We start from the raw sequence: 284,780 nt of genomic DNA, 5'->3' as shown, positions 1-284,780 counted from the left end.
TTCTACCTGGGCCAGCCTGGTCTCACTCAGAATTACTGGTGCCAGTTTGATCTAGCTTACCTTGTTTTGAATCACAAGCTATGTTAATCCCTAAGTGCATCCATACAGAGGTTTAATGCAATTTAACTGGGAAGCTGCACATTTAATAGAGGCTAACATTTCTGGGGGTCCCTGTGCAAGACACCTTGCTGTCAGCCACACTTCTACAGCATTTGTCTGCATGGGTTGAAATCTTGGTCCAGAGCCAAGGCTTGAATAATTCCTGCTGCCATAGTCCCTGTGGTCCTGAGAAAGACCTGACCCATGGTCTTTGTTGACCATCATCTCAGATCCAATGGGCTTGGATCCAAGCCACGCTATGTACCGGGGCAATCCTCTCTGAGCAAGCCCACTATCGCATGTCTCTGGACTTGGGGAGATTTGTGGGCTCACATGCCAAGTATCTGGGAAAGACAACAAAGAAATACCAATCTGTGCAGGTTATGCTGCAATTGTATAGCCACGTCCCTTCAGAAGAGGTCTGTGTTTCCTGTGCAAAATTCTTAGAGGTCTGCAGGCAGGTAAAAAGTGGGCAGGACAAGGCATTTTGAGGCATTGCCGAGCTTTCCCCCAGCCCCAACCAGCTGTTCATCCCATCCAGTGTCTGCAGTGTATGAGCAAGCTCCAGTGCCCTCAAGATGAGCTTGCAGGTTGTTCAGAAGATCACTTCACTGTCAGAAATGGTGGGGATTTGCTGACTGTTGCAGTGGATTTAAATGGGAAGTGGCTGAACTAGAACCAGATTGGTATTGCTGTCTGACTTCTAGATCTGCAGTTGGAATGCATGGAGACAAGTGTTGTATGGTGTTTGGCTTACAAGGTGTTAGGGAGATTCAGTGTTCCCCTGCACCTCCAAGGCAAGGGGTATGTGGCTGGGAGTCCTTCTGACACTGAAAATTTTGAATTGTTGATTTCTTTACTCACCAAAAACAGAAGCCAACTTTGCAACCTCAGAGCTTCACGCAGGACAGATCTGCAAGCTGGCCCAGAGCAAAGCAAGGAGAAGAAAGTACTAAATGGGGCAAGAACTGCCAATTTCACAACAATTATCAAGAAATACTGAGTTGAAATATTCCCTAAGCATGGGGGAAAAGTCAAAACAAAGGAGTTGTCACTGCTGTTTGACCTGAAAGTCAGATGTTGCGTCTCTCCTTGGGAATGTTTCTGTTCCTCTGACCAGTTGCTGAACTTTCTCAAAGAGGTCTTCAATGCCAGACGAGAGGGAAACGGGCCTTCCCATGCCTCACTTCTTGCCTTTGCCATTGTTGCTTTCCCTCACAAATTGTCACTGTCACCATATGTAGTAGAGGTGTTTGCTTATGTTTCAGTGCCATACAGTGGCCCACCAGCTCACCAGGAGCTCTGATACACTGTGTTTTACCAGTACTCTGCACACTTTATGTTCTTGGCCAAGTTGGCCAGAGCAATGCCTCGGGGAGGGACAATGTGTAGAAGGTGAAAACTCACTGCCTGCTAAGCGCTGGCCATCAAAATGGGCTCTTGCTCCTAGATTAACCGTTGCCTTCTTGTAAAGCCTGGAATTGACTTCTTTTAGAAAAAGCAGTGGCTGCAGAGAGTAGCTGTTGGCAGCAGTGGGTCAGATCCCCAGTGGGAGGGAGCTGATCCAGTTGAACTGCTTTCCAGATGCTTCAGCCCAGATCCTCTGGCCTTGTGAGGGTGTAGAAGCAAATAGCCAAAACTATCTGCAATTCTCCTGCTGATAATCCACCTCTGGGAGTCAGGAACAAGGCTGGTGGGCAGTGTCCTCTTTGCAGCCTGGCTGTAGCAATGGAGTTGATGGAGGGTGTGTTTCTCCTCAGTGCATAAAGACCATGCCATGCACAAAACCCCAGGGGGCTCTTGATGAGCCTCCAAGTATCTGATGGGAGCAGCTATGAGTGGGGTCTGAGGGGAGGTGAAAGCAATACCTGGCTCCTGCATGGCAGCCATGGACACCCTGGCATCATCTCAGGGTCCTTTCACAGCCACCATCATTCCCATGGATCTGAAAGGAAAGCTTTCAACATGCTTCGCTTACAGGAGAGGTCAAAGAGGGGCAGAAGAAATAATTTGGTGCATGGTTGCATTGGCTTTGAAGCCTCTGGCTTTTCTGGAGGACTCTCAGTAGACCTCGTGGAGTGGTTTTGCAGAACGGAAAATGGACACAGGCTGGAGGCAAAGCATTCTTCTTTTTTTTTCCAGCTCTATTTTTTAACCAGGCTCTGAAGCCCTCTCCTGCGTACTTGGATTACTGTTTTCTTGGGTTTGTTTTGTGGTACTTTCACTGCTGCTATTTGGGGGGGAAAATGTGATAAAAGGCAAGAGGAAGGAAAGATTTCTTTTTCTGTTCTTTTTTCTTAAAGCCAGAAATGAGAAAATGGAAAATATAAAAGAACATGAAAATGCCCCAATTCTTTCAAAATAGCTCCTCACCGATTCCCACTCTCAGTTACAGATTTTGTGCCTCAGCAAAAATAAAAAGGTAAATTGTGTATCTCCTGTAGAAATACAGGGGCATTTTTCTTTGTCCACACTGGCTTGGGTACTGACCTAGAGACATGGGGAGACTTTCCTTTGACTTTGGCGGCTTTGAAAGACCCGTTGTTCCTTAACAGTGATCCTTTATGCTGACATGCACATTTTGTGTGCATCTGTCAACAGGGGAGGGGGAAATTATTGAAATGGGTAATAAAGGAGATGAAAACAATCCGTGCTGGTCTCCGGATAATAACCAGCTGACATAAAGCCTAAGCCCAGCTGATAACAGTTAATAATAAATGGGCATTAATTAAAGCTAAATTACAGGGGAAGGTGTAGGCTTGGCTCTCAATCCAATTAAAGCCTGTAATTCATAACGGAGAGAATCTGTCCAGCCTGTGAATAAATGATCAAAGGCTAGCAAAGTCAACAGAAGGGCTGTGTAATAGTTTAGATGATGCCTCAATAGGGAAGAGGCCAGGGGAGGATTAACAGGCAACTGTGGCCAGACGTTTCCTCGGGTTTTCCTTGCAGCGCACCAGCGAGATACATGGTGGTGCCTGTGTGAGAGCCCAGGGCTGAACCATGGTGTGGATCCAGAAGGCTTTGGGATGAGCCCAAAGGGAGGGTATGGACCTGATGGAAGGAAGATATTCATCATGAGCCCCTCATGGTGACAGCATGAGGGAAAGGACCCTAGGGAAGCTGGTCGGGTCTCTGGGTGGTGGGCATCAAGGGGGTTTAGAAAACTGTCGGTCACATGCCATTAAAAGACAACAAAGAGCAAGCAAGGTGATGATGGCTGTGGTCAAAAGCCTCCACTCCATCTCAGAAACAATGTCATGCCTGCACTGACATTTACTTTGGCATTTAACAGGACTGTCCCTGGAGGTGTTTTCCACCCAGACTCGTCCTTCAGCTCCCACGCCAGGCAAAGCTCCACTCCAAGCAGACCCACAAAGTGGGGGAGATCCAGAAGGAGCAGCCAAGCCAGCAAGTTTTGAGGGCCTGGGCATTATAATTGTAAAAATGTGGCTTTACCAGGGCCAAAGGGAAGCACCTACAGTGACCTCCTCTCCCTGGCCATGCCTGAGGCCAAGCTGGCTCCCAGGTCTTCTTGCAGCACAGCCACCCCAGGGAGTTTTGCAGCACAGTGTTGTGAAGGATGATGTGTTGTGTGTGAAGCAGAGGGAGATGACAGCTGCTTGCTTCACCACCAGAAGCAAAACTGAGGCTGGTACAAGTTCAGACCTGACTCTGATGTGCCTTGTGTGTCAGGAGAGAGTCAGAGGAGACACTGATGCCCTCAAAGGTGACAAGACCACTGACAAGGGAGCAGTTGTTCACTGGGAACTGAGGATGTGATCCAAGAAGAGGCTGCAGGTGAAGCAGAACATGCCACCATCTCTGGCGGTGTCAGCAGCACTGGCAAACTGGGGAGAACGTCACATGGTGGCTGAGGGTCACTGACCCATGAATGATGGAAGTATTCATCTGAATCACCAGCCTCAGAGTGTTCACACACCTGGGGACAAAAGACTCCATTTTAAACTTCATGGTGTTTAAAGAAGCTTTAGAATATGCCATCTTCCAAAAGTCCCAGAACCACCAACTGTGAGGAAAAATACAACATTTTGAAAGCTTGGGGTGTTTAAGGCACACTCAGACCTTCAGATGTGTCCCACAAATGATCTTCAAATGCTACATAGCATCAATGATACTCTGAAAAGCTGCACTGGTCCAAAGAAACTCCGCATGTTTTCTGCCTGTTTCTCCTGTGTCTTGTCTGCAGAGCAGCTGATTCAGATGTGCTATTCAAGATTAAAGGAGATGTTCTCGTTCAGGAATAAATGTGGGGTTTTTTTTGGTTTAATGTAATGAAGAGAATGTGTTTTTTCATTTTCACTCAATACAGCTTCACGTTACAAGTATCCATGGAGGTAATTCAGAAGGATGCTCTAGTTTAGACTTGCACCCTGTGTAATTACCCACCAGGTGTAGGCTGATCCTTGTGGCACCCATCTGAAGTGTAAGCTGGAGGATGGCTGACACAGCTGAGGCGTCAGGGCTTGCTGGGGCCAGATGAGTGCCAGCTTGCACCAACCTTGGTGGTAGGAGCCAGGGTAAAGAAGCTGGCAAAGTTTAGTCTCCTTTGCACAGCTTTTTCAGAAGCAGGCAGTTACTGACTTGGAGCAGTATTTCCTAAACGGCACAGCCCATGCTTTCCAGACCAGCGCCTGCATGTGCCTGCATGCAGAGCAGCTGTGTACAAAGGAAGCTCCACACATACCACACTGGTGGGCAAGGCTGCGTTTGCCACAGCATGGCCATGCTGTCTTCAAGAAGCAGCAAGAGGGAACCTGACTCCCCAGATACTAATGCAGTAATGAAGAATGAGCCGAGCCTGGAAATATTTTTATTACCTTTTTCCAAACAAATTTATATTTGCAGAATCTTGATCTTTCCATTTTTCTAGGTGCCAGACCTGGGCGTGCTGACAGCAAGAGCAATTTTTTGGGGATGCTCAGTTGAGGCTTAATAGTCCTGGAAAGAAACCAAAACCCTTTAGTCCTCAGTAGCGCAATGGACTGAGCTCCCCCACAATTCCCCCGATGGACTGGCACCTTCAGCACCCAGACCTGATGTGAACATCTGATGTGATGCTGAAGGCACCACTTAAAGAGCATGCCTTGGATTTGAATTTCCTTCTAACTGAAGTATCAATATTAAAGACTCCAGCGTGATTATGGGGTCCTGTTGTGTAGGAAATTGCCTTCAATCCATTCGACTGTATCTGAGATGATTTCTTTCCCTTCCTGACCTCCAGAGATTATTCTGGAAAAACAGTTCTCAAGATGCTATGGCAGGAGGAATAAAAATAGCCGACAAGATGAGCTGGTCTCTCTGACAGTACAAATACTTCCAAGTGCTTATAGTGCAGAGAAAATGAAGCCTGTAGCAGGAAACAGAGGGAATCCCTATACAAAAGAAGGAAATTTGGGAAGAATGACTAATCTAGGAGAGGAAACTAAGTGCTGTGGCCTGCTGTTAACAAGGCAAGCGTCCCTCAAAGCATCAAGCCAATGTGCATGTTGTGCAGGGCCCAATGCCCCAGTACAGCTAATCCTTCCTGGTGGAGCAGGGCTGCTGAGATCTCCTAGGGGTCTCAGGGACAGAGGCTCTGAGGACTCCACCATCTGAAGAATGGTCCGGGATGAAATTTGAAAATGCCTCTCAAATGCCAGCCTGGGAACTGCTTACAACTAATGTCGTCAAGGTGATTTATGAGGGAAGCCCAATTTAAGCTTCCAGTGCTGGAAACTATTGCTTTCAGGAGGAGTGATGACTGAGACAGAGCTTGCTGGCTCCTGTAGCCTCGTGTGGTTGCCTGCTGTGTGATGTGATCCTCTTGTTGCAAAAAAAATGCCTCTCAGAGACAACAAAGAGCCCACAATAAGCAAATACGCTTCTGATCCATTTTGCCCTTTCCATCCATCTCCCCTTTTTTCTGTGGAGTTAGCAAGGCTGCCCTCCTTTTCCAGGGCTCCCCACCCTAAGGAATTCCTGGGGAGGGGAGATGTGGGCCTTCGGCTTTGGCTTTAACCATTAGGTACCAAGATTATGCTGGGGAATAGTTTGACCTATTGGTAAAAGAAGGCTCATACTTTAGAGATGACTTGGCTACAGCACTCACAGGACTTTGGGGAAGTGAGAGAACAGATAAGAAAATAAGGAGGAGCTGAAAAACAGGCGAGACTCAGAAAAGCCCTCAGTATTGCTTCTACCTTGAGCAAAAGACCTGGCATCATTGCTTGAGGCATGGATGGGGAGAGATTGAAAAATAAACCACTAAGCTTCCTGTAATCTGCAGGTTTTTCCTGCCAAGATGTGAGCTCATCAAATGGAACAAATTCATCAAGACCCCCCTGCTCCACAGCCTATGGCTGACCCCACCCCTTTTAGAAAGCAGCGTCCCACAGGCTCTTGAGCATAGACATTGGAGGATTTGCAGTGCTATAGACACTTCCCTGTGGTCTTGCACAGTGCTGGTGCCCCACTATGCTGCTATCAACTTGGTCACTGCCAGCCCTTTCTCTTGGCACCCCTGCCTGTGCAGTGCTGGTCTGAATCCATTTCACCCCTGCCCACCAAAAGCTTGCTGTCACTGCCTTCAGGTTGGACTTGGTTACTTCAACAGAGCCCTCCAGCACAAGTCAGAGTTAACAGTCTCAGACCCTCATCAGCCTCCTGTACATTGCCCTGTGGCAGATTCAAAGACCTTGACCATGCATTGAGCAACCCTGGGATCTGTAATGCAGAGTTGCTGCTACGGTATGTGAAGACTTGAGTCAGGTCATAGCAGGCTCCATGGCTCCAGTTCAGTGATGGATGGATGTGCCATACCCCAGACTAAGGGTTATCTAGACTATTTAGGTTATTCTAGGCATCTACATAATCTTGGTATTCAGTATCCAGACCTCTCCATGATCCTGGATAGTGGAGAACTGGCAGATAGTTTCATCCCCACAGCCTTGAAACTTTAACTTTTAGCTGATCCTTTTCTCCTCTCCATCACATGCCGCTTCTGCCCCAATGCATCTCACTTGATTTCACTGTATTCATTGAAAAGTTGTGTAAGAGTTTCCTTTAGCCTGCTAAATTGTCACAAAACCAAAGTGCAGTATTCAGAGTGTTTTGTTTAACAGCTTACAAAAGCTGGGAGGCAGCCTGGTCTGTGGGAATGGGCTTTGGACAGAGAGTTGCAGTTGTCCTTGCAGCCACTGGCCCAGCTGGGACTTGCAGTTGTTATCCTCACTCGCAGGTCTCGGTCCCTAGCTTGCTTGAATCCAGCCAAGGGGAAAAAGAAGACAAGACACAGTGGGAGCCCATGGAATAAGGGAGATGGGCTTGTGACACTGATTCTTCTCTTTTCCATTTTATGCATCCTAAAAACCATTTCCCCTGACCTTTTAGGGAGTGCCTTTGCAGCTGAGAATGACAGACAGGCTTGGGTAGTTGCTACCCTTCAGTGTTTTAGAGGCAGAAGCCCTTTGCAGGCAGCATCTTCAAAGGAAGATGTTATCTCTTTTCAAACAGATGGCCCTCTGCCCACAGGAGATCTTTCCCAAAGGGACAGGGTGCCCACCGCATGGTCACAGGCCAGGCAATGAGCATGAATACGTGGTCTGGAGCAGAGGCACCAAAGATGTCTGGGTCCTTTTGGATTTTGGCACTGTGGTTGGATTCTTTGATATCTCATAAGGAGTGATTCATGCTTGGGCCTTTCTTTGTGGCAAGGGTTTTTATAACAGCTTTCTCTGATGTATAATAAGAGCTGAGTGAGTGATGAATTCTTCCCTCACTCAGGATATTTATAGCATTTTTCTTTCTTCTCGAGCAAGTCACCTATTTTCACAAGGCTCGTAGGCGCTTCATGTCAGTGAGACTTCAGATCCTCTGACATCTGGGGGAGACTGGCCAAAGGGTTCAAAAGTTTCTCAGGACTGGCTGGGGGGATGTGAGGTCCCCATTGCACAAGCTTCGCATCTTAAGAAATCAAGCTAAAAGCCACGAGACTACACAGTTCACCCTTTATTTTTGGAGGCACCAAGGGTCACATTTCCCATCTGCTTCTCCACAGACAAGCAGGCTAACATTTTGTTTCTCATTTTGCACTGAAGCTGGGTTCTCAGTATTTTTCTGTGGAAGCTGGGATTATATTGGTATCATCTCTTCCAGGGTGCATCAGCTCTGACCGTACCAGGTGGAATGAAATCCAGAGCATCTGGTGTGAGTTTATTATAGCTCTCCTGCTTACGCGGAATGGATGTGGACCAGCACAGATTTCTTTTCTTATTCTGTAAGCAAGTATACCTACCTTACTCCTTCTGTATCCCAAAAACATGTGTCTGGATACCTGTTTTCACCTGGAGGGCTCAACAAAGGGGAGAAGTTCACTAGCTAAGTCGCCAAGATGTCCACCCATCTCCCCTAAACCACTGTTTTGTAGTCTCATGTACAGAGCTGGAGCTGCAGGAATGAATGCTTGCACAACAGAGGTTCAAGCCTAAGGGAGGCCTCCTGTCTCAGCAGAAAAAAATGACAGGTTTTAAAATATTTCATAGCCATTTGTAACTTTCTCAAAGGAGAGTTTTGTGTCTTCTGCTTCACCAGTGAATACAGACTGCCATCTCCTATTATGGGAATAATATAAAATAAAATAGAATAAAACTGAGAGCAAAACAGTATTCTGAGGGCTTTTTCCATCTGTACCTATTCCACTGCTTCTGTTTTTTTTCCCTTTTTTCCCTTTTTTAATTTTTTATACTGCCAGAGGAAAAACAGAAGACTTCCCCCTGCCGTGGGGGCTTTTTGCTGTCTTTACCCTGGCCAGGCTCACAGGCCTCCCCAGCATCTCTCCCTCTGCAGATGCTGCCCCTGTGGTGGTGCTGCCTGTGCTCTGCATCCCCCATCTCCAGGCTGGTCCGTGGCCCAGGTTAGCCCCCACATCCCCCTCCCTCTGCCAGAGGGCAGGAGGACTGTCTGCCTTGTACCATCCTCCCACAGCTCTGTGCACTTGTGCCCTCCTCCTCTTCCCACAGCCTGATTTATTGGGTTTATCTTTCCCTTTTACAGCCATCCTTTGCTGAGCCTGATTGCAGTGACCTCTCGTCCCTGCATAGCTCACATTCCTCTGGGGGGGCCGTGGGCCACCAGGAAGGTTTTTCTCCTTCCCTGGGCCACTCCAGATGAGACCAACGGGGTCCCTTGGCCGTATCCATCTATGCTGCCATCCAGCCCTATGCTTTCTCTGCCCCAAGTGCTTGCCCTGGGCAAAGACCAGGTGGCTGGGGGACGATGTGGGTCTCTGTGCAGGATGGTCTGTCTTTGAGCTAGTCCTCCACAGGGTAGAGAAAGCAACATTGGGATCTGCCCCTGCCCTGGAGACATGCTGCTCCTCCTGTCCAGCTCCCCCCAGCCTACATTGAAAATGTCTCCCTCGCTCCCTGAGGCTGTGGAGATGTGGTGCTGGACCTTCCTGGGGCTGGCATGTGTAATGGGGTTAGGGAGATGCCATCCTCCTGACACTAAGACAGTAATCTTCGTTTTATCAGTCTCATCAGTTCTTCTCTTTCCCTTTCCAGCCCCTGTGCAGGATCTAAGCAGGTACAGCAATGCTGAACATGGGGATCATACCATATCAAGTGTTACGCCTGGCAGAGCCAGGGCTGCTCAGACAACATGGGGCTGGAGAATATCCCAAACTGCTGAGAGTGGTCCTGCTTGTCAACATGTGTTGGCAGCTCTCACCTGGGCAGGATCCTCCTCCCATTCTACCCAACAGGGCAGGGTGAATGAGCCACACTTCTGACGTTCCCTTCAGCCACAGCTCACCCCTCGTGTTATGAAAAGGAACAATTTCAGAGGTGAACCAGACCCAGCTCTCTTGGGGTTGAGGCTACATCCAGCTGGCTGCCTCCTCTCCTCCCCTGGGGATGTGCCAGCCACCCCTGCACTGAGCCACCATGCAACCCCTGCACCACTGATTCCTGCATCCTGTGCGGTAGTGAGGATTACCCCTCCCCGGCATCTCGCTGTCCAGCTCTGTGAGCTGAGGCACATTCCCGAGGAGGGATCAGCAAGGGCTCAGGCTGAGGCTGAGCCAGGGATGAATCAGCACCCCTGGCCCTGCTTCCCCTTCCCTCCAAGGATCTCAGCATGGAGGCCAGAGGCAGTGGCTGATGGACTGAGGGTGAGCAAGGAGGGATGCTCAACTCTTTGTGTCGTCTGTGCGAAGTGCACTTCGCTGAGAGTTAAGTGTCCCAGATGAGAGAGGGAAATGGTTGCTGGAGGTTTAATTAAGGTCTGCAGGTGGAGGCACAGTGGGGTGGCAGAGCCCCCACCATTCCCCAACACCCCACTGCAATGTTTACAACCAGTGGGATAAACTGATGAGCTGCTAGGGGCACAGGGGCCCAAGGCTTTTGCTGTATTGCATCTTGGCTTTGTCATTGCACACTTTTACACAAGACAAAGCTTTGGGTCCAAACCTGTGTCTGATGTCTCTGATGCCATGAATGAGCAGTCGATGTTTGTAGGTTGGCTGGGATGGCTCTTACCAGACTCTCTTCTAACATGGGTTTCCAACCAGCCTCCCACACTCTCTGTTGTTTAAGGGCTTGGATTCCTTTTTTCCATGGAAAAGGAGAAGGAGAGCATGTGATGTGATCATAGAATAGAATCATAGAATCATCAAGGTTGGAAAAGACCCTTAAGATCATCGAGTCCAACCGTCAACCTATCACTGCCAAGTCCGTCTATACCATGTCTTCAAGCACCGTATCCATCCGTTCTTTAAACACCTCCAGGGATGGAGACTCAACCACTTCCCTGGGCAGCCTGTTCCAATGCTTGACCACCCTCTCGGTGAAGAAGTTTTTCCTAATGTCTAACCTAAACCTCCCCTGGCGCAGCTTGAGACCGTTTCCTCTCGTTCTGTCACTCGTTACTAGGGAGAAGAGACCGACCCCCACCTCGCTACAACCTCCTTTCAGGGAGTTGTAGAGAGCAATAAGGTCACCCCTCACCCTCCTCTTCTCCAGGCTAAACAACCCCAGTTCCCTCAGCCACTCCTCATAAGACTTGTGCTCTAGACCCTTCACCAACTTCGTTGCCCTCCTCTGGACATGCTCCAGCACCTCGATGTCCTTCTTGTAGTGAGGGGCCCAAAACTGAACACAGTACTCGAGGTGCGGCCTCACCAGTGCCGAGTACAGGGGCACTATCACCTCCCTGGTCCTGCTGGCCACACTATTCTTGATACAGGCCAGGATGCCATTGGCCCTCTTGGCCACCTGGGCACACGGCTGGCTCATGTTCAGGCGGCTGTCAACCAACACCCAGTGATGTTTGACTCTGCAGTATTAACTTGGCACTTTTGGACTTTCATGGCTCTCTGTCGCATCCTCAAAAGATAGTGATTATAGTTACTTATTACAGACACAGTCTTGGGGTGTATCTATCTCTTTGCATTCAAAAGCGGGGTGCTTGAGGAGAGGGACAAGATCAAACTTTTGGAAGAGCTGGGTTTTATCTCCAGCTCTGCTGGTGGCTTCTTGGTTGACTCGTGGGTGGAAAACCCCAGCCTTTTGGGATTTGGTCACTGCAGTCATCCTCTGTTTTCTCCAGATGACTTCCCTAGCCTTACTCATGCACGACGTAGGGAAGGCTTTGCATGCAACTTCTGCATAAATGACTGTTAAAAGGGACAAAACCACTTCCAGCAGGCAGCGTTAAACAATTTAAAGTCTCCCAGAGAGAGTTAAAATCTCCCGTATCATCTAACAGGACAGTCAAATCCACAAGGACACATTGTGCCAGGGACCAGAAGGGACTTGCCACGTCCGATGAGAGAGAGCAGCTTACTGTGCAGCCAGACGCTGGCAAAGTGCTTAGCCTCTGCAACTCCACTGAGCACATGGGCACAGACCATGGCCGTGCTGCAGCTTGCAGGAAAGCTAGGAAGTTCATTTTTCTGGAAAACAGGGCTGTGACTGCACCAAGAATGTGCGGGTAGAAGGGGGTCCTTTAAATCCTCAGATTTAAAAAAAAAAAAAAAATCATGAGTCAGGCTGTTGCAAAATCCTGAAACTGGCATAAAACTCATGAGTTAGTTAGTTACTTTTTGGGGTTGTTTTTGTTTGATTCTAAGTACTGGCTTCTTTTCATCTGCGGTCTCACCCAGGAGGCTGGAAGTTCCCCTTTCCTTCTGACTTCCAAGAGGAAAGGTGGGGCTCCTCAGTGTGAAAAGTTACCCCCAGGACGTGGAGCTTTTGCTAAACCGCTAAATACCACAAAGCTCCTGATAAAATTACCAGGAGTGACCATAACGTGGATGAGTTGGTATCACTTGTAAAGGAAGGTAAGCAGCAGAGTCCTGCAAAAGCACTGACTGCTGCACAGCACATGCGGAGCCAGGATGGATTCTGCAAAGCCGTGTAAAATCCTCGTGGCCAACGGTATGTATGCCAGAAAATGAATGCACAGCCCAAAGAGAAAAGACCCCCCTGCATCTGCCCATAAAGACATTGCATTTTACCAAGTGCAATTCTGGAAATCTTCGCTCCATGAATGAATCATCTCCTGTGCAGCTGGTCAGGAGAGGATCTTGCTGGAGGTGTTTACGACAGGAATGTGACATGTAACACTTGAAATGCTGGAAATTAAATCTGAGGGTTTAGATTTTACCTGAAATATCAGCATCTGAAATAACTGGCAGCCAGGTTATGAGATGACCCAGCCTACATGACTGATAGGCAGTGATGATTGATAGCAAACTATTGCCAGACCTTTCACTGAACGTAATTACATATCAGCAAATACTCTGAAGTGATTAATTACTGCCTGACATGCTTTTGGAGTCGATGTAGGCTCAGGGAAACCCCCTCCCAACCATTTTTCTTTCCTAGGAAGTAGTTTTTTGCTAGCTTTGTTTATAATTGGGAATCATTGGGTCAATGTTATGAGAACACCATCAGTGGAGAGTTGTGACTGCATATGGGTTGTGAAACAGGTGTGATACATGCACACGTGCACAGTCACACCCCTGCACACCCCCCTGCCAGATCCACTCCTCCCTGCCTGCAGCCTGCGCTGCGTTGGAGCTGGTGATACGAAAGAGGAGCTCCTGAGAAGGGCTGACTTTGACGCTGTCAGGTTTCCCAGACTGTAACACCTTTCTGCCTTTGTTTTATTTTAATAGAGCTAATTTTTTAAGGGAATATGAGAATCATCAGACTGATTCAAACATGCCTCTATTTTGGACGCTGATGCAATAACCCTTGTGATGGGGATGAAACACCTGCCAGCTCCTCCTGGCTGTCCTGTTGCCCTTCCGTGGTCAGGGAGGTGGGAAGGGGAATGATGGTGGGTGATGGAGGGGCTAAAGGCTTCTCAGTGATGGACAGTGATGTGATTTCCAGTCCCCTGGCACAGTTAGCCTCCAGCAGCAGGGAGACCAGCTGAGGGGGTGTAAACACACGTACAATGGGGTGGTACGGGCATTTTGGCAAAGCCAAAAAAGCTCTATTGGAATAAAGTCCCATGGTGACTGGGCCAAGACGCTTGACCAAGCCCAGATGCTCTCTCTATATCTTCCTCCTTTCTCATCTTGGGAATGGTTGCCACGTGGCTTTCATATGTTTTGGCTGATGCGGTTATTGATGCTGTAACCGTGGATTTTCTTGTTTTCACCCATATGTATTTAAGTTCATATTTTTTCCTCGTCCCACCCTGCACTAAGATCATGTCTGACAACCAGCATGGCCTGGAAAATGTGATTGTGATTGATTTTGTTGCCTGGAGCCCATGTCGATTTGAGATTCTGCCAGTGTTTTGTTTTGTGAGTTGATTTCTTTTAAATTCTTCCACAGTTAGGACTTGCTGCTTTCCCCCAAAGAAGTTAGGCCTAGCCTGAGCACTCTAGGCTTAAAACGGAATTTTTCACTCTGTCCCACACTGTTCTTGTCTTGCAGAACTTGTCGCATCCAGCCCAGCTTGGGGACTTCGCTGCAGCCAGGCCTGGGCTATGCGAGGATCCTGGGGTTTCATTCCCTGCTTTTATTTCCCATTTCTCCTGATGACTGTGACAGCCATGTCTCAGCTGAGCTGAAAGAGAAGCACTGGGGCAGTGAAAGGACTCCCCTGTCCCTCCTGTCCTCAAGAGCCAGAGCTTGAGATGTCCCCCTCAAGCTGCTGTAAATGATCTTCCATGACTTGATAGTCCCCAAGGAGGTGAGAGCACCCCAAAGCAAGACCCTCAGCCATCAGGTCAACACAAAAATTATCTGGAAAACTACCACAGAAACCCTGGAGCAAATCACTAAAAACTCTGTCTTCTGTCGCAGGTCAAAAGGAGGATAATAAGGGCCCAAACCTGCAGGGGACAGGATTTAAATGACTTGCTGTCTCCGTTACAGCTTGTACATGTCCAGAGCTTGTTTGTGAGCAATTAACATGATAGTCTTAAGCAGAGCCATGTAGAGCACGATTAAGTAATTAATAGTAATTAAAAGCACGTTATCCACAGGCGTGTTTGTCTGTGCCCATCCTGCACAGCCCTGTGCTGTCGGCTGCCCTACGCCACCTTGGCTGAGCAAGGGTTGAAGTCGAGGGGAAAGAGCCTGGCTGGGCTGTAAGCCATGCATCGCTGTGGGCTGTGCTTGCCCTCTCTGCCAGCCCCGCTGTGCGCCCGGGATGTCCCTGGGGAAGCCTCCCCACTAGCACCAGCCACCCAGAATGGGGCAGTGCCATGAGCTGTGGCAGGACTCTGCTCCCATCTGCGCCTGCCCCAGCAGCGCCCAGGGAAGGAGGGAAGAGGTGTCCGCCTGTGCATGCTGACTGACCCTATTTTGACAAAATACTCTCTTTTTTAATCAGAATGTGACTTTCCACTAGTTTTAGCTCATAACTGCACCAAGCAACATGATCAACTTAGCTAGGCACCATCTTTGCAAAGCTCCCTCTCTGTCCTATTTCACTCAGTCAAGACATAACTCTTACTTTGCCATTAATGTAGGGTCTGGCTAAAGGGGCGGTTTCAGGCAGGGACAGTAAAACAATCTCACTCCCATCCTATCCCCCCCCTCTGCTAATGACAGATGTTGAGGATGGGGAGGAGAGAAAAATCTCCATGTGGGTTAGTTTTTTTTTCTGAGTGACCTAATCAACAGCAAAGTCAGGACAGGACAAGAAAAAAAAGCAAGGTGGGGATGGAGTGAGGAATTCAGGTTTAGGCTTAATCTCTCTTTGCTTTGAAAAGAAACAGATCAGTCCCTTTTGAGACGCAGAGAGGGAAGAAAAGTCTGAGCTTTTCAGAAATTTCCCTGCATTATTTTCTGAATCAGACTTGAAGCTGCCAATATTCCTCTCAGCAAAAGGGCACCTTTTTAAGCAGAATTACCTTTTCAGCTCTAATCACTGCTGGTCCCCCTTGCCTTCAGCTATGTTTGCCAGCAGGAGTAGACTTTTCATGATCTGCCCTTAGCAATGTCCTGGGAGCTCACATCAAGAGGAGAGATGCACTGGAGTCTCTGTTTCCTACTTCCAAACACCTTCCCCTTCCTTTTCAACATTTCCCCCTGCTGCAAAGAGTAGCTGAGCTGTAGATCTTCAATTATTTTTGTGCCTTTGCCCCATTTAAGCATTGCAGGACGTTATACAGAACCGAGAACTGAATCTGCCTCTCAAAGTCCCACCACACAGTGTAAGGCTCCCAGGCATTTTCCTGCAGTCAAAAATCTCCTGACATTTCGTATATTAAAACTGTTTATTGAAGCTGTTCTTCTGCCATGATACTTTTTCACAAGCTATATATTTGCCCTTGCTGGGGCTTCTGAAAAGAGATAAGTATCAGGGCTTCTGGCTTATGCCAGCAAAATCAGGTTTCTTGAGAGTGAGTCACTGCATTTGCAAGGCTGGAGCTGGAGCTGGAAGCTGAATTTCTGTGCTGTTCCTGGGGACCTGCCTACAAAGAAAAGCTAGTCCAGGATATGCAAGGATGCAAAAGAATACAGGTTTAGGGTGAATGTGGGGAGAAAAGTCTTTCCCTCTCCCCACTATTTAGCAATGGCATCCACATTGATTAAAGCAAAAAGGAGGGCTCTGCTTAGAGAGTCAAAGGAAGTTCCCCACGTAAATTAGTCCACCTGGAATAATCAGGAATAGCTATTCTGGGTAGGGCAAAGCCTCGGGAGCAGCACGGAGGGGAATGAAAGACAAACACCTTTTTCCTCGTGCTCTCCCTCTCATTATTATCTACACATAAATAATTCACATTCTTTGCAAGCCGAGTCTTGTCTTGACTGGAGGAGTTCAGATCATTAGAAACCCAACAATTTTCTGCATATTTCATGATAAAAGAAGCTCCAACGGGGTAGGAGATTAGGAGCAGGGGGAAAAGGAATAGGATTTCTTCTGCTGTCATTTCTGCTCCCAAGAGTTTCCTGAGATTTCTGGACTACTGATATCAGAGACTCCTGGATACCCAGTGAGAAAAAACCTACAGCATGGAGAAGATGGAAGGATCTCCCAGTGAGGCCAGGTGAGCCATGTGTGTCCGTGTGCTCTTGGCGAGCATCACCCCGCTGGGAGGAGGCCAGAGATGCTGGGCAGGGGGAGAAGCGGTGCTGTGGAGCATAGGATCCCCTTGTGCCCTGCTCAAATTTCAAGGTAGATTTCATTATATACATTTAATAACAGAACATGCATTAAAAAACTTCCAGTAAAGAGCCATCTCAAAGCAAACATGACCCATTCCAGAAATGTTGTTTCAGCATTATCCAAATGCTGCGGCTTGCTTCTTTTTCAACCCCGTAGTGGCATTTTGCCATCAGCATTTCCATGAAATGGCTCATTTTTAGCGAATTCTTGGTTTTGGATGGTAAGGGAGGAGGGGCACTGGATGGTTTCCAAGCAGCTCCATTACAGATGCCAACAATTTGCATAGGCCTCTCTCATGCTAGTTTATTGATCACCAAGACATGACCTCACAGGTCTGCATGGCCATCCCCATGCTGCCTCTGTGGGCAGCTCCACTGCAGCACTCCCAGTTCAGGGCTTAGTGGAAATTTGGGTCTGGCCCTATCTGCCCAGGCAAACAGGCTCCAAAAGACACCCCACTTTGCCCAGCCCATCAAAAGCATCCCTGTCACCTCAAGCTCTCTGATGTACCTTCAGCCCAAGTCTGGAGGATATGCTGGGTTTCTTATCTCGTTGAATTTCCTTCTTTCACCCTCCCTGGTTTCAGAGCAGAAATAGGACCCAGTTTATTTGGGACATGGAGAGGTTCTTCCCAGTCCCACAGGATGGTAGCTGAGAGAGCTGTAATTGCCTCTATAAACACATCCACGCCCAGTGGGGAGGAGAGCTGTTTGAGCTAAGGGATAACTCTGGCACAGGGGCCAATGGGCACAAAGTGGCTGGGAAAAGTTGTGGGTTGGAAATTAAAAGTCTCCCAGTCACCAGAAGAAATATCCTCTTTAAGTGGGGTAGGCAGACCCACGGCTCAGCCAGTAGGCAAGAAGGCTTCTTGAAGGGATTGGAGTTGGTGAGCCCCACACCAGAGCTCGGTCCCACGAGCTGGCAGAGAACAAGTCAGCTCAGTGCTGACAGTGCCCAGCACCATCAGGCACGTGCTGGACCGCGATGGGGGAAAGGAGCTTTCATAAGCTGTAATGCAGGTCCTTCGGCCATTGGCGAAGACAAGGCTTTTCCAACTCCAACTCGTGTTTGAAGTCAGACCAAAGTTTCTCTCTCCTAACATATGCTCGAGCTGTCATGCCAGCCGGCTGTCCCCGCTGGAACACTGGCACAGGGTTGCCTGGCAGGGCTGAAACCCTGGGGAAAATGAGGCTCTGGTGACACAAGAGCTAATGAAACATCTGGTATGAGAGGTCTCCTGGTACTCTCCCTGTGTGCGATTATATATATACATAAAACAGAACATGGATTGGATATATGCATACATACGTACATACATACATATGTATGTGTATATATATTTATATATATAAAAACATATCCAGGACTTCTTTGGAAGTAATTACAGATAAGGAACTTGAACATTGCCTTGGTCTCAGCAGACACAGTCTCCCCCTTCTCCCTCCCATCTTTCTGCGTCACTCTCTGTTATCCAGCTAAAAATAAAGGAGCACTGGGCACCCAAGTCTCCCATGGGCAACCACATGATAAACATCAAGCCCTGGTGTTAGCAACTCATAAGCGGGTGGGGAGCAGCAGCCTGTGTCTGTCCGCATTTGCTGCCTCAACAGGCACCTGGGCTCCAGCCCTGCAGCAAAGCTGGTGTGGGGAGGAAGTGGGGGACAAGGATATTGTTAGTGGACCCCAAGACCTCTTCTCCCAGGCTGTTCCTCATCCAGGGCTAAGCCAATTTTTAGCTTAAAATGAGCCAGTACAAGTTCTGCTTATCTCAGAGCATCCTCAAAAGTTATAAACCCTCAGACCACAGTGACAAAACTCCAGCAGGGCTCACTTTTCCCAAACCAGCGCTTTCAGTGACCTCCCGAAGGATTTATGGCCTCCTCATGCTCCACCGCTCTCTTCAAACACATTGTCACACCAGGACTTCCTTGCCTGCAATCAAGCTTTGCTTTTCACCCATTACACCCTGGCAGTTACCAGGGACACAGAGCAGCCAGGCTGAAAAGAAATGCTGATGCTGAGGTTTAATAAACAGTTTTACCCCCTCACCACCTGCTTTGCTCTAATCGAGTTTTACAGGCAGTCAGCATGGGGAGGGAGGCCCAGATGGGTTATTTGTCCTGCATGAGGTTTTGCAGCTGATGAGGGACAAATTGTAGTGGAACTCTTTGCATCACAGCCTTGTGATGAAAAGACAAAGATGGGCAGCACCTTAGGAGAGGCTGGGCTGGGTGGGAAGATGGCTGGCTTTGGTGCCAGAAGCTGCAGGCAAAACTGGCAGGGGATGAGTTTAAACCATCCTTGCTCCATTCCCAGTTTGAGATGCTCCGGGGCTGCTGGAAGTCCCAGAAGAAATGCAGCAGGTCTCAGGGCTGGGCTGAGGTTTGTGGGGAGATATCAGCAGGATATCATCCCACCTCTCTGGGACCACCACATGCTAACCCTTGGCCGTGCATGGGAGACAAAGACCTGTGCAGTTGCATGGGGAAGGCTAAAGGCCATTTCTTCTGGAGATGTGGCTGTCACTAGCTAGGTTGCATGGGGAACAACCGAGTGCACACTCCAAGAATGGTGTGTGGGTGGTGGGTTGTTATTTTTTGGGGAGTTTTCTCCACAATCCATTGTCATCTTGGCACCAACCAGCTGTAACAGATCCCTCCTTATAAGTAATCAGGTGGCTTTGAAGGCTGGCTGGGAAAGAGCATGGTCCATCCTGGGAGGATGCGGTGGGCAAGAAAACATTGCAAAGCTGCAGCATTGCCATTCCCGCTCCTGGCTGTGGACATTTTACACAGGCAGCAGAAGCCAAAGGATGGGGAAGTTGCCAAAGAGTTGAAAGGGCCCCCTTGTTAGAGAGTGCAAGCAGCAAGGGAGGAGGCTTTCCAAGAGCTACTTAAACATTAACCAGCACAACAATTTCCCTGTGTTCCCATTTCCCATTGCCATGCTAGTCTTTCACCTCTGTGTGGGTGGATCTGCAGGGTCCTGAGCTGCCTCCAGCCCTGGAGACACAGCCTGTCCACTGCTGGCACGGTGCTATGGCGGTGGCAGGAGCCTCCATGCCATCCTCTCTGCCTGCAGGACTTCATTACTGTCCCTGTAGCTGCAGGGGAGCCAACAGGTATGGGGTCAGGGGTTTGAAACAGGTTATTAACTTCCCTCTTGTAGCCATAACTTGGAGGATATGGCTGGAGGGTTTCAGAGAGCCACAGCTCATAAAATAAAGTTCAGCTGGATGCTGCACTGAGGCACTCAGCCCTGATATAGCTCTTCTGCCTGCAGTGCAAACAGGAATACCTGGACCTACAGCAATCTCCTCCAACCCAAACACCATTCAACCCCTTTCCCCACCATGTAAGGGACAATCCTGCACATTTAGTATCTTTAGTATGGGGCTCTGAGTATCACAACACAACCAATTTCTTTTTTTAGCCTTGGGAGTAAGAAAAATGCTGGCAACCTTCTTTTACACCTGCGGAACAGTGGCCTGGGGGCATCTAAAGTGACCAGGGTTAAGCAGGAGCAGGTGGCAGAGACTGAAAAACTGCATTGAGACCCAGCTTTGCGTCCTACTCTCTTTCCGGCAGTAAAATACAGACTTGAAAGAAATGCCAGGTGGGATCAGGAGCTTTGGGTGTGCCTGTCTCCCTGGACACCAACTTTTGGGAATGCTCCAGACCCAGCAGTGGGGGATCACAAGAAACTTTGTAAGCTGACAGTAGCCCACTCCAGCTGCAAAATTTGGGTACCATTGGGCTGAAGTAATGAAAATAATAATAAACAATAATAATAAATTATAATATAATCTGTGGGTTGATGAAGAGCCGGGTGAGATGATCTCTGCCTCCCATTTCCCAGTGTCTGCAAGCAGCCTGCCCTCCCTCTCCCCCAGCGCCCCGTGGCCGTGGGCTCAGCAGCACTTCTCACAAACTCCCCTTGTGCTACAGCATTTTTGCAAGCCATAAGATGTCATTAGTCAAGGCTGTCAGGGAGTGAGGACAAGGGGGTCATTAGGCATGTGGGATTATTTCTGGTCACTTGTTGGGTGGGTATAGCTCCAGCAGAAACACCTGCTCACCTTCCACCAGTACTTTAATGTAGCTGCTGGAGAGTTGCTCTTTTTTGTAAGCTTTCCTCCCTTAAATCTCACTCAAATATCTGAGGGAAGCAAACACAAGCTAAGCCAAAAAAACAGAATGGTTTATTAGAGCAAATATTCCCAGGCTGGGCTCTCCATATTCCCTAGTCATCATGAACTATCCTCAATAAGAATATGCTTGTGCTGAAATATCTCATTTTTGCTCTACTAGGCAAGCACTACCTTTTTTTTGCATGATATGCATGTGAAGTGCCTAGTGTCCTGCAGACCTGACTCACAGCAGTGGCCTTTTGCTGCTCAGACAAAAAGTACATGCGATTTGGAGTAATTCACGCTGAAGAAGCTCTAGGATGGAGCTGACTGAATGAAAACAAAGCAAACGGGGTCCAAGTCTCAATCAGTGTCGGATTTTTTTTTTTTCTTCTTGTAATGGCTTATAGTCCATTTTAAAGAGACGTTCATCCTCACCCCACCCAAACTTTGACTGGAAGTACCTTGTGCTGTGCAAAGAAATAGCTCTCTTCGCATTACACCATGCTTCAAGGGTTCCGCACTCTACGAATTACATTAACCAAGATGATCCTTTTAAAGATACTTGCTTGGAAGGAAATCCCATTTGAAATAAAGCAGAGAGATTCAGCTTAACAAGGCAAACAGGGGAAAGAGAGGGAGAAGGACCTGTTTAGCTGCGACACCAAGAGGCAAGGCAGAGGGATACTCTGCAGAAGAGGGGCTGCAGGGCTGTTGGGGTGAAGGAGATGTCATGAAGCTACGTGCATGAAAACGTGGGACAGGCCAAACCATCAGAAAGGTGTTTGAAGCACTCTTGTCAGCAAGAGCAAGCGAAGATCACTCAGAAGCCCTCCCTTGGTGGCTTTCATGTCAGGGACCTGCAGAGAAATGGCTGGGGGACATGCTGGTAGCTCATCTGTCCACTTATTTCTGTCCTAACCCCATGTCCTGCTGCTCCTGGCTGGACCCCAGGCCTGGTCTGTTCTCTTTGTGACTTTTCTGCCCTTTAATGGGAAAGGTTGCAGGTCCCTCTCACCTGCTCCTAGCCCATGCTTGCAGAGATCTGATGCAGCCAATAGCCCAACTGCTTCCTCACTGCTTTTCCTCCCAGCTGGTCCCATGCAGGGGCAGCATCCTTGGGCACTGCCTGGTGGCCTGGGCTCCACATGCCACGAGAGTTCCCAAACGTCAGGCTGGGGACCATAGCTCCAGCATCACTCACTGTTTTGCTGAACTGCCTGCTCAGGGAAATGGTACAGCAGCATAAATCATGGCCAGTGTACTGCTTCAGGGCGCCACAAGGTCAGCAAGCTCCTTGTGCAATGTTTTCATGACAACTGGCCTAAACACGCAAAAACCCCTGCTGACGAAAGCACTCTCCGGCCAGGAGGAGAGGCTGTGTGGCTTGAAGGAGGATGTCCATCCTTGCAGCTCAAGGCACAAGGAGCTTTGCTTGCAAGAAGATGCAACACCTCCCACCCCTTCCCACAAGCCAGTGGCTTTGGCAGCAAAATAAACTGAGACATCCCAGCTCAGCCCCCCCCTGCTCACAGGGCTGGGGGGTAGATCCAGTTGCACAGTTGCACACACACAAAGTCACAGCCTCTCAAAACCTACAGCCCAAACCCTTCTGGCTGTTTCTCTTCCTCCATCACAGGGACAGAAGTCGTTCACCCCATTAAACCAGGAGGAGGACGGAAGCCCCCCAGCTCCATGCGGGACACAGCAGGTCACCCTGTGTGCCCAAGGGACCCAAGTCCGGGCTCCCTGGGGCACAGATAAGCCCGTACAGGGACACGACACCAGTGTGCACAACTCCATGCCAGCAGGAAAACCCCCATAAATCGGCTCCCACCAGGTGGGATCAGTGAGGATGAGTCCCTTCACACTAAGGAGGGTGCAGGCACTGCAGCGTCCTCTCCTGGGCTTTCAGATCCATGAAAAGCAGGCCAGGAGAAACATATGATGTCCCGCATGCTGCCTGGAAAACAGGGAAGCAATGGTCAGAAGCATCTTCAGGAGCGCTGGACTGGACCACACTGCCCACAGTGCCACTGGCATGGCAGAGATACAGGAACACATTGGTGATGCTCTGTGCAAGGAAGGAGCCTGCGGGGAACCACACCTTTTAGAGGCTCTCCACATGGTCATGAGGCAGATGAGCACCTAGCAACTCAATCCTTGAATGCCACAGATCACCGTCCAACTCAGCTCCAAGTGATTTCTGGGCATGTATCAACAGCCTTGATAGCAGCTCAGTAACTGCATCACTGGATAAGACTTTAGGTTCGAGGTCCTGCGGCCCTTTAGAGTGCCATGGCCCTGATCCTGCAAAGCAGACGGCATGTCCTCTCACCTGGGCACTGTGTACCTTGGAAACCAGGGGGGGTCACGTGGGAAGCAGAGAGGAGCCTAGCGCAAACCTTGAGCAGTATAAGTGCTCACAAGCCCTGCCAAATCGCACTTTCATGAATTGGGCTCATCATTTCCTCTCTGGCTGCTGTATCATCATTTTAAAAAGAAAGAAAAAGTCATTTACCACCCGGCTCTGGCTCTCCTCTCCAAAATGTCACCCTGTGTTTCCTGTGTCAGCAGCCACCCAGGAGCAGAGGCGGCCTCCAGCTCTGCAGCATCCTGTTCTCAACTGCCCGCCTGGTGCTTTAACCCCTGCAGACCTGGCTCTCTGCCACTGACACGGCTCGCCTGAGGCCACGCATTTAAAAAAGCCACACCCTCCTCTAAGTGCTGCGCACAGGGTGATCGCCTCCTTCACACAGATTTAAAATTAAAAGAGGTGAGGGAAGAAAATACCCATAATGAACAGTATTCTCCTCTTTCAGGGACAGCAGCAGAGATGCAGAGACATTAAGTGACCTGCAGAAGAGCTCAGATTTCATTAACCGCAAAATTATCGATGTTCCCCACGTCCTAGAGGGACACGCTGCAGAGAGCTGCCATGCGACAGACCCATGCCAGCGTGCTGCTCGGTGCAGAGTGATCCTGAGCACGTCAATTCTCTGTCCCCGTGCCCACATCTCCTCTCCCCAGGGAGGCAGAAGCAACCTCCTTCATAACATGCAATGAGAACCAACTGTAAAATGCAGCATTGATATTGAGAAATAAGCAGAAGAACACTTTTTTTTTTTATCAGGCCCTTTCATTGTATAAATAATTTATTTCAGTTCACAGCACTATGTCTGCATCTTTTAAAAAAAGAAGAAAAGACAGGAGGAACAGAGACTGATGGACAATGGCAAGGGTGGGACAGGGGCAGCAGGATATCCAACACTGACGGGAACACCCTGAAGGTACCTGGTGAAATGAGACAATGAGACTGGTACCTCATGACAGCTGCTAAAAAAAAAAAAAAAAAAAGTCATTCAAACATATTTAGAGAAGATGCACAACCTTGCAAAAAGCCCAGCTCATTTTCAGAGCAACGACCCAGGCAGTTTCCCTTAACTGATGTTTTGCTGAGGCACCTCTTCTTCTAGCCCTCCATAGGCGAAGCACATCTTCATACAGGAAAAATCAGCGTACACTTGTGAAATGTTACAGAAATACCACGGAAGCCATTAGCTACTAATTAGAAAAGTCTTTTTAATTATTGCAGAAAGCAGAGTTGGTGGGAACAGCATTGTGACAGCATCCCACCTGGCTCAGCTGAACCTTCAAGTGTGCGCTGCCAGTTCAGTGCACGCTTAAGTGCTCTGCCAAAAGCCTGCCATTTCTCCAAGGGGATGCTCAGCTGAGCTGGGTGTAACGAACCCCCAGGAAGGACCAAGCTCTGTAAATGCATGCCACCAGGCTTTCCATGCCAGCACTTGCCAAACGGAGACCTGCGTCTTGACAGCAAGGAGGCAAAACACACAACTAATAGCCTCCACGTGTCATTTTTAAAACCTGATCACTTTTGAGCTGGTGGGGAAATCATAGCTTTATATTTCGCCTCTAAAATGGGTCACTCGCCAAAAAAGGGTTAATGCATGTGGCTTCTGTGGCATCAAAAATAATTTTTTTTGTTTTTCTCTCTCGACAGCAAGTACCAGTGTTGGAGGTGAAGACAAAGCAAAGAAAACCCAAGGAAGCGGGAACAGAGCCACCTGAACTGATGGGACCAGCCCACTCACTCAGTGCACAAGTCAAGACTCACGTTGAGAACTCAAATCCCGCAAGAAGAGAAATACTATTTGTCTGCAACATCTGTTTCCTAACAAAAAAAATGCTATTTGGAAGGTGCCGCGCTCATCGCTGCAAGGGAAGAATCAACTCCCTGAAACCTGAAGGGCATTTTTCTTTTGTCTGCTTGGTGGTTTCTCCTTGGCTGCTCTGGGAAGGGGATTTCAAACAGGAAGGCTGGTGTAAAATCACCAGAAACACCCACCAGACTGCATGGCTCAAAATTCAGGGTATTTGGCCCACCAAGGGCTGCCTGCTTCTGCTCCCTGGGCAGCGTGGAAAGCCAGGACCCTGGTTTTCTCCTCCAGTGAGATGGGTCCCAGGCCAAAACACAGAGACCAAATGGTTTTTGGTCCCCAGGACCTCAGTCCCATCCAAGTGCCAAAATGTCCACCTACACACCGGAGAAGGACGCGGCAGGGCCTGACCCTGCCCCAGGTGCTCAGCAGGCAGAGGCAGCCCACATGGCTACTGCTGGCAGCAAGGGGCTCTCTACTTTGAATCGGGTTTAAATCTTTATAGAAAACTAACACTCCCCTATATTACCCCCCACACACACGTCTCTTCACACCCTGCCATTTTCCCGGCACCGCCGAGTCCCTTTGCAGCAGAGATTTTGCAGGCTCTGGCCATCTCAGTGCCGGCAGCCATCCATCCTGCCCTGCCATGACCCTCCAAAAACCCACGTTTAGCAAGCACTGCCTTGATCTCCTGCACCGACCACGGAGCAGCACAGTGACCAGTACCATGAAGCCTGCTTTTTTGTTTGTTTGTTTGTTTTAAATAACCCCTAGTTTGGATCACCCCAGCTGGAGCAAATTAGCACCTTGGAGCATGCCTCTGCCTGGGCACAATAAAGACCTGATCGGGGCTTTGCTTCAGAAGATGACACAACTGAGCCTTTGAGAAGGGGGACACTCCTGGACACCCCCCCCCCCCAACACTTCCAGCAGCGTTCATCCAAAACCCTTGCCTTTTTTTTTTTTCTTTTTTCTTTTTTTTTTTTTTTTAAGCAAACATCTTAAAGCTCAGCACCAGTCATTAGCTGCTAAGCACCCCCGGCGCCGCAGCCTTACACCCCTCCCCGGGCTGAAGGCTGCCTGTCCTTGCTCTGCACCCATCCGCGCCCTAAAACACCAAGCGGGGGGTGGGGCAGAGGGGGTTGGGGGGTTTTCCCCTTGCCCGTCACCCACACACCCCCAACACACATTTTGTGCCGGTCCAGCCCCCCGCTTTCAACACCCCTTCCCACCGACAAACGTGGGGGGGGGACGCGGGGGCGCGGGCAGGCAGCGGGGCGCAGCTGGAAGCCCCCTCACCGCTGACCTTGCCGAGCCCGGGCGCTGCCTTCGCCCTCTCCTATAGCATCCATGCCCCCCCGCCGCATCCCCGCTACACACCCCCCACCCCAAAACGCACACGTTAAAGATCCAGAAGCACGCTGGGCTTCTCTCAAATGCACTTCAACAGGGTCCTGCCCTGTTCGCCCCCGGCAGACAAAAGCCCGGTGGTCCCGAAGGACGGAGCGGGTCTCGCCCCGTTAGCACGCCTCCAGCCCGGCCCGGGGGCCCAGGAGGTCCGGATCCGGCCCTTGGGAGCACGGGGGTCCACGGAAAGGGGGGGGTGGGAGAGGGGAGATCCCGGCTCTCGCCCGCAGCCGGGATCTGGGCTCGGCTGGCAGGAGCGGCTTTGTTATCGCCACTGTTGTCTTTTCATTTGGAAGGGGGGGGGGGGTGAGGAAAAAAATAATAATCACAATTGAAAACAAAAAGGATCGCTTTGGTTCTCTCTCCCCCTCGGTTCCTTTGTCTGCTGCCCCATCCCTCCCCGCGGCTGCGGGGCTTCTACCGCTTCTTCTTCTGCTTGAGGGACTTCCTCCGCTTCAGGATCATCTCGTAGAGCTTGTCCATGCCCTCCGTCAGCCCCTCGCCGATGATGGCGCAGGCGGGCTGGATGTGGTAGGTGGTGGAAGGGGTCAGCTCGTGGAGGGCCAGCTGCTTCTCGATCTCGGCCACCGGCAGGGACTTGGGCAGGTCCTGCTTGTTCGCGATGACCAGCAGCGGGGTACCCTGGTTCTCGGCGAACTTGGTCACCTTGTGCAGCTCCGTTTTGGCCTCCTCCAGCCGGTCCACGTCCACTGAGTCCACCACGTAGATGATGCCATCGGTGCAGCGGCTGTAGGACTTCCAGAGCGGGCGCAGCTTCTCCTGACCGCCCACGTCCCAGAAGTGGCAGCTGATGCCCTTGGCCGTCCCGTTGCTCAGCCGGATCTTCTCCGTGTTGAAGCCGATGGTGGGCACGGTGTTGACGAACTCGTTGAACTTCAACCGGTAGAGCACCGTCGTCTTCCCCGCCGAGTCCAGGCCCAGCATGACGATGTGCAGGGACTGGAAGGCGGAGATGTTGGAGGAGATGTTCCCCATGGCCTCGGCTCACGCCGCCCTCACAGCCCCGCGCCCATCCCCGCGCCGCCGCCGGCCCGCAGGGGCACGGCTCGGGGTGAGCTGGGCTGGGCGCGGAGCGGGCAGCGCGCGGGCAGCGCGGCTCCACGCGGCGGCAGCGCGCGGGGACTGGCGGCCACCGCCCCGCCCGGGAGGAGGGGCCGCGCCGCCGCCTTCCGCCGGCCCCGCCCCCGCGCGCTGCCCGCGCCGGCACCTGCCCGTCCCCGCGCCTGCCCGCACCGCCGGCGCCCCGCGGCGCCCCTGCGCCCGGGGACAGAACAGCCCCGCCGCGGGGCTGGGGGCCCCCGCGAGCCAATTCGCCCTGTGCCCGCCTGCGGCTCACGCTTGGTTATCCCTGCGCTTTTCATCGTCACCGGCCACAGAAACCATAAAAAAACCCCGAAACTAAAAATAGCTCCAAGCCAAGGCATTAGCCGATGCACAGAGACACAAGGAGGGACCTTCTGCTGCACCATGTGTAATCCCCGGCTGAGGGAATCACAGAACCACAGGCTGCTTTGGGATAGAAGGGACCTTCAAAGGCCATCTAGTCCATCCCCCCTGCAATGGGCAGGGACATCTTCAACTAGACCAGGTTGCTCAGAGCCCCATCCAGCCTGGCCTTGAATGCTTCCAAGGATGGGGCATCTACCGCCTCTCTGGGCAACCCGTTCCAGTGTTTCACCACCCTCATCATGAAAATTTTTTTCCTTGTTTTCAGTCTAAATCTACCCTCCTTTAGTTTAAAACCATTACCCCTTGTCCTGCCACAGCAGGCCTTGCTGAAAAGACTATCCCCATCCTTCTTGTAGTAACCCTTTATGGAAAGGCTGCAATAAGGTCTCCCTGCAGCCTTCTCTTCTCCAGGCTGAACAAACCCAACTCTCTCAGCCTTTCCTCATAGGAAAGGTGTTCCACCCCTCTGATCATTTTTGTGGCCCTCCTCTGGACCCGCTCCAACAGGTCCATGTCCTTCCTGTGCTGGAATCAGGGAGGGGTTGCAAAAGTGGTTCAGGCACAGCTCTGCGGGGACCCCTGGCACCAGCAAGGAGCTGAGCCCAGAAAGCAGGAAAGCGATGCTCTGCTCCAGGAAAGGCAGAGCCTGCGCTGGCGCTGGGAGCTTGGGAGTCACCACCACCAGCGTATTGCTGGGACATGGAGCGTTCTGTGTCCCCCGGAGGGTTGTCACAGTCTCCCAAAGCTGAGAGATGCCTGGAGGGCAAAACATCACCTGCGCTGAATCTAAGGCAGGGGGACACTAACATTCATCACTGCTGTTAATGCTTTTTGAGTCTCATACTTCATAAATGCTGTGAATGCCCTCAACCCATGTTAAAGCCCCTGAAGTCCTTGTGGCTAGCTAGCCCCCCCAGGGCCCAGCATGGCTCAGTGCCCCAAGCCATGCGGCTGCTGGCCCAGCTACTCCTCCTTGAAGCCCCTTCCAGGCCAGTGTGGGGACAGGGAAGTCACCTCCGCTGCCTGCTCCGCTCTTTGCCATTGCATTTATTGCTGGTATTTCTCCTGAGCCAAAGAGCAGCAGCAGGGTTGTTCCTGCAATATTAGCCATCCCCTCTTTTACAGCATTTGTAAAATAAATATCAACTGTATCTGACAGCTTAACTAGAAAGCCCCGGAGAAAGAAGTGTACTGCAGAAGACAGATACTGCTTTTAATTTAAGATGCTTTCACCACACAGCGTGCAGTGAGGATTGTCAGGCTGGAGTGGGATCATTTCTCATATTCATATTTCATCCTGAGGATGCGTGTTACAGCTTTGCATGGAGATAAGATTACCTGCTAACACATGCCATCATTAAAAATACAGGCAGCTTGCTGTGATGGTCTCCAGAGGTGACACTGGGCGCAGTTTTGATGGAAATCATCATGTGGTGATAGCATGAAAAGTGCAGGGAGCTCCGTCCCTACAACATGCAGCTGGCAGAAAAGCTCCTTGGCACATGTGAGGCGGTGTTACCTCTGCGCTCTGCACAGACATTCGAAAAGCAAGGCACAGGCGTCGTATGGGCTGGAAATGAAAATGTTTTGTGCACCGGGGTTGTCCTGATCAGCTGGCCTTTGAGCTGGCGTGAGTTCAGGCTTTTCTCTGTGACCTAGTAAAGGTAATGAGCTTCCAAGGGCAAGTGGAGAAAGCTGTGACTGATCACCTGACTCCAGGAGCTGGAGCATTAAAGAAAAAAACACCAGAAATAGAAGAATAGGGTCAAATCTGTGAGTGATGTCACCAGCAGATCCGGCACCGCTCTCATCTCTTCTGCCTGAATTGCTCTAGCAAAAGCTTTCTTAAATGCTGCTGTGAAGGATAATCCCAAGGCAAGTGGCAACCGGGGCTGCCCCAAGAATTAGTGGCTGATCTGTGTGCAATGCGTTTGTGCTTTAGGAATTTACCTTCAGGCTGTGAGCTCATGCGCGGGTCCAGGAGTGCCAGGTCCAGCCCAGGAGATGCTATTTCAGCCCTCGGTGTTGTGGCCAGGCAGAACCTCCGGGGAATTCCTCCTCTCCCCTCCATCACTTCTAACCCTCTCCCTCCCTCCTCCTTCATCCGCACTGCTGAAGACAGCTTTGAGCTTCAAGTCAAAAGGCTTCCTTTTCTAAACAGGCCACAAAAATTTCTTTGCCCCCAACGGCCAAAGTCCAAAGGAGAGACTTCCCTCCTCTGCACCCCTCGTTTTTTCACCCCAGCCTTGATTGTGAGTTATAAATAAAGGCAAGATTAGATAGACAGGATGATCAAACCTAGGGGATCTTCTAAAAAAAAGGCCTTATATCAGATGATCCCAAGGGGATGGAGATAAACAGGAGTGTTGCAGTGGTGAATTATGCTGCAGCTAATGCCAGCTATCCATAAATAAGCTGTTAAGGCCTCCGCTGAATATTAAGTGCAGAAATAACAGTGTTAATCGCAGCTGAGAGGAGTCTGCCAAGTCCATTCAGTAGCAAATTTAGGGAGAGGAAAATCGTCTTTTCTACGAGCTCCCCTCCTCTGTTTTTTCTCCCCCCCCCCCCCATCACATCAAGGTTAAGCAGCCAAGGTTAAAGCCAGCATTAGCATCTAAATGTGTGCCTGGGAGTATCTGACAAAGGCACGGCTCGGCTCGCCGGTCCCCAACATTTCGCTCCAGCAGCAAGACTGTTGCTGCCATAGTAACTGTTTTTAGACATGGCAATTATTTCTTCCCAGCCCCCCCATCCCATCTCCCTTCCCCCAGCTCATCTTGCGTTTCAAAGTATCTTTTTTCTTTTTTTTTTTTCTTTTTGTGAAACACAAAGGGCCGGAGCCCGCACACATCCACCACCGCCCTGCCCAGAGACAACGGGGGGGATGCTTCCCGCGCTTCCACGGCCCACTGACGGATTATCCGTAACGGTGACTTTTAATCTGCATCCAATTAGCCCTTTATCACCCAGGCAAAGCCAAACCTGGGAGCAGCAGCTTTTGCCAGCGGTTTCTGGCAAAGCCGGTGACTTGGGCAGGGGGGGAATTGGTTTGCAGAGAGCATCCCAACTCCTGGAGCGGGCAGGATTCTCTCTCCCTCCCCTGCCCCTTCCTTCTTAATAGCACCGCTTGTCCCAGACTGCTCCCTTTTGTTTCTGCATTAAAAGCAGAGACACCAGCCCAAACAAAGTTAACAGGCGAGGGCTGTAATTAGGGCTGCCCCCGTTCTTGGGGATCGCTGAGGCTAATTAATAGCATCACCGTGACTAATGCCTGGGATGCGGGAACAGCGCGAAGGCTGCGGTGAGAGCCAGAACTGCGGCACCCACCTCGGCAGCCACCTCTCGAGTCGCTGATGGCGGGACAAGGCACAGGACCGGCGTCTCCAGCCGGCTTGGGGAGGCTGCTCCCCTCTTCTGCCAGGGTTTTGTGAGTGAGCTCTGCCTGAGCAGAGGCTTTCCTGGGTCCGCGAGAGCTGCGAGAGGCAGCGCTGGCTAATACGGTGTAGGAAAGTCTCGTCCCTGTTTGCGAGCCCTGACGGTGGGGGGAAAGCCCTTGGGGAGCCTTTCTGGGGACAGCGCATCTGCACCTGTCATGGTCAGCATCCTTTTCTTGTGCCCCTCTCCTTCCTTCCTTCATCCACTCTCTTCCTTTCCAAGGACCTTCCAGCCCACTCACTGGGTGACAAGGCCAGGTAATGCAGGGTCATTAAGGGCTGAAGAGCCTACAAGTCCCATAGGAGTCTTCTGGATATTAACTCTGAGGGAAAAGAGCATCGCAGATTTAACGGGAGTCCTCCCTCACGGGCAAGGCAGTGCTTTATCCTGCGAGGCTGCAGAAGCGGTGTGATACAGCTAGGCATCCCCACTGAAAGCATTAGTGGGGGAGAGCGAAGGGGAACAGGGGAATAATGAGAGAGAGAGACCAAATATTTCACAGGAGATTATACCTCTAAACGTTCAATGCACACCTCTGCTACCAGTTTCTTGAGTGGTTTCTGGAGACAGCCTCACTTGGGTGTTTTTCTGTGCTTTGTCTCACCCACCCGTGCTCAGCCCTGTGCTGGGAGGGTCCGTGTCCCGAGAGCAGGGCCCTCCATCCCTGCCCATTGGAGCATGCCGGCTCTCAGCGCCAAGGAGGTCTTGGAGGAGCACAGTCCTGAGATGTCCCCAGGAGCTCCTGGGCAGATGGGTGGAGGGAGGGATGGAGACAGGGATGGAGGGTGGATAACAGCAGCATAATAGTGGAGAAATGAATGAATCCACAGAGCTCCTAATGCAGGAGTGAGAAATAATCCGTTCATCTGTAGCGCAGCAGCTCAGCTCCATTTCATGACCTCAGATGCCTCCTCAGGCCAAGCAAAGTCCTTCAAGGACCAGCTTAAAGCCGACTTTACAGCCTCATCCCCAGGAAATGCTAAAACAGCCACAAACTGAGGAAGAACAAAATCTTCCTCTGAAGGAGTTGATGTGAAAACAGCCTTACCAAGGCAGCACAACATCCATCTTGCCCAGCATCGTGTCTCTGTAAGCAGCCAGGAGTGGAGGCAGTAGGAGGAGCACAAGACCAGGGCAGATGTGTATTATAATTTGGGGTGGGTTTTTTTCCCCTCCATGAATTTGTACAAACCCACTTTGAAGCTTTACAAGCTTTTAGCCTTCTCAGCATCCTGGGGCAGAATGCCACAGCTTACTGATTTTTGCTGGATGAAGAGGAATCTCCTCGGTGTGAAACTGCCTGGAAATCTCCTCTGCAAACTCATACATACCAAATACAGGTTTGCAGGTTAAAGCAAGGAGAGCACAAGGGTTTTCTGGCTGGTTAGGCTGGGATTTTCACAAAGAAAATCACCCTTTTTGTGCTATGCTTGCATCGCCACCCTAACTCTGCCTGTCACTTTTTTCCCCCAATCCATGAAATTCGGCAGGAGGAACTTGAGCAGGCAGAGACAAAAGAAGCGAGCTCTCTGCCTTTGTTCCCGCGATTTGCGGAGATGGCAGACGTCATTTTCGCACAGTGAGTGCCACGTCCTGCCACTGCAGCTGAGGGCACCGGGAGGGGACGCGAGGCTGTCTCACACCGCATCAAGGAAAACATCACTGGAATTTCTCCCTTCTACATCTACAGTTTGGTTCGGCTGCTTCCTAACTGACTGCTTGGATGCTCGGAATAAAATCTTGTGTGCGGAGAGTGAGGAAAGTAGGATGTCCTCCTTTGATCATTTCAGGGGCTGAGCTTTCAGCAGCCTTCGGGTTTATCCGCTTCATCTGCGACTCCATGCACCTAAACTGCCCGCTGCCCTCATCAGAAGGGTGACAGGGACGTTGCTAGCAGGGGTACTGGTCCTTCATCCCTGAGCACCTCCCGGCCGCCGGGGCCGTGGCTGCTGGGCAAAGCAGAGCTACCCCTTCTTGCAGGAGGGAAAGAAAGCCCTGGGGGAGCCCAAGCCGGAGGCGGGCGGGGACCCCAGAGGAAAAGAGACGTTATTTGAGAACAGATAACTCCATCCCCTCATCTCTGCTTCGCCAAGGACACATCTAGGGGTGGGTGAGACATCTCCTGGCCTGAGGGCAAGGGAGGAGCAACCCTTTCCTCCCACCTGGATGAGCCATCATACCAGACCCCGAACATTTTTTGCACAAACAGTGCCTGGAGGGGAATAAACCCTTGCCCTTCCCTGGCTTCCAGCTGGGTAAATAACTGCTCTGAACGACTGCTTTAGTGCTCACAAGCACCCTGGGGCCAGAGGAGAGGAGACTGAAACTCTGCTGGTTTCGTTACCCCAGGACACCACATTGGTTTTGGATACAAAGCACAATGCAGCCAAGTGAAAATTGAGGGGGAGAAAGCCTGCATAGGACACCCTGTCTCCACCTGGACCCCTCCCTGGCAGGGTGTCCTATGCTGGGGTACACACCGAACACCCCCGCGACCGATCAGCGTGGGTGGGGAGGCAATTTGGCCTTGAAGGGCTCTTTTGGAGGTGCCCGATAATGTGGCAGCCTGGAAATTCAAAGCAAGGCTAAACCACTTTCACATAGGAGGAAGGATGCTGAATCCAGGAGGGTTAAGCACACACAGGTATGATGTACAGCGTGGTTCAGGTTTGTCTGCAGCCACATGGTCACGCATCCCTCCCTCATTCCTGTCCCGAATAATGCTCGGTCTCAGCCACTCCCTACCCTGGTGTAATTCCTGCCCAAGGCTGCACGTTGTTTTGCCTGGGGAAGGAGTCAGAGCTGCAGATTTTGCCCTATACTTTTTCTGTGACACTCTGTTTCAAGAAAAAAAAAAAAAAAAAAAAAGAAAAGTGGATTAGCCTTGCTGCCAGTGATAAGCAGGAGGCTTAGAAAAACCCTCAGTTTCCCAGCACCCATTCCCAGGGCAGTAAATCTTGGAGCCTACCGAGCTGCAGGCATGGCAAAGAGAGTGAAAGTGCAGCACTGATGGAGATTTAGGGCTCATGAATCACCCAGTGCTCTCCAGCAGCACACCAGCATCTCATATTACCTCCTCAGGTGATTTGCACCGCAAATTTCTGCTTAGCCCCCCAAAATGTCAGAGCACTTTATTTGCTGCCTGTCTTTTTTTTTTTTTTTTTTTTCCCCCTTAAAGGAGCTGCTCTGTGGCCAGAAGGGGAAATCCTGCTCGGAGCTGATTTACCTGTGTTTAGCTGGTGTACAGTTGTTTACAGCTACTTTAGTCAGCTGGAGGCTGTTTTAGAGAAAAAAATGCACCAGGATCATGTAGAAGATCAGATCTCAGCTACTAATCCACACCTGACTAATGCACGCCAGCCTTCCCCTCCAGCCAGCCCCAAACTCCCCCTGTAGCAACAGCTTAAATAAACCAAAACCTGAAGTCTGGAATGATGAGGGTAGTTGAGGGCTGGCTGGCAGGGCACAGGGAGCATCCCCGCTGTCCCCCAGGCACTGTGGGCAGTGCAGGGGAGAGGACACTCCAGTTTCAAGGCTGCACCCTGGGCAATCATGTCTGTTCCCTGCTGGCTTCCTTACTCCAAGAGTCAGAGGCATAAGTGCAGCATTGATTATTACCTCCATCATGGCAAGATGTGCCCAAGCCTCTGGGGCCTGGGGAATTACTGCTCTGCTTAGCATCTTCCAGGCACAGTGGTGAAAGGACACTGATATCCTGCTGATGCAATTTCACATCATGTCGAACATTACCTGCCTGCTAATTTTCACTTGATGCAGCAAAGCTGTAATTCAATCATGTGGAATCCAAGACATGTAATGAAGTGTAGAAATGGGGCTGGAGGTGCATGTTCACATCACCAGGCTGGAATTACAGACCAAGTGATGCTTATTGGCTGCTGGGCAATTTCTGGCAGGGGGACGCTACCCCTGAGGAAGGAGGGCAAGCATGGTGGGAGAAGAGCACAAAGAAGAGGTCAACCTTGGGAAGGTCACCACAGGTGTATGTGACCTGAGAAGGAGTCTGGTTTAGGGCTTTGTGGTCAAGCCATGAGAGGTCCATGCTGATGCTTGTGAGATTCAGCAGCCAGAGGCTGGGAGCTGGGAGAAACCCTGTGGCTCAGAGCCATGGGGTGCCAAGGGCTGGCACTGCTGATGTCCTGGTCCTTGCTGCACATTTCTGCTCTGGCCAGCACCTATGTTTGCTGGGCTGAGGAAGGAATCTGAGCTAAAAGCTGCCCTCTTTTGGCCTTTTATATTTACTAACCTAAGTTCCCCTAGCTGGCTGGAGAAGCCAACTAAGAGCTGGGGCAGAAATTTCTTATGGCATCCCGGACAGCCAGCACTTCATTGCCCTGGTGCCAGGTGAGGGACGAGCACGGGGCCTGCCATCAGCAGAACAAGGAAGCATCTTCCCCTGCTTTAGCTTCACAGGTGGAGTCTGTTGACCCAAGAAGATGAAGACCACACTGTTGCAGGGTTTTTTTTGTGGCAGAGATTAATCCGAATCACCTGCATTGTGGAGCAGTGCTCAGCCACCAAACCATCCTGCCCCCAGGCTCAGGCTCCAGCTGCGCCAGGGTCAGTGCACAGTGTGGCTGCAAAACAGCTGCTGCCAGCATGTGGCATTTGTTATCTGCTTTTCCCTTCCTGAGGTCATCTAAAATACACGGTCTTGTATGGATAACCTACCCCTAGGCAAACTTTAACTGCACGGTTTCGGATTGCTTTTCCCATAGTGCTGTGTTATTTCCGAAGGAGGGTGACAGCCCCTGGGGTGGGTGCTTGTTCTTACTGACAAGTGAAGGGGTTGCAAATCAATGCCTCCCTTGCAATCAATGCCTCCCTTCCATGAATTTCCCATTGGGATGCTCTCCAATTGCCAGGTAGACAGTAGTGTTGGGCACCTATGTGACAGACACAGTGCTAGCATCTTGCTGTCCCTGCTACAGATCATAGAATCATAGAATGCTTTGGGATGGAAGGGACCTTCAAAGGCCATCTAGTCCAACCCCCCTGCAATGGGCAGGGACATTTTCAACTAGACCAGGTTGCTCAGAGCCCCATCCAACCTGTCCTTCCATGTTTCCAGGAATGGGGCATCTACCACATCTCTGGGCAACCCGTTCCAGTGTTTCACCACCCCCATTGTGAAAATTTTTTTTCCTTGTGTTCAGTCTAAATCTACCCTCCTTTAGTTTAAAGCCATTACCCCTTGTCCTGTTGCAGCAGGCCTTGCTAAAAAGACTATCCCCATCTTTCTTATAGGTCCCCTTTAGTATTGCAACGCTGCAATAAGGTCTCCCTGCAGTCTTCTCTTCTCCAGGCTGAACAACCCCAGCTCTTCCAGCCTTTCCTCACAGGAGAGGTGTTCCATTCCTCTGATAATTTTTGTGGCCCTCCTCTGGACCTGCTCCAGCAGGTCCATGTCCTTCCTGTGCTGAGGACCCCAGAGGTGGACGCAGTACTCCAGGTGGGGTCTCACCAGAGCAGAGTAGAGGGGCAGAATCACCTCCCTCAACCTGCTGGCCACTCTTCTTTTGATGCAGCCCAGGATACAGTTGGCCTTCCGGGCTGCGAGAGCACATTGCCGGCTCATGTCCAGCTTTTCCTCTATCAGTACCCCCAAGTCCTTCTCCTCAGGGCTGCTCTCAATCCCTTCATCCCCCAGCCTGTATTGATACTGGGGATTGCCCTGACCCAGGTGCAGGACCTTGCACTTGGCCTGTAGATGTAGCAGCTGTGCCAAGGAGCGCCTCCTCCATCTGCACAGCGCTGCGAAGGAGCCATATTTGATACACCAAACAAATACCCTGTGGCGCAGAAGCGTCCCCCTGTACTGCTTGGCAGTGGAGACAAAACCAGTCCAACGGGGTCAGGCCCAAAAGGACCTCCCAGAGATGCTGGTGAAGAGGGACGACTGCAGATGACATTGGCCTCATTTCTGCTTTTCAGAAAACCAAAGCCAATAAAATAAAAGCAATAGGATTTAACCAGCCAGGGAAGGCTCAGCAAGACTGGCAAAACCTGTTTTCTAGGGCCACCTGGTGATGGGCTGGAGACAAGCCTTGCTTTTGGATTTCGGGGGCCCAGAGAAGCCCCTCACTCCTGGCGACTCTAGGGGCTGTGGCCTGGCAAAGCACTGCCCCTTCCTACCCCTTCCCATCGGATTTCAAGTTTAATCCAAGCATACATCATTGCCTCGGGAAGTGTGTGTTTTCATGCTCTAGTCATTCAATGTGCAGTTTGGCTCCCAGATGCTTTATGCAGGTGTTTGGTCTGTAAAACCAAAAAGCTGGTGTGCAGAATAAAAAAGCAAAGCGATGTGAGTTGACCCATGGGGAGTTTTGTTTGCTGCTGAGAAAGGCAGCAGCTTTTTCACCCTAAGAGGAATTGTCCTGTAGGGCTCCCTGGTATCCACAACTAGGGTGTAAATCAGCAAGGATTTGAGCAGTGAAGAGCAGAGAAGGACCCACGTGTGCTGCGGAGGGGAAGGGAGGTAAGGTGAGCTGTCCTGTCCCCTAGGAGCAAGCAACCACGCTGGCAGCACCCAGAGCACCCAAACCATCTCGTTAAGCTTTGTCAGCTCCTCCTTCACCCAGCTGACAGCCTTTCCCTGCCAGCAGCTATGTCCACCAATCCACCTTGTGTTTTCTTTGTGGCATTTGCACATTTTTGCTGCTGCGAGGCTGTCCCATGACCATTGGTCCCCACCCCACCCTGGCTGTCCCTGGGCATGAAGAGCTGACCAGATGGGCTGTGCCGTGTGTGCTTGACATTGCTCTCTGCAGTGCCCCGGGGAAGCCAGTGACCTCTCAGCTTCCCGGCTCCTTATGTTGCTCCTGCTTATTCTGCTTAACTCCATGCAGCCAAGTGGAGGGAAGGACTGAACCCACTGCACCCAGTAAGGTCCTCACCAGTGTGGGAGCAGTGGTCACCCACCAGCAGACACTGGGGCTCCATCAGTCCAGGCTGGGGGGGACTGCAGGAGGCTGTTACCTGGGGCTGACCGCCTCTCTGCAAGCAGAGATCAACCCAGCCCAGGCTTTCAAGCAGTGAAACGAATGAACCACCCAACCACATCCTCCTCGGCAAGTGAACCTTTTCACTTCAAGCACCTCAGTCCTCAGAAGAACTGCACAGCATCTCGAAGCTGGGCGGCAGAAGGGTTATTTGCATCTGTAGAGCCTGATCTGTAAAGGCTGAGGGCAAAACACCCAAACCGCTCCCTGCCCTGTGCAGCGATAGAAGGTTCGCTTACGGTTGCTGCAATTCCACCTTGGCGGGACTCTTGCTCTTGTGCTCTTGTGTCGCTAGGGGGAAGCGTTTGACCGCCGGACGGAGCTGGTGCCCGCAGGGTCCCCGCTGTCCCCGCCCGGGAGGTGGCACCCCCCCGGCTCCCCCCCGCAGAGCGGGGCTGCCCCACCGCCGGGCTCGCTGGGACACGCAGGGCATGTCCAGCCCCAAAGGTCCCGGCCACCATGCACTTTCCTGGCTCAGACTGCGGTTTCATTTTTCATCCAGGTCAATCCTGGATCAGATCCTATCCAACGTTGTTATTAATGATCTGGATGATGGGGCAGAGTGTACCCCAGCAAATTTGCAGATGACACCAAACGGGGATGAGTGACTGGTATGCCAGAGGGTCGTGCTGCCGTCCAGAGGGACCTCAGAAAGCTGGAGAAATGGGTCGATGGGAACCTCATGAAGTTCAACAAGAAGAACTGTGAAGTCCTGCACCTGTAGAGGAAGAGCCCCAGGTACCAGGACATGCTGGGGGTCACCCAGATAGAAAGCAGCTCTGCAGAAAAAGACCTGGGGGTCCTGCTGAGCCAGCAGTGTGCCCTTGCTCCAAAGACAGCTAATGGTGTCCTGGGCTGCATTAGACGAAGTATTGCCAGCAGGTCGAGGGAGGTGATCCTTCCCCTCTACTCAGCACTGCTGAGGCCACCCCTGGAGTGCTGGATCCAGTGCTGGTCTCCTTGATACAAGAGAGGCATGGTCTTACTGGAGAGAGTTCAATGAAGGGCCACGAAGACGATGAAGGGACTGGAGCATCTCTCCTATGAGGAAAGGCTGAGAGAGCTGGGACTGTTTAGAGAAGAGAAGGCACAGGGGGATCTTATCAATATGTATAAATACCTGCAGGGTATTATGCAAAGAAGACAGAGCCAGGCTCTCTTCAGTGGTGCCCAGTGACAGGACCAGAGGCAACAGGCACACACTGAAACACAGGAGGTTACCTTTGAACATCAGGAAATGCTTTCTCACTGTAAGGGTGTCTGAGCACTGGCACAGGTCACCCAGGGAGGCTGTGGAGTCTCCACCCTTGAGATATTCAAAAGCCACCTGGACATGGTCCTGGGCAACTAGCTAGGTGGCCCTGTTTGAGCAGGGGGGTTGGACCAGATGACCTCTGGAGGTCCGTTCCAACCTCAGCCAGTCTGTGATTCTGTAATTCATGCCTGGCTTCCATCACCCCAGCACAGTTCAGCAGAGGGAACATCACCCATGTGCCCCAGGCTGTGTCTCTGAAGCTCTTGTTACTGTCTTACTGCTTTAGATCCATCCCTAGCACACATCCCCAACCCCAAATGGGTTAAAAATAGTTAACCCAGAGGCTGCTGCATCCCTGGAGACCAAGCCCAATCTGGGAGACAGAAGACAGAAAAAAATGAAGACAGAAAATTGCTGCTACTAAATGATACCTTAAATAAATTCAGCTTCCCCTCTTATGCATTCAGGTCTTGTTTAAGTTTCCCTGTAGATTGGGGATGCAGAAGAAGCAATTTAGATTGAGGAGATTAATTAATTAGTGTCAGGCACAGGGAGCCCATTCACCAAATGGGAATTTAGAGTCATTTCAGGCTTTTTTTTTTCTTCCTTTTCAAAGATTAATATTTCTAAGAGGTTTGTTATCTACTGTCAATCTGTGACAATAAAGCAAGAAGCTGGGTCTTGTGAAACACAGAGAGTGTCACCACTATTTCTTACTGTATTTCTTACAGTAATTTATATTCTTCTCTTTAAATCCTGGGAGAAGTGATTAATTGTTAATCTTTGCTTTCCTTGTAAAAAAACCCTTACTTTTTCTTTAAAATCTTGTGATTGTCGAGCTAGTTGCAGAATGGAGAGGTAAGAACTATGAATAGTAAATGAACCTTCATGATTTTTAAGAAACCAAGCCAGGGTCTTGGGGTGTTTGATGTTGTCAGTGTTGCTAGCCCTGCAGGAGGGCGTGCGATGGCATTTTCAAGATGGTTTGGCCAGGAATTTGCACTAAACGTAAACATAAATCAGTTCACAGGGCTTTTTTCTTAGCCTGGAACAAAACCACAACTGAAACCTGCAAAACACCTTTCTCCTGTTAAATAAAGCAAAAAACCCCAGTGTGAATCATGACCATAACCAGCTGAGGGGCTGGGAACCAGGTATGGACCCCAGGAGCTTGCCCAGAGCCATTCCCAACAGCAAGAGGTTTATTGATCATGAACGAAATGTTTTGGTGACATGGAGGGATGCTGCAGTGCCCGACAGGGGCCAGCTCTCATTTTCCAGGCTCTCACCTCACCTGACAAATATAATAGGGCTCAGTATGGATAAATAGAAGTGACGGCTGTTTTCTAATGAAGCTTTACATGGGTGACGAAAGCCATTTTACACGGCCTGCCCTGCATTGCTCCACCTGTCAGCAAGAGAAGCCCCTGCCTGTATGGCCACAGCAAGTGCTGCCAGAGGCAGGATATGTCCATCACCCTGATATGCCTCTCCCAAAAATGTTTCTTGACGTGTTTTCCCAAGTGTGCTGCCATGTGGCTCTGCACTTATTTCTGCCTCTCATTGAGTGCCTGCTACCCAGGCCACTGCTGGGCTTACAAGCTGGTTTTTCACTAGAGCCATTTGGAAACACTTTAACCCTTTTGGTGGGTGTTCCAGTAGCCGAAATAAATTACGATGGCAGGGAAGACATGGCAGGAATGGATGATACATCTCCCAAGCACTCTTGTTCCTCCAACTGTTTTCAGCTCCCCTTGAGCCCAGGGGACATTTCAGCATCCACCACCTACTTCCATGAGGAGCTGCACCCTGGAGGAGCCACCTCCTCATGTTTGAGCTGAGCTTTGCCCCTGCCGGCTTAATTTGATTCCTCCCTGGGAACATCCAGTTTGTCTGGAGGAGGCAGCATCTTCCCCCTTGAGAAAGGGCAGGGGCACAGACCTGAAAGCCCTGTCCTTCAAAAGGATACATTTAAGTTGCCCATAGAGGAGGAGCTGGGAGCCCAGGTTTGCTACTGTGAAGATGGGAACTCCTGAGCCACTCCCAGCTGCCACAACAGGAAGGAAAGGCAGCACTCTCCCAGGAAAGCTGGCTCTCCGGGGACTGTTTCCCAAATTTCAGGGATTTGGCTGCACAGGGGAACATACTGAGTTGAGTTTTATCCAAATACCCAACATATTCTGGCATGTGGTGTGGTCCAGCATCTGCTCTTCTGGAAATGGGAGTGCTTTCTGTGTGGGCCACTGGAATATGAAATGATTGGGATATGAGATCAGGGCTGGAAAGATGATGTCACTCCAGGTCATCCTCTCTGACATGCTGCTTGCCAAGACGTTAGTCCCTGCATGAAGATATTGCCAGCATCCCCTCTTTGCCCTGCAGCACTCTAAGTCCTGCCCGTGGGTAGCTGGCTCCGTCGCTAGCTGGCTTGGTGGACCCGGGCTGCTGCAATATGAGATGTCCCCAGCACACCATGAAATGACCTTGAAGACAGCATCTCAGACATGGGATCCAACAGCAGTGGTGTTTGAGCTGATTGTTGCAGGCAGCAAGGGCAGTGGGGAAGAAGCGCTGCATGCGTCCCCCAGGGTATTGTCCCATCACAGCCTCTGGAGGCATTCTCCTCCCGAGAAAGGGACATACTAGCCATGCAAACTGAAAGATGAAAGTCTGCTCTAGTTTTCTTGTCAAAAGAGATAAAAGTCGCAGCTTGTGTAGCAGGGAGAAATGGAAACGAATTGACCTCTCTCATTAGCATCACTTAGACTAGAGGGAAGAAGCTCTAAAAAGTAGTCTGGTGATTTGTTCTCCTTTAAAAATGTCCCTGTCATCACACTCCATTATTTATACCAGCAGCACTGTTGGCACTGAGCCTAGTCTGGGAAGAAAAATAATACAGAGACGTCCCCTCCTCTTTCTGCTGCTTTCCCTGCCTTCTTTCTGAAGGAGATGTGGGTCTGCGTTAGGTTATGTGACAAAAACCCTGGCTGGGACCCTCCCAGGCCTGTCCCATCATTTGATATGACACCCATCAAATGAGTCAATGACCTTTGGGACTCACTGCCTGGGGGTATGGGACACATTATGTGGTGCAGGGGAAGGGCAGCTTGGGATTGCACAGGAGTTATGGGATGCTTAAGCCGGGAAAGGGTTGGCTGGGTCTGGGGCATGGAGCCACAGCAGCCTCACCCAGCTCAGGATTTGGGGCACTCTGTTTTCCCCTAACAGCTCCCTCTTCCTAAGATGCACCCATCAGCCCCACCTCTTCCACCATGCCAGGCTGGTGCTCAGAAAATCATGGGTTTGGGGGTTGTTGGTTTTAAAATTTCCTTCTCTGAATTTGCCTTTTGCTTCTGCTCTGCTAGTGGCAGTTCAGGTAACAGTGTCAGTCACTGCTGTTTAACCCTAAAGCTTGTAAACCTGAGAAACCCGAACTTCACATTTTATAGGGTTTGACTCTAGGGCTTGGAGCTTCAAGGAAAAAAACAGTCCCTTTCTCCTCCAAAATGTCACCCACAAACTATGTTCAAAGACTGGGTAAAATTAAGGACAGGTGCTTCAAGTTTTTGTGGAAAACACAAATATCCTAATTTTTATATACCTTTTTAAAGAAGAGGGAAACACACCACCCTTTCCCTGACCCCCATCTTCCCATCATGCTCTGAGCATCTTCACTGTTAATTCCTATTGATCTCAGCCCAACTTTCAGGTCTTTGACAAATTCCGTCTGCTCATCCCACATGCAAAACTCCAGCTCTGATTTTCTGTAGAGGTCACCAGAGACACCAGGACCAGTTAGTTTTCCTCCTGAACTTCCTCAGACCTCCGGAGCCAGCTGTGACTCAGCTGCTGCAATCAGGAAATAACAGGGAATGGCAGGAACGCCTGTGGGGAAATACCCAAAGAATCATATTTCTCTTTAAAAATGCTTTTACTGTGACCTGTTTGCCAGCATGAACTACTGTCATTCAGCCAAGTCCTGAATTGCACTCCCTCATTTTCAGAGCATTAAAAAAATATCACCTTGTCATCTGTTCTGGCTGGGCTTTGGAGAGCTGCAGAGGTTTCCAAAAGCTTGTTTTGCTTGTGTCTTTGCAAGGTCTTGGGGCATCTGTGCCAGGGAGGGCTCACACCTCTGGTGTGACCCCAAAGGGGAGTTTGGAAGAGAGAGGAGGGACATCACTGCAGGTGAAGGTGGCAGAAGATGGGGTGGGTTGAACCCCACAGTAACATAAAAGCACCATGACACAGTTTTGAGCATTTCTGCATGCCTCTCAACTCTCTGCAGAAAGGGGACAAGCAGGGGTCTGGAGCAAACACCAGGCAAGAGGTCAATGGCAGCAGTGGGTTGTGTCTGAGGCATTGCTCACATCCTCGGAGCTGATGCTGGCATTGATTGCGTCCAGCGGCATGGAGTAGGCTGCTACCAGACCTGCACACACAAAGTGGCCATGCCTTGGCCATTTGAGACCAGCAGATTTTGGTGAGTCCTTGGCTCTGTCTCCCCAATAGTTGCCCACCAACCTCTAGGGCGAACTAGAGGGATGCGTGACCATTAGACAAGGAAATTTGGTTGGGAGAGAAGGCAATATCTAGCAGCAGGCAACCCTCCCTCTGTTCACTGCACACTGACAATCTCATGGTGCACCTCCCTTTCCCCCGAGGGATGTCTGGATGCTTTGCCCCCTCTCAACCACTGTCAGGCACAGGGGGCTGTGCCATGTGCAGGGAGCTGGGTGGGTAGGGGGGTCACTGAGGACCCCTGACCCTCCTGGAACACTGTTGCCACCGTCTCATCCAGGGAACCCCAGGCATGGGATGAGGAGGGGGCTGGAGCCCTGGGCACACAAGGGGAGGTGGAGGGCAGTCACTGTGCCTAAGGGGCAGCAGAATGGCAGAGGGGAGTGATCCCCAGAAAAGGGGCCCTTTGATCCCCCGACCCTCCTCCTCCCACATTAGGGCATCTTTCAGGCCGCCCAGCTCCCAAAACAGCCATATTTGGTCACATGAATTGCTATCACAGTGGCCTCCTGATATCACAAGCCACCTCACTGCCTTCTGTTCTGGGCCCTATCAATACAGGAACCCTGGCAGCTGGCCCACAATTTGCTGAGCTTTGAGGCCCTCTCATGCCAAGAATGCTCGGTACCAAGAGGTCCCACAGGAGCAAAGCAGGTGGCTGCCCACCTTTGAGTCGGAGAGAAGAGAGAGGGCTGCAGGAACCGTGTAGGGAGAGGAGGTGGTGTCAGGCGAGAGGTACCATCAGCTGCATGGCGGCAATGGCCAGAGCTCAGGCAGCAGATGGTGTGGAGCCCATGGAGGTGGATCCACCCGCAGACCACGAAGAGCCAATGGAAGTGGATCCACCTCCAGCATGGCTCCCCTGGCACCACTACACCGTGCCAGGGCTCCCCTCCATGACACCACACTGACACCAGCACAGGAGCACCTGGCCAGCACCCTACCACTGGCCCAGCCTCCGTGCCCGACGTTAGCTGGGAGGCCCAGCCTCCGCGCCCAGCCATCCTGTGGGCTCACCCATCCCACCTCCTGGCAATCAGCAATTATTTTCTTGATTGCTGCGGGTAGCATGGGCCCTTCTCTCCCATTCCCCTACCTGCTGCCCTAGCCCTGCCCCCACCCCTCCTGAAGGGGTGCCATCTCCTCTGCTCTGAGCCCCAAGAAAAGGGGACCAGATGACATGGCTTCCACTGGGCTGCTGTGCCGAGGTGACAGGAGTCCTCCCTCTGAGGGCCACCAAGGTCCCTGGGGCCTGGAGGTGGGCTTCCTACAGTCTGAGGACAAGGGTAGGTGAAGATGAAGCCAGACCCTCTGCCATGGTGCACAAAGAACAGCAACAGATCAAGCAAAGAAGTTAGAGAGGCAGCTGTTCCTCTGGAGAGGACCACAGCTCTGCCAGGAAGAAGTGTTGGCCTTCAGTATTAAGGTCCCTCCTAGCTGCTTCATTAGGAGTTCTTTTCAAGATTGTTGATTGCCTAATTTTGAAAAACCCAGTAAAACAAGAAAAAGAACAGTAAAGATGCTTTCCTCCTCTCTTATTTGGTACTCGGGCAACTGCACCTGGACCCCTCTGTCCCCTCCTGGCCTCCCCAGTCCAGGACAGACGCTGGTGGGTGGGGTGTGGGCCCAGGGCCTTGGAGATGGCGAGGGCCTGGGGCACGTTGCGCATGAGGGCAGGCTGAGGGAACTGCCTCTGGTCATGAAGGTGGTGAGACCCTGGAGCAGGTTGCCCGGAGAAGTCATGGATGCCCCATCCCTGCAAGTGTTCACGGTCAGGCTGGATGGGGCTTTCAGCAACCTGATCTAGTGAAAGAGCAGAACGAGGTGATCTTTAAAGGTCCCTTCCAACCCAAACTGTCCTATGATATTGCTTGAGGTTTGTTAGCAAAGAATCCTTCCATTTGTACAACCATCACTGACAAGAGAGTTGCCCAGTAGGGCCCTCCATTTCAAATGCCATCCTCAGTACAAATCTGAAGGCAAACACTTAAGAGTTCCTCTATTTTTATGATTGTGTGAGGAAGCAGTAGTATGAGAGCTGAGCCTTCGCAAGAACCTGGCATTCCAGAAATACTGATTTCCTCCGGATCTGTTAACCTTAACACACTTCTAGGCAAAGAAGCTGCAATGGGCAAGCCTTTTACTACAGAAGTTGAAAGAAGAATAAATACCGACAGACTAAGAATATATGATAAATGTTGATTTAAATGTAAAAGGCTGTCAAACTACAAAAAGCATTATTCATTCTTGCCAACCAGAGTTTTTCCAACGGAAGGATTTTTAAAATAAGCAAGAGGGGGAAAAAAAAGAAAGGACTATCATATTCAAGTCTCCAGACGCTGTCAGCTGACTAAAGAACACAATCTCTCTCGTTTTACCTTTGGTGGAAGCTTTCCTTCAGTGATAACCAAAGTATCTCCTCTGCAAACATTAAGTTCCTTCAGAGTGGCATTCTGTAGGAAGAGAAAGCACAGTACCCTTGTAAGTCTACATGTTCTTGTGCTTTGTTTCCTAAAGTTATGTTGGTGGTTTTTTAAGCCATGCACAGGTCCAAGGTGTTTTGCTTTCCACCAGAGCACAGAGATATCCATTTAACACCCACCGCTTGGAGACACCTTTGCAGCAGCACACAAGTATTGCACCTACAGGAGTCTGCTCTGCAGGAGTCCTTCCAGAGCATCCTCTTGAGCTATGGACTTCCTGAGCACCTCCACAGCTGACCAACTGACACCTCATGCTTCTTGATAGATGTATCTTTAGATAGAAGAGTGTGGCCAGCAGGTCGAGGGAGGTTATCCTTGCCCTCTACCCTACCCTGGTGAGGCCACATCTGGAGTACTGTGTCTGGTTCTGGGCTCCCCAGTTCAAGACAGACAAGGAACTACTGGAGAGAGGCCAGCGGAGGGCTATGAAGATGATTAGGGGCCTAGAGCATCTCTCTCATGAGGAAAGGCTGAGAGAGCTGGGTCTGTTTAGCCTAGAGAAGAGGAGACTGACAAGGAATCTTACAAATATCTTAAGGGCGGGTGTCAGGCAGATGGGGCCAGGCTGTTTTCAGTGGTGCCCAGTGACAGGAGAAGGAGCAATGGGCACAAACTGAAACACAGGAAGTTCCACCTGAATACGAGGAAAAACTTCTCTACTTTGAGGGTGACAGAGCAATGGAACAGGCTGCCCAGAGAGGCTGCAGAATCTCCTTCTCTGGAGATACTCAAAACCCACCTGGACACCATCCTGTGCAACCTGCTCTAGGTGAACCTGCTTTAGCAGCGGGGTTGGACTAGATCTCCAGAGGTCCATTCCAACCCCAACCATTCTGTGATCTTTAATGCACGGAAAACCTAGCCTTTAGAAAAAACTGTGTGGATATGGCTTAATCCTAGTCCCTGAAAATAAGAGGCAGGTGCACAAGATTTGCATTTTAACCATAGGTATCCCAACACTGCCTTCAGAAGGCCCTGTGAAAATAAAACAGTGCGTGTACTCATGTAGCACACACAAAACCACCACACATCTGCTTTAATGCAGCTCTCTTCAGGGAAAGCCTCTACAGGAAAATGGAGTAAACAAACTACCGCATGATTCAAGTGAAAAATAGGATCCTCTTACTTCCTGACTTAATGCTTCTCCTGCTTCATAGCACCAGTCAATCCTTCTCAAATGCCAGTTGTGCCCTACCAAAAGACAAAAACATACATAGGAAAAACTAATTAGCCAAAAATGCTGTTTTGAAAAAACATTACAAAATTCTTAGTAAGTGTTAAGGGGTTCATTTGCTTGTTTTGTGGTTGTTTGTTTTTCAAACACAACTCTGACAAACTGAATGAAGTACCACCTTCGTGTCCTTCCCCAGATCCTAGAAACACTTTGCTGTCTGGAAATGGTCTTTTCATATTTTTATAAATGTCTTTTCCTCCTCATAGCAATTTCCAGCATGGATGACTGGATAGAGGGATTGCAGGATGGCAGAAAGAGTGGAAAGCACGAGAAGCTCAGCAGGGTGCAGGGAAAACAGCCTAAGAAATCCTGGCCAGGAGGCGTTGGACATTGTTGACTTCTCTCAGGGCCAGGATTTCACCCAATAATTTTAACTCTGCCTCCACTGGCTGCAGGGTCTGATGTTCTCCAGCTTCAAATAGCTCATAAATATGCTATTTTGGGTAGCTGCCATTTCCTCACTAAAAATCGCAAAATTCAGCGAAAAAGTACCAAAGATGACTAATATCTGGGACAGCGTGTCTCCCATGCCATGTCCATTAGCAGGGTCAGGTGCTTTGGACCCATTGTTTTGTCTGCAATGCCCCTTGGCAATGTGTCCTCTGTGGGTGCTCTCCTTCCCAGAGGAGCCAGTCTGTCCTGCAGCCCAGGGCACTGTTGGGGATAGACCCTGTTGGGTGAGCATGGCCCCTCCAGCTGTGAAAGCAAACATGGGCTCATGCATTGGCTGAGGATCTCCTTGTCTTCTGGCCACTGCCAGGCCAGGGTGTCTGACCTGCATGCTGGGTGGGAGGCTCAGGCCACCAGCATCTGCAAGGTTCATAAGGAACATGAAAAGACACTTGAAAAATGACTTTCCACACCAACAGCGAAAGAAAAATAACTGCCTGACTCCCTCTGCTTGGGTGGCCAGTGCTCGCGTGCCCAGGAGAGGTGGACATCCACACCAAAGCATTCATTCAATTCCTCACGCATGTGAGAAAAGGAGTCCAGCCCTCCTCATGAGTGCAAATCCCAAGGCAAGCTGAACCCTGAAATTGTAATTATGTGTGTTTGCGACTTTGCACAATTAAGGCTGAATAAAGCAGGGTCTGCATCCAGGCATTTTTTTCTTCTGTCAGCAAGGAAAGCAAAACATAAAATGAATGTGCCTCTGGGGAAGAAGAGGTGATGATTTAGGATTTTTTTTGGGATGGCAGACAGTATTAAAATAGATCATCATATTAAAAAAAAAGAAAAATGAGATAAGGCCACAATTAGCAGTAACTTTTTTATAGACACAGAAGTTGAAACAGCAAAGCAGCTTTTGGGGTGGAAAGAGTGGAATAGATTTTTTGATTTAAGACATATATTAGTCTGTGATAGTAATGAAAGTCCACTAGGAAAACAGATGGTATGTTTCTTGCCCTATTGTCAGAAGAAATTACTTAAATCACAGGTTCCCACTCACCGTTTTACTTCATGATTTGAGTCAGTGATTTAAAACTATCAATTTTATTCTAATTTAATATTTGCCTAGGGTTTTTTTTTTCCAGATGTATAAGTGAATCATTGGTTCCCATGCTACAATTTTGTCATTCTTATTGCTAGTGAGCAGGAGAGGCCTTATCTATACCAATGTAATCACACACATGTATAATTTATCATCAATTCATTCTAACCTTTACTTCTTGCTATATTCAGCAGTTGGATGTTGGACTGGAGCCACCATATATGCATATATAGAGATGTATGTAGGACACTTACATGTGAAGATGTTGGTATAATTGGGTTTCCCAGGCGAGGGCTGTTTTCCATCTCTTTCTCTCCCTGCTCATTATTTTAACCCATTGGGCTGATGGAGAGCTGGAGGGTCTCTGAAACCCTTGGTTTGCTGGAGGTTTGAGGAAGCTGGTGGCTGGGAGGAGATGCTCTGGGACAGGCTTCCAGCATCACCTCCGCTGAGCAGCCATAGGTAGCTTTGCAAAGGAAAAGCACAGCGTGATTGAATGAGCCCTAGTCCTCTTGGGTACGACACTCAGAGAGCAAGAGAAACTGTGCCTGTATCCAAACTTTTCCCAGAGAGGCAAGTACAGCCTGCTTACAGCCATCACATTTCTCCCACGAGGATGAGACGCAACACCTCCATTTGGTGCTCTCCATGTTAATTTAAAATCTTCCAAGCTTATGGGGTTTTCCAGCTCTGGATACATAGTCTTGCCATGTTATCACGCACTGCCCTGCCCCACAGGATGCGTGAACAGGCAAGCCTTGTGCCTGAAGGGTGCTGTGACCTCCAGGGTCCTGCAGAAATCAGGAGGTGACCAGGGCAAGGGCAAAGCCCTTTTGGGAAGAAGCAGTCTTAGCTCTGCCCGGGAAGGGATGAGTGCGTTGTAAGCATTGCCACCACCTTCCTGCCTCTGCCCCAGAGCTCCTGTGCAGTGCTGAGGAGACAAAGGCTCCCGGAATAAGGCTGTTGGAGGCAAGCTTTTCCCAGCACAACTTAATATCTGAACCCTTGATGGTGCAGCCCTGTAATGGTACATCCTGGCGGTGCTCTCTGTTTACTGCAAACACAGGAGATGCATTAAAGCTGAGCACAATATTTGGTGGGGAAAATATCAGCTGTGACCCACCACAGCTCACCAGCAGCCTTACATCCTCACCCTGCACAGCAGCTTGGATGTGCAGTGGGAAAGAGTGGTCCATCACTCCCAATTCGCCTCTCCCACCAGCTGTGATGTTTGTGCCTCCTTTGTGTCTCTCTCCAGAGCCTTCCCTAAGGTGAGCCCTATCTCTTCCCCTTCCTCAAGGTAAGCCCTGTCTCCTTACTTTCCTGAGGTGAGGAGAACTTCAGCCCAGGTCTGATCATCCATGATCCTCTCCTCACTACCTTCCCACCTCTCTGTCTTTCTCTTTGGTCTTTTCCTGGCTTTTGCAAAAACCATCCTCCCCACCTGTGCTACCTGTGGCCCTTGCAATGCATGTCAGAACAACAACATCCCTTCCTTCTTTCCTTTTATGGCACTCCTCTTAATCATAAGACATTCATCTGGGCCTCATCTCTTTCAAAACCATTTCTCAAGGTGCTACCTGCTCCTTACACATAGGGCTGCACAGAAGAGCTGCTGCCAGCAAGCATGGACCCTGGTGGAGGACCTATATGTGGTGGAGGAAGAGAGACTACATAGGGAGAGCCACACTGAGCATGTCTCCACAACTGGAGATTGAGTCCCACGTTTTTCTCCAAAGAAATGGTGGTTTTCATTGATTGTGGCCCAGGAAAATCCCGGTTTGGCCATTCAAAAGTAACCTTCCTCCAAAAACCAAGAAAGGCTCCTCCCTTACTGCCTGCCTGCCCAACAGAAGCAAGAGAGCTCTTTTCCATGGCTCACCTCAACATCATGGTTTTCCTTGGTAGAGGGAGTTTGTCTTTCACTTTGTTTGCAGCATTTTTCTCCAGAATCTTTGTATCAAAAGCATAAGATCTCCTTACACTTGATGCAGCCTTGCCCCAAAGCTTTTACTGCCTCAGCTTCTGCCAGGATGTGGTCAGCCACCAGGATGTGGTCAGCCGCCACCACGGGGTTTGCTCTTTACCCTTGGTGTCCCACCAGATTACTTCCACCATAGCACCCTTACTGTGGGCCTTTTCTGATCAGCGCATGAAGAAGTACCTGCAGCTCCCTTGTGTTGTACAAAGCTGTTTCAGAAGCTGGTGGGAGGACTGTCTGTCCATGGGCTGCGGCAGTCAGCAACAGAGGGTTGTGGATGGAGGTCTCTGCAAAAACCCAAGCTTGAGGATGGCTTACAGCTAACCCTGCCAGTTAGGACGAGTATTACTCTTGCTTGCTTTTCACCTGACATCAGAGTTGCTTTATTTACTTTGTGCTGACTATCTCCTAGGTAGTCAGGCTTTAATGCATACAAAACAAGTGTTTTCCCCTAGAAGTATCATGTGTTTTCCCAGATTTTCCTGCAGCTCAGCCAGAAAGATAACATCAAAGTGGTACAGTTTAATGAACCTGCACCGTTACAGTGTACAGCTTGATTTACTGGCTGCTATGCAGAAAAAAAACCCACTGCTATTGAGACTTTTCAGTATATTCCTCTGATTTTATTAAGTTAAAACTTATTGCAGCCCATTGTGGAAAGAATGTGAGAGATGGAATAATAATACAGTGATTCATCCCACACTAGGAGGTTTGTTTAAAAAAAAAAACCAACAACAAACCCCTGAGTTTTCAGCTACAGCTGGAAAATGGAAGAAAAAAAACCATTCTGTTTTAAAAGATTCCTTACGTGTCAGAAAGTAAGGCTGCATGGGCTCAAACACAGCTCATTTTGAGGAAGCACAGATACCTGTACATGAATGTACATCATCCCCTCTGTCTGCAGAGTCTATCCCAGCCCCTCTTCACCTGATGTCCCTGATGGTGTGCAGGTCTCTTCATGACTTTATGAGGTCCAGTTTTGAAGGTTAGGAGGGAGAGCCAGCCGTCTCTCACCCATGGTTATTTCCTAGACAACATAGGTGATTAACTTACACAGCAGCTAATCGAAACCTCTGACAGGTGACCCTGCCAAACCCATTCTGTGCACCAGGACATCCATGCTCAGGACATCTGGCTCAGTTGAGCAGCAAAAGCAGGGGCACACAGCAAGAAGGTGGCTTGTGGATCATCTCCTAGCTGAGGCAGAAGAACGTAGCGTGCTCCTGGTTTCCCAGCTTCTCTGCCAGAGTTGAATCCCAACTGACCTTGGTGTCCCCTCTCCCTGGTGCCAGCCCACACAGCAGCTACTGCAGAGGGGCTGGAGACAAGGGATTCACGTCTTTCCCCATCTGGGGGCTGAGTTTTCTGCACCAGCATCAATTTGCGACGCCTTTGGCACTATGAGTGTTTCAGCATTTATTGGGTGACTATAGCACTTCACCACACGATGCCTTTATTGCAGGACAATAAATCTCTGCTAGGTTTGGGCTGTGCTGTTGGCCTCAGTGCTGTAAGCGTCTGCCGCACACAATTTACTCGCATCAGCATGGATGTGGTGTGGGGTTATATGTCCTTGCTCTGCTGGTCATGATTGGGCTCTTAAATATTCATTGAACTCCAAACAGGTAGGGTTTTCTTCCAGCTTGGCGTTGCATCCTGGGAGGCCACCAGCAGTTGTCCTTGCTGCTGCTCTGGAGGAGATGGACTAAAGGAGAGCGCAGGACAGTCATGGCTGCTGATCAGCAACAAATAAATCGTCCTGTTTGAAGACAGTAAACATCTAGCAATGCCACATCTTTTCTGAGACATGGTCATGTTGCTGAAACAGCCTGATTTCAAGAGGAAACTGGGACAGCTCGCTTTATAACAGCAACAATAACTGAAAAGCCCCAAATGATGCAGCCCATCTCCTACACAACCAGAGCATATAAGAGCAGACAGGAAGGCTTTAATTATGCAGCGGTTTCCATGACAACCCCCTATATCAAATGGCCGAGCACAAGGGCTCTTTCCTCTTCTTCTTGGTCTCATTTGCCTCTGAAACAATTAGGCCAGGATAAGAGCCCAGCTGCATTTCAGTGTGGCTTGCACAGCTCTGCGCAGGCAGAGAAGACAGCTTGATGCCTCCTCCCCCCACCACTGAGCTCCAGAGAGGGGAGCCCAAGGAGCCTGCTTTTTATCTCTATTGCAATTGTTAATCACCTGCCTTGATGACAAATCCTTCCAGGTGCTGTTGGCGCAGCCAGGAGAGGCAGTTTTCTCTGCAAGAGTCTCCTGCAGTGACATCCACAGGAGTATCTGCCCAACACATATCTTCGCCCCTTGTTGGAGGCTGAACCTCACCCTTCAGTGAGACCATCGCCATAAGGATCCGGGTCCTCTGGCCAGGAGAGGACCTTGGTCTTGGTAATGCACCGGTGATGAGCTGAGGAGCAGCAGGTCTCATAAAGCCAGGCTGGGTTAGCGACACACTGCTGGAGAAGAAGTAAAGAACAAGCCAAGACCTGATCTCTGCCTCCCCCTGAAGATGTTCCGAGTTTGTTGAATCCCCTGGCATTTTGCTCACCCTTTCTGCCAGGTTTAAGAGACGTTGGGTGCATGTGTTTCTTTGTCCAAGCCCTGCTCTCATCCCAGCTGATAGGAGTTCATTGTTACAGTCAAGGTCAAAGGGCTTCTCATTTGCTTCTGATTTTTGCTTCATGAGGAGGAGCATATCTTTTGGGGGGGCAGCAGGAATACGTTTATAATTAAGTCATTCTTCACTCTGGCATGGGAAAAGCAGGCAGCAGGGCTCCACTGGGCAGCAAGCAGCCCTCAGCAATCGCTTGTTTCATCCAAAGAAATCACAGGTCCTCAGATGACATTTTAGAGTAAGAGGGGAGGAGGAGGAAGACATCAAGGTGGTGTCCAACTGAAGGCATTGTTCTCTTTTCTCCAGGGTCATGTGAATGGAAAAAAATTAATATTTGCTTTTCTGTTTCCCTTTGGGCCCCATTGTTTGAGGGCTCAGTCCAGAGACAACTTTCCAGCTCACCTCTGTTTACTCTGAGCACCGGCATTGCTCAGCCCTTTGGTGAGCCTTTCCCTTCCTTATATTGGCTCAGTGGGAAGGAAAGGCTTGCTAATTCTTCCCAACATGAGAAGACTTATTGTCCCTCTTGACTGCCGTTCAAGAACAGCTGGTTTTGTTGTATTGTGGAGCTGTGTATTTTCTTTTTAACGGTTCAGCATTACTTAAAAGGCAGGTCTGGCCCGAGCACGTCTGCCAAATCAAATGGTTGGCTTGCTGTGAAACTCAGCCTAAGACTTTAAGTGGGAAGAGGTCCAACAAAAGAGCAGGTCAAAAATCCCACTTGGCTCAGATGCCTGTTTCTCAGTTCAAGATTTCTGACAGCAAAACCACCATTTTTAGTAGTGACTGTGTGAAGTCTTAGTGCATGGCCCCTTCAGAGAGCGCTGTGTATTCTGCTTACATTGAAATGAGCTAATCTCAACTTGAAATAGATTTTTATTTAAAAAAAAAAAAAGACTTGCAGGGACCTTTTTTGATGCATTAAGGATGTCAGCAAGAGGTTTTTATTCCTTCTCTTTCTTTTAAACTCTGCCAACCCTGGTCTTTTCAGGTGGCACTTGAAGAGTTGATGGGATCTTCGCGAGGAAGATGTGCAGTGCTGCCTCTTACCTGTAGTTTTGCCTCCTAAATCCCAGCAAGCTGGTGGCTTTTACAGGCTTATTAAGAATTGCTTCTAGTCTATATGACTTGATTTTTACTCCCAGTTTGTAAGGGCGAGGGCATGGCAAGAGGTGCCAAAATGCAGCTGGAGAAGACCTGCATCTTGCTGAGCCCCCCATGTACCTCTGCTGCCCCATGCCCCAAAAAGCAAGGGTTTCCCCTCCATTGCAGGCATGGGAAGCAGGCAACAGTGTTATTAGATGTGCCGAGTGTTTTGCAGGAGGGCTGGAAATCTGAGTTCAGGCAGTGGTGGCCTGTGCCGTTTCCCATGCAGACCTGCCTTGCTGGTGGAGCTGGTGGAGCACTGAAACGGCCAGGCAGGACTACTTCTCGCACAGCACTGCAACTCACAGCCTGTCAGGTGACTCGCAGCTTAATATACACCATGTCAGCTAGCAGATTAATCACTCTATAAACACCAGGTGTGCATAAAGGAGGCATGAATCTCAGGTCCCTTGCTTGTGCTTGGGAGAGGCTGGGTAGATGTACAGACAGGGCTCTGCCCCGGCAGCTTGCATCCTCTCCTCAGCTTTGCCCACCTCTGTAGGCCAGGAGCATCATCCCTCAAGGGCCAGAAGTGCTGCCTGCTGTGAGACAGAGGGGAAATCCCCCAGTCCTGCAACGTGGAGCCAAACCTGCAGTGCGCTAGGATTGCCATCTTTGCACCACTGGCACCAAGAGTGCATCACCTGTCGTCCCAAGGCAGGAGATGTCCCAGTGCAGGAGAAGGCCTGGTGTGTATCTCCCATTAGATTGAGGGAGGGCTGGGAAAGTGAAGAGGCATCTCCTGCCCAAACTAAACACTGCATCTTTGTTCACTGCATGAATTAAGAACCACAATTACAAGTGCTCAAGGAGTCAGGTTGGTTTGCTTTCCTGCTTTCAGGAAAGGTCCTCACTGATATTTCTCACCAACTGGAAGGGAGGAAAGCACCTTTCCTTCCCCTCACCCAGGCCATGGCATCTGCCAGTCTTTTTGAAGCAATTAAATGCCTCTTTACTCCTTCAGGTTGGCTTTATTGCTCCATGTCACTCCCCAACTGCACAACTTTCATGCCTCCTTAGGCCAGCGATGGGTCTGCTAAGCAGAGTCCCAGTTTTCTCCATCAGCAACAGACCCAGCCCCACTGTGGAGATGTTAAACCTGGCAATGGGGGACCAAGGTGTATGAGCACAAGGGAGGCAAGGAAGAGAAGAGTGGGGTTCAAGTGCAAAGTGCTGATGGTATTAATTTCATTAGCTCTGCATGTGCTGTCTGCCTAGGCTGGCTTCAGGGTCCAGAAGCAATCCAATCCCAGCAGCAAGAGCAGCAGCTCAAAGCCCTCCATCCTGGGGGTGAATGGCCCTGAAGGGTGAGTTTGGAGGCCTGGGCCAAAAGGCAGGTGGCATCCGTGGCATCCTGATCTACTACTTCCACAGTACCATAACTGTGAATTGTGCATTGAAAGACAGGTGGGATCACAGCAGAAAGGTGGGAACACGGCAGAAAGTTGGGAACACAGCAGAAGATACTAACATATAAACAGGGAGAGACTGCTCCTTTTGCTTCACTCCAAATTCACACCCTACCCCAAACACAGACATATACACTAGGTTCTGTGTCCGTGATGAGGTATTTGAGATACAATCCTATTACTGAGGGTAAGACAGGATCCAGCCCATTCATAGCACCTCTGTTAATTAAGACTAGCTTTAAGCCTTCTTGAATAAGGTGCCTAGTAATCTGGTGAAGGAACCAGGCAACGGGTTTCTTTTCAATGTGACTGTATATCCAGAGCTTACTGGGAACCAGTGTCACCAGCAATCCAGGGCAGATGTTCCCTCATCGCAGAGCAAGCCACATGATGTGCTAGCTCTATCTGGATGAAGGCTTGCAAGACCTGAGGTGTCTGCTTGAAACTTATGCTGAAATGAGGCGGGTGAGGATTTTTTGTGTGCGTGATGTGGATACAAATAGCTGGTCCTCTGCTGACCTCCTCAAGTAGAAAGGCAGGTGACTGGCAGGCTTGTGTGCAAACATGCTGGGCTGGAATGAAAGGTTGCTGAAGTGAAGGAGAATCAAAGGCAGCCATCCTGAAGCTAATAGGGGACTTACAGTGGTTCTTGCAGCCCTGATTTACTGCAGGCATCAAGATGCTTGCTATTTGTCATTAAATCTAGCTCCTTGAGCTAAGTGGGAATCACAGCTTTTGTTAAAGGATATTTCTGAGTCTCACACAGGAGGAAGAAAGCATAGAAGCCCTAGACAGAAAGCAAATAAAACTGTAATACTTTGGCTTTGTAATAAGTATAATTATATTTCAGCTCCTTGCATAATTTCACAGTCATCTGAGAGCACTGAAAGTTCAGAGGTTGCAATAGCAAGTAGTACTGACATACTGCATGCAGAAATTGGCCTTTTGACTCTATGAGGATATTGAAGATGTTCTGGTAAATATTTACATTTTTAAATCTCCAGTGCTAATCAGAGCTGAGATTATTTAACTCACAAGAGTTTATTAAAATAAACACTGCACTGACTGCTTGATTTCTGCATTTGCTATTTTTTCCCTGCTGTCCAGATGCCAGAGAAGCTGGGTTTTTATCGAGGTTAGATTTGCTGGAGTACTGCAGTTGCTGCTATCTGCCACAGTAGTTTGAAAGGACTTGGCCCTCAGGGGCAGATGTTGTTCCAAAATGAGATGTCACCCTAATCTTTCTTGAAGCTGAAATTAGCTAACAATGGGAATCTTGGAATAGAAATTACTCTGTGGGTTATTTCTTCTTTGAAGCAGTTGCTTATTAGAAAAAGGTGTCTTTATCGTTAAGAGAGGGCAGTACATGTGAGCTCTCTTGGCATTGTTTCAGCCGATCCTCAAGGTCATGCATGGCTCCACACACTTCTTCTGCAGCCCCTGGACGGGCTCCTTTGGCCCCATTCCTGCAGAACTGGCCCGTGGTTGTCATCATTCATGCATAGTGCAAAGGAGCTGAAAAGTCATCACAGAGCCCTGGGGCTGTCTGATAAAATGCTCCCGAGGCTGAATTGCACACTCTGAGTGTGCAATAGCTTTTCAGGGGAAGGGTTTGCATCCCTGAGCTAGGAAGAAGCAACACTGATGGGTCTGTGCTCTTCTCCAGTTCTTGTAAACTTGCTTGGCACTGATGAAAGTGTCCTATGATGCTCCTACCAGGGCTTGACTTGGTAATTCAGCTCTGACAGGAGCCTGGCTATGTCTGTGAGAAATCTCCTACCGAAAGGAAAGGGTTCAGTGATTCTTTCTGCTTCCTTGCTTTGCAAGTTGAAAATTAAGCCCAGCCTGGGTCTGTGCAGCAGACCATCTCACAACGGTGCCTGCATTTTACGGGGTGGATTGACCAACAAGGAACTCTGCAGGGTTGGGGAAGAGACTGTTTTAAAAGCAAGCAGAGCTTTGTAAATCCCCCCTGAAGTTTTGGATTTCTGAGCAGAGCCAGGGACTGTTGCAACAACTGCCCCTGCTGCCAGGGCTCATTTTGCCCCTTGCACAGCAAGATTTGTGAGAGGGTAACGCAAAGGCTGCATGCCCTGAGCGGAGAAAACCAAGGACAAATAATTGCAGAGTCTAGCAGTGAGGACAGACTAAACGAGCTATTTGAAAATCAAAGCAGGACTCAGCACTGCAGCTCCAACAGTGCTGCCTGTGTCCCGGGGTCACGGAGCTGTGGGCTCTGTCATGCCTTGAGGTATCTTTGTCTTTGCTTTTTAATATCAGCCTTGCAAAGTTTGCAGCTTCTCCGGGCACATTCTTTCAGCGCTGCTGTGTTTAGGCTCTGAGCAGAGGTGAGAAGCCCTCCATACATCCTTAAGGGAAGAAAAGCATCACACTTTGCTGTCTAACACGACTTTTCACTAACGATGGGCCCATAAGAAAGAAGGGCAGTGCCACCAAGTGAGCTTGTCTCTGGTTACTGCTGCTGAATCCTCAGACAAGCTGGAGAGGGAAAACATCACCAGCATTGCCCTGAATGAGGAATACCTAGTAGAAAACTATGTTTTGGTCTCCTATGTGGAAAAAACAAATAGCTGCTGTCATCTGTCCCCACCAGCATCAGGCTGTCTTGTAGCAAATCCCTGCCCATCTTTTCAAGTCTGTCAGCCAATTTTGACCTTGATATGAACCATACTGGGTTTTGGTTTGTCACCAGACAGGGTGAGAAAGGAGGTAGGGGAAGACATTCAGTTAAGTGCAGCGGGAATGAAGGTGGTGTGAAAAACGGGAGGAAAACCATACTGCTGCAGGGTGAGCAGATGGAGGGTGAAATGGTGTCACAAGACTCCTGGGCTCTGCCGCATGAATGATGTTAATAAGCAGGGAGGAATGATGAATGAATTATATTGAACTGACTGGGGTCAGCTGGGGACATCTGAGGGCAATGCTGCCCCACACTTCCCCGCAATGCCTGGGGACAGGTTGGGCTGTGAGCTGGTAACTCACAGCTCCCTTCAGCAGCAGCTTGAGCTGATGGAGGCATCAGTCTGGAGGGTTTTCTCTTCGCAGCAGTGACTTTAATGTCTGCAACAATCTAATGCCGAGCTCACCAATTCATTTTTGGCCAAGCAGCTCAGGAATCACTTTGCAGTTATGAATTTTGTTCTGGGGAAATGGGTCCCTTCCCACCACCAAATTGCATTTGGAATCAGGGAACTCTTTTTCAGGCTCTGGATAAACCCATGCCTCGCTGACAGGGCTAATAGCCTGCCCAGCACAGTGTAAAACAGTATCATGAAAAGAAAACATAACAGCCTCTGGAGAGGCTGGCCCCAGGACCTCTGGAAACATGATGCTCTCCTGAATTTTCTCAGGTGCAGGAGATGTTAGAGCCGGCTTTGAGCAATGTGCACAGGCATAAGGGGCTGAGCATTGGAGGGGAGGACTTTGTTTGCTGGCTGATGGGACATCTGTGCAGCCAGGCATCCCAAGCATGTGCTCCTCAGTGGTGGCCTGTGTGAACATGGAGGATGGGCAGAGCCACCAGCCAGGCTGGGATCTGATGTGCTGGTGGCACTGGGGAGACATGGGCACTGCTGGTGATCCCTTCCTCATGGAGCATCTACCCCAGGCTGGGTGCACAGTGCTTTCAACACTCGTGTTTTCTCACTCTAATGGGTGCTGAGGGTAATGAGCTCAGATGAGAGCAGGTAATGAGTTCCCATTGCTTGGTGGCAAGGCTTTAATTGTCAGCCTCAGGTCCCTGCCAGCGACATGCCCTTGCACGGCTCCAGGGCTGCTCCTCCATTCAGAGCGCTGCACAGGACATGCAGGAGAGCCAAACAAAAATGATGACCAATGTTGTCCTTGTTCCCTTTGTCCAGCCCCTCTTTCTTATCTTCACAGCAGAGGACAGATTCACTTAATGAACACAAACTGGCTCATATTGCCTGATATGATACCGATCACTTACCACCCCTGCAGCCTAGCTGTTCTTCTCTGCTGAAGTCAGCTTTCTGCTCTGGCTGCCAGGCTGGGGAGGGCTGTGGTGCTTACTCACCACTTAATTAATCTCTGCTGCAGCCTGGGGAGCCTCCCGAGACGCACAGGTAAGGCTGCATGGCTCTCAGATTTGTGTTGGGCTGCCAGGCTCTGCAAAAAAGGTAGTACCTCTGTGAATTATGTCATTTTTTTCCAAAGAACGTCCTCCCGTGTGGACATGTGAAAATGAGTTAAAGGAAGCTGACGGTTCCCAGAGAAAAATCAAAGAGGAAAAGCAGAAATAGAACAGATGAATTCTTCCACAGTCCCAAGTCAATGGAGAGAAATGTGCAGATGTAATTCAAAGCATCGTTAAGTTCATTATTGATAAGACTGTCCACCAGTGATGGGGGCAATGGGGCTGGTAGCAATGAAATGGAGCCCTACTGTGCTGGTTTTGGCTGGGATAGAGTTAATTTTCTTCATAGTAGCTAGTATGGGGCTATGCTTTGGATTCGTGCTGGAAACGGTGTTGATAATACAGGGATGTGTTCGTTACTGCTGAGCAGTGCTTACACAGAGTCAAGGCCTTTTCTGCTCCTCACCCCACCCCACCAGTGAGGAGGCTGGGGGTGCACAAAGAGTTGGGAGAGGGCACAGCCGGGACAGCTGACCCCAGCTGACCAAAGGGATATCCCATGCCATATGACGTCATGCTCAGCATATGAAGCTGGGGGAAGAAGAAGGAAGGGGGGGACGTTCGGAGTAATGGCGTTTGTCTTCCCAAGTAACCGTTATGTGTGATGGAGCCCTGTTTTCCTGGAGATGGCTGAACACCTGCCTGCCGATGGGAAGTAGTGAATGAATTCCTTGTTTTGCTTTGCTTGCGTGCGTGGCTTTTTCTTTACCTATTGAACTGTCTTTATCTCAACCCACGAGTTTTCTCACTGTTACTCTTCCGATTCTCTCCCCCATCCCACCAGGGGATTGAGTGAGCGGCTGTGTGGTGCTTAGTTGCTGGCTGGGGTTAAACCACAACACCTACCCATCTCGAGTGGGTCCACAAGAGTTAAATCTGGCATCCAAGTGGCTCTCAGCACATCTAGGCTTATGCTTGGCAAGACACTGACAGCAAAAAGAGAAGGTCAAAGGTCCCTGAGAGCAGGTTGGGGATATGGCACAGGAGCTTCAGTGCTGTGTGAGATGCCTGCCTGTGTGGTCACAGACAGCTGAAGTCCCAGTGAAGGACTGGGAATTTAGGAAGTCAGACTGCCAGGGAAAGGGGCTGGATCCGGCAGCTTGGGCAGAGCAAGGCTGCTGCGGCTCCATGCCCCAGACCCAGCCAGCGGCACAGCTAAGCCTGTGTCCCATGGGTTTTCCTTACTGATCTTTCTGAAAGAATTAGTTTTGGAGACTCAAAGACTTGCTTAAGATGTAGAAAATCCTGTTGGCACGAACAGACATATGGTCCAGTCAGCAGTGGATGCCGGGGCACTGCTTCTCTCTGCCTCCCATCAGTCTCCAGTTTGCACTGAGCATCTTTCTGCTCTAGTAACAAGAGGCATCTTCCTCCAACCCCTCGGGAGCAACTCAGACCCTGAACAAGACAGATGCCTGCAGAATTGAAAGGGGGAGGATCAGGAACACCATGCCACAGGGGCTGCACGAATGCTGGCAAGAGCTGTTGAGAAAGAAGTGGCTGATTTGTGCTACGCTGCTGTATCCACTTGCATACACCTGCACCAGCACACAAAGGGACGAGGCTGCTTATCTGCAAGTGTAAAGCGGGCACATTTCAGGCTGTGAACTAGCAATTATCTCCAACACATTGCCAGCCGAGTTATGTTCCCAGTCTCAACTCCAAACACAGCTTGGCCTGTAGCCAATGTCTTACCCCGTCCCTGTCCACAAAGAGCTCAGTACCCTTGTGTTGATGGGGGCCCATGGGATGTAGATGACTGGATTAAGGAGAAATGAGCTAAACTTAATTGCAGTGATGGTAAAAGCTGCTGCCCAGATTGTTGTGACCACCAGATTTAGACCAGCTGGAGGCTGAGCAAAGCCATGGAGTGAATGAACTACATCTCACAATGCTTTTCTGTGACCTTTGAAGAAATGCACATGACCACACTTAGACCTTCATCTTATTCTGTCTGGGACTGATCCCTGCTGCCCCATGGTGTATGGAAAGGGACCACGGAGGGGGGTGAGGCTCTCGGGTGCTGGGGAGACACTGAGCTGCAGTAGCTCTGATTTTAGCTTGTGGGTTTTTGTAGGGCTAGCAAGAGGCATGTCCTTAGTCAATGTATGGTCAAGTTTTTAAGAGCTTGCCTAAAACCACAGGTGATCTGGATTATCTAATAGCAAAGTACTCAGTGTGAACTTTATAATGGATGTGTTGGTTCTTTTAGTCATGGGGGCATGCCAGGGCGGACAGAATGAGAGCAAATCAGATGCAAGCCTCCTAGCTTTGGCTAAGCTCAGCCATTTGAGAGGAAGAATGGCACAGAGGTTAGCTAGCGTGCTGCTCTGGGATTTGGGAGACCCAGATCCTGCTCCCTGTGCTGCCATTGACCATAGCGGGGCACTCAGTCGGCACTTGTCCTGCATTTCCTTTTGGATATGTTGATCAGTGAGCCTGTTCAGGCCTCCTGCCATCCCTGTCCTGTGTGTCTGCTTCCACATTATGGCTAAGAGGAGCCCAGTTCAGACACTTCCCAGACATCAGCTGTTGGATGCTGCTGAAAGTCCCTGTGGGATCCGCAGTGGAGGGCTCACACAAGCAGGCTTGCACCACGACAAAAGAGTAGGGCTAGAGTTTTGTGCCTTCCCACATGCTCACCTAAAATCCTCACTCTGAGCCCAGGTGGACTTGAGGTGAACATCGGCTTAGGCCTGCTCTCCAGCAGCGCTGTGGACATAGCATTGGTCTCTGAGGAGACTCAACCTTTGCAGGATGGGGATCTTGTGGTACTACCCAGAACCAAGCAGGTGAAACACCCCTCTCTTTACAAAGCTAACAAGGGAACTTCTTTGAGAAATGCTGTGAACAGAGCTTATGGGTTACCCATGGATGCTGATGTGACCCCTCATGGCACCTTCCAGCTCCTCTTAGCTGGGAGCACCCCTTTCCATCCTGGTTTCTGGCAGGTTTCTACCCAGGCGTTGCTGTATCCCACCTTGCTGCAAGGCACTTGGTGCCATGCAGATCCTAACATGCACTATGCGAAGCTGCACACCCTCTTCTTGATTGGCAAGGTCCATTTCTGCTCTGCATCTCAGGCCGACATAGAGTACCATGGGTGGACGTGCAAACTTCTGGGCAATGGGAAGAGGAAGCAGGGACTGTTTGTCTTGTGTGTGGCTCATTTAACCAGGCAGGTCATGCATGGCATTCAGTGAAAGTAGTGCCTTTTAATCTTCTGATCTCTGCTCCTGCCTTGAGCAGCTTTGCCATCTGTTCAGATGTAATGTAAGGTGATGACGCATGTCCCAGCAAAGGCCCATATTTCTCCGAAGGTCCTCTCCTCTGTCTAGATATACTGAGCAGCTCAGGGAAAGAAGCTGTGTAGCACTTGTGGCACTGAGTTATTTACCAATTGCAAAATTGTTTCCTGGACTCAGAGTTGACCCTCTTAGGTAATCACATGTGAAATATGACTTTTTTTGGTCTTGATTTCTCTGAAGAATTTGGTTTTAAGTGGTTTTATCCTTCAGTGTTGGACACCTAGTGTCCAGTTTTGCTGTCAGCTTAAGGTGGTAGTCCTGTAGTTTTCTTTGGGTGTTTCTCAGGTGGTTCTGCTTATTTGGAAGCATTACTGACTTGAGATGAAGAAAACTGAAGGTCCATTACCACAGGTAAGCTGAAGCTGCAACGGCCCCAGATACTTAAAAAAGTAAATCCTTAACTACAGGACAAGCTGCTCTAGGCAAAACTAATTGCAGGTTTCCTGAACTTGAATCACGACAACGGTGCTTGCCTCCTACATTGCTTCTGCCATCAGCAGGTCTCAAAGCACTTTGCACAGGAAACCAGTGTGTTTTCCACTGATTAATGAAGGAGAGAGTGACTGCTTAAAAAGCTAATGGAGAAGTGGACTTGATCTCACATCTGCTGTGTCCCCAGGCTTGTGCCCCTGCTAAGTAACAGCGTGGTGAGGATTTATTCCTCTCTGTTTCAGCTTTGCACCTCCCCTGGCTTTGCATATGCGGTCATATCTGTGCATGCTCAGCTGCCTTCGTGAGACCACAAAGGCAGGACATCTGCATTTTGTCACTGGAAATATTTGTGGAAATTCGCCCATCAGCAATGGAGGTGAGGGTGCAATCTGTCTCAGAATGAGTCTTTTGGGGTTCAATAGTTTAAGCTGATGTGCTATTAGTTTCAGACTCTACTTAGCAAGGAGGAGTTGATGGCAATTGTGCAAGGGCAGGTGATGGTTGAAATAGGATATCTGCTGTCATTGTAATTGAATCTTGGCTGCTCGGGAAGCCTTGGCTGGCTCCTGAGTCCATGCTGAATGGGTCCTGCAATACAAATATTTGCCTGTGGATAGATGCCTTATTATTAATTTAAAAAGTCTGACATAAATCATGAGCTCAGAAATGCAGACTTGAGCTTCATGAACAAAAATAGATGTGGCCTCTTGCATGGGGAGCTGTTCCAATCATGCTTCCATAACTGGATCATGCTGAAATGGATACCTTAAATTTAGCTACAAAAGGCTAACAAGAAAAAAATGCCAACAATTTATCACAACCATGGTTCTATATTTAAAGCTGTCAGCATTTCCAGGATATAAAGTGATTATAAATCCTAGCAATTTGTAACCAGCCATAGGAATTTGCCTTCATGCTGACATTTAACATTTGAGCTGTCCACGCTGGAAGCCCTTGATTCAGAAATGTAATTAAACCTTCACCTCCTTTTGAGTTTAGGAATAGGCCTGCTGCCGTTACTAGCTTAAATGTGGGCATATACTTAAATGCACTGTTGAATCAAGGCCCAAACGCTTAATTTACTTCTCTCAGTAATCAACACCTTGCTGTTGATTGGGAGTTAAGAGGTACCAAAATGCTGCTCTCGCATTTCATTTCACTGAAATAAAGCACTGCCCGGTCCTGTTTTGAGTCTGAGCTTATGGCAGCTCATTAGCTAACAGATGAGAAGTGCAGCAGTCATAAAACTGCGTTAAATGCAGTCCTCTACGAACCTTTCCTACAAATGGCTTGCACAGAAGCCTTTAGAAAAAGACACACAATGATCCATAGTTTAATATCCCTTAAATCCCCTGAGCCTGCTGGCATCATCAGCCCAGTGTCATGCCTCCAAAAAAAGGTCGAAAAAAATTGGAAGTGGCTAAGCATGGAATGACCATGCCAAGAAGGTTTCTGCCAGGTCTTCATTAGCTCATGACCTGAAGCAAGGGAGTTTACCTTATTTTAAAAACTCATCTACAGCTTAATCTTGCAACTTCTAGTAACATGGTGGTTCTCTTCTCACCAGTTTGGCTAAGGACTTTTCCATGGATAAAAGCAGTAGAATACCTGTTAATTTACATTTGAATATGCCTGCCCTCGATTCTGCTGCTGGTTAAGATTCCAAAACAGGTCCAGCCTTGATTTCCACAAGTGTCCCCTTTTTTTGGGTTACACCAAACCCAGGTTTGTACATCAGAGCACCTCTGAGCTGGTGAAACCAAGAGCTAATGCCAACTGTCCATCTCTTCTTATCAAAGACAGAGATGGAGCATTGGTGTCTCCTAAGAGGTTCCATTATTTGTTATTAAATAATATTTTTTACCTTTGCTTGCTATGACCTCGGGTGAAGGAGATACTTTAGCTGCTCAAGAGCCATACAATGGAAAGATGTTTGCTTGAATTATGATACAGATAATCCTGAAAGAGCTGGGCATATGGAAAATTGGCCAAGAAATAAGGCAAGGAGCAATGCTTCTGCCTGTGGCTCTGCTTTCCTTCGTGTTTTCATTGCCTACCTTCATTCTTTTTCCCTTAAGTGGTGTCAAGACTCTGGAATGTACTTATTTATTAGCAGAGTAAAGCACAATAAGCAAAAAAATGCAATAAAAAAGAAATTGCTTCTAAACCTCCCTTGTCAAGCATGTGAATCCTTCAGGAAACTAATACATGCCACAGCTCAGCAAATCACTGAAGAATGTGAGTTGTCCTCTTGGAGTAAACAGCACTCAGGAAGCCTGCCGAGATATGCGCTGGGGAAGCAGGGCCTCAAATCCTGCACCTCTACCGATGATGCTCCTGTGGTCATCTGGGGGTTCTACGCTGCCCTGCATGACCCATGCTTCAAGGGCTGCCTTTGTCAGCCCCCACCCCAGGCCAGGTCTGCATTCGCCTTGTGGGCTTGAACTCTCAGCTGATAGAAATGGGTTTTCATGGCTGAGGAGCAGGAGGTGAGTCCCCATGTTTTAGCAGCTTCCAGATAGCACATAACTGCCATGTTTGCAGGGGGCTTGTATCAATCGCCCCATTATACCACTCCTGTGGTGAGTATTTTTCCATATCTTGTAACAAAAGGTGTGCCTACCAGATTTTTTTTTTTCAGCCCAAAAGTTCTTTGTTTGCTTCCTTCAAAAACAGGACAGCCAGGATGTCCATGAAGGCTGAATTTCTCCCTGGAGGTCCAACCACACTGCAGCCTGTGCCTAACAGTTGCTAGCATGAGGAAGGGGCTCGCTGCAGTCTGCTGGGCATCTCAGTGCTATTGCATTGCAAGAGGTCATGCAGAAGACTGGATTGTCCATAGTAGCCCCAGTCGGGCTGCAGATGAGATTCGTTCAATCTCAGAATGGATGCAAAGACTCCCTTGGTGTTGAGGGAATGGCTGTACCTGCTCCAGCACCTTGGGAAATGATGTGTCACCCAGAAACTGTGCACCCTGGTGCTCGTATTCGTCCTCCAGTGGGACTGCAGCCAGACAAAGTGTTTCATTTCAGCAACAGCAGTTCCAGCATCCAGAGCTGTGAGGTGTGCGGAGGGCGGGTAACAAAAAGCCTGGGAGAGAGAAAATGCAATAGTCTTAAATGACTTCCATCTGTCTCCTCCTGTCGCCCGCTGGAGGGATCAGATTTATGAAACCTCAACGTTAGCAGAGGCTCATTGTAATGCCAGGTACCAGCTCTGCCACCAGCGAGCCACCAGGGACAGCACGGAATGAATGCCATCACCCCCCCTCCCCGGTACTACTGCTTCTGATGCTTTGGGTGCCTGCCCAGGATCCTCTCAGTTACTTACAGTGTTTCGCTGCTCACTGCCAGGCTTTCTGTGCAATAAAATTTACGCCTCCCAAGAGACATTTTTCAGGAAAGGCTGCATGTCTGCATTCACACCAAGGCAAAAATCCTCTTGCAGCGATGACTGAGCAGCAGGAAAGACAGTGGTCAAAAGTAGACCAAGCTCAGCCCTATTCTTACTGAAGCTGGAGAGAGTATCACCTTCCCCACCCTCTTGCCCAAGTTAGCTGGCACATGCTGCCACCAGGCCTCTCGGAGAGGTTTTGGAAGAGGGCCTTGCCTTCAGATAAACAGGGAGGAACCCGAGCTCACATGATTTATGGATGCAGGAGAGACAGGCTGTCTCCCCCAGCTGATAGCCGAGATAATTCACTCTTTCCAGATAATTCAGCTCTTGTGCAGCCCACTCCCACTTCAAGAGCCATTTCATGCTGTGCTGGCCAAGTGGGCTTCCCACCCGGTGCTCACCACGGGAGTGGGATTCAAGATCCCCCCTGCCAGGCATGCTGATCCTGGCATTGCCTGGGGAGATGTAGGTGCTAGGTGCTCTGGGAGGGATGCAGAGAGTTGCAAAAGGCACTGCGTGGTCTTTCACTTGACTTTGTTGGCAGCCCACTTTTGTGAGGCTAATTGCACACTTAAAGCAGCTTTGAGGGAATTAATTTTTCTAGGAATTAGTTTCCAAGGGAAAGGGTTTGGCAATTAGTATTTCCCAAAGCTGGGTAACTGTTTGAGAGAAGAAAAATATGTCTGCAAATGTGTGAGTTTACTTCTACGCTGGCAGGGGGTAATGCCAAAGGGACAGGGACCGTTTTGGAGGGAGCAAGAGGCACATTGGTGGGTGAGGAGTGAAAATCAGGCAGAGGATGGGCAGAGGTGGTGGTCTGCTCACTGATGGACAACTCCCCAGTGCTGCATGTGCCCTGGGTTGCTTTTCTCCTCTGCAGGTTTCTAACAGCAGGCAGGAGCAGGGGAGCCAGGCAGAGTTTAATTCCTCCACTGCAGAATCATAGAATCATAGAATCGTTTAGGTTGGTAAAGACCTTTAAGATCACCAAGCCCAACTGTTAACCTAGCACTGCCAAGTCCACCATTAAACCATTTCCCTAAGCACCACATCTACACATCTTTTAAACACCTCCAGGGATGGGGACTCAACCACTTCCCTGGGCAGCCTGTTCCAGTGCCTGACTACCCTTTCCGTGAAGAAATTTTTCCTAATATCCAACCTAAACCTCCCCTGGTGCAGCTTGAGGCTGTTTCCTCTTGTCCTATCGCTGGTTACTAGGGAGAAGAGATCGACCCCCACCTCGCTACAACCTCCTTTCAGGTAGTTGTAGAGAGCAATAAGGTCTACCCTGAGCCTCTTCTTCTCCAGACTAAACAACCCCAGCTCCCTCAGCCGCTCCTCATAAGACTTGTGCTCTAGACCCTTCACCAGCCTCGTTGCCCTTCTTTGGACACGCTCCAGCATCTCAATGTCTTTCTTTTAGTGAGGTGATAGTTTGCACAACAAGTTCTCACTTGGAAGCTTTATTTTAAATGGAAAACTGGGGTCTCAGCTAAACCGAGCTGAAATTGAAAGTGTCTGTGAGGTTTTTGTTTGTCTAGCAACCGGCACAAGTATTAATGGAGGGGAAAGGGAGCCAAACCAGCAAATTGCAAGTGCCCTGAAGTAAAAAATGTTCTCGTTCTCCAGCCCAAACCTAAAACACATCAGCAGAAAAATGAATAATAGCATTTAACGGAAACTGTAGCCTTATTTTTCTACTTTCCTTAGAGCCCTAAAGCCCCAGCAGATGATGCCTCCCATGCCACGTCTCGATGATGACATTCAGCTTCTCCTTGCAGGCAGTGAGGTTGTCTGCTGCTGTTACATGTTGTGCAACTACGTGCGATACTGTCACCCAAGAAAGATGCTGGGTCTCTGGAGGAGGGTGGGACTGTGGCACATTGCAGTGTGGTGTATGAACTGAACTACCTCCTTTCTCAGACTTTGGAGCCCCGATATGACAGAGGGAGGTGGGCATGCTTGCAGCATCAGCAGCCTTGCTATATCGACCCCCAGGCCCTGCCACTGGCACAAAGGGCCACCCTATGGACAACCGAAGAGTCAGGGGGCCGGCAGGGAGCAAACCCAGCAAGTATCAAAGCAGACTTTAAAAGCCTTGTGCCTGCAGTAAGACTGAATGGAGGATAGAAAGGCCTCCATGCTGCCCTTTGCTCAGAGCTGGTGTTCTTATGGCATCCTGCATCTTGCTGCTGCTGGGGCCATTGGTTCCCCAGGAGTTTCTGCTCCATGCAGTCCTCTCATCTTGAAACAGTTACTCTCCATGCTCTCTTGCAGTTTTCACCAAGATTGGCCCTTACTTGTTAGCAGGTATTACATGTCTGCCCCAAATATCAACAATTTGCAATTGACAGACACTCCAAAGAGAAATTAATTTTCTTTGACATCTCTCTTGCAAAAAACCAAAAGCAACAGCTTCCCTTCCCCCTACACTCCTGACTTGCTGGCTCCTTTTGAAAACTCAGATTGCCAGCATGACTCATGCGAGGTGCCAATAGCAAACGGAGAAAGGGATTGCTTTTGATGTTTCAGTCAAATTTATGTTCCTAACAATCATTCCTTGGACAGAGTAAAGAAGACTTAGTCAAGCAGACATCCTAACGGCAGGGTTAACAGCTGCAAGGAACATTTTCCTCCCTCTGCTAAAACATCAAGTGTTTAGTTAATGGCAAACATTAATAAAGTCATTACGCAGAGATCGCAAGTACCAGTCACGGGTTTGAACCAGCAGGACAGGCTGTTACTTCTTATGGGAAACAGTTTAATGGCTACAATATTGAGTTGTATCACTGAATGCAGCGTTGCACACATGCATGCAGGCATGAAACCCTGCCGTGTGTTAGCCCGGGGCTCAGCCCGGGCAGAGGACCATGCTCAGCATGGATAGCCATCATCCTTGGTCAGCAAGGCCAGGCTTTACACATGCCACAGGGTGCTCATGCCTTGTGTTAAGGGAACTGTAAAATGCAAATATGTGGTATGATCTGATTTTTATTCCCCAAACCATCTAAATAATGCAGAATCGCACCACAGCCACTCAGAGCGAGGAGATTGGGCTGAACTTACAGCGGAGAAGGGGCAAGCCAAGTGGCTGATACCCTCTGGAGAGTTATGAAACCTTCTTCTAGAAGGACCTTTCCACCATAAAAACAGTGTTCAGGATCCTCTTTCAAAGTGAGGTTGCTTGGTGCTGCTTTGGCTCTCTCCACATGGCTCTGTGGGCTCCAGCCCGTAGAGACTTCAGAGCTGAGCTTTGAAGTTGTCCACCCTCTTCCCATGTGCCTGCTCTCACTTTGACCTTCCTTACACAAAAATAGCTCCTTTCAGTCACAGAAAATATCAAAGGTGTCAGACAATGGCTGGGTCCCTGTTCTCACTGAAGTCGGTGGGAACTCTGCCATGGTCTGGAGGAGAACGTGATTAGACCAGCAGGGCTCTGTGACAGACCTCTTGCCCGAGGAGCATTAGAACTGCTGACAATAAGCTCTGGTGGCTCAGGAGATTAGCAATAGGATGGTGGGGGACCCCTTTCCTCTTGGGGACACATGGGCAAATCCAGCCTCCATTTGGTGGCCTGTGGGACAGGAGCTGTAAGCCAGTTCCTAGCACACAGAGGCTGCAGTAGAGCCAAAATGATCTGTTAATGAGCTGGCCAGATCTCCAAAATGAGTGTTAATGAGCTGGCCAGAGCCAGAGCTGCAGCAACAAGGCTGTCCCAACCTACAGGTTCTATACCGCCCAGCCTACAGGTCCAACACCACCCAACTGACAGGTCCTACACCCTTCCAGCCTACATGTCTTTCTCCATCCATCCCACAGGTCCTACACTTTCCCAACCTACATGCTCTTCTCTATCCAACCCACAGGCCCTGCACCATCCCAACCTACAGGTCCTTCTCCATTCAACCCACAAGTCCCATACCCATCACTAGAGTCACACAAGTGTAGTCAGCTCACATGCCTTTGCTGTGTGCCTAACCCTACCTGAAGTTTACTGAAAGCCCTAGATTCCAGAGTCATTTGAATATGAAACAATATCCACTCTCATTTTTTAAAGTCTTAAAGTATTTTTGGGAAATCGCTATCACGTATTGGGAACGCTTTACCTCCTCATAGTGAGACAGATACTGTGAAAGCCCAGGATGTCTAAAATTTTGACTAGGTTTTTCAGGTTTTGTTTTTTTTTTTTTATTTATTTGCTGGGTTAAAAAAAGATATTAGCTCTCCTCACAGACCTTACCTTACCCATGACCTTGGACTATCACACCCACAACAGCTCTGCCATTAGAAAAAAAGGGTCCTTTGAGCCTGTGTCTGGAAATACTGCTCCCGATTTAACTGCCAATTTCTCTGCTGGAGCTCAGGCTCCATCAGAAGAAACTTGCAGTGGTGTTTCAGTTCACAACCCTCTCTACAGGCAACACAGTTTGACATTACAGACGATGAGACAAAAATAAATGGAGGAAGCTAGACATGGGAACATAATCAAAGGCATCGAGCCTTTTAAGATAGTGTCTGTCCTAATATTTACACAGTGTCCTTCCAAAGCCAAGCAACTTCTTCTGGACTTCAGAGACTTGGTGCTGCTCTGTTCTTGTTTATGGCCCCTGTGCCAAAGAAAATTGAGGGGCTGATAAACGCGACGCACCCTGCCATGCACTGTCAATGGACGTCTTCCTTGGAATTAAGTGCCTGGACAACATAAAAGTATTTTCATTCTGCTTTATGTTCTCATCTGTCTCCTGAACAATTATTTTGAGATTTATACAGGAACATGAACTCAGTAGGACTTGGGGTTTTTTTTCCTGCTTTTCCATCAAGCTACCGTGCCAGCCCATGTGCAGAGTGTCTTGCTCTGGCACGGCATTATCCTGATGTGTTCGTCTTGTAGTTGTCCCTCATGTGGGAATTTGCTCATCTGAAATCAGAGCAAGCTCCAGCCGACAAAGGAATGGCTCCCCTCAGAAAAGTGAACTTATTTAAAGGGAGCTTTCACTGTAGCCACTTGATGTTCAGTCTCATTTGGTGTCTGGACCCTAATTAGAGAAGGGAATTGTGGACCAGGAGTAGGAAGTTGGCAGGACTCGCAAACATGGGTTCACCCCAGGGTTGCAATCTTCTGGGTTTCTGCCGCATCAGCGCAGTGATTAGTGGCTCCAGTCCCACTGGTTGGCTATAATGGAACAGAAGCCCTCTAATTGTGTGTTAATTAGAGCTAATTGCTCACCAAGAAGGAACTCAGGCCTTCCTAGCTGATGGTGGAAAGCAGCGATAGCGGAGCGCTCCTGGCTGAAGGAGGAGCTCCCCAAAGCAGGGCTCCTGCAAAGGATGATGCTTGGCAGGAGGCAGGGAAGGGCTGCCCAGCTCACCTTTCTCCTCCAGCACCCTGGCTGGGTCTAATCCTGCACTGGTACGGGTCTGTGCTCTGCTTCCAGGCTGCCCTTCAACTCGTCCCATCCCTTGTCAGCATCCCAACGGCAGCAAGTAGTTTCCAAGGGCTGTGCTGGAGAAGTGGCGTCGCCAGAGGTAGTATCCATGGAGAGGGCTAAGGGCCAGGGCTGGGCAGCTGTGGATAGCAGGCACGGCCTCTCTCCTGCTAGCACCCCTGCTCCTAAATTGAAGACACTCAGAGCCACTGCTGCTCTGTGTCTGCAGGAGCCCTGCAGCTCAACCCAACCTCACTGGGAATGGAGGGCACAGACCTTCTCCTGCTTCAGACCTCTGCATCACAGGAGAAATTCCCCCAGATCCTTTTCCTTGCAAGAATTTCAGGCCAATATCAGCTTAAGGCTTTGCAAATGACGTGGAGGGAAAGAGAGGCCAGGGGGAGGCAGTGAGAGCTGGGATATGTGGTGGGAAGAGAGGATGGACGTGCACCCAGCAGATGCCTGGCACCGAACTGCATGAAGCAACTGCAAGCAGGAGTGGAGCTGGGCTGCTGGGCTGTGACTTTGGAAGAGAAAGGGAACATGCCCAGCAGAACCGACAGTCTGAAAGCAAGCATTGGCTCAGGATAAATGTGTGGGGTCCGGGGTTTGGCTTTTGTGGGTTTGTTGTTGCAGGGAGGAATGCGAGCAATTTCTTGGCACTATTTCTCCCCAAGATATTAGCATTATAAAGGGAGTTCCTGAGAAGCAATTGTTCAGATAGCTGTTTTTGGCTCGGGTCACCATCTCCAGGGGTCTTGGGTCTGCTTTGTCTTTTTCCAGTTACTACAGTCTAAGGATGATTTGATTGCTCCGCACTTTTCACATACAAAGCACCCCGAAACAGCTGAGGAGGATGCCTGGCAGGAGCAGGCAGGATAACATCCCCATTCAGCATCGCAAAACCTGCTCACCCTTTCTCTGCAGGAGGTGTGCAACCTGAAGCCTACAGCAACGGGTCTCTTGGCAAGGACAAAACAACAGATTGATGCTTTGTTTCCTTTCCTGAGTATGAAGGGATCCCAAATGGGTCTTTGTGTCTCTTCTGGCTCTAGTTCACATTAGGTATTTAAGCCTAATGAGCCTGTGATCATATCCAGGGCACTCAGGGATGGACAGAGAATCTAAACCCCAAGGACAGGTATTTTTAAGGCACAAATGTGGATGGAGTCCAGGGGGATATTTCCCCCTCTGGAAAGTTTGGACCCTGACTACTGGATGTTTTTTGGGGGAAAAAACCCTCTGTGCCTCCTTTTACAGCAAGTTGTAAAACTTTACTGCTTGTCAAGCAACCTCAGTACCTGTCCCTCCTGGGAAAAGGAGCTTTACTGTAATTACAGCAGATTCACCGCAGCACTTCAGGGCTCTAGTGATGCTGGGCGCAAATTCATGCCCTCAGTCATTTTTAGCAGCACCTTGGAAAGGACTTCTGGGGCCTCCCATTGCAGTCACACAAACAACGGCTGCTCTGGGAAATCACATTGCAAACAAAACAGAGTTGGAAGAACGGTTGTTCATGATTTCCCCCCGCCTCAGGGACATCACTTCCAATCCAGATTAGATTAAATTGAATCAAAAAGCATCCAGATTGCACAGTTGTAAAGCAGCCAAGAATTAATGAGTTTTCATGATCCCAAGTCCTCAGTGCAATTTCTTTTGCATTCCTCTGGCCACCCACATACACTGAACAATGAATGCACCCCATTTCAGGGACCATCAGGAGACGAGCAAATATTTATAAACTGAAAATCACCCTTTGGGCCATTGGAAAGGCGTTTTGTTCTTACCAGGAAAGACTGCCATAGCAGAAATGGAAGCTGGCAGCCCCAGGATGCTGTGCAGGCTCCTGCAATGAGAATAGAGATAGAGCAGCTACATGCCTCTCCAAGACTCAGACAGTGGGAGAAGGATTTTTAAGTATTGAATTAATTGCTTAAAAACTGACACATTGGTTTTTGCATTTACTGTTAACTCAGAAGCATGGAGAACTTCAATCATAAAGAGCCATGTGGAGGTTGTGTTTCAACAGACACACAGCCAGGGTTTAAAAGTAAGATTTTGAAAGCAAGGCATGTGCCAAGCTTGTTGAGAGGTGGCAGGGCAGTGCTGGGACCTGCTCGGGAATAGGGAAGGACTAGGACGATGAAGAACTGAGCAAACCTTACCCCCTTGACTGCTGAGCGAACCCACAGCCCTCGCTGGGTGTGCAGAGGCTGGAACAACAGTGAAATTAAACGGCCACCAGCATCGCCACATTGGCTTTGCTGGGCCACCAGTTCTGGCTCCTCCACCAGTGCTGCAGGTGGGAAGCAGCCCTCCAGGCATCTCCTCTGACTCTGACAACGTCTAAATGCTTCTAGGTACAAGCGACCCCTTCGTCAGCAGCATGCTCTGGTCCTGGGGCTGGAACAAAAAGTTCTCTTTGTCTGGGGAGATGTTTGGATGATTTGTGTCTCAGGGAGATGGGCAGGTTGGGTTTTGCTGCAGGCAGCTGGCAAAACTCACGCACGCCAATGTGTGAGCTCCAGAGGAATGAGCGTTGCTGCAAATCATTGCCAGGAGCAGGGTTTCCAGTGCCCAGCAGAGCAGAGCTGGACCTCAGTTTAGGCAAATCTCCCATTCCACATCTGGCGCAGCCACCCCAGATGATGACCTCGAGCCTGGCCATCAGAAGGCACATTTGCTCAGGCCTCCATCAGCCACATCAGCCTGGAGCAAGGCTGTGCAGAAGTGCTCTCTGCAGCCCCTGCACTGTGCCAGGCACAACACCCGGGAGGGCTGGCTAGCATCTCTGGGTCATATCCCCCACCCTGCACAGGTCCTGCTCCAGCAAGGTGGGTGCTACATCAGGGTACACCTTCAGGTGTAGCCACAGGGCAACCACAGCTTCTCCCTCAGGCCACAAAGTTTTGGAGCCATGTTGCCCTGGAGGGAAGGGAAACACCCCTGATATTCTTGTTAGCTTCCTTCTTGGCTGCAGGTGGTGCTTCACTCGCATTCCACCTAAACCAGTGGAGGAAGAGCACCTAGCTGCATCCTTTGCACCAAGATGCCTTTAATCCCGTGGAGCTGCCATTCCTGTTCCTTGCTTGCTTCATGAACTTGGCTGGAACCCTGGCTCCCTTCGGCACGCTCCCTGGCTTTGTTCCCAGCCCTGCACAGAGGAAAAAAGAGCTGCAGAGCTATTGCATGGGTTGTCCGAGCCTTGCAGCCCTGAAGGTAACATTGCAGCAGGTGGTTGAGAGGCCATGCATGGAGCTGGAAGAGCTGAGCGGTGCACAGGGCACTGCTGCTGGGAGGGGAGCCAGCACATCCTTCCCCAGCAGCAGGAGCAGCCTGGGAGCTTTCTGTCCTCCATGGAGGACAGGGATGAAGAAAGAGGTGACTTTGAGCTTTGAGATGCTGGCACAGTCCACACCACAGCCATCCCTGTAGCACCTCCTGCTAAATCCTCACCTGCCTTCTGCAGATCCAGAGCTGTGCATCTGCTCCCCATGGGTGGAAGTGAGGCTGAAATGGCCAGGAATAAAACAAAGCAGGTGCAAATGAGAGCAGGCTGTGGCCACCAGCAGGGTTAGGCTCTGGGGGAATGCTGGAAACCCTTGGGGTGATGAATGAGCCTATGGGTATGAGCAGAGGATGCAGCCTCCGGTAAACAGGTGTCAAAGAAGATGCACAAGATATCAGGTCTTTCCCCATTGTGTCATACAATAAATGTGTTGTCCTCCTTGCAGGACCCCCCTGTTTCCTAGAGGCAGGAGAAAGCAGTGGCTGCAGGACAGCTGCCCCTGTGAGGTCACTGCTCCTTGCCCGCATGCTCAGATGTCCCAGCCCTCCATCTGGAGTCAGGAGAAGAGGAACGGCAGCACCCAAGGGTGCTGCAAGGCATCTGGCAGGGTTGGGATGGGGGGCCCTGGTGGAATGGGGCTTTTTCTGGAGCAGAAATAAGCAGCCATGTGGTGTGGTCCAGGTTGGAATAAATGGATCCCTCCACTGGTAAATATTGTGCATGGGGAGAAGAGAGTGTGAATGAGATTTGCTCCTCTAAGAGGCTTAGAGCGGCTTTGGAAAGGCCTGTCCGATGTGTGAACATTTACTCCTTTATAAGGTACTGCGCTCTCTTTCTGGGATGCACTGTGCACACTGAGCCCTTCTCCCAGCTCGGCTCCTGCCTAAGGGATGACTCTGGGGTAGCTGAAAGGACAGAGCAGGACCATGTCACCTTTCTGACTTAAAAAGGTTCATTTTCAAAAGAGGAGATCGGGCAAACATGTTTTGTGCAGAGTAGCCCTCTGACATTACTTATGTCTATTGACAGGGCCATCTCGTGGCATCTTTCTCTGTATTTTGTAAAATAGGTTGAGTTTCTTGGGTCTGATGTCTTCTGAAAGACCAAGAGAGTGTGGGCGACGTGCTGGAGCTTTGCAGCAGCCACAGATGACAGACATGGAGAGGCTGATCTCAGCCATAGTGTGCAGCCCCTAGGTACAGCCACCTTGATGGAGACTTGCACTGCATGACCATTGCTGCCAGCATCCTCTTCCATGAAAAGGCTGACTAGAGCTTTGCTGGCAGACCAAAGTGCTGTTCATTTCTCAAAGCGGCTAAAAACATGGCAAATTCAGTTTCCCTGGGCCACACTTCCAAAAAAATGGGTAAAAATCTGTAGAGTTTGATACACTCAATAAATGATATAACAGGCTTGTCTAACAAAGAGCAAGTAGTTTTATGGATTGTGATGTGAATGTTAACAATAAATTAGTTAGAAAGTCCAGTGAAGCATGACACTAATCAGGAAAGGTGATAACATCTACGGTTTAAAGAATTGATTGCTCCTGAATCACCTGAATTTGCTGCTCAGCAACGGCTGGTGCAGCAGACCCTGCAGCCGGACTAAGGCTGCTCATTGCTAAGGGCACATTGAGAGTTTGACAGCTCTGATGACTGTCTCTTGAGATCGTTTTGCAAAACCCTGAGACTAGTGAAAATGCCACTCAAGCAAGATGTGGTGTTTAGGGATGTAAAATATGGAGCTGAATTGCTTTTTCAGGACTTAGCGAAGGTGAAGAGTCTGAAAGTGACTGGTCCACAGCTGGTACAGGCACCTGAAAGCCCATCGTGACTTTTGCCAGGTCTGGAAGGGACATCTCATTCTCTGCTGCCCAAGGAGGGTCACAGCTCCTTTCTGGGGTTGGGCAAATCCACCTGGAGACACGGATCTGTTGTCCTGGTTGTCCAGCCTGTCCCAGAGGTGTTGGGCTCAATGGCTGAGATCCTGGAGAGTGACCAGTGACCCCAAGGAGCAAAAGTCCTGTTCTCTGCTGTTGGGTTTGGTGGGAGAGAGGGGAGGGTTAACATGCTTTAAAGTGTATATATAAATATGCATACACAGTTTAAAAAATATATAATATACATATTTAAATATATATATAAATTATATTTGTATAACAAATAACAGCTTATATATGTTTTAATGAGCATATTCTAAAAGCCCATGAGCTCTCACTGTACTAACTACAAAATGGGCCAGGCCTAAACTTTCCTGTCCTATTATCAATGTCCCTCCTGTTGATTTTGAGTAAGTCAGACTTGACTATTTTTATGCAGTCTGAAGCAAATAAAGAAAATAACAGTGAAGTGAAACATGCCATTAATCTGTAAGCAAACTGGCAAGCTTCCGACTCTGCAAATGATTTACTGGAATCTTTAATGAAGTCTGCATGGGTGAATTATGGACAGCAAAACTGGAAACAGCATTTGGTGTTGAAAAGGAGAATAAGGATAGAGTATTTTTTTAGCCATTTTCCTATTAGATTTATGCTTTTCTGAAGTTTTATGATGCTTCGACATAGCTCCTGATATATTTTTAAAGTGGTGTTTTCATCCCAAATTAAGATTGCATTGTAAAAATGTCTGCAACAACCTATCTCATCACAGCTGCTACAACACCCACGTTAGTTTTGCCACTACCACAGCACCAAGTTATCCATCTGGGGTGGGCTGGAAGGGATGCAGGCTTTTCACATCACTGGTGCGGTCCTACCTGAAGTTTTTATTTTTTCTGAAAAGCTGAGATGTGCAAAAAGAGCCACCTGCCTCTACTCAGGCAGGAGAGCCATCTGTGGGGAACCAAATAATTTAGCTTACATTTTTAATTCTTTTAAGTATCTTCTGCTAAATAATGAGTGTACATGACAACCCCTTCCTGCTCAGCTGTGGCTTTCACGAGGCATGAAGACAAGGCCATCACACAAAACCAAACGGTTTGTTGTATAAATGTTTATCTGCCACCTTCTGCCTGCTCCCCATCCTCAGAGCAGAAAAAAAGGGATTTGGGCTCAAATCAAAAGGGTTGGTGGAGTTGTGTCCAAATGGGCCTGATGCCTCGACCAGGCTGTGGCTCCAAGGGAAGGTCCTTAGCTTGGCTTGTTGTTGTGTCTCTGGAGCCCATTGGGGGAGATGGAGAAATGCAGCTGGGCCTGCTCAGGGACAACAGCTTGGGCTCCAGCAATGCCTGCCTGTTGGTGGTGCCTTAAAGCTGTGTGTCGAGTTGAGTTTCCCAAGGCTGCAAGTTGAGTTTCTCATGGCTACCCTCAAAAAATATTAGCCTCCATCAGTGGTATTGAAGCCCGATTTGGGAGGTCCCTTGCCAGTCTCCCCCATCAGGACAAAAGCCAGCAGGCAGGCTCCAACTGCACTGGCTGCATGGCTGCTGCCAGCATCTGTCATAGAATCATAGAATCATAGAATCATAGAATCGTCAAGGTTGGAAAAGACCCTTAAGATCATCGAGTCCAACGGTTAACCTATCACTGCCAAGTCCATCTATACCATGTCTTCGAGCACCGTATCTATCCGTTCTTTAAATGCCTCCAGGGATGGACACTCAACCACTTCCCTGGGCAGCCTGTTCCAGTGCCTGACCACCCTTTCAGTGAAGAAGTTTTTCCTAATATCTAACCTAAACCTCCCCTGGCGCAGCTTGAGGCCGTTTCCTCTCGTCCTATCACTCGTTACTAGGGAGAAGAGACCAACCCCCACCTCACTACAACCTCCTTTCAGGGAGTTGTAGAGAGCAATAAGGTCTCCCCTCAGCCTCCTCTTCTCCAGGCTAAACAATCCCAGCTCCCTCAGCCGCTCCTTATAAGACTTGTGCTCTAGACCCTTCACCAGCCTCGTTGCCCTTCTCTGGACACGCTCCAGCACCTCGATGTCCTTCTTGTAGTGAGGGGCCCAAAACTGAACACAGTACTCGAGGTGCGGCCTCACCAGTGCCGAGTACAGGGACACTATCACCTCCCTGGTCCTGCTGGCCACACTATTGCTGATACAGGCCAGGGTGCCATTGGCCCTCTTGGCCACCTGGGCACACTGCTGGCTGATGTTCAGCCGGCTGTCAACCGACACCCCCAGGTCCTTTTCTGCCAGGCAGCTCTCCAGCCACTCCTCCCCCAGCCTGTAGCGTTGCATGGGGTTGTTGTGACCCAAGTGCAGGACTCCGCACTGAGCCTTGTTGAATCTCATGCAGTTGGCCAGCCTGTCCAGGTCCCTCTGTAGGGCCTTCCTACCCCCCAGCAGATCGACACTTCCACCCAACTTGGTGTCATCTGCAAACTTACTGAGGGTGCACTCGATCCCCTCATCCAGGTCATCAATGAAGATATTGAACAGGACCGGCCCCAATTCTGAGCCCTGGGGAACACCACTCGTGACCGGCCGCCAACTGGATTGGACTCCATTCACCACCACTCTCTGGGCTCGGCCATCCAGCCAGTTTTTAACCCAGTGTAGACTGCACCCATCCAAGCCGTGTGCAGCCAGCTTCTCCAGGAGAATGCTGCAAGGAGCTTTGCTGTCCTCGCTGGAAGGAGCTTTGCACTTTGCTGAGAAACCATCAGCCTCAATCTGCAAGTCCCCCTGCCCTTTCATTGGGTCAGAAATCACAACAAACAGCCTTGAGGGTTTAGGAGCCCCAGCACCCTCCACGGAGGCTGCCCACCACTCCCCCAGCACCTGGTTCCCACCATCCAAGCATAAGATACAGCCTTGTAGTGTTAAAGGCTGTGATCAAAGCGGTTCAGTAAGTCCATGCTTTCCTGTTTGTCCCAGCTCCTGACGAGTATGAGAGCTGCTGTGACCAGATAGGAGCAGGGAACGTGCTCGCAGGGAGGTGAAAGCCTTTTGAACTGAGAACTGCATGACATGAAAAGCACATCTGTGTTTCCCCAGCCCTCCCACCTCCTGAAAATCCTTCAGGGTGGGAAAACCTCCCTCAAACCAAAAGCTTTGCTGTAAGAAAGGAGTCGAAGTGTAACACTTGGATGCTCAGAGCTCTGTGTCAGCATAACCTTGGTTCTTCTCAAAGCCCAGGAAGAAACAACTCCTAGAGAAGCAGTAGTGCTGGCTCTGTCAGTTCAGCTTGGTTTGCATGGGAGTGTTTAGGGTACAGACGGCTGCCTTGGGTTTGCTTATGATTTTTAAGGCTGTGTTTCCGTGCCAGCTGAAACCCTGGAGGAGATAGGCCAGCATTGTACAGCCTGATGCAGCTACAGCCAGCCTCTCTGTCCTTCTGGCTCTCCCTCCATTGCCCTCTAAGCTCCAGAGGGTGTTGTGAGCCGTCCCTTTCTACCTGGGAGAATGTTTTCAGACACAGGTTACTCTGTTTCCAGGCTTTTCATTACTGGTTTGCATTTGCCCAGCCAGCCAAAGCCAAATCCAGGTCTGCCGACCCCAGGGAGCTTCAAGCAGGGGTGAGTTTGGCCCACGATGTTTCTATCACAAAGCTGTCAAAACCAATTTCCTCTGAGCAGAGTGACTCAAAATCCCAGCGGAGGCAATTCATCAACTGCTGGATGCTGGATATAACAGCAAATAAACATCAGAGGCAGGAAAATCTGGCTGGAGATGAGAAATCTTGTCCTGTGATGAGAGGTTATGAACCTTTCTTATCTTATCTGTTTGGGTTTCATAACGAGAAGCCTGATGTGACCGTGGTGGCTCACGCCGAGCAGCCTGTCCCCGAGCCCCCACTGGGTGCTGGAGTGCCATGGGGGTGGCAGATGGAGGGATGGCTGGGGATGCTGCAGAGGGGGAGCCAGCCCTGGCCCTGCCCAGCTTTGTGGTGCGGGCTGGGGATGGGGCAGCCAGCCCTACAGCAGGGCGGCCGCGTGACGCTGCGTGGCAGGACTCGTGTCTCTTCCCGGATCAAAGACATGATCTTTGCATCCCTGGGGCTGACTGCTTGGCACAGCAATGTGTTTTCTCATGCCCTGGATGGGGGGAGTTGAAGGACGAGGCGGGGAGGGAACGTGCCAGCATTAAAGCCATGGTGGATTTAACAGCAGATACTTTATCTGTTGCCAACGTGCAAAGGCCTGTGGGGGCACACCAGCCCTGGCAAAGGTCCTTCCTACAGAGCTCTTGCCCATATGCCCATGCTGCCTGCTGTTTTGGGGCGCAGCAGTGGAGCTGGCAGCGGAGCAACTTCATTCCCTTCACCTCCTGCTCATGTTGTCCTTAACTGGGGTACCTCCACTCATCAGAGCCCCAGGACACCTCTGAGGGCCACCTCTGACCACTGCTCCAGGTATATGGTTCACTTCCATGCCATGCAAGATCCCACCACCTTCAACCCATTCCACCTCTCTGGAAACAAGGTGATTTTTTTCCTATTTGCCTACAGTAGCTGCTACATGTCTGCTGAGTGAACTAACCCATGGGGATGGACCCATTCCACCAAGGTCCCATGGGAAATCAGTGGCAGAGCCAGGACTGACCACCCCATCCCCCGACTCCCATCCCTGCACCGCCTCGCTGGTGACCAGCATTGCAGCAGCAAGGAGGCAATGCTGGGGCTTAAGTGATTTAGCTTGGGGAGCAAGTGAAATCTACTTATATGGGATAATTGATGGCAAATGATTCCTTAATTAGAAATGATAGAATTGCCCCCTAACTTACGAGGAGGAACAGGACCAATGCATTGAGGAGCCGAGGGGTATTTTTTGTGGTTGCTGTTATTTTCCTTCAGAGATGGTCTTGCCAATTAACTTTTCATGACATAAATTTGTTTGCCTTAAAATATCCAGTTAGAAGCATTTTCAGATACATTATTTAAGGCCTGAAAATAAATATTGGATGCTCAAGCTGTGCTTTGTGAAAGCTCAGAGAGGCTTGCCTTCTCACTCAATTATTGATCGTGCTTTCTGGTGCATTGGAGGTGCTCCTGCATGCACAGGGGAAAATCCCAGCTTGTTTACTTGCTTGTTCTATTTCTCAGAGTCTCTAAAAACTCATCCAGCAATGGATTTGGGATGTTTATCACAGCAGAGAATTTATTTCTGATGCTAAGGCCCCATCAGGGAGCTGTCAGCCCCAGGTATTTCTCACTGCAGGCACTAAGGATGGGCTGACGTGTTTTTATTAAAAGGGGAAATGCCAGTGATGGCACAACACATTTCCACCGCAACTGGGAAAGGTGAGCGTTGCACACTTTCTAGCTGAATGAGCACAGAAGAGCTACCAAAGCCTGGCTTCTTCAGCAGCTGAGACTGACTGCATGGTCTGATGGATGCTTTTCTCACATTAGGGACTTTTATGTCCCTCTCGATGTGGGCTTTCTGATGTTTAATAAGGTATGAGCATCTCATGCAATTTTTTCCTTGCTGAGATATTTACAGGTTCTTTCTGCTCAACACAGATGTAATTCAATATAAAATTTTGCCAGGACATATTTACCCTTGGAATTGCCATGCTTGTGTCAGATTAGATTGCAATTAGCCCCAGAGGATCCTCAGGGAGGAGAGCAGCCTGCCAGCCAGCATGGTCGTTTGGACCTCATCTTCTGCAAGCATCAGGACAGAGAAGTGGTGAAAGCTTATAGTGGTCGAGTAGCCACGAGCTGTGAGAGCTAGAGAAGTGAGATTTGTAAAGGGAGAGGATTTGCATAAACTTCACCTTTGGAGGACTGCAAATAGGTTTACAGGGATATTTGGGGGATGTGGTCCCTAGGCCAGCAGGCTCTCAGCCCCTGCAAGATGCCAGCACCCAATAACTGCTTGTCCTTGGCTTTGTGTCAGGAGATCTGCCAAAAATTTGCCAGTGGAAAACCGGTTAGCCCGGCTGTCTTGCTTTGCAGCTGGAGCCTTGACAGAAATGGCATGTCCACAGGGAAGGTTTCCACACTCCGTGGAACACTGAGACCCACAGAAATCTGCTGTGACGGATGCTTTTTGAGCAATGGGAGCCCTAGCATCACCCAAGATAGGTCCGAGCATTGTCAGAGGCAAAAATAATGCGGGATCTGTCTCAGAAGTGTTGCACAGGGGAATTCACTTTGCATCCCTGCTCCTTCCCACATGGCTAATTGGAGCCACAGAGCTTGAAAATGCTGCAGACTCAAGGCCTTAATTAATATTGCAAACAAGCTGGCAACGTGACACTAGCACACAGGCTCCAGCTACGGGCCTGACCACCAACAGGTCTGCAAAGTCCTCGTTGTGCTAAGGCTGGCAGTCAAAGCCAGTGGGAATTTCACCATTGACTTCAAAGAAACCAACATTTTGCCCCAAAGTCCTGCCCCGAGTCCTTTCCACCTGATGCCCCGCAGGACATAACCAGCCCGATCGGTGCTGCCTCTGTCTGCTTTAACAACCTCCAGCCCCAATTTTTCTGCTTTTTAAATGCCATTCACGCTGGTGGCAATTCTTCTGATGGATGCTAAGGGGGAAGCTCAGCTTTTGGGCTGGCATTGCCCAATTGCCACTGTTATTGCAGTGAACAGTACAGTTCCTTAACATCCATGCAAATAATCCCATGGCACTGCGAACTAAATGAGAGCCCAGAGCCTGCCAGCTGGAAAAGAAGAGAACTGTGTGCTTCTTTGCCGTAGAAAAGGAGTGCAAATAACGGACTTATGAAAAAGGGAGTGCAAAAAAAAAAGTAGACCCAAGTGCTTTCTGTTCTCCTTTACATGCTTATAAGAAAGCAATTCAGGCTCAGTGCATGCATTTATTAAACAAAAAAAATTCTTGTGACTTCGTTTCTTTCCAGGGCAGTCGAGCAAACTGCTCGATACGCCGTGACCTTGAAACATAATGAAGCATTGAAAAGCAAATCCGGCGGTACAGAAAGGAAGTGTGTTTTACCATGCAAGAGGAGGTATTGAGGTCCAAGCGAGAAACAGCCAAGCAGTTATCTCTGATGGCTTAAATCTCATCCAGGCAGCACTTTTTACAAGACCCCCTTTGTTAAGAGAGCCACAAACGGTGCAATGTGTGGAGGGCTCTGCAGAAAAGTACCTGGCATCATGGCGTGCGTCTGACGTTTAACATCATTTTATAACGATATAACTGACTCGTGTTGCTCTTTGCCTTTGTCAGTGTGGGATAACCCTTAGGACAGGCCCCCGTGCACCCGGTAATGGTGACCATTGCAAAACGCCATCTGTCCCAGCCACTGTGGCAGCGACCTTGGTGGCTGCTCTGGGGAGGGGGGCAGAGAGGTTGTGCAAGTAGGAGAGGGTTTGCACGTGGTTATGGTTTTAAAATCCACCCAGGGTGCTGGGGGCTAATGAAGGAGCTCCAAGCTGGCCCATTGCACATCAGCATCACTCCATTGCCACCCTTTTCCTGGCAACAAATGTCCCCAGTTTTATCTCAGAGGCAGTTTTGGGTAGTTGGGGTGAGAGACCTGTAAAAGCAGCAAAGAAACCAGGGAGGGGAAGATGGAGGAAAGGGACGGTGGGGCTGCCCACGAGCTCCTGGGGAGAGAGTGCTTGGGTGAGGGCGTCAGCAGGAACATTTCTTCAAATATAGAGTAGCCAGAGTTAACAAAAAGAGAAAGGACTGCAAGTCTGCAGGTATCTGGCATTGCAGAGCCCTGGGTGCCCTCTGGGTACTGGCTGTGCTCAGCATCTCGAGGATGGGACCCCACAGAGCCACACCTGGGTCACATGCAGGGCTTTTGCATGTCAGAGGAGGAGCAAAATCAAGACCCTGCTCCTGCCCAATGGTTAAATATCCCTCAACACTCTGAAGAAGAAAAGAAGGGTAAGAAGCCCCATGTCCCACATGAAACTTTCCTAATTTTAGTGTAGCAAGGGAAAACTTTGCAGTCCTTTGGCCCTGACACTAGCCTGGGTGTCAGGGTGACTGCAGAGGCACCCCTTTGAAGACAGCTTTGCTGAGGAAGCTTAGGAGGTTCAATCACCTTGGCCAGAACCCTAAAATCAACACGACAGGTAGATAGAGAGCATGATATCCAGAGCAGAAATGCAGATTTTCAGGTGAGGTAGACTTCAAGCTCTCTCTGACCTGGGTTATAACACACTTAGGATGGATGCAAGCTTCCTCCTAGAGGGATTTTTCAGCTCCAAGTTTTTGGGATGAGAGGAAAAGCTTCCAACCTCCCTTGAAAATCAGCTGGAGAAATGCAGCCCTTTCCGGCCCAGTGCTCTGGAGGAAAGCCAATGGGACGGCATGAGTTGTGCAGAGGCCAGCAAACACCATTGGGAAGGGATTTTGCATCACTGTCTTGAACAGGGTGCCAAGAGGAGTTTGTGGGAGAGAGCATCTCTTGCTGGGGCAGCTGTCTTCACATCAATTACTAATTAATTACTAACTAGTAGAGTCACTAGCTGCACAAATCTTACGTCCAAGAGTTCATCCAGGAGATGCTACACATCTGACCAGCAGCTCAAGGTGGGCGAGCAATCACTGAGAATACCTGAATTACAGGCACGCTGGCAAATTTTAGCACTGTGCCCTGGCTGTGCTAAATGGGCAAAATGGGGGCAATGTGTCCCCATCTGACATAGCGGCTGTGGAAATGCAGTCAAGTAGGCTTCAGCGTGAGCAAAACTGCCCAGGAGAAAATGCTAATTGCCAGGGTCTGGATAGTAAACAAGACTCAAGGACTGCAGGTAGGAAAAGGAGGGCGGGAAGAAGGGCTGTCCCTCCTGCATACGGGGTAGTAAGGAAAAAAATAGTATCCATTGACCATATGAACAGGGGGGAAAGCACTGTGCTGGTTGTGCCACCTGGTCCTCAGGACCTGATGTTTGCTTTGGGAAGATAACATTGCCATAAATCATCATCACATGTCCTCTGCCTACCGCTGTGATGCTGCTGATGGGGCACGTGCTCTGGCAGGTCTTGCTCCAGCCCTCGTTACTCCATGATTGATGGCGCTCAGCTCTTCTGGGTTTCTGGGCTAATTCCTCACTCCCATTTTCCTGTGCCTCTAAAGGCCTGGAAATTATTATTTTCCCCTTACCCATTGAGTCCTGGGCCCTTTTGCAAGGGGGATAGCAGATAGCCAAAGGTGTTAATACTTTTATCCTCTCTTTTTATCCTGGGATACTTGCACCCAGTGTCCCTGGGATGAATTTGCAGAAAACGGTGCTTCCTTTGGGCTTGCCCTGTATTTGTATTAGGTGCATTCAGCCCTGGGGTTCAAATCTGATTTAGCTACTGGTATGCACTAGAAATGAGACTGATGGCTGCAGCGTAGCATTTTCTGAATGCCTGTCCCTGTCCCTAAGCCACTGCTGGTGTACGGTGGGGAGACCCAGGGTCTCCTGCTGCTTGCATCAAGGTGGAGATGACCGTGGGCAACTCTTCTGACAGATCACCACATTAAGTGGGGCTAATGATGTGAAACAACTGCTCCGAACACAAGCCGGTGCAATCATCGATTCAATTAACCACATTGATTAATACAGGAGCTCAGCAAATGTCATAAACGAGGCTGCCCGTCACTGAACATGGGAAATTACCGTGCCTTACACTATTTAAAAGAGGAAACTGTCCCCTGTTTTATCACGGTGCTGCCTGAAAGGTGGAAGGGGTCTGGCAGTGATTCGATGGAAGGAAATAAATGACAGGTGTGTCACTCTGCAGCACTGTTAAGTGGCTCTTGCTCCCCATGTCTTTGCCACAGAGAAGATCTTTAGATGTGTAGGAGGAAATCTGGGAGTCAGCAGCCAAAACTGGTGGAGAAAGGGCTGCTTTGAGCCTGTGAGGGACATGGGAAGGCAGCCCAGGAGGACATTGTGCTGAAGACCAAAGTCCTCCTTGGCTGCAGAACAGGGCTTTCTGCTCTTCTAACTCGCTCCTGCAAGCTCTGGGCCTGATCCAGACCCACAGAAATCTGCTGGAGCCTCTTCACTGACTGCAGCAATCCTTGCAAATCCCGTAATCCAGCTGAATTTGTTGGTTTGCTGAGGGCAGAGGGTGTAGGTGGGAGCTCATCTCTCTTCTCTCAACCTCAAGGTTCACGGCGATGCATTGATAATCATGCCCTTTTGCATGCCTCTTTTGCTAGGCAGGGATATTTGTCCATCTACAAAGCCATCATAAACGGTAGCAATTTCCTTCTTCCCATTAGCTTGGCTCTTTCTTTGCTAACAATGATATAACACACTCATCTTGGTGGTTAGTTTTAGATAGAGCTGTCATTGAGCCTTGGCATTTTTTGCAGCTTCCGTCATTCTGTTGCCAGGAGAATCTCCATCACGAACAAAAGCTGTTTTATTTTGTGCAACTGGACTCGGGAAGGAAAAGAAACTCTCTATGGGAAACCGCAGCATTAACTCGTAGGTTGCAGGTCTCACCGTTGCAATCGGCCAGCCAGGGTGGGAGGTATGGACAGGGGATTGCTTGGCTTATAGTGAAAGGGTGATGAGGAAAAATGAAGAGTGCTATTTACTGGAAATGATTGGTTAAAATAAAGGATTTTGGTTACAATAAAGGATTTTGCCATACGGAGTAGTTTTCCAGGAGGAGGGAGGCTGAGGATGCATGCATGGTGCAAAGCTCCCCAAAGCAAACTCCACTGCACATCCCTCTCCACAGGGCAGAGCGAGCAGCGGGCAGGAGTTGCACCATTTGATGCACAACGGCAAGGATGAGGGATGCGACGGGGGCAGGAACAGTGTGCAAGGCTGCTGCAAAACTGAGGACAGTGGCGGTGGGGTGGAAGGATGCTGTAGATTTTACCTCGAGGACTGGAGAAGGTGCAAGGCTGGTCCCTGGGCCTCTCTTATCTCTCACCTCCACCTCTTTGCTTTCCTTTGTCCATTCATTCACTCAGTCAGTGTCAGGCAGCCAAAGAAATTAAACGCTGCTCCGGAAGCCCTGTCATTTACTTTGAGCACTTCCTCATCAGGCTTAAAAAAACTAATCCCTGTTATTAGTAGGAAGCAATCGTTACCTGGCTGGATGTTTACCATCACCTTACAAACACAGTACACGAGGGCTGAGCGGTTCGCAGAGCGGTCACAACTGACTTGCAGCCCCCCATCCTGCAACTTTCCTTCCTCTTTAGCACCAGCGTGGCCCCAAATTTATGAAGGGAGGGGGTACTCATCTGCTGCAATGGTTACCCCAGCGAACACATCTGGGCATGCTATGCTGGGAGTCTCGAGGAAAAGCAAAAGTAGAGGCCAGGTTTGCAAATACAGCATAGGAAATTGCTGCTTTTGCCTTCAGCCATTGCAATGGATGGAGATCCCGTGTAACGTTCGCAGCATGTGGCCAAGGAAGGAATGGAAAAAAAATCCTCCAGACTCCAGCTACAAAACCAAATTGGGTAAATGCACATTCGAAGCAGAGTTGGGTGTCGGACAAGTAAATCTGCCCTGCTTTCATTACAGCCCAGCGTAATGTAATTCAGAAAATGAAGCAGAGAAAATCCATTTGGGGATCCTAGCAGAAGGAAGATGATGCTTTTTTTGCCCGTTCGAAAGGCACCAAGACTTATTTATTAGAAACTTTTGTAGGCAATTGGTTTTGAAACGAGAAAGTTATACATACAAAATAAATCTTGTCTGAATCATTTATTTACTTTATCCTACTCATAAAACCCGAGTACCCTGACCAAGTGGAGTTCAAACACCTCTAAGGCACCTGCCTTGCTCCCTGCCAAGGGATGCAAATAAATAAAGAGCCGCTGCTTCCTGGGAAGGCAGCAATACCTCTGCCACCTGTTTCCATAGGCGAAGATCTGTCTTGGTATGGCACGAACCAAGAGGGACATCAAAAACCGCCAGCTGTCCCTATCCCTATCCTTCGTCATTAACCATCACGGCTGTAATTAATTCGCAGCAAGGGGAAGATTGGCCTGGGAAGAGCCCCAGGGAGTTTGCCGGGCTCGCTGTACTAATGAAGCGTTATTAAATGTACCTTGGCAGCCAAGCACTCTCTTCCCCAGCTCCGGAAAGCCATCTATAGCATGATACGGGCAAAGGGAATTGCTGGACTCCTACCAAAATTGGAGGATCATGGAAAAAGCACTCTTTCTAGTGCGTAGCAACAGGCTGCAACAAACCCGGGCTGCAGCGGGAGCTTGGACACTCCCGCTGAGGGACAGGATTTTATTAGATTACATTTGGGAAGTAGATTTTATTAGGCTTAGATATGGGAACACTCACACCTGCAAGGTTTCAGGAGCTCAGGGTTAGCGTTTGAGCCACCGCTTCATGCATAGGAGCATCCTTCTGTGCCTTCAGCCCCAGTGAGGGGTTTGGTGGTGCTGGGTTTGGTGCTCATCAGACCCAGGATTGTTTGCAGGGCAGCCCATTTCAGTGTTTTCCTCCAAGACAAGCAGATGTCCAGCGTCTTTCTGAAATTTCAAAGAGCAAAGATGAGCCCTTCTTTTTCCAAAAGAGCCAGATACACTCACATATCTAGTCACGGGTATGTCATCCCAGACCAGCCCTTCTCCTAAGCACTATTTAGGCAAACGGAGACAATTACCATGCAGTTTTGTGTAACTGCTTCAGAAACACCATAGGCAGACAGACAGACAAAGTCTTGAAATGAACTTTAACGTGGAATTCCTGCAAGATGAATTCCAAGCGCCCTATAAAAGGCTGAGCTCGTTAGGGCATCCTGTCCGGGTCTAATTGCTCACCAGTATCGTTTCCTGGCAGGGGAAATGGGAATGGCATATATCCAAAGGCGGGACGACTCTGCCACTGGTGCTGGCGTGCCCGGCTCTCTCCTGGCTCTCTGCAGTCACAGTGGGAGCGGAGGGGACGCAGCAGCAGAAGGCAGCTGCAGGCAGGAGAGGGGTAGGAGCAGGGCAGGGAAGCAGGAACCTGGGGGCAGCCTGCACCAGCGCCTGCTGGAAGGATGCTGGGGGAGCATCTTCTTCCATCCCCACGGATTTTGGTCCCTGCCACGTACAGCACCCACCCTGCAACCAAATACCCCATGGCCCCTTACTGCTCTGAGCTGCTTCTGGGCACTGCAAAATACTTGTTGCAAAACAGAGATAGGGATGAGATGTGGGATGGGATGCTCATCCCTTCACCCCAGGCTTGGCCGGACCTTCCCCATCAGCAGCGTGCCTAGCATGCATCCTCAGCACGGGGAAAGCAGCTCCCAGCTCCCAGGATGGGCAGCGGTTGTTGCGCATGAATTGCTGATTTTTCAATCAAGCCAACAGTTTGGAGTTCAAGTTCAGTTTTACCGCCTGGAGATGTGGGTTTACCACAGAGGGATCACGAGGCTGCTGAGCTGAAACTCTAGATGCAGGTATGCCTCTCCAGCCCAGCAGCCAGATCATCAGAAAAGACCCTTTTTTCCCCAAAGCCACTCAAGGCATCAGCCTGGGACGATCCAGAGATCTTCACTGTCATTTCTCAGAGCTTCAGCTATTTAGGAAATTATTAAAATGAGTAAGAATAAACTGGGGTTTGGGAGGCAGAGAAAAAAAGTCAATTCAACTTTGTCAGGGACGGGAGAGAACAGTGTGATTTACCCCTGACACTGACTAGTTCATTTAAGAGTGAAGCGGGACCAATAAATTTTGTGAAACATCAGCTGGTTGGCATTGGAGGCTGTTTCAACAGCGCGATTCGCTACTTCAGTATTTCTAATGCAAAAACATTGAATGAGACAAGCAATTTTGGACTTTACAGTATGAGAGATGAAATCAGACTAAAGATGCAAGAGATGAATAAACCAGGTGCAGGAGGGACAGGAGCACCTTGGTCTGGGTGCCCCAGGCTTGGTGCCGAGGTGCAGAGGGGAGGAGCACCCCAGGACCCACACGGCACCTGCCGCCAGCACAGCAGCAGCACCCACTTGCGGGTGCCATCTGAACCGTTTCCACCAGTAAAGCAAGATGAAAATGCCCCGCTGCAATTAGAGAACCGGGCTAGCCAGCTGTGGGGAAGCTTTCCTTTGATAAACCCCAAACCTTCCAAAACAATGCAACAGAAGTGAGCTCCCAAGAGTGCTTTGAAGTGGTTATACAGCTCATTTCATTTGCGCTCGCTAAACGAAGGCAGCAAAAGGGCTGGACGAGGCCGGGGAGCCCCGGCTGACACCCAGGACGGGGTTTAGCCACGCGAGGACTCGCAGCAGCCCTGGCTACTGCCCCGTTTTCATCTCGCCCCGGCAAAAACCCCGTCTCCTTCTGCGGCGCTGGAAGTTTGGGCGCAGGAGGAGCCAACACCAGGAAGAGGAAATTTAATCATCGGATCCTGATTAAACCCAGGAAAAAACAAGGCGGGGGTTAGGAAGAGCAGCAGCTTGCATAGCCTGGGCCCTTCTGCGCGCAGGACCCACTTGCCGCAATATTTCTTGCTCAGCTGCTTTTCCCAGGGGTGTTTCAACACGAAATGGCTACTGTGACAGTACCTGTGGCCACCATCTCAGACTGCACACTGCATCCATCCCTGACCTGCTGCATTTCTTGCTCCTGGTATCCCATTTCCTAACCCAGCATCTCTGCCGGGCAGTGCAATCCCAGCCAGCACTGGGATGGGATGCTTGGCGGCAACGGGGTGGGATGCTCAATTAGTCCATGGGGTATTAATGAGCACAAAGCCTTTTTTTGGCTTTGGCTGCCTCGGGGTCAGAGCCGTGGCAAGCTTTGAAGCTGCCTTCTTGAACTGTGGTTAACTCAAGTAAATGGGTTGTGCAACTTGTTGCTTTATCGAGAAGAAAGCTTCCATTTTCTTTTAGCATTTTCCTCCATGTTTCTTCCCTCTTGCAGGAATTCCCATCCTTCCCATCCCGGGAGAGGAGCACTGGGGGTATTTTTGCTCAGCCCCAGACAGTGCAGGGATGCAGCACAGCACAGTGAGCTTCGCACCAAACACTCGACGCAGGGTGCACCACGTGGCTTCACTTCCTTTACAAAACTGCATGAAAATGCAAAAAAAACCCCCAAAACATAAAAGCTGAATCGGTCAGTCTACCTGGAAACCCCCCCCCCCCCCCCGTTCAGTTGTGATTTGCACTCGCTGCGCCGGCAGCACCCCCTTGCACGTGGCCTGGCCCCCGCGGCCCCTCCGAGGTGGAAGCGGTTTGTACGGGGGCTCCCCTGTGCACGAGGGTTGCCCCACAAAGCCCCTGCGCACGCCTGTTTTCGCACGAGGACCGGCCCTTGCACAAGGTGCTCCTACTCCCCTCGTGCATGCTTCTTGTGCACGCCTGCCCCTCGCACGCCTCTTTCGCACGAGGGCCGCCCCTTGCACAAGGACCCCCCCGAACCCGCGCAGCGGCACGCGCCCGGCCTTGCACGCGGCCGCCCGCCTCTTTGCACGCGGGCGCTCCCCCTTCCTCTCCCCTTCCCCCCCGCGGACGGTCGAGGCTCCCGCGGGCGGCCCCGCCCCCTGACGTCAGGGCTGGCGCGGGGCGGGCGGCGCGCGCGGCCCGTAGCCGGCGGGGAGGCGCGAGCCGGGCGCGGCGCGCAGCGGGGTCGGGTCCCGGTCCGGGTCCTGGTGCTGCTCCCGGTCCCGCCGCCGGGCGCAGGTAAGCGCTGCGCTGCCGGGGGGCGGGCGCGGGGGGTCGGGGGGGCACCGCCGGCGGGGGCGGCTGCTGCGCCGTCTGCGGCTCCGCCGGGGGCTCCCGGTGCCGCCCCGCCGCCGGGGAAAAGTTTGTGGCGGCGGCGCCGGGCGGGTGAGCGGCGGGAGTCGTCCCCTCGCCCCTCGGCTGGGAGCGCTGGGAGGCGGTGTCCGAGGTCGGCCGGCGTGGGCAGCCGGGCTCCGCGCCTGCGGCCGCTCCGGCCGGGCGGCGTTAGGGCGTGGGGGGCTGCGGGGCCGGTTGCGCCGCGCGGGCGTGCAACGCCGTGCAACGCCGTGTGGGTGTGTGCGCGCCGCGAGGGCGTGCGTGCAGCGCTGTGTAAGTCTGTGTGCGGTGTGCGCAGTGTTGTGCGAGTGTGCGTGCCGTCCGCGGTGCCGCGCAAGTAAGCGTGCAGTCTGGGTTAAGTGTGCAACGCTGTGCAAGCGCGTGCTGTGCCCGTGCGGGGCCCTGCGAGCGTGTGTGAGTGTGCAGCGCTGTGGGTGCGATGTGTGTGCAGTGTGCACGTGCACACTGTGCGTGCAGTGCTCTGTTTGCGTGTGCGTGCTGTATGCGTGTGCATCGCCCTGCAAGCGTGCGTTGCTGTATGCATGTGTCTACTCCGGGAGTGTGCACACATAGGCGAGCGCGGTGTGCCAGCCCCACGCGAGCGGGAGCCCGGGAAGCCCGCTGGTGCAGGGTGGGAGCCACCCCAGCAGCGCGTGCTCTGGGCAGCCTGCCCCGCTCCCCCTCCTGCTGCCCACGGAGGTGTCTGCTGCGAGAAACTTTTGCTCGCGCCCCGAGCCTGGCGTGCTTCAGGGGGCTTGCCCGCCTGCTCGCGCGTTAGCCGTCCTGCAAGCACTGCGCGTTTACAAGCCTGGCCCCAGCAGCCTGCTTGTTGTCCCCCAGGTCCTGCTGGCACGGCTAGGAGGGGACCGGGACGATGGGGGCCAGGTCCCAGCGTTGGCACCCCTGCACCCAGTGGGGAGCTCTTGACAGCCGGGCGGACGCTGGGAGCTTTGTGGACGGTGGTGCAAGGGGTGTACGCCGGGGACAGCGTGCAAGCGTTTCCTGGCGTGTCTGGCCCGTGAACTTGTGGTGATGTCTTAGAGCTGAGGCTGGAGGAGGCCGGGCTGGCTTTTCTTTCGCTTCTTATCTCATCGGCCACGGGTGGGACGTTCCCTGGGAGTTTGGAGCTTTTTTTAACAGCATTGCACCGGCTGTGCCTGGCATTTATTTTCCAGGAGGGTTTGCCCAGTCGGGGCTCGCTGATGTCATGGGGTTGCTGACCTTTTTGTTCCTTGCTGGCTGCCTGGAGGGGGTTGTTTTGGAAGCAAGGGATGCTATTCAAGGCTTGGTTTACGGCCATTGCTGCAGCAGGGTTGCTCACAGGACAGCATTCGGCGGGAGAGGTGGACTCGTGCAAGTGGTGTGTTATGGGGAGGCACGAATTGGTGTTGATGTGTTGCAGCTTTTGGCTCAGGTACTGGGGTACCCCCTCGTGTTTTTTGGGGATCCCTGGCTATAAAGCTGTTCAGCAGTAAACACCTTGGCCACGAGGGCAGCTCAGCGTTAGTTATACTTGGAGTAACTATTGCACAACGGGAATGGTGGTGACTGTGATGCTGTTTTGTGCATCCCCTAGCCCCCGCCTCTGCCCTATGTAAGCTGTGTTGCATTGGAGCCTGTTACGGATCCAGAGGTGTTAAGGGGTGTGGGATGCAAGAGCATGCAAATGCCTAGCGCAGTATCCGGACTCTGGCAGGGGGGATGCCGAGGAAGCCTGTGTTATGCCCATCACTGCCCTCCCCCCCAGCCTGCCCTTCCTGGCTAACACTACCTGAGATTTGCAATAAGTAGTTACGGCTGTCAACAAGCAGAGCGGCAGCTTGGGTAGAAGTTGGAGGGGGATTGTGCATTGTGTTGACATCTGTAGCGAAACAGCCCCCTCCACTCTGGCAGAAGGACTCATCCTTTATTTCCTAGTGCCTAGCCGCAGCAATGGGATGCTTAGATTTGCTTAAAAACAAAAAACAAAAAAAACCCCTGATACTGAGAATAACGTCCTCCTAGGATGTCTTGTAGCTCTGAATATTTGCATCTCATCCTGGCTTTTGCTCCTGTGTGGCAGCATCAGTAGCAGACCCTACACGGGTGCCCTCGTGCAACATCTCTGGTAGCGCCTTTTCTCTCCTTTTCTCCTTTTCCTCTCTTTTCTCCTCTTCTCTCACCCTTTCCAGTGGTTAGATGCTCGCCCAGGGTCACTGTGCTCTTCCTACAGGGAGCTTTAACGCCCTGGCCATGAGCAGCAAGAGGATGCGGTTGCCCGTGATTCTTGCTGGTGCCCCATGCAATGGACCTGCAGGCACCGCTTGGGCGCGTGTCCTCCTGGGTGGGGATTTTTTGCTGGCAAAGATGCCAGCTTTCCATATGTATATTTCCAAAATAACTCCAGTCGGGCTGTGGAAGAGAGTGTGCTTTTCAAAAATAGCAGTGTTGTTACTTTTAATCAAATAAAATCTGAGCAGCACAGTGCTGCGTGGAGTGATTGCAGCCGTTGCTTGCCTCTATGCTTGACATCCTAATTATGTTTTCATTTTAATGAGAGGAAAACTATTTGCAAAGCAAAATATTTATTTTAGCCTGGTGGGGTTGTTCAGAAGAGCTTGTATCTATGTTAAGGAGGTGGTTTAGACACTACATTTTTTTAAATGAGAAAAACATTTAAATACAGCAAGAAGTTTTTCATCACAGACGCCTGTCTGCACAAAGGGAGCTAGCAGCTGTAGAGGTCAGGATATGAAGGGGAATTTGCATCCTCCTTAATTCTTCTTATTTTCAAGAGGTCTGAAAGTTGCATTGCCTTCTGGTTTGGTGGGTGGATTTCTGATGGCAGCTGAAACAGAAACAAATGCAAATAACCTTACCTTGGAGTCTCTCAACCTTAGGTTTGGCACCTGCCTTTTCTCTCCTTTCCAAAATTCATTCTGAAAACAGCTGAGCTTTGCAGAGCCCACAGGCTCCCCGGGAGATGGTAAGGAGGTGGGGTGGGTTTCCAGCAGGTCAGAGGTTTGCTGCCCCTGCAAAGGGTGTGCTTTGGGTTGGCAGGGGTGGCTGTGACACTGCTCGACCAAGGGTGGTCCGCGCTGGGTGTTCGGGCACCCAGCAGCATCGCAGAGGGGTGTCCGTGGTGGTGGAGGGCTTCCCCAAGCAGAGGGCTGGGCATCTTTTGCACGTTGGCTGTGGATGGCAACTCTCAGAGGAGTTTTGTAGCCAAATGTTGACTTCCCTAGTGACCAGTGATAAACCAAGTTTGAAAAGAGGGGGATCAACCTGCTGGAAAATTTTTGTGCTTATTAACTGGAATATATACGTTGCGATGTATACAGCAAAATGTTCTTCAGTGCTTCACCCTTGCAGGGCTTTCGGTCTGGTTTGCTCTTAAAAGTTGCTCTGATGGGAACTCCTGGAGGTGATGGGACAGGGGAAAATGTCAGGTTTATAGGTGGCTTTGGTAGCATCATGCATGTGTCACTGTGGCTGCCAAACGGATAGCTTGCTTGCATTGCAGTAACACCCCAGGCCTGGTACCAGGCTGGTGGGTTTGTTGCAGGGGATTTATGTATACTTGCAAGGGATAACCTGGGGTGGGAGATGATGAATGCAAGAAGGTGTTCATCGAGAGCAATGTGTGGCCGCAAAGCTGGGTGCTGCCTGGGATGCCCTGACGTTTGGGTGATGCCCCGCTGCGGTACAGGAGGCATCTCCACTGTCAGCGCCAGCTGATGGACCCGTCCAGGCTGCTCCCTAAAATTTGCAGAATGAGATTTTAGCTTAAAAAGCACAAATTGTGTCCCTCATTGTTTCACTCAGGACCTGAGCTCCGGCATTAGGGCATGCTCGTGGTCCCTGTGCAAGCGGAGGATGCTTCGCTTTTGCTGCTGGAGCTGCATCTGCTCGCTTCTTGCGAGCAGGGTGCTAACAATCCCTGCATTAACCCTGCCAAGGGGCCAGCGTTCGCGCACAGGGCTGTCATTGTTAGAGGACGTCAAAAGCACTGTGCCAGCCTTGGCTGGGGCAGGGAGCACATGGCCTTCTCAGAGCTGGCATGGGGAAAAACCTGCAACCTGCCACGGACGTGACTTCGGAGCAAACCCTGGAGGGGCAGCCAAAACCCTGGGGCGTGCTGTGTAGCAGCCGAGGGGGTTGTTCCTTGCCGAGATGATTTCTCTTCCTAAAGGACCTGAAGGGGTGGTACGGGAATGCAAGGAGAGCCTTGCTTCTTAATTATGAAGCTGCAGAGTTTATTAAATTCAAAAGTGCCAATTGCAGCCTGATCTCACTTTGTGGCCATAAATAATTTTTATTTTTTAAAAATAAAAAAGGAGAAAGCACTTGCAGGACCTGTAACTTTGGCTTATGGGAGCAGGTCCCCCAGTGGGCACATGCATGTCCTGACAAGCCCCTTTCCTTCCAGCGCAGAGCCTTGTCTTTCTAACGAGGCGGAGAGACTTGCTCCCAGCAGGTGAGATGGTCACATCTGGTTTTGATTTAATGCTCAAGTGATGTTCCAGTAACACCACAACCATCCGCAGAGCCACACTGAGGGATAATTTTTGAGGATACCTGTGGCATCTATCCCCTCCCATGGTCCTCATTGCAACCTAGGGTCCTTAATTTCTTCCAGCGGCCCTTGGAGTCAAGTGATTTCGGTGTATTTCTGCTCCCTGGGCTTGTAAAGAAAAGTGTGGAAATATGGAGAGGGACGTGTACCAATGGTTTACAGCAACAGGAAAATGGAGCACATGAAATCCCTTTGCTGCTTGGGGCAGTTTGCAGGTCCAGCAGGCAGCCATGCTCCCCTGTGTGTGGTGACGGTGTTGCCAGGGTAAAGTCGTTTTTTCATGGGTCAAAGAGCTGACCGTAAAACTTCCGACTCTTTCATACTGTCCTTGGATTCACGGTTTTTTCCTCTGCTAGGAAGGTTGACATTTTGGGTGGCTTGCATGTTTTTTGAAGAAATCACTGGCATCCCACAAGCAGCATCTACTACTACTACATCTTTAATCCCATTTTTTTGGTGGAAGTCTAGCACTGTCTATGGGCTGGCCAGTCTGCTGCTTCTCTATTATGAACCCCTTGGCCAGTGCACCCCCCACCCCCACGAGGTATTTCTATTTTTAACCTGCTGATTTCATTTGGATTTGTGCAAGGGTTTATTTTTGGTGCTGAGAGGTAGTCATTCCCAGCTGGCATATCAACTGGCTGCTGGGGAACGTAACGCTCTCATTACTGATAGAAGAAAACGAATTGCAAGTCCTAGGGCTAAGCGTTCTGGCATGCTCCTACACGCATAGTTGCTCCTGCTCTGCCTGGACGAGGTGTTGCTTCAGACCCATCAGAAGGAAGGCAGTGCCCATTGTATCCCATCTCCTCTTCGCCAGTGACTGCTTGGCTGGCACACGCCATCTGCGTATGTGGATGATGGATGCGTGAGTAACTTCTTAGCCTCAAACCGGTGTATATTAAAATACAAACGTGGAAGGTGGCTGAGTCACTTTTTTTTTTTTAAATTTCTTGTGTTTCTTCATCATTCAGGTGCTTTTGCACAAATTGGAGGGACCGTAACGCACGTCTGGTTTGCAGTCCTGTTAAACAATGGGGCGAAAGCTGCTATAATAATAATGATAATAATAACGTTAATTATTATTAACAACAACAACTCTGAAGTTGGTTTCTCTGCCCCCTCTTCCTGCCCCATGGGAGGGTTGCCCTTGGGAGCATCCCATCATTTTCAGGAGGGGAGATTGCTGCCACAAAGCAAAACTAGATGTTTTCTAGACAACTCCAGGAAACACCCTTTCAACACAGCAAAGAAACGTGGCTGCAGTATGTAGTTGTTAGGCTGCGTTGCTCATCCCGTGCTGCAAACAAGCCCCGTGCAAAGCTATCTCTTTCCTCTCCCTGGCTTGCTCTCTGGGGGTAAATCCAGCAGCTGCCCTTCTCCCTTTGTGCCTGGCCAGCCTGACTGCGCTGCCTCTGTAAAGTGCTTTAGGTCGTCTTCTGGGGGAAGGCGTTTGCATGGTGTGTGGCCTTGTTTGAATGGCGCTGGCTGTTTCCCTAGGAACAGAAAAGGCTTTTTTGGCGTTGAACAATAGTGCGTGCCCAGCTTGGTCAGTGGAAGAGCAAGGCAGGTGATGTTTTACTGTCGCTGCTGCCATTAGCTTGCCAGCGAGCTCGATGAGGGCTTTGCAGGGTTCATGGCCAGTTTCGATGGTCCTCCGTGATGGTGGCCCACAGCACGTCCTGCTCAGGGCTGCCAGCCTGATGGCATTGCACCAGCAAGGTGCTGGGGCTTGGTGGGGAGCACGAGCCGTGTTACATTGAGTTAGGGGGGTTGAATTTGGAATAAGTCCATGGATGGGTTTGGTTGGACCTCTTGGCTGCAGATTGGCGTCGGTGCAGATGTGGCTTTGGCAAGTGCCGGGGCTGGCTAGAGCATGCGTTGGTTTGCTCGGCGCAGTGGTAGAAGGTGCTTGAGTTGTCCATCTAGAAGACACCTACGCCAGGTAAAGCATGGAGGAAGGGAGCAAAAACAGCAGGAATTTGAATAGCCAATGTGGTGGTCACACAGGGAATTGAGACCGAAGTCTCCCAGGTCTTGCATACCTCCGGGAGTAAAAATAATCTGTTTGAGCTCCAGTCTTGTCTTTGTGGGAGATGTTAAAGCTTTAACTCCCGCTTTATTCCCCACTGCCATGCCATCGTCTTCATTTGCATCCGTTCCCAGAGCAGCCGGTGGGGACGCTGGGTCCCTTGGCGCAAGGGCTACTGCAGCTATAATTAAACAAAGAGAAACTTTTTATTTTTTTGTAACTGATCCAGCTTCCGGAAAATGGCAGCTAGCTGAAGGGAGGGAAACAAAACAAGCCTTCGCCCGTCCAGAAAAAGCGTCCTCACCTCTGTGGCATTTCCTTGCTTTCTTTCCCCCCTCGCCAGCCTCCCTCCCCAGCCCCTTGTGTCCTGGCCATCACATTGAAAACCTGCCATCAGATTAGCTGTGCCGGGGTGGGGTTGCTCTCTGCCTGCATGAGAAGTGTTTCCCAGCCAGCAGTGTGCATGCAAACTGAACCTTGGAAATTGCTCTTCTCTCTCCCCAAGCACCGTACCTCCAGCCCCAAACCCCTCCATGCTTTTTTTACCCCCTTGTTCATGAAAATCATCATTAGCATTTTTTTCTGTATATGTGGCTGTGCCTTTGGTGCAGATTGAGCTATTAAAGACCATAAGAAAGTGCAGGGAATAGCTCCTAATGCACGTGGCCCAGGAGCAAGCGGTCCTTTGCAATTCATAAGGTCTGGAGTTAGGAAAAAAAGAGGAGATGGGGGGGGTGCATCCCACAAAAAGATAGGAGGAGATGGGGGAGGGGGCGGTGCATCCTGCAGCTTGTCTTCCTGAGCCCTGGCTCCTCCTTACCTATGGATGCTGTTGGCTGCAGATTTATTGGAGCAACCTCTGGATGAGTGATACCTCTGTAGGCATTCGTCACCCATTTGCTTGATCGGAGGAGGACAAGTAGGTTTCTGGGGAAAGGGGATGAAAGCGCAGGGTCCCCAGCAATGGGGTGTGTTGTTTTTTGGGTGGTTTGAGGTTTTTTGTTTGTTTTTGTTTTGTTTTGGTTTTTTTTTTACAAGCTTCCTGGGACATGTTTCCTTTCTAGCGCTTCGCAGCAGCCGTCGTCCTTGTCGGGGAGCAAAACAGCAGTGGCCACAAAGCAAGCCTTTCTTTTGGTCTTAGCAAGCGTTTTGCTTGGTTATCTCCGGGCAAGGGCCACGGACAGACAAACTATTTACTGTCCCTGGGAGATGGCGATTACTTCGTCAGCAAAACGGATTGCTTGTGCTGCCGGCTCTGGCCTTGACCAGCATATCGTCCTAAGAGTTATGGGCAGCGTTGCTGGCGTCCCGGAGCTTATCGCATCTGCTTTGTGCTGAACTGGGGGAAAGATGCTCTGGGATTGGGACATCAGGGTGGTGGGTCTCCTCCCATGCATCCATCTGCTAATGCCTTGCCTGGGTCTTCTCCACGCGGAGTCTGTCCTGCTCCGCCTGGAGGTGAAAAATAGATGAAGGTTTGGTTTTTTTCTGGGGTTTTGAGGGGGTTTTTTGTAAGCTACTTGGAGTCAGCAAACGCTGCTGAGAAACAGCTCGGTGCCATCAGTGCTTCCAAGTAATTTTTCCCGTCTCTCTTGCTGCTCCCGAGGTGTGACCTGTGCTCCCTAGAGGGAGCTGGAGCCGCTCTGGAGCGGCATGCCTGAAAGTTAATCGCTGCTGAAAAACACTTTAATTAACTCAATTAGCCAGATGGTCCATCTGGACTCTTGCAGTGCCTGGTGAGATCCCATGAAATAAGGTCGCAACTCCATGCTGGCGACAGGGGGACACGCACTGACTCATTCAAGTCCCCGGGGGATGTGCTGTGGTCTCCAGTGCATCCCCGTTCTTGGACATGCAGGGAACGTGAGATGTTTTTCCAGGAGGTGCGTAAAAATTGTGTGTTGACCTTGAGCACAGATCCCAAATGCTTTTGGGTGAGCACGGCTTGCTTTTTTTTTTCTGCCTGATTTTAGCACCTTGTCCTGCAGCAGGACAGCCGTGTGGCTCCTCAGAGGTGTGACTGGCCGGAGCAGCTGGTACCTCTCCAGCTCCTGCTCTGCCTATTAATAGGAATAGGATCTATTAAAATGTTCACCAAATCCAGGACGCAGGGCATGACCAGGCGTGGAAACAGTGAGCAAAAAAAGCTTTAGCCCAGCATGCTGTTTGAGCAGAGGAATGCAGGGCCCTGCAGCGGGGATTTGGGGAGGGCAAGCATTTAACCCTCTCTCTGCAATTGCCCTGCAGCAGGGGTGACCTTTCCATCCCAGCTTTACCTCTGTGTGTTGACCCCTGTTTTAAACCCTCGCCTTGCAAGGATTCTGTGGGGAGGCTGCTTGCCATCCTGCTGCCGGCTTTCGTGCTACCTGGCCATGATGGGAAACCCCAGCACAGGCAGGCGGAGATGCATCCTTTAGGTAACAGGGAGGGATGTGTGTCCTGAAGGGTTTGGGTACTCAGTGGATAACACTGGGGGGAAACTGAGGCACAGAGCATCAGCGTTGCCTGGGTTCACGCAGCAGTACAATCTGAGGGTTGAACCATGGTTTCTGCAGTCGTGGTGCCTGTGCCTCCAAAATGAGCTCTAAAATCACTTCAAAAGTGCATTTGGGGGGGTGGAGGGGGGGTGGGAAATCACTGTGTCCAGATTGCCCTGCAGTCAAGCAGGATAAAAGGAATAAAAATGTTTGCTGTTTGGCCTAATTTGGGGGGGCTTGTGACTGGAAAGCGGTGATGCTGGTGCTGGATCAAATGGTCCCCTCGGTTGGAGTGAGAAGGGGAGGTGTTTTGCTTTGGGAGAGGACAGGTGGTTCCTGGCTTAAGGCTGCTTTAAGGCAATTTAGCTTGTGAAAGCAGGGCAGAGGGCAATTCCCTGTGGGGAGATCGGCAGGCAGAGGTGATGCTGCTGGTCACTGCTGGGGTGTTTGTATGCAGAGCATCTTCCTTCCAGCCAGGCACCCATTGCATGGCACTGGGGGGTCTTGCCTAGATAGCCTGGGGAGGTCCCAGCTCATTCCCGGGTCCCAAGCAGTGCAAAGGCAGAGGAGTCCAGGCATCAGCCTGATTTCTTTCTCCTTTTGTGGGTGGGATATGTGGGAATCATTTGGACCCAGAAGTCTGAGCCTAACCATTATAATTCCTACATAGTGCTGCAAACACTTCTTCCTCCCTTTTGCCTTTAAGTATAAAATCCTCATCCCTCTTCCCGCACAAAAATGTGAGTAATGTTAGAGAAATTTGGGATGAGGCCCAGCAAACGATCGGATATCCGGCTCCGCACGTCTCTGACTTTTGAACTAGAAGCTCCCAAATAAATAATGTGGCAGAAGAAACAGCAGATTCTGAAGGATTATATTTTATGTTGGTGCTCTGCTTTATCTCTCTTAAAACTTCAGTCTGCGAAACTTGGAAATGGCTTTTTATCACCTCGATATATTTGTTTTATGCTGAAGTACTAACACATTCTTAGTTGTCCTGTTGAAAACAAAGCTAACAGTAGTAAGCACTAAATCTAAAAAAAAAAAAAATAATGCCAGCTGTCTTGTGAATGCACATGATGTGTTGTGATTGATAGTCTTTACATGGGCTCTGCGAGCTGTAAACGTTGTTTACTGGGATCATGCATGGAAAAAAAGCTGAATTCAGTGTAAAAGTGGAGAGCTGGGAGGCTAAAATGCTGGTGGATGTTGCCCTTTAGTAGTAATGGGTGGCGGTGGCCGTCTCTCTTTTGGTTTTCTTTTCTCCTTCTGGACAGTGCCAAAAAAGTTTCCATTTCTTTCCTGTTGATCAAGTAATTAAGTCATTCTTCTAAATATAAATCTGTCCTAGTGCATCAGCTGTGGCTGGGATTTCAGTTCTTTTATGTGTCACTTCAAGCAAGTTTTAATTAAAAAGAAGTCCATCTGCATTGGTTTGATACTGAGGCTCTTTTCCCATCAAGAGTTCTGTTTTCCCATCAATTCTGGCCTGACCCTGGCCCTTTGACAGCAAAGTCCTGCAGGCTGCATGTGGCCATCAGCTGATAGAGCTGGAGGGCATCCCTCAGCTCCTGGAGGGCTCTTGGTGCCTCCTCTGCTTCTTCTTGCAGAGCTGCCCCATTGCCAGCACCAAGATCTGCTGCACTTCTGGACGCGAGTGGCATTGAGATATGGAAGAGCTTGATCCTACGGGGAAGAAAATCTGGTGTGTTGCTGTGACAGATGCTGAGAAAAGGAGGTGTTGTCTAGGCGAGTCGGTGAAGATGGCCACGGATGGTGCCCTGGCATGTTGGTTGTACCTGTGTTCTCTAGCCAAGAGCCTGCTGCTTGTAGATCCCAACCCATGCTTTAGATATGGACCCAAAATTAAAATACACACGTCACCGTGGTTATCAAAGCAGCCTTGAAGCAGAGCTAGTGGTGGGATTGAAGTTGCTTTCCACAGAAATCAATAAATGGAGCAGGTTCTTTGCTGCACATGGCCAATGTTCAGCTAACCCAAGGCATCTGTGCCTGAATATATGGGGCTTTTTAACCTGATTTTAGTCTTTACTTTCTAAAATGAGGCATTCGTCTAGAGACAGTGGAGAAGCTTTGGGCTTTTCTGTATGGCTGTCAGCAACAGCTTTGTCTTTTTTCCTCTAATACGGGTGCTTCTGTGTTGGCCTAAGACAACTGATAATGCTTCACCCCTAATTCAAGCTGCAGTGATCTGAAACTCAGTGGTGTGGTCTGTTACCTTAGAAATCTCAGGAGGAACGAAAGGAATACCTGGCTCTCAGGCTCGAACAGGGAGGCTCTGAGGTTCCTCAGGGCTTCGTGTCTTGGGCTTGAGAAGCGAGGTCAGGTAGATCTTACAGGCTCGCCTGGGGCTGACTTCTTGGAGACAGCATAAAGGGAATAACTTGCCCTTTGGAAATAATCCCTCTGCAGTGGCTTAGAGTTGCCCGTTTTTTAGGGGATGCTGTTGTGAAGGTGCATCACTGTGGTTTGATGCACACACGGGAGGGTGTTCTGTGCTTGCAAGAAGTGCAGTGCCAAAAGTTGTAGAAACCGACTCCACTCAACCACAAAAGCTCTGGTTTAAGCAGGGAAAAAAATGTATTACTTTAAGATGACTTTCAGATGTCATTTTAATTTTGCCCGTTGACTAACACTGCAAAGACTGCGTCTGAGGTTCAATCCTGCTTCATCTGGCAACGAGCAATTTTGAGCAAAGGTGAGATTTTGCCAAATTTATGTAAATTACTATTTCTGTGCCCAAGCATCTTGCTAAAGAGAGGCCTCTTTCCCCAAAATGGCTCACACTTTTTCTTAAGGATTATGTCCCAGCACAGAGAAGCAGCACGTCTTTGACATTGCACATGGTAGAGGCTGCAGAGAATGGACTTGGGCTCTCATTTCATACCACATTAATTTTGAGAGTGTCCAGACAAGGGCCTCATGCATTTTTAACTTACGTAAAACTAAACAGTTCAAAGTGCATAACTTTGTTTGCAGATAAACCCTTCCAATAAACGCTCAGGTCTTAAAATGATGAAATCAGTTTCTTATCAGCCATCTGACCCATGATGATGGGATCGAGCAGCTTTTAACCTGGCAAGACCAAAACAACAGACTCTGAAGTACAGACGGATTGGGTGGGTAGTGTTGTTTTGGGTTTTTTCCTTCATGGCACTGTTGATGTTATGGAAAGTGCTTGGAGCCACTGCTTGGATTATATCTGGCATCCCTCACCCCCAGGTTGCGTTCCTTGTAGTTAATTTGCAGGTTGCACGAAGCCTCTGTGCAGTTTGATGTGCTTTAATTTCAGGGGTAACTAATTAAACAAGCAGGTGTGGTGTTTGCTCTTGTGTTGCATAAACACTGGCCTGTTTTGGTTTATCTCAAACACCTTCCTGGCTAGCAGAGGTGGGTGCCTGCACCTGGAAAGCTAGTTCTGTTCAATTCCCACCTGTGGACAAGCTCTAATCTAAATTAAGGCAAGGACTTTGCTGCTGAAAACTGCCTGAAATTAGCCATGTGGTCTTTTGTGCTGATGTAATGAATCTGGTGTCAAAAGCACACTCTGAATTGAAGCAGGAACACTTTCTGGGATGGGTATCCAACTCGCGGGATTTGCAGGTGAGATCAAATTGAAAGACCAGGGCTTTTTGCAGCAAGTGCTAATCCACAATCTGGTCTGTCCTTGCACCTGCTTCTTGCTGCATGCCTCCCGGATGGCATCATCACCTGGGGGTTTGCTCTCCAGGTATCGTACTGCTCCTAGTGAGCTTGCCTTCTTTCCAGCATGGGTTTGTGGACCAGGGATTGGGTCAAACGTGGAGCACCCCATGGAGCGAGCAAACCACAGTCCAGTTTAACCCCACATGTTGCTTTCCTATGAGAAGACCATCAGCTCCAGCAAACGGTTAAGCTGCTTAAACCCAGATATCATGGGGAACCTGGTTTGGAAATGTTTACCAAGGACAACTGCTTAAAAAAACCTGCTGTTTTGAGGAAATTCATTGCAGTGTGCTGATGGCATTTGTTTCTGCCTAACTCAGGCTCGTGATGGTTTTTGGCTCCTGTCAGCATTTTCAGCGTAGCTGAAGGTGTCGTGTAATCCACTAACAGATCAGTACCTGGACTAATCAGCAAGGTGTGTAAGAACATTAAATCAAGGGTAAGCTTTTACACGAGCTCATCGCTCAAATGAGTTCTTCGGTTTGGTAATCCGAAGAGGTTTTATTCATGAGCAAGAGAATCTGGCTGCTAGATGGTTACTGCTCGGTGTCTGTGGGAATGCTCAGGCCATGAGCTGGGAACAAAACCCCTCTTTTTTTTCCTAAAATGGACCTCCTGACTGAGGTCAGGAGCAAGTCCAGCTGATCTGGGGGCTGCTGCTACATCCTGGCTACCTGCTTAAAATGTCACCTAAGCAGGTGACCCATGGGTGGCTTCTGCATGCCCATCCTGACCGCAGCATCTGAGTATTGAACGCAGCCCTCTCTTTTTTAAATGATGAGCAGGTCGGGTAAGCCCAGAGGACCAAGCAGGACCAATGGTTCAGCCTTTGCCGTTCTTTGAGCAAGGAAGTGGTCAACGTGGGGAAGATATGTCTTGGTGGGGTACTTGGGCAGGGACCGCTGCATGGAGTTGGCTATGTGTTGATCTACAGGCAGGTTGGAGCTAGCTCATCTCTGGTGAGCTAGCTCATCTCTGGAGCTTTTTGATGCCCTCTGTGTGCGTTGCTGCATCAGTTGTGGTGCCAGCCTCCCCATCCAGCAGCGTGAGTGACTTTCTTGTGCCTGCCCTTCTCTGGTCATGCTGGTGGACTGGTTTCCCAGCATTGCAGCTGGGATCTAGGAGAGCACGTGTCTGTGCGCATTGCACCAGCAATTCAGCTGAGAGCAGCTACTTCTTTCCATCAGACAAAGACGAAATTAGTGAAGGGTGATGGAGACAGGGCTCTGACGTGTTGATGCAGTTAAAGCTGTCATCATCTCCACTTGAGGGAAGCACAGCTTTTCAGGGACAGCTCTTGAAGTCCAAATTAGCATCCAGATTATCTTAAGTAAGGAGACACTGCTGGGACTGTAGCCCTAATAGTAGCATGATAGTGAGTTGCTCCAAGATTTTCTCAATGAAAGCCTTTTACTGTGCTTGAAGTTTTTGTTGCCCTGGCTAATTTGGTGTCTTGAGATGGGGAGGAGGGGTTTGGGTCACCCCCCTCAAGTGCACCAGGTGTTAATGAGATGGTTCTTGCAGCACCCATGGAGGCAGTAAATAAGTTGCCCCAGAATCTTATGGGGGACCATGAGGAGGCATCTTTTCTGCCACAGCATCATGTGGGGAGCAGTGTGTATGGTTTCTCCTGGTGATGGTCCTAGGTGGGGCCACAGCACGGTGTCTATACTGTTCCTCTGTCAACCGAGAGTGTGCCACCAGCCAGCGGAGCAGGGGCTGGCAACAGCTGAAGAGCTTTGCCCAGCATCCCTGCTCCGGACCAGCTGATGAAGACATCTGTGCCAGAGTGCAGATGTGCCCTTAGATTAACACACCAATCAGTCTGCAGCGCTTAAAAAAAGAAACTGGGAGATTTTTCCTCCTCTTCCAAGGAAGAGGATCATGACTATGATCCATGGGTGGGACGTCTGTTGTCAGACAAGGCTGTTCCTTCTTCAGAAGTGTCTCCCTCTGGCCAGCAGCTGGATTGTGCCTCTGGAAATCTGGGTTTCGCTTCTCCTCCACCACTGACTGGCTGCATGAGCTTGTGCTGTTGCTTGATCCAGCTCAAATCTGAGTTCTGGTTTGAAAGGCCTGTGGTCCTTGCTTTTGGCCCTAAGCATCCCTCGGGAGCAGTCTCACTTCGGCCATTGGCTGAGCTGTTGGGCTCCTGAAGCACTTTGGAGGGGCTGCAAGGGCTTGGAGGAAGGTGCTCTCCTGGACTCCTGTTCTCTCCAAGGGTTTTAAACTTGAGTTTGCAGCTTTTACATTTAACCCCTGGGAGCTCAGTGCTGCGTGCAATTCTGGGTTTTCATGCTTTTGTTGGTCCCCATGGGGGACTTGGCTGGAACAGACTCCTGGCCCTGGCAGAGTAGAGTCCATCCACAGTTCCCTGTTAAAAAGCAAAAAAACAAAACAAAAAAACGAAAGCAAAAACACCTTTGGGACTGCCCCACCTGAATTAGGAAGTGTTTTTTCTCTTGGAAGAACATTGAGCAGACAGTAGGGAGAGGGTGGATCAGGACTGAACTATGCCTCTTCTGATATGAGAGCTAGTGGACATCAGACGGAGCTGGTGAGAGCCTGTTCCTGATGGAGGTGGGTTTTCCACTGCCTGGGCAGCAGACCTGTGGAGTTCCTTGCCAAAGGACGTTGTGGAGGCAAAAAGTGTATGTGGGTTTAAGGGAAGACTGAACAAGTGCTCCCCTGGACAAGAGGTCTAGCTGAGGTTGCAAAGCAGGCAGAGCATCTCTGTTTGAGGTCTCTCCTTCGGTCACATTCCTTCACCATGAGATGTTTGGGCAGAAGCTACCTTTTTTTTTATTAGTTTTGTGGAACAGAGAAGTCTGTTCTTAGGGTGTGCCAGGAGTTACCTGTCTCTCTGTGCCAAGGTTTCAGCAGCATCAGCTGCACCAGGGACTGTGCCACTGGAGATATCCCTCTGCCTTGCTTTGTTGGGGATGCCAGAGGGGGTGACTGGTCTTGCAGCTCGTGGTAGCCTTGAAACCATGGAAGCAAGTACAACTTTATTTACCTCCCTGCTATAATATTAGGACTCGTGTGCATGTAATGGTTTTATTGCTGGGAAACATTGCTGTCGGGTAGTAGGACCTGGGCTGTCAGCCCAGGAGCACCCTTTTTATGGCCCTATAAACCTCATAAGGGTTCCTGCTGTGTACAGCACCGCCAGCACCTTCCTACACTTGCAGGCTTTTTAAACCTTTGCCACGCTGGCACTGTTTTCAGTGATTTTGGGGGGATGCTTTGAAGTTGCCATGGATGCTCGAGGGTGGTACCTGCATCTTCAGGACCCTCCTCTGCCTTGGCAGTCAGCACATTGGTGCTGCTCTCTGCTTGATGCCAAGGCATCCAACTTTCCTTACCAGGAGTAACTCTCAGGCCATACCTGACCCAGTCTTGCTGGCTTCTGCAGTGCTTTCTCCTGACTTGTGGCCGATTGCATGGGACACGGGTGACCAAAATCAGTGGGTGGGTGCTGGGCTGGAGCCTGTGCTTGGCAGCAGCAGGAGGTCCTGCAGGGCAAGCTCTCTTCCCTTCCTAAGACAAAGACACCTAATCTGTATTTGAGTCACTTGAAAGTCGGCGCTAGAGATGGATATCCAATGGGACTCATGCTCCAAAGTCGTTGCTATAAAAGGAAACTTTCCCGTCCTTCCTACTTTGCTTGCGAAGGGTGACATCCCCATCAGGGAGGCTGTAATGGACACCAGGTGCCAGCAGACACCCGCAACACTCGCTCAGCCATAATTACTTTTTTTTTTTTTTTTTTTTTCCTCCCTTCTACCTCTCCTCCATCAAACCTGCTGTGTTTGGCTTGCCCTCGCCTGGCAGCAGGCTCAGCCGGCAGGAGCAGAGCCAAGCTTAGGCTTGAGGGCATAATTTTTCCATAAGGCTTGGCGCGGGCTGGAGGGGATAGCGTGGCACAGGGCTGTGCTCTACAGCTGGCTCTGCTGCCATTGCAATGCCTGAGCAGGGATGCTGGGTGTGAGCATCCCCACCACTTGCCATGCATGGTAGGCATCGGGTCCAGAGCAAACCCCTGGGAGATGAGGGTGCTGCAGGAGGGATGGGAGGTCCCAATATTTCCACAAGTCCCTTCTCATTCGCTAGAAAATGGACTAAAACGACACATCTTCTGTTCTGGTACATTGGCAGCTCCAAGGCTTGTTTTGGAATGTACATGAGTTCACACTAATGTGCTCTTTCTGGTACAAAGAGCTTGTGTTCTGTGTTGTCTTAAGGGGTGGTTTACTGTTGGTTAGTTTTTTGGGTTCTTTTTTTGTTTTTATGTTTTTGGTTTTTTTGAAGATAAAAGCATTGGCTTTGCAAACACAAGTGGCGAAGTAGGAGGAGGAGATAAAAGGAAGGCGACAAGGTCAGGAATCACTAGGGTATGCAGCATTGCTGGCATCAAACATGCAAAATGCTTGGGCCAGGGTTCTGGAGGAAAAAAAATAACAGCCAGCTCTTCCTCATCCGTCTTCACCAGCAAAGCTCCAACTGCCTTTCGGGAGAGGTCAGGATCACGAGGAGCGAGATGCATTGTCTCCAGGGCAAAGGAGAGGGAGGAAGAATTGTCCCATTCTCCCTCCTAACCAAAACCCACCGTTCTTTGCTCACACTCAGCTACCACCAGATGTTTGGAGACCCTCGGAGGCATCCTGTGGCCAGAAGATATCTCACTGTGCTTCAGGGTGTCTCCATGGTGTCCTGCAGTGGTTTGACTGGGCAGACCAGTGGATGGGGTGGATGCCAGGCATGAGGTCACTTGGTAGGGGTAAGTGATAGAGTTGCACAAGTCAGTGTGGTCTTTCCCAGTGCTGCATGTGCCCTGAGAGGACTTTGGGCCATGCTGCCCTCATGGTTGGTTGCAGCAAGTGATGGACACACTGTGTGGCCACTTGTGGAACATTGGGAGTCAGCCACGAATCTATCCTTCTGGGACTGACCTTGGAGATGAGCTGCAAGAATGTCCATCTGCCTACCTTTGCCACCACAGGTGGCAAGAGGATGCAAGCAGTTTCAAAAGCCATCCCAGTCTTACAGGAGACTGCAGAGGGCCTGGCTGGTTCCATGGTGACATTACCAATTTAGAGGATGTTGTGTTTTTCACCTCCAGGTACGTGCTGGAGGATCTGTTAATACAAGCGTGGAAAAAGCAGGCAAATCTCTAGGTGGTAAGATCATTTTCTGCTGGGTGGAAGTGTGTTGAGCAACTTAAGCCCAATGGCCAAGGTTGTGTCATAGCATAGTCATGAGGAAGCTCAAGAAGAATCTGCAGGGCAAAACCAAGTTCCTAAATTAGACAGTTTGCTAAAATTTGGCAATTTTAGCCAAAAAAGAGGCCAAAAATGGCCTTGTTCAGAGGCCATTTCACATTGCAATGGCAGAATCTGGTTTGTGTTGGTGCTTCCAGGCACATCTGAGCAGGCAGCCATCAGCTCCTTTAGGGCTGGGGTGTCCCCTGGGTTTCCAGGAGGAGTCTCTTCTGTGACTGCTTGTATGGTCTTGAGTTACTTAAGGGTCTGTGACTGTGATAAAAGCAACGTTTTCAGTAAATTCATTGTGTAGGATGAATGTGCTCTGTGGGTAGTGCTGTGGCTCTGGGAAATTACTTTCTAGCTACAAAGAGTTAAATTCACTTGTATTGAAGCAAAGCTGACTGTTTTTAAAAGCAGCCTCCAAAAACATTTCTATGTCTGGCGGAGAGCTGGGGGAGCTTGACTTTGGAGAAGGAAAATGCAAATTAAAAGCCATTAGCAACAAGTGCCTGGAGTTGGTCTTGGCTTTGGTGTGTGAAGAGGATGACAAGTGATTGATTACAAGCTCTTTCTTCTCTTCCCACCTGTCAGTTTGTGGCCAAGGGTAGGTGGAAGTTTTCCTGTGAACTTAAACTGTGACATTGGGGCTTGATGGGCTTTTTATGCGTTACCCGGGGAGAACAGGCATGCAGTTATGGTAGTTACTGCAAGGTTGACCTGTCTTATGTCATGGTGGCTCCTGTTCCTGATGCTTCCCATGGATGTGTGTATGCCGTGGTGGGATGGACTCTGTAGCTCCCTGGCTTGGCTGAGATCCGGGACGGGCAGGGATGTGCATTGATCCTCCCCGCCTTCCTTTGCTGGCGGCAGGTACCGTGTACTACCCTTCCTTCGGCTGTGCATGGAAGGACCTGGCTCCATCTCCAGCCCCGATGGTGCTTGGTACCGCCTGGCCCCGCCAGCCCTCCTGGGTCTTATCATCCCAAATTCTTGGCAGTCAGGGGTTTTCCATCATTGAGGCTTTTGGAGGGGTCCTCTCCCACCTACCTGGGTTACAGTCTGTGCTTGTTGGAGACCTCCCCCTGCTTCCCGTCCTCGGGGTTTGCACTTTTAGGTATTCCCATGTTTTCATTGCATTTCGTTGCTTATGGACACGGGGCTTATGCTGCCAGTGAGTATTTTTCCTGGGATTGCTTTTCTCCACTAACCCCGTTCAGCATGGCTGGATGCCCGTGCTATGTCTTTGATTTATAGCTCAGTGTCCTGGCAGAGGTGAGTCCATACCATAATACCATCAGGACCAGCTTGGCATGATGGATGGAGCTGGGAACATTGGGGAGGACGGGGAGCTGGGAACATTGGGGAGGACGGGGCTCTGCTGCCAGCCCCACCGTACCACCACAGAGCCTGTGCTGGGCGTCTCGGGGGGCTCCCCTGGGTCTGTGGGGCTGGGAGGAGAAAGCCTGCGGTTGAGTTTCCGGGCTAAGCAGTCCCAGAGCATTTGCAGAAGTTATTTTTAACCTTTTCTGTGCCACTGCATGCCAGGAAATGCTGCTGTTAGAACTCAGCTGAACGCCGTTCATTCAAACACTGCAGGAAAAAGACCTTTCGGGGGGAGTTTAATAGTTTCAGTAGGTTTTTTTAATAGGTGCTACACTGTCATCAGCCCTAGACTCTCCTCAAACGTGCTGCTGCACCATGCCTGGTGGAGAGGAGATCCAGGAGTAGGTAGGGCACTTATTCAAGACCCTGGATATCCTGCTTGCTGCTCCCCAGCTGGCTCACGACAGCACTTCCGTGCCTTGAGAAGTAGCCAGCCTCTCTGCAAAGAGGAGCATGGCTAGGTCTGTCTGCATGTCCCATCTGTTCCTCCCAAAAAAACTTATTGATAGCCCCAGCTAATGCAAAGTTAAATCCATGCTCTGCAAGTCCCTGTTGAAGACAGCTCTGCTGTTTCCCTGACGGGTGACTCACAGGACAGGCATCCTGTGATGTCCCCTGGAGAGCAGAAGCTCGGCAGATGGGGCGGGGTGGTGACACAGCTGCTGTGTCACCCCACATGATGCCCTTCCATGCCCCAGAAATCTGGTGAGGATTCATGGTGTGCCAGCCAGCAGCTGTGGGACCATGCTCATTGGGGCTTACCTAAAGCTTTGCCCAACCCTCAGCAAAAGCCCATTTAGGATTTTGGAAAGAGCAGTGATGTGACTGGTACTGTGAGGTGCAACCAGTGTGGTGCTCTGACCTGGGCAGCTGCTGCCTGCGTGCTGCCTGTTGGATTACTGGGGGTGGGGGAAGCACAGAGCAGGTCCTCCTGGCTTGCACTGGCTTGCACAATTGGATTTTACCCTGCAGCATTGCCTTTCCCTCATGGGAGGAAAAAAAAATGGTGTGAAAAGGGGGTGCGGCTACCTTTGAGCTGGTTGCATGGCAAGATGCTGTCACCTTCCTTGCTTGTACAGGGTGAGCTTTGGTTGCTTACCCGTCCTGTGTCTTCCCCTCCCACCCCCCATTTCGGATGCCGTTTATGGCTTTCGGTAAACAGATGGGGCTGTGTTTTTCCTAGTCTATATTTAATCCTAGTCTATGTTTAAAGTGCTTTCAGAGGAGTTAGCAGACCATTGTCTCAGCTGTGGCTACAGAAGTGATTTCTAAACAAATCTTGTCCTGTCCACCCTTGTTTCCCCCCACCCTGTTCCCAACTGTCCCCTTTTATTCTCACGTAGCCTGAGTTTGAAGGCTTGCTGGTTATCTGACCTTCCTCTGCATTCAGAAACATCTAAGGTCTGTCCCCTGGGACAATCAGCTCCAAAACACAGCTCCCACCCCAAGTCCAGCTGTGGGGGGCATGCACCCCCATCCTTTCGTGTGTGTGTGAGAGCGTTGCTACATGCAGAATGGACCGAGAAGCAGCCAAGATGCTGCTTTTGGGAGAGGAAATACCTTTTCGTAATCACTCATTTTGATATACGTTCTTGCTGCCTTTTGAGACCGCAGGGTGCATGTAGGGGGGGATTTTTCCAGCTGTTTCTCCACACAACCACATCTGTCCAGACCTTTAGCATAAAGCTTCCCATATAGTTACATAAATACAGGAAGGGAAAGCGTCCCTGCAAATGCCAGGCACTGTGAGGTGTGTGGATACATCGGTGAGAGTTGTAGTGTAGTAGTGCACAGCTGTAATGATAGATATAAAAAATTATTTGGCACTGGACTACCAGGCAGGTGTTCAAAAATATATTCATGGTTTACGCTTTGATTCACAGTAAAATCACCTACCTGTTCCTAGTCTGTTTCTTGCTTCGTGCAATGCTCACCAAGCAGGGGTGACCTTTGGGCTGTCAAAGTGGGGTTTGTTTTTTAACAGGATTGTGTGCAAGCATCACTAAAATTGGTGAAAACTTTGCCACTTGAGCTATTTCTGCAATGATGCTGCGTACCTCATGCTGGATTTCGTGCCTGTGTCGCCATGGAGGGCTTGAACCCTCCAACTAAGGAGAAAAAAAAAAAAACCTACAAGAGCCTGCCTAGTGTCTGCAGGTCTATTTAGGGGGAAGCAGTAAGTGTTTAGGGTCTTGCATGCCAGCTGGAAAACGTGCAATCCCAGTGCCTCGCATTAATGAGAAACAACATTCTGCCCGCTGTGGTAGTGCTCTGCAAAGGGGTGAGCTGGATGGATGGTGAACCGTGCTAGCTAACAAGAGCATCTTTCCTCTGTTCCCTCCTTCCCACTGACTGCTTATTGCTTTTTCTTGCCACTGATGGCAACTCCAAGTCCCCTTGTCTTACCTGGCCTGGCTCTGATAAGTGCAATCTTGACTCAAAGCCTGGTTTCTTGTGTTTAATGCCTGCCAAGCCCTCTCCCCTTGGAGTGCTCCCAGCAGGACCGGAAACAATGCTCTTCTCAAAGGCAAAAGTGTTTGCACACAAGTTCTCCCTTCCCTTTTCTGGCTGGAGCCTGGTGCATCCCTTCCAGCTAACCGCATTCCCGGCATACCGGCCCGGAGAATGGCTTGGGAAGCATTTCAAGCAGGCTGGAGTATCTCCTGCTTGGGCTCCCCCCTGCAAATTTCCTCTTATTGCATTCCAGAAAAGGGCAGTGAATCCTTCAGGGCTTGCTGCTCCTCCTTGCTCTGCTGGCAGAGACACACACGCTGGTTTAATAACAGCCAGCTGCAGCCAAAGCAATTGGCACTTGTCTTCATGCTTCCATCAGCTCTGTATTTCCACCTAAGGCATTTGGGTTTGGGGGTTATTTTCTGCTTGATCTGATTTTCAAGCAGAGGGAGAACGAAAAATTGCATGCGAGGGGGAGAAAGGAAGAACAGGGAGAAGGGAAAAACAGTGCTAGGAGTGGATGAAAAACCCTTTAGGTTGCTGAACTCAAGCAGGGGATTTGGATATAACTTTTCATTGCACAGGGCTTTGTTTTTAAGAGCTGTTGGCGCTTTGCAGCCAGGCTGGAGTTTTGTGGCAGGTTTGTAGAGAGCAGGGTGTAGGGATGTCTGTATGGATGCTGGATGGCAGGATTTACTGGGATGATGCCAGGTATGTCAGGCCACATACCTGCTCCCTGGTGCAAACCTGGAAGAGCGAAGCATGGCTCAGGCCGTGTGCTCCAGCCTTGCCTTCAGCCAGCAGAGAAGCACCAGGCTTGCCTGCTCACGCACATGCTCCTGGCCTTTCTGTCTACCCTCCAAGCTCCAGAGGTCACGGGTGACACCAGAGGATGTCTTACCAACGCTTGAATCAGCCACGATGTTGGCAGTCAAAGTGCCTGCATGTTCTGCAGGCAGTGGGAAATGGGTTAATTTTCCTCTCAGCTCTGGCGTGCTGATGCAGCTGCTCTTCCACAGGGTTTTTGGAAGTGTTTTTGCAAGCGTTTCTGGAAAAAAAAGGAGAAAAAAAACCTTCTATTTTTCCTCAATTGAAGCAGGGCAGTCGATGCAAGAAGGGACATTCCTCTGCCTGGTCCCTGCCTGGTCGGCCGGGCGAGGGGAGGGATGCAGGGAGCGAGCGGGAAGAGCCAGTCTGCATCCCGGGAGATCCTGGTGCCGCTGTGGGAGACTGTGATGACCTGGTTGAATGTGCAAAAAGCCCAGTCCTGTGGGTGCTCCACGCTTGCTAACCACTGCACTGGGCTCCCACAGCATCTGAGCGCTTGATGGTTTTATAAATATGTATTAAAGCAGCGTGCAAATGCCCTGAAAGCTCTTACGAAATGGGGAGAAGGACCAATTTATGAGCCTGGGAGCAACATATTTCCAAATAACTCTTAAAAGCAAGAGGGATGCTTTGTACAGCGTGGTGGCCAGCAGTAGCTTCGTGCAAGACCAGGCTGTCCTCGCTACCCAAAGCCCTTGGTGATTTATAGGCAGTGCTGTGCTTATTAGGAACACCTGGGTTATCTTACCTGATGCTTTAAGGAGAACATGAGGATGTTCTCCTGTATTGGCACTGCAGGGTCAGTGTGTGACTGGTGAGCATCGCTGGGGCGTGGGTGGCACGGTGGAACGTGGAGCCTTTGCTAATGTGCTGGGGTTCATTTCTCTCCCCCAGGCTGGTTCCCCAAGGTGACACCAGGGTCCCCGTACCCAGCTTCACTCACGGAGAGGCCATGGCCGCCTAGCGCTCCCCGGGACCACGGGGGTCAGCAGGCAGGAGATGGCGGCGCAGAGGATCCGGGCGGCCAACTTGGGCGGCCTGCCACGGTGCAAGTCAGAGGGGACGCTCATCGACCTCAGCGAGGGCTTCGCTGAGACCAGCCTCTGCGACGTCAAAGGTGCGGAGGGATGGGTGGGGGCCCCCACAGGATGGGTGGGGACGATACCCCCTCCTCAATTCGGGTGCATCCTCTCACCCCCGGCGTCTGGGAGGGGGTTTGGTTAATAATTAGCGGACAGCAGCTGATGGGGAAGAGCAGGAAGTGCTGACAAGCGCATGCATGGGTGTAAGGATGGGCACAGACCTGACACCAAGAGATCCAGCAGCCAGGAGATGTGACCGCAACAAGGTGGTTGGAAGGGTTTGTTTTCCCCTTCCCCGGAGCTGGGAGCTTGCAGGTTGCTTGAATAATCCTTTTTCTTCCTTTTATCACTTTTTTTTCAGCTGTATTTACCTTACCCAGCATAAAAGCCACGTTCAGGTGAGAGGGGAATTACTGTTCCCCCGGCAGAAATGGATCCCAAGAAATAATTCTGAGTGGAAGTTAGCATGCACTGAGAGTCTTTAAAAATAAACATGCACAAAAGTGATTGCTTTTGCAGGTGTAGCAAGAAGAGACTCGAACATCAAATGCTCTTGCTGTAAATTAGATTGGTTTTAATGTGAAAATAGGAGTTACTCGTATTCTTCAAGGGGTCTGCTCATTTCAGCACATCTGCGTTAACCCTGCCGCTGCACTGGCTGCGTGCAGAGCTGGAGGGAACATGGGGACGGCCACTTTCCCATCTGATCCAAAGGAATGGGGAGACCGAAAATGCACCGTCCTGCAGACAGCTCGGGCTGCAGCGCTGGGTTAACAGCAGCTTACTATCCGGGTGGTAAAATAGTTTCAATATCCAGTATGGAGTTTATATATCGTTTTATGCTGAATAAATGTCCTCATGACTTTCCTTACCTGCTGGTGGAGGAAGTGGATTAACAATGAGTTGTTTAGGATGTGTGCAAACTCTTCTCCTCTTAATATTTTGATCCCTAAAGTATATTTAAAGACTTTGCTTGTCTGTGTCTTCCCTTGCCTTGTACTTTCTGTGTCCAAGAAGCGCTCCCAGCCTGCAGCTAGTGACCGCAGGGATGCGCAGTTTGATCTGCCGTCCCTTTGTCTCCAGGATTTTAGGGGCTTCCTGTGTTTCTTAAATCCCCCTTTTCTCTCCAGGGAGTTCTCGAGCCTAGTGAAGCAGGTGCTGTCCCAGTTCTCTTACAGCTCCATATTGGTGAAAATCCAGCTCTCCTTGTTTTCTTGGGTCTGTCTAGCAAGGTAACACACATTTGAACATTGATGTAACATCATCTGCAGCTTATTTCTAGTGCTTTTTTACAGAAATAGGTCCTAAAAGTGAGAACAAAAGCAACAAATATGGTGACAGCGTGAGTGTCTGTAGGCTTGACCCAGCTGTTTTGCTTGTAATTAGAATCCCCTGGCAAACTGGCTTTCAGCTGGTGCTGCTGAAAGGGAGATTGGAGATGCTGCTAGGACCATGACAGCACTGTATGAGGGCAATACGACCTTCTTTAGAAATGGAGTTAATTTTTGTTGAGGAGCTTTGAAATACAGGTGCTATGTAAGAGAGGTGAGATGCTGATTTTTTTGGCTGGCGTGACATGAAAAAGTAGGAATATGACATGCTCTTAGTGGGTGCCCTTAGTGGGTACCCTTAGTTGTTTCTTGCACTGGAATGTGAGATGTTTCACACGTGCAGGAGAGGGTCTACGGCAGAGTAAGAGCACTTTTAGCCTGCAAACGTTATGTGTTAACCTGCAGCAGCACAGATAACTATTTGCATGGAGAGTGCAATGGCAGTGCTAAAGAGCTGGTGGCCAAAGACCTTGAGATACTGCTGAGCAAATTGGTAGGATAATGGCTCTTCCCAGGTAGCAGTCTCTTAGAACCACCCCCCCTAATTAACTTCTGTTATTTTAAATGTGAACATTTAAAGGGATGCCTGTGATTCTGGCGTGTGCCTGTAGGAGCTTAGATCCCAACATGCCAGGTGAAAAGGGGAGCTGATGAGAAGTGACTCCCACTCCCTCAAAACTCCCTCCAACACATCTCCTTGTGCATCATTCATCAGGGAGTTCAGCGAGGCTGTGGGACGCTGGCGTCTCGCACAGGAGCAGCTGCACAAGGCCCTACATTGAGGCGGAGGCTTGTTGCTAAGGCACTTGACTGCATGGGGAGGATAACAAGTTGCTGCTTCTCCTGTTTTGGCTCCTGCTGCTCTTCCCAGCTGCGTCGATGCTCGTCCCTTTAGATCATGAACCCTTTGGGGAAGGGGAATGTCAATGTACCAGATGTAGTGGAGGGAGAAGTTTTGTTTAAAAATTTTAGGGGGAAAAAAATACCTGTAGGTTTGAGAGGCTTTAAAACTACCTTCTTTCACTGCTTAAAGTAGTGCAGATTGCTTACCTGAAATAAATGATTGCAAGTAATTTGGGACTGTCTTGTGGATTGCTGACAGTGCTGTTTTTCTTCTTGGCTTTGCAGTGCCTTCTCCTAGTGCCTTGCTGGTTGACAATCCCACGTCCTTTGGAAATGCGAAGGAAGTAATAGCAATCAAAGATTACTGTCCAACTAATTTCACCACTTTGAAGTTCTCCAAGGGGGACCACCTTTATGTCTTAGATACATCAGGAGGTGAGTGGTGGTACGCTCACAACACCACAGAAATGGGTTACATCCCTTCCTCCTATGTCCAGCCTGTAAACTACCGCAACTCTTCCTTAACGGACAGCGGGATGATAGACAATCTACTGGAGAGCCCCGACGAGGGGGTCAAGGAGTTAGACCTGCTTGGAGAATGGACTGACATGAAAAGAAACTCTGTGAAAACCTACAATAACAACCCATTCTTGAATGGAGTCCAGACAAACCCATTTCTGAATGGAAATTTGCAAACAGTGCCCAGCTCGGACAAAGAGTCCAACCCCAACGTCGCCGTTGACTTGCTGCTCTTTGACACAGGGGCTCCTACTTCAGCTGTTTCCAGTTCGGCCACTAATAGCAGCCTGGGTAACATTTTTGATGAGTTTCCATCCACAAACAGGCTAGATCTGGAACAGCCTGTGAAAAGGGACAATCCCTTCTTCAGAAGTAAACGTTCCTACAGTTTGTCTGAACTGTCTGTTCTTCAAGCCAAGTCGGATGTTCCAGCATCATCGGGTTTCTTCAGTGGTTTGAAGTCGCCCACCCCTGAACAGTTCCAGAGCCGGGAAGATTTTAGGACGGCGTGGCTGAACCACAGGAAGCTGGCTCGGTCTTGCCATGACTTGGATTTGCTTGGTCAAAATCCTGGCTGGGGTCAGACACAACCAGTGGAGACGAACATTGTCTGCAAGCTGGATAGCTCTGGTGGAGCTGTTCAGCTTCCAGACACCAACATCAGCATCCATGTGCCAGAGGGTCATGTGTGCCCTGGGGAGACTCAGCAGATCTCCATGAAAGCGATGCTGGATCCGCCACTGGAGCTAAACAGTGACAAGTGCAGCACCATCAGCCCGGTCCTGCAGATCAAACTCAGTAACATGGAGGTGAAAACCTTCATCATTCTGGAGATGAAGGTTTCAGCAGAGGTCAAGAATGACATCATGAGCAAGAGTTTGGTAGGACTGCAGTGCTTGCGGAGTGACATGAAAGAGGGGCCATACACGCCAATGCAGCTGAGCTATTTGTATGGGGACACGATCCAGGTGCAGCTGGAGAACCTGGAGCCTTGCATGTACATCGCGGCCGTAGCCCAGGGACAGAATATCCTCTACCCTTACACTGTTTGGGATTACATCAGCAAGAAGATCACGGTTGGCGTCTATGGCCCAAAACACATTCATCCTTCCTTTAAAACTGTCGTGGCCATGTTTGGGCACGAATGTGCGCCCAAGACTCTCCTGGTGAACGAGGTCATGAGACAGTCCCATAGCCCTGCTCCTGTTGCCCTCCAGCTCTGGGGTAAGCATCAGTTTGCTCTGTCCCGGCCTCAGGACCTCAAGCTCTGCATGTTCTCCAATATGACCAACTACGAGGTGAAAGCTAGTGAGCAAGCCAAAATTGTGCGTGGCTTCCAGATGAAGTTGGGCAAGGTCAGCCGCCTTATCTTCCCCATTGCGTCCCATGACCCCAACGAGCTCTCAGACTTCACGCTAAGGATACAGGTCAAAGATGACAAGGATGCCATTTTGACCCAATTCTGCGTCCAGACACCGCAGCCACCTCCGAAAAGTGCCATCAAACCAATGGGGCAGAGGCGGTTCCTTAAGAAGAACGAGGTCGGAAAGATCATCCTTTCACCTCTGGCTGCCACTGCCAAGTATCCAGTTTTTCAGGACCGACCGGTGTTGAGCTTGAAGTACGGCAAGCTGCTGAAGACAGTGGTGCGGCAAAGCAAGAACCACTATTTGCTGGAGTACAAGAAAGGAGATGTCATAGCCCTCCTCAGTGAGGAGAAGATCAAGTTGAAAGGGCAGCTGTGGACCAAGGAGTGGTATATTGGCTACTACCAGGGAAAAATAGGCCTTGTGCACACCAAAAATGTGCTGGTGGTTGGGAAGGTCAAGCCCAGCTACTTCTCTGGGCCAGATCTCACTACCAGCCTGTTGCTTGAGCAGATCCTGAGGCCCTGCAAGTTCCTGACCTACATCTATGCCTCCGTGAGGACTCTGCTCATGGAGAACCTCAGCAGCTGGCGGTCCTTTGCTGATGCGCTGGGCTATTTGAACTTGCCACTCACGTTCTTCTGCCGAGCGGAGTTGGACAGTGAGCCGGAGCGAGTGGCCTCTGTCCTGGAGAAGTTGAAGGAAGACTGCAACAACACTGAGAACAAGGAGAGGAAATCTTTCCAGAAGGAGCTGATGACGGTGAGTCTGAGGTCTGATGAGGGTGTCTTAATTCCCTGCTGTGCAGAGTTATTAGGGTGAACGAGAGGTGGAAGTTTCTTAATTCAGTCTGTAGAAAATGAAGTCCATCTTTAAGGTCTTCTGCGGGCTGCTTCTCACAGCTAGATGGAAGTTCAGCCCTGTGGTTGTACGCATTGGCGGGCTCCTGGTTTATTGGGATCATGGCCATAAATGAGGAACGCAGTGGGTGAAATACCATAGTTACATTTTGTTTAAGGGCAGCAAATGGTCTTGCTATGGAAGGTGGCTAATCTGAAGCCCCTCAAGATGAAGGTGATTTTGGTCCAGTGTTTTCATAGCACTCAACTGGTCTCTGCTGCTGGGTATTTACGTTTCAACCTTCGATGATGCGCAGTTCAAGGAATTACTCAAGAGCTGCTGGTCTCCTCAACCCCAGTGTAAAAGCGTGCAACGTTGAAGGCAATACTGATGGAACACTGGAAAGAGGGAAAGAAACATAAAAGTTCTTCCTATACGGAATGGGGTGGATAAGGCACCTCTCAGGTCACGTACTTTTGAATCACTAAGTGTATCAAAGTGTGCCAGAGAGGGGTTTTATGGCTGCTGTGAAGAATGATGCTACACCTTTGCCTTCATGAAACAACCTCAAATTCCTCTATAATAATGTCGGGTTATGTCTGCCCCATCTCTCTTTGAATGGCAGCTAAACGAAGGGCACCTTGGTGGAATTCTTTATGTCCTGTCCAACTGTGGATCACATTTGCAAATTGAAATGCATGGCTTGCTTCTGTCCTAAAAGGTGTTTGGGGAATTGCAGCCTTTAAGTATTTCTAGGATGCCGTTAGGAAGTCTTTTACGAGAAATCATCTTCATGATAATTTCTAGCATTTCATAGGAAGTGGGCCAAAGAAAATACAGGACAAAATGCGTGGAAGAGATTTGCAGCTCTCACCTCTTGACAGTCTCTCCCGCAGAAGCAGGATAACTGAGTTACAGCCAATCATGTGGTTTAAAACGCCATTTGAATTAAGGAGTAGCGAAAGCTTTGCTTGGCGATGATGTGTGCAGGCAGCAGGGCAGGAATGTACAGCATGCAAAATGAAATTATGAGTAGGCAGCCTGGGTAAAGAGGACCGGAGCCGAATGAAGTATTTCATTTCCCAAACTCCCTTTAATAAGAAGGGAGAAATTTGAGGATCGAATATGAGGTGTAAGGCATTATGAAGACTACGGAGCCCTTCATTACTCATGGAAATATTGTCCAGCGAGCTCCCAGTGCCTGGGTACCACTTTGTGTCCTGTGTGGCAATGTTTTAGCTGTGGCTTTCAGTGAAATGCAGGCACCATGTAATGCCACTGATGCTGCTTCTGTTGAGGGGTTCTTCCGGCCATCATATGCAGTTGTCTCTCTTCTTTCTGGAGCCATCCAGGAAGGGCAAATACCTACCATGGTAGCCAAGGCTGGTGTCTGGTCCCGTGATTCCCCCAAGGGAGAGTTTGCTCCTTTAATCATTAGCCTTGGTGAACAATGGGATGAAATCTGTGCTCCTCTTGCTGGATGCTTCCAAGGGCTTCGTGCCTTACCACTTTGCAAAGCTGTAAGCGTTTCTTTTATCTATTACCTTTGTCTCCAGGGATCCCAGACACTTTGTAGGTCATCGAAAATCCATTCCAGACCTCAGTGGGGAGACAAAGGGAAAGATAAGGCTCTCTTGGATACTCAGGGAGCAGCTAACTCAAGGGGAGGGCTGCAAGCTGCAGGAAATACATCCCGCTCCCCAAGGGATGCCTGGAGTGCAGCATCCCAGAGCAGGTTTTATTTTCCTTGTTTGAATGGAGGCCAATCCTGAGCATTGGCTCTGTTTCCTATTCTTTGTGAGCCTGAGCCCGTCAATAAAGGATGAGCTCCCTTCTTGGTAGAAGATGATTCTCCTTCTAAACCCCTTGCTGCTGTCAAATCCTCCTTAGCTTATGGAGAAATTAGATTGAGTGTCTTTTTTTTTTTTTTTAAAGAAATAGATGTTTCAGGGGATGACAAAGGAGCACTAATGTATTTTATTGTGTTTAAATCTGATTTTATTTGTAACAAATGGATTCGCTTTCTGGCATCTGCTGGCAAGAAGAACCGGTTGGATTAAGCTCTGATCTGGCTGTTTCATCTTAAAGTTGGTCGTCTCCTTTCAAAGGAACTATGAAGGGAGAAGCAGTAAGCAGGCTTATCTGACTTCAGTACACAAGATCACAGTGGCAGAGGCATGCACGAGCAGCCAAGCATGGAAGAGCCCAGTCGTGATGACTAGTTAATAAGTAATCTGCACTTAATTATCATTTTTCTAATCTAGCACTAGCACTGGTGTGTGAAGGTAACTTGGGGAACGTTGCTCACAAGTTAGTCATCACATCAGAAAGAGAAATCTACCTCTCCCCTCCCTCCTCTCTGCCCATCAAAAGTAGGCAGCACACAGATGCTCTTGCTAAAAAAGCCTGGGCACAGATGCAAGAAGAGCTCATTGCAGCTGGGCCACCAGTGCCTGGCCATGCGGTGACTGCACTGCCTGGTCCTTGGGAGGTGGGTTAGACCTGTGATGAGACAGAGCATTTATCTCTTTCTCTGGGTTTTCAATATGGTGTTTTTATAGCGTGTTTATCATCCTTTCCAACAGACACTGCTGTTGGGAAAAACATGGGTCTTCTGGGAATGCCACTGGGCATGTCAGCAGAGAGTTGTGGAAACTATGAGCTTTTTTTTTTCCAGGCTACTTCTAAAGATCATGCAGAAGATGGGGGGGGGGGGGGGGGAGTTTACCCCCATTGTTTTCTGTCCTTTGTTCTGACTGCAGGTATCTGCAGGTATTTATTCTACCAAAAGATACTGCTTGTCCCTGGTGTGTCCAGGCCCCAAAGAGCTGCTGGTGGGCTCACACAGTCCTTCATGTCTTGCAGAGCAAGGTGTCTGCTGCTTGGACCTTGTGCTGGCATGCCCGGAGCATGTCAGCCCAAAGTTGCTCATGTTGGGCCTCTCTTGCTCCTCCATCCCAAAGCAATCTGCTGACTAATGGTAGTCCCTGTGCTGAATTTGGGTTCAGGGGGAAGACCAGATTCATGCCATTCTTCTGCCTTCATGGGAACAAATCCCCACCACACGTATAGATCCTGGACATTGCTCCCCTAAAGAACCACGCTGCGCCATGCTGAAGTTGGTGGGGATGTTTTCTGAAGGATATGGCTTGTCCTTGCATAGTCAAGTTTCTTGCAGCACAGAAGGAGAAGGAATCTCTTGCAGGCTTCCAGCAAGGTCTTTTTCATGCACAACACTTGTAAGTCTTGCCCTGTGCCCCTGTCAATTAATAGAAAGCTGCAGAAATGCCACTGATGCCTTTCAGCTGTCGTGTTGTCAGGCTCCTTGCTCTGCAGAGCAGACAACCCACTTTTATTTTCTGGGGCTGGCAGGAAATCTTTACTGCCTTCCCTTCCCCACTGTAGCAGTTGCAGGCTCTGTGCTCTTGTTCCCATGCAATTTTGCTCTTGCACAAAAAGCTGCCTGTGATTGCACTTGGCTGATGGCACTTGGCATCCCTTCTTCTGAAATGATACCTTTCTCCCCGTGTTTGAGGAGATCCTGGGGCTGTGAGCACAGGAGCCAGGTGAGAGCTGCAGCATGGTGCTGCCTCAGGCACATCACCTGCCAGCCCTGCCTGCCGCGCTCGGGTCACATCCCTGCCCTGGCGCACATCCCTGCAGCAGTTAATGGGACACTAAATATTACTGCTTACGGTAACCGCATCTCTGCTTCCCCTGCCAAACACCCTACAGATGTTTTGGGGGTGACTAATGCATGACAACACTTGGACCCTCTGGGGTGCTTTCCAATTTAAATGCTATTTTAAAAAAACATCATTAATTTATAAAGTCCGTTTCCGTAACCGGTTCCTTGTGGGTCTTGCACCACGCTTGGTGGGCACACTTGAACTTGGCGATGCTTTCTGCTCCTGGGGCAAAGGAGAAAGATTTTTACTCCTTTAGTTTGGCCAAAGATGGGGAAGAAACAAGAACCTCCAGCTCAGATGGCTCCTCCGGAGCACGTGGGAGTCAGGGCTGGACTGTAGGGGACTGTGCATTTGTGCGTGGGAGAGCAAGCAGGGCTGGAGGTGAGCAGAGTTGGGAGCGGACCATGAAGGTTGCAGTGATGGGCAGGGGTGACCGTGCATCTGCAGGTGGTCTTTGGGGTTGCCTGTTGCTTCTGGCTTGGCTTGCTTTCTTCCAGATGCTGGTTTCCATCATTAAAGGATGGGAAATGGGATTCTGCATTTCAGAGTCCGGATGCAAATTCAGCCTCCCTTGGATGCCTTTTAAGTAGAGGCGCTTCTGTGCCGCTTTGAACTGGGATTTGACTATCAGACCATCTCCTTTGCTGTGTGCTTGTCTGGTGGAGTAGGCTTGGAGCTGCTCCGAGGTTAATAAAACCTTTGGAGGACGCTGGGAAGGCACAGCCCGGGTCACACCTCAGCAGGGAGCACAGCTGGGTACCGAGGGATGGAGACACGGTGGGTGTACCCAGCTATCCAGGGAGGTTTGTCCAGGGCGAGGGAGGAGGATGGAAAGAAATTGTAGCATAATCCCAAAAGTGCCTGCTGGAGGATTAAATCTGTTGTGATCCCTGCTAATCCCGGCTGGGCATTCAGGGCTTCCAGGAGAGCACCATGCCTGCATGCGTTTCATGTATTTCTGTGACAGAGGGAGCGAGTTGTAAGTGTGTCACTGTTACCACTAGTATTCCCTCTTTGGCTCCGACCTTAGTGGCTATGTGTCCTTCTTGCACCCTATTCCCACCTGGCTTTGGCGCTGTCCCCATCTCCCATCACCTCTGCCCACTCGCCTGCATTTTCCCCAGCTCTTGGTGTGCATGTTGAGCCCCCCCCCAGCTCAAATCACCAGCGGCAGAGTGCAGGAAGCAGGAGTTTCTGTGGCCATCGTGAAGTTTCAGAGTTAACATGCTGTGCTGCGGGGAGCAATCGGTCTCTTCCAAAGCTGTTGCTTCAAGTGATTGTACAGTTCTCAATTACATGGCCTCCCAGCTGCTTTACTTGATACTGTTCTCTTGTTTACATTGAGCAGCAGAAGGAACAGGAGAATCCGTCTCCTGCAGCTCTGTCCTTAACCCCTGTGGCACAGTTTGCTTCTGGTGGCCTCCTGTGTTGCCTTGGACTTGCTTGGCCTCCAGTGAGAGATGAGAGCGGCTCATTTAGCCTGCTTTGCTAAATACCAGGTTGTTTCTGGGTTTGCACGCAGGTGATTGAGCTGCCTGGAAGCACAAGTTTGAGGATGCTAAATCTGCTCTTCCTTAGGATCCTCCAAATCCTCCGCCTGCAGAGGATAGGGTGGTGAATCGGGGGGTTGGGTGGTAAGGTAGTGTTGCTGGAGAGCTGGGCGTAGAGTGCTCTGCAGAGGCGGTTATGGCACAGGTGTGAGATCTAAGTGCTTCTTGATGCCCTTTTTAAAAGAAAAAATAATGCTCTTTTAAATGTATTTTCCTTGCTTGCTTAACAAGAGGGTTCATTACTTCTCTTGCTAGTACAGGAAACCAGTGTAAGCACTTTGGAGGAGCAAACAAACGCTGGTCTGCAGCTGTAATTAGATTCGAGCCCAGCTTTAAGCTGGAAACAGATAAGGGGAAAATCAACATGCATTTGCTTTGCAAATTGCTGGAGTGTTTTCAGATGTTCCTATCTTCTCCCAGCTGTGCCTGTGAAACTGCCTATGCAAGGATTTAACCCTTCTTCTACCCCAGAGCCAAACCAGCTGGGGTTTGCCCAGACCCCCTTGTGCCAGGAGAGGATGTCAGGGCCCATGGCAGCAGAAAGCAGGAGGATTCTGGCTGCCTGTGGACCACCACATCCACAGTTTTTGTAATAACCAGCCACGTGCTGTTGTGAAGGTGTGGGTGATGCTCCCAGTGGGGACATGTGTGCCAGTGTGGTTCCTTGGATGCTTGCTGGTGTTCAGCATCCCTCGGGGGGGCTGTCCCCTTCATCCCTGAGCTGTGGTTTGCCTTTATTGAAGTGGCACCCCCTGTTGAAACACTGACCCCTTGGTGTTCACCCATCCTGGAGCCACCATCCTGAGTCCGCTGGTGCCACGACTCTGGATCTGGCTGTAGGAAAACAAGAGGATACTCAGCAAACTATTGCCCAAGGCATAATCTGGGGTCTGTTTGCTTAGTTTCCATGTTTTAAAAAGGGGGTGCCCGTTTTGTTATATAAAACACTTTTCTGTAGCCACTTGAGGTTCGAGGTGGGATTTGTCCAGGGACTGGGGTTGCTGCTGAGGCTGTTGCAGTCCACAGTGCTCTGGCAGAGGATGGGGAAGCCCTGGCAAGCGGGATGTTGATTCTGTTGGTCAGATCCTGTCTTCTGATAATTGCCACTTAAACGCTTCCTTTCCCTGGGCTGCATTGTGGGTTTTCCCCTATTGCAATTTGCTTTCCACTTTGAACAGATGTTAATGTGATTTGGTACCTAAAGATAGGAGCTAACACTGCTCTGTCATTTTTTTCCTGGCTAAGTTATCACTAGCTAGAAAACTGTGACTGCTGCAGTTCCTCTTCCCCACTTCTTCAAAACCATTTGCAGAAAATCTCAGCTTTTAGGCCAATAAATGACACAGAAGGAGGTGATTTCTCATCTTGTACAGGAAGGCAGAGGGGCGGTGAGAGGAGCAAGAACATCCCAAGCCAAGCAGTGGTCCTATAGTGCTGCCAACTGTCCCCTTGCCTGGGTCTCTCCCCAGCCCAGCTCCCTCTGAGGCTGATGTCCAGGTCTCATCCCAAAATGTTCTGGCTGGCCCATACCCACCCATCCATGCTGAAGGATGGTGCTCCTCCAGGCTCGGGGAGGCAACCTGCATGGACTGTGCTGGATTAGTTACCTTGATTAAAGGCATCTGTTCTTCTCAGCCCCTGGGATGCTTTAAACTGCTTATCGTGGTGCCTGAACATCATGAGGGGTTGCCTGGAAAACAAGGCTGCGTTGGCCAGCCCAGGCTGCAAACCTTGTTGAACAGGGGTAGGGTGCTTTGTTCAATTAATGGGATTACCCTTCTGTTGAGCCTGTGGCCTAATTTCACCAGCTGTCACCAGAAAGGGGGTGGGAAGATTTTTCAGATGGATTCTTGAGGGACTTCCCTGTATGGTCCCCTGGTCACCTGCCATCTACTGCCTGCCTTGACTGTCTGGTTTGGTTTTCACCACTGTCCCTCAGGCTCTGCTGAAAATGGACTGCCAGGGGCTGGTTGTCCGGCTCATCCAGGACTTCGTGCTGCTGACCACAGCCGTGGAGGTGGCCCAGCGCTGGAGGGAGCTTGCCGAGAAGCTCGCCAAGGTCTCCAAGCAGCAGATGGATGCTTATGAGGCCCCGCACCGGGACAAGATGGGGGCGGTGGACAGCGAGGTGAGAGCAGATGGGTCTTGGTCTCCATGCGTCCCCTAGGGTTGCAGATACTTCCAGAGCATGTTCTTCTGGAGCACCTTTGGGGGATAAAAGGGATTTGGGTGTGCTGGGGAAGTTTGGGTGTGTTTTTCCCTGAGAATGTGCTTCTTCTGGGATGGGGGTGTGTTGGAGATGGTATCACTTGCTCACTGGCCATCCAGCTCAGCTCTGATCTCCTCTGCCCCATCACCACAGGCCATGTGGAAGCCAGCATATGACTTCCTTCTCACCTGGAGCAGTCAGATGGGCGACAGCTACCGTGATGTGATCCAGGAGCTTCACACCGGGCTGGACAAGATGAAGAACCCCATCACCAAACGCTGGAAGCATCTCACCGGCACCCTGATCCTTGTCAACTCCTTGGACATGCTGCGGGCAGCTGCTTTCAGCCCACAAGACCATGAGGATTTTGCCATCTAGCTCCTGTGGTGATGTTTTTGTCCACATCTCGTTTGCTGGGTTTTTTCTGTGCTTTTTTCCCCTTTTTTTTAAGCAGTTGACTTTAAAAGAAGCGGAGGTTGCTCTCCCTGGGTTTTAAGAGGCCAAAGTTTGGAAGTTCTCCACCGGGACTGGAAATCAGCGGGAGACATCCCTCCTTGTTGGGAAGGCATCCAGAGGGGGATGGCTTTTCATATGGCATTGATACCAGTTAAACTATTTCTTACTAAAAAACTTTAAAGGGGGCAGGGGGGTGGGGAGGGATCATAAAAGAGATCACATTTTTTAGGCATTTACAAATAAAAGTCTAATTTTTGTAACGAGCGGTAGGGGTTGTAACCACTTTGGGGGGGAAGCTGTGGCTGTTTTTTACGTTGTAGAAACTGTTTTTAAATTATCGTTTTTGAGATGAACGTGAGTCATGTAAATACTTATTTTAAGAGGAAGCACAGTAAATGCCTTCCCCCGCTGCCATGGTCAGGCTTTGGCAGACTACCAGATGTGACTGCAAAACACTGTATGAACTCGGGATGTCCTCAGCCTAACAAGCATCTTACACCAAAAAAGGAGCTGCTTTTTTTTTTTTTTTTTTTTTTATTCACAGGCCCTGTGAGCAGTTCTGTTGATTTTTGTTTTATTTTCATGTCTCTGCAAACATGCATTTTCTCATTTGTGGACAGGGAGATGCTCGTTGCGTGTTTTCAGATGCACGGGTACTGGTTTTAACCAGGGGAAGTGGTTGCTGCCCCTTGCGCTTCATCCCGCCCAGGTGCTGTCGGACATCTCTGGAAGAAGCTGGAGGTTTGGGGTTCAGCAGAGACCTCCTTGGGAGATAGACCAGGAGGATGGTGAGAGTGGCTCACCCTGCCATGGCAGCAAACTGTTTGGGCTGCTCCTCTCCAGATGCTCCTGCTCTGGGGAAGAGGCCAGAAAAGGGGAGGGAATTGTTGCCATACATGCATGCACACACACACAAACACACACACACAAAAGAAGGAAAAGAGAAAATGTATCTAACTCCTAATTTGAAATTTGAGCTCACTGGAGATGCTCCAGGTGTGCTATGCGACTTAACGCTCATTGCCATTGATTTCAGAGGGCTTTGAATGGGGCTCTTCAAGGCTCCTGAAGTCCAGTTTAATTTGTAAATATTCTTTGCTATAAACCTGGTGCCATTGAGCTAAATATTTGCAGCACCAAGTGCCCGTATTTTTCCCCATTTGTTTTATAGCTGAGTCTTTTGAATGACCTCCCCTCCTCCTTCCGCTTCCCAGCTTTCAAATATTTTACATGGGAGGGAAATATTTTTTGCACAGAAAGATTATTTTAAGTGCAAAGTCTCTTTATAGTGAAGTGCTGATACCACAGAAAGGTTAGCTGTTAAAGGATGATTTTCTTTCAGGTTAATAAAAAAAAAAAAAAAAAAAAAGAAAAAGAATGGGAAAGGCATCTGGCACATTGTGCCAGCACAGTGGCTTCGGGAGGGAGCAGTCTCCTTTCCTGTTCCCAAAATCGCGTCCTCAGAAACGATCACTCTCGCCAGACCCCACAAGAAGTAAATAGCACCTTAAATTTCTCCTCAGGGGCTTTAAGGAGTTTCCTATGCAACTTAACGTAGCACAGAGAAAGGGTCCGGCAGCAACCAAGCCCACTATGTGTCCCCTTTCTGTTTCCCTGAGGCACCCTAAGAGCACATTTTTCCATGCACAAGCAAAAATCTCCATTGCAATAAGGAATACCTCCTGCCAGAGCGTGCGTGCAGGCAGAGGCATATACTTGCTCCCAGGATTTTACCCAAATCTTGGCTTTCACTGTTCTCTGAAGCAGCACGTGCTGTAGGAGGGCGTTGGTCCTGTGCAGGGTCTGGGGCTCTGCAGAGCAGCTGCACTGGGGACCCCCGAGGGTGTCTGCAGCAGGCGAGGGCAGAAATTTGAGCCTCCTGTGTTTCAGGGATGTCCCTGAGTAATTTCAGTGGTTTTTTTTACACACCCCGCCCTTGTTTTTCCGAACTACCTCAAGGTACTCCGTATACCCAGCTTCTTAACATTTCAGCAGCAGCCTAAAACATGCCATGCTCAGCTCATTGATGGTCTTGTGCCATCCTTAAGACCCACGGGAGTGTGGCCAGCACATTTCGGGGCTGTGGTGTAGCTGCCGCATTAATTTGTCCCTGTCCTCGGTCTGAAATCCAGTCCCTCCTCACATGCCAGGAGTTGGCATGTGTCCTTTGGATGCCTTCTGCCCACTAAATGTCAGGCCCTTCTCCAAAAGCTCCATCTGGGCTTTGCATTACCACCCTTCATGCAGTAACTGGTTGTTGTACTTACTGTTTAATGTTCCTTTTTTTTTTTTCTTTTTTTAAAGAAAAAAAATTTTGGGAAAAAAAAATTCCGATTAAAGCTGTTACTATTCCAGTGCTCCTGAGTAGACGTCATCTACTGTTGTCTCTTCATCTCAAAGCAGCTTGAATGCGTGGGATTAATTTAGTGGGTTTTCCACCATGCAAATGACATGTTTCTCACAGCACATTTCCACACCCAGAGCCAGCAGTCCTCTGGGGCTGCTCTCAATCCGATCCTCCTTCCCCATGCCTTTCCATCCTGCCCTCTCTGGGGGAAAGTCGGTGGAAATGATCTGGCCTCTCAAGGTGCTGCTTATGCTCAAGCACTAGGTAGGTAAGAAACTTCGTGAAGTGGGAAAAGATTTGGTTGCAGTATTTGTTTTGGTGTGGAGATGTTTTTCTGGCTGTTTTCTGAATGGAGAGAAAAATCCTTGTATTTAGCCAAGGCGGTTGTGGTGCTCCTGATATGAACAGTTCAGATTTCAAGCCATGAAACTGAAATATTCAGATATTTGGCTGTGGCTTCAGTTTGCTGAGGGTGAAGAGGACATGCGATGGTTTGATTTTCATCTTTGCACCTTGTGGTCCAGCACAGGGAGGCACCTCTGGGCATTTCCTTCTTGGCATAATGTGACTTGATTTCCAAAGCAAAACCAAGGTCTAGCCTAGGAGAAGATGAAGAGAGCAGGGGAAAAAAATTAAGAAAGAAACCTTTTTGTGGAACTCATGAGCTAAGGAACATTCTTTTTCATTGTCAAAGGGAATGAGCAAACAAGTTCTTCCCAGACTCTTCCAGGGATGATGCACCAGGAGCTAGCTGTTGGCTCTCCTCCTTTTGTCTCCTGATCTCAGCAGTAACTTGTTTTCCAAGCAGATGTTTTCCCATCTAACCCATGTAATTTTTCAGCCCTGCCTTCAGGAGGGTGTTGGTCTCCACAGCAGGGTGATGGACATACCACCGGCACGCTCCTCAAGCCCAGGCTCACACAGCCCTTGCTGCATCGTCCCCGCTCGGTTCGGTGCCGAGACCTGTGGCCATCACAGGATTTGGGCTGTGGATCAGATGCTGTCCAGGCTCTTGGGGATTCAGTCAATTCATGACCCCAGTTGAGGCTCCCTGGAGAGGGCAGAGCTACAGCATGAGCACTGCTGCAGCCTGAAGGCTTGGCCGTGGCTATTGGAGAGCAGCTGTGTTGTGGCTGACATTTGGGCTTTAAAATGGTGCATTTGGGACAAAGTTGTAATTGGGGGGATGATGCAGTTGACCCACTATTTTACTTGCTGCTGCTCCATCTCAGCCCTCTGATGTTTCGTACAGATGCTTTCCTAGAACAGCTCATTGCTCACTTTGCACAGATAGAGATGCTTTGAGATGTGCATAAACTGAGTATAAAAATGGGAATAATGATCCTGGGTTAGGTTACACATGTGGATCTGCTGGTCCGATAATGATGCATTAGCTTGTTTCCTTGAAACCTGCAGATTTCTGTGTATCCCATTGCCTGCCTGCCTTTCCCCTCATTTCCAATTGCTAGCAAGTCTCTGCTGGTAAAGTCTCTTAACTCAGCTGCCTGTCCTTTCTTGTTTCCTTTCCTCTGTGAAATTGGTCAGTGCCAGTAACCCATGGCTGGGGCAGTGGTTGATGTTGGGAGCTTCACAATGTAGCGTGGCACAAAAACCCATCCTCCAGCACAGGTATGCCGGTGAGAAAGCAAGAAGGGAGCATGTGTGAGATGATGTCCCACTGACGGTCTGCTGTGGTGTCTTCTGAATTATTTCTGAATTATTTGCATAAAGGGTTGGTTTCTGCTGGGGTTATCAGTCCCCTCCTGACTGCCCCATCACTGCAGGTTCACTGCCAAGATGGATACGGATGATGCTTTACCACGGATGCCTCACCATGTGCTGCCTTGCTCCTATGTGGTTTGGACATGAAGGGCAGTAGCTATCTGATTTGGACAGTTCCCCATTAGTTGTGCCACTGCTGGCTGACTCCCTCTAATATTTCAACTTCAAGGAAATGATTTGGCTTTTTTCCTCGGGCCAATCAAGGGAACGACCTGCTTCAGCACAGGTGACCTTGGAAATGCATTCGCATCATTTTCTCGTCTACTTCAGCCATCAAAATTGAATGATCATCTTGTATCAGCTCAGCTTGACACTAAATGACTGAAGAAGATATGTCAGAAGGGGAGAAGAAAGAAAAGTCACCTCTGGGTTATCAGTGTCTGTACAGAAAAGCTGCTGTGTCTCATTTTTGCTTTGTCCTCGCCAGCTCTCTAAGTCTGGATGCCCAGCGCAGTTTGCAATGAAAACTAGAGTCTGTGCTTAAAGACCCTGGAGGTCTCTGGGCATCTGTTTCCATCCCTAGAAATCCCTGCTGAAAATCAACTGCTTTGCTTCCTTCCCAGCTCTCAATTAAATGCTTGTTGTGGATTATCTGCTGTCAGGACACCCCTGTCTTGCAATATGAGGAGCTGGTCATGAGGGCTTAGAGGAGAGGTGTTGGTTAAAGGGCTGCTCCTACGTCTTCCTCTTGTTTGCGGGTTTCTTTTGCCATCAGAAGACCATCGTTCCCAGTGCTGTGTCCTGCATTTGCCCTCCTCTGATGGCCGTATCCTCCATGCCGGGTGGAGGCATGATGGTTTGCTTTGTGGAAAACCGTGGTAGAAAACATCTTCAGCGAGGATCATGATGCATCGCTTGGACTTCTGCCCTGGGTGCTGGGCTTCACTGGCATCCCAGGCACATCTCGCTCAGCAGTCCTGTTCCAGGTTTGGGTTTCCTGGTCTGCTGGACTCTTATAACCTTCCCACCTTAATAACCCAAGCCAACTTAATCGGGCTTGATCCCTCATAAAACATGGGCTTGGATGACTGTAAATTAACAGAGATGGTCATTGTCCCTGGAAATGTAAATCCCATCACACATCCATGGCGTGATCTGCTCACGCGTCCTATCGAAAGCCCTTTTTTTGGATAACGGGCTTTACATGAAGCATACCCTGGGGCTTGCCTCTTCACAACTCAGCAGGCTTAATCCATCAGTGAAATTCAGGGACTTCCAAGCAACAAATGACACATTTGGCTCTCTTGTTATAAAGGGCGGAGGGGAGCAGAGTATAAAGGCTTGAATTTCCCAAAGGCTGTATGCAGTGAAACCTGGCCAAAAGAGGGCAGGCTTCACTTGCCGGGTGGTTAGTTCTGCAAGGGGTGACGGATTGTTTGATTTTGGGTGGGAGGACCCTGATTTCCTATATGAAAAGGAAGGAGCCGCTGGCTGGGGAGATGAATGTGTTATTTTTGTTACTGTTTAAAAAACTCGCTTGACGGCAGAAGCGCCGCTGGTTGTGGTTTCCCCTTCCTTCCCCTGCCCATCACCAGATCCATCCCACAGCCTCCCTCGTGGTATGCTGAAATCATCTCGGACCCACCTCTCCAAGGAGTTCGGACCAACCATTTGTGGCCAAAACTCAAAGGACGGCCCCACCGTCTCTTCAGCAGCCTCTGGAAGATAACGAACCTTGGGTTCCTGCCCTGCTTTGATTACCCCCCACCGAACGTTAATTAAAGCTTCCAGGAGACGCTTTGCAAAGTCTCCTCCGGCACAAAGTGAGTCACTGGGTTGCAGTCTGGTCCCTCACTGGGAGACAGCGATGAGCCAGAGAGGGATGCATGGTAACAGATGCAGCTTGCTTGGATCTGTCCCAGCGAAGGGGGGACCATGTCCCCCCACCAAGATAATCTAGGCTGGTAGCATTTCAGGGAAAAAAATCCGCTCTATTTGTACAGGCTGGCTTTTGAAGAGAGGTCACGCGGTTAGATAAGCCAGCCAATATCTGGCTGGGGGGGATTTGGGATTTGCTGATGCCTGAACAGCCTGTGCTGATGACTTGCTTTTATCATCCTAAGCAATCAGATCTGGCATATGAAACCTTTCACCCCATCCTTAATAGAAAGGGAATTGATGCTGGGAGCACTTGCTACTACCTGTCAAAGCAGAATCGCACGACAGCAGCTTTTTTTGTGATGGTTACAGTGAGCCGTGACACCTGCTGTAGGCAGGGCAGGAGTTCGCTCTGGGAAAGATGAAGTTGGAGACAGCATCAGCTCTTCTGGAAATACCAGCATCCTGAGCTGGCTCAGATGGTGAGGAAATGTTTGTAGATGGAGATTTCATCTTCTCTTTCCTTTGTAAGCCTGGTTCAGTCCCGGCAGCCTGTGGCACTGGCAGCAGCAGGGTTATGGACCAAGCTATGGACTGAGTCCAGCTGCCACATGGGGTTAACCTGACTCACTGAGCTTAAATGCTAAAGCTGGAGCAGTTCGCTGCCTCTCCGGGTTCAGCAGGGCACATTCCTCCCTGGGGAGAGGCTATCCTGCATTTTGTGCCTAGTTCACTTTGGCAATTGCTTTTCCGAGGTTTCATCACACTCACCTATAAATAACTCCTAAAAACACCTCTGCAGGTGATAAATAATTGGAGAGCTGTGTGGCTGCTCTAGCTAAAAGTACCTGGCTTGCTAGTGGCAGCTCCCTGCCATCCTTGAGGCAGTGCTGGGGACCAGAGCCGGCCATCACATGGCATGTCATGGGATGGGACATCACCGGTGCCAAGCCCCAGGCTGCAGGGTAGAGCTCGCCCACTGGGATGCTGCAGGGAGCAGAGCCTGCTTTGGGATAGCTCTGGAGAACAATGCGGGGCCGGGCCATGTCGTGGGGCAACCTCATCCACTTCTCGCAGGGACCGTGGGGGTCAGCATGGTGCTGCCGGTATCAGCATTACCTCTGCACTTCTCCCCAGGCTTTCACAGAGGAGGGCAGGGCTCTGGACCATTGCAGTCATGATGTCTGCAGTCCCAAAGCAGCCCTGTTTGTGGATGCATGTGGTTTGGGGATGTTTTGTTTGTTTGTTTAAATGAGGCTGATGCTGCTCCTTGCAGGTCGGCATCCCTCATTCACTCTCCTGAGGGAAGTGGGCACCGACACCACATGCGCTCATCTTAATCTTTCCGTGCTTTCCCACGGTGGGAAGCAAGGCTGAAAGGGGGTTTGGGAGCTCCTGTGAAACCCCCCAAACTGGGGTCATGGCTGGCTGCTGGCAGCAGTAAGTATTTACTTTTTACAAAGCCACCTTTAAAAAATCAAGTTAAATAATTGCAGGTCTGAGCGTGAGCATCTGAGTGGGAGTGTGCGGGGCGAAGCAGCACCGGGGACCCATCTGCGGGTGTCTGGCCCTGGGAGCCTGCGCAGGGGAGGAGGAGGGAGTGCTCATCTGCAGGTTGCTGCTGTTTATTGCTCTGCCCTTGGATAATGGGCATATTTAACTTCCCAGCATGTCTTGCAAGTCCCCCTCTGAGCGCTCTGTTCCTGTGGGCAAGGGGTCTTCTTGGACCCATGTGCTGGGGAGGTGGAGGAACCCGAGAGCTGCCTGGAGCTCCGGTGGCAGTGCAAAAACCTCGCTGTTGCCCTTAGGGACCGGAGGGCTGGGATGAAGCTGCCGAAGCCCTGTGGCTGCAGAAAAATGCCAGCAATTCCTGTCATTTCCCGTGGTCTGGCTGGTGGGAAGCAGTGAGAGATGCTGACTGCACCCTCCCACCGGAGCCAGGGCTGCTGTGTCCCCCAGGGCACCCCCATCTTGAACCCAAAGAGGCTCTCGCCCATGTTTTGCAGCCAGAGGGATCCAAGGGTCACTGGAAGAGCCAGGAGCAGCGCTGGCTTGCACTGTTTTTTTTTTTCCCAGCCTTACTGTTGCAAGCCTGGATGTTAAAATCCAGGCAAAAATAAAATAAACACTAACAAAGTCCCTGGGCGGGAGCAGAAAGCAACAGCTCTCCTCTCCTTTCGCAGCTCTGAAGGGGTGCTACATGAGCGCTTGGAGATGCTGAGAGGGTGCTGGAGGCAGAAGGTGGGAGGTGTTTGTGCCTCCTTTCTCCAAGGGCAGCAAAGGGATTTTGGCTCCTGTCTTTTGGCAGGTGTTTAAAAACAGAGATTTGGAGGGTTTGCTGGAAAAGCTCAGGCTGCAGTGCTTGGAGCCCTGGGGAGATGTGGAGCCTGCGCAGCTCAGGGAGAGGAGCGATGGCTGGGCCTGCCTCAGTTTCCTCTTTTGGGAAGTGACCCAATCTCAGCTCTGTTGCTTAGAAATGCATCGTGGCAATGATTTCTCTTTTTCCCAGTAAGGGAAGCAGGGGCTTGGGCTCTTTGCCCCATTTAAGGGGCATCACAGCTCTATATGATACCTGATTAAGGGGTGGTAAGAGGGGATGGCATCCCCAGAGTAACTCTTCCCTTGAGAAGGATTGGGAAGGCTGTGTTGCGGTGATACTGCAGCCCCTCCAGCTCCCTCCTCTGCACCGAAGCTGCTTGTCCCACGCAGTTTGGCCCCTAATTCACTCTGAAAATGATCTCTCTACAGCAGGGTCCGTGTTCCTGGGGCACAGATGGATAAACAAGTTGCTATCGACTTCCACTGACCCACCTGGGCTGGCTTGGCGGGGAAGGCTGACCTTTTTCCTTGCTCCCTCCGTTAGCGATATTGTAGTGTCCTCTGCTGGGCACAGCTGAAAATGGACACGACATGATGGTTGTCCAGTCCTAGCCCTGCATGTCCCCGAAGGCCCCTCTCTCCTCCTTATTTTTGCAGTAAGCCAAGGGAAAACAAAGAGCAGGACAAACTAATTGAGGCTAAGGAAAGCAAAGGGAAAAGGAGAGGAGGAGGATATCTGGTTTCTGTTGCTGTTTTGCTTCAGCTTTGTTAGAGATCTTTCTGAAATGCAAGCCGTGGGATGGGCATTTTGCATCCTTCTCCCTTTCTCTTAGCTCCTTTCCTCCACCTAACACGAGGTTTTCAGTTGGGGAAAAAAAAAACAACCCTGAACAGCTGCAACTGGGATTATTTTTAAATTCTGTTCATCTGATCTGAAATGAAGGGGGTTTTCTCTTGTCCATGCAGAGAAAGTCACTGGATCGATCCAGAGCGTGTTTGCAGCAGGGTACTCAAACATCTTCATAAGGACATTTTAAAGTGCTTTTTGCATCAGCTGCCTGAAGCCAGCCCCATGCTCAGAGATGACTGAAACCACTGCAGTTGGTAGTGTGATGAGCACTGCGAAGTCTCGCTGGGTCTCATTGCCAGAGACGCTGCGTACCGTTGCACAGATGCACTGTTGTCACCTGGCTTCAGCTGGGACTATGGGGACAGCCAGAGCTGTCACTTCAGGAACGTGTGGAGCTGCAAAAGCTGCATTTTAAAAGCAGGTCAGCTTTCATGCACCGTGGGGACTCCCTCTGTGTGTCCCAAGGAAAAGGTTTCCGTCTGTTTACTGAGGGCAAGAGGTGGGGAGGGACAGGCAGAGGATGAAAAGCAAGTCAGCATCGGTCCTGGACAGGTTGCAGGTGGCATGGATGCCCACGAGAATCGGGCACTGCAATGGGGACAGGCTGAGGAGCAGAGGGACCGTGTTCTTGAACTTAACAGCTTTCGCTAAAGTACATGCTTTTTCAAACAGCAATAGAAAATAACAGCACGAGGTATTTAGTGGGACACGTGCACTGCCATGACATACTGGGATGCTCCAGCCTGTTTTGAGCCCTGAATATTAACTGATGTTTCAGGTCTTTTCTGACTTTTTCTATACGTAGTAGTGGGGACTGTGGCAGCCTCAGGATGTAACCTCTCGGCAAGGACCAACTCACCAAGCAGTGAGACAGTAATGCTGAGAACTGGCTTTTGTGCATTGAGGTGGCTTTCACACCATGGGGCATTGAATCTTTCCCTTCCCCAGCTCTCTCTCCATGATCAAACAAGTGTCCAGCCCTATATCTCTCAAGTCAGAAAACACAAGAGCCATTATTCTTAGTATTGGGGATTTATTTATAGGGCTGGGGTTTGGGTCTTTACCTGAACATCATTTACAAAGAGTAAATCAGTTGGGTTTTATAAACAATGCTTACAAAGGTCTCATCACCTAACAGGTAAGCTCCAGATAAAGCACTCCGCCTGATGGGGAACTTGGGTGAAACACCAGTGGCTTTACAACCACTTCCCTGCCAAAACCTTAATTGAGTTCAGGGTATTGTAAACACACATAAAACCCATTTAAGATGTGCGTATAGCTTGGCTTTTGTGACACGTATTGTCAGTGTATAGCATTTGCCTCTTCTGTAACAACAGCTGTACAAAGATTTCAAAGTGCTTGATAAACCTGACAGTCTTACACTAGAGCAAATGGTTCTCCTAAAGCTCTTGAAGCAAAGTCTTATGAAATCCCTATATATCTCCATTGCATATAGAGGTAAAAAAAAAAAATGTCCTCTCTACACCAAAATGTGGAAGCCAGGAGCCTTGGACTTCACACTAATATCTTCCCAACTGACTGAAGCACTCCTATACAAATTATTTTTAACAACCAATTCTTAATGAAAGGCAGAAATTGTATCAGTGGAACAACCCTCACATGGTGCTAGTTTAAAGGAACACTATTATTTCTTGACTGAAAGTCAGCAATTATTTTAGTGAAATTTAAGATGTTCTCTGATCCTTCTGGTCTGGAGCAGAGGCCTTATCTCCTACCACTGGTTTCATCGGCTAGTGGGATTTTGATTTGGTTGGCTTTCTTGTTCTTCCCTTCTTACAGCAGCACCTGCGGCAGCAGAACAGGCAGCACTTCAGAGAAATGAAGAGGGAGAGAAGTACCACGCTGAGGAGGAAGGCGATGACATCCAGGGAGTGGTACTGGATCCAGTTCAAGTCGTGAGCAGCAGGTCGCAGGTGTGGGGCCCCTTTGTGTCTCATTACAAACTCCACCCAGTGCACGGCCAGGTCCAGGGGGTGGATGGGTCTGTCGAGGTGAAGGTCAGAGAGACGCTTGATGTTTTCTTTGTACCTGCCAAGAAAAGATGTTTGGTGTTTTCAATGACTTGTGCTGCTGAGGCTGAGTTCCCAGAAAATAAGGATGCAGTGTCAGTTATCTGATGGCCCACTGGAGGCTTCTCTGGTGGTGTTTCCTCAACACCACCACCCCATGAGAAGGATAATGGCAAAGTTATGGGCCTAGAAAAGTGCTGCTTTCAATGACAAAAAAGGAGGGAAAGGTAGGAGGAAAAGAAAAAAACAGAAAACGCTTAGTTTGAGCTGTCAGCAAAATATCTGGGGTGAAGGTATCTGGCTGAAATGTGAGACTGGGTGTAGAGAAGTCATCCAGCTGAATATCAAGATGCATTATTGTTATTATTACTGTTATTGTTATTATTGCTATAAGAACAGTGGTTAGGAAACAATGGCAATAAAGTGCTGTTTTTCAGAAACGTGATGGGGAAGAGGATGCCAAGGACTGAGAGGCCGTAGTGACAACAGAGAATGGGAGCGGGGAAGAGGAGGGTATGTCTTAAAGCTCCCCTTAGCTGTGATGCCTTAAAACACCTTGGGCATGTTGACTGCAATACTACAATGCCTAGCATGGTTCCCTGCACCACCTCAGCGTATCCGCGTGTATTCCTCCTGCTCTGTGCTGCAATTGTCCAGCATTGCTGAGCCAGGCAGCAGCTGATTGTGCTCATACAGCTCCTTATGAGCACTGGGCGGGGGGGGAAATGTCTGACAAAACTGGTCTGTAACATAGTGAGTGAGTAGACCCTGCAGCTGGGAGGCAATGCTTCCTGATGCAGTACAGCCTCTGGACTATACTGAGGCGCTGCTACTTGTCTCCTTCCTCCTGCTGCTGTGCAGACAGCATCTCTGGGCAACCCTCATGCAAAGAAAACCAGCCAGACAGCTGAGCCTTTCAACCTTTTCAGGCTCCCCACTGACTCATGTCACCACTGATTTGGGAAACAAAAGCAGTTTGCCACATCTCCCTTCACTGATTGCCTTATCTACCACATTGTGTCAAAGCCCTCGACATCACTGCCTGGTGAATTTGGCTTTAAGCAGGTGACACATCTTTTGTCAACTTGATTTCTTCTATTGCACTTATACCCCATCTTCTCTGATACCTGCATCCTCTCGTATCAGCCAGTTCTTGTTACCTAATGATTATAATCCCAGGCAGTGAGAAGGACAGTGCTGTTACAGGGACAGGATGAGGTTAACCCAGGGCAAGCATCAGCATCTCAGTGATGTAACTTTGATATAAGAAGGCATATAAGAACAGATTAGTATTCTGTTAAGCTGGAAGCTAGAGTGCTGGTGTTGTTACACAACAGTAGAAGGAGAAAGGCTGTGCTTCTATTACTGACTTTTTATCATTAATAACTGCTTTCAGGGCAACGGATATGTCCTTCGAAGTCATTTCGAGTATATTCAGTGTCAGTCCTGCTCCCCGTGACTCTACTCGCTTGGCGTTGTCCATCTGGTCTCCAAATAAAGGCATTAGTACCATTGGCACCGCATTGCATATGCCCTCATAAACACCGTGTGAGCCTCCATGGGTGATAAAGGCACGAGTCTTAGGGTGAGCTGTGAAGGAAAGAAAGATTTGGTTAGCTATTTGATTTGTTAATTGACAGTAACACATCCTTGGGGACACACTTGCACTAAAATGGCACTGGGAGGTATAAATCAAGAACTTCGGGCTGTCATGTACATCATTATCTATGGACAGACTTAGGGCTGCAGAGAACAGGACATTACAGGGGACTGAATGAACCTTGCGTTGTACAGCTCTGTCTTGGTTTGAGTAATCTCTGGAGAGCCCTGGATAATCCTCCAAAGCTTCTCAGATTTTAGGATGAAATCAGAGCCAAGTGAAGTTAAAGAGCATGCTACCATTGCTTGCTTTTTTTACCATGTCTTCCATTTGCTGGTTTTGCAGATCTCCCACAGCCGAGCCCTGTTGTCTAATCAACAAATGCACTCCTGGCAGTAGCACGTACAATTTTACCAGTTGAAAAGCCCAATGACCTGTCTGGAAACGCTCACTTGGGGACCTTAAATTTTCTTTTCAGTCCAGTAGACAAAAACATGACAAAAACCCGTGTCTGGGTGTTGAGACTGGCTAGTTAGAGATAAAGACCCCCCATTTTTGACCGTAAGGGTAGCCAAGTGTTGGATCACCTTTCCAAACAGTGTCGTTTCATAATTCAGCAATTTTTAAGTTGCAATCATCAGCTAAGTGTCTAAAAGATGAGCTCTGGTTCAAACAGCAAAGGCTGTAAGTCAGTCCCATGACCCACAGTGATACAGGGAGTCAGCGTGGATGATGCTAATGGGGCCTTACAACAGCACTCTCAGATTAAAACAAACACACTGGTATCACTCAAGGTATCTCAGACCTACCTAGAAGATCATTCTGTGGCAGCCATTTGACTAGCTTGACGTTCTTTGGCAGGTTGGGGGGCACCTGTCCTGTGTATCGCCACAAAACCTTTCAGGAGAAGTAAACACAATGTTAGTTCTCAGCAACCGACCTCTTGCTGCTCCTCAGTGGGTTTGAAAAGCACAGCTAAAAACATCTGTGTTGCACAAGACCCGTTTCGTTGTACAGTGCAGCTGGTGTGATAGTTTCTTCTGGCACCAGGGAGCAGGAGAAAGAAGGGAGGATCAAGCACGCTGAAAGACGAAGGTAATCATATACTGTATTTGAAAACAGTCTTGAATTGCTGTGCTGGAAGGGGAAGAGGGAAACCATACCGTTTGAGGGACTGATCCCAAGGCATCTGCAATTTCTATGGCTTTCTTCATAGGAATCTCAGAGACCATGGAGCCCAGCGAGAAGACAACAATGCCATGTTCTCCAGAGGCATTCACAATAGCTTCAAATTCCTGCCAACACAAAGCACATCCTCAGTCAAAGTGCCTTCCATGTCATACACTGTAATTTCTGTCATGTTCCCACGAAACTATCTGGAAAGGCAATAAAATGAACAGTCAACACAACAAAATTATGATCAGAAAAATTAGTTATCTGCATGAAAATGAGTCCCAGGGGAAAAAAATAGGCACAAGTGGATGAACAAAGTTATCAAAGTGCATGAGTATTTGTAGAATTGAAGCCTGAACCGAGATTCAGTATGGACATGGGAAAAAAATTTACTTTAAAACAGTCATGTAGCAAAGCCTGCCTGCTCGAAGTCATCGGTTTCTGTGCATAAAAAAGATGCTGTACCAATTAAGGAGATCAATTCATCATCATACTTTTCCTGGCAACCAATCCCCAGGTGAATACATTGTGGTTTATTTTCACATTTATTGCAAGTCAGATGCTCTGGCTTCAGAGTTGATGCTCTTTTCAAACCATGCAGCTGCAAGAGAGAATTAAGATATTGAAAATTGTTCTGACAGCAGATAGCTCTAATTTCTAATATCTGGATTTATTGGGTCTGCTTTGAGTATGATAATGTTGAACTGCTGCCCATTTTTATCTGTTTTGTTTGATTTAAATAAAAGAAGGACTAGGAGATCTGTCACTGGAATCCAAGAACAAAAGGATTCCAATGAAGCATAAAAAAAGCTGAAGGCTGGAGCAAAAATCCTGTGCCATAGAAAAATATTTGGTAAAGCCAGGGAAGGAAAGACAAAACTGGAGGGAATTGCTGCAGGCATCAGAGTTAAATGAGTGGAATAAAATGAACTAAATGTTCCTGTAAGTCTGGCAATTGAAATGTTATCTCTAGGGTCTGAGGGGATAACTGAAATTGACCCTCTTATTTTACGCTCTGTTATGTATTTTTGTGGCTGACCAGAGTGCCGTGGCCCTTCGCTTGGACTGGGTCCCAAACAGAAGGCGCCATCAAAGGTTTGCTGATAGCTGCACCCTGAACAGCAGACCTGATGCTCTCCTGGGCACAAACAAGGTGAAATGTAACTCTCATTTCAGGGCTTGGTTCTGTCTTACCAGATTTCTCTGAAGACACGCCCTCCATTAAGGTGTCGTAGATGTCTGGTTGGGAACTCAGGCCTCAGTTCTGTATAAACTCGCCGACATTTGGGAACTGCAAAATCCTCCCCAGACTACAAATGTGCTTTTAGTACAAAATTCTTCGGCAGTTCCTGATGCAGTGGAACAGATATGGCTATTTCAGGGCGTATTTAGCCCTATCTATTTTCTGTGGGACTAGTCACATCAGTTTTACTCTGTTCTTTAAATGTTTTTGTGTGCCAAGGTCTGACTTTCTGCTCAGAAATGCAGCTACCATTATGAAACTTTTTGCAGCCCTATTTTGGGAATAGGTGGGTTATTTTACTAAAGTCTTTTTAACCAGCAGCTGCCTATATTGGTGGGTGCTACACACAACCTTTATGAAATACCTGCAGTAGACGCTCATTGAAAAATAAGAGAAAGCACTAAGAAACAGGGGGATTTCTTAGTGGACAGTGGCAGATATCCCATATTTAGGAAGATTGGCATAGTTCAAGCGAAATACAGTTGCAGTCCAGATCTGTGACAGAGTATTTTACACAAAAGAAGCAGATCTCTTGCTGCTTCACTGGATGGTGGGGATTTCATTCAGGTCTGCCACTGTCTGAAATTCCTGCAGAAATGGTCCTCTGCTCAAGGGCAGAGGACTAGGATGATTTGGCCTGCTGCATTACCCTAGCTAGCACCAAGTCTTGTAAACAGGTATACAAAACAAAATTACTGGAAGTAAGCAGCCAGAAAATACTGGGGGGAAAAAACATGGAAAAGCCCAGCTTTGTATGTATGCTTGTCTGGGACACAAAGTAACGTACTCATCAATGCACAAGGGATGCAGAGGTACAAAGTGCTTTTCTAGCCACTGCCACTTCACTCGTTCACCTGTTATTATTTGTTACGGCCAGGAGCTCCATCCCATGGTGAGAGCAAACAGTGCAGCCATAGCTAAACTAAGGAAAAAAGGTAACTAACCTGTGGCAATGCTTTTTCCTGAGTGCAGCTTATGCCTCCAATCAAGACCATATTAGGCATTAGAGGCCTGGGGTACTCAAACACAAAGTCATATTTCATGAGCCAAATAGATGCATGGCTGAACAGCTCAAGCACCGTTGCCTCTTGTTGGAGGAATTCCTTGATCAAATGATCATACGGTGAATAAAGAAAGCTGCAAGCCAGGGAACTGCTCAGGCTAGCTATGAGATTGCCTGCACGCTGAAGGAAGGCCATGCGGTCCGTGTAGCGAGTAAAGAACCTAGGAATGTAAGAAGGAGGATTTGGACAGAGGGTAGCATGGAAGTCTAGGCTGCATGGCAGTCCCCGTACGAAGTACACAGAAGGTATGGAGAGATGTTCAGCCACTATCTGTCCACACGGAAAAAAAGGATCCATAAAGACAGCATCAAATTTGCTTTCTTCAAGGTATTTGATCAGCTCTTTGTTAGACAGAAGATGTTTGCAGGAATCAAAGAACATGGTTGTAATATTTGCCATTTTTGAGAATTTTTCCAAGAAGGGTTGATGTGTGAAACTCCTATAGCCCAGCTTTTTAAATTCGGCCTCCACATACTCCCGGGTGTAAGGCACAGAGTATGTTTTCATGGTGTAACGCACCGACGAATCTATCCGTAAATTTATCTCTGGCGCAACCACCACGATTTCATGTCCCTTCTGTCTGAGCCGCTCCACAACCAGGCGCATGCTGAGCCAGTGGCTGCCATCAATAGGTACAACCAAAAGCTTTCCACCTTCAGAAAACGTCCAGGGGAGCAGGAAAAACACAACCCAGGAGGCAAGAGAATTAAATCCTGGATTTGAAGAAGCCATTTTCCTTGTGCTGTCAGCAAAGTTTTAAATGGCTGCAAAACTATTGCAGAGAACAAGGAGTGAATCATGGGGTACTCTGCACTTTAATCTTAACTAAGGAAAGTGTTTAATTTTTAACAGACTGTATGTTTGTGGGCAGAAATGAGGGTAATTTTTAACTGTGGGTAGAGGTTGGGATCATCATCTGTGCACACGGTGAAGGCTTTAAGCAACTGAGCACTGCAAGGTAAAGTTGAATGCTTGAATTAATACTAGAGGATTCAAATGCTTGAGGAAGAAGTGTCAAGCAATTGGCCATGTGTCACACTGAAAGGCTGAGCAGAGTTATGAATGGGAGGTAACACCTGACTAAGCAATCACTATCTTATTAACATCCAGTTAATGATTAATTCCCTGCCTTGAGTCTGCTCAGCTGATTGGACACAAAACTCAGAACAGAAGTCTGACCTTTGGATTACCTTGTGGTCTCAGAGTCTAAACAAGCAGCAATAATTGACAGAGATTTGATACACAGTGGGTTGATAAGCTTTATCTTCAGATTTGTTTCTGTATTGTACCAGTTATCAGAGTGAAAGCCCTGAGTCTACAGTAGTAAATGTGATGCAAGCTTAGCAATAACTTCGGCTGTTACAACACCACTGCGGTCTGAAAAACAGAATAAATGACTGACATCTGCACTGTTTGCACAGCCCACTAGGGAGATTTAAACAAGCTAGGGAGGGAGGGTAGATAGATAGTTACAATCCTGAAGGCTTCTTTTTTCTAATCATCCTCTCATATGCTATCTTACACTGCTTCTTACACAAATTCAGAGGCAAAAGAGCTCCCTCTACCATCTTTGGTTTTGGGGTGCTCATCCACATTATCAATCTCTATGGCACACTATAAGTGCCTGGATACATACACAGAGTTAGTTCCACATTTCCATTTTTCATCCAATCAAGTCTCCTGCAATTAATCAGTATTCCACAGCTGTTAGGGATATTAAATTGTATGACCTAGAATTATTTTGTCATTTATCTAGATATAGCATACGTGCTATGATTGTCTAGTATTATGGTGTTATGCTTACAACAAGCTAAGCTATACCTAGGCAGCTACATAGCTTCGACAACTTCACCTATGCTCTCCTGGAGAGAAACTCTTCCACTGCTTGCAGTGCAAGTCTTGTGATCATCTAACAGAGCCTGAGATTCCTACATCCAAATCATGCCATCCTGGTATTCGATCATGTATTGGCTCAAGCACAATACTACTATAGGAAGCACTTAAAAAAGCAAATCTTCAATAAGTGCTAATAAATGCTGTAATACTCTCAACATAAACAATGACAAACCTTTGATAATGGCTTCTTCTGCTCACAGTTGATGCCTCCAATATAGACCATATTTGGCATTATTGGGTGCGGATACTCAAAACCAAAATCGTGTCTCATCAGCCAAATGGATGCTTTGCTAAAACAGTTCCAGTACTGTTACTTCTCTGTGAAGAAACTCAGAAGCTAAGTTCTCATATTTTACATAAAACAGATGATAGCAAAACAAATGCTTTGAAAACCCAACCAGGAGTTTCTTCACACGCTCCATAAATGTCATGTGATCTGAACGGGACATGAAAGACCTCGGCGTGTAAGAAAAAGGACTGGGACACTGGGTGGCTTTGTAGTCTAAGGTACATGAAGACCACGCATGAAGTACACTGAAGGGAGAGAGATACTCAGCAACAATTGGTCCACAGGGCAACACAGGATCCATCATAATGGCATGAAATTTGCTGTCATGGAGGTACTTCATTAGTTCTTCATCATATAAGAGATGCTGACAAGTAGAAGAGAACGTGTTGGTCAGTTCTGATATATCGCTGAGTAAAATTGCAAATTTTTCTAGAAAGGGAGGGTTATCAAAACTTTTTCACTGGTGGAATGGTAGTATCTATCCACAAACTCCTGTGTGTAAGGCACAGAGTATGTTTTGATGGTGAAAGATTGTGAGCTTTTCATGAGCAAAGTGGCATCAGGAATGACCACAACAATTTCGTGCCCCCTCTCCCAGAGTTTCTCCAGAACCATATGCATGCTCAGCCAGTGACTTCCATCCTGAGGCACGACCAAGAGCTTCCCACCTTCTGCCAAACTCCAGAAAGAAAGAAAAAGAACAAGCCCAGCATATATCTGGTACCTCCACATAACTGTCATGGGACTGTTGGCAGGAAAAGAAATGAATTGTTCCTTCTGACTTCTTCCAAGCAGTATATGAAAGCAAAAAATAGTTGTACTTCATTTATAACTTGATGGTCTTTAATCATTACCTCTACAAAATGTTTACTAAGACAGGTTGTTGGAGTTCAAAGATCACATTTTAAATGGTGATAAAAGCATTGATAAGAGTACTATCAAGGGATCTAAAGCAAGAAGCATTTCCATGCATTTAAGTTCTCTTAAATGATTCAGAACAATTAGCTGGGTCTTTGATTAGCAGAGGTAGCAGTTGTCTGTAGAGGGATTTTTCTGGGTCAGGGTTGTTTCAAGTGAGTCACTGTGCACTTGACTGTCCTGTGCCAGATTCAAGTCAGGAATCAACTTTTATGGCCACTGAGCTTCTCTAGAGAGCTTATAATACAAGAAGTTTGTTGTACTATTGACATGAAAGACCTAAACCTCCAACTTCCTTTCTTAAACCTTTGCTTGGAGTTCACACATGATGTTTTACATGGTAAGCAGAAGCAGGCACGCCAGGCAGTGGTGTCACCAAAGTTTGGGTAACATATTAACCAAACACCTTTTTATATAAACAGTGATGCAGCAGAATATGCAGTTCTTGCTCAAGAGGGGCCATGAGAGTTCGTAGGTGAGTGGCTTGAGGCCAAATGTCTTTTTGAAAGCAATGATGCAGCAGAATATGTGGTCCTTGGTCAAGAGGGGCCATAAGAGTTCCTAGGTGAGAGGCTACGGGCCAAACATTTTTGAAAGTTCTTAATAATAGCTACTTCTCAAAAGAAGTTAAGTCCACACTTGTGTCCTGTGCTTACCAGAAGAAGGGGAGAACAGAGTTTGTGAGCTGCTTCTGCATGTGCTATGATAAGATTTTTAAGGGGGGCGGGTGGGGGCAAGCAAGCAAACAAAAACCATGTTAGAAGTCCTGTTCTCTCTAACACTCGACTGCAGCCTGCAGCCTACAGCTACTCAATGGGGAGTAACAATGATGACAGAGCCAAACTTTTCTGGGTAGCAGTAAATAGTATAATCAGGGCCACAAATGGCAGTTTGAGAGATTCGGACTGAACATTTGGAAAAAGTTTTTTACCTCTGAGGTTTTGAAGGTTGGCCTGTATAACAGTATGGCTGACATGATCTGATGTGGAAGAAAGTCCCACTCCAAGGACTTGTTTAGATATCCAAATTAGGTTGATTTGAATGGGATTTAAGTGCCTAATTATTCTTGAGAACCTGGGTTGAAGCTGCAGCAAATGATGCAATGGAAACCTAGTGGGTAGATGGGTGAATGAAATAGGCACGTATAAACAAAGCAATGTCCTTAGACAGGGAGAACATGCAAAGGCACATGAAAACTTTCAAGATAAACCTAGAAAAGCAGATATCTGCGGTTTGTGCTTAGAAGTGCCTGACGAAGCAGATCTCATCTGCCATTAAGGCATATTTCATGGAAAGGGAAAAGGTGAATGCCAAAAGTTTGCAAGTTTACAAAAGCAAAGTAAGATACAGGAATGGTAGCTGAACAAGAGCAATTGCTGACTGGAGAAGAGAGACTGGTTTAGATCTCCAACCAAGCACACCTGATCAGAGAGAGCTCTGAACAGTTTCTTCATGCTGTGCAGCAGCCTGGAAGAGTTGTCTTGGAGCAGGTAGGAGTGATGGGAAATCTCGTTCATGAAATGGCTACCTTTGATGGCTACCTTTGCCAAAGGTACCTGAGTGTGATAAGCACATTCCAGGGCTAATACTAAGGGTGTCCTAAAAGGTTTATTTTGATAGCAGGTTCTCCACGTGGCGTGTTAAAAAAAATGATTCTCATAAGCCAGCAAGGAGTGTAACGTCTAAGGAAACTGCATTAAAGAGGAAGGAGTTTCAGACAGCAATACAGTACATACATACCTACATCAATTCTGCAGCCTGTTTAAGCAAAACTTTCTCTAGCTGACAGTCAGGTGATATTAAAGACGAGAAACTAAAGGAGGTGGACAGAAGGTACCCTCATGTGCCAGAGAGTTAGCTGCAGTATCTATGTGTGCATTTTCACGTTTCAGCAATAAAGAGGAAAAGATCTCATGTAACAAGGCGATGCAGCATTACATATGCCCTAAGGTGGCAGTATAGACTCAGGTAGTTAACCCGGAGTTGCAGATGTACTGTTACCCTATGCTAACATATAACAGGCCCTCAAATCTCATATTTGATATATAGTCACTCCCATGTAGTCTTTAAGTTCTGCTAACGTTTCAGCCAAATGTGTATTATCTGAGTAACACTGATATATAATGCTATAAAACAACATTAAAGAGGTAAAAAAAAAAAACCCAAACCACCTTAAGGCTAATGGCGCATTCAAAAGAGTTTAAAAGTTTTGTCACTGGATTTTGAGCAACACACAAACACCATTTCACGTGTATATGTGTCCAGAGACTGAAGTCCACTAGCGGAACAGCAAGTTCAGCCCATTCCAAAGGCAAGGGTGAAAAGAGGTATCTATCAGGAGAAAGTAAAGCTAAAGTACAGAGTTGAATGCCATGGTTGTATGTGGGAAAAGGTACAGCAAATATCTCCAGTTAGGGGAACCCATGATTACCTTGTTTGTAATTTTACAAATCCTAGCAGTCAAAATGTACCTCTTATTAACCACCCAAATCCTTTTTAAATTCATGGGTTTTTATCTACAAAAAAAAATATCTGCTGGTGTTGAGAGGCATTTATTTTTTTTGTGCATGGTGTGAAAAAGTACTGCCGTTCGTTTGCTTTAAGTTTGCTGCCACCTCATTTCAGTGTTAGTCATAGGTCAAGTATTGAGAGAAACTGTGTATCAGTTCTCCTCTCACCTTTGCTACACTTTTCAGGATTTTATAGACCTCTGTCACAGATGCTCTGTCATAGCTCTTTTCATAGGTGTAGCTATATGGTTCATTCCATCTCTGCTTTTCTAAACTGAATGCCAAGTTTGAATCCTCTTAAAAGTGCTTTATTTTTACTGTGTGAGATTCAGCTTTTTCTGAAAAATAAGTCCTATTTCACTGTTTTGCAAAGTCAATATCTGAAAAACTTACTTAACAGGAATAGTTATTTCTAAAAATAGAAGCTATGATATTACTCTGCAAACCACAAAACATATTTGAACACACATGAAATAAATCTGAAATAAATCCAACATTAATTTTATAAGAATAAAGTAACCTAACTTATACTTTATTTTTATGATGCCAGTTGATACTTTAAATAAGGAGCATCACTGGCCTGGGAGTGCCACTGCAACAAGAATGCCACAAGCTGGAGAAATGGGCCAACAAGAGTGTCATGAAAGTCAGCAAAGGCAAAAGCAAAGTTCTGCTGCTGGGATGGGATAACTCTATGCCACAGGACAGGCTGCACTCCAGCTGGACAGACAGCAGCTCTGCAGAAAATGACCCAGGGACCTTGTGGACGAAATGTTGAATATAAGTCAGCAGTATGCTTTTGCAGCCACAGAGGCAATAGCATCCTGGGCTATGTGAGCAAGAGTGCAGCCAGCAGATTGAGAGAGGTGATCCTTCTCTGCTGTTCGGCACTTGGGAGATATCTGAAGACACATAGCATTTTGAGCTCTCCACTACCAGAAAGACATTGATGTGCTCGAGCAAGTCCAGAAAAAGCCAAGAAGATGGTTAGGAACTGGGGACTATGATGTACAAAAAGGGGCTGAGAAAGATGAGCTTGCTCAGGATTCAGAAGAGGCGGCTAACAGGAGATCTTATTGCTGTCTTTAACTACCTTAACTACCATAAAGAAGACAAAGCTCTATTCTGCAGAGAGATTGACAGTGACAGGAAAAGAGGCAACAGACACAAGCTGCAACATGGAAAATTCAAATTGGATATAATAATAAATTGAATATAGTAAAGTGTTTTCAGTCTAAGGGTCATAGGAGAAACTCAAAACTTGAGAAGACAGAATGGAACAACCTGAACTAACTGGACTTGCTTTGACTAGGAGGTTGGCTGAGAGGCCTGCAAATGACCTTCCAACCTAAGTATTTTATGAGTCTATGACAATTCAAAACATAGAGAATCCTTCTTTAAAGAAAAAAAGACAGGAGCGTAGAGGAAATCAGCAAATACAAGATGGACCACAAGATGAGCAAAGGTCTCCTCAAATGAAAGCCTACCTTGCACCACATCAACAGTCCTGAGCAAAAAGGCCCTGAGCAACCTGCTCTAATGTCAAAGCTGGCTTTGAGCAGAGGCACATGACCAATGGGGAGTTTCCCAGAGCTAAATTCATTTACAACACTTTCTCCATTTTTATACTGTGATTTTTGGATGCCTTCACAGAAAGGAGTACTGGCACCTCTTTGCAAAGCAAAAGCAGTTTGAAATCCTTTTACCCACAGTAAGAGACCTTTCTAACAAAACCTGTATTACAACTTCTCAGAGTATGTAAAGGCCTGCAAGAATGACAAGAAAAAACAGAGTATGACCCACCTGGGTTAGCTTCTTGTGAGCACAGTTTACTCCACTAACTATGATCATGTTGGGCATCAATGGTCTTGGATAGTGTAAAACAAAGTCTAGCTTCATGAGCCAAATGGAAGCCTGGCGTAAGAGATCCGGCACAGTCACGTCCCGCTGAAGGAACTCAGAAGCCAGTTTTGCATATGGTTGAAAGAAAAAATCACAGAGAAAATAATATGGGATGTCAAAGATTAGATTCTTCACCCGCTGGAGAAAGTTCATGTGGTCTGTAAGGTCTGTAAATGTCCTGGGGACATAAGAAGGGGGATTGGGACATTGAGTGGCTTCAAATTCTAAACCACATGGCATTTGCTGCAAAAAAAACACGGAAGGGACTGAAAGATGTTCAGCCAGTATCTGCCCGCACGGTACTAGTGGATCTGTAAAGACAGCATCAAACTTGCTCTCCTCAAGATATCTGACAAGCTCTTCGTTGTATAGTAAGTGTGTACAGGTAGACAGGAACATGGCAGAAGCATTTTTCAATCCTTCATATGTTTTAACAAATCTTTCCAGAAAAGATCCTTCTTCAAATACACCCTGGCTAGTTCTCCAGAAAATGCGATCCATCTCTTCCTTCGTGAAAGGGACTGGGTACATTTTCATAACAAAATTCTTTGTTGGCTTTATGTATAAATTTATCTCAGGTGCGACAACAACTATTTCATGTCCCTTCTGCCTGAGACCATCCAACACGTCCCGCATGCTGAGCCAATGACTCCCATCCAGCGGCACCACCAGCAGCTTCCCACCAGCAGCCAAACTGAGCACAGACAGGAGCAGAGGCAGCACCACCATGAGTTGCGGATAAGCACTAACCATCGGGGCCATTTCTGCAGAAATCTGGTGAGTGCTGCCCAGAAAGAAAACCACCGGCAGCACTGAAGCAATAGCACCGGCTCTGCGCTTTTAAGCAATCTGTGCTACAACATAACTTCTGATCCTTCAAGGTATTTGTTATGTGGTAAATGTATAATCATTCATTTGATAAAAGGCTACATAACAAGTACTAAGTTCAGCTAACTCCACAGGTTGGTGGTATGTGGTGAATAGCACCGAATAACCCCCATCTATTTCTGCTAGAAAAGCTTTGACAGCTCTACTGCCTTTGAGCAGGATCTGCCAAGCCATCATAGCCCCTTCAGCCTCATTGAAATTGATTTTGTTCTCGGATCTCACATAGCCATCACCAAGGTGAAATCTTCTGAGGCCTGCCTGTAAACAGAGACGGTACTTCTTAGCCTGAGAGTCTACAACCTGCAACATTCCTGCTGATTCCAGCTTTGGAAATACCCATGTGAACAAGCAGAGAAATTAATTGACAAAGAAAGAAGTGGTAAGGTAGCAAGGGTGCCCCAGGACAGAAGCCTGATGTGCATTTCTCCATAAATACCAGACCCCACTACAGCCATTTGCAAAGTTGTATGGATTATACCTAACTGCAAGGCTTTGACAGCCCCTCAGACTTGCCTGCTGCTCATCCATCACTCCCTAAGGGAGAGAGTACCAAGTTACTCAGTGCTACACAAAATGGCTTCAAATATGTGTAATGAAAAGGCATCAACTGAGCATACTTTATAAGTGAAAAGGTATAGCTGCTACACAGAAAATGGAAAGTGAGGAAGAAAGTGAGAGAAAAATAATTTCTTTCACAAGTATTTGCCTAACTCACCCTAAACAGGAACTTCATTCCTATCTGCAATACAAAATCCCACCCTTATAAAGGCAGAAGTCTATCAGAGCAAGAATTAAAAACAGAGCATGACCCACCTGAGGTAGCTTCTTGTGAGCACAGTTTACTCCTCCAATGAAAACTATGTTGGGCATCAAAGGTCGTGGATAATCTAACACAAAATCGAACCTCATGAGCCAAATGGAAGCCTGGCGTAAGAGATCTGGCACAGTCACATCCCGCTGAAGGAACTCAGAAGCCAGTTTTGCATATGGTTGAAAGAAAAAATCACAAAGAAAATAATTTGGGATGTCAAAGATTAGATTCTTCACCCGCTGGAGAAAGTTCATGCGGTCTGTAAGGTCTGTAAATATCCTGGGGACATAAGAAGGAGGATTGGGACATTGAGTGGCTTCAAATTCTAAACCACATGGTGTTCCTCGCAAAAAGAACACAGAAGGGACTGAAAGATGCTCAGCCAGTATCTGCCCACAGGGTACTACAGGGTCTGTAAGAATAGCATCAAACTTGCTCTCCTCAAGATATCGGACAAGCTCTTTGTTGTACAGTAAGTGTGCACAGCTGGAGATTGACAAATCAGAGAGTCTTTTCATACTTTGGTATACTTTAAGAAATCTTTCCAGAAAAGATCCTTCTTCAAGTATCTCTCGTACAAATGCCTGGAAATTTTCATCCACCTCTTCCTGCGTGAAAGGGATTGGGTACATTTTCATAACAAAATTCTTTGTTGGCTTTATGTATAGATTTATCTCAGGTGCAACGACAACTATTTCATGTCCCTTCTGCCTGAGACCATCCAACACGTCCCGCATGCTGAGCCAATGACTCCCATCCAGCGGCACCACCAGCAGCTTCCCACCAGCAGCCAAACTGAGCACAGACAGGAGCAGAGGCAGCACCGCCATGAGTTGCGGATGAGCGCTAACCATCGGGGCCATTTCTGCAGAAATCTGGTGAGTGCTGCCCAGAAAGAAAACCACCGGCAGCACTGAAGCAATAGCACCGGCTCTGCGCTTTTAAGCAATCTGTGCTACAACATAACTTCTGATCCTTCAAGGTATTTGTTATGTGGTAAATGTATAATCATTCATTTGATAAAAGGCTGCATAATAAGCATTAATTCTAGCCAAGTCCACAGGTGGGTGGTGTGTGGTGGATAGCACTGGATAACCCCCATCTGTTTCTAGCAGGGGAACAGTAAAGAGTGTCCCAGAAAGGAGGCAGAGGTGGTTCTGGGTGGGACTGCACTTCTGATAGCTGCTCCCTGGCTGAAACTTTTGCAAGTGCAGGACATGTGTCACACCCACATCACCACTCAGCCTAGCAGAGGCTGCTCCCTCCTGCTGGGCAAGACCTGTCCCCTCTGTCTCTTTGAAGAGTCATCTCTAGGAGGCCTGTGGCCCCATAGCAGATCTGGAAGAGCTGTTTAAGATGGTTTCTAGTCTGAGAAGATTGATGAAGATGGAAGCATGATGCCAAGTTTGTCTGCAGGACACATCACCCACACTAAGTGGTACTTGCAGTGTCTGAGACCTGCCTCAGGGGATAGAGGGGTTGGCTTTGTGATCTCAGAGACAGAGCAGAGATGTCTGAACACTCTTTGAGAGGGACTTTCCACGAAACAACTCAGGGCCTAATTCTGGCCTCTTTTTTGTCACTGGCAAATCTTGCATGGTGTCCAGCAGCGGTGGAGTTGCATGAATGCTCAGGTGGCAAATTACAGTGTGCATGAGGATGTCTGTAAGATGCCACAGCCATCTCCGCCACTTGGAGATGGGTGGAATTGCCACACAGGCTTGGTGGCCTCACCCCACAGTTCACAAGTCCTAAATAATATGACTGAAGAGAAAGCCAGGGCACCAAAAAGAATAGCACAACTCTCTAGGCTCTCCCACAGAGCAGCAGAGAAGGCTCTCCAGTAAGAACTGCGTGCATTGCTATCTTTTATGTCCAAGGCACCCAAAGCACATGCCACATCTGAAAGGTTAGCATAATCACCAAGGCTGCATCCATCCCCTCAGTGCTGCTCATGCTGTGCTGGATGTGTCAAAGCAGACCTGCTCCATGGCTCCATTCATTAGGACTGGTTTTTTGAGCCTGGAAAGAGCTTTTAAGGTTTTGTGGGCCATTCCATGGGAGCTGCTCATAAGATGAATCCAGCACTTTGTCCTACTGTCCAGAAACACTGGCAATCCCATTTGCTGGTGGATAAAATGTCCCATCACAGACCTTCACTAGAAAAGCCTAGAGTTTCTCTTCAACTGAGCATACTTTATAAATGAAAAGATACAGCTGCCTACACAGAAAATGGAAAGTGAGGAAGAAAGTGAGAGAAAAAGAATTTCTTAATTTCCTGTGAAAAAGAATGGATACTTCCATCCACCTCTTCCTTTGTGAAGGGTATTGGATACATTTTCATAATTCACTGATGGTTTTATATGTATGTTTATTTCAGGTGCAACAATGATCATTTCATGTCCCTTCTGCCTGAGACCATCCAACACGTCCCGCATGCTGAGCCAATGACTCCCATCCAGCGGCACCACCAGCAGCTTCCCACCAGCAGCCAAACTGAGCACAGACAGGAGCAGAGGCAGCACCGCCATGAGTTGCGGATGAGCACTAACCATCGGGGCCATTTCTGCAGAAATCTGGTGAGTGCTGCCCAGAACATATATTCCCAACTCCATGTTTTTAAGCTATCTGTGCTGTGCTTTCTTGGGATGATCTTTAGACTTATTTGCTGTGTGGTAAATGTATAATCATAGGTATGGCAAAGACGGAATAAGAGGTGTTAAAGTGCAGCCGATTTGGCAGGCAGCAATCAGAGCAGCAGCTAGACTAGCAAACATCCACCTCTTTGCACTGGAGGACACTGGGATTTAAGGAAATGAGGGATCCTTCAACAAGTGATCTTCTCAAAAGTGCTGATTAACAGATCATTAATTTTCCAAACAAGAATTTTGAGTATAAGAAAATTCCTCCCCTCCTGCCAATCCAAATAATTTTCTATTTGTAAAAGAATAGAAAAATATTAATGCTTCACATGGGAAATGGTCTATTTTCTTTATCAGTTTTATATCTTGACATTGTAATGAAAAAGGAAATTTGGCTATCAAAGTTCATTTCCCTGAAAGGCCTCTTTTTGGAAGGATGAAGTAGGGGCTGGAAGGAGGAAGGACAAGGGCATGTTTTTTGCCAGATATATTTAAAACTGGATTAGCCACTCAGAAATACCCTTCTAGAGCAGCCTGGGAAGAGCATGCCCCAGGGCTATCAAAGCAAACAATACTAATGCATAGACAGCATTTGCAGACAATCAGCCCTAATAATGAAAATTATTGCACAGAAGTAATTTTGACCATACAGTAATTTACTGTGAATGTTGATAATATGCACCAGAATTTTTTTAAGGACATTTACCAAACTACTGCAGCTCTAGGTACACCTTTTGCAGGGAAACTTTTCAGAAGGCAGTGTAAGCTCTTGCAGATGCTCCGTGCTGGCTAGCAGCTACATAAACCTCCAACGGTTTTGCAGAAAATTTTGTAAGGAATCCATGAGGTGAAAGGATAAGCCTAGACTGACAAAGCAACCAGAACATTACCTGACTGACACTTTATTTCTAAATTATGAAAGGATGGTTCTATTAACCAAAAAGATTCATTGTTTTTAAAAATCAGTTGTGACAGTAAAAGAAATAGTTTCAGGTAATAATACCGATCTGGCAAATACAATCAGCAGACCTGCCTGGTAAGACAGAGATCACCCTCACTGGTGGGTATGTGCCGTGAGAGTGCAGTGATAAACTACTTCCACCTAGCCCAAAGAAAACATCTGTGTAAGCAAAAATGCTTAGGTCCTGCTCATGCTATAGAAGAGTACCTGCAAGAGTGGGAGAGAATTAAAATCAACCCAGTTTTTCACCTGTTTTCTTTGTCTTTACAGTATACCTTACTGCATGCATAAAACCCACAAACTCATGTATACAATTATATATACACAGAGCATTTGCAAACAGCATTTTCCCTTCAAACCTTAATGTATTTTATCAAGGAAATCACTGACCTGAGACAATGGCTTTCTCTTTCCACAGTTTATACCTCCAATGAAAACTATGTTGGGCATCACTGGCATGGGATACTCAAAAACAAAATCCATTCTTTTAAGCCAAATGGATCCATGGCTTAAGAGCTCCTTCATTGTTACTGGTCTGTGGAGAACATCTGAGGCCAGAAGTTCAAATGGCAAATAGGCGAAATTGCAAAGAAAGGATTCTGATGACTTGAGAAATAAGTTTTCCACGCGCTGGATAAACGTCATGTGGTCTGAATTGTCTGTAAATGTTCTTGGAACGTAGGAAGGGGGGTCTGGACACTGGGTAGCCTGCAAATCAAAACTGCAGGGGAGTCCCCGTAAAAAGAAAACAGATGGGATAGAGAGACGCAGAGCCAGTATTTGTCCACATGGTACAACAGGATCCGTGAGAACAGCATCAAATTTACTCCCTTCAAGATATTGCATCAGATCGTTATTGTGCAGTAAACTGGTACAGGAGGAGATGTAGAGACTGGAGATGACTTGAACTTTTTCATAAAGCGCAGTAATTCTTTGAAGAAAAGGTCTTCTCTCAAAAAGATCATTAACAAATGAAAGCATGCTTGCTCCCAGTTCTTCCCTAGTTACAGGCACTGGATATGTTTTGAGAGTGTAATATTCAGATGCCTTCACGTTCAAGTTTACTTCTGGTGCAACGACAACAATTTTGTGCTCTTTCTGGCTGAGGGCCACCAGCACTGAGCGCATGCTGAGCCAGTGACTCCCATCCATTGGCACCACCAACAGCTTTCCACCATCAGCCAAGCAAAATAGAGACAGGAAAACCAAAACCCCCGCAGAAACTAAGTAACTGTATTTACTTACATAAGCCATGTTCCTAGAAATCCAAAGTCTGGTCATCTGCCCTGACCTAACAGATTTTAAGTAGACCCACAGCCCCCTGCCAGATTCTCACATTCCCCCTTAACGATCCGGCTTTTCCAGCAAAACCAGTCACCAGTAACCATTCAAGGCATTGATGAATCATTTAAGGAACGCGATAAATCAACTTGGGTTGGGCAGAACTGGGCTTGGTATCTGAGGCTCCCTTGGGATGGGTCCTTTCTGATTGATTCCCTATGCTGATTGATATTAGATTGAAAATAAAATCAGACTTTGCAAAAACAAAATCCCAAGTCTTTGAATAGTGCTGGCACTTGGAAGTAGCTGGGCTTGCTGAAAGCAGGTGTTAAAATGCTTTCTTGCTTTCCTTCTTTTCTTTCTTTCTTTTTGATAAGCATTTTACAGCTGTTCTGGAATGCTTGTCAAATTTATGTTTAAATCAAATTATAAAATTATGCCACCATACAGCACGATATCTGTGCAAATCCTACGGAGGAGGCTCTGTGATTTACATACAGCTCAGCACTAGGGCCAGGTACAACACCAGGTACAAATGTATTACAATAAGCAACACTGCAGCAGAGGCTTGCATCAGCGAAGGAAAACCACGGAATCTGTGCTGTCATGCACGACAATTTTTTGTTCTCATCCTGACCTACCTCTCTGTGCCTCCCTCAATCATTTTCTTCTTCCAGAAGCAATAGTAAGGAAAAGCCACTCAGTTCCCCTTGTACCTAATTAAATACAGGAAAGCCAGGACAGAAGTAGCCAGTAACAGCTCTCTTGTTTCAGACCAGGAATTGATGTTAAATGGTAAGAGGTGGTGGCATTACTTCAGATGAAAAACTAAAAGTAAGATACCATGTCTGGGCAGTTAACAAGTACTTGTGATAAACTTTCAATCCGCAGGATTATATCTTGCTGTTAGGTGTAACTGTATGATCCAGAGGCATAGTCGGAACACAACAAGAAATCATGACTGAAGAAATCAGTACTTCTGCAATAAATATTGCTGCCGGACTATGATCTTTAGCCCCTGAGCAAAATGAGAGTGAGAGTGAGCCTTGTCTTCAGAGGAGAGTCTGATTTTAAGCTGGAGCTGCCGCATGGCCTTGCCTGCAGGCAGGATTCGTCTCGGTCTCCCTGCTTTCCCAGAGGATCTGCCTGGGTTTGTCCCTGAGGAGCCATTAAGCAGCTCTGATGGACAGAACAGATAGGAAAAAGCACTACCCTGATAAAAGTGGCCATGTGGGAGGTTGATGGCAATTTGAAAGAGACTTTTGTGAAAAAGCAAGATCTGAACACTAGCAGCTCAACAGAAATAAACAGTACTTTCAATGGGCAGCATCAGGTGAAGTACCAGGAGGAGTAAAGCAAAGCCCGAGGGCAGTTAAGGTTGGCTCTGGGGAAGATGTGCCAGGCTTGTAAAATGCAAATCTATTTTCTTGTGAAGCTTCACTCATTCATGTTCACAAAGGCCTATGTATTTGGGGGAAGACTAAGAGGAAGACTAAGAGTGGTGATAGGCAGGAGGAATCCATTACTTAAGACTCAGGGAAAGCTGGCAAGTGAAAAAAGTTCAAGGGAAGAATAGAGGAGAGTCTGTTTATTTTTAAGTAACATTCACAAAGGATAAACCTTTATCCTTTCTAGGAAACACTGTGATTTATTGCTGAAACGGCTGGATGACATTAACTACAGATTCATCATCTGCTGAGGAGAGCTGTCTCCTCCTATCTCTCCGTTTCCACTTAATCTCTGGCTTCACATGAGGCTGTTCTACTTACAGCACAAGCAAGCAAGAATATACATCACATGCAGCAACAAGCTGATGTACATCATGAGCACCACCAAGCTAACATACATCACATGCATGCCTTTATCAAGTACTTTTTAGACCACAGATGCCCAAGCAACCACCCATCAACATTTCCCTACCCAAACTGGATGTCTTCTAAAAATGCAGTTAATAATTCAGCTGTCTATTTTTTGTGATGGAAGCTGTTGTTAGACCAAAACCTTCACCACAAAATATTAGCCTTCGACTCAAAACCAAGACTGCTGTGACAGAAAAGAGCACATGATGCCATTGCATATAACACAGTGAGTTATTTTTCTGACTGGATAAGCAGCTAATGCTCTTGAAGAAATATTCTGCTGCCTCTTACGTGAGGCAAAGAATTTTTGGAAGACCCATTATAATTCACCTGCCCTTTTTGCATTAATTCCTGGGTGAGGTGGTGCTTGTGTACCTGACTTCAGCTGAAATTAAACACAGCATAGCAAAATCCCCATGTAGGGCAGACCCAAGGAAAGGAGGTGAAATCACATCATGTTCTCCTGGTCAACTGTACCACTCTGTTTTTCATGTGGATTGGCTGTACAGAAAGCATTAATCTAAATTATCTCTTCAGGTAAGAAATGTCCATATCAAACACACTATTAGACCTCACCCAGATCATGCAGGTGTATGACTGCCAGAACTTTTCCCTTGTTATACCTTTCCCAGCCAGTCACTGACCTGAGATAATGGTTTCTTCTGTCCGCAGTTTATGCCTCCAATGAAAATCATATTGGGCATTACAGGCATGGGATAGTCAAAGACAAAGTCAAGTCTCTTCAGCCAAACGGATCCATGACTTAAAAGCTGTGTAATTGTCATTGGCTTTTGGAGAAAGTCTGAAGCCAGGCTTTCAAATGATGAAAAGATCATACTGCAGGTGAAAGACTCTGAAAGGCTGATCAGGAAATTCCTCACTCTCTGAGGGAACGTCATATGATCTGTATTGAGTGAGAACATTCGTGGGACATAGGATGGTGGGTCCGGACTCTGAGCAGCGTGAATGTCTATAGCACATGGGACACCCCGCAAGAAGAAAACAGTAGGGATAGAAAAGTGCAAAGCAATTATCTGTCCACAGGGTGTCAGAGGATCTGTAAAAATGGCATCAAATTTACTTTCTTTGATATATTTCATCATCTCTTTGTTGTACAGTAAGGAACTGCAGAAAGCTTGAAACATGGCAGAGCTCTTTCTGAAATGATCCCAGGTATTCAAAAATCTCGTTAGGAAGGGCTCTTCGCTAAAAGAGTTTGCACTAAGTGAGCGCAGAAGTTCTTCCATCTCTTCCTTTTTGAAAGGTACAGAATATGTTTTCAGTTCATACATCCCCGAGGAATCTATCAGCATTTTGCTGTCTGGTGCGATGACAACTATTTCATGCCCTCTCTTGCTCAGCTCAGCCAACACGTTCTTCATACTCAGCCAGTGGCTGCCCTCCATTGGGATCACCAGCAGTTTCCCAGCAGTGGCAGGACTCAGGCAGCACAAGAAGGGGAGCAGCACTGCCACCAGCATGTTGCAAGTTGGACAGATAGGACACCCATGCATGAGAGAGGCCAGGGGCGATTTGCAAGCTTTTGTAGCTATGCTCCACCTATGCAAACACACCACTTGGCAATGCTTTCTAATGATACCTCTGCCCTTTTGACTTACCTCACATTTCAGGTGTTCATAAGTTTGCATGCAACAGAAGTCACGGTAGGTGATTAATGATTATGAAAGGTTGAGATGAGGTTTGTACTTCAAAAGCGGGTTTGCGTGAGCATGAGAAAGGTGTGTCTCCTATGATACACTTCACTCTCCCAAGCTAAGACTACAGCTCAGTGCCTCAGCCTTCTCTTCTTCTTCTCATAGTAGGACCACAGCCGCATGACATTTCTTATCATCAGCAACCCAGCAACCTTTACTGACATTTACTGACAGTATGCTCTAAGGTACATGGGAATCCATGAAAGAAATGCATCCACAGAGTGGATGGACAGAAACACTGCTGGGATTAACCCACATGGTAGTACTAGGTCTATAAAGAGTGCACCAAAATTACACGTTTCCATCTAGCATTGGAGTCCCCTGTGCCACTGAAGGCTGTAAGAGTTGTCACAGAGTGTAGTAATTTGGTATTTTTTTAATAAGCTTTTTCTTTTCTAATGAAACTGAGGCAAGTAATACAGTGAAACATAACTTATAGTAAAGATAAATATGAAAAGTCAATGTTGAAGTACCTGGGGTTTGGTTCTTTTTTGTTTTAATAAGCAAAACCAGTTGGTACAATTGAGAAAAAAATTTTTTTTTCATTGATGCAAGCCTGCTTTTTTTGACGATAAGCAGCCAACAGAAAATCTTTCCCCATCTCTACGTATAACTTCCATCTAACCCCTTATCCTATTGGGTATAAAACTAAGTTGCAAAACCACAGTTCACCGTTGTACCTCAGATAACATAGACCAACAACAGGTTTCTAGTTCATGAACTCATGAGTTCATGGCCCATGTCAGTTCAGTTCACGACTGAAACAGTTCATGAACTCTGTGGGGCCAGGTCCTTCTTGGTTGTAAATTGCTGGGGTTTTAAATGTTGGTGATAACCTCTCACCATAAAAGTTTATAAGTAGGTGCCTTTGGGATACAATTTGCTCCTCCAGGGCATTCAGGGCTCTAAATCACTGGTGGAGCTTTCTTTCACATGCAGTTTCTGCATGCTTATTTTCAAGCCTGGTGGGAAAGCTTTGACCTTATTGAGAACCTGCCCTCCAAAAAGAGCAGCCAACTCCATCACCCACACTGTCCCCATATCGGTAGTTTACAACATAGGATTAACTTAATGGGAATTTTCAAATGGCTCAGGAGAAGGTGATGCACAGAAACAGACCTGTTGCTCATAACCTCTGAAAAGGCTGTCAAATGAACACTCGAAGAAGATGCGTTCAAGCTAGATTGACAGATGAAGACAGACAGTCATGCATGTCCCACATGGGGCATTTACAGACATTTGCTTGAGTCTTTAATATCTGATCAGCAATCTTTCCCACTCCTGACTCCATGTCCTTTTGAAAGACCCCATGTGAGCAACTGCTACTCCTTTTCCTTCATTCGAACATACATAACCAGTTAGAGTGAACCAAGTCGCACTAGAGACTGAGAGTCCTGCTCAGAGGACTGGCCCTGCCACTTCCAACATAAGCACTAAACATACTTATCTGGACAAAAGGGGAGGATATTAGGGCTTTATTCTACACTAGTCTGTTTCAGGGTTACTCACAATTTGCAATACTGGAATATCACTTTCCTGCTTTCCATCTGCTATAGAATATACTGTACTTGATTCAGAGACCTGGTTGGTAACCAGAAACCTGAATGGGAATTTACAGAAGACATCCACACCCAGAAAAGCTTAAAACCTAACTAAATAGCCTATGAAAGAAGGGGAAGATACATTTTAAAATGGCTTTCTTTTGTGGGTTAGTTATTGACACCTTGACATAACGGGAAAGATGTAAATGAATCAATATCTGGCAGATAGACATGACAGAAAAAGAACTGATGAATAGCTAAAATCTTAAGTCCTATAACCTTCAATGTCTATGAAAGGAGAATGGGTATACAGAACTAGGGATGGACAGTCCATGAGACAGCTGGAAAGGGAGGACACCATGGGGCAGACAGAGAGCAGACTGTGCTTATGGATGTTCTTCAGGCTATTTCAGAGCAATATAACCAAGTCCTCCGAGCCTGGCTTTGGTTGGAGGGACAGCTCTAATGGAGATGGACATGGCATAAGAAACTTAGACGAAATGGAAGCTACCAAGTCTGCCTCCTGTTGGGAAGGAAAGTTTGCAACTCACCAAAATTCAGGTAAGCTTCAGTTCAACAGAACAGCTTATCATTTGCATAAAAGTTACATGTCAATTAAATTCTCATATCTGGTAAGACTTTAAGTTTGCCAGGATATGATTTAATCTAAATGCTGGATACTACGAAATAACATTTCTGCATCATGCAGGATTTCTCATTAGCTTTCTACCTTTAAATACAAAGGTGTTGTCAGTTAGGTTTTGATGTAAGGATGCTTAAACATTTGTGTTCTTGTCTTTTCAATAAAAATAAAATAAGATTTTATACCTGAGACAGTTTTTCCTTCTGATCACAGTTTATCCCTCCAATAAAAACCATGTTTGGCATCACTGGTCTCGGGAACTCAAACACAAAATCATATCTCATTAGCCAAACAGATCCACGGCTTAGAAGGTCTGTAGTTGTCACTTTCTTTTGAAAAATCTCATATGCAAGTTCTTCAAATTGAGCAAATATAGGCTTACAGTAAATGAACTCCAGCATACGGACCAACATGTTCTTCACGCGCTGAGCAAATGTCATGCTATCTGAATTATTTAGGAAGAGTCTGGGGACATAGGAAGGAGGGTTTGGACACTGGGTAGCTTCAGAATCCATACCACAAGGAAACCCCCGCAAGAAGTAGACAGAAGGAACAGAAAGATACTCAGCAATTACCGGTCCGCACATCAGAATTGGATCCGTGAAAACCACATCAAATTTGCTCTCTCTCAAATACTGCATCATGTCTTTGTTGTGCAAAAGGCTCTTACAGTTGGTGAAAAAGAACCTGAAAATTTCTAATATGCTTTGATACATTGTAATAATAATATTCAAAACAGATTGTTCCATAAAATGAGCATTAACGAATGACTTGAGCGCAACAGCTAAATGTTCCTCTGCGTAAGGTATTGGATATACTTTCACTGTATAATTCTGAGGCTCCTTTGGCTTCATATACAAACTTGTTGATGGTACAACCACAACAACTTCATGTCCATTTTGCTGGAGTTTCCCAACCACTGGGCGCATGCTGAGCCAGTGACTTCCATCCTGAGGTATCACCAGGATCTTTCCACCTTCAGCAAAGATTAAAGATGTCAGAAGAAGAAACATCCAAGTACGTTGGTAAAAACAATGAAACGGAAGAGCCATTTTGGTGGAAGTAAACTAAAGAGTTCTGCTCCGGAGGCATCTGACACAGTCCTTTATATGAAGGTCCATGCAAGCTTTAACTTTTCTGCAGGGAACTTATTGACTGCAGAAATTAATATTTAACTTCCCAATACTGTTGTGGTTATCCTCCAATATTGCAATTGCTGATATAACAGGGAAGGGGAGCACACTGTTCTTGAAAGAAGATGTCCCCCTTTGCACTTTTTGTTAATTTTTAAGCTTGGAAGTATGTCAGCACGTTCCTTCATTCATGAAACTAAGACGACCAGGGACGTCATCTTGTAATAATACTTGTGGTTAATAACATTGACTTGGTAAGTACCCAGTGAGAAAATAAGCCTGGTTTTGCTTTCAAAAGGCAGCCTTTAAAACACACCCAGCAGAATGAATGGAAATTGCAACACAATTTCTTTTATGGACTAGCCTAACTGAGAACACCTAACCAGTACGTAGAAGGCTGACGTTAAATTCCTGCCTCCTGGAAGCAGTCAAACCTACATGTCTTATGAATATATCACAGCTACCAGGATGTACCATACAATCCCAAAGCTGAGGAGGAGAAGAACAATCTTGTTTGGCTTTTTTCCCCATGGTACTAGACAAAAAAACAATGAACTAAATGATGGGTTCAGGGCAAGTGAAGGGAAAGGAGGCCGGCGTAGACCTTTTGGGACACAAAGAGGGAGCCTTGGTCTTCGGTCACTGTCCTGAAAACCCTTTTTATATATTGTGAGCAAGACAAAATTTAGGAGGAGATATGATATCTTTTACTAATCCCACTGATAACACATACATGGAAAACCCCAACAGGCAAACTAGGCTTCTGAGCTCTCCTCCTTTCAAAGATACAGGTGGTAACATAAGCAACCACATATAGATGTCTCCTAGACCTCTTCAGCTATGAGCCCTGACGGAGCTGCAAATTTGCCTTTCCTCTTCCATGCTCCCTTTTGGGCAGCAGCCCAACTTTGATGAGAAGAGAGATTCTCTCTTGGTTAAATTAGCCAGGAACTTGGTAGTTTGACCTGTGAGTTTGAATCCACTCACAGGGAGGCACAAGCTGTCCCTACAGTTTGTTTCCTGAGGGAGGAACTGATTGCTGGGCTATTATAATAAAAATAGGTAGTAATACCCCAGCTCAGGTTTCCAAAGAAAGCTCTGCTAGGGTGGTGTGACCTCCTGTTTGCTGGCATTTGCTGCTATCCTCTGGGAACATGCAGTGAACTGAGGCCCTCCGGGCTTTGCTGGAGGAATGTTTTGTCTTTATGCAAGTAAAAGCAATGCCAGACCAAAGTCTTTTGGGTGGTACTAAGGAAGAGGTCCTTGTGAAGAAAAGAGCTGATGCAAAACTATCACCAGCACAAAGTTTTTCTTGTTCCTTCCTTTTATAAGTGGTGGTGAGATTCCCAGCATCTTCAGTACGGACAAACAAACACAGCCTTAGGCAATGGGGTTTGTCTCAGTAGACACCTAAAGGGTGCTAGCACTGCTCTGCTTAGCTTCACACTGTCATGCTGACATGGAGGAACCAGCTTTAGACATGGAGAACTGATTTCTAGAGAGGGCCAAATATGGGGGAGTGAGAGGCAGGAGGCAGTTTTGTAAGGCACAGACTGAAAGCGTGAGACTGAACAGATTTACCAATAATTCTGATTGAATGCTGGAGATTTGGAGATGAAAAGTGTATTGCAAGTGCTGTGATAAGAAGTGACCAAATCCATTTGGAACTTGCTGTTTGGTGTGGTTTTTTCTCTGCACTTGGATATGACCTTCAACAGCAAAATTGGTGGGCTGTAAACAGCCAATACAAAGTTAATCTTCCAGTCTCTATATGAGCAGAAGTCTCTTGCTAGTATGGCTACACTTTCTTATGGACTCAAACGACTACCTACAAAAAACTGTGGAAAAGGTGAGGCAGCAACAGGAAGGACAGAATTGAAAAAAAGATAAATTAGAGGTAAACAGAGAACAGGCAAACAGATAAAGAAAGGATGAAGTTCTTAGGTTAGCACAGAATCGGCTGAGGTCAGATGTAAGCTGGGTAATTATTGTTCAGAACAGACTGGCTCATTTTTCAAAATAACGTGGTAGGTTTACACGTGTTTGTTGTTCATTATCCACTAGCCAAGGGCACCTGGATCCTTTTCAGATTTGAAGGCTGTGGTGCTCATTACCGACTCCTGTTGTGTGTGCAGACGAGCACTACAGAGTAGTTTGAGGAACAGAGGTCTCAAAGAGTGAGAACTATGCGTGAGCTCCTGGTATCTGGGAGGGAAGGCTTCCCCACTGAATACTGAAGAGCAGACATTTTATGTTAAACAAAGCTGAAGCTTGGGTGACTCAAGACTGCAGATTTATTTTCCTCCCAGGAGTATCTCTCACCATAAGGGCCGTGTGGGTTACGCCACGGTGTCTCTTTGAGCTGGCAAGGATCGTTGCTGTGATGGAGCAGAGCTGCATTAGCATGCAAGCAGCTCTGAAGAGTTGAGATTGGTTGGACCTTGAGCCATAACCACGTTGAGGGGTTGTGCACGTATGCTTACCCCTCACCCTGTGATTGCTTCAGCTAGAAAAGGTACTAAAACTCTCTCAGACTGCTTATCTCTGAGGTGGACTGGTTGTGACATGTGGATTTCTCTAACCTGAGCAGCAAACAGTCAGTGGCACTAAGGGAAGAGGATAGCAAATGGATACCTCAGCAGCTACTTGTTATATGAGCAGCACTAAAACTAGAACTAAAACCATGTTTGTTGAGGCAGCCTGGAAGTGTTGGTTTCATCTACTGGATTTGTTTTCCTGTTGTTAGATGAGATTGCTCACCCCCTTATGCTCTGGGCCTTGCAAGCAGGAACAGGTTGCTCAAATGCATGAGTAATGCTGTAATTTGATTTCCCAGGCTGGAAAGAGGGAAATATGCAGTCAAAATGGGATTTTAATTTTGAAATTTTGAATTTAATTTCAAAATTTCAAAAATACGTATTTCCTTTCCTCCTTCCAACATGGAGTAATCCTTGTGTAACTGAACCCACTCTTTTTCTTCCCCCCCCCCCCCCCCCCCCCCCAATGCTAAACAGTGCCAGGCAAAAGGATTACAGCAAAATGCAGGTTGGTAGCTACTGACATGAACCTGCCTGATTCCCCCCTTACATTTTACATAGCTATGGAGATATACTGGCATTCACCTGCACAGGATAAGATAGTATGTAGTTTGGCTAGCTGACTTCAGAGGAAAAATAACCCATAAAACTGATGATATGTTGACTGCAAGTTGGAAAGTAACCTTATTCTAAGTCTTTGCAGTAGCAAGAAGCAGCAGGCAGGTAAGCAAATCATAGAACACAGATAATTTCTAGGGCAGCTTTTTTCTAAGCAGTGAATGGAAATCATATGACAATGATCATATGTGATCCTGAAATTAACAGAAAGGCAGTTGGCATTTAAGGCTGCCCAGGTAAGTGTAATTGGAACATTTCCTAACTTTTGTAGGGCAATGTGTTTAATATTTGTAAATTTAATATTCTTATAACCTTTCTAGATTTTTGTGAGTAGACCTCTCAAATACTGTACCTTTAGAGTCACATTACAGAAGGTGTTTTAATTTAACCAGAAGACAAACTTCCCATGGAAAGGGAAACTAAGGCAGTAGTTCCATTTGATATGAGGGATTTTTTTGTCCAAAGAACTGTGTTTTACAGCTTTCTTCAATATCTCTTCTTCAAGATATGGGAGGTACAGGGATGTGGACAAGAGCAAACTGAAGAGGACAGTGAGATGAACTGTTTGGTTAGAGCAGCCATTTCAGGTTCATACATACTGTGCATTGAAGATGTACAATGCGTGATGGTTAAACTTCTTTTTTCAAAATGAGCACTGCTTTTACCTGTCTGATGTTGTGTATTTTGCCATTGCAATACAGGGCAGATGAACAGTATTGTCAGCTTTAAAGTTGCTCAACATCCTTTACAAAAGCATCGTAAACAGATGCTGATGTGGTATCAGGCTGCTCTGAACTGCCACTAGGTTCATCAACACCTTGAATATTGGCATGAAAAAAATGGCCCTAGTATTTAGTTCATGAACAGAGCGATGACTACTGCTTCAGCGCTGAAAATGAAGAGTTCCCCTATAGCTATACTAATCCTAGCTACCCATGTTAGCAAATTAACAGTACCCGCAGACATGATGGGATCCCTTCTGAGGTCACACAAAATGATGTTTGGGTTGTGCAGGCTTTTGAAAAGTGTGTCCCTGTGTACCAGGTATGTGTGTGCATGCTTTGGTACTGCTTACTGTATTCTTTGGCTTCTTGCCAAAGTCTCTGAATTCCACTTTAACTGCGTATTTCAAAGGACCAGTTAGAAATGTCTCCTTATCAGAGCTCCCCAGATGCTGCTGGCTCTGGCAGGAGGGTTTCAGAACAGGACCTATTTTCTTAATCCTTGTGCTGGAGGGGCAAACCACAGGGCCTTTATTCAGTTACACTTCTCCTTCACTTGAGCAACTACCTACTTAAATCTGGGGTTATTTTAATGTTTTAAGTTAACCAGTTGTTTAAATAAGTAATGGGTGTTTTAGGTTTAAAAACACAGAAACAACTTTGAAAAGTTCCTATAGCTTACATTTCTGACCTTTGCTTTGATCAAATCATGTGAACTTTGTTTTTATGAGCTGCCCAAAAAGGCAACTTTGCATTAACTTTGGCTAAAGATGAGATATTCATCAAAGTATCTCAGGGCTCAGAGTCCGAGTTCATTTGCGATGTCCCCCTAATGAGGGACCACTTAGCATGCCAGCCTTCAGGTACTTCTGGAGTTATTAGAGCGTGATGCTGGCACAGGACCTCTGCTCAGCCAGATATTGGGTCTGATTTCCTGTGAGCCTTATACTAAACCTCCAGGCCCATTGCGACTTGGCAACTGGACTTATGTGTCTGTTAATTAATATGTAATTGATACTGAGATGGATGGCTATGCAAAGTGCAGGGCAAGAGGAAATCCAGCCTGAGGCAGCCAGTGTGGTTATCTTAGTCAATGAATAAGTGCAGTTTGTGTTCCCCCAGGCCCAGTCCTATGGTAGCAAGTTCTCCCACTCCCTCTGAGACTGCAGGCTGTGGAGGGCCAGGGAACTTGGGATTTAATTCCCAGCTCTGTGCTGGATATGCCTAGTTCTGCAAACGCACGAGCTCTTCAGCATCCTGATGCCTTCAGCTCCAGAGCAGGTATTCCCGGGGACCATGTGAGATACGGCAGAAAGGAGCCCTCTTCTGGAACAAGGCCATAATGCCCGATTTTGCTGCCTGTGGAAAACTATGGAAAGTAGTGTAACAGGAAGGTCTGTAGCTTAAGCCCCTCATCTGAGAAAAGAAACCAGCTTTTGAATCTCTTGTTCTCCCTCCCTTTCCTAGTCCTCCTAACTTTTTGTTTTCTTGTCTGTTGAGCAATGGGCTACTGGGTTTCGGAGAACTACCTATTCTTATCACATGATTATATTTCTGAACAGTAATCATCAACCCAGGGCTTACCACTGTGTATGGATAGGTAGATTTTTTTTTTTCTCCCTTATGACTCACTTCACAGTTGTTTACACTCTACTGCATTATTGCCTTATTGCTCGGCACTGTTCAAAGTGAAATAGGAGAATTTCCTCTGCTGTCTGTAGAAAATGTAGGTGGAAAAGCCAGACTGAAGATAGGAGGAATACACGAGTTTTTTCAAGGTTTGGAACATATGATTTCCACCAAATGACAAATGTCAGTACAAAGACAGGAGAAGCCAGGTATAAAATAAGGGAAGGATGGTTCTGCCCCTGGAGCAAGCTACAAACTGTTTGTACTCTGAGACCTTCAAGATATAGAAGACTTATGTCATGCAACCGGCAAGAATTTGCCTCTTAAATCTCAAACTACGAAGTGCCACTCTCTTAAGCCTAATGCGAGAGAATGCCTTATTTATAATACCCTAATATTCTAATTTATAATGTTGTTCTTTATTTGCCTTATTCTTTATTGAGTTCAGTGAACTCTGCATAAACCCATCAAAGAATATAAAAGAAATCTAAAAGAAGAAAGAAAAAAACCTTCAGCTCAAAGATACTGTATTGCAATTGTGCAGTGATATTGTGTGACCACAAGTCAGAAGTGAGGGAATAATTTCAAAAGAAAGGTATTTGTGTCCTGCGTTGTGCCTGGAAATAAATATCTAGTGCTATTAATTGTTTTAGAGACTATATGGTAACTATCAAAATAGATTTAAATTTCTAGATTAGCTTTAAAAACCCTGCAGAACAATTCTGGTAAAAGCAAATATGAATAAATAGGTACAGAAACTTTTGTGTACAGGTGTCTCTCACCAAATACACTATTTTAGATTAATTCTTCCCATTTCAACATGACATTTATGTTTCACCATGATCTACAAACAGAAATAACTTAACATAGACAGCTAGTTTGGAAACCATATGTCATGAAAACACAACAAGCAAATTAACTGACTTTGCTGAGCTTAGAGTTAAAAACAAAAGATGACTCTCAGAGCATGGTCTTTGGGCTTTGGTCAGGTGAAAGAAATAGATGTGAGACTCCATGAAAATTAAATGAAAACTGCATCTAGTTGGTGAATAATACACATTCACTGAAGACAGTAATTTGTAGCTGGCAGATGAAGTCCATTTTTTGTTGGACTTATCAGAAAATCCTCATCAATTCAAATAAGTAATCTACCTCCATCAAGGTAATTTGATTTCAGCCTGTGGAAAACAACCGTCAAACCTGGTTGTATTATATCATTACCAGAAATAAAAAAATTCAATAGCACTAAACTTCCAGAAATGATGTAATATCACATTTCATTGAAAAATGTATATTTTGGAGGAAAAAGAACATACCTTAGACAGTGGTTTCCTCTGAGCACAGTTTATACCTCCAATAAAGACCATATTGGGCATCACTGGTCTGACGTACTCAAACACAAAGTCAAATCTTAGAAGCCAAATGGAAGCAGAGTTCAGGAGGTCTAGCAGGGATACGTCTCTCTGAAGGACTTTGGACGAAAACTTTATCGCATCTTCATAGAAACCGTTACAGTACCCACGCTCCATGAGGGCAACCAGTGCATTTTCCACTCTCTGGAAAAAAGTCATGTGGTCCGAGTTGAAGGTAAATAGTCTCGGGGTGTAGGACAGAGGGCTTGAGCACTGTGGTGCTTCATAGTGTAAGTTGCAAGGAAATCCTCTCATGAAGAACACAAACGGAAGAGAAAAATAATGAGCAACTGTTGCTCCACACATAAAAATGGGGTCTGTTAGGACAGCATCAAAGCTGCTTTGATTCAAGTACTGCAGGGTCTCCTTGCTGTTGAACAGGTCCTTGCACTGAACAAAGAACGTACGGAAAACATGCACTGAGGTGTTGTACAGTGCTAGAGTGTTCAGCGGGAAAGGCAGGTCCTTCAGATGAGTGGCAACATACTCATGAAAGGCATTATTCAGCTCTTCTAATGTGTAAGACACTGGGTATGTTTTCACCGTGTATGCCTGTGTCGTCTTCATCTGCCAGCTTACTTCTGGTATAACCACCACCACTTCGTGTCCTCTCTCGGTGAGCTTTTCAACCACTTGTCTCATGCTAAGCCAGTGGCTTCCATCCATGGGCACCACCAGGAGTTTGCCTCCATCTGAGAGGCCAGGAAGGAGGAGGATAAAAATCCAGGCACAGCAAAGCCACAAAGTCATGTTCCTGTGATCAGAATACGGACTGTGAAAGAGTCTCCTCCTTCAGGCAGTAGCTTGAAGATGCTTTTGAAGGAAGCCGATGGGTTTATCTGTTGAGTTGTGCTGCTTTGTCATACTCTTCTAGTTAATGATTCACTGCTTTGGGTTGTGGGTTTTTTGTTTTTTTGGTGTTTTTTTTTTTTCAATACTTGTAAAGCCAAATGCGGTGACCCTTTCCTGTGCTGAGTCATTGGAATTCCTCAGTGTTCAACAGAGAACTAGCTCCCCAGCATGCTAGTCAGATTTCATAGGACTTCCCTCTTGATTGTTGATGTGTCCTGTCTTACCCCTTGGCCGGGGCCAGGGAAGGCAAGGCTCGTGTGAACAACTCCAGCACCACTGTAACAAATGAAAACAGCCTCAACAAATTTCATTGTGGCTGGAAACATGGATGTTCAGATAATTTCTCTGAGGACAGAACAAAAGACCCTCAGGGTAAGGGAAAAGGGCAGATGAACCCACTCTTCTGAGCTAGCAGGAATCTCAACAGTCTATGACACCAAGAAGAGACACTGACTGACCTGGCAGCTGAGGCAGAGATCTGTGAAGCTGAAGCCCGGGTTCTTGCTTCAGAGCAGTAATGCAGTTGTTTCACAGCCTACGAGATGGTCCTCAGGCAGCTGAAAACTCCTCACCACTTGCCTATACATCAAATAGAGGCCAGACATAAAAAGTGTACTAAATATGTTTTAATGACTACTACTCCCCTTATGGGTTGGACTGTTCAGTAGATACTCAGGTGTGAGCCCAGGTATCAGACCTGACTTAAAAGAACACCTTCAGCTCCAGCATGGGTTTGCAAGAGCCATCAGCTTCACAGCATTGCTTTTGACGTTATCGATGCTGAAATGATTAGGAGCCTAAACAGCACCGTGACGTGGAAAAATAATGAAACTTGGGATATTTAGAGCCATGCAGCCTCTGTCCCTCAGGCACACAACTGAGATACAGAAACAATATTTCTCTCCCTTCTGTACCATGGTCAATGCAATGAAATTAATTACATATTGTTTTCTTCTGTTTTCCTGTCAGTCTTTTTCTTTCTTTTTCCCAAAAGTTACAATGCCTGTAACTTTCTCCTTGTGTAGCAAAACTACTGAATGAGTGGCAGAAAGCAGTTCTCTTTCAGGCACTCGATAACTTTTCAGACAACAAAATATTGGAACTTCAGAGTAGGGGGAGAAGCTCTAAAGTGAAAGTGAAAAAAATAGTCTCAGAATCCTTTATGATATTACAAGGGGAAAAAAGATTAATAATAACTAAAATATGCTGTTATTTCCAGATTTATATAAAACACACTTAAAAATGATCATTAGGAAGGTGCCCAGTTTAGTAAACAGCATTTTCTCATGAAAAGCTTGGTTTTGGATTTTTTTTTTTTTGCACCCCCTATTTGCAGAAGAGGAGTAAGCAGAGAGCTGGTAGGGAAATGTCCTGCTGTCCCCTCCCCTCTGCAGCAGAACGAATTTGCCATCCAAACCTCACAGCACCCTTAACGTTAAGAGAGTGGGTGCAAAGGCAAGCGCAGGACGGGTGAGGTTAATCAGTACCTTAGAGGTGTTTCTGAGTGTTTGAGAGTTTGCCAGCGACTGCCTCCGTTGCCTTGGTTATCTGATAGGGGTTTCTCGATGAGTTAAATTTTGCCGAGTTCAAGGGAGTGCGAGATAAGAGTTGCTTACCTCTCACACGTGGTCACCCATGCAATAAGACAGTGGGAACTTTGAATTTGGGTAAGAAGCCACATAACTGGGGAATGCCAGGGGAGGAATGGATAACCTCAAGAGAGCGGGGCTGTGCTGGAAGGCTGCAGCAGGAAGGAGGGACATTGTGTCAGCACAACTGCTGCCCGTGGCTCTGCAGCCCCACTGGCACGATGTGTGTGATCATAGCGGACCACGGTGAGACTCAACGCTGGTAGCAAGTGAGGTGCCAGCTGAGTCACTCTAGGCTCGGTGGCAGCATTAGGAAGGCAGCTGTGAACACCTGCTTGTTTCAAAGAGGGAGCTGGTCTTCTCTGATTATTGCCCAGGCTCATCTGTATTTGCAATCCCAATGCCGGTACGAGCCCTGGCCTACCCTTGATGGCACCTAGGAGGGAACTGGACCAGGAGGGGTGCGTGGAGAAGCAGCCCCAGCCTCCATGAGGGCAATTTGTCGCAGCAGAAGCCCTTGTGCTACAAGGCTGGTATGCTGAGCTTCATCCCTGGCTATGTTTTTCAGAAGGCTTCAGCAGGGCCTGTCCCTGGTGGTGGTCTGACAGGTTTGGGTGTCGCTCTTCTCCCCTGCCAGGTCCACCACCCAGCAGACGCAGGGCTGGGCCAGACTGGGCTTCCTCCAGGCCCTCAGGCTGGCGAGGCAGCGCAGGCCCCGGGGGCTCCATGGCAACGCCTGCCCCCTCATCCCCGCGACGGGGAGGTGTCACCCACGCTACCAGCAGGCTGACTCCCGCCATGCACCGCGGCCGGCAGGAAACTACAGCCCCCAGAAGGCCTTGCGGGGAGGCCTGCCTTCCAGCGGGCAGTGCGGCTCCCCCCGCCAGCGCGGTGACGCTCTGGCGCCGCACTACGACTCCCAGCAGGCTGTGGGCGCCCGCCCGCCCCGGGGCCGCGTTGCCGGCCGGTCTTCGGTTCGCATCGGCGCCGGTGCCCGGCAGTTCCTTCCCGCCCCCCGCAGGAGGCCTCCGTCGGGCCCGCTCCAGCGGGAGCGGCTGGAGTGCGGGGGCGCTGCTGTTCTCTCTCCGGGGCTTGGCCAGGTGCGTGAGGTCCCGGGGCCGCCGCGGCCTTTAGGTCCCAGCGTGCTTTGCGCGGCGCCACAACAAACATGGCGGCGGCCGCGGGCTCGTGGGGGTAGGGGCCGACCCGGCTCCAGGTGCTGGCTCTGAGCTGTGAGTCGGGCTAGGCAGCGGCGAGGGGCTGTGTCCCGCCAGCCCTGGCGCTGCGGGTCGGCCGGGGTGCGGGCGGCAGGCCCAGGGCACCGGTCTTCCTTCTCTTCGGTACCGGTGAGACCGCGTCTGAAGACTGGGCCCAGCCCCGTGGGGGCTCCGGGGCTGGAGCATATGGGAGGTGGGTAGAGGCGGGGGGAGCCGGGTGAGTTCAGCCTGAAGAAAAGAAGGCGAGATGGAGACCGTACTGCTGTCGGGAGGGTATAGGTGTAGCCTGAGTCTTGCAGGGGTTGCACTGGCGTAGGATGAGAGGTGCCAGACCCAAGTTACAACATGGGAGGTTCTCATCAGAGATAAGGAATATAGAGGAGGGGCTTAGAGGGGTTTTGTTGTCTCCTTTCATGGAGTTATTCCAACTTTGGCAGGACAAGGCCCTAATAAGCAATGTGCTCTAAGTTTGCCCTGCTTTGTGAGGATATTGCAACAGAGACATCACTGAGAGATTTGTTCTAATCTGTATTACTGTGTGATTTTTAAGGGAAGGAAGCTGCTCACAGAAGTGCTTTGAGGATCCTGAAATAAGGATCAAGGGAGGATTTGGCACTGTCCAGCTGAACTGCTTCTCTGGAGTGGTGGGTGGTACAGCAGACTGTCAGTAAGATGATCGCTGTCTCCTAGATACGTGCCTTTTTATGGTGAATAACCTTATTAGGAGCAAGCTGTTGTGTATTTGAATGAGGAAAATAGGAAGGGTTATAATCTTTGGATGGTTAAATGCTAAAGTGCAGCAGGCCTAACTGGAAAAATGAATGAAAGCTGTGAGACAGTTTGGCAAGAGGCTAAACCTAGTAATTATGTCTTGAAGCATGGGAGGTTGGACCTTCACGGGTTTTTGGAGGGCTTTTTTTTATGTGATCAAGGTACAAGAGCTGCATTCAGAGGATAAAAACCTAATGCAAAGACATTAAAATTATTTCTTTCCTGTCTGTGTTCATTGAGAAGGATCTCCAGCCACATAATTTTATTTTGTGGGGATTTATAAGGGGGATATGTATTGTATGAAGTGCTGAAGAAGCATTATAGAACAAGCAGAGTGAACACTGCCATGCTGCTTCTGACCATAGCCATTTGTGTAAAAATTGCTCCACTGTGGGAAGGACTAAAATGGGCTTAATGTAGTGCTATTTTATACAAAAAGGTTTACGAGATGCCTGAAGAACTACCCGCTGGTTGAATGGGGGGCTATCGACTATGTTTGGATTTTCAAAAGGTGTTCAATAAGGTTTGCTGCTGAAGGCTCTTAAAGAAATTAAGCTGACACAGGAGAAGAAAGTTGTTGCTTGATTAAATAATTAGCTAAAAGATAGGAAATAGAAGATCAACTGTCACAGAGGGGAGTGAGAGGGAGTTTCTTTGTATCTTTGCTAGGGCCTGTGTTCAGCATATCATAAACTATCAGGAGAAAAACTGAATGCTGAGGCGATTAATTTTTCTTGTGACATCAACTGATATACTGCAGTAAAGATAAGTGCTGTTAGTGGAGCTTTAAAGTGTTCATGCTCATGGGTGGCTGAACGACACAATAGCAGGTAATAATTACATTGTTGTCTGTGCAAAGAGATGCAGCATGGGGCAGAGATGATCACAACTTTAGGGTTATGTATATATACACATATTTATGTGAAGCACGTATATAGTGGTAGGGTTTGAAGTGAACATACAGGAGTGAGACCTTGGGGTAATAATAAACATTGCTTAAAGCAGTTTAGTGCTCAGCAGTTGTACAAAAAGAAAATAAACCAGAGCATTATTTTTTATAAATATATAAATAATATATGTATATATAGCCATGGTTTGCACACATCTTGAACATTGTAGGCAGATGTGGTCCTCTGATCTCAGAAACAGGCAAAAGAGAAGTTTAAGGGGTTCAGAGGAGGTAGATAAGGATAATAAAAGACAGGGAACAAGTTCAGTTGTAGGAATGACTATGTCTTTATGGAGGCTTTTGTCTGGAAGAGATTTTTTGAGTGGAATAGGATAAAGATCTGTGAACTCGCAAGTGGAATGAAGGTAGCTAGGCGAATGATTATTCACTACTTCAGTATAACTCATTGATTACTGCTAATACAAGAGCTACAGCACACCAAATGAAATCATGGGGTGGCAAATACGAAACAAAAGGGAGCTAACTGTGGGAATGCTGGTACATGCGAAGAGGTCGCAAGGCTTCTGAAAAGAACTGAAAAAATTCCCATAAGAAGAATTAGTTGTCATTGAGTTTCTGGCTCAAACGTCTGGAAGCAAAGATAATATTTTCATAAAATGTCACTGTATTTTTGACCAGTTATTACGCTCTTCCCATCTGAACTGGCCAATGCTAGAGACAGGTTACTTGTGCTTATGGATTTGTTGAGACACAGTGCAGGGATTTTGATGAGTTTGAGAGGCATTGTGTACCTTTCTTGCAGGAAACTGGGCAACGTGAGCACTAGTTAATTGTACGTGTTTGGAAGGACATATTTATTTTGCTATGCACGTTTTTGCTGATGCAAAATTGAAATGTGATGTATTTGATTCTATTTAAAAGTCTATGCAGACCTGTGCTAACATAAATGCTTTTAATTCACCCTTTTTCTTGTTATGTTAGTGCGCACTTTTGTATGGATCTGTCATTCATTTTTAGAATGTACAGCATAAGATGCAAAAAGTTATAAAGAAATTCTTCAGTCAGGGCTGAAAGGTTCATCTTGAAGGATCAGAGGTGGGTGGATTCAATTGCATTTTTTATAGTAAATAGATAATTTTATATTTTTTAAGGATTGTTTTGCCTTCACAATGTTTGGGGACTTATTTGAAGAGGATTTTTCCTTTATTTCAAACAATCATTGTGGAAAAGGGAAGAAATCAAAGCCCAGAGATTCTGAGCCTCCAGCTCCCAGGGATTTCACCAACCTAAGTGGTATCAAAAATCAGGGTGGGACCTGCTACCTCAATTCCCTTCTGCAGACTCTGCTTTTCACACCTGAATTTAGAGGTAACACATTCAAAATCTTCTTAAAGTAATGTTGGAATTGATATTTTACAGCGACTTGCATTTCTAGTTATTTATTAAAGAAACACCACAAACAGATAATTTTCAGGAAGAATATATTTCAGTTCACTTTAAATAAGTTATTACAGAATACTCATTGCTCTTGGTCTGTAAAATTAGTATCATCACTTCTGCACAAAATGTATCGTAAACATTACCTTTTCTTACAGGTGGACAGCTACATTTTGTGTAAACAAGACAGGTTATTGCTGTCTATAAAGTATCGTTCATTTTTTTAATGCAACCACTACAATTCCTGAAAAAATAGATATTTTGCCATCTAAACACCTTCATGTGTACTTATGCTTTATTGTTACAGCTTGAACCAGTTGCAAGGATGACTGATGTTCAGAAATGTTGTTTAATGTCTTAATTTGCCAAGAAGAATAGCATCATAATGCTTGATAGTTAAAATACAATAAATCTTTACAGAGGAGGCATTGTCTTTTTTTAAATAGGCATTTTTCTTTACAATTACAGAGGCGCTGTTCTCTCTAGGACCTGAAGAACTTGGGATTCTGGATGACAGCAGTAAACCGGATGCAAAGGTATTTAAAATTTTCTTGTCATTAGTCACTGCTGAATGTCGATTCGGAAGAATATTGTTTCAATTTGCATGAAGCCTTTCATGAGAATGAATGACAGCTTAACTTCGAAGTTGGTTGGCTGATACTCAGTTTTGGGTGCAGATGTAAGTTTTCAGTGCCGTAAGCTTTTGCTTCAAAAGTAAGATATTGAGCCCATTTCTGCTGAATTTGAAAGCAGAGATCCTTTTGTCTTCAAGAGGAACAATCCCAAAGCGTGTACTGTCCTTTTTAGATTTTTCTCTTTTGTAACTGAAGCTACAGTGCTAAGACTTCTTTGGCACCAGAAAAAAAATCTAAATGTCTGTGCAACCGAGGTGATTACACTGAGGCTCTCTGAAGGTTTAACAGCCCACCCGTGCACAAGATGGTATGAGACTGGAATTCAGTCTTGTTTAAAAAGTGCTTACTAAAGTTAACTACAGAATTTCATTGTTTAGTTTTTGGGTTGAAGTGATACAACTGGTTGCTTGGAAAACTTTTTTCTTTTTAAGTCAAAGATAAATATAGGTAGCTAATCAAGCTTGTTGACATTAACCATTCTCATTCACATCTTGTTCCACCCCATCACAAAACTCTTTCCTGAGCAAGGAGTAGCACATGTTAAATCTGTATGTCCTGATGTCTTGTAGCTGAGTTCTTAGGGTTTAGCATTACAAAAAATGTCAGAGAAAGTTGTCCTTTTTTACTATGGTGATGGCTTAATTTTAACTGTACAGTTCTGCTTTATCACAAAATGTATGTTCCATGACTATATTTGGCTGAATAAGGTGAGGCACTGTAGGTATTTGGGAATCAAATATGTCTGATGTTTTGGTGTCAACTGGGTAACCTGTGTTATGAAAGCCGTAGACAATGGTGGTTTATAACAAGTTTTATACTAAATTATTTTTAAAAGATTGGTTTGAAGACTCTTTCTGATCTGTTGGGTATATTTTGTTTTTTATTTCTAGGTTCGAATAATTCCATTGCAACTTCAGCGGTTATTTGCTCAGCTTCTGCTCTTGGACCAGCAAGCTGCGTCTACAACAGACCTTACTGACAGCTTCGGGTGGAACAGCAATGAGGTACACGTCACCATCAGTGACACCATCATAGATAAACCTTTTCCTGAATGGAAAAGATTTTTTTTGAAGTTTGACATTTAAGACATTTCTTAAAATACTTCAGGCTGTGGAGATAGCATTAAATTGGGTCAATTATTGTTGTATCTCCACATGAAGTACATGCCAGTTGTTTACAGAGAGCAACAGAAGAAAATTGTTCTGTTAGATACAATTTCAGTAGCTTTTCCTTTGTTTTTACAGGACCATTTTTCCAACAGTAATTAGGGTACTTGTCCTTCAAATACTTAGATTCTTACCTAAATTGAACTATGTAACTCATCTTAGAGTTTAGTCTAAATCTACCTAACTGAAAGTGTCTTAGGTGGGTTATAGTTTATGTACTTGTAGCTGCTCAGAGAGCATAACTAAATTAAGAGTAACAAATAATAATAAAGGTAGTAATTTACTACTCAAGTAAATAGTAAATATATGGGTAGTCTTTGAGGCAGCTGTCTTTGTAACACTTAGTATATGTTGATTTTAAGCAATAAGCAAAGCAGATGGCACTATTTTATTCCTTCAAGTTTGTTTGGTTGTTTTTTTTATCATGCAGGAAATGAGGCAGCATGATGTGCAGGAATTAAATCGGATTCTGTTCAGTGCTTTGGAAACTTCTCTTGTGGGCACCTCGGGTCATGACCTTATTAACCGGTTGTACCATGGGACTGTTGTCAACCAGATTGTTTGTAAAGAATGCAAGAATATCAGTGAGAGACAGGTAAAGTCAGAGGATTTTCCAGGATAGGTTTCTGTTCAGTCTGTTGAAGATACTTTGCGTTGTTTGGTTTGTTTTTTTTTTTAACTCCAAAAATAATGACATCTTTCTTGAGTGTCACTGGTGGCCTTGTTGAATCTAGGTAGTGTGTATTGGTTAGGGTGCTGCAGACTTGAAAACGTGAAAATTATGCATGACTGTTTTTAAGTCTTGGCTGGTGTTTTCTAAACCACCTACATCAGAGTGACTCACAGGTGAAAAAACAAGTGTTATTGCATTTTCTGAGTTGGCAAGCATTGCCTTTAGTAGATGTAGTTAGGAGAGAGCTGAACAGTAGGGTAACAACAGTAAAACATATCTTTACATTCTTTTACTGCTCTTTGTAATTTAAAAAAAAACATTCCTTGTTTGTTTTAAATTAATTTCTCTTATGTGAATATATGGGGTCTCCCCCTGCCATCAACAGTGAAAGCACAATGAGTGCTCACATCTGCTGTGGTGAATGGGATGAGTATCTTTCTAATGTACTGTGAACTTACACTGCTTACTACCTTATTTCTTTGTTGTACTTCTGCATAGGAAGATTTCTTAGACCTAACAGTGGCAGTAAAAGGTGTTGCTGGCTTGGAGGAGGCCCTGTGGAACATGTATGTAGAAGAAGAGTACTTTGAAAATGAGAACTTGTATCGATGTGGAGCCTGTGATAAACTTGTTGAAGCTTCAAAGGTAATTCATTGGTGATTCTCGGCTTTCACTTTGCTAACGTTTAGGAGAACTTTTACATTGCTGTGTCTGCCCTCTAACTCTGAAATGAAAAAATCTGTCTTTAATCGGTTGATATATAACAAGAGGATGCCAAAATCTGACCTGTTTTTTAAAACCTCAGCAACTATGTAAAGAAAAGCTCATGTGACTCATTTCTTGACTTGAATGTTGTTGCAGTCTTTAATCTAGCCAGCAATGAATGGGATGGCATATAGTTTCAAGAATATTGCCTCATTCACACACCTCTACTGCCCCTGGCTTTGTGCATTTCAGAAGATAGGATAAAAGATAAGTGAGAGCATAAGGAAAAAATAAACAGATCCATGTAATGAAGAAAACCATGGAAACTCTCTCATGAAGAACCCAAATGGGAGAGAAAAATAATGAACAGATGTTACTCTGCATAGGGAAATGGGATTTGTTGATCCAGGTGTTGCATTGTTTCCCTGATGTTGAACAGTGATAAATTAACACCATAGTAGGTGTTTTCAATGTGTTCTATAGTGCTAGAGCCTTCAGGTGAATAAGAATGTATTCATGCAAGGAACCATCCAACTTTTCTGATGTGTAAGACACTGGGTGCCTTTTCACAGTGTATGCCTGTGTCGTCTTCATCTGCCAGCTTACTTCTGGTATAACCACCACCACTTCGTGTCCTCTCTCGGTGAGCTTTTCAACCACTTGTCTCATGCTAAGCCAGTGGCTTCCATCCATGGGCACCACCAGGAGTTTTCCTCCATCTGAGAGGCCAGGAAGGAGGAGGATAAAAATCCAGGCACAGCAAAGCCACAAAGTCATGTTCCTGTGATCAGAATACGGACTGTGAAAGAGTCTTCTCCTTCAGGCAGTAGCTTGAAGATGCTTTTGAAGGAAGCCGATGGGTTTATCTGTTGAGTTGTGCTGCTTTGTCATACTCTTCTAGTGAACGATTCACTGCTTTAATCTGTGCTCAGCTATGGGTGAGAACTGTTGGTTTTGAGTTGTGGTTTGTTTTTTTTTTTTTTTTTTTTTTTTTGTACTTGTAAAACCAAATGCAGTGACCCTTTCCTGTGCTGAGTCATCAGAGCTCCTCAGTGTTCAAGGTAGAACAGTTGACATTAAGCCTGTGGTGTTTATTGAGAGTGATCTCCAGGAGCTCAGGGACATCAGACTGGAGTACTCCTTTGTCTGCCTAGTTCCCTGCCTTCACCCCTGGGCACCTTGGGAAAGCTTCAGATGCTTGACACTTGTTGATGTTGGTATCCTCCAGAGGAATTGTGTATGTGATCCTGAGTGCTTTGTTAAATGGTGGCGTGGCTATTAACACTGGTTATTGTCTGTATGCCAGTGCAGCCTGCAGCATCCTTGTGCTGACAGCTTGTCTCTGTTTGTTGTTTTACAACAGTTTGGACTGGTTTCCCCAACATAGTAATCGAATTTAAGACTTTTTATGTGTCTTGTCATCCATCCCCTTAGCCAGGGCCAGGGAAGAGCAGCCCAGTGAGAGCTTTACAAGAGTTGTAGGTCTTTGAATTGTGTTTTTCCAGAATGATACAAAGTGGTGCTTGGTTATCTTCTGTGCTAGTTTTTCATTTTGTAAGATTTTTTTATAAAAAGTTGCTCCTTTTTCCTGTTATTCCCACTATTTTTTGTAAAGGGGAAGCAGACATAGGCTGTTAGTACACTCTGCCTTTGACATACTCTGCCCTCTTCACAACAGCAAAGCTCTTTGGCCTACTGTGTTGACTTTCTTCTGCAGCAGGATGAGTGCAATCCAAACCTTGCAGCACCCTTAATGTGGAAGGGAGTGGGTGCAAAGGCAAGCTGAGGACAGGTGAAGTTAACCAGTGACTCGGGAGTCCAGGAACATTTGTGAGTGCCTCACATGGCTTGGTTATAAGGGCTTGTTTGAGTTAAATTTTGCTGGGTTCAGGGAAGTGCAAGATAAGAGTTGTTTACCTCTCAAATGTGGTCACGCATGCAAGAAGACAGTGGGAACTCTGAACTTTGGTAAAAAGTCACATAGCTGGGAGATGCCAGGGTATGAATGGATGACCTCAAGAGAGGGGCTGCGCTAGAAGGCTGTAGCAGGAAGGAGGGACGTTGTGTCAGCACAACTGCTGCCTGTGGCTCTGTGGCCTCACAGGCATAATGTGCATGATCAGAGCAGACTATAGTGAGAGTCAACACTGGCAGCAAGTGAGGTGCCAACTGAGTCACTCGAGGCTCCGTGGCAGCATTAGGAAGGCAGCTGCCTAACAGTGTGACCACTTGCCCACAGCTAGCCTGTTTCAAAGACAAGATGGCCCATACTTACCCACTCCATTCCTCCCTTCCTTCAGTATGCTGTGGGTCTTTGGGTGTTATTCTTCCCCCTTTTTTGTCTTGGTCTCTAGAGAATTTAGTAGTTGAAGAACCTTGTGTTCTAGAACTTTATCAAATTTTAATTGTACAGTCTGATTATCACTCTAAACTTGGAAGAGCATGCAAAATCCTTTGTGCCACTAAGCTCTGCACAGTAGTCTTCAAAATTGACGGAAATTAAATACCTAATTCAGCGAGTTTCTTAAGCCATATGTGTGTTCCTGGGAGGCTCTCTGATGTGGCTCTGCAAATGGATAGTTGGGTGGAGACATCGGGAAGGCTCAGAAGTGTGTCTGTTGTATCTGCACTTACATACCGAGGTGATGCAAGGTGGTTGGTTTTGTTTCACACCAGGGTTCCTGATGTGTTCATGCACCAAGTTGTTCAATCTTGATTAATATTCTTCCTTACTAAAATGTATTATGTTGGCTTTCCTGCCTTGAAGGTTCTCCTCTATATAAATGAAGGAGACTTTAACCCTTGCTTGGTTGTTCTGTGGCCGTCTGTAGGGCCTCCCAGGATACACCTACCCCATGCCGCTCAGGCACAGCATCGTGCTCATTTACCATAGCCCACAGATCTTAGTCAAGGCCCTTGTCTTCAAGCAGCCTGGCAGATCTTAAGCAAGATGCCACTGTGATATATTCTGGTGACATTTTTCAGACCATTTCTGTTGCATTCGGAGGCAGCCCAACAGTCACTCAGCAGCAGGCTGCAAAATACATGTGGGAGTGATCTCTCTTTCTGGACAATATGCAGCTGTCAGAGCTAGTTATGTTACAGATAGGATCATTTCTGACTTCTGCATTTGAAAACACTGTGCCTGTACGAGCCCTGACCTATACTTAGGGTCACACAACCCCAAAGAACTAGAAAACTCCTCAGTGGTCATTGGAATAAACCTCAGGTGAAGTACAAATGCTGCTTTTGGAGGAGATGACCAGGAGGGGCCAGAAGAGTAATAACCCCAGCCTCAGTTGAGGTCCGTTCCTTGCAGCAGAAGCAAGCATGTAGGCTATGTTTGTAGGTTGAGCTTCATTCATAGCTGTTTTTTTTGGGTGGCTTCAGAGCCTATGCCAGATGCTGAGTGTCTCACTGTTCATCCGGGAATGGCGAAGCTGCCGTGAAGCTGTGTTGCTCTGCTGCAACACCTGCTTTTCAGCAGCAGAGTGTGCTTTTTACTCTGGGCTCCCAGGGTCTGTGTGGGACTGATGGTGGCAGGTGCTGTGCAATGGGCTGAGCGCAAAGTTGCTGGGAAGATGCTATAGAGTCTGACTTTATGCGTAAGCACAAACCCAGGGGTTTGAAACAGTTACTTCTTAGCATAAAGTTCAAGAAAATCCTCTCACAAAGAACACGTGGGCTATGGAAATGTAATTACTGAATAGAATCTCATCAATGCCCTCCTTTGTTTTCTGTGGAAGGATAAAGTATGGGACTGGTGATCACCATTCAAGGAAGGTGTAGGGCTTAACAGAGGGGAAAGATCTTGAAAGCTTTTAGGATGTCTAGTTAATAGGGAAATTGAGAATTAGGGAAGACATTTTAAATATGAGAACACTGGTCTTGTCTGCCTGGTTGTATCAAAGCTTTGTTGGAAAGTAAAGAGTTGACCATAGCAAAGTGGAAACACTATTCTGTATAACCGTGTGCTTACAACTTTTTTTAATCATTTTACAGTCTGCCAAGCTACGCAAGTTGCCACCCTTTCTCACCATTTCTCTACTGAGATTTAACTTTGACTTTGAGAAGTGCGAACGATACAAGGAAACGAGCTGCTATACGTTCCCTATCCAGATAAATCTGAGGCCTTTTTGTGAGCAGGTATGTACTGTTATATTTGTTAGTTTCTATATACTCTGCAGAGAGCTGATATCTCAAGGACAAGTTATCTTTTATTTTGCATTTTGTCAGGGCAAGGTTTTTGAGAAACTTTGTGGGGTTCTCCTCTGTCCTCAGTTCCAAATTTTTGGAATTCCAACTTGTTTCCAATATACCAGTTTCTAACTGAGTGGGAAATACCTTGTAGTATACAAGGGGAAAGGGTATAATAATTACCTAAAACCTAATCTGACATTTGCTTGAAAGGAAGATTATCACCTGGAAATTGAGATTAAATTTGTTTTTGTATTGTCATTGTCAGATAAGGTCATGTATAAATTTAGCTAAGATATGTTTTATGTGCCAGTAGTTATTTCATTTTTCTTAGGAATTTGTCTTTGCGTTCATTTATATGTATTTTGATTATAAACTGAGCTATACCAGTGCTCGATGACAATTTTTGATCCTTAAAATATATAAAGAATATACTTAATAGAGGCACTGTTATTGAAAAAGACATTTTTCTTATTGAACTGTTGCAGTGCAAGCTTGGAAACTTCTCAGTGTTTGCATTTGAGGAAGCCTTTTCTTTCACTTGGTTTGTGTATATAAATGTGTTGCTTGGGTTTTTTTCTAGCCTTTTAAACCAAATAAGCCTGGTTATGAACATACAGGTTGAGCACTTCTATTATTTGCATCAATATTTCGTTATTTTAAATTCTGAATTTTGAATTTCCAATATTGTTCATAATCATGCTTAAAAAGTTGCAGAATAAGCTTGTGCCTTGGTCTGTGGTTTGTATCAGTCCATACTTGTGTTCCCCAACACTGAAAAGCCATTTCAATCTCTGCACGTGTCAATGCACACTGAGAAATATCTGAAGCTATGCTGATGGTGTAAAACTGTCCTTGTGTGAAAGACTTGCTGATATATATTATTGTTGTTATTATTGTTTTTCTTTTTAAAGACTGAAATGGATGATTCAGAGTACATGTATGAGCTCTTCTCTGTTATTATACATAAAGGTGGCTGCTATGGAGGACACTATCATGTTTATATCAGAGATGTGGATGAATTAGGAAACTGGCAATTACAAGTAAGTTCTAAAGGTTTTCCTTCCTTGCTTGATGTCTCATTTTTCAGAGAAGTATTAAGAGCTAGTGGATGAAATATACATCCAAACTAATGAATATTTTAGTGAGGCATTTGGCCTCTTACCTCATTGAGAAGGCTAGTTTTCCATAGTATGTGATCTCTATCAAGATTTTGTAGCAAATTTTAGCTTTCCGATCTGGTGAACTATCTCATGTTACTGGGCTCACTTTTTCTTTCCCAAATGAATTAATATCTTTGCTCAAGACTAGCACAGTGATTTTAATGGATGACTCCGGCTGGGTGTTTGTAAATAATATGTGAATACCTTTTCTGCTAAAAAAAACCTGATAGTTGATATTCTGTATGACAATATACAGTCCGTAGCAGGTGAAAATGGCCATTTTCAATTATAGTATAATTGTTGTTGTGTGAAACAACAGTGTTTGTGAATCTCCTATTTTTCTTATACAGGAAGAAGAGGATAGGCTGATTGAAGATAAGGCTTTAAGAGATACTGAAAATGCCAAAGAAGTAGAAAATCCATTGGCAATGTTGAAAGGGATTTTATCAGAGGTATGGTATGTAAGGAGTTTATTGCTTTGATTTGATATTAAGGAACCTAGAAGAAGGGGTTAGTGTATGCAAGAGTGGGCAGGTTTAAGTGTACAGAACTCTTGTGAACTTATTGTGAAGCATGTAAATCTTATAACTTAACCTGACTTTAATACTAATAGTGGCTCTTCATACAGAAAACGGACGTTTCTGAGTATTTTTTAAGTTGCTTGCCGAAGCTGTTGCAAAAGCTGGTGTTACATTTGCTTACTAACAAACAGGAATGGTTTAAGCAGTTCAGAATTGGCTTCTTTGTGTTGATCCCTTGACTTTTGTAGCCTTCGTTATCCTAGTTTTTAATTTCTCTGTAGGAAGAATCTAAACAAATTCCCGTGGATCAATTAGGGCAGAAATTATTGGAGAAAATAGGGGTGTCCTGGAATAAGAAATATCGAAAACAATATGGAGCATTACGAAAGGTAATATGCATGTATGTTAATTTGGTTTTTACTGTTAAGATAACCTTACATTTATATTCCTATTGAATAGTCAGTAGGATGGTAACTGAAAATACCGACACTTGGACTAGCAAGATAGACCATCTGTACGAGAGGTTTGTAAGATAAATTAGTAGACTGGGGAACACAGTATCTTTTTTTGTATTTTTGTATCTTTTTTTTTTTCTATCTGTGTGGTTGGCCTATAAAAGAATTAACGTTATCTACTGAACCTTGTTTCACTTGTGTCTGTGGATGAAACTGCAACAACACTACTGCCACTTTAACATAAAAGCACTCATGAGAATTAAAGAAGAAATACAATACTACTTCACAGTTGTAACAGAAGTGAGGTTTTGAAAATGTGCGCCACTTCTTGGTTGATTAGGGCATGTCCATAAAATTAACACTTACAGTAAAATCTTGTGTTTGTCTAATAGGTTACTGTATTTTCTAATCCTTTAAGGAAAGTACTTTAGCATTTGTGTTATAGATAGGTGGAATATTCACGTTTGACTGTTTTTTGAATAGAACAAACAATGCAATTTTCACAATAATTATTTAAAAGTAGTTGTGAAATCTGAATGCGAGTCTTCCGCAGAGGTAAATACTTTTCTGACTTTGACAGTAAAGTGATAGAAACAAGTTGTGAGCAACACAGTATTAACCATTTCACAGTTTGAGTGCTGTTGTGAATATTACCAAAGCTGACTTTTCACAAGTGCTGGATCTATACCAAAAGCACATTAATCAATGCAGGACTTGCCTTCTTGAAATAACTGTAAATTGTTTTACACTTTTTGGAGTATCAAATAAGTTTTTGATTGTGATTAAAACTGAAATTCAAATTTTGGTTGTTGGTTTTGGGGTTTTTTTGAGGGGATTGGGTGTTTTTGTAGTTTTGTTGGGGGATTGGAGGGTGGTTGGTGCCCCCCCCCCCCCCCCCCCCCCCATCCCTCAAGAGCCACGATTTTGTTTTATGTAATTTGGACACCAAGCTTGTTTGAAGTAGCTGCATACTGCTAAAATGAAAGTCGAGAACAGAGTGGATATGATGGGTGAAATGGAACAAGTAGGTTTTAAATTCTTGAGATTCTACAATGTGCAGTGTGAATTTTTGTAAGGTACAACTCAGCAGACCATAATTGAGCTCAAGGTCCGTGTCTGGTAAAGACAGAAGGGAGCACTTCTGTGGAGACTAAGGAGCGGAAAGTACCAGTGTTAAAGGGCTAAACTGGTTCGGATGGTACTCTGTGTGTCTAATAAAGCAGAGGCTTTTTGATTGCCTATAGAGCATCACTCCCTGTGCTACCTTTCCAGGGACAGGGAGTATGCACTTGTGAGAAGTGTTTTAAAAGGAATCTAGTGTCTCAAGCAATCCTTGAAATTCAGAAGTTAGTCTAATTTTAGTTCTTATTGATGCATATATGTTAAAAACAATTCTTTTGCAATTTCTTGCATGATAATTTGAAGTTGCATAAGAAACTTGATAAGGCAGATAAGTGGTGGTAGGAAAATAGACAGAAAAATGTAAAACTGTGAGGAAACACATGAGGGAGCATCATAAAACCCAAGTTTGAAGGGATGGGGTTTTTGCATCAATTTGAGGATGAATCAGGTGAAGTAGCTAATGCAGTCTGCTATATTTGAAACTAGGTATCTTCTTCATCTTGTGCTTGTTTTCCTTTTAGTATTTGCAGAATTATCCTCAGATATTTCAGTTCAGCCCTGATGAAAGTAAGGTTGGTCTGAAGGAAAAACACAAGCTCCTGTTTAAGTCAGATTCTCAAGGACAGGATCTCCAAAGCCCTCCTCAGAAGAACGATGTCCAGTGGAATTCAGAAAAAAAATCTACAAGGCTAAGGGACAGTTCTGCTGGTTGCCATTGGTTTGATCTGAATGATTCAAAAGTCCAGCCAATCAAGGAGAAGGACATTGAGAAACAATTTCAGGGCAAAGAGAGTGCCTACATGCTGTTTTATCGAAAATCTCAGTTAAAAAGACCGCCTGAAGGTACACAAAGCTCATCTTGATACTCTGGGGGCTTCCTTCTTTCACAGTTTGTTTTCTGGAGGGCAAAGGCTGTTGGACATTTCTGTCCTTTGCAAGAATTGAAGATGCAGTTTTCTTTCTGGTGATCATTTGAAAAAAGGGTTAAAAGGTTAAAAGATACATGGAGGTTACCTCCAAGGAGGTAGTGACCAGCTGAACTGGCTATAGCTGAACCTAACTTTTTTCTCGTACACTTCACAAATACTGGCAGAACTTCTCCTACTGAAACAAATAAAAATTGTTGCTAATGGCATTCATGTATCAATTTCCCTTAGGGAAAGATTGATGGGAAGAGGTAAAAGCACTTGTTTGTACCATCTTGCAGTTTAATTTTCTCTACTACAAAAGGATGCAACATTATTGCTCTGAATTTTCAATTACTGTACTGTAATGTCTCATCTTGATCACTTTTCTTGTTTGATGAAACACATTTTAAGCAGCTGAAGCCAAACTAGCCTGTATTTCTTGTTGCAGCCCGAGGAAATCCAAGGTACCAAATTCCAGAACACCTTCTGAATGAAATGAATGCTGCTAATACTGAGCTGCAAAAAAAGAGGTATATTAATGTAACTGTTCCAATCTCTTAAACAGCATTCTTAATCTGCAGATCTCCAAAGCAATTTAAAATGAAAGAAGCTCATTGAGTAGAGCCAGATACTAAAATGATTCAATGTCATAGAGGTTCATCGAGGAATACAACTTGTATGCCCATGTTCTGCCTTTACTGGTTCCTTGCTTCCCTGTTAGTGGCATAACTAGGCATTCTACAGAATTCCAAGGGAAACTTACTTACAGTTTTAGAATTGTGCCCTTTTTTTGTGAAAATCAATGCAATTCTGGAAGGAGAACGGAATATGTTATCTTAATTCTGTTTACAGAGGGAGTTCTCCACTGGGAGAAGGGGGAATGACTTGCTTCACTGCGAAACAACAGATAAATAGTATTCTTTGCCAGAAACGTAGAGGAAAGCACTAGTGGTATTCGGATTGATTGAAACTTCCTTCTGTTGAGGAACACACACAACTGATGATATGCATGAATTACAGTTAAGCTATCAAAATACAGACACGCACAAGAGACACAAGTCTTGTGAGATATCTTTATGCTGTGTAAATTTCACTCGTTTATTTTTTTAAGTGGTGTATTTGCTGCTACATATAGCTAATGGAACTGGATACAGATATAAAGGAGGAAGGCATGGCTGTGTCTGTCCTGACTCAGTTTCCATCCAGTTTTTCTGTCTTTGCATTTCAACAGAGTACTGATCTGGAACACAGCCTGAAAAAACCTACAATCTCCACATCCCTAAAGACAAAGTTTGCCATTCTGTTTAGAAAGGTAGAAGCACACAGAAGTGTGTGTAGAAACACACAGAATGTACTGTTATAGTGCTTATGTGGAGAATGTCTGTGCTAGCTCTGTATTGTATGATGTGTAAATCACTGTCATCTTTGAGCACCTCTTTGCATACCCCTTGATGGAGGGGGGAATGTGACAGTGAATTTAGTCATGAGGGTATCAGTTCCAGGACAACTGCATAGAAGTATCTCTGAAATAAGCTATCTATTTGTCGGTGTTAAATTCACCTGTTTATTATTGTGTTATTCTTTCAAAGAGCGGAATGTGACTCGGCAAACCATGGCATTGATTTGCATCTCCATTTGAGTTCATGTTATAAATTTCAAAATGGGGCTTTGCATCCTTCACTTACTTGGAAAGAGAGTGTTGTGGATTTGACTATTGATAGAAGAAAAACGGTGGGAGACCTTCGACAATCAGTATTCCAGGTACTTGCTGTATTAAATGAACTCAAACACTTTAGTTTTACTTGAGCTACAACATCATTTACATATGTATTTATGTTGCAATTTTTATCTCAATGAGAAATTTTCAACAGTAAATGTTGTTTTAGGAGACTAAAAACCATATGTGTTTACACAGAAGGAAACATTGGTTTGAGGTCTGTTCTTGAAGTATTGAAGAAGCCATGAAATTGATGAATCTTTAACTATGTGAACTTTAAAGGTCTCATAAGCTAATTATTTATATTTGGGCAGCATGTACATGGGCATGGATTGGCACTTTGCAAAACTCCAGGCTTATTCTTAATATTTCAGTTTGTGACAGATTTGTCTTTGTATTTGCAAGGAGCTAGCTGGCCTTAAAAGGAAATAATCAGAGTAGTTTAAGAAAAAATAAAATCACTTAAAAGAAACATTTAGCTTGACTATTGAATGTGATATCTTTGCATCTATTCTCTACTATGTTAAAGGAATATGACAATTTGTAAAATGCTTTTTTTATGGAGATCTAAATCAGAGCTAACTTAATGTCAGGAAACACTGTTTGCTTTTCCTGTACCTCACAAGCTTTGGTTAGTGTCCAGTTGGAATGTTATTTTTGTCTATCTGGTGACTAGTCTGAAAGGCAAGTCCTAAATGCTTGACTGTTTTCTGTGTTACTGGCCTTGTCGAAGTAAATAGCTGTTACTTGTTAAGTGTCAAAGTGAGCTTGGTAGGCAGGCTGTAACGGCTTTCAGCAACGTTGTGATTTTGAGTGATGCGAGTTACTGATGGCTGGTGGTTTAATTTTTTTTTTTTTTTTTTAATTCCTCCCAACTAGATGTTGGAATCTTGGGAAGGAGACGTGATTCTCAGTATTGCCAAGGCTTTACCAGCAGGACTGCATCTTTACCAGATACTTGATGGTAAGACTACTACATACAAGGCCTCCATGTTATTTGTGTTGTATTTACTGCAGATATTGAGGATTTCATACGTAAAACATCTTGGAGAATTGTATTGCTGAATGCTTCAAGCTCAAGCTTACATGCAAGTCCACTGCCGTTAAGGTATTTAGGACACTCTTATTAGTGAAATGAAGTTTTTTAAGACTTTTATGTGTAATCTTTTTTGTGAAGTGCAGTAAGACTGCAGATCTTATGCAAGTTAAACACATTTGCTGACAAAAATATATCAGTCTGTATTGTGACCTTGATTTGCTTATGAATGTTTGCTTTCATAATATTTACCTAGTAGGTAGAGAAAGGGGTAGAAGACCCAGCATGAAGAAATATGTGGGTTAGAACTAAGCTGAAGTAGGAATTTTGTAAAGGAAAATGCTTACACAAAGAGTACTTTAATTTATTAAGAGTACATTAGTATTTTAAAATCATGAGTTCTGTCTCCAGCTTTGCATTGTTATGCAATTCTAGGTGTTAGTCTTCAAAAGCCTATCAGCCATTTTTATTGTGGTCTGTTTCAGAAAATTAGGGTTCTACCTGATCATAACCCAACTTCCTATGATGTTGATATCACAATACAGAGGCATTCATAGCTGCTGTAAATATTCCCCCAGGTGCTAGTGCAGTTCTTTAAATGAAAATGACTTTTAAAACATCTGAATCTGACCTACGGTAGGAAGGTAAAAGAGACTGCAGCATGGGCATTAGTATTGCAAAGAACGCGCTTGGAATGTACAGTATGTAACTCATTTATTAAATCTAACCTTTTTATTTTAAATCTATTGATTCACTGTTAAATCTCATGTAGATAATCCTGACCAAGAAGCTTTGCCAAGTGCTAACGAGCCTCAGTTTGCACAGGAAATTGAATTGAAACCTTCGTGCTGTGGCCCTCTCTACTCAGTGAGAGTGCTGTAAGGGTGTGTACCCACTTGTGTTGCTCTTGCTACATGAGTGACCCTTAACTTACCCACCGTAAATGCTCACCACACAGCAGCTTTTGTAATGATACACTTGAGCCAGAGTAGAATGTGCCAGCATATTTCAGTTTACCAGCTGACCCTGCTTGTCTGCTTTGCTGGGGGGAAAGAACTTGATGATTTGCTCCTTTTTAGGAGATGAGCTGACACTGGATGGCATTGGGCTGGCTGATGGAGCAGATATCTTCGTGTGGAATGGGAAAGAGGTAAAAGAACCAAATACTTTCTCTCCTTCTCAGTTCTAAGAGATAAGATGCGATCTCCAGACACGTTTTTGGAAATGTCACGCTGTTCCGCAGATGTGCTGCTGACATACCAGCGTTGGTTTTGGGGACACCACTTCAGCCTCATCTAGGATACTATGTCTTTACAGCTTTTCAGTATACCTTGAGTGGTGTACAATGTGATGCTTGACAAAATTATAAATAGAACTATCCTATGCAGAATGCAATATGGGTCAGATTGATAGGTGCCTGTAGATATTCAATGCCAGTTACATTGGAGTGTATTCCAAAAACATCTGGTGCCTCTTGGAAGGAGATCAGTTGATAGTAATGAGATAACAAAACCTTATGTCCTGTAGTGAATCATTCCACATATAAAATTATACCTGTGAATGACTACTTTTGTGTATGGTCTCCCTGAAATACTGTGCTCCTTTTCTAGTGTTGCATCTTCCTTTTAATATTAAGGCTTCTGCTTAACTTTCAAATGCTTGCCTCAGTGGTTATAGAATCACAGAATGTGCTGAGTTGGAAGGGACCCACAAGGATCATCGAGTCCAACTCCTGTCCTTGCATAGGACAACCCCAAAATTCACACCGTATGTCTGAGGGTGTTGTCCAAATGCTTCTTAAATGTTGTCAGGCTTGGCGCCATGACTACCTCCTGGGGGAGCGTGTTCCAGTGCTCCACCACCCTCTGGGTGAAGAATCTTTTCCTAATGTCCAACCTAAACCTCCCCTGGCATGTCTTCCTGCCCTTCCCTCGAGTCCTGTCATTGGTGGTCAGGGAGAAGAGATCAGTACCTGTCCCTCCTCCTCCCCTTGTGAGGAAGCTGTAGACCATGATGAGGTCTCCCCTCAGTCTCCTCTTCTCCAGGCTGAACAGACCAAGTGACTTCAGCTGCTCCTCGTACAGCTTCTCCTCTAAACCCTTCACCATCTTCATGGCTCTCCTCTTATGGAGAGTGTTATGTAACAGCATTTTATTCCATCTCTGTAATGGAATAGAATATTACTTTTAAAAGATTTTTGTTGTAAAAGTATACATTTTCTTTCTGATTTATCAAAAAACCCTCTCCAAAACCAAAAGAAAAATCTAGTAAGAGAATCGTTCTTGTCTTGGTTGTACTTTTGGTATGGTCTCCAGCTTCCTGCATGACCAAATAGCCTTTGTCAAGGAACTATATTTTTTTGCCTAGGTTGAATATCAGAAAGGCCAGATTTTAAAATCTCACTCTTTTCATCTGCCTCAGTCACACTTTTGGGTGTTTCTTTAATATCCTGAGGGGCTAAATTCCTCTATTAATCTGATTGAGACCAAGTGTCCACTGGTTTCTCAGCTGCTGTTACCGATATGTTTACTATACGCGCAGACTTGGAGCAGACCTTAGCATTATGCTTTCTCTTTCCAACACTTTTGAGTTACTCTAGTTGTTTGTTCAGTAGGCATTTGGTCAAAGGTGGTTTATTTCTAATTAGGAGAGAGGGTTCATCTTCTTGTCTCAATAATTTTGTTGTTGTCATTTATTGCTGTCCAGTCTTTTCTGTATTTTATTGATCACCACTGCATAAATCTTGCATTCCTTACTTCAGGTTGGTGGTACAAAGGTGATGACAGGCCCCGATCATGAACCTGTGGTTGTAAACGTTCTTCGTTTAGCAGAGTATAACGAAGGAGGGAAGGGTCAGCATTTCACAGAATCGCAGCACGTCTTTTCATGCAGCACAAAACTGGGTGATCTGCACAAAGCCTTAGCACCGTCAGGAGGAATCATCCTAAAGAATGGCTCAGGACCAGATAAAGAAGCCAAGAACTGGGAAGTTTTTCTTGAAGAAGATATGAAGGAAACAGTCAAAAGTGTTGGTCTGACAGATGGATGCTCAGTACTAATCTTAGACAGCCATGACCAGAGGTAACCATTTTGATCACAAGTATAGTTAAACAAAAAATCAATTTTGGCAAAATCTGTTCGGTTAAAATTATGCTAGCGCTATATACATGTGTATATATATATATACACTTTTAACTAATTGTCCCTTTGAGCTTTTTAATTCAATATAATGTAATCTTAAGCTTTGGAAAGCAGGTACTTATCAACTATTAGATATTTCTTTGCTCTTGAAGTGCAGATGCAGTCACATCCTTTGACTTACACTTGTAAAGGGAAAAACCTAGCAAGAACAACCTGTGCCCAGTTTGCTGGCACATCTTTGGCATAACCTGAATTTCTGAGGTTTGAGTTGTGTGGTTCTCCAAGGAAACTGGTGGGATGAGAGAACAGAGCAGTATCAGAAGGGTATACAGCTGTGCTGAATCTCCCAGTTGAATCTGAAGTTGCCAGGGGCAAATTTCTGGTCTCATTTCACTTCCCAGTGTATAGCCCTGAGGTTAGGTTCCTGTTTTCAGAGACATGTAATTCTGACTTCCTAGTTGAAACAGTACTGAAAAACTGAGATTAAATCAAGCAGTGAGAGGGTTCTTCACCAAGAACTGTTTCTGTGGTTATATACAGTAGCAGAGACAGAGAAAATCTCAGATTTTGGTTATGACTAGGTATGCTTTTACCATATTTTTTTCCAGAAGCCTTAAATCCAGCCTCAGAAAGTGGCTTAGACTCTGAAGTGCCTTCAGAAGCTCAAGTTCCATTGAAAGCCAGTTACAAAAACAGCCTAGAGATGGCTGGATGCTGCCTGTGGCCTCTGACTCTTACTCTGTGACATGCCATCACTGTTAATGACCTAGGCATTATCGTTTTATTTGAGAGCTTTGGTATTTAGCAATCTAGCCCAGACAATGTGTAGTTTTCCTGTCTTTGACTATCTTTGCACTGCTCATTCTTACAGTTTCGTGAATGTGTCAAGTGGCAATTTGACTGCTTTTACATATGACATCAGCTGGCTGCAAGTTAAAAACTTCTGCAGAACGGAAGATGAAGAGAAACACGTTAAAATTACTGCCACTATTGAAACAGTAAGGAGTCTGATTGTTCAGGAATATAACACAGGCTGCTTCCCTGAAAAGCTTGGCCAGTGCACTTGGGCCAATTAATGAGTGGATTTAACCTCAGGGCTGAAGTCTTTCTGTGATGGAAATAGGGTGCAACTTGGAGTTACCGTTACTGGAATACTTTGATTGCTGTGTAATAAGACTGTAATGCTGGTAACTTAAACCAGTGCAGTCTACATTAGTGTGTCTTAGTGTGAAACAATTTCCTTTTTGGACCATCCTGTAAATGTATGTTTGGTGAGGCTATGTCAGTAAACAAAAGCTAAAAGAGGAGGAAGGTATTATTTCTTGCTTTCAACATAGGATAGGAAAAAATGCTGGTTTTCCCCAAGGGGTGGGCTTCCCTGGTACCTTTTCTGCCTTTTAAATTATTTCCTGTTACAGAAAATATGAAGTGCTACTTAGTTTCGCTCACAAAATTACTATTTGTGAAATATTAGTCTTTTGATAAATCAAAAAATTAAATACCACTTTCTTTTCTTTGGAATACTGTTTTTAAGGAAAATTTCCACAAATGCGTTATGATATCAGTAAGTTTATTTATTATATATATTTGGTATTATAATGTTAAAGAAATGTTTTCTCAGCTGTGTATAGTCTTAACAGGAATAAGAACATAGCTAGGATGCATTTCAAGTGAAGGCTGCCTTTTGCGGACTGACATTTGAACAGCAGGTGTGTTACTGGCATTCTGTATTAGAGGTGTTAATATTGCTTTCTTTTAGGTGATGTCAGATATCAAAATGAAAGCAATACGGGAGCTTCAGCTAGAGGAGGAACTAGGTAAGTGTTCAGCTGCTTTAGTTTTAGAGCTGATAATGTTAGAATTTACTGGCTGGCTTCCTGCTTTTTGCATCAGTCTATTCAAAACAGCAAATCCATTGCTGTTAGGAGTTTTTTGGGGAAGAAAGAGGGTGCAAAAGATTTCAAATTCATCTAATTTTGAATAAAATTATTATTTTTCCTAGTCTAAAAAAATAAATCAGTGTAAATCTTGATTAAAACACATTTTATCAAGCTCTTATTTTTCAGAAGTGTTTGAGTAGGAATAGTCATGTCGTCTTACTAAAGTGTTATACTAAGAATTGAGGAAGACTGCTTTTTTTTTTTAACCTTATTTTTTTTTTTGTAAGACACTCCAGTTTTATTTCTTTAAAGCTTTTGTTGATGCCTTTACCTTTTGAAGCACTCGGTCAGTTTTAGAGTATTTTACTGAGCTGGCTTCAAAGAGAAAATAATCTTTCACTGAAATGATAAAAACTAAGACTGTTCATGAAGTCTCTAGGAATCTCTCTCCAATTGTACTTTTGATGTAATACCTCCAGAGGGAGGCCTCTAAGATAAACCTGTTGTCATTAATTGTAAATATGTTATTTGTCTGAACTTCTGAGCCAAATTTCTTCTTATTTGAATTACTTAATACATCTATCTCTCTTTCCTGCCCTTTTTGTCGCAGCAAATGACAGCTGTCTTAGACCTGTTAGTGGAAATGGGAAACTTCTTTCTCCAGGTAAATTTATTTATTTAATCAGCATTCTGTTAGAAGTTCAGTTGGGAGACTTTAAGCTTCCCTTTGTCCTCTCCTGGGAGAAGTACACACACATAACTACATTAATTTCCAGGCTTAACTGATGCAGTTGTGTGGGGTTTATTCCAGTTTTTCTGTTTAACAGTACAAATACAAAGCTAGAAGTTAAACTTAAATGTTCAGCTAAGTTTTATTACTTGCATCCCTAATGAGTAAAACTGATTAGCCTACCTGCCGTTGTTTATTGACCACTGGCCATGTGCTTCAGGACTGTGGGAATTAACGAAGTTCTATGTCCCATACTTATTTTATAAATTGAAAAATCTCTAAATGGTCTGTTTTGAATCATATTTAATACATTACAGAGCAACTTTCTAGATGTTCCAGGAAGCAGAGTCATTGTTCCATGTCTTTCTAACTTCTATTTCCTGAAACAAAATGGACTAAATGTATTTGTTAGAGTATTGATGTGCAAGGTTGGATTTCAGAACAGGTTGAGCAGCAAACTTGAGTCCTGTGGTGGTGGAAGAAGCACTGTTAGGTTCCTGTTTACTATGAGAAGGCAACTTGGGTCTGTGATGTAGGAAGCACACTGAATAACGTGTGGATTTCTGCTTCCATAAGAATGGAGGAGCATGTTAATGACATAGTCTGCTCTTTGATTTATATGAGCATGCGATACCACCTGACACTATATAACTGTGCTCCTGATGGCCAATGTTCAGCAGAAAAGGACCCCCAGCTTTGCTTTTGCCATTGTTGAGGCAGTGGTGAGGAACTGAGTGGATCTGCTTTGTGCTTGCTGGGAAACATTTTCTGTGTCTTTGCTATTTTGCTAATATACTGCATTATTAAAACACATCCAGGAAGGCAAGGAGAGATTAATTCCCCTCCGTTCAGCACTTGTCAGACAACATCTGGAGTAGTGTGTCCATTTTGGGGGCTCCCGAGCATGAGAAAGAAGCCCTTACAAACTAGAGTCAGTCCAGAGGAGAGCACCTAGGATGGTTGGGGAGTTGGAACATATGAAAGAGGAGGGAAGCTGGGTTTTTCCCAGCCTGAAGAGGAAGAGGCTTGGTGGGAGGAGGGGTAATTGCCATCTTTAACTCCTTAACATGGACCTATAGAGAAGGCAGAGCCAGATTCTTCTCAGAGGAGCACATGGAAAGGATCAGAGGCAGCAGACAAAAGTTTCAGTGAGGGAGATTCCAGCTGGTATGGTGTGGGGGAAAGGGAATTAACCTTGGGGATGGTCAAACAATAGACAGGGAGCCCTGGGGGGCTGGGAGATATCCATCCCTGGAGGTATTCAGAGCTTGACTGGAAAAAGCGCAGAGTGAACTGATCTGGCTTCAATGCTGCTGCTGCTTTGAGCAGGAGTTTGGACCAGACAACCTACAAAGATCCCTTCCAACCTAAATTCTTCTGTCACCCCATATACAAGGGGTGATAGGGAAGAACCTTTATACAAATGTTGCTGTGCTGTCATCATAGGAAGCTTACAGATCTGATGTCAACACTGTGGAAGTGAAGTTCTCTACGTGTCACTGAACAGTTTTATCTTACTCTAAAAAGCAGCATAATAGAATGGATATTTTCAGGAAGCAGCAGCTTATGATGTTCTCCTTGGTTTTGTCCTCCCTGAAGTGCCTGAGGATTATACTGTCAAGGAAGCGGAACTGAAAATGGGAAGCTTGCTAGGGTTGTGTCATGGGAAAGCTCCAACTTCCACTCAGGTATGGTAGTGCTGTGACTGAAAAGAGTCTCATGCTGCTTTTATGCTTTGTTTACATTTCCCAATATTTCATGTAGTCCTCTTTTTACTCTTGTAATGGTTGTAAACGGCATGGAAAAAAATGCTCAGTGACACAGAGAATTATACATATGAGCATGAAGGCTCACACCATTTATTTCAGTTGCAGAAGGCCAAGAGCAGTGGCCTGGTCATTAAGATGACCAGTTAATATAGCTCACTTGACTAATGGTAAATCGCTTCTCATTCGTCTGTTTGTGGTTGTCCAACTTCTGTGCTCTATATTTCTAAAGATCAGAGTGCTAGTAGGTTTTATCTCTCATTTGCAGCAGACATATACAGATGGTTAATGAAGCTCTGCTGATGGCCATACTCAGTTGCCTGTGCTTCTCTGTTTGTCCTGCATGGATTGCTTGCTTTAGCCCAAAGGAGTTTCAGTGCGGTTCGACTGATGGCAGGCTTGCAATAGCTGGTATATGTGTGCATTAGGGGGTGTTATTTCACAGTATTTCCATACTTAAATATGTATTCTGATAGCTTATACTTGCCTTTTTAGCTCTTCTTATATTTTATTGTTGGGAGTGACCAAAACACAAGCCCTGAGATGGAGATAGTTGTGGAAGAGAGTGCCTCTGTCAAAGAGGTAAGCCTAGCTACTTTTAAAAGCTTTTGTCATGCCAGGGTCAGGTCTGCTGCTCCTGGAGAACTTTGCCTTATTACCCGTATGTCACATCAGGTCACCAGGAGACACCGAAGCAAAGGAAGTGTTTCAGCTCCAAAAGGCCGGCAGGGAAGAATGCCTTGATCTTTCACCAAGTAGTAAAGATCTTGCTTTTTCCCAAGGATGAACATAGTCCAACTGCTTCATGCCTGGCTAGCCACTCCTTTTACACATAGCAGTCCTCAGAATGATACACAATCATGGCAAAGCCTGCCTCAGTTCTCCTGTAGTTCATCAGACTCTGAATGCACAGAACTGGAGTGAGAGAAGTCAGGAGGAACTGTGCACAGACCAAAGGAAGCAGTTCGCAGTACTGCCAATCCAGACTTCTGGCACAGAATGCCAATGTCCACAAGTAGTGGCTGAAAAGTGCTGAGTTTGCAGGTTTAGTTTCTAAAAGGTGCATTTTCAAACTCTGGGACAGAATTTGTTCAAGTAAAGCAACAAACTGACAGCACAGATTTTTTGTTGTTGTTGTTTTAGGTTTTTTTTAAGTTTCTAAAAGCTGTCTCACCTGATGTAGTAAATTTCTTGCCTGAAAACAATCTCATACTTGAAAGGTTTAATACATAACTCATATACACCATGTCTCTGTAATTATATTGTTTCTAGGAATTGATGAGGAATCAGTTACTCAGTTTTTATGTTAGAAAATTCTAGTGTAGATTTGCTGAAAACTTTATTTCCCAACCTATGTATTGAGACAAGTCTCATTGTATGTTTCTTTTTTCAGTGTCTAAATTTAATGCTGGAAAAATCTGGATTATCAGGTTAGTTGTATTTATATTGTTATTTAATGATTTTTTTAAAGGGGTTTCCAGATTTCTAAGGCAGCTCTTTCTACCCTAAAACTTAGAAGTCATAAGTTTGTTACAATGATCTATGTGTCATTGTAAAGGGAGGACGAGAGAGGAAAGAATTATAAACTTGCAGTCTTGCTCTGATAAAAGCTGGCTGTGTAGTTGCTCTTCAAAATCAGTTTCAAGCTCTCTGTTTAATCAAAACGTGGCAAAATCCACAGTTCCTAGACTATTTGCCTGGATGCAGGTGGAGGTGTTTGGCTGTTTTGACAAGATGTGCTACCATAGTGGGAATCAATGCATGAGATGAACTGTAAAAAATAATTTTTGGTCACTTTGCAAAAACAAGTTATTCAAAATGAGATCATAGTTTGGCTATTATTTGGGAATCTGAGTGGTAGCGGTTCTTGTTCCTAAGCTTTTATGTGAGGATTAAGTAAGAGATATAGACAACACTAGCATCACACGTGAATCTCCTGGCTGAACATCTCTTTCCCTTGATGCTGATGGGGAGGAAGGAGGAAAAGAGACTTGGGAGTGGCATCGTTTTCCAGCTTTTGTTCTAAACATTCATTGAATACTGAATTTGTGTTACAGTGGAGTGATGGGCTGGAAATTCAGCCACGCTCCAAAAACCATAAAAGTTCACCTGAAACACATTACTGTCAGGATATACATTGTGTAGTCCAAATGAAAACTAAATATTGTGCTCTTGTGTACATGTACGTATGAGTTGAAGTAGTTAATACTGTCTTGAAAATATAAACTTAACCTTTTTTATTTCCCTATAGTGTAGGTTTACTGCCAAGCAGCAATGGTTCTGTTTTTATTGCTTTATTTTATATTACCATTCTTGAAAAATTGAATTTGGCCTTGTGTAGAGATTTGTGATCTGACTGCTCTCATTCAAAGAAATGTTAGACTTCAGTGGATTTTGATGTTATTTAAAAAGACTGCAAAGTATTCCCCCTCCCCTCCCCCCAATTTATTGACAAGATTCCTTCTGGGCTTGGTTTTTTTTTTTTATTATGAAAGTCAAATTTTGTACCTTGCAAAGAATAAAGTGTATTTTCATCAGTTATTTTGCTCAAATAAATGTCAATAACAATAACTTTGGTCAAAGTTCAATTGGATTTGTTCTTTCTGTTCCTAGTGCGCTTTATATATAGGTGCTAAATCTAAAGTATCGTAGTTTCTGGAATACACCATCTTTTTTTTTTTTTGTCCAGTGTGAGTGAAGTCTCCTGGTAGACAGTTGGGGAGGGGAAGTTGGATTTTTCCTTTAAAGTATAGTTTTCATTTTAAGGAGCCTGTCATTGATTCAAATGGTATATTGACATGGGAATTTCATCATCAATTCACACCCAGTGTTTCCAGACATTTTTTCCCCTCTCAACATTTTAATTTTCTTTCCTCTGCAGTGCTTTTTTTTTTTTTCCCTCCCTTAAGTGTCATCAAACCAATTCCTTCCCTTTCCTCTTAAACCAGGGAAATTATTTAGGTAGGTGAGGAAGAGACGTTTATAAAAATAAGAGAAGACCATTTCCAGACAACAAAATGTTTCTAGGATCTGGGGAAGGACACGAAGGTGGTACTTCATTCAGTTTGTCAGAGTTGTGTTTGAAAAACAAACAACCACAAAACAAGCAAATGAACCCCTTGACACTTACTAAGAATTTTGTAATGTTTTTTCAAAACAGCATTTTTGGCTAATTAGTTTTTCATATGTATGTTTTTGTCTTTTGGTAGGGGACAACTGGCATTTGAGAAGGATTGACTGGTGCTATGAAGCAGGGGAAGCACTAAGTCAGGAAGTAAGGATCCTATTTTTTACTTGAATCATGCGGTAGTTTGTTTACTCCATTTTCCTGTAGAGGCTTTCCCTGAAGAGAGCTGCATTAAAGCAGATGTGTGGTGGTTTTGTGTGTGCTACATGAGTACACGCACTGTTTTATTTTCACAGGGCCTTCTGAAGGCAGTGTTGGGATACCTATGGTTAAAATGCAAATCTTGTGCACCTGCCTCTTATTTCCAGGGACTAGGATTAAGCCATATCCACACAGTTTTTTCCAAAGGCTAGGTTTTCCGTGCATTAAAGATCACAGAATGGTTGGGGTTGGAACGGACCTCTGGAGATCTAGTCCAACCCCGCTGCTAAAGCAGGTTCACCTAGAGCAGGTTGCACAGGATGGCGTCCAGGTGGGTTTTGAGTATCTCCAGAGAAGGAGATTCTGCAGCCTCTCTGGGCAGCCTGTTCCATTGCTCTGTCACCCTCAAAGTAGAGAAATTTTTCCTCGTATTCAGGTGGAACTTCCTGTGTTTCAGTTTGTGCCCATTGCTCCTTCTCCTGTCACTGGGCACCACTGAAAACAGCCTGGCCCCATCTGCCTGACACCCGCCCTTAAGATATTTGTAAGATTCCTTGTCAGTCTCCTCTTCTCTAGGCTAAACAGACCCAGCTCTCTCAGCCTTTCCTCATGAGAGAGATGCTCTAGGCCCCTAATCATCTTCATAGCCCTCCGCTGGCCTCTCTCCAGTAGTTCCTTGTCTGTCTTGAACTGGGGAGCCCAGAACCAGACACAGTACTCCAGATGTGGCCTCACCAGGGCAGAGTAGAGGGCAAGGATAACCTCCCTCGACCTGCTGGCCACACTCTTCTATCTAAAGATACATCTATCAAGAAGCATGAGGTGTCAGTTGGTCAGCTGTGGAGGTGCTCAGGAAGTCCATAGCTCAAGAGGATGCTCTGGAAGGACTCCTGCAGAGCAGACTCCTGTAGGTGCAATACTTGTGTGCTGCTGCAAAGGTGTCTCCAAGCGGTGGGTGTTAAATGGATATCTCTGTGCTCTGGTGGAAAGCAAAACACCTTGGACCTGTGCATGGCTTAAAAAACCACCAACATAACTTTAGGAAACAAAGCACAAGAACATGTAGACTTACAAGGGTACTGTGCTTTCTCTTCCTACAGAATGCCACTCTGAAGGAACTTAATGTTTGCAGAGGAGATACTTTGGTTATCACTGAAGGAAAGCTTCCACCAAAGGTAAAACGAGAGAGATTGTGTTCTTTAGTCAGCTGACAGCATCTGGAGACTTGAATATGATAGTCCTTTCTTTTTTTTCCCCCTCTTGCTTATTTTAAAAATCCTTCCGTTGGAAAAACTCTGGTTGGCAAGAATGAATAATGCTTTTTGTAGTTTGACAGCCTTGACAATCAACATTTATCATATATTCTTAGTCTGTCGGTATTTATTCTTCTTTCAACTTCTGTAGTAAAAGGCTTGCCCATTGCAGCTTCTTTGCCTAGAAGTGTGTTAAGGTTAACAGATCCGGAGGAAATCAGTATTTCTGGAATGCCAGGTTCTTGCGAAGGCTCAGCTCTCATATTACTGCTTCCTCACACAATCATAAAAATAGAGGAACTCTGAAGTGTTTGCCTTCAGATTTGTACTCCTCGTCCCATGCCTGGGGTTCCCTGGATGAGATGGTGGCAACAGTGTTCCAGGAGGGTCAGGGGTCCTCAGTGACCCCCCTACCTACCCGGTAGGTGCACATAGTGCAGGCCCCCATGCCCGACAGTGGTTGAGAAGGGGGCAAAGCATTCAGACATCCTGCAGGCGCAGTTGCCCTGTGCATGGTCTCCCAGCACACCCTAAAAGAATTGCCGATTGCCAAGTGTTGCATGGGCCCTTCCTCCACGTCCCCTGGCCCTGCCCCTGGAGTGTGGAGAGGTGCCATCTCTTCTGCGCTGAGCCCTGAGGGAGAGGGGAGGAGAGGGCCTGGCATCCTTGGGGCTGTGGTGCTGGCGTGACGCGAGGAGCCTGTCAGAGGGATTCTTTGCAAGTGAATATCTTCAAAAATAACATCAGTCAGGTCCTAGGACAAACTTGAACTGTTGCACATTGCCAAGAGATATCTTCTAGGGATGGTTGCAGGGGGCGTTATGGGAGGTCACTGATATTGATTATTGCTGTAGGCATGTTATAGGACTGGTTACAGTCCTAATCTAGTTTGACAACTGTGGTACGCCTGTCTCCCTTTCCATCAACCCCTTCCCTCCTGAACTTGTGTTTTCACATAGATTGTGCTCTCGTGAGTCTCATGCTGAAGCTTTTCTGCAGAGACATAGTGTTACAAGATTCCCAATTTATCCAGCAGATATTGGAGTTCTTCCCAAATCGTCTTAAAGCATCTGATATTTACCCCCTGTATGGATTACATAGAACTCTAGTCCGTATAAAAGTAGGAAGTGAGAGCTGATGATGTGTGATCTTAGATGAATGCCAGTGCCTTTCTAAAAGCTCAGATTTGAACCAGTCTTTTCCTTCTTCCTGAGATGAAGGTGAAATTGTTCATTTGTCTACATTGGAACACATGAGCTACTCAGTACTTTCTGTTCACTTTGCAGGGTTTCCTGAAAATACCCATCTGGTGGTTCAAGTCTTCAAGTCATATGAAACATGGAGAGAATGCACAAGACCAAGTGAATGGGATGACCTGCAGGATGGATGCTTTGCAGGTGTCTCCTGCAGGAGGTGAGCTTGATCAGGTTTTGAAAGGAATCATATGGCCTGATTGTGATTGCACTGAGGGCTTTGAGTCAAAACCAGAATTTTAATCCAAAACCTTAAAATCTTTCTGAAACCTATGAGTGACTGTAAAAGTTTCAGCAAGTTTATAGTGAAAGGAGCCACTTAGGAGACAGATGCACTTTTTTACAAGGCCACAAATGCTGAGTGGTACTGTTCTGACGTTCCTTAGCTATATTTGGTCAAGGGTAAGACTTCCACTAAATTTTGAAGCAGGGGCTCTTTACTTGTCAAGTAAATAAAATGGCTTCTCCATACCTGAAGGCAGTGGCAGTATTGTAAAGCATCTATTCAAAGAGCATACAGGTGATTGGTTTCAAATGCCAGACTCCTAATAACTTATTTAATTCACTTTAGGCTATGTTTCATTTTGAGAAGCTTTAACAGGAGCTATCGGTAAATCTTACATAGAATAAAAGACATTACATACAGTATTTTAACCTGCGTTTGTTCTTCTAAAGGTCAAATCCAAATCAAAAACCAGCTAGGGTAGGAAAGTCAAGTGAGGGTTGAGAAGGAAGAAGACAATGAAGTGGGGACAACTGTGAATTGGAAAATGGGAAAGAAACTGATTTTGCTTGCTACAGGAAAAATATTCTTCCTTCGCTACTGAGTTGTGTTGCAGAGCAGGACCCCTCTCCTTTTAGAAGGTTTATTTGCATTTTTCTTCTTTTCTCTCAAACTTTTTCTGAGTTTTACTTTCTTCCCTGATGATTTCAGTAGCATAGGTAAGAGCAGATTTAACTTTCCTCACAACATACCCTATATTTCAGAGTCATAACCAATAACTTATACTGTTTACCAATGTGAATAACTGGTCTCAGTTTTAAAATTTGCAATATAGGATCAGTTTGAACTATTCCTGTTTGGCAACTAACAGAATGTATTGTATCAACTGTATATTATGTTTCTTTAACTGTCCTTCAAAAAAAATTGAGGTCAGGTCCCTTCTCTAAGTGAAATCTCACCGTGAAGTGACTGTTACCTCTTAGGACGATAAACAAAGTCATGTTGACTCTTCTGTTGTTTCTTTCTTCCTCTCCCCTTTTCCTCCCCATCTAAAGATTCACCAGAATACATCCACACAGACATGGATCTTTCTTATGCTGGCAGTATAGAAATAGCAGGAGAAGCTTCTTTGGAAGATCTGAAGATGCAGGTTAGATGTTCTTCTGTATTGGAAATGTACAGCAACACTGTGATTAACTGAGCTCTATTAATACCTATTTTTTATTTCCTTTTCCCTTGTCTCCAGTATGTTCTGATATGGCATTTGCTTATATGCCATGTTCAGTGGTAAGTACCAAGAGGCAGTTGGAGCATGTAGCTCAGAGACTTCCTTAGTATGTCCCCTGCAGTTGCCATTCTACCTGTCATGTGTCCTGACCTGCAAAAGCCTTGTTGCACTTCATCTGGAACTTTGGCTTGCAGCCCTATCTTTATTTCACAATGTAAAAATTCTTCATGAGAAGCACACACATACAAGCACTTCCTAAAAAGCCACTTTCCATTTCCACATTGTTCCTGTATTAGTTTTCTGCGTCCTTTTTTTTTTTTTTTTTTTGTATGTTGAATCTAATGAATAAAGAATTGCTTTTGATGCACAGAAGGTCATGTTTGTCATTCAGGAAAGTATAGCTTAGTTTCTTTGGCCAGAAACTAAGGTGCCTTTTTATGCTTTTTTTAACCATAAAAGTATGATTTTAATACACTAAAAAAACCTGAACCAAAACAAAAAAAAACAAACCAAAACAAAAAAAACCAACAAAAGCCTAACGAAAAAAACCCCACAACACCAAAACCACAAAGACATAAACCAATCCTATCATAAGGCTCTTTATTGTTTAGCCAGTTGGTTGTTCTACTTAAAATGCGTGGGGAAGGATATCTCATCTGATTCTGATCCATACCAACGCTTACTCTTTTGGGTCCGACTTCCGTTTCAGTCTCTGGCAAACTACTGCTATGAAAAACTGACCATTTGCATCTTGTGAACAACGAGAATTGTCTTAGCATGGAAAGAGTATTGTGTCCTTGAAAAGGGATTAAAGGAGCTTGCTCAGCACTTGGCTAGAGGTTGGGGTAATGATTCTGTCAGCCTCATTCCCTCCCAGTTACACAATTTTTGGTTAAAAAAAGAAATTCAGTATTTTTGAGAAATGTTGGGAGGGAATGAAGTCCAACTTGCTTTGAGGTTGAAAAGCAAATATGTTGATCATAGCCACTACCTGTAAGTCACAAGCAATAGCTGGTGTGGAATAAATCTAAATACCTTGCCCTATTTCTGATTGCTTCTGTATTGCACTGAGAATTAATCAAGTGGTTTTCTTTTTTTCCAAGGAGACTGGCTGCTAAAATTATTGAAGAAATATTTCTTTTTTTCAGGCTATGACCTTACCATGTTGCCAGGAGCAGATTGTCCCACTGCCCTCATTTCTCAGAGCATGGACAGTGGACAGTAAGCGTCCAGGCAAGCTTTTACGAAACAACAAGCAGCAACTCAAGTAAGTTTCTTATTGAATGCGCAAGTATCATTGCAACAGAGTGACTGTTGACTGGATTGTGAGATGGATTGGTGGAGAAATAAATCAGCTCAGTCAAACACAAACAGAAAACTTGTTTCTGGTTACTTCAGTTTTTTGCTGAGCATGTTTTTTAACTTGAGAGCTGTGGAAGGGAGAGGTGTGAGCATAAGTAGGTCATACCATGCTTATTCTGCTAAGCTTTATTTTAGGTCTTTTTAAGTGCAATTTTTGTCCTTTTCTGAGTTTTTCATTTTTATTCCGATAGCCTCTTGCTTTGGTTTTCCAGATAAGCACAGGTCTGCTTGACTAGAACTGTGATTTTTCTACTCAGGAACTTAGAATATATGCCTGGAAATGTGTATAATCTTTGTTTTGTTTTCAGTGACTATAAGCTGGGTGCCAGAGTGGAAATCTGCATTGAACCTTTGCAAAAAGAAGAGCATTTGGGGTAAGATCTCAAGATACTTATTTCTTACGGCAGTGCATTTGAGATAAGACTTAATTGAGCAGCTTTTAACTTAAACTGTCTGTCAGGATTACAGATGTCAGTATGTGAGAATATTTTGGAGTTTATTTTTTGTTTTCTACAAACAAAAATGAGGGAGGGCAGGAGGGGAGTGAAAACTGGGAATTCTGGATGGGAATTCTGAAAGCATGACTCACAAGAACGGTCTATTTTCTCTTCCTGATGACAGCCCCCACGAACTGCTGCTTCGAGTCCAGATGGGCATACCAGGGAAGAGGGACTACTATGACTCCACAGATTTGGTGTGGGATATCTCCAAAGAATGCACAACCTGGGCACTGAGGCAACGAGTGGCTTCTCACTATTGTCTTCCTGTAGATAAAATTGAAATAGCCAAATACTTCCCTGAAAAATTTGAGTGGCTGCCAATGTCGAGCTGGGTAAGATCTGGAATGACAGAATCCAACAGTTGTTTGAGAGAAGTATGTGTTGGTTTGCGCTGCAGCTCTTGAGCATATGTATTTAAGCAGATTTCTGAAATCTGCCATGTACGAATCTTCTGCTTTTGATTTTATTCAGACACAGCAAATTTCAAAGAGGAAACGGAAGAAAAAACAGGAGAGTTTACAGTCAGCACCTTATCACCTGAAAGATGGAGATATTATTGGGGTGAAGGTAAATTAGCTTGGCTTTAATTGTTGCACCAGGATTAGGTTCAGGCACTATCCCCTTTGCAGTATCTTAATTTCTTCCTGGTTTTCCTGCATCCCGCTACATCTCTATGAAAGTATTGGTATGTGAATCTGGACAGTACGTTGTGTGGATAGGAAATTTATTGCTACTGGTGTTTTTTTCTCCTTTTTCTCCTGTTCTTTATCAACCTGATGGAAGTCTCATGCTTTTCGCCTTCTGTCTCAGTACTGGCACTAGAGGGCAATACCTTAGAGGATCTTGTGCAGCTCTCAGCCAGTGCAAGCAGTCAGTTTCTGCTCTCTGCTTAAACACTATCCAGAAGAAACTGGATTTTTTTTCTTGCCCTTGTTTTATTGGCTGGGGTTCTTTTTTCCAACTCAGAGTAAAATCCAAGAGCAGTGCCCTTTGAAAATCATATTGTAAATTTAAACCCATTATAGTTTCCAAAAAATTATTATAGATCTATTTCATTATTTAAAAAAGAATTACACAGCAGCCTATTGAGCTCTGAATTAGCAATAAGGCTTATTTAGGAGACCTCTGAAAGAACATACTCGCTGTATGGTTTTAAAGCAGTACGTGAAAAGACTATGGAGAGAAATCTCCGAATAAGGCAAATTCACTGTTAAATACAAAAACTAAACAGAGGAGTCTAAAAAATTTTTTTGCCTTTTTGAATCTTTGACAGTTAGTTAACTTGAAGTTAATTGCTGTAAAACTAGTTAGAGGAAATGCTTTGAAAATTAATTGTGTAAACTGAGCAACATGTGGGAAACAATTTGAGCTTATAATTTTCATCTACGAAATCCTTTTTCACAACAGAATCTTCTCCTTGATGACACTAAGGACTTCAGCACAGTGAGAGATGACGTTGGAAAAGAGAAACAAAGGCAGCTTGCATTAGAAAAAAAGAAAAGGTATTGAATATTTACACTTATTTTTCTTTAAAATATGCAAACTGTTCTTTGCTGCTTCTTGGACTAGCTTGATACCTGGATAATTTTTGGGGACAGTGCAAGCTGGGTGCTCTTAGAGCACACAATTCCAGTAGTCCTGAAGGAAGTGCTCAGGTAATTCAAACTCCTGGCTGTCAGTGCCATGTTCCTACACCGAGCCTCAGTTTTTCCTCTTGCAACACACCACAACAGTTGTCACTGCCTCTGGAGATGAAAAATTAACTCCTTGGCTGCACTGGCCCTGCACAGGTTGTAAGTGTGAGCTTGCAATGTCATTCTTACAACTAAGTGGAAATCAGGTTCCAGTCCAGGCTTATGCTGCTGTTGGTGCTAAGGCTCAACGCTAATACTAGGCATCTTAATTTTTTTGTTTTTGTAATAGTCGGCAAGCCGAACGCTTACAGGACCATGTTTTCTCTGAGGAGAAGCTGAATATTAAGCACCGTAAACCAGAAGTGGCTCTTTCTATCAATGTGGGCGTCTTCAGATAGTACCAGGAGATGAGTTGCTGACCAGACTGTACTACCGATGTACTCAATTGGAATGGAGTACCTCAGCTGGACCAGCAAGAGGGTCTTTCCCGAAGTGTCTTCAAGAATCACCGAGACAAACTGGATATAGGATTCAGGATAACTCTGGTTTTCTTCTAATCTCTCTTGGGGAAGTGCTTTAGCATCCCTTTATCAATGTGGTGCTTATTCTCAGGCTAGGTAAATGCACTTTATCCATGAGAAAACTGATTAATATATTGTATAACCTTTTGGTGACTGTTTTGTAATCACCCTAAATGCTTGCTGCTTTTTTTTTTTTTGTTAGATGCTGATGTCTTGCACCATCACTACAGAGTTTGCTGGGTTTTTAATGCAGTCATAATCATCTCTCTTTAGAATTTTTTTTCCATCTCTGATCACTGAAGTTACTAGTGATACCAGAATTTGCTTTTGTCTCATTATATATAAACCTAAGTCTGTAGTAGACTGAGTCAGATTTCAGGAATGAAGGAAATGTAGAAATTTCTGGACAAAGTGTACTAAATTGGCTCAAAAAAGAGCAAGTTCAGAATCAGTCAAGCTCTCAAACCTGAAGACCTTTTGTGATATGGAACACAGTGCGGTAACCTTAAATTTTAAAGTTGCTAGGGCTTTTTTGTTGTCCATAAGCTTCATTAACAAACAAAACAGAAAAAATTGGCGGATCTGATATTTGGTCTTAAGTGGGTTTTATTGTACTCAGGAAAAAGGCTTGTATTTATTTTCAGTACTCTTATTCAGAGGACTTTCCCTCATTTCTTACCTTTTCAGTTGTTCTAATATTCCTTGTTGCATTGGAGAAAAAGAAAGTTTCTCTTGGCGTCACACAGCTGACTTACAGCCTCTGTAACAGAAGGGGGTGTATGCGGCTGACTACCAGCTGAACTCAGTATCAAAGGTTCTTAAGTAAAATGTTTACTAAATGCTTGTGAGATTGGATCTCAAGGTTGAGAACGTGTGTAACTAGCTGATGAGAGACCATATTTTTCTTACCCCTGAGGCTGGGAATCAGGGTTTACCAGAAGCTGATGTTTCAGCATCTTTATTGAAACTTTTCTAACGCTTACAATACTGAAACTGTTTCCCCCACTGTATGTGACTATTGGTAACGTAATTTTCTGTCAGGTTCAGAACTTTCTTTGAGCACAGCTAGTACTGACAAATTAACCCAAACTCTTAACAGAGTTAACTGTTCATAATCAAGTTCTAAACATGTTTTGAATGATAAGGTGAAAATGGAACAGTGGAAGATAACGCACAAACATTTCTGTGCAGCAGTCAGGTGCTGGTGGCATCTAACGTGTTTGCCTTTTACGGCTGGGAACCTGTGCAAGTGGATTGCCATATCGAGTGAAGTCTGCTATCAAACGCGCTGCAGAGCCTTGTCGAACTGCACAAATGTCCAGAAACCTGTTCTGAAATGAGCAAAGCGATTGCTCAAAAATAACTTTCAAACATAGCCTGAAATATCCTTAATTAAAACTGCGATAATGAGAGGACAAAATACAAGTCACTTTTGGGGGCTACTGTGAACGTTTAACCTGTTTCGTTTATGTGTAGAAGATATTGTAGAAGAAGATGCCAGCACAGCAGACTACTAAAATTTTGGCTAATGTGAGAAGATCTCTCATTTACCTTTTATAGGTTAACAATATTCTGGTATTTCAGACAGCTTCAAGACAAAAACTGACACTCTCAGCTATCAGCAAAAAAACAAAAAGCCAAAAGCAGCTCAAAGCCTATAATTAGTATTTATTTCTTTGCATATCTTTAAAATTCAGCAGGTGCTTCTGTGATTTCTTGGGCCGACTCATTCAAGAAGGAGATATTTTAATTTCCTTACTGTTTTGGTTGTAGGTAGGCTTTACTTGAATCTTGAAATCCTAGTTTTATGGATAGATTTTCTGACTGAGGTGAGGGCAGGCAGTTGCTTTCCCCATCTTGTTTTGTGTCGCCTTCTTCCATATCAACAAGTATTCTTGCAAGCCAGAAATGATCACACATGCTGATTATTAAGGTAAGCAAGAAAGGTTTGTGTTTGCAGATTGTTCCATCGCATTGCACTTACTTTGCTGTCACTTTAATTCCTCCAGTTCCGTGCTGGACAGCTGTATTGAGCTCAGCCTTCCCACCTACTTTTAATAACTCTAGTCTTTTCTTGAAAACACAAAGTTTGGAGAAATTTAAATATGGATTACGAGTAGTAACGTGGGGGATTTTAGTATGTGCCTTTGTTCAAGTGTAATGTAGCAGCGCCTGCACTGAACCAATCTTGGATTGTTTCTAATGTTGGCTCAAAATGCATATTTTTTCCTTAAAACTATTGTGCATCGTTCCACAAGGAGAGAGTTCATTAAAAATGGGGGTGGGGAGAGGGAACACCTTTTTAAAATGGAGTCTTTGTGATTCCACAGTTTGACGGTTATATTCCAAAGCCTGGAGAAGCTTTCATCTTTATTTTTCAAGTGTTCTTCACAAAATAAAAAGTCATTTCTATATGTCTGTTTGATTTGTCTTTGTATGCATCACTGATACATTTATAGGGAATGGCACAAATTGGTTTCTAACATTGGATGGCACAACCTTCATTAAGCTTTCATTTCGGAATCTCTTCCTACGACAGCATTCCGATTTCTGTGCGAGGAGTTTCCCCAAGCCAGCTAGGGCTGCACTGTGCAGAGACCTGGGTTCCGTTGGAGCGCTGGGATTTTGATGCAAGTTAAAGTGATTTTTAGCTTGTGTTCTTCTCTTTCAGAAAGCATGGTCTAGTATTAACTGCCCATTATTTCAACTCCGTATTTTGAGCACAAACGTGTTAATCTGGTCTATTTTTAAGGCAACTAGCATAAATCATCTAGAGGACTGTGGCTCTGCATGAAGTAAGAAACAGGGATTGCTAAGGAATGGTTATCTTTTGTATCTGCTCCTGGTGCAGTCCTTGTAAAAGAGCAAGTGTTCAGCTGTGGGAATCTTCTTCTGAGAAAATTGTGTGTTTTCTTTTTCTTTTCCTCATAACTCATTCCAGTTTGCAGAAGTGACTGCGGAGCAGGAGGAAGCAGCCCGTTTAAAAAGCTAAGTCGTCCTTGCTCAATTTCATTCTTCCTCAGCGGCCACTGAACAGAGCCGTCGGGTGCTGAAGGGTGTTGCAGGTTCAGACCCCAAGAAGGAAGAGCAACGGTGCAGAGCGATGTAACCGGGAGAGGTGAGCGATGGCGCAGAGGCCGCGGGCTGCGCTCGGAAGAAGCTCCCTGGTTCTGGGACTTGCTGGCTGCTTTGGCTGTTTCCCTGAAGCTGAAGGGATTGGGGTGGCAGGGGTGCCCTCTAGCATGGTTAGAGGCAGTTTTGGGATTTTGCCAACACTTCTGCTGAACTTGCCTCTAATTGAGGAGTTAATCTTCAGCCCTTGCTGTACCCAAGGCCACCACATCTGGAGGAAACAATACCAAGCTGAGTTTCAAGCGAGCTCAGAGAGACCAAGAGGTGTGAGCTCCCAGCCCTGGAGTCAGTGGCTGGAAAACTAACAACTAAACTGTTGTTTTTCTGTTTTCTGACTGGCCCTTGGTCAGCGCACCTCCGTGTGCAGATAAATGCAAAGGACATGATAATGACACAGCTCTTTCCATGAATCTTTGTTACTGCTGGGCAGTGGAGGCTCATCAGCTGTGTTTATTGAATGGAGTTTGCAAGTCCTTCTGCTTCTGCTGCTGTTTGATCTAGGCGTTCATGCCTTGTAAGAGCATCGATCTTCTTGCTAGTTTGTGGGTATCAGCTTCGTGGTTAACAAATCTATAAATTCCTGCACTACAAAGCTTTCCCATAAACTTTAACTGCAGCCCAAACAGATTTTGATTCTGGTGGTTGTATTCAGATGGTGATCAGTAGGGCCTAAACACTGGCTTTTGCTAGAATGTAGAAGAAATGTATTTAGAAAAAAGGAAACCAAACTGGCCTTAGGCGGTTGTGCTTGCTTCATTGCTGACAGGTTTTACTGGAGGTAAGTAACTGTTACTGGTTCCATGGATTAACTGTGTTTAATTTCCTGCATGCATTTACTCTGCGGTAGCATCCGAGCCCTGGGCAGGTGTTGCTCGCTGGGTCCTGAGGTGCCTTCTGCCCCTCCGCAGCCACCCTCAGGCAGGTACCCGCCGGGGCGCTCCCCTCCAACCGCCCCGGGTCCTGTGGCAGTACTCAGCCCATCACCGCCCTGTCTGAACTGCCCCCGCCTCTGCTCTGCGCTCGTACCAGCCCTCCTGTCTCTGCCGGGTAACCCCAGGGTTGCTCTTCTCCCCTATGACTCATCCCTCTCTTTATTTGCCCTTTTATTTGCCTTGTCTGCAACTTCTCCCAGGGGCTCAATCTGCTGCGGGTCTTCTCATCAAATTCCTCTTTAATTCCCTTTTCCCTAGTGATCACAGGGAATCGCTGATCACTTCAGAACAGACACAATCTTCTGTGTTTCATGCAGAAGCTGGCGAGGCCACTGTGTAATTCTGCTGCCGTACCCACCTCTGCCTGCCATGGCTGGCCAGAGCCACATTTTGACTGTCAGTCCCTGCCAGCAGCCCGTGCTTATGGAACAGCTCCCAGGGACTGCTGTGAATTACACCTGTGTTCTTAATGCCTAAAGCAGTTTAACCCTCCTGCCACCCGCCAGCCCTTTTGCTCGTAAACAGATTGATTTTCATATCATAGACTCGGCGTGCGTGGCTTGTGGCTGAGTGATCTTGGTCAATGGCCAGGTTGTGATAAAAGGGACTTGCTTAGTTCTGCAGAGTATAAATTTTTTTACTATGGCTGTGCACATAAAATAATGTGGAGAACAAGGAAAGGGAATTTGGAAAGGAAACGTGCTGATCCTTTAATTTTGTTGTTTGAATTATACAGCAAAAGTTTTAACAAATAGTAATAAAACAATTTTCTGAAATTCACATTAGTGAGTCTGGCAATTCACAAAGAATAAAAATACAAAACATATCTTAATATAGACTATAGCTGCACGCTTTTATTTCTTACTATACTAAAAGGATTTCAAACTAAAAGAATTATGGCTTAAAAATAGGAAAAAAAAAAAGGCAATTGTGCTGTGGAAAAATCACTGTAACAAGTACAAGGTAGCTAGGCATACACAGGACAAATTTAGAAAATGTATTTATAATCTAAGTATTCTTTCCAGAATAATGCTAATTGGGGTAAAGAAGAGTTTGTAAACACTATGAAAGAAAACTCTTCTCTATTAATGATGATGATAAAGTCATTAAGATAAACTGCTACCTAAAAATCTGCGGGTGGTGTCTCATTCTGGGTATCTATTGCACCATGGGCTGCACCGAGTTCTCATGACTGTGGCTTCTTGGCAAGAGGTCTGCGAGGGAAGGTGCGAGGACGGCACCCGTGTGCTGTGCTGCGTCGCTTGGCACTCCCGGGGCTGTTGGCTCCGTCCGCCCGTGGGATCGGTGCTGCCCCTTGCTCAGAGCTCTGTGTGCAGAAGCAGCTTCGCTTGTCTCATGTTTTCAATCACTGCGGAGAAAGCACTGAAGATACTAAAAGTGAGAGGGAAGATGCCTACATCTACGCAGCTTAAGGTCAGCAATTAAAGCCACTCTGGATAGCTAGACTTCTAAAAGGTCTTTAGAAATTTTTTTTTTCAATTTTAATGAGTAGTTTTGACTAGTTATTTTGTCTCAGTAACAAGTTTTCACTGCAATTAGTGATCAGCTTCTAGAAAATATTAAGCCACTGATTTGGGAGAAGAATGATCTGTATATAATGCTGTGTTTTAATCGTGCTCCAGGGGCAGAGTACCATTAGAATACACAACTTCATCTGATGGAGTTCGTGGGTGGTACAGATGCTCCTTTCTGCATTCTGCAGGCATCCCGTGAGGTTCAAAGCTTTGTCTGAGTGGAAAAACTAGGAAGAGGACTGTGAACCCAGATCACAGGATTGTTGTTAATCTGCTTTTCTGTGGGAAAGGGCTTGTTCTGTTACCCACAGCTTTTGAATCTGGCTCATCCAACTTGCTATGATCTGGGGATCGAGACCTCAGAAAAATGCAATTCTCTAAGTGTTATTGAAGTGGGCAGCCAGGAGAGGGGAGTGCAGAGACACCAACCCTTGGGAATGAATTCCAGTCCTCCTGGAAGATGTATTTTTAAACTTTGGTTACCCCTAGGGCAAGAAGCATTGAAACAGCTTCTGCGTTTGGTTTATGAAGCAGAGCAGCACCACACTCAAGTCTGCAAATGCCTTCAACTGAAGTGGTGGGGTTTTGGGGCCAAATTTAGACAGCATTTGGGAACTCCACCAGCAGGGTTCAGATACTGAGGACAACTCTCCCTGTACTTTACTGCCCAGTTCTTCAGAAATATTCAGCAACGTTTTTTCCCAGAAGGTGCTTGCACTAAGTTTACTTCATTCATGTTTATAAAGGGCTTTGAGCAGAAATAGATCCAGCATTTCTCAAGATTCTCTTATACCCTCTTCCTTTAACCACATTTGTCGTGTATAAACTTGAGATGGCTAAAAAGGGATCATAAAAGTGCCCATTTCACTCACAGGTCGAAATATCTTCTGGTTCATAAGTTCATCCTGTTCCCATATCTGCCAGTTAGATCAGCTCGAACTGTCATTGAAGGATCTTGAGGGGAAAAAAATACAAGATATTAGCAACTCCGGCTTTGTGAAGCAGGGTGGTGGTGAGCTACTAGAACAGGTTGCCCAGAGAAGTTGTGGATTCCCCATCCCTGGAAGTGTTCAAGGCCAGGTTGGATGGGACTTTGAGCAACCTGGTCTAGTGGAAGGTGTCCCTGCCCATGGCAGGGGGTTGGAACTAGATGATTTTTAAGGTCCCTTCCAACCCAAACCATTTTATGATTCTATAATTTTGTGAGGATCAAAGCCTTTTAAAATGGCGTTGATTAGCCTTTTCATGGCCACCTTGAAGCACCAGGCTCTACGCAGCTGTAAGTTAATGAAGGAAGTCTACTTCTGGAACCCACCACGCGTAGATCCTCTACATACAAGCCTCGTCTGGTGACTCAAGATTATTGCCCATTGTCCCCTTCGTACCCAGCAGTTTGATGGTAAGTTTGCCTTTTGTCTCGTTGTTGGTCACGGTCAGTGATGGGCCTTTGCTCTGCCCTTCAAAAGTCTTGGAGTAAGAGGCTTTATTGAGATGTTGTGGCACGGTGTCACGCAGGCAGGACTAAACTCTTAGAGGATATACGTTAGCCGTTAATAGCAATGACATGCTGCTCATTTCCACTAGTAGAATAAGACTGTTGTGGTCCTGTTTTTAAAAAGATGGTAGTGTTTTTGGATGCCCAACTTAAGCTCCGATTGCTGAACAATTTGGGTTTTTCCAGTTAAGCTGTTCCTTTTGAAAGTCTGGGTTACTCCTACAGCTTCAGTGGTCAAAAGAATAAGAGCTATTACTTGGAGCAACTTGAATTCAGTGGGGACCATACAGAAAAAACGTTGCCCTGATATTCCCCTGACCCCAGAGACTCACCCACAAAGAGGATCTGAGGGACGTAATGGCCATCAGGTGCCATGTTGTCATCGCTGCTGGAATGCTGTTGGAGTTAGATAGCCTCTTAGTGACAGGTAAATGTTCGAGCGCTAGAAATGGACTGAACCAGCTGAGCTTGCCTTGTCTACCTACAACAATTCTGGTGTGATCAAATACAGAGTTTCCCTGTTCTGTCCAAGTTGTCCCATGCCAGATGCTTGGGGATGAGAACAGAAACCCCAGGCAGGTAACTCAGAAAGCCTGATGACTGGGTAATTTTTTATTGTATCAGAATATGACCTGTTGTTGGAGAATACAAAATGGTATTCCTGTGCCAATAAGTATGTGTTTGTGTGTATGGAAGTGTCTCCTTGCCCCCTCTCCAAGGAGTATCTGTGCTGGTGTTTTGTAAACCCTGTTGTACATCCCCATACAAGTGGGAGAAAAAAGAGAATTTCAAGTACTACTTCAAAGCTGTGCAAAGTGAATCAATTTCTGCTTTTAATGTGGCTTATTCCACTCCCCAGTAAACATTTTGATTAAGATTTTAAAATTCAGACTTACCACCAGATTGAGCATGATAAAGTCCTCCTGGGCCATCTGCTGGATCTCTGGGCTAGAAGCAAATGCTTTCCTTAAAGCTAAAAGAAAGAGAAATGCATTACTTGGGTGGAAAAAAAGAATCTAGATCACTGCTTTTCATGGTTTTGCATCATCTTATATTGATCCTACATCCAACAGTAAATGACGGGCACTACGTTCTGATGTGCACATGTCACAAAAAGCTTGGAGGACTTGGTTCTTATAAAGTAAAATGCAAAAGACACCTAGTTATCAAGAAACTGAAGTGCTGGTGTACAGATGGCATGAATGGCAGAACAGGTCATGAATGTATATGGCTTGGCTTTACTTGGCCATCTGTGGCCCTGTGCTACAGAGCGTAGGAGTTGCCTGCACAATTTATGCTGTATGCATTTGTGGGAACAAATACAGAAGTTTCATAAGAAATGGTGGGGCCAGACTTCCCTGACAAACCTTGCTTTGTTCTCGATAACTGAGGAGGTTATCAAGTGATAGTGAGTGGTCTGACACACTCTTGGGCAGGAGGCCTCATAAGAAAGTGTGTAAAACAGATGGTGGCAGATGCTCTTGCAGGCTAGAAGATATCTGAGCATTCCAATGCTGTAAACTATTGCACTTCTAAGGTTCTTGTCTCCAGATGAAAATACACCACCGAAGGCAAGATGCAGTCCCTGTGAATCAGTGAATATGAGGCTATAAAGACAATTTTCTCGGTGTCTGACTCTCCCTGCTTGCAGGATACCAGTAACTTCAAAGCCATGGTATAAAACAATGCAACGGAGGCAGTGTGATGCGTAACCTTGCTGGCTTCACACAGTCTACTTTCAGGGCTTCTTTCTGGGGGGATACAACATCCCCAAGCTTTAATCACACGAGCTGATGATTTCCATGCTTGCTGGAGCCAGGACTGGAGTTGGGAGCTGGCAGGAAGGAGAAAGGAGAACTGGCAGGAGATCAGGGGTGGGGAAGAGGATAAAGGAGGAAAGCTTGGTGTCCACCTGCCTGTTTCGTAGCCATGTGACTCTGCCAGGGAAGTTTTGACCCAGAGCATGTTACTGCCTCGGAAAACTTTACAACTGTTTCATTTCCCAACCCTTCTAAAGGGTCCCCAGTGCATTTACTGTCTCTCCACCTTTCCCTGCATGTGCTGGAAAGGCTTCACGCCAAGTGCTCAAATGCTTTGTAAGGAATGAGCACTGATAGATTTAGATCCACCAGGTAGTTTGGAAGGGTTTGCTTTGCTCACCTTGGCTGTAAGGGCACTCTTCCAAGTGGTGAATAACCATCAGTGGCTTCTTGCTGAAACGACATTGCAGGAAACAAGCAGGGAGGCAATTCAGACCTTTTAGAGACCGCGCTTGCAAAGACTTAAGCCACTGAGTTGCTCTAGGGGTACATTTACATTGTGAGAAGCAATAGCAAGAGGGCTAGTAGGGAGGTGTGGACGCAGCCAGGTACAGAGGGGCGTATCACTGAAAAGGCAACACTGGAGGCACTGCAAGGGCGTTTGCTCACCTCCCAAAAGGTGAGCTCTCACCAAAATCTTTTTCAGCCTCCGTACCATACAGCAAAATACACAGTCCAAGCATCATGTTAGAACATAGCTTTGTTCTGTGCGGTTGAAACATATGAACTGGCATAACAAGAATTGAGCATTACCTGTGTTTTGATCGTGCTAAACCTTCTTCGTATGTCTGCACCCATTCAATGTCATCTCCCCAGCCTGTTGAGAGTATCCTTAGTTAATTTCCCCGTCAGTATGGATGAGGATGTTCTGCTGAACACGTGTAATTGGGTGGCATAAACAGGGCACGTTCCCTCAGGGTGTACAGACCCTCAAGGTATTTGTGGGTACCAAGAGAGCCCCAAGCAGAAAGGTGCAAAGAAACAGCTGATAGGGAAGGGGGGTGAAGCCCCAGCCTTGCTAGGGCTCAGGTGGTGGATTAGGATTACAGACAGGTATTTCCAGCCACTGGAAAGCTGGAGCCCAGAGTTCCTTCCTGAACCCATCCACCCTCCCAAAGAAACAAACCAGGCTGGCTGCTTGCATATGGCTTTTTGCAATAAGGGATTGCTAAACAGGCTGGGGGCTAGGGAGGGGAGGGATACAAGAGTGTTTTTGGTGTGAAGTGTCTGGATTTTACTTGATAGAGCAAAGCCTGGACCTGAGTCTGGAGCCCCCTTCAATGGCTACAGCACCCTACTCACGCCCTGCATCACTCAGGAGACCCGAGAGAGGAAGAGGATGTACCTGCTGCCCATGCCTGACCTATGATGCTGGCAGGAAAGTGGACAGCAGAGGGGTTGAGTTGGCTGCAGCTTGGCTGTGTGACTATGGTATCCTATGTACAGAGCATGATGCATGCCTTTGTAGGGGTAGGGGCTGCTGGTGGGGCTGCCTATTGAGCTCAGCCTCTGCAAAGCTGATCCAGCAGCTGACCAGCAGCCAGTATAACAGCCTGGCTCTTGGCTCTGTCCCCAGCCCAGGTCTGGAGCAAAGCACCTGTCCCAAGCACAGAGTGTGAGGACTTCTCCCCTGCTAAACACACCAGTGCTCTTGGCCACAGTGGAAATGGCACCTGTGAAAGGTAGGTTTGGGCTTCTGCTTCTCAATGGGAACGCAGTGGGGAAATCTCCCAGCCGCTGCTCTCATACATTTCCCTGTCTGGATATACGTGTGGAGGTGCACACTAGTCACTGTGACAGAGGGAAACAGGGGTGCTTCAGGACTGTCTTAAGCATCCCATTTACTCACCTCGAGAGAGAGTCTGCGGGATCCAAATCTGCGCTGGGCTTTCGTCGTCAGGGAGCATCTGGATCTTCTGCACAGACAGCGTTACACCATTGCAGAGAAGGAGGGAACACAGTAACAGAAAGGCATGCATGCTTCTGGCTGGCAACAACTGAGAGAGAAAGGATCAGCTCAGGAAGGCAGAACTTGACAAATACCCGAAACCTTCAGGCGAAGAAAAGAGAGGCCCATGAAACATTCATCTCCCTGTTTAAAATGGGATGACTTTAAGGTTGACGCTTGAGCAGAAGCTTGGGAGCCTCTGGAGTGACTCTGAGAGTTTGTCTCGCTGGCTGAGCTCATCAAGAAAAAACAGCTGCATCTGCCTGCACTTATCTCCACCGCTTGCCTTGCAGCTGAATTCCAACATTTGTTTGCATGTTTCCTACTGCTCATTGAGATGCAGAGATAAGCTGCTCAATACACTATGAAGTGGTCTATGTTTTCAGCCAAGCATGGATCAGCGAGAGCTCCAGTTAGGTTTGATGGGAGATAAGGTGGCAGAGAAGCATTTCAGAGCAGGTCCTCTCTATCTGAAGGTCTGAATGCACTTGGAGCCTGGTGGGTGACTTGGAAAATGCAATCTGAAGTAGCCATGGGGCAGCAGGTACCCTCTCTCCCATCATTGCCCCTTTCATCGCGTGAGATCTCTATGCATGGTAGTTGTTTTGGCCAAGCAGTCCTCCTCACTTGGGTACAGTTCAGTGGTGTAATAACCAGCAATTACATCTAGCAAAAGCCCAGTCACAAAGAGCAGGTACCCTGGCAGAAAAGAAATGCCCGGTCTTCCTCAGAGACAAGACAGTTTCATAAAGAGCCATTTACTTGGAACTGGTTTCTCACCTGGCAGCTCCTGCTGATGCCTTGACAGGGGTGTCCTTGCTGCAGCCTCTCCCCTCTGGCCCGGGTAAGGCAAGGTCTCTTTATACCTCACAATAGCTGGGTATGGACGTCAGCTGAAATTCCAGGATATCCTGCTCCCGCCAAGGCGCAGAACAACCTTTTACAAAAGCTTTTGTCAATCAGCCCAGCAACATGCATGTTTTTAATCAAGGTATATTGATTTATGAAAGCATTCATGCAGAGTTTATGCTAGACACACCTAGCTCCTTGGGGGTAGACTGTGGGTCTCCAGCTACAGTGAAGTCTCCCAGAGTCAAACTGAGAGATACGGAGGAGATGCATACACCTCGCTTGACACCCTTCATGCCAAGAGTGGTGCAGAATGCACATTTCTGTAAGGAAAAAAAATATTAAAGAAAATAAGAAATCACAATGTAAACAATGTGATATGAACTGAACCATGTCACAGTAACAGGGAACAGCAGCATAATGAGAGGGCCATGCAAGAATAAGAGGCATAACTCTACGGGATAAACATGGCTTGTTTAGGAGATGGTCTGCTCCCATCATCAATTTTAAGGCAGCGAAACACCATCTTTCCATGGAGGGTTGATAGCTCTGTGGAAAGCTTCTGCTGCATCAAGCGAAAAAGACCATGATTTCCATTGTGGAACCAAACACTGGCCTGTTAGGAAATCCTAGCTCTGCTTCTGTACACAGTCAGATTGTGGTCTTCGTTTCTATCTGCTCTGTTGTGCTGAGTAAGAGAAGGGCTCCTTGTGAGGACACCCTTCTGGTGTCCCATAGGGTGGGCTTCAGTGTATCACATGGGCCCAGGAGGTCACAGTAGGGTTTTAGAAGAGCTGGAAATAGTGCCCGATGTGTTTCTAATGCTTGGTTACTCAACCAGAGGAATGCTTGTTCTAATGCTGTTTTGTGTGAATGCCTTTCCTTGGCACTTTTTGAAGAAGGAGCATTTGACTGTATTTAAGGTCCAGCAGGACTTGGACTTGCAACTTCAGTGCTTGCTTCTGTTGCCTGAATGACAAGGGACAACAGCCCTGGGCTGATATCCAGCTAGACCCCGGGGCTGGCAATGGCTGTCCTTGCTTTAGGGAGGCATCTTCATCTTCGGAGTCCTGAGTGCAAAAGGAGGTGTTGGAGCCAGCACAGCTCATGGCAAAGGAAAGACCCCTTCTTTCCTTTGACTTGCGCTCTGTTCTCACCTTCTCATACCTTTTCACCTTGAGCCAGTGAACCAGGTCCCAGGTGTGGAGGGTCACATATATATGTTCTCATACACCACCAGTGGTTTTCATCTATCTCCAGTTCGCTTGCAGGGTGAAGAGGCAGTATCCAGACCTGGAGCATCACAAAGCAAGCTCAGGGGCACCGCCAGTGACTTACATCGAAGGCTGAGGATTACAGTGGATAGAGAGGTACTGAAATGTGCAAACATCATATGTTTCTTGGACCAGAATGGTACTGCATGAAGTCTGGATATAAATTGCATGGGGAGGTTGCGTTGTGCAGAGGAAGATGGATGGTCATTTTAGTAAAATTCAAAAGCTCTGCTTATTTACAAAACTTGTCTATAAAAATGCAAGTATGCTGCTGCGCTCTGAATGACAAGGTTTTCTGATTACAAGAGAAATAAAAGCCAGCATAGATAGCTTCAGCAGAGGCTAGCAAAAGGAAACTAGCGCACAGACAAAATTTAAAGAAAAAAAGAGGGGTAGATCCAGAGAATGAAGTGACACTTTGTAGAGACCCAGCTCTCATGAAAGTTACTGCTTTCAATTTCAGTTATGGCATGGCAGATCAAATAGATCCACACCATAACTGTGGGCATGATATATTACTTGGCTTCAATAGACCCAGAGGGATCTGTTTGCCCTGATAAAAGAAATCTGATTGTGCACCATACACCCATTAATTGCAAAAATTCTTTTTATATGATTTAACAGAATAAATCAAACAAGCCTTTCCATTAACACTCCTTGGAGTAAACATGTTGCAGGTTCCAGGCTGCTTATTGTGGTTTGGGTCTTATCCAATCCAATACACCAAACACAACTTGCCAAACCAAATTTATGCTAGGGTCCTGAACGGTCCCTCTATTACATACCTTAAGTGGGTAAAGATAAGAAAACCAAAATATTTTTAGAAGTTTTGTATAGAATCTGTACTCGAATGATTGAAACCAGCAGGAAATATCTATCTAGGAAACCACACAGCTCTGTTTTTGTCTAGTCATTTTCTCTGCACAAAATGTACTTAAGGTGTGTTTATCAATTGATTGCTTTCATAGCTGTAAAAATAACTCACAAAGATAGTTCACTGCATTTCTCCATTGCTTTCCACAACGCAGCACTCCTGAGACACAGCATCTTTTTGTCATCTTGAAGATGGAAAGGCCACAGCAAGCCCATTTCACCCTGATCCAGGCAGGATAGCTCTAGGACGTGTCTCTAGGACTGTAGCTCTAGGACATGCCTCATGAGCTGAGTCGTTGCTGGATGGCAGAGGCAGGGCAACAGAGCCTCTGCGGAGCTGGAAGTCCTATAAATACATCTCATGGTAAGCAGCCAGGAAATGAAACAAACGCCAGGGGCCATGCCAGGCCCCAAAAGAGGTATGTAAGAGGCCAGGACCTTAGCTGGCAGAAAAAAAGGTTTGCTGAGATTCATCCTGTATTCAAAAAACTAAATAGGTGTAGAAGGTGCCTACGACTGTGTACTACTCGTCACCAGGTAGGCTGGTACAAAGAAGTTCCCTCTGCCATAGGCTTTATCCTGTAGGACATGGTTCAGATTTTGAAGTGAAGTGTGTTTTGAAGTGTGAAGTCACTTCCACACTTTCACAAGAGATGCTGAGCACTTTAAAATGTCTGCCTACTTCGTTACAGTACCAGATTGGAGCCAAGCAGTCACTAGCATCTGTCAGTGTGTTGCACTGGTGAGATGGAACTCCAGCTGTTTTGGCGAGGAGGGAATGTGCACTGGAGATCTCTATCCAGCACACAGGGGAAAGGAGAGGAGTAGGTTCAAGCTCTTGGTGGCTGAACTTGGATTTTGCAATCTGCAAGTCCGAAGTTTCATGAAATAAATGACTTTTCTTATTGCAAGCGCTGGCTTAGCAATGCAGAGCCAGCAATGGGGAACACCCTTGGTGTCAAATGCCAGCTTCATTCTCATTTCCAAACCGTGCAAGTTCCCCATCATTGACTTTTCTTGCAATTAGAATTAAATAGTAAATGAAAATGAGAAATCATTAGCCCCAGAGATATAGTCACCAATTTCTTCATGGCTTACTGGTGGGAGGACAGCTAACTAATATGACACAGAACACATGGAAAATCTCACTGGTTTCCATATTGCAGGTGTTGGGCTCATGCAATTACCTTTTAGGACAAGGGAACTGAGTAACTGGACCTGGGTGGGAGCTCTGATCACTGTGAAGTCCCATCCTTGGAGCCTGCTTTCTGAAACATTCACAAGATGACGCCACATCCAATTGTCTCTGGTATGTCCATGTCAAGTGAAAATTGTTAGTTTTCCACTGCAGTGGAGTTGTGCTATTAAAGCAGTAGGGAAGAGAGGGCACAGCCACAACCCTTAGTTTTCCATGTCAAAGTTAAAAAATTGCCAGTGTAGCACAGAGTGTGGATTCATTTGTCTGAGTTTGTTTGTCAGATAAACCTGGGCTGCTGGTGGAGCATGACTGTTCCCAACCTAAGTGGGTGTATAGATGAGGCCCCACGGTAAGGGGAGGTCTGGAAAGCGAACTCTTGCCGTTGTCAGGAGAACGTAGCTCAAGACTGTAGACTGGATACCAATTTTCTGAATAATTTTGGAAGCCACAGACTATATTTATGGTACATAGTAAATATATGTAAATAGGTCTTCTTGTAAAAGAATATAAACTGCTTTCAGGAAGTGCAATACACACTCCTTGAAGGTTTGTTACTTTGGCCACCACACTTCTCATGTGGAGATGCTGTGTAGCAAAGCCAGTATCAGTTCTGGAGTTGGTAGCAATAGGATAGGAGAGAGATCCTTCATAGAATAAAGCACATCCAGAGATGCAGACAGTATGGACTTCTACAGAACTCTATGGCAGCTATAGGCTATTTTAAATCTACAGTTTTCAAGGCATCTTGCAGAACCTGCTAACCAAATATTTCAAGCCTGTGCAGCATCAAAATGCAATTACTTCAAATCATCTAGGAGCAAAGATGCACAGCACGACAGTAGTTTGTGTTTCACCAGTTTCCTGCTGATCTTCAAAAGTATACTGTCTTCACAGTGATTTGAACTATACATTTGACATGTTTACATGATGGCCTGGGAGTAACTTTGACGGTTGGTAATAATCCAAAATGTGTGGGGCTGCTAGACAAAATTCCAAATTCCACATTGACTAGCAGCTCAAAAGGCAAAACATGGCTTTTAAGGGGTAGTAGTAATTTAAAAGGCAAACAAACCTGTAGCTGTTTAAAGGAGGAGAGGGGATTAGGGAGTTCAAGAGCATGTTGAGAGTAGAAAGCTGTCTCCCAAGCAAATGCCTTTGTTTCTCTGGCTCAGGCTCTTTCTGTGCACTTGGTTTGGTTGCTGTTCGTGATGTTAGGGTAAGGGGTACTGTGTGAATGTTTATTTCTGCCTGAGGAACTGAATTTAATGTAAACTTCCCAAATCCTATACCATGGAGATCTTTGGAGAAGTCCCACTGGGTTTAGAATTCTGCACAAACTGTTTGGTTTCCTGTTACCTTTTTAAAAAGTCTTAAAACTGAGAAACCCAGTGAAGCACAAGAACCTACTAATATTTATCATAGTCAGCAACAAAAATCTTGTTCTAAGATAATGCAGTCTGTATGTCCTTCCATGTTACTGATGTCCTGATACTGGTAGCCTCAGGTCTGAACTAGACATGTCTTTGACTGAGACAGACAGTGGGTGCTTTCTGTTGTCAAGCTGCATCTATATTTTACAGCAGCATTTGGTAGCTCTGCTAACAGGGGTTGGAAACTGCATATATACATGTGTGCGCTTAAGCTACCGAGTTCATAAGGTTGTTTGAGACTGGAGATAGTATCCTGCTGTTTGTGGCATGCAAAAAGAAACAGAGATAGGGAGCTTTACATTCCTGCTGCTGGGCCTTGAATATTTTGCCAGCAATATGTACTATGGTGCTGTCTTGCTGCTTTCCAGCCTATTTCTGCAAAGAAGCTCTGCTGTATTAAGTCAAACTAGTGGCTGGAAAGGTCAGAGTCCCTTCCTCTGGAAGGAGGCAAACCTTGGAGGAAAAGGCAGCGTGCATTGATGTCTATTCCTGCTTGTGTTGGCAGTGAAGTGCTCAAAACAGTAAAATTCTCTGACACCCTTTTGGCATTAAGATGGCTTTTGGCACATGTTGGAGATCTGTGAATTTTCTCTTGATCCATTTGGTATGCTGCTTTGTCTCTTATTGATGCTGTGTGGTGAGCTGAATTTTCTACTGACATCTTCAGGAGGATTGGGCTCAGCTTGCCCAACGTCTGTGAACAATTCTAGTCTAAGGTCTTCAAAAAGACTAGGTCTCCAGACTAAACTTAAAGCTATCTGTTTTACAGTCATCTTTCAATTCCAATGGCTCCCTTTAGGTCCACAGGGATTTGTGGAGGCTTTGTGGGTTGCTAGCTTTTGATTCTTCAGTTAAATTGCACTGTGCTTCCTCGGGGTACTACCTCTTCAGCAAAATGTGCATGCCAAAGGTCAAATTTAACAAAACCCCTCAGATTCCTTTTCAGGCGCTTCATGGAGAGCCGGTGGCAGAAATCCAGATAAACCACATGATCCCAAAATAAACACCCCTCTTCCCCAGAGCAGCTTCTTCCCACTCTTCTTGCTTCCTCTGAGACCTCTTCCGATGCCCTTGGATGTAGAAGCTGTCAACACCTCCTCTTCTTCCCAGGCTCACCAGATCCTGTAGTCACAGCCTGTCTGGGAACCTCATCAACCCGCCAGTGTGTTGTGCCGGGGGAAGACAGAAATCGTTTCCCTGAAACAACCTGCTCTCAGAAGCCTGGGTGTAATTACCCTGTGGAAGCCATCCGCTTCCCTTCCTCTGCTGAAAAAATAACCTCTTTCCTTGCCTGAACTAACACCAGATAAATGTGCTTTGTAACGTATCTCTTTTTTGTTCCTAAATGTGATTAATTTTTCTAAGGTGGTTAAGTTGAAGCATGGCAGCACAACCCCCATGCAGTCCTGTTGAAGTTCAGCTTTGAAACATTAATGGTCACGACAGGCCAAGCAGAAAAGCAGTATTTTCTCTCTCAGGTTTCCAAACCTGGTCAGGGAGACCGGTAGCAATGTGGCGGCTGGGGCACAGCCAGGTTTTTGGTTGTCGATGAGGGCTGCGATAACACGAGGATGAAGTGGGTTGCAAGGAGGACACCCTTGTATGCTGCCTGGTGGGAACGGGCCTGCAGGGGACAAGGATGGCGCTGGGGGTCCTGTGCTGTTCTTTAATGGCTGTGGCCTGGCTTTGCGAGGGAGTGTGACAGGAGATTGGGCAATCCTGATGTTGGCTCCTTCTTCCCCATCCGTCACTCTTACTTTGTACTTCTTTATTTTAAGAAAAATAATAAAAAAAAAACCACAAACAAAAAAAAACCCAAAAGATACAGCTGAAGTTTCTGAGCACTGTTTATCTGCTGATTATTCAAACAAGGGGCTGGGGTGTGACTATTTCTGTGGGACAAGAGGCTTTGGGGCTGATTCCAGGGACTCTCCCCTGAGGCCCAGGGCGGGGGAGGGCAGGGCCTGACCAGGCCGGCGCGCCGGTTGCTAGGGCCGCGTTGAGCCTAGCAACCGCCTGCCCCGGCTCTGCGCTTGCGCAGTGCGGCGCCCTGCGCCGCGGGGCAGGCCGGGAATGCTCGGCGCCGCCGGTGGCGGCGGCGCGGTACCGCCGCCGCTATGAACGAGGCGGTGGTGCGGCGGACGCAGGAGTCCTTGGGCCGAGTGATCCGCAAGCCGCCGCTGACGGACCGGCTGCTGAGTAAGCCGCCCTTCCGCTACCTGCACGACGTGATCACCGAGGTGGGCCGGGAAGCGGCCTGCGGGCCCGCTCCGCTGTTGCTAGGCAACAGGGCCTGACTGCGGGCTCGGGCGCCCCCTGGCGGGCGGGGGTGTGGCTGCGGCGGGGTGGGGGATGGCAGGGGGTCCCCCAGGCGCGGGGCCGTGGCGGGGCTCTACCGGGGGGACCCCCGGGGCCCTGAGCGCTCCCTCGCCCGGGACGGGGGGACCCCGTCACCTTTCCGGGCCCCGGGGCCTGCGCAGGGCTGGGTGGCGCACGCAGGTCGCGGCTGCAGGGGGTACGCTCGGAGTAGCAAGTGAATCTCGGGGTTTTTAGGGTAGTGAGTAAATCTGAGGGGTTTTAGGGTGGCTGCTGGTGGTTTAAACCAGACGAGGAGTCTGACTCCTTCTCTCAGGCTGGTGTGGATTTGATCTTTTGTGAAACCTGCTAGTAGGTTGTTTTTCCACCTCCCATTTAAAACAAAAAGTCTTAATTTTTATATTCATTGAGCTGCTGCTTTTATATATAGTCGTATGTAAAGAAGTCAATACGGGAGTAATGCAGAGCCACATTTAAAATGCGTATGCTGGTGCTGACATTGTGAATCTCCCAGATTCACCAACCTTCAAGGTTGAAGATGGAATTAAATAGGAAGGGAGGCCTGAGCCATAAGCAAGGATTAAGTCTCATCATTCCAGTGTGTTCAGAGACACAGCAGAGCTCTGAACCTGCTCTAGAAATAGTTCTAAATGAGGTATCGTCTCTGAAAGCAAATAAGGCCAACATATTTCCTATTGCCACACAAGCTTTATCAACAGAGGCCGTCAAGTGTTCCTAACTTACTCCTTTTCTTCTGTTTTGAAGGTAATTAGAGTGACAGGTTTTATGAAAGGACTTTACACGGATTTTGAATTGAAATCAGATAATGTTAAGGTGGGTATGAAACTTCCTTATTTATTTAGCTGTAATATTAGTAGTATTTGAAAGTTGCCACAAGGTAACTTTTGGTCTTTTCTGCGTTCAACGTCAAGGACCTGTCTTTAGTTTTGTGAAGAAACTGTAAAAGGTATTGCCTATTGGTTATATTATGCATGGGGTGAACACCTATAGATTGCATTTATGGATGTGACACAAACAAGCTGTTGTGTGTAAAGAACTGTTTCTGCAAAGATCTCAGAACAGTGAGGGTTAATCTACGACCAGGTCTAGGCTTCCAAAATACTGTTGTGTTACAGATAAAAAGAATCATTATGTAGCAAGATTGCCTTGAAGTACTTAGGCATTGATAATAAATCACAAACACTAGAAATCCACGCACAGCTTTTCAAAGACTCTTGGGGTCTCTTGTTGTGGTTTAACCCCAGCTGGCAACTAAGCAGCACACAGCTGCTCACTCAATCCCCTGGTGGGATGGGGGAGAGAATCGGAAGAGTAAAAGTGAGAAAACTCATGGGTTGAGATAAAGACAGGTTAATAGGTAAAGAAAAAGCTGTGTCCACAAGCAAAGCAAGACAAGGAATTCATTCACTACTTCCCATCGGCAGGCAGGTGTTCAGCCATCTCCAGGAAAGCAGGGCTCCATCATGCGTAACGGTTACTTGGGAAGACAAACGCCATCACTCTGAACGTCCCCCCCTTCCTTCTTCTTCCCCCAGCTTCATATGCTGAGCATGACGTCATATGGTATGGGATATCCCTTTGGTCAGCTGGGGTCAGCTGTCCTGGCTGTGTCCCCTCCGAACTCCTTGTGCACCCCCAGCCTCCTCGCTGGTTGGGTGGGGTGAGGAGCAGAAAAGGCCTTGACTCTGTGTAAGCCCTGCTCAGCAATAACAAAAACAGCCCTGTATTATCAACACCGTTTCCAGCACAAATCCAAATCATAGCCCCATACTAGCTACTAAACAAGAAAATTCACTCTGTTGCAGCCAAAACCAGCACTTCTCTCAATGGAATGTATGGGTTTATATTTACTGCTTTATATATGTGTCTGTATATACACATACATATATATACTGTATACATATATACAGTAAATATTCTTGCTTAATATCCCAGGACTTGCTGAGGCATTTGTCTAGTATATGCGTTCCACAAAAGGTGTATTACAGTATACAAATGGCTCATTACTGAAAGAGGAGGTTAATGTTATTACTGAAAAATGCTTTTCTTAAGTACAAGGGTGACTTTAGTCTCTGTTTGCTGCTCTTCTATTGTCTGCCTCTGCTGAGCTGATGCTGACTTCAACTACTGACTTGATTGGAAACTTAGGTCGCTTATTCATGGCAAATAACGCAGTGTTTGTATGTTGCTAGTTAGACAGCTACATCCGTTGGTGATTGTTTAACATAGCAACTGGAAGTATGAGGTCTATGAGCCTGGCTTGTCACCCATACAGCCAGTTGCATGGATGTTTTATGCGTTTCTTGCAGCTAATTATTGATCTGATATGTACATTTATTTCTGTGACTGTTGTTATTGTTGCTGGGATAACTAAAATCTAAATTAGTTATACAAGGGATTGTTGTTTTTGTTAGTACTGTCCCTGTTGAAGCTTGCCAATAGTTTCTATGATGAAGAGTAGCTTGGCACATGCTGCCTCTTCTTTGGAGAGCACTGTGCATTTTATTTGTGGATCGAAAAAGCAGATTTCCTAGCAACTCCTGAGTAGGTCTTTGTTTGTACCTACATACTGCGATAGCTGTGAAGTTGCACCAATCTTGAGTACCTCTCTGAGAATTTCTTTCACAGTCCATGAGATCATGGTTTTCAAGAGTTCAGGCAGAGGAATTCAAAATGCTGTAATGTGGGGGGAAACGTCTCTAGCTTGTGTTCCTCTTGGCTGTCACCAGATGCTTCCTCACTGTGATTTCTGTTGGAGTTGTAGAAAATCAGGAGAGTAATCTTTATGCAGAGATCAACACTACCCACAGAGAGCTAGAGTCTGAGAGCAGCAGCCCGAGTCCATGTTATGAAGAGCTGTATATATTTCTATGCTAGGGTGATCTGCTTTATGTAACTCTAGGGAGTGATACTCATCTGGTGTGATGATCTGGCAGTAGATGCACAGACTTGGAAGGGCAGGATGCTTTCGGAAAAAAGGAAAGGTTTGTACCTGCTGTGAAATAGTCCCAGTGCTGTAGTCCACAGTCTGCTTGCTGTGAGCTGGGAAAAATTGACAGTTGCTCTTTGCAAGCTGGCTGTGCTGTTGCAGATCATCAGGTGCATAGACTGAAATTAGAAAAGCCCAAAGCTTGTGGTCCAGCCTCTCTGGCAGCTGGGTTTGGCTCCTGGTCCGGACATCCCCTTACGTGCTATGCAGCATCATGCACACATATGTGCAGCAACTGTTGTTTCTAGTTTGAACTCACCTTTCCCACCTGGACATAGCAGTGGGGTCCTAAAGTACCCACTGTTTCTTCTGTGCTACCTTTTATGTCCCCACTGTTGGGGTAACACATATTGCATGGATAGCTGGTCCCCTCCTCTTGTCTATAAAGAGGTGGGAGGCAGGCTGGAAGCATCGCACGAGCCAAATCTGCCCTGCGGAGCATGCACGTGGACCTCACTGAGTTCTAGTTTGTTTCAGGGATATACAGTCAAAGCAGTCAGTGGAAGAGAGATGTAAGGGAAATGTAAAGCTTGAAGACAGCTACATTGGATGGTATTGCTGTCTATGTGTTTAACAGAAAGGTTTGTCTCGTTCGCTCTAGTAAAAAGTTGTTCTCTTGTAAATGGAAAGATTGGATATCAGGCTTGCTCTTTTAGTCTTCCACATCAGCTTTATATACATACATAAAAAAGTCTTTATAGTTATAAATATATATAAAGTCTTACCACTTGGAATAGTGGAGATACCTTTGTTTGAAAGCTACCCAATAAAAATATTTTCTTAAGCTCTCAGCACTTTTTCAGATGTTTGTTTCTATTTTGATAGAACTTTATTTACTGATGTAGGTAGGAGCCATAGATTTCTGATTGGGTTTTTGCGGATTTCTTATATGGACAGAACACACTGATAACATAACTGCTGAAAATGACACAGATGTAGGAGAAAATTTTGGATCTTTATTTGAAAACTTGTTTGGTTTAGAATAGTGTCCTATCTCCTTCCCTAAATTAATAGATTGCATATATCCTTGGAAAGATGGACAACTATTTTAATAGAAGGTTGCAGTATTTCCTTTCTTTCCTTTTTTATTTTTGAATGTAGGGGGCACTGGTGAGGGTGAAGTGTTCCTGATGTTAATGGAGACAATCTGAATATCCCAGTTATGTGGCAGTTTTAATCCTTTCAGAAGAGTCAAAGATGGGAAGTACCCCGATTCTGGAGACTGTCTTTCCACACATTTAACTATCATTCATGTGCTTGCAGCAGAACCCAGTTCTTGTTTGTTGAGGGTGGCTCTGGGACTCGAGATAACAGATGAACAACTCTATTAACCTCCAGTGCCACAGGGGTAGATGGTGCTACCAGATGGCCTGTAAAGAGCATTGGCCTTGCTCAGCTGAGAAAGTACTGGCTTCTGTTGCTTTCCTCTGTATCAGTGCATCTGTCAAATTAGATCCAGGTCATTCTGGATGTGTGCACCTGAGATACTCAGACAGTAAGTGCAGTGCAAAATAAGGTGTTTTACTGGATAATTACAACTGCTCCTTTTCTGAATTAAGTGAAATGACAGTGGTCCGCTTGTCAGTTATCGGTTTGAATGCTATAGTTTATATTCTTTTGAACTGATGCCTATTAAAACATGCATACAGAATTCTTCTCACATGGGTTTACTTTTTAACAGGCTAGTAAAATACTTTCTTTATCTCCACTCATAACTGTAAAGGACGAGTGAGTAGACTTCTGTGCTGGGCCTGGTAAATAATTCCTTGAATTTTATTTTGTTTTATTAATAAACCCCCTTTTTTCCCCCTGAGTATTCTGCAGCTGCAGAGACTTCACACCATGATTTCATTCTCTGGGCCCAGAACCCTCCAATAAAATTTTACTTGGTGGGGGTTGGTTTGTTTTGTCTTTATTTTCTTATGATTTTGCATAATCACCAAAAGTCATCATCTCTACTGAAGGGCACTCGGGGAAGGTTGTTTGTAAAGTATAATTATAAAACTAAAACACATCTGGTAACTGCGGAGATAAAAATATGTGCCTGTATCCCTTTCCCACCATCTTTCCTATGTTTTCTTTACTCACTGTTAAGTCTGGTTTGTAAAGTATGCATACAAGCATGTAAGTCCCTCAATTTAGGCTCATGTAAGTCCCTTAACTTTGTGACTTCTGTGCTGAAAAATATTCAGGGCAAGAACTGTCCTTCTGAGCAATATCTGCTGTAACAGTCCTGTTATAACTCTTTGGTGATTCTTTTGGTAATACTTGCAATCATTTCTTAAACAAAACTTTATCTTCTTTAACATGTAATGCTTGAAAACAGAGTGCCAAGGGTCTCATAGCAGTTTTAAAATGCCCTGGAGCTAAATGATAAACATATTAAAAAGACAAAGTTATACTTTCACTTTGGTCATTCCAGTTCAATGTTCATCCATTATCAAAGCTCTCATTTCTTAATCAGAAATAAATAGCTAACTATAAATCAGGGGCAGCCCTCTTTCCTGACCTTAGAAACCACGTGCTGCTCTTGTTGTATGGATGCTTTCTGCAACTATTCCTCTCATCAGAGTTTTTCTAGTCTTTAGGTGGTGTGCGGAATTATTTTGGAGTCTCAGTATTGTTTCTTAATTGCTCTTTTACCAGGATAAAGATGCCAAAATCAGCTTCCTTCAGAAGGCAATTGATGCTGTTGTAATGGTAACAGGAGAGCCACTGTCAGTAAAACCAGCGCGTGTTGTGGCTGGACACGAACCAGAAAAAACCAATGAATTTCTTCAAGCAATTGGGAAGTGTTGCTTAAATAAAGTAGGACATTACTATATGTGTTTTATACACATAGTGATATATTATCAGAGCTGATTTGTAACAGACTTCATTGACACTCATCTGCTATTTTTAATTACACAAGATACATGTTGGGTCACCACTTACAATAACAACAGATAGATGGTATATGATCCTTAGCAGAGTTTAAGCCAGATCCCCATTCAAATACATTCTAGATATTTTAGTGGTTTTAATGTATACCGCTTTTTATTTTTCACCTTATTCATTGGACATTTAATAACATTTATTAGATTTGAAGAACAATATGAAGCTTCAGAACTTTTAAAACTTTATGATGCAGACACATTAATTATATGACCAGATGCTGCCACCTTTGACTTTGTCTGCTTTAAAATTTTAGTCAAATCTCTAATTCTGTAATGGAAGTCATTGTCATTTTTCCAATGTGCTGCTTTTTTTTTTTTTGCTTTTTTGAATATGGAAATGCAGCAGAAGTTTGATAACCTGTTAAAAATAACTGCAGGGGCAGTTCTTAAAATAATTGTTGCGTTCTTAAAATAATTGTTGCATTAAAAGTAATGGGGATCCTTTGCTTATAGGTGTTACAGAGATTTTTGAAATACAAAGGTATTATCTAAACTGCTTCAATTAATGAGTGCAAAAAAATTGTGTATAATTGTGAAATACTACAGTGTTTACAGGCTGTCTGCAAGTTTAGTTTGGATTATCTTTGTCTGATAATCTACTCATTTAAATTCATGTTATTTTGTTTTAATTAGCTGAGTGCTATGAGCTTCTTCCTTATGAATTGCTTGAGATCAGGAAGGGGGAAGTTGATAAACATATGCACAGAGACTGAACGAGTTTGAAAATGTCCTTGATGGAACAGCTTTGTAGAATGCTGTGGTGAGATTTAATATCCAGATGATATAGTCTACCCATTTGAGCTAAGATAATTAGCCCCTTGGCTTTTATTGTGAAACAAGCTTGATGTGCATTGGGAATAAGATTTCCTTCAGTCTCTAGCTTGATACTTTTAGTGCTGAGCTGAGCACGCTGCTTGGAGTTACTTAGTTCAGGCAAGTGTTGCTAATGTGCAGAAGTTAGTGTTCAAATGTGAAAACCCACAAAAATTCATAGTTTTTCATTTACAAACCAGGAGAGAATCAGGAGTCAACTCCCAGGGCAATATCAGTTTTAGTGATCTAAAACCTGTTCCTGTTTCAGGAAGAATTCCCCAGCAATGCGATGATTTTTTTTTCTTTTTTTTTGTTAATGTAGCCAAACTCTTTGCCACTTGGACATGAAAACATGACATTAACTTGCTGTGTAAATGATCTAATTAATAATTGCTTGTCATCTTAACGAATGAACTAGATGCAGAAGCTTTTTAAACACTGTAACTGCAGCTGGTCGAAAGTAATCCTTAGTGTAGTTTTCTTTCTCTAGTGACTGTAGCTCGTTGAGCAAGTATTAGGTGAAAGTGGAGTGGCCTGAAAGTGGAGTGGCCTAAAAGTGGATGCAAATACAACATAGTGTGGTTTTAAGAGTGTTTAACCAATCTAGCAGTCATGGTATAAGGATTTGACAGTCATTTACCTTACCATTTTGAAAAATATTTAGGTTGTTGTAATGAGAATTGCTATTGTGCTATAATACATAAAAAGCACCATATGTTTATATAGCTCTGGCACATATAATCAAATTATTACAAGAATTACAAGGAGGTGTTTGACATAAAAGAGCATTATTACTCCTGTGAAAGAATGTTTCCAAAAGAGCAGAAATATAAGCTTTATTTAAAAAAACCCAACACCCCCCCTCCAGAAAACCCAAGTCATGTTGATTACAGAGATAGGAAGAAAGGAGATATTTAATAAAATAATTTACTCATTTCAATGATATTTTTCTCTTCTTTGCAGCTGTCCAGTGATGTTGCTGTAAAAAGGATCTTAGCTGGGGAAAGAGCTGATGCTAAAGGGAAACCTCCGTCCTCTAAATTTCGAGATAAAGAAAGCAGAGAATCCAAAACAGAAGAACAAAAAAGCCATAGAGATAAAGAGGTAGGCATTTGCAACTTTTGTGGGCTACAGGGGCTACTGCTCTTTATGGTTTATTGGGGTTTTTTTTAGCTTGCATTGTTGTCTGTGGAAAGTAACTGCGTGATAGAGTTGCCATGTATTGGAATCAATTTTTAGTTTTTACTTTCTCCTTAGGGTAGAGGAGACACTGAAATTAAAGACAGAAGCTCAAGCAAAGACAGAAAACCCAAAGGAGATTTGAAAGAGTGTGAAGAAAGAGAAAAGCAAAGTGATAAACAGAAGGATAATGAAGACAGGCATAAAGACCCTGAAAGAGACACCTTTAAGGAAGGAGAAAAACAAGAAAGGGAAAGAAACAAAAGCAGAACAACCAAGCAAGGAAGAGAAACAGAAAAAAACAAGGGAAAAGGAGACATAGAACCAGAAGATGATCTCGAGCGTGATAAAGGACAGGAAAGAGAGAAAAAAAATGAAGGAGGAAGAGAAAAGGACAGACTGAAAGGAAGAGACAAAGATAAGGCTAGGGACAGAGAACGAGAGAAAGATAGAGATAGAGGAAAAGATCGGGAAAGGGATAGACAAAGGGACAGAGAAAAAGATGGGGAGCGTTTAAAAGAACATGGAAGGGATAAAGCAGAGAAAAAGGTAATCGAAATCTTATTTCAGAGATCAATAACATTTGGCATGCTGTGGTAGGGACTGAACGTTTGTTACAATGACCTTGCATGTTTGTATTCTCTGCTCATTTAACAAGTAAGTACTTTCTTTAACAGCAATTACTGTCATGAAGTGAAAGTGTTGGTATGGCTTTGATCTGGTAAGAGTGTGACTGAGGCCCTGTGTGTAACTTCATGTCTCTGTCATGATATATCTTGTCTTGAGCCATCAGACTCATCTGACTGTGTTTCCTGAACATCTAATAAGCAGTTTCTTTTCTGAAATCTGCATGTCTGAATTCTTCTGATCACATTACATTATATTTGGCAGAGAGAGGTGCCAGTGACTGTTGGAACTTATGTGTACTTATATCCTCGTGTCTTCCCAGTAATGCATGCTGGTGTTGCAGCCATAGCTCGCTTTTGAGGAAGATGGGGCTGAAGAGAGTTTCTCTGGGCCATAACTAGGCATTAATGTCTCTCTTGAGCTTACTGCTTCTATAGCAGGACACACAGGACAAAGTTGTACATCTATTTGATTTTTGGTGGTTTTTTTTTTTTTGGCTTTCTAGATTAAGCTGCTTGCTTCCAGCTTGATTTTTTTTTTTTTCTTAAAAGAACTGTTGGGAAGCCCATCTAGGTTCTTGCAAGGGTGCTCTATTTGCAGTGGACTCTGCGCATCATGTTGCATCTTTGAGAGGGAACACATCCACCATTTCCCCATACTTCAGACCCTCTCAGTGTAAAGTCCTAAACTGCCTTACAAGCCATCTCTTCATTGCCTTTCATTTTGTTGTTCTTTTAATCTTCTCTCTTCCTCCTCTAAATATTTCCTAGACTCCTTTTCTGTTCTGTTGCATGCTGGTTCATGGTAGAAATTCAGGATTAATGGGCATCAAAGGTGCTTCTGTTAGGGGGCAGTTTAATTTTGTCAGATGTGAGAAAGCACTTCTGTCAGTACCTGTCTGCTGGCCTTAAGGATTCTTACCTTCCTGGTATTACGCAGAAAGAACTATGTTTAACTGTCGATTTTGCACGATTAGTCTCCTGTGTGGGGGCAGCAAGGTAAAAAGGGCAGGTAGATGGATAAGGATACCGTTGTGCTCAGTTCTCCTCATGCTCATTTCCCCTTTCATGTTATTCAGGTAAGTAGCTTGCTTCTCAGCACACTGAATCTATTAATTTCTTTTCAGCAATTAATTTCTTTTCAGTCTGCAGATTCTGAGGAATCCACGCCTAGAAGAATTCAGAGGCCCACTAAAGACAGCAAGTGCCAGCCAGATAATGAGGTTAGTAGTATAGAAGATCTGGGAAGGTGAATTTTGAAAGTGTTGCATTTTAGAATGATTTGGGAGTCTGCATGAAAGGAATGTAGGATTGAAAGGTAGGTAGATGACAAGTTTTAGGGCTGTAAATAGATACTTGTCTGTTTTTTTTTTATTTTTTAATTTTTCTTTTCAATTTCTCTGAGCTTGGACAAAAAAGTATACTCAATTTAGTTAATTTTACAGATTTTATTTCTGTGTATTGGTATGTTGGGTACTTCAGAAAAAATATTTATTTGTTCAAAGTTTTCTGTTTATTCCTCTGAATCTTTCCTGGAAAGCTGTTATTGTTTTGGTGTGTTTTTTTTTTTTTTTTGTACTGTAATAGAAGTTACTGTTTTGAGAAGAAAATGAGTCCAAGGTTGTGTCTGGGCCTGTGTTTTGCAGCTGGATGATGGTAGGGCAGAATAGGAACTCGCTGATTGCTTCTGAACAGTAGCTGTTGCTTGTGATACCGTTGTATCTGCATCTGCTGCTTCTTGATGACCTGAGGCAATTTGGGGAATTATGGAGCCATATGGCTAAATGTTTAAAGAGTGAGACTTCAATAAATTAACCTAAAGCAGCTCAGACTAGGAAAAAATAGGCAGGATCCCAAGTCTAGCAGGAGTCTCTGTTGAGAGTCTGTGGGCCACTGACATCATCGTGTCTTCTACATGAGATGACAAATTTATAGCTATTCTTTGACTGAAATCCAACCAAACTTTTTAAATTATTGGCACTTGGATGGAGAGCTTATAAAATAGTTTTTAGCCTGAAGCAAATGTTCATGGCCAAGTTAAACTTCCTGCAAATTGGGTCTCTAATGGAAATTCTGAGCCTCATCCCAAACTATCGTAGTGCTCTTGGGCACCACAATAGTAGGCTGGGGCAGTAAAGTTTCATTTCCCGTCTTAAGTGCTTTTGGGAGTGATTCCAAGGCATGTGGGTTTATTACCTTAAATCTAGATGACACGCTTTTCCTCTACTTGCTTGCGTAACAGTAGACGCTGCTTAGTTTTTAGGTGTTGAAAACACACTTTAGACCAGTGCATGACAAATGGTCATCTTCTTAAGACTGTGGAAGAGAGGAATGAAATGAAAATGTTCCCAATGAATTTTTAGAGCTGGAAAGCTAAGATAGCTGCACAAAGTGATTTAGAGGAAATTCCAGCATGAAATGAATTCTAATGGACTGTCCTCACAGTAGTTGGGGAGTACAGTTGTCCTGTAATGGAATTCTAATCATCCTGTCCTCACAGTAGTTTCACAGCAGGGTAATGCCTTTATTTCCAGGGATTTACCCTGATTTAAACTGCTGTAACTCCATTTAAGTCACGTGGCAGTGAAACAAGTGTATTAAAAAGAAGGGAAACAGTTCATATCTTTATGCACATGAAGAATATTAAATCATAGTTTGTAGTCTCTGCTGCATAATTAATAAATCTTCAGCATCTGTCTTTAACTTTTTGTAAATATAATACAAGTGAAACAATTTGAAGCAGCCCCTCTCAAGCAATGGCTGATATGCCAGTACCTAACATGTCACCCACTCTTTTCTGCCCTGAGGATTAACCTCTTCTTTTCTGGTTTGTTCCTGTTGTGCTGACTTATCCACTTACCCTGGCTCCTAGTCCTGCTCCTTTATCCTCACGCTCCTAGCCACAGCTTCTCTTTCTTTCCAAGCCTAGTCTTACATGGCTTCAAGGCTTTATGAGCTATTTGTCTTCCACTTGATTTTCATCTTGCTTCTTCCGTATTTAATTAGGCCCTTTCTTCTGACACGCTGCTTGGCAGCATAAAAACATGGAAACAGTGGGAGAAAAAGCAGTGGGGAAATGGGAACTTTTATTTCATTTGAGATGTCTATGGAATTTCAGGCTGAACGGCTTCTATGCTGCATTTACTGTAGAGAACAAATTTTTTTTCTTTTTTTTCATATCCTACAAGTACAGCAAAGCTATCACTTAAAGCTTAGTTCCTGGCTTTGCTCCTATGAGATTAGGAGTCTAAATAAGATTCTATCTGTATTCATGCAAGTATTAATTTTTCTTACTGTGAATTATCAGAGGCCAGCTTTAAAATGCTACTTAAATTTTGGCAGGTTCACTTTTTTTTAAAAAAATTTTTTCTGGTACTAAAGAAACTCTGTATGTTATCCAGCATGTAATAGTCATCACATGAGTATCTATAATTTTCTGGAACTAAAAGAAAGCAAGTATAAGTGGGAATTAAGAGGAGACATTTGGCTAACACATGGCAATCAGAAGAAGACTACTTGCTGCTTCAAGGCTAGCTGTTGCATACCACGCTGTTTGTGATCAGAGAGAGTTGAGTTGTATTCTGTTAGCTCTCAGTCCATCAAAGGTAAAAGTCCTGTTTAAAATGGACACTTTGTAGCATGACTGATTGACCTTCTAAATAATAAAGGTAACTTTTGTCTTTTGATGAAAGGTGATTGAGGTTGTAGAGTTTCTGGGCGTATGGTGCTGTTTATATGAAAGTGCCTGCAGAACAGGTATGTCATTTGCCCCTAAGGCCAAACATGTTGGAAAAGACTTTTCCATTTTACAGATGGCTGCTGAAACTCTTGGCTAAAGTTTTTTTGTAATATCCTGTCACTTTTGGCCACTTCTATAATGACTTATTTTTGCCGTACAAACTGTATTGCTCTGGAACTGGTCACTTGAATCAGCCTCTAAGTCCTATCTAATGAACTTCTATTTCTATTGGAACTCATCTCGACTATATAATGAAACAACTACTGAATGAAAAAAAGACATAACTGCCCTAGTAGCAGCAGAGTGAATTGTTCCATGGAAACCTGCTGGACGTGGCTCAGATATTTTTGTTTAGTGCTGTGAATGACCCTCTCTCTTTTTGGTGTCAGTTATTCAAAACTGGCTCATGTAATAGAAATCCGTCATTAAAACTTATATTTTAAAAAGCAGGACTTTTCTAATAGTTCTTTTTGCAGCTGAAAAGTTTTAATTAGCAGAAGCTAGCACTAATAGAACACCACCTTGTGAGCCTTCATTAGAGGAAAAGGTAATTGATTGAAATTTTCCTTATCACCACAGCAATCAAAGTGACTTTAGCAAATAGACATCTGTCCTTGTTGCTGTTGCACACTACTAAATTATGCCTGTTAGTAATGATAGCTGTTTTAGGAATAAATACTGGGAATAAAGACAGTTTGAGGGAAAGGGCAAAGAAAGTCTTTGAGGGATACATAGCTTGCAGTAAAAGCATCAGAAATGATGCCGTGGATAGCGGAGATGTATGTTAAGCATGTACAGAATTAGTTATGAGAGCAGTATAAAAGTCACTGATAGAAACCGTTCATGACATCCTTTCATGAATATAGAGGTTGGTTGTTGCATGGTAAGGGAGACGAATTAGCGGTTTGGCAGGATGTCTTTTCAAAGCATGTTCCTCTTCTTGACCTGTTGGAACATTAGAAATCATTGTTTTCTTATGCCTTAAGGTAAAAGTCAACCTATTTAAAGGTTAATAATGAGGACAAAAGCAGCAGATTGGACGGATTACAACAGGCTGCTGTATCCTCTCCAAACAGAAACATAATCACTCAAAACTGGGAAGTGTGCATACATCCAAGGATTCCACTTTAATATGTTTTTTCCAGGATAGTGAGAGATGAAGTGTAGGATTTCTTTTTAATGGCTCCAGTCACTGCTTTTCAAAGTCTTGGAGCCTATGAATTTGTAAGAAGAAGAATGGCCTATTTTATCTCCCTTTGGAAATACTCAAATCATAAATATTGTGGGATTTATGTTTTTGTGTGCTACCATAGTGATTAAATTTTAGCTTTTATTTTGCACCTGTTGCCAGTGTGCACATGTGGCTCTACAAAAACGTTAAGCGGTGTTTGTAGTCACTACCTGACATAAATAAATGACTGAATCACTCCTCCAGAAGCCTCAGCACCTATTCTCAACTCCTTCCCACCTGTGCTAATAATTACATCACCCCAAGAGCTGCCGAAGTTTGAGTGTACCAGATGTGGCCTGCGGGCCTGTAGAGCCAGACTCTGATGGTACGTAAGCTTTACTTTTGCTCCTTGCATAGTGTTGTGATTGTGAAAGATGGCAGTAATTAAGATGAACTAAGATTAAGATCAACCACTTCAATATTAGCTATGCATTTTGGACTTCTATTTTTCTTTATAATATGCCAGCATTTTCTAAAGAGTGAAAGAAAACTATTGGTAGCTCTGGTTGTGGATCAAATAATAATGGTAATAATCCAGTGAAGACAGTGCAAGTGAAAACTAGTTTATGTCAAAGCAGGACCGTGTACTGTCCATTTGGCTAGATTTTTGTGAAGCGTAGCATGTGCATTATATTACAATCATGGAGGTGAAGGAGATGTATAGGACCTAAAGTAACTGTTGAAACTGACTCTTGCATAGACTACTCACTTTCTTATAAAGCACCTCCAAACAAGTTCAACTTCTCAGTTTATCACAGATGCATGCTGTGATTATCTGTTGTTAATAAGCATTTCCCCCTTGTTTGTCAAGAACTTCTGTTGAGCTCGTGGTGCATTATAGCATATAAAAAAGCAACATTTGCCTTCAAAGCAAACTTACCACCATGTTCCTGACATGTCAACTTCATTCCCCTCCTTCATGTAGCTGTGTCTCCAGGGCCAGTGGGTACATTGTTGTAAGCTTGTGGAGGTGGGATGTTTCTCTTGGATGGTCACCTAAAGTAGTTTGAGTAAAAATACTTTCCCATATTTTTAAACATCTTGTAGTGTTACTTTCCATTACAACATGTATGGTCCATTGTCCTATGTGCAAGACATTATGGAAAATGAATGTTTTACATTGTGTAATTTGACAATTTTCTCTTACAGGTTATTGGAACATATAGTGTTAGCATTTGCATAGAAATGGAAGAACTTGTAATTCTCATTTATGTTATCAATGTGGACATTTATCAGCAGGGCTAGCAATAAATCTTGGATGCAAACTGCATGGACTGTTAATTCACACAAACTACAAAAAAACAGATAAGGAGGAAGTCATGTGAGGTGCTAAACATATTTCAGGATTTTGAATAAGATGCAGAGATGTATTATAGGGATAGAAAGCATAGGAACATAAAATGGTATTCTATAAATCACCTGTTAACTTCATCTGTTGTGTTCCAAGGTGGTTGCTTCCTCTTTAGCAACAAATGTTGCTAATGAAATCAGGGAGTTAGGTAAAAGGACAGGAAAGTTATGGCTTGTTGGAAACAACTGGTTTATTAGCATGTACGGTCCTGTAAGAAGCGGGAAGTGCTGCGTGCGTGCATAGTGGGCCAGGTCCCATCGCTAGCTCCATCCTCCAGTGTACATGTAAGCAGAAGTCTGCTCCTTCTAGCCACAATCGGTGTAAGGGGATGGATGCCTTCTTCCCACCCTGATCCTACACCAAGGAGTTTTGTTGGGCTGGCAGGAGTCCTCCTTTACACCTTACACCTTCTCTGGAGGCATTTGGGCCCTGACTGGGCTTCAGGTAATAGTAAATCTGTAGTATACCCTACAGTAAATCTGTAGTATACCCTACCTATAGTAGTGGCAGCTCTCATGGACCTGCCCCTCTGCAACATAGTCCCTTTGCAGAAAGTATTGTCAGTCAGGTGTTCTTGACTTAAAGCAGCACAAGCTATATCCAGAGAAAACAAAATAATTCTTGTGTGTGCTTGCCTGCTTTCATTTCCTGGCCTCTCTGAATCACTTTCAGACTAAGGTCAGAGTCTTCAGAAGTGTCCTGAATTTTCCTCCAGTTTGATCTTTTCCACTTTTGAACTCTTATCCTCCTTCCTGTACCAGTTGCACCTTCAGATCATCCATTGCTTGTTGCTGGACTTTCTGGCAGGACCTATTTCTTAGTTTGTTCAGGGTCTTTGTCCAGGAAAGTTGCCATTTGCGTAAAGGACTATGCACGTCTAGTGGCACAGTTTTTTAGTCTTTGCTTCTATTTTGGAATGAAATTTAAGAGGCTTCCCAGAAGGTTAAAGAGGAGTTGTGCATCTGATCTAGCTGAAACATATAGGTGATTGTAAGCATCTTATTCCTTTCAGTAGCTCACTGGTAGCTAAGCATTGTGTCCTGTGACCAGCAGTGGCATCACAGATCCTCTACAGGTTTCACAACATTGCTCTGACTTGGATGCTCTTAGTTCACATTTGGAAGTTGTCTTTACAATAATGAAATCTAATCTTATAGGTTCATTTAAAAGAAAATAGCTAGCATGTATCCAGGAAAAATACCTGCAGACTTTGAGGAAAATAGACTCAACATATTCTTAATCTTATATATGTGGGTCAGTTTGTAAGTGAATATTTTTTATGTATAATACATATAGATAAAAAAGCAACGCATGTAAGTGAATTTTATATATAAATGTGTATTTTTTATATATACAATTATATAAATTTGTGGGCTTTTTTTTTTTTTTAAAGAGTGAAAGTCCTGCAGGAATACCAAGGCAGCCTTCAACAGAAGGATCAAGGCAATGTGCCAGACCCGGAGGAGAAGGTAACTAGAGGGAGGATATTATTTCTATTAAATATGCTGGAGGGTTATTGAATAGGAATAGCATAAATACTTAAATATCCGTGTTTATTATTTTCAGTGCTTGTTTTATACTCCCAGTCTGCATTTATGAATCTAATTGGCATTTTTTTTGCATGGATTTGATACATAAAAAGTGGTACTCACTTCAGTTTGCTCACGTTCCTCATGCACAATTGCAGATATAAATTCAGCCTGCTGTTGATATTTATTGTGTTTTCTCTGAATGGGCTTTTTTAGTTGGTCTACAACTATTTATTTTTCTATTAGTTTCACAAGAACTGTTTCTTTGCTTAATAATCTAGCAAGTTTAGACAAATATGCCTTGCAAAACTCTGGTGCTTTTTTTTTTTCTGTCACTGAGGATTAGTGGGCAGTATGTCTGAGTTGATAAAATTATTGTATGTTCCCTTTACATAAAACCACATGTACAGGTTTGTTAAATGTTTACATCAGAACAATATTCAGCACAGTATTATTGTTTTAGTAAGACTTAAGATATGTTGTTTAAGGTTGTTAAAAGATGAAAGACATTTGTGAGGCAAGATGGGCTTTCCTTTAGGGATAAATCACACAGCCATGAACCCTGAATTTGTAACTTCATCACTTGCTAATGGAAGAGTGCTCTTCCTAAATGTGGCTAGGGAATCCAAACTTCATTTATTTTCTGAATTTTTCAATTGTTTCTCAACGATCTGAAGTCTTAGTGTTTGGTCTTTAGAAATTTTTGCTTTATAAATTAAAAGATCATATTTGTCAAAAAACCCCAACCAACAAAACAAAAGAAAACACCCCAAAAAAAACCCACACAAAAAAGAAAGAGGAATATTCCTGGAGATTAACTGAGTACTGGCCAGTGCAAAAAGGAATTTTCCTAGGTATTTGCTTGATAAGCAGTATATTAAACCATCCACATTCGTGTTAAACTTTTTGGGGTTTCTTCAGTGAAAAGATGGTTGGGTGAATTCAAGACTAGCTAAACCTTCTGAATTATTTCCATAGCTTGAGACACTTACATTACTCCAGGTGTAAGCTGGAGAACAGGTGAAGATAAGGTGTTAAGCACAACCTCTGGCATTTGATGACTAGAGAAGAGTCCTCTCAGTATTAAAACAATGGCACATGTTTGTAGGTCTTTGACTGTCTGTAATGTCTGTCATTACAGCTGTGATCAACTGTATTGCACCTGGGCTGGTGTCAGGCTAGGACCTTGTGATTTGAGTTGTAACACAGAAGGTGATGTGGGTATCATCAGTACTGAATCCTATCCCACGTTATCTTCCACAGTAGCTCAACCATGTGTAAGGAGCCTGTGGCATTTCTGGTGAGAGTGCTGGGGAAGGAAGGCCAGATATTTATTTGTTATCAAGGAATTATCAGCAGGAAATGAGAATCTGTAAAAGGCCCATCTCTTTGGGCTGGCCAGGAGTCACCCCTGGTAGCGGTGTGGCCACCACCCCTGATGGGTGTGCAGTGCCAGGACTCTGGCACTGGACTGAATCCTGGCCACATGAGTCTAGACAGCAGATGAGGAGGCGGCTCTGTAATCGTCTTGTCCTTGCTTTGGTGCTAAGTCTGTCAAGACTGTCACTTGTGATAATAGATCTGTGGTATCCGTGCTTGCCCATTAGGAAGTGGATTGATATAAACTGTAATTGTATTGATTACAGGCCATCTTACCAGCCTTTGGATGATAACCTCGTCTGCGTCTTTGTTGACTGGAGTTATTTAACAAATGGTACAATCATCAATAAACATTCCTCCTCATCTGCCTTACACCTGAATTAGTCATTTCTCTTTTCTCTTTGGACAAGATTTAAGTGAAGATTTTAGTCCTGAGATAGTTTTAACTGAGTATAATAGACAGTTGTGCCATGCTTTACAAATAAGTAAATAATTTTATCTGTTAAGGTGCTTCACTGCAATTGGTTATGTCACCAGCTTTTATATGTAAGTGTATTAAATATTGTATTTGCATACTAAATGGAAGCTAGATACTCTTCAGAATATCCCAATACTTTCACATAAGGAAGAAAGGAATCTAAACTTAGTACTGCTAGCCCTTTGTGAAAGAAAGCCAAGAGGAAGAGCCTAGAGAAACACGTAGGTAAGGAATAAAACCAGCTGCTAACCGGAGCTCATATAATGACAGTGTAACTGCAATTTCTGTCTGTATTTAAGTGCCCTTTTCCTTCCTACTCCTATTTTGGTCACCTGATTATTTACTCTGATTCAAGTTTTCTTTCAATGGTTTTGTGCCCTGGGAGCTGGTATTTTATTTCTAATGAAGAAGTCGCTGTACATAAATCAGTTTAACATCTCAGTTCAGAAGATACTATAATACCTGTGAATTGATACCTGTATAATAGCTAATTCTGGCTAAAGATATACTGTTTAGACTAATGAAGCATGAAGATCTTCATGCACTTAATCTGCCAATGTCACTATTTTTAATCTATGTAAAGAGATTGTGTGTTGCTGTGTCTTCGCAAGCATTCACATTTTCTTTGGGTTCGTGTTTTAGTAGGTTTCCATGTGTCTGAGGCAGAATACTGAAGTTATGTCAGAGCCTGGGTAGTGTTTTCATATCAACCAATAGCCATGTTTTCAAAAGGACTTGGGGAAAAAATTAAAAGTATGTTTAGGCACCTTAAATACTTTGAGAAAGATCTGGCACTTTGGATATGAACGTCTGTTGACTTATGAGCTTAATTCAAGTTGGTGCTTGAAAATTGAAAATTTTATGTCATATCTCATGCACTTACGTGCTGTGAGGTTTTAATAATTTTGTAGATGAAAAATACCATCTGGATTCCATTATGTGTAGTCTTATTTTACTACTTAGTGATCCTTAGCTGATCCTATAACTTTTTTATTTCCCAAGATTTGAATATTTGTTTTATAGCCTGAACTGACACTAAACTACAGTGACCAGACATGCCCCATTTTATAGGATCATCCCTTCTTTAAAATCAGGATCCAGTTTTTCTAATAAATGAAGTATGGTTAATGACTTGACTTATCCTGTGTTTTGGCTTTAAGGTAAATATATTAAAATACTCCTCTTTTCGTGATGCAGCAGGCCAGCGCACTCAAATTTCAGTTTACCTAAGTGATAAATACTTTGGGGCATTAGCCCGCTTTTTGTTCTAACGCAGCAGAGCTGCAATAGGTGAGTAAGGCTCAGAGGTGCTCTGGTAAGTTATCCAGAGGGTAGTAAAAACCTTCTGGAGCAACGCTGATGCCTGTTGCACACTGTTCTCTGTAGTTACTGGTGATGATGATCAGAGCTTTCTATATTTTCTAAGATTAACTGGAGATAAATAAATGCACAACAAGAGAACACACAAGGGCTAGTCTCATGACTAAACTTGTAATAAATAAAACTGAAGTGGTGAATGGAGGACTAGTTAAGCAAAATCAGGTATATTTGCTATCCTAGTAATTAAAACAAGTCATACCAACATTTGCTCGCCTCTATTACGAACAAATTCCTAATGGTATTGGAGCAAATGTTTTGGGTTTTTTAGTATAGTTAATGTTACATTTATTACTACTCAGGCAATGACTACTTTTATAGTTGCAACATGCCTTGCAGCAAAATTTGTATCATGCATTAGAGACCATTTTTGCTAATTTAAAAGCTGATTGATAAATCGAACGTAATTTTTTTAAACTTGCAGTTGCTTTTAATTAAGATCTGAAAAGGTTTCCTTTCAGACACTCAATTAGTTTCTAAATGAAAATGATGGAGTAAAGTGCTTCACTTTCCAGTGTTGGTCTGGCTTTTCTGCTAAGCTCCAGACCGTATGGGAAACTTGTAGCACTGCTGTGTAGGTTGGTGATGAATGTTTAAATGCTCGTTTCAGTTTTATTAAATGACAACTCATCCTGACCTTAGTCAGCACAGGTAAATGAAAGTGCTGGTTGACCTTTTCTGCTGCGTGTTAATCTCCTCCTAAACTAGTAGAACGTAGTATTTCTACTGCAGTGGACTATATATCTTTGTGTATGCTTCCCATGGCATGGATAGAGGAGTAGATCCTCTGCTATTGATCTGTATGTCCTGAAAGCTTCAGCTTTATGCTGCATGCAGTCGTTTCATTGTTGGTTTTGGAAGTATTGGATGTTTCAACCCAAGCATTAGGCAGGGCTCCATCTAGTAAATCTTTTCCCGTGCTATCAAAACTGTTTGCTCATTTGTTCTGATGCTGGAAATATTACCTGAGGTGTCCTGGCTGTAGACAGGGGCCCTGTGAATCTGTTCTTTACCTTTGCATTACAGTTACCTGTTTGCAGATAAGGAGATTTGGAAGTGCTGAGTTCAGTTCCTGGGCAGCGCTTTAGGTACCTCTGTTTTAAACACATGTGCTCTTTCTGTATCTGTAATCTTGCCTATTTCTGAGTTTATTCTGCTTCTGCTGCATTTTGAGGAGTATGAGTCCAAGTGAAGGGGGGTGTGTGTGTGTGTGTGTGTATATATATATATATGTTTTTTTAATGATAAGACTAAAGCTAAATATTCTACCCATTCTGTACATATCTTGACAAACTGTATGAATAGTTTAACTTTTCTTGACCACGTGTGTTCAATGCACAGGTATATTTTCAGGAATGATGTGCAAATGGTGCTGAATAATTCTCCTTTGCATCCCTCCACCCTGAATGTCTCTTCTCCCTGGGCACATAATTTAGAAATCAGATGTATATCTGAATATTTCAGCTTTCTTCCACCGTGTGTTACTTTGCTTTTGTCAACATTGTCCTATTGTAACTGGGGGAATTAATTTAAGATAATTGGTAGATTAAATCGTCTTTCATTTTTTTGCAAAAATAAAACTGTTTTAGGTAGCATCAAAAGTGAACAGCATTTGTGGACTAGGCTCTTCTGTGGCATTACCAGAAAGTTGTGGAGTTCAGCTGCCAGAAATCAGCTTTTCTTGCTTGAAATTTCTTAATGGCTTTAGTATGAAATGTGTTTAAAGCTAAAGCCTTTGAAACAAACCAAAGTGCATTATGCATTCCAACTAGCATACAAACAACATTGTGTATTTTAGCAATTACTTAGATTTTGTTAGGTAAATATTGTATTGTTTTACCAGCTATCAGGCTAATAAATAATATCTGTAAATCGTTTCTGAATTAAAGAAGTTGCTATTAGTCTGCAGTAACATAAGGAGTTCAATCAGCGGTCATGTAAAAAGTCTTTGTGAACTTTGAATGTTATTTCTTTACACTCAAGATGGTTTATTAAACTAGGATAGCCCTTAAAGAAATAGTAAGTGTAAGAGGTATTTAGCTTGGCTTTTTATTTTCAATTTTTATTGTATCTTTGGTTTCACTTGACTATAAACCGTTTTGTTATAGGAACTGTGGAAACGAAGAGCATGGCAGATAGGATTTCAGAGGACAATGTTGCTAAACTGCAAGAGAAAGCTGAACCAGGACTTGCAGTAAAACAGAAAGGTAGGGAGAATAAAAACTTGACTGCCTTGGAAAGTCTAACTTGAGTGCTTCGGGGTCGAACTTGAATCTATGCAGCTAAATGATTTAAGGAGGGTGATTTACACTTAATCCAACTGCTGCCTTGTGTTTTAATCACATCTGGTGATTAATGTCCTGGTTTGAAAAATGTATGTTTCCTGATAAAACAGTTACTTTATATTCTCTCCTTCCTTACTCTTATGCAAGTTTTCAAAGAGGCCAGTGCTTACAGTGTCCCAAGGAAAATGCAGGACTGCTGCACCTGAATCCCTTGGTGACTTGTTCTGTGTAAGAACTGAATCATTGCACGTTGCCTTTTTGTATAAGTATTTGGGAGTCTCACTTAGTGTTTGCATTTTACAGGATTTTAGAGGAAAATTCCATCTCTGCATTCTTATTTCTCCATTTTTTTTCCAAGTTGTATATAGCTCCCAAGACATATGTTGTTAATGAGGTATTTGTATCCACCTACAGTGTACATGGAGCCATAGAAGGAAAATGTAGGAGGAAGAACTGAGATTTAAGCAAAAAGCTGCGGTTTTGTTTTCTCCAGATCCAGATGCTTGACCTAGTTGGGAGAGTTGATACCATGAATGTGGGAGGTCAAAGGCTGTTTCCCAGTCCACCTGTGGCCTTCAGGGCCTCATAGCTGTGTCAGTCTAATGAAATGTAGATGGTTGGCCAAGACATTTGTGTGACCTTACACAACTGGGAGAGCTTCCACACTAATTCCTTTTAATCTTTTGGAGCTGTCTTGTCTATTGGAATTTATCTGTTATGGAATATAACTTTATATTCCTCTATTTCTAATTTGAATGTATGTTAAGAGGAGTGGCCCCGGGTTCATTATTGATTTGGATTGGATTCTCAAGTGGTATAAGAACCAAATATCAAGTGGTATAAGAACCAAATATTGTATTGACTGTTCTTTATTTTCAGCTTTATTCAGTAAGATAGTGTAACATATTAGCGCATTAGTGAATCTTTAGTTTCTGTAAGTTCTTATAGAGATGAAACTGTCATTCATACATGTGATTGCTTTCATAGTTGGAATGTAAAATCAATTATGACAGTCGATAAGAACAGTCATTGCAGATAGCTAAGTTGGATGTTTATTTGGCAGTAATCATAAGTCAGCGATGACCTGTCCCTTCTTGCTGTGTTCTTGTGTCTTTAACTGCAAATGAAAGTTATTGAAGTTTCCAAAGGAAGAATAATTTATGGGATTTTAAAAACATTGTTTACTAGCTGGAATAAACTTATTTTCCTGCAACTTTTTCAGTCTTATTTCTGCATTCTGCTAAAGTCTTATATTCTGTTTCTGAGCATTGAGGCTCTGAACCTTTCCATTGTGTTTGTTTGTTTTTTTTTTTTCTTTATAAATGAGGATTTGTCAGCATATCAGTTATTCTCCCTTGGTGTCCTCCATTAGAAATCCTCACTGGCTGGTTCATGGCAGCCTCTTAAATAAGAAGTATATGTTTAAAGCTTTCTGGCAAAAAGGTGTTTTGGCCTGCCTGAACTGTTTGCTTATACACTCCTGAACTTACTTAGGCTCCGCTTTCTTTAGACAAGTGCACATAAATGCACCCGCTGTGGGAAGAAGGGAGGAACAGTTGCACTTCATGGTGACTCCATGAAGTGTAGGCCTGCATGAGGCTTTTTTAGAAGCTGATGGTGATTTAAGATTTTTCTGAACCTTGTTAAATTCTAAAATGAACTTTTTGGGGGGTCTCACTGGTGCAGTTTATCTTCTCACAGTTCTGGTAATTATGCTGAGGTACACTTCTCTGGGAGGAGTAACGCCAGGCTCCTTTCTAAAGTTTATCTCAAAGCAACCTTAAGATGTTGTCACTCATTCAGGTGAGCCATCGCAGCCACCTACCACCCATCCGCAGAGGACTAGTATTATACGTGCAATACGAATGTCCTTTCTACCAGCTTGGCAGAAGGGCTGGGAGGGCAGTGTCTTAAACCCAGTTGCGCTGATTCAGTTCTTCAGGCAGTGTGTGAATGCATGTACTAATGGGACGGAATGGGAAGTGTGAAGGCAGGAGTACTTATTTGGTGGCAGTGCCAGTTTACAGTAGTGGGAGGGTTAGGAAACTCTGCTTAGTTTGCTAGTGCCCTTTGAAGCATCCTAGAAATCACAGCCCTTGCAAGATGTTGAAACTGCTTGAAAATTACAGTCACTGTCATTCCGCAACTCCAAACCTACCTTTGGAGTAGATTAGTCAGAGAAGAGCTGAAAGATAGTTCTTTCACAAGGTTTTCAAGGGTTTAGGGGATACTGAGGACTACTTAAAAAAAAGTATTGCCTTCTGTGGACTGCTTCTGAATTTCCCCTGGACCTTTAATTTTTATAATGCTGGACTGTGTAAACTTATTTTGAGGGGTGAGCAGTCCCTGTGCTTTGCTAGTTCAAAGCAGATTGGCATGGCTTTGCCTCTCAAATCTGTTGTACAGATTTATATAATTCACCTTTTACACATCTCATTTAACTTTCAGGAGTGTCTCTTCAGATATTCTATCAAGACAAATTTTGATCCTCCCATGTCTTTTAACTTTAAAAAAAAGTTTCATTTGTGATGAGTGCGTTCTGCTTAGTGACCAGAACATTGATGTCTTTAGCAGAGAAGTCTGAGTTTGTTGGAAACACTCCCTAATGTGTTTGTCCCTATTCTCCCAGCCCTGGTAGTAGTTCCCAAGTAAGAAGCTGGCTGTAGTTCTCATTGTGTGCTTCATGCCTAACTTGGTCAGATTATTATTAAAGAATTTATAGAACTTATCTGAAAAAACAAAGTGTTTGTTATGTCCAGGTGAATTTGCTAGTGACTCAGGAACATTATAGTAACAAAAGACCAGCACTGAACATACCAATGACAGTTAAAAACTTCTAATAGAAAAAACAGTGCTTTTTATAAATAAAGCACTTCTCTAGTTTAGTGCTTTTTTTCCTTTTATGCTATGTATTAAAGAATTTTTAAACTGTAACAAAACATAATTTAGTTGTGTTTGAATGCTTTGAGTAGACTTTATCCAGGTAGTTTCTATTTAAAAGAATAGCAAAAAGCCATCTATGAAAGTGCTTAGTGCTTTGGGTTAAGTGTTTAAAAAAAAAAAAAAAAAGTAACAGTTTATGAGCACTTTATGGGTTCTAACCTGAAAATAAGCAGAACCTGTGGGGAACTTCTTGCGGTCTATTACAGGTAGTTATTGCAACAACCAGATTAATAAAACGTACGTTTTCCATTTTCTTAATGTCAGTACATGACTTTGTTTCCCTCCTCCTATTACTTAATGCGCTTGTGGCTTCTGTTCGTATTAGAAGTGAAAGTGATCCACAAAACCTTTCCTCAAGTAACTGGATAACTGGGCCAGTAATAGACAGTGAATCTGGAAATGTGGTATATGGGAAGTCCCTGAAGCATCTCTTGGTTTGCTCTGTGCAGGTACCACAGCAGTGTGCTGTGATACCATCACCACTCCGTCTCCACTGGTGCTGTGGGGCTGGGATGAACCAGGGAAGTGAGATTTTAGAGATGCTCATTTTTCACACAGCGTAAATGAATGCTTGCAGGAATCCTTGCAACTGTTGACTTTCTGTCTCGTGAGCAGCTGTTATGTCAGCTGTTATGTCATGCATGTCGGGACATAGTGAGAGCAAGAAATCAGCTGAGACCTTGACTATGGCCGATAATTGTTCCAAAAGCTAAATTTCTTTAGCAGGCTGCCCTCCTTGCTTAATGGTATCTGTTTCTTTGAAAACAAAAATAGTGGTTCTTGCAGGCATTGTTTGCTGGGAGCTGGGTGTATATACAGGCAAGGGAACGTGCTTCCCACAAACCTGCAGAAACCTGCTGTGCCAAAGGTCAGTGATGGCTTTCCAGTATGAGAAGTGAAGATGTACTATTAACAGGCTGAATGTAACACACAAAGAATTAAAAATCTTGGACGTGCTCATGCCTCTCCCAAAGCTTGTCTGCATAAAGGCTGCCAAAGAGTTCTTCATTCAGTCTGACTTACCTGGGGTACCCACGGTCACCAGTGGGCTGCTTCAGCTCCTGTGCTTGCACGTGCAGGCTCCAAGCAGAGCCTTAGCGCAAAATCAAATATTTTATTAAAGAGTAGACCTCTGTTTTTTATTTCTCTGTACTTTTGTGATCTCCATCATGTGGGAAAATGCCTTTTGGTCTGTGGAAGGGGAATTTTGAAATCTCTCTTGCATCCGTTAGGCAGGGAGGCTAAATTAGATACCCAGGGAAGCGCAGGAAGCTCGTGGTACAGCCAGCAACAGTGCACAGCTTTCTGACTTGGCCCTGGCTCGGTCTTAACATAGGGACCACTCCAGCTTGTGTGCCAACGACCGTAGGATTGGTTGATGCATGGTGGTTGTTCTGTACCAGTAAGACTGAGGGAAGACTTAACATAGTGCTTACAGTTGTTAAGTGCATTTACCTGTCTTCCTTATGTTCTCCAGTGGACCATATGTAGAATTAATACACTATATAAAAATGTAGCATGTGTACTGTTCAGTAATTTTAAATGAGAAGGTCCTACCTGTGAAATGGCTGTTCAAAGAATATGCACAAACCCATTAGGAAAGTGGAATGCAGTAGACTCTGGGAAAGATACTTGTATTTCTTTGCCTATATTTGGGTGCATAAAAGCCCAGCTGCCTTGGCCTTTTTCTTTCAACGGTGCCATTCTTGGTGATTTCAGAGCAGAGGGACACTGAAGTGGGCAGTAGTGTTAGAGGAGTCCTTTCTGCATGTGCCATTACATGGAAGAAATACTTACCAACAGATTATTCATCTGAGCAAGCTTTCTAGATGGAATCCAAGAACATTGAATGCTTTTTAACTACAAAAATTATTTTTAGAAACACTAAAGCAGAAAGTGGTGAATGATGTCCATAATCCTGCGCAGTTAGATTGTCAAGGCAAAGATGTCATCCATCTTCTTCTCTGCTATTAATAGAGAATGGTCTGACCTGAGCTTGGCGGGTGTGGGTTCATGCTGTTAACTGCACTGGACTGGTCAGAGTAACTTGGTGGGTGTCCTGGTTTTGGCTGGGGTAGAGTTAATTTTTGTCCTAGTAGCTGCTATAGTGCTGTGTTTTGGATTTTGGATGAGAATAATGTTGATAACACAGGGATGTTTTACTTGTTGTTAAGTAGTGCTTACACTAGTCAAGGACTTTTCAGCCTCCCATGCTCTGCCAGGTGCACAAGAAGCTGGGAGCAAGCATAGCCGGGACAGCTGACCCAGACTGGCCAAAGGGCTATTCCATGCCATATGACGTCATGCTCAGTATATGAACTGGGAGGAGCTGGCCAGGGGCAGCAATTGCTGCTTGGGAATGGGCTAAGCATTGGTCAGTGGGTAGTGAGCAATTGCATTGTGCATCACTTGTTTTGTATATTCTACTACTACTACTACTGCTACTACTACTATTATTATTATTTCTTCTTCTGCTGTCCTATTAAACTGTCTTTATCTCAACCCACGGGTTTTACTTTTTTTTCCAATTCTCACCCCCATCCCACTGCGCGGGGGAGAGTGAGCAAGTGTCTGTGTGGTGCTTAGTTGCCGACTGAGGTCAAACCACAACAGTGGGAAACCTGTCAACTGGGAAGGAGCAGTAAAACTGGTTCTGTCTGATTTAAATTGCAAGTGGAGTCAAACCTATGGAGAACATAACTATGGTGGGATTACAGAAGAAGCCCTCATCCTCAAATCATAGAATCGTTGATGTTGAAAGGGACAGACAGATGGAGGTCAGACAGTCCAACCCCCTGCTCAAATCTGCTCAACTGAGAATACCAGTAGAGGAAAATAAGAAGTTAAAGTAAACAAAAGAAAGATTTTTTTTTTTTTAAAAAAACAACCAACAGCATAGAGAATATAGGGGTTTTTTAATGCGTTTTTTCCTCTTATGATTTTGTATAATGAGCAACTTGAAATATTGCAAATGTTACCATGCAACTGTGGAAGACTTGAGTGAGATGATGTCATTTTCACCGATGAGGGAATTTCACAATATTAAGAAACAAATAAAAAAATGAAGAAAGTTTAAATGTTTTTTCAGTGTCCCTTTTGAATTGTGAATGCTCTGAGATGTTTAAAAACTGGAAGTTCACAAGATATTTAACTTTTATATAAGCTTATAGAATTTTATTTCGAATTTAACAAGTTTTGTCATGTGATGTATTTCATGAGCACACGTTCAAGTATAGTGCTGATAAGATTCAAAATACTGTTGTAAGAAAAGTTAGATTTGCATTGCCAGCTAAGCCAAAATTGTATGTTTGTTTCATTTAATAGAAGGAGAAGCAGAGAACGTGCCTCCTGAAAAGCCTGCAGTATCTGAAAATGGTGAAGTACCTAATGATCTTCCACCTCACCCCATCCAAAGGTTTGTTTCTATCCTTTATTGGGTTTGAATCAAACTATGATGTGTCTGGAGGCAATACAATCCATTTAAAAACAGCAAGGAAACTTGGAGCAGTATGTTTCTGCAAGTGGTACCAAATAATAAATATTATCCCACGTATGGTTCCCTTTATTCACTTTCATGTCTTCTATAAAGAAAACTTTAACATTGTGAAGTGTTTTGGACTTATTTTCTTAATCCATGAAGTGCTTCAATATAATGTTATTAAAATATGAGGGATGTGTGGAGAGTCTAATGAGAACAACATTGCATTACATACATGACTTTCATAAGCATGGTGTTATGGGTAAGATGAACTTGCCTTTTAAATGCCAATTTACTTTTCCTTTGCCCAGCAAAGGCTTGTGGAATTGCATCACTTGTGAATTTTTTTTTTTTTTTCTATTTACATTGAGGTGTGTATTGTTAATGCTAAATTTGTTGTTAATGGTAAATAACGGTGTTGTATACAGGTTGTTTTTTAGTGAGACAACGCGAGAGGTGGTTTTAGACAAAATCATAGTTTTTTTGTTTTAGGACACATTTTCTAGATTTTCCTAGACTCCTACTACGATAGCAAGTATTGCGATATTGGATTGTACACTGGGGATGTTTTCAGTGTTGTTATGCATTGGCTAATTTACTCAGCTCACACGTGTGTACATGTCTGTTCCTTTGGAGGACATGTGAGGCTTCCTTTTATAGTGTAAATGAAAAAGCCTCTTTGTTATTGCAGACGCATTCCCCGTCCTAGCAGTGCAAGACCAGCACCGCCCCGAGTAAAACGTCAAGAAAGCGCAGAGGTCTTACTTCCAGAAAAGTAAGGAATGTGGGAGATGCAGAGCAGATGTTTCTAGCTCTTGTGCCACAGTATTCTCACGTCTTCTGTGCCTCACCAGCTGCTCAACAGCTTTAGGATGGATCATCCCGCTGCTCATTGACTCAGACTGGAAAATCCAAGCCTGCTTTGTTTGTTTTATTGTTTCTGCAAATCCAGTGCATTATCTAAAAGTTATGGTTGGTAGTCACATCTGGAAGTTCAAAAATAAGATTTAATTTTTTTGCCTTTGGGAACTCTGAAACAGATAACCCTAGAACATTAATCTAAACTACCACTGGAAGCAATCTGTAAAACATACAGTGGTTTTTTTCAGCAAAAAAGGCTGAAAGAGCCATTTGAAACTACAGACAAAATGGCTTACTTGATCTCTGATAAGTGCCAGTCACTGAAGTAGTGGGTTTAGAAGGAAAATATACGTCCTTTTGCAAGAGAAGGATGGTTAACTGTTTTCAAAGTTGGGCAGTGAATGGAAATGACAGAATTTGATGTGCTTTTAACTAGTGCTGCTTTATTTTATGGAGGGAAGACAGGGAACTGCTGTCTCTTCTATTCTGGATAGATCTTAATAGGTTTGGACAGATCTTAATAGTTTTTCATTTTCATTGTGTCTCTTTCAGGAGTGGTAGTGGTAAAATGGTCTCAAATGTGATCATAGACCAGCAGACTTCTGATGATGATGATGACCAGTTTGTGGTGGAGGCATCACTGCCACTGCCAGAAATGCCAGAGATGGAAATGGTCTGTTCATGTTGCAAATTATAGAACCTTTTTCAATACTTTGTTTGTAACTTACTTGTTTAAGTAGCTTCTAGCTGAATATTTTTGAATAGTTGTATATTATAGCAATGCCAACTTATTGCAACTAAAGCTCTCTTCCTGCATGTGTAGGAGCCAGAAGTGGAGCTGGTTGAGGATGAAAAGCATGGTATGTTTGCTTTTACATATATTTATGTATATATAGAATAAAACCACGGGTTTAAACCAAATGTGGAACACTTAAAATGCTGAATAAAGCAGCAAAATACCTCTTGAGGGTAGGAGCTTGCAACTTTTGGAAGAAAAACAGAAATTATTTATCAAATGCAGTCTTGTTTAGTTGAGCAGCTGGATTTGCAACTGATGTTAAGTACAGATTTTCTATACATCTTTAATGTCAGCAGGATTTAAAATTCTGCATAAAAGTCATAAATTAATGTTTCTTTGAGTGTCAGGTACAGCTTGCCAGCTCTGAGATACGAGATGGTATTGGCTGTTCAAGGCAAGTTATAGAAAAGCTTTTAGGAAAATTGATGGACTGGTTCTTAACAATGTTTATGCTTACTCATAATCTCAGATCTCTGATTCAGGGGCTTACATTATGGTTACACTGGATGTGATTTAGGCAGATATACTTACCTGCATCCAAAAATTCCTAGCAAAGGAAAATATATATCTATCTATGTACCTATCATGTGCAGTTCTTGAATTCTTCCAAAAGAGGGGTGCAAAGGAAAAGCCTTTGTGTTAATACAGCTCAAGGATCTGGTTCTGTACCAAGAGTCACTCAGTAAATGATACTGATGATACAGTTTGATTTAGAGGACACTGGAGAAAATAGATCAAATAACAAGTACCTTGTATTTCAGTAATTAAAATACATAATAGAATGCTGTTCATGTTGTTCTAAAAATTGTTTTAATAAAAAAAAATTAAGGAGTTGGATTTGATTTTATTGTCTGAATGTTTCAAATAACATTTTAGTGCCAACAATGCTGAGAAATATACTGATTTTTCAACAGGTGGGCTTGTAAAAAGAATCCTAGAAACAAAGAAAGATTATGAGGCATCACAGAAATCATCAAAGACGACAGAGAGGGTAAGATGGTAATGGCCTTCAAAGAACTGTGAATACTAAATACTGTAATTGTGACCTTTTTCTCTGCCTTAAATGTGTTTTTCCCATTTATGATCAAGCTTTCCTTCTTGATGTGTTATGCTGCTTTTTTTCTCCATTAGTCTGTCAGATATTGTTACCTTGTCTGTGTAGTGCTCTCTCTTTCTTGCCTTTTAATTTTTGTGGTTTGGGGGTTTTTTTTCAGTATTTCAGTACAATTTTTCAGGGAGCCTTCTTTAGCCTATTCTTTTGTTTTCCAGAACAAAGTCTGCTGATTTCAGCCTTGCCCTAGATGTAGTAGGGCACACGGTGCATTTGTACAGCTGCACCATTATTGTTTCAATCTTAGCTGTCCTCTGGGTATTTGAAGAACAGTATCCTATTGCTGAGCAATCATTATAATTGTCTAAAAAAAAAATGGGATCTCTGGTGCAGTTAACCATATAAAGTATTTTCCTATCACCAAATGTTTCCCTAGTAATGTCCTAGCATAACCCGGCATTCAGGTCTGAATCTATGAAGTGATTTGATTTGATTTGATTTTTTCCATAATCAGTAGTTGCTAAAAGGGAAAGTGGTTTTTGTTGTTGCTGGGTTTTTTGTCGGTGGGGTTTTTTTGGTTTTGACAGCTTATAAAGGGTCTACAAAGGGTCTAGCAGTGATCACAAACCAAAAGCAAAAACCTGAACCTCTGCGATTTCAGTGTCTTCGTGTTAAAACTGAAGAGCTCTTGCTTTTTCAGCCTTGCAAAGCTCATTTTACAAGAAGCAGCAAAAGGCAGAGCATTTAGATGGACTTTTCTGATCCATTGGCCCTTTGGAAAGTTTCTAAATCATTGATGTAGTTTGATGTGCTGGTGAGGAGGCACTGAGGAATGCAGTGCAGAGTGCTGTTATAAAAATACAGACAGGCATGTAATGTTTTGGAAAGTGCTTTTCATGAACTCTTAAATCTTCAATTCCAATCACATCTTCTCATTTTTTTTTAATGTTAATTCAGTATTGTAGGTTTTTACTACCTATTACTTTTCAGGAATGATCTATAGTTTGGCATACCATTTTAGGATGCTGCAACTCAGGCCTTAAGGGTCCAGCTTTTCACAGAGCATCAAGCTCTTTCAAATCGCTGTCTGCAATCAGTAGTGACTTTTGAAGTCTTAACCACTTAACTGCCTCTTTTGGCTTTATCAGCTATAGTAATTTGGCAATGAGTAATGATACTATGATAGGTTATGAGCAAAGTGTACAGCAGAAAAAAAAATGTCTAAAAAATGACTAAAACCATGGTAGACAGTAGACTGTTTTAAAAACCCGGTCTTATCTAGAACCTTTATAACTTTATAATTGCCTCTACAATCTGCAGCAAAAGTGACACAGTGTTAACTTTTAGGATTGGAATTTTGGGAGGGTAAAATCAACAATCCTCTCCTCTTAAACCGAGATACTCCCATATGCTTTTGTGTCCAGTGGTAATGGGTTATGTTGCCACACAGACCAGCCTTTTCATTTCTTCCCTAGCAAGTTGAGAAAGTTGGGAAGGCAGATCAGACCCCTGGGGGAGTATCTTCCAATCTGAAGTTTGGGACTGTCTGAGATCCAGGCCTGCTTGGCTGGAAGAAAATTCCTTTCATGTATTGCAAGGCTGAGGTTAATGAAGAAAGTTAGTCCTCCTTAAAATAGGAAAACACCTTTAGTTTCCTGCTCATAACCTGTTATGAGTAGTTAAAGCTTTATCCAAGTTGCTGAATCACATACCATTTATTATAAATGTGCAGCTTGTAGCGTCTGTGTACTGATAATTGAAACACTGTTGGCAATTTCTAATGAATATGTCTGATGTGAAAATTTGCCTGCCTGAATAAGTTCTGTCTTTATATAACTGTTTGGAGAAAAGAAGGGGTAAAAGTTGATATTGCTCTGTTTACGCAGTAGCTCTAAAGCTCATTACTTGAGTGCGTATTGAGCTGGCACTTGCAAGAACAAGAGATGGGCTGTTCCTGTTCCTGGTTTTATAACTAGGTGGTGCTGTTGAATCATCAGACTCGAGACTAAGTTTTGGTAGTAGTTCATTTAATAATGTCTTCTGCCAGTACATAATTGTGCTGTAGGCTGTACTGTTTGGTCTTGTGTCCTGTCGACTTAAGCATTGGACATAGAGAGGGACAATGGGGGAGGGTTTACAAAAGTGCATGGATTTCATGCTCGGGAAGCTTCCTCTGGTGTTTGTGCTAAATTTTCTGGGTTTTTTTCTGAATAAGAGTAACTAACTAAAACGATTCCCTTTTAACCCCTTAGATTTTTTTTAAATGCACGTGAACAATTGTGTCCTTCTACAATAACCATTTAGTCCCATTGCCCGTTTTCAGTCTCTAAAACATTCATTCAGTCCTTGTTTGTCTTTTGTTGCATCTTTTGAAGCACTGATCTGTGTTAGCAGCGCTGATAATAGACAACTAATTCTGGAAAAAAACGTGCTGACTTCCTAGTCCATCATGTGAAAACTTGCATACAACGCTAAGCTGCTGGAATATCATCTGATCTGATATCCAAGCAGCTGGCTGCTACTGCACTAGGTTTCTTTGCTGCTACTGCTTTTCAAATTATGTTGTTGAAGTCATTGTGATCCAGAGAGGAGTAGCGTAGTTTTCCTGACAGCAGAGGAAAAAATCAATGGAAAAGATGATTAAAAATGCTCGGAGTTAGTGACTGGGACTTAAGAGATGTAGTTGAGAAAACATGAGCTGGAGACATTACTGAATCCTGGGAATTTATTTTAGAGGACAGAGACACTGTGACGCAGGAGACAGTAAAAGTGAAAAATACATTTCCAATGTGGCGTTGCCTCTGGGAACATTTCAGGGACCAGATATGCAGAGGTTAGCAGGTGGGGTCTGGCATGCTCGTGTGGCACTAGCATCATGAGCATGTCTCACGTCTGAGGGATGTTCCGAACATCATGAGGAAGGCAGTAGCAAGATTTATTCTTGCGAGACTGCAGACCAGCAATTTTGGGAGGAATAGTTACTGGTCTGTGGAATCTTTTTGGAGAGAGGCAGCAAAAGTAATTCAAAAGAAGGAAGAGTTTCAAGTGGTTTATTCCTGCCAAGTGGTCTAGGCAGGCAAGTGGAACCACGTCCTGTTATGTTGATGGGACTGCGAGAATGGGTCAATGAAGTCTGGCCAGTGTGCTGTGTTCAAGTGGTCGTAGGTTTTGTGCCAGGTCTAGCTCTGCAGTCTGCTGGGAAGCAGTATCAGTCTGGGATTTGACCATTTCTCCCCAGACTGTCAGCTCTTCTATTTAATTTGTTTTCCATCAAACTCTCCAGAAGAAATATCTTCTACATCAGTATGCAACTGTATTCCAAAATGTATTACGCAGTGGAGAGTAAAATGTAATTGTACTTCTGTATTTTGGAGTAAGGTAACCAAAAGTCCAGTGAAAATTTGAAAGAATACTTGCTTTGGGAAATTACGTCTGATGAAATGAAGGTTTTCCTTGTGTCTGTCAGTAAGAATGTTCATCTTCCCTCGTTTTGTTAAACTATTCAATACATACAAAATAAATGAAATATTTTTCCAGTTATATTCATTAGTGTTTAAAGCCTTGTTCTTCTGCCAGTTGGGAAAATGAAGGGAGAAAAAAATATGTTTGTAGTCTGAGTGCTGGAACGTTTGGCTAATACTTTATTAAGTCCAATATTCAGCAAAAAAATGATCAATGGATCTACCTGATTTATTGTGGATTAATCAACTAGAAATTAGGTGAGGTTGGTGAATTAATACTTAATCCAAATGTTACACTGGTGCACTCTTGGGCATATTTCACACCTTTACTTCTAACTGCTGATTACTGAGGAGCATTTATTTGCATTAAAAGCATTCTTCTGAAGCCTTTTATGTGCTGCATTTCCCAAACATGCATTTGCTTTTTAAGAAGTTTTAATAAAGAAAAAGAAGAGGAAAGGAAAGAAGACTGGGACTTTAATCATCTAGGTTTTGCATGTGCAGAAACTTAAAATAATATACACAATTTTCAGGTCAAACAAAGAGGTCATTCTGGAAATACACAAGATTTTTGCTGCCTTGATTAGCTGTGTTCAGCCTAACAAATTCCTAAAAAGACTTCCTAAGTGTATTTGTTTAGAATCTAACCCTCTTATGTTAAGCAGAGAAAGAAACAGATGTTACATTTTGTGTTCCACTTCATTTATTTGATGTGTGGAAAATGTAGGCAGGTTATTAAATAGTTTAAGCAAGTGGGATCACAGAATTCCCATCTTTGCACTACCAAATACAGTTCACAAGCTTCAGAAAAGAAACAGCTTTGAGGTTTGTGCTAGGAACAAGTGATATTAAATAGCTTAGCACCTGGATAATATTAACTTTAATTACAAATGTGATAAATTAAGTATGTACTTCTAAGCTTAGAACAAATACAATCATTGCTGATTCTGTTTGTTTAAAGTTCTTCAGGTCATTTATTTTTACATTAATCCATCAGCTGCACAACATTGGGTGTCCCCTCCAGTCAGTGCAATTAGTAACGTGTCATGTTAACCAGATGTATTCATATGTCCCACCATTTAAGTATTTTGAAGAGGCTCACCATTCAAGACCACAGCTTCTCAGCATCCTGCCAGCTTAATATGTCATAAGAAATGCTGACAGTAAATTTTAAGAGGAGTTACCTGCAGAAGGGCTTTCATCTTTGTGTGACAGCTCTGTTCATGGTGATGTGACGTTAACGCAGTGATCGGAGTAAAGCTGCAGTGAGAATTTTTTGGTGCAAGCATGCAATTCCTAAAACATAAGAACTATACCCAGAGTCTGGTTATGGACAAGCACCATAGGAGCTTAAATTGAGTGAGCGTATGCTTGAGTGTCCTTGTTACACTACTACCAACTCTCAGAAAAAAACCCTGTGGTCCCCAAGTAATTGTGTTACAAGCTGTGAACACAGGAACAGAATTTGTGTCACTCTTGTGATATTCCTGGTATGATGGCTCCTTTGCTGTGGCCTTTACACACAAAAACACAAAATGTTCTCTCCTGTGGGTACAGTATAAATACAACATAAGACAGCAGGTGGATATTTTAAACAGAAAGGATATATAAAAGTGCAGTGAGACAGCTGTGATTTCCATCCCTAGGAGAGGATGCAGTGCATCAGCTGTGTACCAGCAGTGTGTTGTAGGACACAGTACAGGTGACTTTCACATATTTCAAGAAGCTTATCAATGGATTTGGCTTGGATATTCTTCTGGGGCATAGACTGGTGTGAAAGCAGTTGGTTAACACCAAGAACATGTCTATTGCAAATTCTTTTTGAACAGGGAAGAGGCTGCTGTTTCAAGAGAAGGAGGTCATGGACCCAGAGTTTCAGCAGTGTGAGCAGAAAAGGAAAGCTGGGCAGGACTGGCACCCAATATGCCATTATGGCTGAATTAATACTATCTGCTATCGTTAATTACGGCTAGAGTTGTCTCTTGGCATGTGTGTGGTCAGACTCATAGGATTCTGCTTAGCGTGCTGGATACTGAACCAAATACACGAGGAACTGATTTCTCCCCAACACAACTGAATGTGAAGTAAGGCAGACTCGCTCTGGGGGCTGAGATGGGGTGTTTATGTACATCTGAAAAGTCCAGCTCTTTTTAGAGGTATCAAATGTGAACTGGGATTAAAAAACCACCACCCCCCACCCCACCCCCCCCCAAAAAAGGGAAAAAGCCTCTTTTAAAGAGCTGTCCTTTTATTTTCTTTTGGTGCCTTCCAACTCAGAAACAGGTCAGACTAACTCTGGTAAATCTAATGGTAAAGAACATTGTGTCTCTGATTCTGTGGCCTGTTACTGAACTCGGTACCTGGCATAAGCAGAAAAAGCATCCTGTTCATTCGAAATGATTTAACATTTACTGTTTTGCCTGTGTTTCTGTGAAAGAGTTTCTTATGGTGATCCCTAGTGGATAGTTACAATCTACTTAAAATGCAGACTCTGTAAAAACCAGGAAAAGAAAACACCCTTTATGATCACAAAATATTTTGTACAATAAAAAAACCCACCTTGTTGTTTTTGCATTGAATGTATCAAAATTACTTGTCCAAAATGAAGTTTCTGTCCTGTCCTATAGAAAGAGGTAGGGGGGAAATGGTATAGCTCAATAAAACTATGATTACTTGGGTCTGTTTTCATAATGGGACATAATACAATAGTTAAAAGAGGCTGTAGAAACTATTAAGTGCTTGATGGATGTTTGTTCTAATTTGATTCATATTTAAAAATTGTTAATTTAAAAAATGGAAACAAAGGAGAAGCTATATAAAAGTAAGCAAATACTGTTTATAGAAATAAACTTTTCTAACAGTGGGGAAAAAAATATCTTATCACCTCTTTAGCTTAGTAGATGTCAGGCACTTCAAAAGCCCCCAACAGCCCAGCTATCGGAAATGGATGTCTTGTGAATAATCCATTTTATGTAGCTGTGCACGCTGCAGTATTTATACTGATTGCTTTAGTGAGGGTAAATTAAACACAAGTAAATTCTGGTGAGTTTTGGAGCCCTGTTGATAATTTCCCTTTCATTGAAGAAAAAGAAAATTCCTGTTTTTTAATTTCTCAGGTCCCTGCATCCGAGTCCACGTTGTGTTCTGTTCGCATTGAGGTAATGGGAAAGGCAGACTTTTTCCCAGGAATCCAAAATAAACATTTATCTTGGTGCCTTATGAAAAACACGAAGGAAAGGAAGCCTGTTGGGCCTACAGAAGTGATAGAGGCTTTTATATGAGGATAATTTATTGATTCTTGGGCTTTTGTGAAAGGAGAGTTCATTGAGGTGTATGGCCTAATTAAATAGACTGGAACAATTCTGATTCTGGCATTTTTCTTAAAACTGAATATATCCTGTTACACGTTTGTGCAAAATGAGTAAAGGTGGCATTCAGGAGTCTTACCACCCATGTTGTCTGTTGTAATAAGGCATCTGCCATAATTCTTAGTGATTTAGAAGAGTGTCCCACGTAGGTTTTAACCCATAACTGTAACTGTGAGACTGAGAACAGACAGTATGCTTCCCTCCCCCACCTTAATTACTTATAATCAGCAATAGCTGGCAAAGCTTGAGTGCTTCATAGCGATAATTCTCTGTCCTGAGCTCAGCATTCTGTAGACTGCAGGAAATGTAACATGGCATCTTGGTAGGACAAGTGTTAGTGAAGTGAAAGAAAGGATTGATGGTTATTTTTGAGCTCATGTGAGGAGGGACAGCAATGTGCCAGCTGAGCTACTGCACCTTCAGGTGTTGGGAAATTTTTCATGAGAGCTTGAAATTTAAGTGCTTCTCTTTTAAAGAGAGATATACTAAAAAAACTCTTGCATGTTCTTACACCACTTAGATATATAGTATGTGTTTCAAAGACACGGGGTTTTTTAACAAGGCTGTTGATGTACCTGTTTAAGTCTAAATACTATTTAATAGATTTTTAGTGGTAGTATGTTTCAGTACTTGAAATGACTTTGGATGGGATAATGTTTTGTCCTTTTTATGTCAGTTTTGAAGATTGAACTACACAAAGAGTATGCTGGAGTTACAGGGACACTTAAATTATTTTTGAGTATTTACTAATACACTTTAAGGGCATCTTCCTGATTAATAGAAAATATTCCATGGTGCTTTATTTCCACTTGAGCTTTTGAAACAGCTGTGTATTTTACCATGGAATATTTCAAATTGTTAGCTGGATCTATGTTTTAAAGTATACAATTCTGGTTTGCTTGTTTACTGAATTGTGGGATTTTCACTTATTTTTTATTTTTTATTTTTATACCATACTTGCTGGTGTTGATAAGTGTGGCTGCTTGGACTGTCAAGGTATCAGGGAGGTCACACCAGCATTACAAGAATGTAAAACATAGAACTCGGCATTTGGAAAATAAAAATGAAGCAGTCTTCAGGTTTTCACACACCCAACTATATCCTCAGATAATGGACTGGCTGAGTCTTCTTGCTTCTGAGATAATTGTATTTGAAACAAATTTCTTCTCTCTTGGCTGTGGCTTCTTATAATGGATGGTGGGGGGGGAAAGTGGTAATGATTTGGTGCACGTAGGAGGAGAGGAAAAACAGAGCAATGGGACTTCTTCCTGGGAAGCTGTTGGATCTGATACAACTCTGCTCTGCTGGTGAAGTGAAGGTGATTGTCTTTATAGGTAACTTCCCAATTACATGTGGAAAGTATGGTGCCATGGATTAAGCCTTCCCTATGGCTTTGGTGGAGCACAACATGGAGCAAGGACTAGGAAAACAGAGTTACAATAGAGAGCAAAGGGGTTGAAACACTGTGAAAGTGCAGATCTGTTCATACATCTTTACTAGCTGCAGCAAGGCAGCAGGGCGAAAAAGTATTTCCAGGAGAGAAACTCTTGTCAGCCTGAGATGTGTGCTGAGCCCTAGTAAATGGCTGGTGTGCAGGACCCAGTCCTGTGATCTGTGCTTTCTGGGGTACTCGGGCAAAAGCTCTCTTCTCTGGGGAGCTGCAAGATCAACAGGGAGAGAAGCTGGGTGACACTGATGGCAACACAGTTGGCTCAGAGGCTGGCCAAGGAGGAGACCCAGGGGAGATCTGCTCAACCCTAAGCAGCTGTGCTAGGAACAGGGGTGCTCACCAGCTCTCGGGGGACAAAACGGGTCAAGAAGCAGCACTTTCATCTTTGCATCATAAAGGATAGCAAACACATCCAGAAAGTATCTAAATAACGTGTTTTATGTAATGTAGTATAATGAAACACCTGCTTCTGTGAGAGAGGGACGGGTCGAGTGAGAAAGAATTAAGATGAGTGTTATTTTTAACAGTTTAGCCAGCACTCACGAATTGACTTAGGAAGCAAAGGCCACAAGTTCAGCAGCATTTGTCACTTCAGGCCAGTTCCTAATTAAACAACTTTAACATATAAAATTGCACTAAACTCAGAAGTCCCACAGTTTTAATGCGCCGCGTGTGTGGTAAAACACAAGCATCAGATGTAAGTAAATCTTAGCCTTCAAATCTTTAGAAGTATTTTTCTAATATCTCTCTCTCTCTCTCTATATATATATCTCTGAGTTCGTCAGTAAGCCAAGGGCTGCTGAAATGTGTTTGGCTGTAGTCCCTGCTGCCTCCAAACACAGCTGAACAAACAGTCCACAGCTCACACAGGAAGACAGGCCAATTGGGTAGGAGGGCAGGAGGGGACAGCGTGGTAGATTTGGTGTCCCAGCACGAGAGAGAAGCACACTGCCACCTCTGTTTATATAGCCACCAGGAACTGTGCTTAGGAATTGGTTGATCCTGCGGTTGGGGTGGTAGAGAAAGACCTTTCTAGTTTTCTGGCATACGTTAAATGACTGAAATTACTTTAAGTAAACTTCATCTAAAGCTTTGTGTGTCTTGAAGAAAAACTCGGTTTGGGAATTCGACCTGTAGGGCTCTTGGAAAGAAAGAAAAATTAGGTTGTTTTTCTTGATGGTGGAGAAAAAACCCAGCGGACTTTTCTTTAATGGTGATTGTTGTTTTCAGGGAAGGCTTTCCTGGAATAAAATTATTACAGTGTGTTAGTAATGTGGCATCACTTTGCTCTTTTTATGGCATCCTTTTGCTCTTCGTGACTTTGCCGCTTTAGCAAATGCTTTCTCTGTATTTAACTTGCAGTAAGCTAGCAGGCTTCAGGAGATTGACCACAGAGACTCTGCTGGCTGCACATGAGGGAAGTGTGCACAAGACCAAATTATTTTTGAGTAGTGGAGTTTATTGAGGCCACATCTGCAGCCTGCATGATTTTACAACCACTGTTAACAGGAGTACAAAGCATGGAATAACCGCCGTCTATTTTAGCTGTACAGCGTGAAGTGCTATTATTAGGACCAGCATTAGGAGCTGAAAATCCAGATACAGACAGTGGAGGGAGAGGAGCATCTTGAAGGCACTGATATAGAGAACTAGGAGGAGGCTGTGCCCTTCAGCATCTGCTGTAGATCCCAAGTAGCAGCAAAACACTGTGGCAAGCAGGTCCAATGAACATTTAACATGCGGTAGCGTGTAACATCATGAGCGGGGATGCTTCTGCTTCTCCAAATTGCTGCCTTTCAGATTTCATAATCGTCTTCCTCCAGAGTTTAACATGACCTTTTTTTCAGTGTCGTTGTGCACTGTGACTTGCAGCAGTATTGAGTAAATGCCTCCACATCCTGGTGCAGGGCTCTGGAGTGACACTGTGACAGTCCAGCCTTGCCCCATAGAGTGCGCAGGGGGAGGATGGATGGATGGATGTGTAATTTACACAGTGAACGCGTTGGCAGCCAGTGGCAACAGAAGATTGATGACAAAAGTGTTGAGAGCTTCTGTTCAATGATGCCACATTAAGCCACAGAAATTTCCCTTTCAATATATAGAAATAGGTTGAAGTAAACCATGACTGAATGTGAAGGAGGTTTCCCTCCCCTACACCCAGTGCTTTGGGAAAGATCATGTTGGGAATGAGAACATCATTGAGATCATTTATGGGATCAAATACTAATTTTACTTTTGTGCACTTGTGATCTGAAAAGCAATTTAATATTGCTGATGCTGTTGCATGGTTTTGTAGCTGTCCTCTGTAGCAGTGGTGACTGAGATATGGCATGCTTATCTACTTCTAGACTATTGCTTCGTTTCTTCTCTTTCATTGCAGACTGTCATTAACATTTCTCCAGACACTTCACAGTTAGCAGTCTCTAAAACATTCTTCATTCAATACCTCATGTACAACAAACACTTTTCCTAGTTTTGATGCTTTCCTTTTTCATCCTTTCTATTAGGAGAAGCCCTTTGTATCGGAAGCAGCTAGGAAAAAAGAGAGAGACTTGGTAGCCAAAGAAATTGAGAAGTTTCAGGTCTCTATTCAGACTCTGTGCCGGAGTGCCCTTACACTTGGCAGGATCATGGATTACATTCAAGAAGACATGGATGCCATGAAGAACGAGTTGCAGATGTGGCGGCACGAGAACAGACAGCATGCAGAAGCTCTACAGAAAGAGCAAAGGTGAGTGTGGTCAGGGAAAGTTTGATTTATCTCTCGAGACAGATTTCTGTTTTTAGGAGAGGGGAGAGTTTTGCTCACTTTTCAAAGCAAATTTGTCATCAGTCATTTTTGTGGTTTTGGGATTTTTTTTGCAGTCTGAATTGTTTTTTTGAAGTGCTAAAGTCTTAAGGTCTATTCAGCTAAATTTCATATGATGTACATGACAGCAGAGATGCAAACGTTTATGTGAGGTGAGAGGGCTTGATGTTTTGTTTTCTTCTTCTCACAAATATATAAGGAGCAATGGGGGAAGAGCTTAGTAAACAAAGTAGATTTTGAATTGGGACTAGGAGTAGATTCCTAAATCACAACCAGCTCTCTTTGTGCCATCGAATTCAGTGTGTTCTGCAGGGGTGTTAATAACAGTTGTCATCTGTGCAGGGTTAAAAAACAACATTGGAAAGCCAGGAGAGTGAAGGTGGTATGCATAATAGAAACAAGGAGGTCAATCCTAGAAACAGTTTCTTTGGCCTTACTTGTCTCACCAATGTGTCTTTATGCTCCTTGAAAACAGAACTTCCCTTCCAGTTGTGTGTCCTCTGATCTTAAACATGAGCTAGATATTGATCTTCTTGATTCACAGTCAGCCTATATAGATTTGCTGTACCCTGAATCCACGTGCTTCATTCATGCAGAAGCAAGTATGCGTGGTATTCCTAGCTAAGTCCTATCTATGTAGGTAGCAATGTGTTAAATGTTGGAAATTTACAGCTGCTGGCTTAGTCCACTGGCTGGAGTGGGAATTAGGGCTTTGGTTCACATATAAAGTGTAATGATGTTAATTCCTTGCACTTACATAGCACCTTCTATCCCAGAACCTTGACAGGCTTTAAAACTCTGGTTGGCCTCACAATGCACCGCCTCTGCAAAGAGAAAGGAAATGGTTTTTGGCTTTATTTTACGGTTGGAGAAACTGAGGCATTGACTCACTTGCCTTTGCACCACACCTAGCGACAGGGAGCAAGTCTCAGGCCTTTTTCCAGGCATATGCTTACTCAGTGGATCCACTTTGGCTTTGCCAAACAACTTGTTTATACTTCGGCTGGTTTCCCAGCACAGTGACTGTACGTGCTTCACTGGACTCGTATGTCCCCTGAGTTCCCAGGCAAAGTGTACTGAGGACAAGACAGTCTCCGTGATATTGGTGCAGGACAGAGAGAGGGAGTGGGAAGAAGGAACTGCCCAGCTGATTTTGTTTGCAGATATATGTCAAACCAAGCTTTACAATGGCCAGCTGTTTTGCGCAAGACTGCAGGCAGGCTAGCATCCCTTCAGCAGAGCCGCTCAGTTCCCTTTCACGCGCTAAGACTGCCGCAGCACTTGACAAGGTTTCATATGAGATCCTAATCAGATCAGTGTAGTGCTAAGGCATGTCCAATCCTTCAGGAAAGAATTAGAGTATCAGGCATGAAGAAGACAATGCTTCCCATATGTACTCGAATTTGGATGCATGTCTTTGCTTTCTTTGCTTCTGTGAAAGACAATTGAAGGATCCCATTGGGGAAATGTTAGTGCAATTTCTAGTGATGCTTTTTGTGATTTATGCTAATGTGGTAGAGAGGAGGGGAAAACTAAATGATTTTGAGATGCAGACTTTAGCTAATGAGTCCTCAAAGTGGCTGGGTAATTCAGAATGACAGCAGGCTAGTTCAGTCTGTCATTTCCCTGGCTGTTCAGCGTTCCTGAAGATCAGCAAAGCATTACAGAAAGGGGCACATTTGTTTTAAAGCCAAACAGCCCCATTCACTTAAGATGTGTCAGTGTACTTGTGGTTTATTAGCATAGGATTTATTAAATTTCCTGTTAGTGTGGGATTGCCTGCCCTTGTCAGCAGCTAGTGACGGGTCAGTTTTCATATACGTTGCCTCTTCTCAGACGTCTACCTGCTGTAGCTTGGTGCTGCTGGCAGCTGCTGGTGTCTCACTGCTGTCTTGCTGGTTTATCATAAGAAATAGCTGGTAGCAGGCCAGCAACCTCCACAGCAGTGGTAGTTGTCCCTCTCTGCCACGTAGTTCTCTCATTGAAGCTCTTGTGGTGAGGCCTGCAGGGATGGCTGTTACCATGTATATCATGGTTGGCCCCAGGGGCCCCTGTAAAAGGTGGGTGTCCTTAAAATCATAGAACGGTTTGGGTTGGAAGGGACCTTTAAAGATCATCTAGTCCAACCCTCCTGCCATGCACAGGGACATCTTGCCCTCCAACCTGACTTTGAACACTTCCAAAGATGGGGCATCCACAACTTCTCTGGTCCTTGTTGTGTTGTGTCCCACAGAGTCAGGTGCTGCTTCATCCCTGGGCCAGGTGGTTGCAGCTTTTGGCCGGGTAAAATGAAAGACGTGCTTGACTTACGCATAGTGTGGGGTGAAATAACTGCAAAGCAGTTTTTAGCAGAATTTTAGCAGAAATCAGGATTTTAGGAGAAAAACTAGATTAGCCAACTTTACTGTTGAATTGTGGGTGATTTCTCTTGAACAATATTCTTCTCTGTCCATGTTGTTAGCTTTGCCTTTGTGCTTCTTATTCTAAACTTTCTCTCAGGAAGGGTGGGCACAACTTAAAATCTTTGTGAACTTTCAAGTATTGAATGTACTTTCTTGGAGGCTTAAGTAACCCAAAGCAGGATAATAGTTCCAATAACATTACGCTCTTTGTGTCTCTTTCAGCATCACAGACAGTGCTGTAGAACCATTAAAAGCTGATCTGGCTGAACTGGAGCAGTTGATTAAAGACCAGCAAGACAAGATCTGTGCTGTAAAAGCTAATATTTTAAAGAATGAAGAAAAAATCCGGAGGATGGTTCTCAGCATAAACCTGTCTTCAAGAAGGTGAAGAAGGGGGGAAAAAAAAAAGCCTTTGGACTGACTGACATTCCTACCAAATAAAAACAAAATAGCGGAGAAAACTAAAATATGCCTTGTTTAGATATAAAATGTTCAGGGACCAGAAGTCTAAAACTTATATAAAATCCCATTATTGCATTGGTCTTTAGATGTTGATATTACCCAGGTTAAAATTATATTCATTTGAATGCTCAAGTTGCAGAGCTATTAAAAGAACTTGTTTGTTTAGATGTGAACTGCTGTTACTCACTTATGAGGTCTTCACAGCCCACTTTCCCTCCCTGCCCTGTTGAACGCCATTTCTGAGCCACTTCTCTCTACATCTCCTTCTCATTTCCACTGAGGTTACTTTTGAACACGTTGTCATGAAAAATGGGTATTAGATACTTCTTTTGCCCCCTTAAAAAAATGTTCCAATCTCCTGCAGATCAGAAGGTTCCTGAATCCTATTTGTTATTAACAGGGAAAATTATCTACAAAACAATGCCACAAGATCAAGAAGTAAAGCCTTGTGTAACTTGCAATTCTTTGCACCATTACAGAGATGATGTCATGTTTTCAGAGCTATCAGGAATCTTATTAGGAACAACTGAAAATGCAATACGAGCATCACCACGTAAGGGAGCAGAAGTATTTTATCTGCACAGGTGTTAATTCCATTTTTATTGCATATGTTCATTTGGAAAGGATTAATTTAAGTACCTGTTTCCTCCCAAATGCATGTTCCTGTAACTTTCTGTACGTGAATAATTCCACTGATTTTTTTAGTTAACTGCAGATGTCTGTACTGTTTTCCTAATGACCTCTTGAGTGTACTGCACGTTAGAGTCCAGCTTTACTTATTCCTAAATCTGCAAAGTGTATTAGCGTAGACACAACTATATGACACTGCACTGAGCACAGAAGGCTTTAGTCCCCTGCAAGGCTGTTCTCTCAAGATTTTTGTAATGTGGGAGCACATCTTCTCCTCCCATATTGTTTGGATTGTGTATGAAGTGCTAGCATCCTTTTTGTTCCCTCCTTTGATTGGCAAATCTGTGGGTGTTTTTTTTTTCTTCTTGGTTTCTTTTTCTGGTATCTGGACCTCGAAAAACCTACCAAACGGATCACCACCAAATAGCGTGAGTATTTAGTATGTTAAATACAGGCAGGATGCTTTGCTGCATGGGGTTTTGGTGGGAGTGGTGAGGAAGTAGGGGACTTGTGAAGCAATAGGAGAAATATTCTGATCTGTTCTTAACAGCATATGACACTATGGTCTTTGCTTTTGAATTGTCACTTCATTTTTTTTATTTCAATATGTGAACTTAAATGGTGAAGCAATATTGCAGGTAGGGTCCAGAGAGGCAGGACTCCTGCAGTGACCCAGCCCTGCACTGCCACCCTCTCCTACCGTGCATTGCTTCTCACCCAGGATTGGAGCCTGTCCACTGCATCCTGGGTCTCATCACACGAAGGAAAAGGGGTTCAGGATGTCCACCAGAATCCCCAGAGCCCAGAACTGATGGTGAAAGCCTGCGTTCAAACTTTGGAGCAGTTTGAATGCTCCCTCCCTTCTCCCTTTAAATACTTGCATCAAAAAATACAGGGCTTGGTTGGATTGCTCAGACCCCTGCTTAGAAGGTGTTTGACCCCATGAGCCCCTGGTCCCTCGGTGCTTCTGCTGCCACTGCTAGAAGCCACCCTTTAAAAGCACAGAGAGATTTGTTGCCAGTCCCTCAGCCTTTGTCACCGCCTTGGTGCCTTTCCCACACCCCTTCTGCATCCACAGACAAGACCAGCGTGGTACTGCTGGAGCACAGGGCTGGCAGGAAAGCAGTAACAGGAGACCAGTAGCAGGGTATTTCAGGTGTTCTCCAGGGACATGAAGTGATTTCAGCTCTGCCCTGGTTGAACAGGATTTAAATAATGACTTTTCCTTTCCCTCAGCTACTCCATTTGACAAAGTTCCCTTCACCAGACCCCATCTCCTCGTCTTCCCCCTGCTGATGGGTGCTGCATGCTCTTCGTGTGGTGACGTGACCCATGCATTCATCTGTCCTTGCGTTAGAAGTGACTGTCTCCTGAGTCGGAGTGGAAAGCCTAGGGCTCATATAATATGCCTGGGGCTTGGAGGCACTGATTTGATTCCTGGGAGACCTTAGGGATGACTTCTTCCATCTTTATGCAGCTCTTTTCTTATGCTTTCAGCATCAAATATCACATTAAACAAGAATGGTTTAGTGTTAGGGTTTAATAACATGTCTAACCTCTCCTGCAGTCTTAGATGGCGCTCTGACTAGGTTTCCTTTGTTTTCCGCTATGATGGAACAAAGATAGTGCCTTGGAGCTGAGGCTTGGTTTAATTTTAAAGGCAGGTTGAGGATGCAGCACCGAAAAAGCAAATAAACCGCTGTGCCTCGCAAAGGGGAAAGGAGCCTCTCTGTAAATGGATAGAGAAGAATGTCTGTGTGCGCATGCCTGCCTGTGTCTCTCTTGCACACAACGCCTTGCCCGTGCCTTGGGCTTGTATTTCAGCTTGTGGGTGGTTCATTAGCAAGGGAAACTTTGCTAGCGCAGTGGTTTGGGGTTTAAAACCCTTACATTGTCAGGCCCTCCTGGTGCTAATGGAGCCTGACAGTTCTGGGAAGCAGGACTTGTATTTCATGACGTGCCTGACATTCCTCTCTTGTGCAGGTCGGGAGGTAGCTGCCAGCCCCTCTAGGTTAGGGATGGAGAATATTTCTCAGCTGAAAAGGTAGAGCTGCTGGCAGGATCCTGAAACACAGTGGCTAGCCAGCAAGGGACACCGGTGAGGTGACAGGACCTCCCCAGATCAGGTGGGCTTGGCACAGGGTGGAAGGGAACAGTGGGGTGAGTTCAGAGGTCTCCATCTGAGGACATCAGTGAGTGCTCTGGGTGTTGGAGACAGTTCCCTAGGGTGGGAATGGAAGAGGCTTAGTTCTGTGTTCAGTGGTGCAGGGGAAAGGAAGCCTGAAGGGTTGAGGTGTGTGTAATGGGACTCGGACAGAGTTTAGGTACCAGAGGGTCCAACTGTGGTTGTGAGGGACCTTTGCTCACCTGGAACCTTCAGCCCTCAATTCCAGAGACACCAGTGCCAGGTGTCCTGAGTCCAAATGTGCTGGCTCTTCTAGGTTGCTTCTAGGTTCAACCTAGGCTGCTTCTAGGTTCAACCCACTTCTTGAGCATTCTTCAATTCACCTCATTGTCAGGCTTAGCTCAAAAATAGGGCTCCCTAGAAAAACCCATTTCTCTGCCTTGTCTGCAAGAGTAGCTAGCCTTGGGCAAGAAAGCTCAGGTAAGGCTGTTTTCTTTGCCGGTGTCTGAAGTTGTGAGATTTGTCTCACCCATCTATGAGTTTATGAGTCCTTCAGTCTCGCACCCTGCACCTTAGCTACAAGATCAGATGTCTCTTCCCATCTCATGGAAGCTATCTGCCAGGGTTCCTCTCTAATTCAACCAGCTCGCTCAAGGGCAGAGCTCGCTCTTGTTTTGGTTCTGATGGGACGTGGTCCTGCCTGGGGGCATGTAGATGTGGAATTAACAGTTCTGCAAATGAGCAGCTCTTGCCAGAGCTGGCACTTGAGTGTTTGTGTTTCAGCCTTGGGGGTAAATGCTGTGTAGTTTGTCTCTTCCCGAACTGTGGCTCCAGGCTGCCTGCTGACCCGGGAAGACAGCGCAACCACCGTTCACATCTCATTATCCTCACCAGCTTGGGCAAAAGGAACACCAGCATCATTATTTTTACCTTGAAATCTGAAATTCCTGATCACGTGTGTGCAACCCAGGACATACAACCTCCAACACAGCCGTGATGCACACGTACCCAAGTCAGATCTGGGTTTCTCCACTCTGTTGAGCTGGTGCCTGATCTTGCTGTAGCTCCCTCTGATCTGGCTCAGCGATACTGGGTTGCTGTGCTGCTGCGGATCTGAAGAGCAGATGGAAACTCCTTCTGCTTGCTAAGCCAGGAGGACTGAGAGGGACACGTTGCTTCCTTCATGGCCTGCCCTTGCTTTCAGCTGACTCCCTGCTGCAATTTGCTGTATTGGATTTCTTCCTTCATGAAGCCAGAATAGTTCAGAGGCTTCAGAGACGGTCTCCTGCCTATTGGGTTACTTCCCTTGAGCACATCTTGGAACTTAAAGGGGAAAATGCCAATTACTTTTAAATGCTTTAGAATTGCAAAGCTCTAGCTATATTTCTGTGTTGGTAGAGAAAAGCCTGGCATTTGTAAGCCAGCCAGCCCCTTCGTCATTTAGGGGATGCAGCCCATTGAAAACTAATTGAAACTGGGCTCCCAAAGAGCTTTGCTTTAAAAACTGAAAAGCCCCAGTGATTTCCACCCCCACCCCCCCCACCCCCCGCAAAGCACCTTGGATCCATCCACTGAGGAGGCAACCACTGCAGCCTGATATTGCTGCTGTGGTTGTAGAAGAGGGCTGGACCATGGCTGTGGAAAGCCCAGCAAATGCAGGGCTGCTTGGGTGTTTCAAGGGCTTTTTGGAATGCATGCTTCTCTGCCAGAAGAGTCCAAGGGGGTGGGCTAGCATATCCTAGATGGCTGGACCCTGTCTCAGCCAAATTTGCACTCTCCCCCCTTCCTGGAGTCTGAATGCACGTGTGGAGGTGAGCCAGTCTAGCATGTGTGATGGACTCGTGAGCTGCCAGCTGTGGAATGATCTTCAGCTCTCGGAGAGCCCCAGGTCTGTCCCACAACGCTGTGGATAGCTGCCTGCAGTGCCGAGGCACATCTCTTCCAAAATGCTGCCTGCCATGTTTTGTGAAAAAATATTAAGAAATATCATTTCTGTTTTCCAGTGAGAAATTTAATTAGAAGGAATTAAAAGGTATAGTTTATAGTTTAATTTAATGTGATGAAAAAAGGATTAGCTCCCTCCCCCTCCTACCCAAATCCCAGCCTAATATGATGGCAGCCTGGCCTCCACTCGCATCCAACAGCCACAGAAGGTAAATGCTTACCAAGAAGAAAAGGGAGAGAAATTCCACCCCAGCTTTACGACTTGTGAAGCAGAGGTTGCATGGGTTAGCCTTATTTTATGTCGTGCTGGGTCCCACAGACTCGACTTCGTTGTGTGCCCAGGAATGACCTGAAAACTGATTTTTTTGGCTGCTTTTGCAGGTCACTTGTGTGCTCAGGTGCTATTTTGGTCCACTGAGGCTCTTGGTTGTGTGTACATGGCGAAGTGTGTGTTCAGACATGTGGAGGAGCATGCACTTGTTCCTGCAAGGTGGGGTTTTCCCTCCCAGGCAGTTTTCCCTTTTTGGCATTTTTTAGCTAGTGACAATGGTTAGGAGCACCAGGCAGAAATGAACGGGAGGGGTTTGGCCCCAGGGACGTTGGCATCGTAGGGTTTTCCCCACACCTTGCTCAAGCCAGTTGGGTGGCAAGTTCTGGTGCACAGGAGAAACACTCTGCCTGGTGGCCCCTGCTCCAGCCCTTCTCTATCATAGACTTTCCAAAGCAAACATTTGCTGTTCAGGGGAAGAACCCAGATGTGGCTTCTTCCTTCAGGATCTGTCAGGCTCATGGTGCAGCCCAATGCAAGAGAGCTTTCTGCACCCTCCCAGCCCTGGTGTTTTTGCCCTGAAATGACCTCTGGGAATCCTTGAACATCTCAGGACTTCAGCAGAACCAGGAAGACTTACAGCACTAGGTAACAGCATAGTTGGGCCAATTATCTTTGGTTGTGCAATTTATTTTGCTCAGAGGCAAGAGGTGGGGATGGGAGCCCTGCTCTGAGGTGGCACAGGGAATCCTTCTCCTGTCATCCTGGTCGTGCCTCGTTTCTGCACCAAGGGATGAGCTGGTCACCAGAGCTGGGACCAGGATGGAGCTCACCTCCTCCATTTACTGCAAATTTGGGAAGCAATGTGGCAGGATCTAAATGGGTTGGCTGGGAGGCATGCGAGGCCAGGCCAAATGACCCAGTGATTCTAGAAAGTCTCTAATCCTACTGTAGTATATACACTTGGTGACATATGTGCTGAAGGCGTTCTCCCCAGGTGCTGTGCCAGAGGCACCCAGGACACAAGGGAAGAGGGTGCCCAGCCGTTGCCTGGCCCGGTACTTCACCCAAAGTGCAGCACTGGGAAATGGACTGTGGGACATGCAATGAAGCGCAGATGCCGCCTTTGAAAATTCATCCAGCCCTAGTGGACAGGGACTATGCCTGCTGCATTATTTTGGTCTCACTCTGCCCTGTGCTGAATAACGTGGAGAAGGCAAAGGTGATG

At 45.7% G+C, this 284,780-nt stretch overlaps 6 protein-coding genes and 1 pseudogene across 27 annotated transcripts; 3 read left to right on the top strand and 4 right to left on the bottom strand.

Moving 5' to 3' along the window:
- Positions 1–23,943: 23,943 nt before the first annotated feature.
- ARL4C (ARF like GTPase 4C) lies at positions 23,944–27,592 on the bottom strand. The gene has a single exon (XM_087733535.1). The coding sequence runs from the start codon at positions 27,448–27,450 to the stop codon at positions 26,872–26,874; it is 579 nt and encodes a 192-aa protein (XP_087589661.1). The 5' UTR covers positions 27,451–27,592; the 3' UTR covers positions 23,944–26,871.
- Positions 27,593–93,916: 66,324 nt separating this feature from the next.
- SH3BP4 (SH3 domain binding protein 4) lies at positions 93,917–134,191 on the top strand. Its single transcript, XM_087731040.1, has 5 exons — positions 93,917–94,038; positions 117,748–117,970; positions 120,395–122,757; positions 130,014–130,202; positions 130,437–134,191. The coding sequence occupies exons 2-5, from the start codon at positions 117,853–117,855 to the stop codon at positions 130,659–130,661; spliced, it is 2,895 nt and encodes a 964-aa protein (XP_087587166.1). The 5' UTR covers positions 93,917–94,038; positions 117,748–117,852; the 3' UTR covers positions 130,662–134,191.
- A 6,683-nt stretch (positions 134,192–140,874) lies between these two features.
- On the bottom strand, positions 140,875–175,680 carry LOC104010044 (UDP-glucuronosyltransferase 1A1). Of its 5 annotated transcripts, none has more exons than XM_087730636.1 (5): positions 174,777–175,680; positions 144,649–144,780; positions 144,295–144,382; positions 143,256–143,475; positions 140,875–141,904 (listed from the first exon to the last, which is right to left on the bottom strand). In XM_087730636.1, exons 1-5 carry the CDS (start codon positions 175,620–175,622, stop codon positions 141,607–141,609), a joined length of 1,584 nt encoding a protein of 527 aa, XP_087586762.1. In that variant the 5' UTR covers positions 175,623–175,680; the 3' UTR covers positions 140,875–141,606. The 5 variants fall into 5 exon arrangements, with proteins under 5 accessions (XP_087586762.1, XP_087586760.1, XP_087586761.1 ...); XM_087730634.1 differs by lacking the exon at positions 174,777–175,680 and adding an exon at positions 160,173–161,181; XM_087730635.1 differs by lacking the exon at positions 174,777–175,680 and adding an exon at positions 154,382–155,803.
- On the bottom strand, positions 144,728–167,959 carry LOC104010281 (UDP-glucuronosyltransferase 1A6-like). Of its 3 annotated transcripts, XM_087730637.1 has the most exons (3): positions 167,007–167,959; positions 145,124–145,259; positions 144,804–144,861 (listed from the first exon to the last, which is right to left on the bottom strand). In XM_087730637.1, exons 1-3 carry the CDS (start codon positions 167,871–167,873, stop codon positions 144,842–144,844), a joined length of 1,023 nt encoding a protein of 340 aa, XP_087586763.1. In that variant the 5' UTR covers positions 167,874–167,959; the 3' UTR covers positions 144,804–144,841. The 3 variants fall into 3 exon arrangements, with proteins under 3 accessions (XP_087586766.1, XP_087586763.1, XP_087586764.1); XM_087730640.1 differs by lacking the exon at positions 145,124–145,259 and having other exon boundaries at positions 144,728–144,861; positions 167,007–167,954; XM_087730638.1 differs by lacking the exons at positions 144,804–144,861; positions 145,124–145,259 and adding an exon at positions 156,292–156,458 and having other exon boundaries at positions 167,007–167,955.
- LOC148052275 (UDP-glucuronosyltransferase 1A1 pseudogene) lies at positions 161,382–166,998 on the bottom strand (annotated as a pseudogene).
- A 2,545-nt stretch (positions 175,681–178,225) lies between the features above and the next one.
- On the top strand, positions 178,226–233,043 carry USP40 (ubiquitin specific peptidase 40). 15 transcript variants are annotated; one of them, XM_087730484.1, is made up of 38 exons: positions 179,081–179,237; positions 181,363–181,579; positions 182,117–182,184; positions 183,174–183,287; positions 183,880–184,044; positions 184,621–184,767; positions 188,830–188,973; positions 189,939–190,067; positions 190,538–190,639; positions 190,990–191,097; positions 192,807–193,128; positions 193,642–193,723; positions 194,783–194,954; positions 195,790–195,874; positions 197,026–197,096; positions 198,708–199,027; positions 199,959–200,085; positions 200,847–200,904; positions 201,578–201,631; positions 203,297–203,385; positions 203,959–204,045; positions 204,857–204,893; positions 206,673–206,737; positions 207,892–207,966; positions 209,331–209,457; positions 210,576–210,670; positions 211,897–212,015; positions 212,419–212,484; positions 212,732–212,984; positions 213,082–213,177; positions 214,018–214,112; positions 214,534–216,698; positions 217,707–217,883; positions 224,925–225,110; positions 225,256–225,361; positions 227,737–227,846; positions 228,779–228,987; positions 229,790–233,043. In XM_087730484.1, the coding sequence occupies exons 1-32, from the start codon at positions 179,235–179,237 to the stop codon at positions 214,640–214,642; spliced, it is 3,801 nt and encodes a 1,266-aa protein (XP_087586610.1). In that variant the 5' UTR covers positions 179,081–179,234; the 3' UTR covers positions 214,643–216,698; positions 217,707–217,883; positions 224,925–225,110; positions 225,256–225,361; positions 227,737–227,846; positions 228,779–228,987; positions 229,790–233,043. The 15 variants fall into 15 exon arrangements, with proteins under 15 accessions (XP_087586619.1, XP_087586609.1, XP_087586617.1 ...); XM_087730485.1 differs by lacking the exon at positions 224,925–225,110; XM_087730486.1 differs by lacking the exons at positions 224,925–225,110; positions 225,256–225,361.
- Positions 233,044–233,302: 259 nt separating this feature from the next.
- Positions 233,303–278,758, top strand: IFT54 (intraflagellar transport 54). 2 transcript variants are annotated; one of them, XM_087730498.1, is made up of 15 exons: positions 233,303–233,491; positions 234,333–234,401; positions 239,224–239,385; positions 241,290–241,430; positions 241,584–242,054; positions 243,277–243,354; positions 249,846–249,921; positions 255,325–255,423; positions 261,769–261,859; positions 262,614–262,697; positions 263,336–263,456; positions 263,607–263,643; positions 264,497–264,573; positions 275,420–275,643; positions 278,346–278,758. In XM_087730498.1, the coding sequence occupies exons 1-15, from the start codon at positions 233,369–233,371 to the stop codon at positions 278,509–278,511; spliced, it is 2,019 nt and encodes a 672-aa protein (XP_087586624.1). In that variant the 5' UTR covers positions 233,303–233,368; the 3' UTR covers positions 278,512–278,758. The 2 variants fall into 2 exon arrangements, with proteins under 2 accessions (XP_087586624.1, XP_087586625.1); XM_087730499.1 differs by having other exon boundaries at positions 233,315–233,450.
- The last annotated feature ends 6,022 nt before the right edge of the window (positions 278,759–284,780 follow it).

Source organism: Nipponia nippon, unplaced genomic scaffold (genome assembly GCF_047370975.1).
Source record: "Nipponia nippon isolate SJK-2023a ecotype South Korea unplaced genomic scaffold, ASM4737097v1 scaffold_5, whole genome shotgun sequence".
Lineage (NCBI taxonomy): Eukaryota > Metazoa > Chordata > Aves > Pelecaniformes > Threskiornithidae > Nipponia > Nipponia nippon.
This window is presented reverse-complemented; position numbering and strand designations above follow the sequence as displayed.

Bases quoted from the DNA above. Each gene is read 5' to 3' on its own strand.
- USP40 (XM_087730486.1), top strand. The intron at 191,098-192,806 runs GTAATATGCATG...TTTTCCTTTTAG, and splicing joins AATATGGAGCATTACGAAAG to TATTTGCAGAATTATCCTCA. The intron at 209,458-210,575 runs GTGAGCTTGATC...CCCCATCTAAAG, and splicing joins GCAGGTGTCTCCTGCAGGAG to ATTCACCAGAATACATCCAC.
- LOC104010044 (XM_087730634.1), bottom strand. From the start codon at position 161,063: ATGACCAGACTTTGGATTTCTAGGAACATGGCTTATGTAAGTAAATAC. The intron at 144,383-144,648 runs GTATGGTTTCCC...TTCTCCTGAAAG, and splicing joins TGGGATCAGTCCCTCAAACG to GTTTTGTGGCGATACACAGG. The intron at 143,476-144,294 runs GTAGGTCTGAGA...TTTCCTTCACAG, and splicing joins GCCACAGAATGATCTTCTAG to CTCACCCTAAGACTCGTGCC.
- SH3BP4 (XM_087731040.1), top strand. From the start codon at position 117,853: ATGGCGGCGCAGAGGATCCGGGCGGCCAACTTGGGCGGCCTGCCACGG. The intron at 122,758-130,013 runs GTGAGTCTGAGG...ACTGTCCCTCAG, and splicing joins TCCAGAAGGAGCTGATGACG to GCTCTGCTGAAAATGGACTG. The intron at 130,203-130,436 runs GTGAGAGCAGAT...CCATCACCACAG, and splicing joins TGGGGGCGGTGGACAGCGAG to GCCATGTGGAAGCCAGCATA.
- LOC104010281 (XM_087730637.1), bottom strand. From the start codon at position 167,873: ATGGCTCTTCCGTTTCATTGTTTTTACCAACGTACTTGGATGTTTCTT. The intron at 145,260-167,006 runs GTATAAAATCTT...TCTCTCTTGCAG, and splicing joins AGAAGGAAAAACTGTCTCAG to CTGCATGGTTTGAAAAGAGC. The intron at 144,862-145,123 runs GTACAGCATCTT...TTGCCTTTCCAG, and splicing joins TGAATTGATCTCCTTAATTG to ATAGTTTCGTGGGAACATGA.
- ARL4C (XM_087733535.1), bottom strand. From the start codon at position 27,450: ATGGGGAACATCTCCTCCAACATCTCCGCCTTCCAGTCCCTGCACATC.
- IFT54 (XM_087730498.1), top strand. From the start codon at position 233,369: ATGAACGAGGCGGTGGTGCGGCGGACGCAGGAGTCCTTGGGCCGAGTG. The intron at 234,402-239,223 runs GTGGGTATGAAA...CTCTTTTACCAG, and splicing joins TGAAATCAGATAATGTTAAG to GATAAAGATGCCAAAATCAG. The intron at 262,698-263,335 runs GTAAGGAATGTG...TGTCTCTTTCAG, and splicing joins GAGGTCTTACTTCCAGAAAA to GAGTGGTAGTGGTAAAATGG.